This window comes from Mesoplodon mirus, assembly GCF_964341445.2.
Source record: "Mesoplodon mirus genome assembly, chromosome: 2".
NCBI lineage: Eukaryota > Metazoa > Chordata > Mammalia > Artiodactyla > Ziphiidae > Mesoplodon > Mesoplodon mirus.
This window is the reverse complement of record NC_138977.1, coordinates 70,135,252-70,399,804: the sequence shown is the minus strand read 5'-3', so window position 1 is coordinate 70,399,804 and position 264,553 is coordinate 70,135,252. Positions and strand designations below refer to the sequence as shown.

The following is a 264,553-nucleotide window of genomic DNA, read 5'->3' as shown; positions in this document are numbered from 1 at the left end:
TACCTAAAAGAGAGTAATTCTGGTTTTTCATTTGTTTGTTTTTTGAGTATAACTATAAATTATCAAGAAAGAAAATTATACCAAGTCACAGCAATTAAATACGATTATCATAATTAGCATGATCAAAATCTTTGCATCTCAAAGTATTGCCAAGTCCTGTAAGAATGTCCTCTTTATTTCTAGCAAATATTTGGTACAACAAAACTCCAGGGATCAAACGAATTTGAACAATTCTCAAAGCTCTTTTGGCAGTAGATTTGGTAAAGATAAATAATAAGGGTTATTGGGAGGTTAAAAGTATCAACTGGTCATTTACATGTGAAGTTTCTTTTATTTCCAGAATGCATCTTGTTTGCTAAAGCTCCAGGCAGAATTAGGCAAAATTAAATGTGCTGCTCAGGCTGCATTTTGTGATAGGAAGAGGAAGTTCTGGCAAACCAATTAAGAACTCAAAGTAACTTAATCTTGTTGATTGTTCCCTTTTATGGGGAACACCCATGTAGTGTTGGAAAGACCAGCTACTGGAAAAGATCAAATTTTTAGGCCACGTCTATATGATTAAAGTAAAATAGAGAGTAGAATAACTTTCTATTGAATTTTGGCCACACAAGAAAACTGATCTAGATTTTTCTAAAGCCAAAGCAACAATTTCTTATTGATAAAAACCATCCACAGGAGATTCTTTTCTGAGATAGTGTTAGCTTGAGGCGGGGAAGAGAATTTCAGTGAATGATAGAGTCCTTACTAAAAATTATTACTTTACACTCTACGGAAATATGTGACTTTAAAGCAGATAGAGAAGCCCTCAAAACAGGACAGAATACTGAAGATCATAAAAATGGAGCCCAAACAATTACAAAATGGCAGAAGATGGAAAAGAAAACATAGATCGAGCCCGGTCAGGTTAAAACACACAAGCTTCTGGCTAAGACACTCACTGAAGTTGGATGACAGAAATTAAGTTCAGGCAGCAAAGAATGTGGACACCTAGGGAAGAGAGAGGGAAGGCTGGGGGCTTTCCTTTTTCTAGTCACCTCTGGTCTCAGCATAGGTATACTTTGCTTTAACAAAGTGTCATGAATTAAATGTTTGAGTCCCCCCAGAATTTATATTTTGAAACCCTAACCCCAATGGGATGGTGGTAGGTGGTGGGGCCTTGGAGGATACTTGGAGTAAGATGAGATCATGAGGGAGGGGCTCTCATGATGGGATTAGTGCCTTTATGGAAAGAGGAGGAGATACGGGATGTCTCTTCCACCAGGTGGGGATACAAGGAGAAGACAGCCATCTCCATCTGCAAACCAGGAAGGGCCTCCTCACCAGACACTAAGTCTGCCTGAGACTTGATCTTGGACGTCCCAAGATGTTTGCTGTTTAAGACAACCATGTTGTTTTTGTTATAGCAGCCTGAACTGACTAAGGCACAAAGCAAATATTCTTCTCCAGAAGATTTGGGAGAATAGGCTATTCGGAATAATTGAATATTCTAGTTTTCTAAGTGTTCTCAAATTCTTAGTATTTCTGTAGTTTCCTGGATATTTCTACATACATTGCTTTGTTTTATTATCAAGGCACACTCTGAAATAGGCATATCAGTTCCCTTTTAAGGTAGGAAAACTAAGGAGGAGAAGAGTGAAGTGACTTGCCCAAAATCAGCCAATCCTGAAACTCAAGCCTCTTGATTCAAGCTCAGTGCATTTTACAGGGCATTACAGGGACTCTGATTTGTCAGCGTATTGGTTGGGGTACAGCAGGGAACAGCGTTCACTCCAGATGGTTCAAATGGAGAGACTCTAACAAATGAGCCGCTTATGCGGTGTGGGCAGGATACAGAGAACAAACATGGAGGTGGGTACATCCACCTCCTGCAAGATTGGGGAGCAGATACTACCCTTAAGAGTTGAAGGAGGGAGGGATTTAGTGGTTGGAGCTGTGAATGTGAATTGGGCTGCCTGGCGGGAGCTGACATGGGGAAGGAGGCAGGTAGTGCCAGCAACGGGCACTGAAGCGGGGTCCAGTAGGGAGGAGACACCCCAACTTCCCTCTCATCTGGTTCTCCAGCCAGCCCCTGACACTGGCCACCCAGAGGGTCAGCCAGAATGAGGCCGTCCATGTGGGTGGCCACCTGGGACAGAGAGCAGGGCGTGAAGTATGGATCCAGGAGGTGACAGGAGGGCGGCAGGCAATGAAAAGGGAATAGCCAGCGCTTCAACGTCACGAAGTTGAAATACCCTAAAAAGTGTCTAAGGTCAAATAAAAACATATTCACAACCTAACAGTTGAGAATTATGTTTTATTTGGCAGGAGTTTTTAGGACTTCAAGCCCGGGAGGCAGCATGTCAAGTAACCCTAGGACATCTGCTCAGAGGAGGTGAGGGAGGAAGCCAGGTTATATAGAAGTTTTGCAACAAAGGGCAGGTATTCTGAATGTCAAAGGAGTATTGTTAATTAAAGAAAACCAGATATCCCAAGTTAAGGAATTTAGTGCTTTTCTATGTATGGGAAGATGAAAGAGTCTGGGCTCACTGAAATCATTTCTTTGATATGCATCTCACCTATCTGGGGCCAGTATCCTGTGTTTTCATATCCTGAGTTTCCTTAGGCCTCACTGTAGGGAGTGGCTGCAGTCTGATGGCTGCTAGATGGCAGGTATTCTTTCCTTCCTGAGTTCCCTCAGGGCTCACCAGCTCACCACTGGCTGCAATTGCTGATGACTGTTACATCCTTTGCTTACTGATATGGCAGGAAATATTCCATTTCTCACTAACACTAAAATAAAGATGAATACAATTTACATGAGCTCAGGCTCATAATCCCTTATCTGAAACCCTTTGGGCCAGAGGTGTTCCGGAATTGAGAATATTTTTACTCTCATGAACTATATATTATATAAAGCCCCCAGCAGGGTCTAGGGCAGCACCCTGTAATAAAATATATTCGTGTGTCTGAAGCAAAAGGCATGAATATTTACTTTAAGTGAGATAAATGAATATAAATAACTTCTCATTAGTTCAGGTCCATTTTTGCTATCAAATGATTTTTGGAACTGTCGGTAAGAAATTATTAACCAGTAGTTAAATTTTCAGAAGTCATCCTAGGAGTTGGTAGCAGTTTCTTGTCATTATTATGAATGCTGATCGGTTGTCCTTTATAGTCTTTCTTTTACTGTGTAGTTATTTATATATACATATATTGTCTGGACTCTAGAAAAATGGAAATTTACCTTATATAGGTTTTTCAAATTATTAATTAAAAAATAGAAGAGAATGGTGATCCACTTCACAAGAGAGTCTCTGTCCTGGAAATGATTCACAGCAGGATTCCTTTAAATAGCAAGAATCCTGGTCATTACAAATTGGCTTTGTGGCAAGAAGTGGGGTGGTGCAGGACTCTTCCTGAGTGGCCTTGAATCCTCTGTCAAGGATGGGACCCCACAGTGAGGAGGACAGCTTATCCCCCTGGATGGCTGGCACACCCTGAAGTGCCCAGGTTAGCAGGGTGAGGAATCATTTCTTGGAATTCAGTGGGGATCCTTAGTGGTAATTTTGCTGGCAGGCATTCCTGGTCTCTGAAGCTCTGAAAACCACAGTTCTCAGAACAACTTAACAGGAAGCCTCACCCACTAACAGAGGAAGCTAAGGAAGGAAGGAAAGATGGCAGTGCTGGGGGAGGGTCTGTATATAAAACAATAAGTAAAGTCACACGTTTTGCGATGGTGTCTACATGGTCAGAGGAAACACCCCCATCGGCCCCTTCCTCACTGCCTCCCCCCAAAAGCCCTCCTGGATGCTCTGCACTCTGCTGGCCTGGATCATTCCTCAGGACATTTGTGCTCACGGTTCTCTCTCTCTAGAACACCTCCTCTGCCCAACTATAACCATCCTTGATGAATTTCAAAGCCAAAGTGCATCTCTTTTACAAGGAAGTCATGGCTGCCTTGCCTCTACACTGGCTGCCCACAAAGTGGTTTAGACTTTCCTCATGATTCTCACCATATCCCACCTTGTATTGGAAGAATTGTCTTATTCCCTTTTCAAAATTAAAAGCTTTGTTCATTTAGTACTTTTTTCCCCCCATTAAGTCATCAAGCATTTTTTCAAAACCTATTCTGCCTAGGTATGGTGCTAGGCTTGAGAATTTGGAGATACATAAGATAGAGTTCCTGCGTGCTGGAGCTTACAGTCTAGTGAAAAAAAAAACAGGCAGTATGAGGACGGAGTGGTCTGGGAGCACAGAAGAGGGATAGGTCACCCAGCTTAGGTGCTTGCTTGTCAGGGTGGCCAAGGAAGCCGGCAACCTCGCAGCCAAGTGGGAGGGAGACAAATGAACGGTAGCGAAGGACATCCCTGGCAGAGAGACCAGCATGGCACCGGGCCAGAGGCTTGAGGATTGGAATATATTCCAAGAGCCACACATAACTGACGGTAGCTGGTATGTGGGAGGAGGGTGGGGTGGAGAAGGGATTGGGGAAAGGTGAAGCTGGACAGCCAGCAGGGGCCTGATCGTAGAGGATCTTATCAACCTCCCTATGGAATTTAGACAGTTCGGTCCATAGTGGCTGGTAAGTGACCTGGATAGAGAAGGCTCTCGATGATGCCAGAGGTCAGGATTAATCAGGACGCCTGATTACCTGGGGTCCTAGGCTGAGTTCTCACAGAAGCAGACTCTGAGGCAAAGGTTCAAGTGCCAGCGGCTTCGCTGGGCGACGATCCCAAGAAAGACTGTTAAAGGTTGGGAAAGTGGGTCGGGAAAGGGAAGGCGGCCCCGATGAGCAGTTACTGCCCTGATCAGCCCGGCTCAGACCCCTGGAAAACTGCGGAGCGTGCTTCGGAGTTATTCCACTCCAGGGGCGAGGACGCCGGGGGTGGGGTGGGGTGGGGACTGTCCATGGGCTCCCGCGTCATTGCTGGAGGGCAGCTCCCAGGGGCTTTGCCTCGCGACACTGTGGCTCCCGGCACGAGCGCCAGCGGAGCCTGCAGCCTGAGAAGCCCGCAGGCAGAGCCGCAGGCGTGCGAAGAAGCTGTCCTCGGAACCTGAGGGATAGGTTGGGGGCGGGACCCGAGCATCCGCGCCCTCTGGTTATTCAGATAGAACGATTTGGAAAAACATGGTGAGTTTTGGAGTCAGGCAGGGAAGAGAAGGCACGCCCAGGGGGTGAGCGAAGAGAACTGCATGGAGGGACGATGGGGGCGGAGGTGTGGGCGGGCGAGGCCAGCGTCCGTGGGCAGCCGGTTAGCGCTCCGGGACCGGAAGGGGGACCCTGGCCTCCCCACCCTTCAGGCGGACAACGCGGAGTGCGTAGACACTGTTTCGCCGAGGTCTGAGCCGAGCAGCTCAGTAGTGCTCCCTGTATCGCTGCCTTCCCTTTCCTGACGCATCTCCCTACTCCCCTAAACAGTCCTTCTTAACCCAAGAATCTTCTTGGTGGGAGACATGGAGAGCTAGAGCCCAGGGAAAAGTGGTTGTCCAAGGGGAGTGTGGTCTTCCGTAGAGAATTGCAGCCCTGCCCTGCTTGCTAGGCAGGGAGCTGAAGGCCGAAGCTCCGTGGCCCCTCTTTTGCCCAGTCCTCCAGCCAGAGGACAAGGAAGCCCCAGTGATGTGGTAGGTCCCAGAGGAAGGGTCTCCAGGAGCACAGAGCAAGGAGAAGAGTGGAGGGCACAGTCCGGGTGCGGGGCAAATAGAGAACATCCAGCACACCTGTATCCCACCAGGATGTAGCATGTAACCTGCACTGTTCAGAATAGCGTCCATGCTGCTGGAAAACTCACCATTTCATGACAAACACAGCTTTACCCAACAATGCCTTATATTTGTGAGCTCTTTATGGTTACAGTTACTTTACACTGACCCCAGATTCCTTTTGCCTCAAAATAACTGGGTCAGCTAGGCAGAGCAGGTATCAACACTCATTCCCTATTGAGCCAGGAATCTAAATCTTCTCTTTTGCTTCAGAGTCCAGCATTCACCCCAGTACACTATGTCCTCCCAGAAAATAAGGTTATTCGTGCTCTGCAATGACCATATTCTGAGTGTTTACTAAACACTTCTATAATTGTTTGGTTGGTGCTTAGAATCAGTAACCAAACTTCTTGATTCCTGGAGGTCCCTTTTAGCTTCAAATATCTTAGTTTAATAATGATCTCGCTTAGATTAGATGTGACCTAAGGTAGTTCTATAGATGGGATGTTTGCCTCCCCCCACCAAATTCATGTGCTGAAATTCTAACCCTTAAGGAGATGGTGTTAGGAGGTGGGGCTTCTGGGAGGTGATGAGGTCATGAGGGCAGAGCCCTCAAGAATGGGAATAGTGCCCTTATAAGGGTCTGAAGAGACTGGGGTTCTCCCTTCTGCCGTGTGAGCATACAGGGCCAGGAAGCAGCCTCACACTAGACACCCAATCTGCCGGCACCTTGATCATGAACTTCCCAGCCTCCTGTGAGAAATAAATTTCTGCTGTTATTAAGCCACTCAGTCTATGGTATTCTGTTATAGAGGCTGGAAAGGACTAAGACAGTGGGTATATCGTACCTCCTTAACTGTGGAATTTCATGTAAAATCTACTTAGGCAGAGAGAGCTGGCAGAACTAAAATGCTGAATACCTACCATGTGCCAGGCAACCTGTAAATGCCATCACTTTACAGGTGGAGAAACCAGGATCCAGAGAGACTGAGTGACTTGCTCAAGGTTACATATCTAGTGAGGCCAGAGCCAGGAATGAAGGCTATGTCTCACTGACTCCAAATTCGACATTCTTCTATGCTTCAATAAAGGTTTCTAGTGGATTATTGCTAAGAAAGTTGATACTGGTTATGTTTAGAAACACAAACAAGGTAAGTCCTCAGAGAAATCATTTTTGGGTCCTCAATGATAGCGTAATATGCTTCTTGCAAAAATGGGTCCTTCAGCTCTGCTATCAGCAGTGGCTGGGAGCCTGGGCTCTGGGGCCAGACCACCATCATCACACTCTGGCTTGTCACTTGTCCCTTATTCACTGTGTAACTCTGGATAAGTTATTCAACCTCCTCATGCCTCAATTTCCCCATCACCAAAGCAGGGTTAATAGTAGTCCCTTACCCCTGTGGGGTGTGATAAACATTACATAGAGTTCACGGTGCCTGGTACAGAGTAAGCCCTCAGTAGGACCAGTTGTCATTATTTTAATTAGTCTCCATTGTCCTATCAGCCTGATATAGTCTGTAATTATGTCTCAACCTATGACCTGGCCTAGAGAATATAGGGATTGACCTTAAAAGGCCAAAGATCCAGAGAGAGAGAAACCGACCGGGGCTACGTTCTCTTGCGTCCTGGGCGAACTGATAATGTTCCCCGTGGATGGGAGAGAATGAACTCAACCCGCAAGTGGCACATTGATGGGTGGGCGGTTCTCATCAGAAACGTATTTTGGTCTGTGGTTTTGCCGAGCCATTTTTATCTTTGCCAAATGACCCCCTTGGGAAAAATGAGGCAGCTCAGTGTATATAAATAGCCAAGATTCAGAGAGGAAGTGAGAGGTTTCCCAAGAGAGGGCAGAGCCGTGATTGTGGGAGCCCAGAGTCAGGCTCAGTACCTGGCACGCGTCGGTGGGTGGGTACTCACTAGGTGTCACCAAACCAATGGATGGGTTTTAGCTGCTTTTGCTGTGGAAAACCTTCCTCCCACCTTTAACAGAGGCCATTGTCTTGATGACAGATGGCGGCTTGGTTTATGTTGGGCTGACCTTGGCTGATGCAAGCCCATTACTGGTCTCCCCACCTCCAAATCGAAGGTGGGAAGGACTCTGGGTCCCCAACTGTATATCCCGAGGGGACCCTGTCTGCCAGCACCCTGAAGAGCTCCCTGGTAATGTTAGAGGGAAAAGGAGAAGAGTAGTGTTTGCCTTCTCTTGGAAGTCAGTGTGCTGGGAGAATCTGAACAGTGTGCTCTTTGAATTATTCTCTCTCTCTGACAGCAGGTACTGGCTGTTGTATTCATTTGTACTTTGCCATAACAAAGTACAAATTGGGTGGCTTAAAACAACAGAAATTTCTCTCACAATTCTGGAAGATAGAAGTCCGAAATCCAGGTGTCAGCAGGGCCACGCTCTCTCCAACGGCTCTGGGGGACGATCCTTCCTTGCCTCCTCCTGGTTTCTGGAACTTGCTGGCAATCTCTGATGATCCTTGGCTTCAAGTTGCATCAGTACAACCTCTGCCTCTGTCATCACGTGGCTTTCTTCCCTCTGTGTCTGTGTCTGTGCCTGTATGTATCTTCACATGGCCTCTTATAAGGACCATGTGAACTTATAAGTCATTGGCTTTAGGGCCTGCCCTAATCCAGTATGACCTCACCTAATTGCACCTGCAAAGACTGTTTCCAAATAAGGTCACGTTCTGAGGTTCTGTGTGGACATGAATTTTGGGGTCTATTATTCAACCCAGTAGAGATGTCTTCTTTATGCCAGACACCCTGCCAGTTGGCCTGAATATTAAGATGAGTAAGATCCCCCATATTCTCACAATCTGCAGATGAAGTAGGCACATAAGTAAATTATTGTAATTCAATGAGACAAATATGATCTAACACCTTGAGCACTAAGTGCCTGGCACTGTTTTAAACAATGTACATTTTCCATAGATGGATGAATAGATAAAGAAAATGTAAGATATATAATATTTATTTATTTATATAACATATTTCTATAAAATATTATTATATATTATTTTATTTATTTATATAAAATATTATATTATTATATATAATATTATTGAGCCATAAAAAAGAGGAGAATCCTGTCATTTGTGACAACATGGATGGAACTTGAAGGCATTATGCTAAATGAAATAAGTCAGACAGAGACAGACAGATACTGTATGATCTCACTTATATGTGGAATCTAAAAAATAGTACAAATGAACTTATTTACAAGACAGAAAGAGGTTCACAGACATAGAAAATAATTATGGTTACCAAAGGCGAAGCAGGGGGAGGGATAAATTGGGAGTATGGGATTGACAGATGCACACTACTATATATAAAATAAATATAAAATAAACAAGGATTTATCTATTATGTATAGCACAGGGAACTGTATTCAATATCTTGTAATAAAGTATAATGGAAAAGAATTTTTAAAAAGAATATAGATATGTACAGTATAGACATGTACATGTATATGTATAACTGGATCATTCCGCTGTACACCTGAAACTAACACAATATTGTAAATCAACTATACATCAATATAAATAAATAAATAAATAACTACAGAGAACAGATTGGTGGTTGCCAGCAGTGGGGTGTGCGGGAGTGGAGGGAATGGGTAAAGGTGGTCAAAAGGTATAAAATTACAGTTATAAGATAAATAAGTTCTGGGGAGGGAATATACAGCATGGTGACTATAGTTAACAACACTGTACTGTACATTTGAAAGTTGCTGAGAGAGTACACTGTAAAAGTTCTTATCACAAGAAAAAAATTGTAACAATGTGAGGTAATGGATGTGAAGAAAACTTACTGTGGTAAACATTTTGCAATATATACATATATCAAATCATTATGTTGTACACCTTAAACTAATACCATGTTATATGTCAACTATATCTTAATAAAACAGGAAAAAAATGTAATTAATTTTACATTTAAACCCATAGAATCTTCATAGCGACCCTAAGGGGCAGGTGCTAATATTATCCCCATTTTACAGATGAGGAAACTGAATTCTGGAAAAGCTGAGTGACCTGCCAAACCTCACAGAGTTAGTCCCTTTGGCTGTGACAGTTAGAGCAAACCTCTCTGAAGAGATGGCCTGCAAGCAGAGACTTGGATGAGGAGAAAGCAGCAGCAGCGGGAAGGCCGGGGGGTGAGTGGGGGGGGAGCACAGGTGTTCCAGGCACAGGCAAGAGCCAGTGCCAAGGCCGGGAGTGAGGCACAAGTTTAGCATGAGAGAGGGGAGAGAGGGGAGGCTGTGGCTGAAGTCTAGAGTGGGGCAGCAAAGAGAGAGGAGAGATGCAGGCCTTGGGAGCAGGGGGCCCGGGGGCCTGATTTAATCTTTATAGAGCTCTCTCTGCCTGTGCATGGGCGTTAGCAGTGGAGCACAAGGGAAAGACGGGAGACAGATCAGGTAAGGGGGAGGTCAGGAGGAGAGGCTGTGACAGGACTTGTTGGGGTAGGAGACGGGGAAGGGGAGAGAAAGCTCAAGCTCGAGACCTGAGCGACTGTGTGCCTAAGGCTGCGATCTGGGAGGTGTGGGCGAGGTAGGAGCAGTCGGGGGGAAGTACTCAGCTCTGTACTTCTGTTAGGCATCCATTGGTCTGTTATGCACCTCATCCGAATCCTAATGAGGACCTCTGGGTTGAGAATCTTACTGGCATCCACTGTAGGGGCTGGGGACACTTCTGCATGAGGTCGTGAGACGCTGGTCTCCAAACCTGGTTGCCCAGTAGAAACCCTTGGAGAGCATATTCAAAATACAGATCCCTGGGCCTTTTCTCAGACCCACTGAATCTTCATACAAGAGGGTCCAGGAAACTGTAGTTTCCTAGGCCTAACGTAGAGTTAGGGAATAATAGCTCACTTTTATTAAGCACTTCCTATGTGCCAGCACTTTACATTCCCTTTTTTTTAAATCTCATAAGAGCTCTATGAGCTAGGTATTTTCCCCTCCAACTGTAACAGACGCAAACACCAGGGCTGAGAGCAGCTAAGTAATTCGCCCAGAGTCTCATGGCAAGTCCAATCAAGCATCTGTGCGATGAGGGGCTGGGCCACGTGACCTCAAACTGTAAACTGATTTCCCGACTCTCCTGAATCTTCGCGCCCTCTTTCTTTCATGCAGGGGGTTTCTCTGTGGCTGGTGGCTGACTGCAGAAAGGCAATCTTCAACTTCTCATCCAGAGTCTAGATTAGAATGCTTCAGCTGTCCGCCTCTGAGTAAATATATAAATCAGGTTTAAATTTTTCCTCTTCAGCGTTTCTAAATAAAAATAAACCTTGCCCTCTGGACTGTGTCTGCTGCTTCCCGTTTAAGAGCTCCATTTACCGCACACGTCGCAAGTGCTAGTGAAGTGGATGGCTGCACGCATGGAAGGGGAGAGGGGCCCTCAAGCCTGGGCTGCCCTCTCCTGCAGCTGCTCAGGCAAAGCCGGCTCAGTCCTGTGGCCGTGCCTGGTCGTCTTGGTCCATCAGAACCAGCCCCCCTTTTAGTGGGACGAGGTTGCTTCCCTGCTCTTTCAGGGTGCTCTTGTTTAGCTGAGGTCCGCCAACTGCCCCCCACCCCGACCCAAGTGAAAGGCTGGGGAGGGAGTCACGTCCCAGGTAGACTTTCAGATGCCAGGGTAAATGCCCATGATCTGCTGGCAGAGATAACCAGTTGTCAACTTTTTAATAACCCAGAAAAAGGCAGCTAGCTACTTGCTTTTTTTTTTTTTTTTTTTGTAGGAGTTAGATCCCTGGGCCCTCTGAGACAAGTCCACTGAAAGAGAAATTGAGGCTGCCCATTGAATTCCATCTGAATTCATTTGAATCCATTGAATTCCGGAAAATTCACCCTTCCTAAATCAACTCCCCCCCTTCCCCTTTATTTATAATGTAGCTGCAGTTTACAGAGGGCATGCAAGCAGTAAAAATTCTTGTTCAGAGGGCCCTGCAAAATCAAAAATGAAAGAGACATTTCCATCTCCTCCTTTCCCCAGCCCCTCTTTCTCTCCCTGCTGTTCTGCCAGAACCCCCTCCAGCTTGCCAAGAGCCACCCAGGAACAGATTTCCTCTCTGATCTGTTGCATCTGTTCACCCACTCCTACTCCCTGTTAATCCCTCCAGATGCACCGTTTGCCACAAATGCGCTGGAGACAACTGGGAGCCGGGCCACAGAGCTGACTCGCGCGGCTCCAGCCACAACCACATTTGTTCTGTTTCTTTCGGAAACACACAGAGAGGCAGCCACTTTCACCTCCAACCCGCAAAGCGACACTGGATACTCTCTGAAGTCACAGGGCCAATTCCAAACTCCCAGGCTGTGAAGCCAAGCCTTTGTCATTTATATGTTTGTGTTCATCGATTTCATGCTAATGACTTGGTTATATTTATCTGGGAATAGTTCCGATTCAAGCCATGGGAAAGTCAAGAGGCTTGGGTGGTATTTATGGTTCAGTAATTGCCCTGCTGTGAGGCCCTGGCTCAGGAAATAATCCTCTCTGAGGCAGCCTTTCTCCATGTTGAAAACAGGGAGAAACCTTACGGGCTGCAACTATTAGTCAGGTGCCCTGAAATCTGTTGGAACAAGATAAATCCTTATTTTAACAGGTAAATCTTGTGATTTATTTTCTTCTTTTTTTTAGTTGTACTGTAGCACCCCCAGTTCATTGTTGGTACCCCAGGCAACCTGTATAGACAACTTAGGACATATCTGTTATGGACTGGATGTGTCTGTCCTTCCAAATCCATATGTTGAAGTCCTAACTCCGAATGCGATGGTATTAGGAGGTGGAGTCTCTGGGAGGTAATTAGGGTGAGATGAGGGCAATTACCAAGAATTGAATTTCTTGATCTTGCACTTTAGCCTTTAGGACTGTAAGAAGTAAATGTCTGATAATGAAGCTATGGTATTTTGTTACAGCAGCCCTAGGCTGAATAAGACCTTATCCTTCCATTATTTTTTCTCCATGTTCATATAATCATCTGTAAACATCCATGTACATCTATACAGTTTAAGTTGTTTACCATTGTTTTATTATTTTTATATTTTTCTGTATCTTGCTTTTTAAAAAATCTCTAACACCTCATGGAATCTCTAATTCACTCAATTTAGCTCCAACTTATTCTTTTTAATGACCACATATAACTTTATGGGGTGACAGAACTATAATTTATTCAACCATTCCCATATGGACGATACTCACTTTGTTTCCAGTTTTCGGTTTTTGTTTGTTTGTTTCTATCACTTTCATGTAAATATGTCCTTCGGTTTGGAAGCTTTCATTCCTAAGAGACAGATTCCCAGGAGTGGGATTTCTGGTCAAAGATGAATGTATTTTTAATCATAACAGATGTTGCCATATTGCTTTCCAAAAAGACTGCATTAATACATATTTCCAACCAGAAATGTACTACGAAAGTCCCCATATCCCCTTTAGCAATAAGGATTGTTGCTGTCTAATTTTTCCATCTGACCCGTGCAAACTGATGTCTCATTGTGGCTTTATTCACATCTCCTTGATTGCGTGTGAGTTTGAGCCTCTTTTCACCTATTTGTTGGCTACCTGGAACTGCTTTTTTGTGAATTGCCTATTCATATCCTTAGCTCAATTATCTGTTGTGGTGTTTATCCCTGTCTTACTTATTTGTTTTGTAAGAATTCTTTGTATATTATAGCCATTTACCCTCTGTCTGATCTCTGGGTTGCCAGTCCTCCCCTGCTCCCCAATCTAGTGTTTATCTGTTGACTTAGTTCATGGTATCTTTTCCAAATATTTCTGATTTTCATTTTATCAAATATGTATATATGTCCTTGTATAGCTTCCGAGTTTCCAGTCTTGATTAAAAAGCTTTCACCCATCCTTGATTTTACATGTGATGTTCTAGTATTATTTATCCTATTTAATTTTTTACATTTAGGTCTTTAATCCAACCAGAATTTATTTTTGCATATGGGATAAAAGATGAGTTCATTTTTATTTTCTTCTGGCTGGATATTCAGTTGTTTTAGCAACCTTATTTAATATCTAATCCTTCCCTACTGGATTGAAAAATGACTTTTAAGAACAGCTTTACTGAGGTATAATTTACACACCATATAAAATTCACCCATCATTAAGTGATTTTTAGTAAGTTTAGAGAGTTTGGCAACCATCATCACAATCTAGCTTCAGAACATTTCCATCACCCCAACAAGTTTTCTTAATGCCTGTTTACCCTCCAGCCTAGGCAACCACAGATCTGCTTTCTGTGTTTATAAATGTGCCTTTTCTATAGGTGAAAACTCACTTTGGTCCTACCAGAAACTATAAGTATGTGGTTAGATCCATTCAGGACCCTGCTTTGTTCCACTGATTTATTTGTCTATCATTCAACCCAGTAGAAATATGAGCAAAGGATACGAAGAGTTTTTGAAAAGAAAATACAAATATCTTTTAAAAGATGCTCAATCTCACTCCTAACGTACTGTGCCAATATACCATTTTTACCCCTTAAATTGGCAATAATCCAAAAGTTTGCTGTGTTGGTGAGGCTATGGGCAAACATATTCTTATTCATTTCTGATAAGAGCATAACCCCTAGGTAAGGCAATCGGGCGATATGTCAAATACATCTTCCCCGCAACTGTGCTTTTGGGAAATTATTCTACAGATACATTTTCATTAAGGAGAAAAGGTGTGACACACACAGTTGCAACATTGTTTGTAGTAACAAAATATTAGAAACAACCTCAACCTTCAATAGCAGAGGAATAGTTAAATAATTATGGTATATTTATGCAATAGAACATGAAGAGCTATATAGTAAAGGACAGAAAAGCTCTTTTTATTCTACAAATACCTTGGAGACTTAGTAAACAAAAAAACAAGATTCAGAATTAATAATATGCAACGCTTTATGTAAAAAGTGTGGAAAAAACAAGATTCTGTATTTGTATCTGCTTATACCTATACAAAGAAATTCTGGAAGGATATTGTGGGGGGGTGAGAGGGACCTGGGCAGATGTGGGACAAGGATGGGAAAAAAGTTTTCACTGTATAATTTTTCCCTTAACTTTAATTAATATTTTTGCCTATTCAAAATTTTCTGTGAGCTATTCTCAGGCACTTATCCTTCCATACAAATTTTAAGATAATTTTAGCCATTCCTCACCTTCCTAACACTGCATGCATTCCAACTGTAATCACATTAGACATATCTTAATTTTGGGAGACTGGATTTTTATGTTTAATACAGTGTTTCACCAGACATATAATTCCTTCCTCCAAATTTATCAGTCCTTTAGAAGAAAAGGAGGGCTGATTTTTCTATTTTTACTAATGGAAATTTATGGCGATAAAAATGTTTGCTCTTAGACAGATTAAGGCTGATTCCTGCACTGCTGATTGACGGCTGTGGGCCTGGCTGGGCTGGGTTTATATAGATGTTTCTTTCTTCTTTTTTTTTTAAAGAATTTTATTTATTTATTTTACATCTTTATTGGAGTATAATTGCTTTACAATGGTGTGTTAGTTTCTGCTGTATAACAAAGTGAATCAACTATACATATACATATATCCCCATATCTCTTCCCTCTTGTGTCTCCCTCCCACCCTCCCTATCCCACCCCTCTAGGTGGTCACAAAGCACCGAGCTGATCTCCCTTCGCTATGCGGCTGCTTCCCACTAGCTATCTATTTTACGTTTGGTAGTGTATATATTATGTCCATGCCACTCTCTCACTTCGTCCCAGCTTACCCTTCCCCCTCCCCGTGTCCTCAAGTCCATTCTCTACATCTGCAAATTTATTCCTGTGGGAGAGTGGATTTTTAAATTACGTTGTCCTCTCTCAACCAACACTATGAAATATTTTTCTATTTGTTAAGATTTTGGCTTAGATACTTTGATTTATGGTTGTGTCCTTGTTATTAAATTTATTTCTAGAAAAGTTTTGACTTTATTGTGAATGAAACATTTTTCCCCATTTTGTTTTTCAAGTGCTTATTGCCCAAAGAAAGAACACATTAGTTTTTTTTTTAATTTTTTCATTTAATTTTATTTATTTTTTTATACAGCAGGTTCCTGTTAGTCATCAATTTTATACACATCAGTGTATACATGTCAATCCCAATCTCCCAATTCATCACCGCCCCCGCCCCTGCAGCTTTCCCCCTTTGGTGTCCATACGTTTGTTCTCTACATCTGTGTCTCAATTTCTGCCCTGCAAACCAGTTCATCTGTACCATTTTTCTAGGTTCCACATATATGCGTTAATATACGATATTTGTTTTTCTCTTTCTGACTTACTTCACTCTGTACGACAGTCTCTAGATCCATCCACGTCCCAACAAATGACCCAATTTCATTCCTTTTTATGGCTCAGTAATATTCCATTGCATATATGTACCACACCTTCTTTATCCATTCGTCTGTCGATGGACATTTAGGTTGCTTCCATGACCTGGCTATTGTAAATAGTGCTGCAATGAACATTGGGGTGCATGTGTCTTTTTGAATTATGGTTTTCTCTGGGTACATGCCTAATAGTGGGATTGCTGGATAATATGGTAATTCTATTTTTAGTTTTTTAAGGAACCTCCATACTGTTTTCCATAATAGCTGTATCAATTTATATTCCTACCAGCAGTGCAAGAGGGTTCCCTTTTCTCCACACCCTCTCCAGCATTTGTTGTTTGTAGATTTTCTGATGATGCCCATTCTAACTGGTGTGAGGTGATACCTCAATGTAGTTTTTTTTAAATGAATTCTTGTAGCATTTTATAAGATTATCTTGGGTTTTCCAGATATATAACCATATCATCAGCAAACAGAGATCTTTTAGACTCTTTCAACATTTATACAAGTTATTTCATATTCTTGTCTGAATGCATTTTTTAGAACCCAAGACATTGTTAAATAATAATGATGATTATAGTTTTCCTTCCAAGTTCCTTTTTTTAATGGAAATAGTTTCAGCATTTTGCATTTAGGTCAATAATAGGTTGAACCATATCCAATTGTTTTATAGGTCTAAAAGAGTTGAACATTGGTGATTTCACATGATTCAATAGAAATGTTTGTTCTTGGTTTCCATACCTCTTTTACCTAGTTTTTTATTAGAAATGGCTGCTAAATTTTATCAAATTTGTTTTGGTACTCGTTGGTAGGGTCCTATGATTTTTCTCTTTTAATATTGTGGTTGACTGCTACATTGGTGACCCCAATGAATACCCTTCCCAGTATTCCTACCCCTGTATGACTTCAGCCAATTGGACATTAGCAAGCATGCTGCAATCAGAGCTTGATAAGCACTTGCACAATGGAAGTGGTCCTCTTGGAACACTCCCCCTTAGAAGCCAGGTGCTATGCTGTAACAAAGCTTAGGCTAAACTACTGAGTGATGAGAGTCCATCTTGGATGCTCTGGGCCCAGCTGAACTCCCAGTCAAAGGCAATCACATGAGGGACTCACAACACCATGTGGAACACAGCTGCCCTGCTGAGCCCAGCCAAACTGTAGAATCACAAGCAATACTACACTGTCATTTATTGAAGCCACAGGTTTTGAGGTCATTTGTTAAGCATAAATAGATAATTGGGAAAATGTTGTAGTAATGAATTATGTTGATAGATTTTCTGAAACTAAACTAACCTTGAATTATTGGAATAAAAACTCAGTCATGAAGCTATTATTCTTCTGATTCATTGCTGGATTGTATTAACTGATTTGTTTTCAAGTTTTACATTTATGTTTAATTGATTAGTTTATTTTATCTTTTAAATGAATTACAGAACTTTTTACATTTTTCTATGGCTTAGAATTATTTAAGTAACATTTAATTATCCATTTTTAAAAGTTGAAATTCAACTGTGACGCCATCTGATACTAATGTCTGTTTCAATGGTGGTTTTAAAGTCACATTTTCCATCTCCTCTATGGTAATTAATATTTGACTTTTCTGGTTCTTTTATGATTAATTTTGATACTTTGTATTTTGTTTTAAAAATCATACATTTCCTTGATGTTTTCCATTGTACATCCATTTGTGAATTTTAATCTCTTCTGTATATGTGGTTGTGCTTCCTTTTTACTTATAAATGTACATTTTTCTCTCTTTTATCCATAATAAAGCTCATAAAATCTGTTTATTAGTCTTTGCAAGTAATTCAACTTTGGATTTATTTATCCTTTCATTATTTTGTTGATTTCTATTTCAATAATGTTAGATTTTTGTCTCATTAATTTCATCTTCCTAGTTCATTTGGCTTATTTTCTTAATTAGAAAAATTAATTTTAAGCTCCAAGGCATTAACAAAGTAGGCTGGAAAATGTGAATAGTTAAGTGACAATAATTCTTGACTAAATTAGGATTTTTTTCCTTCAAAAATAAATTGAAATTAGTAGTGTAGTATTAACATCAATGTTTCTTTTTGCTCCTGTAATATGCATCCCCCTTCTTTTTGGCAACAGAACATCAATTTTCCTTTAGGGACAATGTCTCCCTTATCCATAGGCAATGATATCTCACTGCCAAGCTCCGAGGATGGAGGCACATGACTCAGACCTAGCTATTCAGAGCTCTACATCTACCTGGCCACATGATTGGTCCAGGAATGTGCTCAGGACCCAAGGTGAGCCAATCAGATCTCTTCCCAGGGCTTGCTAGAACTGTTGGGAAATAGAGAGACTGTCCTTCTGAGATTTCAGATGCTATGAAGCAAGAATCTGGAGCTGGGGCTTCCCTGGTGGCGCAGTGGTTGAGAATCTGCCTGCCAATGCAGGGGACACGGGTTTGAGCCCTGGTCTGGGAGGATCCCACATGCCGCGGAGCAACTAGGCCCGTGAGCCACAACTACTGAGCCTGCGCGTCTGGAGCCTGTGCTCCGCAACGAGAGGCCGCGATAGTGAGAGGCCCGCGCACCGCGATGAAGAGTGGCCGCTGCTTGCCACAACTAGAGAAAGCCCTCGCACAGAAACAAAGACCCAACACAGTCAAAATAAATAAATTAATTAATAAACTCCTACCCCCAACATCTTCTTTAAAAAAAAAAAAAGGAGAAAAGATGGAAAAGCCATTGTTTAAAAAAAAAAAAAAAGAATCTGGAGCTGCTGGCGGCTGTCCTTGTTGCCACTAGAAAGAGCTTGAGACTGAAGTCAACACAGAGAAACACAGAGACAAAGCAATGGATTCTTAATGACATCATGTCATGTCTGAGCTGATTCACCTCCTTTCAACATTCTAGTAATATAAGCAAGTAAATTACCACTTTTGTCTAGTGAGTTTGAATTGGACTTCTGACACACACCATACGAGGAATCCTAATAGACACAGGTTGTGTGGTCACTGCACGTCTCTTGGTAGAGAGGGGTCAAGTCACCACTGGCAGAGTCACCGCCTATACTTTAGGCTTTCTTAGTCACTTCCCTCTTGGCCCACTTCGTAGGTCTCTTCAGCGTGAAACTTCTACATTATTTGCTTCCCCAAGTCTTATGGTTGTCTGTTAAATGTTGGTGTTTTTTAAGGGTAACAGGAAAGAAAAACCCTTTATTTCAAAGCTGGCTAGGAGTTTGAATGTTTTGACTTGGGAGAAAGGCAGAATTGTTTAACTTTTTGGTCACAGAACTACCTCCTTAAGTGACCCATTTGCCTGGAAAGGCAGGAAGGCTGCAAACAGGGTGTGTGTGTTGGTACAGAGAGATAGGGAGGCCAGGAAAGGAGCTGTGTTCAGGGTATAGAGGGCCTGGAAAGCCAGGCTAAACAGACAGACCTTGATCTGAACTCAGCTTCTCAGAATGGGACATGTATATATTTTGAGTACTTGCAGGGAAAGAGGACAAATATAGCTTTTTTTTGGGGGGGGGTCAATTTTACTCAAAGATTTTGGGAGGATAAGTTGCTTGTAAATTAATACATATTCTTCAGAATAAAAGGGAAAATTGATCTGAATCTTTAAGACGTCAAAGAAGTTTTATGCTTATGACAGGCTGCTTCAGCTAATGCACCCCCAATTTGCTGGTGACATACAATTATGATGCAATTTCTCCCATCTTCAGGAAAGCCCTCTCCTGACTCCATATTCTCCTCCAGCTCTAGCCCCTTTAATTGGCTTCCTTAATAGCAAAACTCATTCAAAGGGCTATGTCTAAATTTACTGTCTCTCCTTCTCCTCATCTTGGTCTCTCTTGAACCTACCCTACCAGTGCTTTGCTCCCACTTTGATCTTGTCAAGTCCCTAGTAGCTTCCGTGTTGCTAAATCCAGTGGCCAATTATCTGCCCTCAGCTTCTGTGACCGCTGCAGAATCTGATGTAGTTTACCAGCCTCTCTTCCCGGAAGCACTCTCTGCAGTTGGCTCCCAGGACCCCACATTCCCCTAGGGTCTCTTTTCTCACAGTGCCTACTCCTTTTCCATCTCCTTTGCTGGCTCTTATTTCCCAGACCACTTTGCATGGAGGTGGGGGGAGGCAAGGGGGTGGAGCATTCTGGGTCTCAGCCCTTTGTTGCCTGTTCTATTCACATGTCTTGTGTGGTGATCTCGGCCAGTCTCACAGCTTTAAATACCGTCTACATGCTGACAACTTCCAAACTGCTGTCTCCAGCCTGGACCTTTCCCCTGAATTCCAACTGCATACTTGACATCCCTACTTGTGTCTAATATACATCTCATACTTAACACACCCAAAAAGGAAACTTTTGGTCTTCCCACAGTAAACCTGTTCTTCTCTCATCTCATTAAATGACAACTCCATCTTTGATATTTTTAGGCTTCAAACAATGGAGTCATGACTGATTCCTCTTTTTTTTTTTTTTTTTTTTTTTGCGGTACGCGGGCCTCTCACTGTTGTGGCCTCTCCCGTTGCGGAGCACAGGCTCCAGACGCGCAGGCTCAGCAGCCATGACTCACGGGCCCAGCCGCTCAGCGGCATGTGGGATCTTCCTGGACCGGGGCACGAACCCGTGTCCCCTGCATCGGCAGGCGGACTCTCAACCACTGCGCCACCAGGGAAGCCCTGATTCCTCTTTTATACCCCACTTCCAGTCAATCAGAAAATTGTCTTGGCTCTGTGTTCAAACTATATCCAGAATTTCTACTGGTGCCACCCTGGTCTAAGCTGCAATGATCAATCGTCTCTTGCTCATATACTCTTCAGCTCCTTACTCATCTCCTGGCTTCCGCCTTTGCCCACTTTAGGGTATTTTTCACCTAGCAACCAGAGCTATCATTTTAGTACATAAGTCAGACCATGCCTTTCATTCCTGTTGAACCCTCCGATGGCTTCGCAGTTCACTCAGGGGAAAAGCCAAACTCCTTCTGATGGTTTTCAAGTCTTCACTTGATCTAGCGCCTTTCCTCCTTACTCATTCCATGCCAGTCCTGCTGGATTCCTTGCTGCTCCTCAAACACACCAGGCCTGCTCTTGGCTCAAATTTCTTTCTTCTGGAATGCTCTTCCTCAGCTCTGCACATTCCTTGCTCCCTCATGTTCTCAGGGCTTGACTTCAATATCACTTTTCAGTGAGTCCTTCCCTGATCACGTATTTAAAATAGGTGCTATTTAAAATAGCATCCTCCTACACCCACACCTGGTACCTACTATTACTCACCCCTAATTAACTATTTTCCTTCTGCTTCTGCTGTGATTTAACTTATTTATTCATTTATCCTCTATCTTCCTGCACTCTAGTGTAAGCTCCACGAGGGCAGAGATTTTTTGGCCTGTTTTTTCACTATCCCTGGTTCATAACAGGTGCTCAAAAATGTTATTGGAATGAACTGAATCAATGATTAAAGAATCGATGACAGAGTTTTTTCTCTTATTCCATTACGGCTCTTCTCTAGAACAGCTTGAGCTTCTCTGTGGGAAGCAGCCAAGAGGCATGCAGGGTTTAGAGCAGGAGAGAGATAAGGGACAAAGGAGTATCTAGGGGCAACTGTCTTGGGGAGAGTGTGATGGATGGCTGTGGGGTTGGGTGAGGGGGCATGGGGAGGAAACTGGGGGCAGGTTGGCCAGCAGGAGGCCATTCGTATAGTCAAGAAAAGAACTAATGATGACTTTGGGGTTTAAGCCTTTGTGACTGGGGCAGAAAGACAGCACTGCAAGGGAAAACTCAACATCTGGAGAGGGAGATTCCTCTGAGGCATGTTCAGTTATGACCTTCCTTCTTTTCTTCTTATTTCCCAATAAGCAAATGATTATAATGATTATTTGAGTGGAAAAGTGAAAATATTATTTTTTCGTAAACACCATATTTGATTGGAAAAAAATTTAATTGTCTCATCCATACTATATCTCTATGAGGAAAGTGGTAGACTTTTGTTTTTCTTCAAGAAACATAGGAATGTACTAATAAATGCTTCAATGTATTTTTCTACAATGCCACCTTTTGCCCCCAAAATGCAAACTCTACAGCTGTATGGTAAAAATATATTTTTAATATTACCTTGGCAACAATCTAAGAAATAAGACTCTGGCCTAAGTGAAATAAGGTAGATAGAGAAAGACAAATACTGTATGATCTCACCTATATGTAGCATCTACCACAAAACAAAACAAAAAACAAAAATGAACCAAATTTATAGAAAAAGAATCAGATTTGTGGTTACCAGAGGGGAAAGAGGGGGAAGGGGGAATTGGATGAAGGTGGTCAGAAGGTACAAACTTCCAGTTATAAGATAAATAAGCCCTAGGGATGTAATGTACAACATGACGACTATATTTAATACTGATGTATGGTATACTTTAAAACTGTTAACAGAGTAGGTCCCAAGAGTTCTCCTAAAAAGGAAAAAATTTTTTTTCTTTTTCTTTTTTTATATTGAGATGAGGTGATGGATGTTAACTAAACTTATAGTAATCATTTCACAATATATGTAAGTCAAACCATTATGCTGTAGACCTTAAACTTATACAGTGCTGTGTGTCAATTATATCTCATAAAACTGGGAAAAGACTCTGGGGCCAATACCTCTGCAATCCTTAAAGGTAATTCTCTCGGTCTCTCACTTTCTCTCTCTCAATACCTAGTTATCCATCCATCCATCCACCTATCATGATAATAGCAATCATGTATGTAGCTCATTTATATATATATTCCAGGCACTGTTTTGAGCTTTGCATATGTTACTTCATTTAATTATTACAACTGCCTTATGAAGTAGGCTAACTGCTGTAGAAACCCACTCTAGATTCTCAGCTTCTTATCACAATAAAAGTTTGTTTTGGGCTTCCCTGGTGGTGCAGTGGCTAAGAATCCACCTGCCAATGCAGGGGACACGGGTTCGAGCCCTGTCGGGGAAGATCCCACATGCCGCGTAGCAACTAAGCCCGTGTGCCACAACTACTGAAGCCCGTGCGCCTACAGCCCGTGCTCCACAACAAGAGAAGCCACTGCTATGAGAAGCTCACGCACTGCATTGAAGAGTAGCCCCCGCTCGCTGCAACTAGAAAAAGCCCGCGTGCAGCAACGAAGACCCAATGCAGCCAAAAATAATAAATAAAAATTTTAAAAAAGTTTGTTTTTCACTCAAGTAATAGTTCATGCAGGTGTTTGGCAGGCCGCCTTCTACATGGTGACTCAGGAGCCCAGGCTCCTTCCATCTGGTGGCTCCCTCACCCCCAAGGCCTCAGAGTCCTCTTAGGCACCCTAGGCTAGCAGATGGGTTAAGTGAGAATGTGGAGCATCACTCAGGAAGTTTCCATGAGGCAGGCCTGGAATCAGCGCACACCACTCCCCTCTCATTCCATTCGCTGGAGAATTCAATCCCATAGCAGACCTACCAGCAAGGGAGGCTGGGCTGGGAAGAACAGTCTGGCTGTGTGTGAACAGTGGGCACATATCTGTCTTTGCCAAAGCCGGGCACTGGTGTATTGTTTTACATGTGAGAAGACCAAGGGCTAGAAGGTTAAGAAATTTCCCAAGGTTATATCAGTAAAAAGTGATGGAGCCAGGCTGCAAACCCAAGCTGTCAGTGCCCAGAGTACAGCCTCTTTATCACTACAACTGTGATGACGTTCCATTGAGGTTAGGGCAAAGTGATGACCAGCCACCCCAATAAATGAAAAAAAAAAAAAGCAACAATGACTCCTAGACCCCTAGAGTGCTCCCATTTTTCTGCTCACTCTCAATCTGCCGTTTCCCCTGAGGGTACAGCCAAGAGGGCCATAAACTCAGCAACAATCCCATGCCCATCCTCCCCCTCCCTGCCAGGTGCTTGATAATCAGGGAGGCAGCCTCAGCCATCCTCCCATCACAAATGCCTGTCACTAAGAGCACGTAGTTCTCTTAACAGGAAGCCAGCCTGGCAGGTGGGCGGGCTGTGGGGGAGGGCTTCACCGGAAGGCAGAGAGGGGCTGGCGGGACGAAGACTTCCACAGTAGTCCATCTGACAGGTCTAATTTCTGTCTAGGGGGCCCTGTTCAGAACACCATGGGCTGTCGTCTTATTTTAGGCTCTCTCATGGGGCCAGGGCAGTGGAACGGTCCCTGGAGACCTCGCTTCCTCTCTCTTCTCTGCTGCCCACTGGTGGAGTAACTTTGGGAAGTCACTCACTCATGCTCTCCGGGCAAAGAGAAGAGTTGAGATGTGATCAAGACATCCAGGGGGGTTTTAAAACCGAAAGTATCTAACTAAAACTAGGGGTCCTCTCCCCACAAAATGCACATAGCCACCTGACTTTGCAGGACTGCCAGACTTCCTGAAGGGTATCCCTGAAGCCCTCGTTAAGATCAGCTGACTCTGGTTACTTTTTAGCTTGAATGCTCTTGCTTTCCAAAAGCAGTGGAGAGAGCCGCTCCCTCTGCTTTTGCTGCCTCCTATGGAAGGAAACCTCCAGGCACCTTCTGGGTTCCGGGGTCAGCCTCCAGGAGGTCCGCTTGGCTGTGCTAAGCACAGCCGCACCCCACAAGCCAAGGCCTCTGGTTGCCTGGCACCGCGCCCCCAGATCTGCTGGCAGACAGCCTTCTCCACCAGCCTTGTGAAAGTGTGAGTCATGGCAGAAGCTCTTCTGATTCACAGGGAACATTTGTTTGACAAAGGAGGTTTAAGGGGCCTTGTTTCCCTTTGTGACAGCTAATCTTTAAAAAGCATTTGCTTCTTCACTGTCAGAGGAGGGTTTCTGTAATGGAGGAAAGGCTGGCTGCCACAGTCCTGCAGCTGTTCTGCAGGAAGTCCAGGGGCTACATGTAAAAGGTAAGGGGAACTAGAAATACTGTAAAAAATGAGAGCCTCCAAGTTCAAAGGAAGTCCGGATGTTGTCAAGGTCGGGCTGAGGAAGAAAGGGGGCCCAGAGGGGGCCTTTCTGCTTCCTCTGAACCTTCGGAATTCCCTGCTGACCTCTAGGGAAAAGCCGGAACTCCTTAGCATTTCAAGTCCTCTAAGCTCAGGCCTCAATTCGCCTTTGCCACCTCAGGAAACTATGGCTCCAGGTAGCCCCCCTTAGTGACACCGAATGTGCTTCCAGCTTTTCTAGGCACACACTCTCATCATGCTGTTCTTCCGCCAGAGGACCCTCTCCCTGCTTTCCATTCATCTCAATCCCATCCTTTCTCCAGGCCTGCCTTTAATTCATGTCCACCTGGAAACTTTTCTAGACCATTACGAATATAAATGTCACTCTTTATTGAGTGCCTACCATATAAGAGGTGTTTTACAAACCTTATCACATTTGATTCTCTCAGCAATCTTGCAAGGTAAGTATTATCATCTTATTTTATAGGTGAAGAAATTGGGTTTGAAGGAGTTATTTAAATCTCCTGAGGTCATGTCACTAGTAAATGACAGACCGGCAACTCTTGCCCAGTTGGCTTTAAAACCACTGTGGGACTTCCCTGGTGGTCCAGTGGTTACAAATTGCCTTCCAATGCAGGGGACGCAGAAACAAAGATCCCACATGCCTTGAGGCAACTAAACCTGCGCAACACAACTAGAGAGAAGCCCACAACGAGAGCCTGCACGCTGCAACGAAGACCCAGCGCAGCCAAAAAACGAAAACGAAAACGAAAAACCAAAAAAAGAAAAAGCCACTGAGTTATGCCGCAGCAACCATGCATGTGTACAGGCTCCCATCTGTCTGCCCACCCCTCTACCCTCCCATCTATCCATTCAACTGACCATCTACCACCTTCTTGTTCCTTCCCCAAATACCTACATACAGCAAAGCAGTTATTTTCCACTTCCAATGTCCTGTGATGCTCAGTATCTGTAAGCCTCCTATGGTAGCCCAGTGTGGTACTCATTCTTTCCTAGTGTAGACATTACCGTTCTAGCCAGATCGGAATCACCAAGGACAGGGATCAGGTGTCCCTCATGAAGCCTACCACAGCACTTTGGGCATTTTGGATACTTACTGACAACGGGTTAATGACTGAATATTTACCCTGCTTTTTATGGGCAGGTTGAGACAATAAAAACCATGTTCCCAGATGACCAGGAGGCAGAAGGCCAAGTAGGGAAGGCCATTTAAGACAGGTCAACAGACAAAGGGTCTCTTGCCAGAGTCCTGAGCCAGCGTCTCCTGGAACCCCAAAGGACCTGAGTTTTATAGCCTTTCCAAACCTTTTGACAGGTATACAATGCTGTCAAGAAAATTCTGCAGTGAGCATTGAACTTTAGCCTTGAGATTGTAATCACAGGAAACAGAGCTCCGTTTCCTAAACAACCATAATTCTTTCTCTTTCCATCCTGCATGCCCCTTTATAATATTACAATGAAAGCTCTGATGACTGGAATACAAATCCAACCTACTCTTCAACAGCAACCAAAGTGGTATTTTAAAAAGCTCCTGGAGATCCTGGTCCTATGTAGCACAAGGAAAAGGAAATGAATAAAGCAGCAGTTGTCTGAACCCAACTCTGTTCCTGTTTACACAGCAGATGGACAAACAAGTGGCTGTCAGCCACCCATGCACATCCACGCAGCACTTCTGCGTGTTGACTGAATGGTGTGGGTCCCACCCGCTCCCCTGCCCCCAGTCGCTAGAGTTCTCCTATCTAAAGTCCTGATCACACTTCATGCAAGATTCTCACCGCACTGTATTATGATCATCTGTTTACTTGAACGCTCCCTCCCCTAGGCTGTGAAGTCCTGGAGGGCAATAGCCATGTCGTCATTACCGTCATCATCACATTAACATCTTTCAGTACAAACTGTGTGACAGACATTGTGTTAACCACTCTGCATACATCATTGGAATTATTGATGATCGGCCTAGAAGCTTGGGGGAAGCTTCCTGGAGATGGCAATCACCAGAGGACGTTGTGCTCCAGGAACATTTCTGCCACGGCTGGATCATACCTATTAGGGGAACTATGAGGAACGCCTATTTCTCTAAATTAAAACCCCTGAAAAGCATTACTTCTCAATTGTTCACCCCGCCTCCATCCTCCTATCTTATATCTCCCCCATCTAGCTATCATTTTGACATTGTATTGCCAATCTTTACACTTTAGCTCAAAAGGCATACCTACTTTATTCCTCGGGGTGACAAGTTCTTTTGCATTAAAGGGAAAAAAATGGGATTGGCTAAGGTTTCTACCAAATAGCTTCTTTTTTTTTTTTTTTTTTTTTTGCGGTACGCGGGCCTCTCACTGTTGTGGAGCACAGGCTCCGGACGCGCAGGCTCAGCGGCCATGGCTCACGGGTCCAGCCGCTCCGCGGCATGTGGGATCTTCCCGGACCGGGGCACGAACCCGTGTCCCCTGCATTGGCAGGCAGACTCTCAACCAGTGCGCCACCAGGGAAGCCCAAATAGCTTCTTTTTTAAAAAAGTGATTTTTAATCTTGGAATAAGATATTCCAATTTGTTCTGCTCTTCTGGTCTATTCAAAATGTCTTTCAGTAGACCTTCAATCGGAAACCAGATTTTGTTTCCCTCATACATTTCAATGGAAGGTGTTTCTCTAACACACGGTGAGTCATCTTCCCTGATCAACATCTAGAATCAATCACTCCTCATGCCCTTAATTAAATCTTCAAGTTGGAACCTACGTAGTGAGATTCTTTATTCAAAAATACCAAGAGAAACATAAGCAGGCTTCATTCCTGTTGAAACAATGCCAGTTTTCCATAATCTGACCTTCACTTGACATCAATGGACCAGAACCTTTCTTCAAAGCAGTGCATATATTTTTATAACCAAGATGCACAACATGACAGAGGATTATCTTCAGTCATTTAAGATGTTGGAACATTCTTTATTACAGTTGGAAAAAATAGCCCTGAGGTTAGTTATAATTCCTGTTTGAAGCTGACTTGAGTTGTCTTTTGTTGTCACAAGGTGTGGACTCCAACTGTAGGATTGTAAGTACTTACATTCTTTAGGACCAATATTTAAAAGCAGATTAGATATGTGACTCACACATTCTGTAGAATGTGTGATCATAAAAAATGCAAATATACTCACAAACAGGAAAACTATTTGTATTCTCTTCCCTGAGCAACCTGTATTTATTTTCAAGGAAAACATATTAATGCCTTGTTTTCAGGATATATGCTATGTTTTATTCTTCCATGATTTGCTGTTATTTCAATTTGCATTTTATTTTATTTATTTTTAATTAATTTATTTTTAATTGACGTATAGTTGATTTACAATCTTGTGTTAGTTTCAGGTGTACAGCAAAGTGAGTCAGTTATACATATATGTATATATATTCTTTTTCAGATTCTTTTCCCATATAGGTTAGTACACAATATTGAGTATAGTTCCCTGTGCTATACAGTAGGTCCTCGTTGTTTACCTATTTTATATATAGTAGTGTGTGTATGTACCATGATTTTAAAAAATTTGTTTTATAAGAAAAAAAATCAACGTTGTTTTTTAACCTATACATCCTTCCGGAATATGAATAAATAAACGATCAGTTACAGGGAAAACAAGCATTGCCACAAGACACCAATGTCAAAAGAAATTTAATTTGACAATAAAGCTTTTGGTCACCATTAACCGTAGTACAACACGCAATGCTAAATTTAAGACGAAGATGCAAAACTGTGCAAGTAATGGAGTCTAACTCAAGTTTTGAGGTTTGTCTGCCGACAACCTTCAAGCCCCTCTCCCTTTCCCTGTCTGGCCCATGGCTGGGGAAGCTGAGGAGCCCGCCCAGGTGCAACCTCCTTTGGCACCAGCAGGAAGTTCAAACCATGTAAGGCTCCAGTCCCCGTGCAGGAACCCTCACCCAGCCCCCGCTTCTAACCACACTAAAACCCTCAAGCCAGTCTCCTTTCTCTGCTCTTTCGAGCCATTTTTGGACCTCCTTTGAAGCCTGCCCTGCATTCCCCAGAATACCTCATAATGTGAGTAATAAACCTTTTCATATCCTCCTGGTGCATGTGTGGCATCATCAGTTTTGACGTTGAACCAAATTTTGAGTTGGGGTGATCACAACAATACAGTGAGCTCCTATGAAAAAGTTTTTCTATATGTATACATATTAATAGTTACACCTGTGAGCAGAAAACCAAACCACAGAGAAATATACTGAAATCTTAACTGTACTTGAGTGACAATCTCTAAGCAGTAGGATATGGGTGTTTTCTTTCCTCTTCATAGTTCTCTGTATTTTCTAAAATTCTTGCTATAAAGATATACTTTTTAATATGTAAGTAAAAAACAGTGTAGCATGCAATATAGAATCAAAAGTGTTGTGCCTTAAGAGAGAAGGAAAATGCTCACATTGTTTTGATTAATTTTGTCAACCTTGCCTGATCCTGAATTATATATACGAAAAGCCCAAATTAAGCTTCCTCTCTCTCTTAAAAAGGAAAAAAAAACAGATGTAGAGGACTAATGTATGGACACCAAGCGGGGAAAGTGGCGGGGGTGATGGTGTGATGAATTGGGAGATTGGGATTGACATGTATACACTAATATGTATAAAATGGATAACTAATAAGAACCTGCTGTATAAAAAAAATAAAGAAAAAAAGGAAGTGGAAATTTGGACACACAAAGAGAAACCTGGGATGCACAAACAGAAGGAAGACCATGTGAAGAGGTAGCAAGTGGGTAGCCGTTCGCAAGCCAAGGAGAGGGACTTCAGAAGGAGCCTGCCAACACCATGATCTTGGGCTTCTGGCCTCCAGAACTGTGAGAAGATTAAATTCTGTTGTCTAAGCCACCCAACCTGGTATTTTGTTATGGCAGTCCTAGCAAACTAATACAGTGAATGACTAGGTATCACAGTTATGGGCACAGTCTTGCTTCAGGGACATCATTGCCCACCTGTGCTCCTTGACATCTTAGCCCCAAATGGGACATTTATTATGTGTTTTTACCTTTCACTCTCCTGTGTTCTATTCAATTAGGAAGTGAAGTTGAGAGTTGATCAACTCCATCTTTCTGAGAAGTTATTAAATGAAAGAGGTGCATGACTGCAGGGTCACACAGAGATTATGGAAAGTACTTTGGTGATACATGTATATGAAAATCCTTGAGACAGTTCATATTCTTTGGCCCAAGATTACATTCCAATAAATATATCTTTAAAATTAAAAAAAAAAAGGGAAGCATCAGTGCATGAAGTTAAGTTTCACTTTTTAGGAAAGTTTTTTTTTTTTTTTTTTAGAGAGGAAATTTTCTTTTTTAAATTTATTTATTTATTCTTGTCTGTGTTGGGTCTTCATTTCTGTGTGAGGGCTTTCTCTAGTTGTGGCAAGTGGGGGCCACTCTTCATCGCGGTGCGCGGGCCTCTCACTATTGCGGCCTCTCTTGTTGTGGAGCACAGGCTCCAGATGCGCAGGCTCAGTAGTTGTGGCTCGCGGGCCCAGTTGCTCCGCGGCATGTGGGATCTTCCCATACCAGGGCTCGAACCCGTGTCCCCTGCATTAACAGGCAGATTCTCAACCACTGTGCCACCAGGGAAGCCCTAGGAAAGTTTTAATTTAATATTTGAAACTATTTGGATGGATGTCAGCATGAGGAAATATATTTCTGCTAAAAGAAAAAAATCCTTATCATCAGGATTCAAAGGCTGAACTGAACTCTTAAACCTAGAACCATTAAAAAATGTTAATTAAAACATATTAACATTAGCATCCTATATATGTGTGGCCATTTCCTGTCTTGCAGGTTTTCACTCTAAGGACAGTAGGTCTTGTTCTGTAAATTTCCTATCAGAAACAGTGGAGTGGGAAAGAGACAGAAACTATTATACGCTCATGACCTCCTGTGGAAGTGGTGTTATTTCCCCCATCTTAGAGCCGAGGGAACCAATTTGCAAGGTCACATGACTAGGAAGTTGCAGAACTAATATTCAGAACCTGACAATCTAACTTGGAAGCCCCACTTTGTGACCCAAAGTCACATCCATTACCTCTGGATGGTCCCAAAGCAGCCTGATTTCAAGGGGCTGAATAAACGATGAGCAGTAGTCCTCGTACTTCAGCCTGTGCCAGAACCACCTGGAGGGCTTGTGAAGTCACAGATTGCTGGATCCCACCACCAGAGATTTGAACTCAGCGGGTCTGGGACGGTGCCTGAAAATGTGCATTTCTAACAAATTCCCAGGTGATGGGGATGCTGCTCCTTAGCAACCACACTGAGAACAAGTGGGTGAGAGCAGGACCTTAACTCTGGGGCTTTCCAAGGCAGACAGTTCAAGGCCTGGGTCTTAGAGCCCTTAAGAAGTTCCTCTAATTTATTGGATGCTTAGGGCTGTCAGAGGGCCCCAGTGGCCAGGCTGAAACTTCCAGTCCCATAAACAGACAATCTCCACACACTGGGCTGTTTCTCCACTTGTCAGGTACTTCCCTCCAGAGTTGCTTCCGCCTCTGCTCTCTACTGGTTAACTAGCTGCCCCCAGGTGAGGTTTCACTAGGCCAATTACTCACTGGCCAGGAAGTAATTTCTTCTTTTGTTTCCAGCCTCAATGGCCTACATTTAAATAGTGCCCCCAGGGGGTGTTATTAGGCTTGGGGAAGTGAAGACAGGAAACTAAATCTACTTAGACTTGTCATGGGAAACCAGAGGCCCATCTGAGAGGCTGGGTCCAACCCACTGATTGCGCTGCGGGTACTTGGCCACTTAGTAGCTGGGGCCAGAGCCTCTGGGAGGTTGTTGAACACCCCCATCTGGGGAATGAACCATTCCCTTGGCTATCCTTTGGGGACCAATAAGGATTAATTATGCTATCAGTAGAGAGGAGAAACTTGCTCAGTCTTTGAGCTACATTAACTCTTAGTTCCCAGAGTTGCTTTCTCTAAATCCTTGGAAACTGGCAGGAAATTAAAGAGAGTCTCAAGAATCTGGAGCGCGCGAGGGGCGGGGCGGGCAGGTGTTATTGAAGAGGGTAAACAGTTTGTGCTCTGATAACTAGTTTTATGTGGCACGTGGTAAAATGCCTTGTAAGTAGGGCTTAGAAACATCAGTGAACAAGCCCCAAATAAAAAATGTGGGATAATCCCAGTTAGAAAGAATCCCCTACTTGGTGGCCTGTGCACTAGACGTCTTAAGGTCTCAGTTTTCCCTTCCCTTCCTGTTTTTCTTTTTTTTTCTGCCAACCCTAGAGAAAAGTGAATTAGTTTGCTCTGTTGTATAGGTTAATTTTGGGCCCACTGGAATTTTGGGTGAGTGTCCTGCCTTCTTAGAAACAGGGCCAGGGGGCTTCCTTAGCCTCATTGTGTCCAGAGGGACCCCTTACTCAGCCTTCATGTCACAAACAACCAACCCAGCCCTGCCTGCTGGAGGCCAGGGGATCTGAGTCAAAACTCTGGACCCAACACAGGCCCGCCTCGCACTCGGCAGGTCCCACGCAACTTGCTGATGACAGTTGCTTGGGTCTTGCCAAGGGAGAAAAATATGTAAATTAGAAGCTGGAGTGAGTACAGTGTGTGTTAAGTCCTGCCAAGCTCCAGTCGTCAGACCGAATTTTGCCTGCCACGCATGGAGCTGGGATGAACAACAAATCGAGTTCTGTCACGCCGGGTCTCTTGGTCACTCATCCTGTGGCCCTTATTCTCCTGGCTTGAGTTCCTCAGTGTTATGGCCTGAACTTTTGCAGTTTTGACTTAGCCCGAGTAAGCACACACGGGCGGAGCAAGTACCCCAGGGCCTGCTGGTAAGCCTAGACGCAGGACCCCAGGGAGAAGTGAGAAGATAACTAGGGGAAGAAAAGGTAGACGGCCTGTGAAGGCACAGGCAACCTAAGTGCGTACTGGCAAGAGCTCTGCCCTGGGGCCCCAGTGCAGCAGCCCTGGCAAGAGCTCCGCCCTGGGGCCCCAGTGCAGCAGCCCTGGCAAGAGCTCCGCCCTGGGGCCCCAGTGCAGCAGCCCTGGCAAGAGCTCCGCCCTGGGGCCCCAGTGCAGCAGCCCTGGCAAGAGCTCCGCCCTGGGGCCCCAGTGCAGCAGCCCGATGCTGGCTGCACCATCAGTCCGGGCTTGGTGTGGCTGCCCAGCCCAGCACCAGGTGTGAAGCAAGCAGGAAGGCCACGGAAGAGCCTGAAGCACCCGCTCCCTTCTCCCAGAGCTTCTTATTTTATCTCACTCAGAGATGAGCAGGCCAGGACTATGCCTTAGATAAGCTTGCCTTGATTCTGTGCTATTTGCATTTATTGGTATTGTTGAAAGAAACCCCAGGGAGTTTCATTTTTCTCCAGAAACTCCTCAGACCAGTAGCATCTGTCATCTGGGAACTTGTTAGAAACGCAGAATCTCAGGCCCCACCCCAGATCCACTAAATCAGTATCTGTCATTTAAGATGCTCCCGGGTGATTCCTAGGAACATTAAGGACTAAAAAGCTCTCCCTTAAGCACTGGTGTCCAAACTTGGCTGTACTTCTGGGGAGTTTTAAAATATACTGATGCATGGGCTCCATCCCAAGAGATTCTGACTTACTTGGTAGGAATTGTGGCCTGGGTATCAGGATTTTTAAATGATTCCAAGGTGATTCTAACGGGCAGTAAAAGTTTGAGAACCACTGCATGAAGCACCTTCAGATATTTCTCCTAGAGCTGTGCTTCTCAAATTTTAACCGCACAGGAATCACCAGGGCATCTTGTAAAAATTCGGATTCTCATTCAGAAGTCCTAAAGCAAGGGAGATTCTGCAGTTCTAATGAGTTCCCAGGTGATGTCAATGCTGCTGGTCCAAGGACCTTACTTTGAGAAGCAAGGTTTTAAGACATATGAGAGTGACCATGGGACTGAAAGGCAGTGAAATAAATGCAGTGAAAGGCCTATTTCTGGATTCAGGCAGCAGGGTAGTGTGGGAGAAAGACCTCAGGATTCAGAGTTGAGCAGGCCAGAGTTCTAGTTCTCTTCCTACAAGCTGTGGAAGCTTGAACAAATTGCATAATCTTTCTGATCATCAGTTTCATTCACTGAAAAGTGAAGAAGGCTTATCTAATAGAGCTATGCAAAGATATCAGGGGACCTACTATCCCAGGGTTTCCTGTAGAAGAAAACCAAAAACAAGGAAACAGAACAAATACTAAACACTATATTTCAAGAAAATTTTCTTGAAATTAAAAGAAAAAAAGATTAGAAATTATGTGTTGAAAGAGCACAGAACGAACCTCAGAAGATCAGCACAAAACTACCAACACCAACACCCTGATTTGTCTGCCTAATTTTTCTGTAAATAATTGATAGAGGGGTGCTAAAATCTCTGACTATGATTTTAAATTTGTCTCTTTTTCCTTGCTCCTCTATCAGTTTTGCTTCATAATTTTAGAAACTCTGTTGTATGTATAAACATTTAGGGCTGTTATATATTCTTGATGATTTCACCTTTTATCATTATGGTAACGTTCCTTTCTTTACTTTGAAATCTAATTTGTCTGATAGTTATACAGCCACTCCAGGTTACTTTTGATTAGTATTAGCATGCTATATCTTTTTTCATCCTTTTAACCTAAATATACCTTCATAATAATGTGGGTTAATTAAAAGGAATATATAGTTAGGTCCAGTTTTTTATCTAATCTGACAATCTCTGCCTTTTAATTGAAATGTTTACATCTAAATCTTACATTTTAATGTGATTATTGATTTGGCTGAATATTTTGCTATTTTCTATTTTCTCCATGTGTATTTTGTATCTTTTTTACTCCTTTTTCTGCCTTCTTCTGCCTTCCTCTGAACTGCATGTTTTTATGATTCCACTTTATCTCCTTTGGCTTATTATAATAACTGTTGTTTCATTTTAGTGGTTGCCTTAAGATTTATTATATACATCTTAAACTTACCATAGTACACCTTCCAGTGATATTCATACTACACATGTGGACAACCTTAAACTATGTACACTACATTTCTACTCTACATGCTGTTGTGCTATTGCCATGAATTTTACTTCTATGTAAACTTCATAATTTCTTATTATTTTTGCTTGACATGGTTTATTTTAAAAATAGATTTAAATAATAAGAAAAAAGTTTTTATATTTACCTACATACTTATTATTTCCAGTGCTCTCCATTACCTTTTGTAGATCCAGCTTTCCTTCTAATGTCATTTTCCTTCTGCTTGCAGGATTCCCTTTACCATTTTTTAAAAATTAATTTTATTGAAGTATAGTTGATTTACAATGTTGTGTTAATTTCTGCTGTACAGCAAAGTGACTCAATTATACATATATAATATTCTTTTTCATTATGTTTTTTTTTAATAGACCTTTGTTGGAGTATAATTGCTTCACAGTACTGTCTTAGTTTCTGTTGCACAACAAAGTGAATCAGCCACATGCATACACATGTCCCCATATCCCCTCCCTCTTGAGCCTCCCTCCCACCCTCCCTATCCCACCCCTCTAGGTCATCGCAAAGCACCGAGCTGATCTCCCTGTGCTATGCTGCTGCTTCCCACCAGCCAACTATTTTTACATTTGGTAGTGTATATATGTTGATGCTACTCTCACTTCGCCCAGCTTCCCCCTCCCACTCCATGTCCTCAAGTCTATTCTCTATGTCTATGCCTTTATTCCTGCCCTGCAACTAGGTTCATCAGTACCATTTTTTTTTGATTCCATATATATGCGTTAGCATACAGTATTTGTTTTTCTCTTTCTGACTTACTTCACTCTGTATGACAGACTCTAGGTCCATCCACCTCACTACAAATAACTCAATTTCATTTCTTTTTATGGCTCAGTAATATTCCATTGCATACATGTGCCATGTCTTCTTTATGCATTCATCTGTTGATGGACACTTAGGTTGCTTCCATGTCCTGGCTATTGTAAATAGTGCTGCAATGAACATTGTGGTGCATGTCTCTTTTTGAATTATGGTTTTCTCAGGGTATATGCCCAGTAGTGGGATTGCTGGGTCATATAGTAATTCTATTTTTAGTTTTTTAAGGAACCTCCAAACTGTTCTCCATAGTGGCTGTATCAATTTACATTCCAACAAACAGTGCAAGAGGGCTCCCATTTCTCCATACACTCTCCAGCATTTGTTGTTTGTAGATTTTCTGATGATGCCCATTCTACAATTTGTATTCCTTTTATTTCTTTTTCTTCTCTGATTGCTGTGGCTAAGACTTCCAAAACTATGTTGAATAAGAGTGGCAAGAGTGGACATCCTTCTCTTGTTCCTGGTCTTAGTGGAAATGCTTTCAGTTTTTCACCATTGAGTATGATGCTTGCTGTGGGTTTGTCATATATGGCCTTTATTATGTTGAAGTAGGTTCCCTTTATGCCTATTTTCTGGAGACTTTTTATAATAAATGGGTGTTGAGTTTTGTCAAAACTTTTTCTGCATCTATTGAGATGATCATATGGTTTTTATTCTTCAGTTTGTTAATATGGTGTATCACATTGATTGATTTGTGTATATTGAAGAATCCTTGCGTCCCTGGGATAAATCCCACTTGATCATGTTGTATGATCCTTTTAATGTGCTGTTGGATTCTGTTTGCTAGTATTTTGTTCAGGATTTTTGCATCTATGTTCATCAGTGATATTGGTCTATAATTTTCTTTTTTGGTGATATCTTTTTCTGGTTTTGATATCAGGGTGATGGTGACTTTGTAGAATGAATTTGGGAGTGTTTTTCCCTCTGCAATGTTTTGGAAGAGTTTGAGAAGGATTGGTGTTAGCTCTTCTCTAAATGTTTGATAGAATTTGCCTGTGAAGCCATCTGGTCCTGGACTCTTGTTTGTTGGAAGATTTTTAATTACAGTTTCAATTTCATTATTTGTGATAAGTCTGTTTATATTTTCTAATTCTTCCTGGTTCAGTCTTGGAAAATTGTACTTTTCCAAGAATTTGTCCATTTCTTCATGGTTGTCTATTTTATAGTCATATAGTTGTTTGTAGTAGTCTCTTATAATCCTTTGTATTTCTGCAGTGTCAGTTGTGATTTCTCCTTTTCCATTTCTAATTTTATTGGTTTGCATGCTCTCCCTTCTTTTCTTGATGAGTCTGGCTAAGGGTTTATCAATTTTGTTTATCTTCTCAAAAAACAGCTTTTAGTTTTACTGACCTTTGCTATTGTTTTCTTCATTTACATTTCATTTATTTCTGCTCTGATCTTTATGATTTCTTTCCTTCTACTGACTTTGGGTTTTCTTTGTTATTCTTTCTCTGGTTGTTTTATGTGTAGGGTTAGATTGTTTATTTGAGATTTTTCTTGTTTCTTAAGGTCAGACTGAATTGCTATAAACTTCCCTCTTAGAACTGCTTTTGCTGCATCCCATAGGTTTTGGGTTGTCATGTTTTTATTGTCATCTGTTTCTATGTATTTTTTATTTCTTCTTCGATTTCTTCAGTGATCTCTTGGTTATTTAGTAGCGCACTGTTTAGCCTCCTTGTATTTGTGTTTTTTACAGTTTTTTTTTCCTGTAATTGATTTCCAATCTCATGGCATTGTAGTCAGAAAAGATGCTGGATACGATTTCAATTTTCTTAAATTTTCCGAGGCTTGATTTGTGACCCAACATACGAACTATTCTGGAGAATGTTCCATGTGCACTTGAGAAGAATGTGTATTCTGCCACTTTTGGGTGGAATGGTCTATAAATATCAACTAAATCTATGTGGTCTATTGTGTCATTTAAAGCTTGTGTTTCCTTATTTATTTTCTGTTTGGATGATCTGTCCATTGGTGTAAGTAGGGTGTTAAAGTCTCCTGCTATTATTGTGTTACTGTCAATTTCTCCTTTCATGGTTGTTAGCATTTGCCTTATTTATTGAGGTGCTCCTATGTTGGGTGCATAAACGTTTATAATTGTTATATCTTCTTGGATTGATCCTTTGATCATTATGTAATGTCCCTCCTTATCTCTTGTAACAGTCTTTATTTTAAAGTCTATTTTATCTGATACGAATATTGCTACTCCAGCTTTCTTTTGATTTCCATTTGCATGGAATATCTTTTTCCATCCCTTCACTTTCAGTCTGTATGTGTCCCTAGGTCTGAAGTTGGTGTTTTGTAGACAGCATATATATGGGTCTTGCTTTTGTATCCATTCAGCCAGTCTGTGTCTTTTGGTTGGGGCCTTTAATCCATTTACATTCAAGGTTATTATTGATATGTATGTTCCTATTACCATTTTCTTAATTGTTTTGGGATTGTTTTTGTGGGTCTTTTTCTTCTCTTTTGTTTCCCACCTAGAGAAGTTTCTTCAGCATTTGTTGTACAGCTGGTTTGGTGGTGCTGAATTCTCTTACCTTTTGTTTGTCTGAAAAGCTTTTGACTTCTCCATCAAATCTGAATGAGATCCTTGCTGGGTAGAGTAATCTTGGTTGTAGGTTTTTCTCTTTCATCACTTTAAGTATATCCTGCCACTCCCTTCTGGCCTGCAGAGTTTCCACTGAAAACTCAGCTGATAACCTTATGGGGATTCCTTTGTATGTTATTTTTTGTTTTGCCCTTGCTGCTTTTAATATTTTTTCTTTGAATTTAATTTTTGTTAGTTTGATTAATATGTGTCTTGGTGTGTTTTTCCTAGGGTTTATCCTGTATGGGACTCTCTGTGCTTCCTGAACTTGGACTATTTCCTTTCCCACGTTAGGGAAGTTTTTGACTATAATCTCTTCAAATATTTTCTCAGACCCTTTGTTTTTCTCTTCTTCTTTGGGGAACCCCTATAATTTGAATGTTGATGCGTTTAGTGTTGTCCCAGAGGTCTCTGAGATTGTCTTCAATTCTTTTCATTCTTTTTTCTTTATTCTCCTCCTCAGCTGTTATTTCCACCGTTTTGTCTTCCAGGTCACTTATTTGTTCCTCTGCCTCAGTTATTCTGTTATTGAGTCCTTCTAGGGTATTTTTCATTTCAGTTATTGTGTTGTTCATCTCTCTTTTTGTTCCTTAGTTTTTCTAGATCTTTGTTAAATTTTCTTGTATTTTCTCAATCCGTGCCTCCATTCTACTTCCAAGATTGTGGATCATGTATACTATCATTACTCTGAAATCTTTTTCAGGTAGATTGCCTATTTCCTCTTCATTTATTTGGTCTTGTAGGTTTTTACCTTGCTCCTTCATCTGTGACATATTTTTCTGCCATCTCTTTTTTTTTTTTTTCTTTTTTTTTTCGGTACACAGGCCTCTCACTGTTGTGGCCTCTCCTGTTGTGGAGCACAGGCTCCGGACGTGCAGGCTCAGTGGCCATGGCTCACGGGCCTAGCCACTCCGCGGCACGTGGGATCTTCCTGGACCAGGGCACGAACCCATGTCCCCTGCATCGGCAGGTGGACTCTCAACCACTGCGCCACCAGGGAATCCCATTTTTTTTCTTTTTTTAATGAGTGGGATTGTGTTCCTGTCTTACTGGTTGTTTGGCCTGAGGCTTCCTTCACTGGAGTTTGTAGACTATTGGGTAGAGCTGGGTCTTGGTGCTGAGATGAGGAACTTTGTGAGACCTCACTCCAATGAATATTCCCTGGGGTCTGCGGTCCTCTGTTAGTCCAGTGGTTCGGACTTGGAGCTCCCACCACAGGAGCTTCAGCACAACCCCCAGCTCATGAACCAAGATCACGCAAGCCATGTGGGGTGGCAAAAAAAAAAAAAGAAAAAGAGAACAATAACAAAGTAAAAAATAAAATTAGACTAGGAAACTAACAGATATGTTAGAAAGAATATAAAAATAAAAATACAAATGAATCAACAACAGGAAGGTACATCAGTACCACATTAGTAAAAAAGAGGAGGAGGGAAAAGAAAGAAAGAAAAAGCGGGGGAAAGGCCTTGGCTGTGGAGGGTAGGGCCTAAGCAAATGCGAGCTTTGGATGGTGGGCGGGGCCTATGTTTAGGACCCACAGGGCTGAAAAACTCCCTGGGGGCTGTGGGGGGTGGGGCTTAGGCTCAAGGAACAGAAGGGGCCCAGGTGTGCCCCCCACCACTTGTCTCAGAGGGCGGGTGACCTCACCCGGGAGCCAAGCAGGCTTCCTGGGCTCAAGTGGGCAGGGCACATGCCCTCCTCTCCTCTCCTGCTCCTCTGGTCTGGGAGGGCCCCTCCCACCTGCACCTCCTGATCTCCCCAGCCTCCCTCCTATGCCCCCAGGACCCACGTGGCCTGGATGGGGCTTTGGGGTGGGTACTGGCTTGGGAGCTCAGCAGGCTTCCTGGCCCGAGTGAGTCAGGTGACTGCCCTCCACTCCTCTCCCGCTCTTCCCGGAGCATCCCTCCCGCCTGCCTTTCATGATGTCCCCAGCCTCAGGGGCGCTGAACCTGTCTGGCTTCAGTTTTCCTCCCCCCTCTGTCCCCCTATGTCCTACTGGTTCACTTTGGGGTTCCTCCCGTCTCCTTGGGCGTCAGAGTTCCCCACCAGCAGCCGGCAGGTGGCCTAGTTGTGGGGAGATGCTAACTCCACGTCTTCCCACACCACCATCTTGACTCCGCCTCCTACCATTTCTTTTAAGGCATGTCTGCTGGTGACAAATTCTTTCAGCTTTCGAATGTGTGAAAAAATTATCTTTATTTCCCATTCATTCATTTTTTAACGTTTTTTTTAAGTGTTAAGATACTTTTTTAATTTTATTTTTGGCTACATTGGGTCTTCATTGCTGTACGAAGGTTTTCTCTAGCTGCGGTGAGTGGGGGCTACTCTTTGTTACAGTGCATGGGCTTCTCATTGTGGTGGCTTTTCCTGTTGTGGAGCATGGGCTCTAGGGACATGGGCTTCAATAGTTCTGGTGCGTGGGCTCAGTAGTTGTGGTGCACCGGCTTAGTTTCTCTGCAGCATGTGGGTTCTTCCTGCACCAAGGATCGAACCCGCGTACCCTGCATTGGCAGGAGGATTCTCAACCAGTGTGCCACCAGGGAAGTCCCTTCTCATTCATTCTTGAAAGATAATTTTACTGGGTAAAAAATTCTAGGTTGACAATATTTTTTCTTTCAGTACTTTAAAGATATTACTCTATTGTCTTCTAGGTGGCATGTTTCTGGCAAGTAGCATGCTGTCATCCTTAACCTCATTTCTCTGCATAGAATGGGAGTTCTTCAGCTGCTTCAAAGATTTTCTCTTTATCACTGCTTTTAACCAAATTTGTGATTTGTCTTGTTGCTGTTGGTTTATGTTTCTTGTGCATGGGGGTTGTTGATCTTCTTGCACATGAGGTTATTTTTCATCAAATTTGGAAAATTTTTTATCTTTACTTTTGCAAATATCACCCTCTCTACCCCCCACCTTAGGGATTCTGATTACAAGTATATTAGGTTGTCAGAAGCTGACATATATCATTTATCTTTTCATTTTTTTTCCAGTCTTTTTTTCTCTTTGTATTTCATCTTTAATACTTTCTATTGCAATTTCTTCATGTTTCACTAATCTTTTCTTCTGAAATGTCTAATTTTACATTAAAACATCCAGCTATTTTTCATCTCACTGTATTTTTGTTTTTCTCCAGAAGATTGATTTGGAACTTTTAAATATCTTCCATTTCTCTACTTAACATGGTTAGTTTTTCCTTTAGCTTTTTGAACATATGGGACACAGTTATAAAAAACTGTTTTAATGTCCTTGTTCAGACATTCTATCATCTGTGTCTTTTCAATCAGTTTTGATTTACTGGTTTCTTGACTCTTATGAAGTGAATTTTCCTACTTCTTTGCATGCCTGGTAATTTTTAAATTAAATGCCAAATATTGTAAATTTTACCTTGTTGAGTGCTGGGTATATTTGTATTCCTATAGATATTCTTGAGCTCTCTTTTGGGTTAGGGTTAAGTTACTTGGACACCATTTGATCTTCAGTTTTGCTGTTAAGGTTTGTTAGGTGGGACCAGAGTGCCATTAGTTTGAGGATTAATATTCTCCACTAATGAGGCAAAATGCTTTTGAATACTCTGCCTAATGTCCCATGAATTATGAGGTTTTCCACTTTGGCTGGTGGGAACAGGCACCATCCTGGCCCTGTGTGAGCTCAAGGGATTGTTCTAATACTTTGGGGTAGTTTTTTTTTTTTTTTTTTCTTGGCCTTGGGTAGTTTCCTCACAGGCATGCTCTGAGGAAAGCTCCCAGCTGGATAGTTGAAAAGGATTTTTTTGCAGATCCTTAGTTTCACTTCTCTGTGCATTGCTCTCCTCTCCAGTACTCTGTCCTGAAAACTCCTGTTGCCTTGGTCTCCTTGGCCTGCTAGTTCCATTTCTTCAACTCAGGGAGACCATCAAATTCTTACTGGGTTTCCCCTTCCTATGTTGCATCATGGTACCTTGCTATAGGCAGTAAGTTGGGGCAATGTAAGGTTCACTGTCCTTAGTGTTTGATGTCCCACATGGCTTGAGACCTGTTGTTTCAGTTTGCTTTTTAGTTGCTTTAGGGGTAGAGTAAATATGATTCCAATTATTTCATTAACTGGCTGCTATAACAAAATACCATAGACTGGGAGGCTTAAACAACAGAAATGTTTTTTCTCACAGTTCTAGAGTCTGGAAAGTCCAAGATCAAGTTTCTAGCAAGGTAGACTTCATTCTAAGGCCTCTTCCCTTGGCTTTTGGTGGCTAATATATCTTGGTGTGCCCACAGGACATTTTCTTCCTTGTGCTGGAGAGAAGGCTCTGGTCTCTTCCTCCTCTTATAAAGACACTAATCCCATCAGGAGGCTCCACCCTCATGACCTCATCTAAACCTACTTACCTCCCACAGGTCCTACCTCCTAATACCATCCCATTCTGTGTTAGGGCTTCAACATATGAATTTGGGGGCAACACAAACGCTCAGTCAATAACAACCACCTAGGACAGAAGTGGAAGTTTCCCCAAACTGTGTTTTGGGGAAGACTAAATCTGCAAGATGTTAATAGTTTGTGTACATACAATGTTGAAAAACCAAGGGCTAAGTAGTTAATCAGGTTGTTTATTGCAAGAGTTCTCAGAGTCTCTAATGGCAGTGTAAATCTCCAAAAGGAAGATATTGTACTACACATTTCCCAAATGTATTAATCATGAAATCCTAAAAATGGCAGAGATTTTGATGGGCCCTACTATTCAGGACTTGTTATTTTTTGTGTAACTATGTACATATTAATTCTATACCTCTTGAGGAAAAGAACAGTTTCCTTTCTTCTTTGTAAGTAAAGTGTCATGTGAAATGTTTTAAATGCATTATCTCATTTAATTTTCAGAGTAATCAGTCCTATTTGGTTCTTATTAGCATTTTATAGATGAAGAAATTAAGGCTTATAAAGTTTAGGTAATTTTACCAAGGTCACATAGCTAGCAAATGGTGGAGTTGGGCTTCAAGTTTATGTCTAATAGAGCATAAAAGAATATGGGGGGGCTTCCTGGTGGCACACTAGTTAAGAATCTGCCTGTCAATGCAGGGGACATGGGTTCGAGCCCTGGTCCGGGAAGATCCCACATGCCACAGAGCAACTAAGCCCGTGCACCACAACCACTGAGCCTGCGCTCTAGAGCCCATAAGCCACAACTGCTGAGCCCACGTGACACAACTACTGAAGCCTGCGCACCTAGAGCCTGTGCTCCGCAACAAGAGAAGCCACTGCAATGAGAAGCCTGTGCACCATGATGAAGAGTAGCCCCTACTCATCACAACTAGAGAAAGCCTGTGCGCAGCAACAAAGACCCAATGCAGCCAAAAATAAATAAATAAATTTATTTTAAAAAGAAAGGGATATTGTGAAAATATTTGTTTTCAAGAGCTGTGACCATTCCCTCTGTCTTCAGCACAGGAGTTACTAATATGCATGGCTCCCTACAAAGCACAGTAGGAACTCTCCCCCTCCCTTCCAACAATCTCCCTCACATAGAATAGGTATCTGGTGGTCCCTTAGAGTAAAGAGGGTCCTAAGGTTAATGCTGGGAGGTGTTCTCACACAGTCATTGAGTATATTGGTAAGAGAAGTCCTGAAGGTCAGGAAGGGTGTTGTTCCTACTCTCTGGATGAGGCCACTGACCTTGTCCTAGGGCTGAAGTCCTGTGTTGGCCTTCTGTCCAGGGGAGTTCTTGTCTGTCATACTGTGTCCCCTTACAACATTTGTGAACTTGGCCACCAGCCTGGCAATGTCAGAGCCCTGTCAGAGTTGGGGTCCTAGAGGCCTGTCCACAGATATAAATCTTTCTTCCCATACAATTATTCCGATCTTTTCATTTTCTTTAGGCTCTCACACATGAGATGTTTAATTATTCAGCCACTTTTCTCCTGCAATAAGGGGAGGAAGCCCATCAATACAAAAAATAGTATGCCCTTCTTTGAGGGTAAGGCACACAGTCCTTTGAAAGGTGAGAGAGTTTCTTCCTATACAGTCTTAACATTGACATTCTCATCCTTTCATTCATTCATTCATTTTTTCTCTCTCTCACATACACACATTGTCTCTCCATGAGTCAATCCATCGCTTGTTCAATGGGTGCAAATTAAATTGTAATTAGAGATAATTTGTTGCTATTTCATGAAAATTTGCAGTGATTCCATTTATAAAGAAAGGATCCTTTTGTCTGAATAATTAAAATAATCTCTCCCCAAGCCATGAATAAGTTGAAACATGAATAGGCAAAAGCCCAAAGAGGAAGAGGAGAACCAAATTCACTGGATGGGGAAAAAAATAGCTAAGTCACCAAACTAATGCAGTGCTGGCACAGAGACAACCACAACTCCTGCTGACTGAAGAAGCAGCTGACTATAATTAGACCATACCAACCCCAGGCTCCCTCAGGGAGCAGCTGCTCCACCACAGAAAACGGTCTGGAGCACAGCAATCATCTCTGAGAGGATTCCATTTATTCCTCTCTCCATCAGAATTCTAAGCTTCCCAGTCATCAATTACTTACCTAAACTTTCCTCCCTTATTCTGACCTAATTCCCACCCATTCTTCATTCCTCTCCCTAGTAAATTCCTCCCCCTTTGTCTCTTAGAATTTCTAATTCCCAATGTGAAATCAATGAACGCTTGTATTCTTCAACCCTTTCTCTGAAGCCTGTATTCACCTCTTAACTAAAAGTGGCTGTATCCTGGGAACATGGTTTCTATGCAGCCCTCTCAAATGGATTATTTCTTTTCTCTCAGACCCAAAGTGCTTCAGCATCAGCCTTAATCCTCAATGCCAGTTGGAGTTTTATCCCCACTTCTGTCTTGTAAACCCCTTCCGCTCCTTTGAGGCTCACAGCATCCAATTGTACCACTCTTCTTCCTCCATGTTATAGTCACTAATTAGTAGCCTCTGGGTCTTTCTTCCTCATTCTCAGTAAAACTAAATTTCAATTCAATTTTCTTCTTATCTCTACCCCTGTCATCCTTCTTGTTGATTTCAACATGTAGGCTGATGATTGATCCATCCAATACTACAGACTCCTGGTTTCTTGACTTCCTCATATTTTCAATGATGTGTTCTTCTACCCTACCATAGCTATCCACCATGCCTTAGATCTCAGCATCAACAAAAATGACATAATCTCCAAAATTTCAAATGCAAATATCTCATCCTGGCTACAAATATTATTCCTCCAAGCTACTTGCTAAAGTACCCTTCCTTCAAAAGTGCTTTCACTTTTTTGTTGTGACCTTTAATCCAACCACTTCTCTTTATTCATATAAGAGAATGAAAGCCCTCAATCACCAACCCCTCCTTATCCCTCATTTCTTCTTTTCTAGTTTATATGCCATGACCCATTGTTATAGTTCTTTCCTTCAAACCCTTAACTTCCTTGCTCTTCTTTTTTTGGCCATGACTTGCAGCATGCAGGATCTTATTTTTCCGACCAGGGATCAAACCAGTGCCCTCCTGCATTGGGAGGGTGGAGTCTTAATCACAGGACTGCCAAAGAAGTGCCCTCTTTGCCCTACTGAATGAAGTTTGGAGGTCCAATAAACAGCACCCTTCTTCCTGCCTGAGTTCTGAGTACTTGAGAGGTAAAATGAAAATCTAGGTAAATAAAAGCAGATGAAGATGATGTATCTTCTTTCCTACTGATAAAGTTAATCCCGGGAATGTGACTTAATTTTGCAGCAAGGACAGGCTTTTCAAAAGTGTGTCTTGGGCTTATGCACTCAGGGATGACCTGAACAACTGCAGCCACCCCCTCACCCCACTTTCTCCCCATACCACGGGATCCAGACTTCTAAAGCTAGGGCATAGAGGAACACTACAGAACATACGTTTGCTCTGGGCTGCTAGACCCTAAAAGAAAGGTGAGAGAAAGGGGCTGGCTTTATTTGCATGCCCACTCATTGATCCCAACCTCAACAATGATATAACTCACTCCTCTCTACGGGAGGAGAGAGTGAGAAGCATTACACCAGTGAACTCCCTCCACATGGAGAGAAACATTACAACTTGGCAATGCATTTCCCCCAACACGTCTTTTCCTCCGTTACACTTGCCTTATAAAAGCTCAGCTTTTTGGGGTCTTTTCCCTGTCAGCACCAGAGCAATAGAAGGTTGTCTTCAAAATACTTTCACAAGTTTTATCCTATTTGAATATTATAAAAACCACATGAGAGGAACGCGACAGGTAGAATCACCTATTTTTTAGGTAAGAGAATTGAAGCAATGCGTATTTATTGTCATAGGTTACAGTCGATATGGTAAACACAATTTATCTGAGAGGAAGTAGGTTAGTTTCCTGCAGTTGCTGTAATAAATTACCACATACTTAGTGGCTTAAAATAACACAAATTGATTATGTTACAGTTCTAAGATCAGAAGTCTGAAAATCAAGGTGTCTACAGGGTCAAGTTCCTCCCATAAGCCCTAGGTGAGACTCCATTTCCTTGCCTTATGCATTCCTGCATTCCTTGGCTCATGGTCCCTTCCTCCATTTTCAAAACCAATAGCATAGCATCTTCAAACCCTTCTCTGACTCTGATACTCCTGCCTGCCTCCCTCTTTTCCTTATAAGGACCCTTGTCATTACACTGAATCCACCTGATAATCCAGGATAATAGCCCCATCTCAAATCCCTTATATTAATCACAAACAACATGCCTTTTTGTCATATAAGGTAACACATTCACAGGATTCAGGGATTGGGACATGAAAATCTTTGGGGAAACATTATTCTTCCTATTGTAAGAGGGATAGCACAATTACTTTGAAAAAAGAGGTGTTAGTATTCTAGTTCCAGAAGAAGTAATGTCTCTTACCACATTTATTACTGAAAAAGCAAACATACAAATACGTATAAACGTGAGCACCCAGAATAGTACCTTGTTCAGAGTAAGCATTTAGTGTTTGTTGAATAAATACATGCATACCACATATCTAAGAAAAAAGTTTTAAGGGTAAAGAATAGTTGAAGTAATATAAAATTAACCCAATTAACAAAACAAAGACATTAATACCTGAGGCCAATTGTTTAATTAAATGATCTGAAGAAGCAATTTGGATCATCAGCAAAATAAAACTTAATAAAGTTATCTTCACTTTGTACCAATATGTCTCCCCACCTCATTCTGAATCTGTCTCATTTCCTCCCACTGTTTAATCCCTAAACTGGCTAAACCAGTAAATGGACATATATTTAAAATATTTGTTGCACTTATTCAAGAAAGGAATACATTTAATTTAAAATTAGGTGAGCTGCAGCACTTCTATATTCTACTGCAGGTTCCAGTCAGTGAATAAAGGAAGAAAAAGAAATAAAAGGCATATAGATTTGAAAAAATGTAAAAGTGTCTTTATTTATAGATGACACATTGTATATGTAGAAAATCCTAGGGCAGCTACAAAAAGGGATACTAGAAGTAGTAAGTTTAGCAAGATCTCAGGATACAAGGTCAATATAAAATAAGCAACTGTATTTCTATATATTAACAAACCATTGGAAATTGAAATTAAAAATACCATTTACAATAGCATAAAAAGTGAAATAATTAGGGATAATTTTAACAAAATATGTGCAAGAACTCTACATGGAGAACTACAAAATATTGCTGAGTGAAACTAAACAAAACCTAAAGAAAATGAAGAGATAGTCCATGTTCATGGATTGGTAGATTCAATATTGTTAAGATATCAATTGTTCCCAAACCTATTTATAGATTTAATGCTATCTCAATAAAAATAAAAATTGTAGCAGCTTTTTTTTTTTTTCTGGTACAAATGGAAAAGCTGATTCTAAGAATTATTTAGAAATGCAAATAACTTAAAACAGCCAAAATAGTTTTGACATAGGTGAGTAAAATTAGAGTACTTATACTACTTGATTTCAAGATTTACTCTAAAGCTACAAAAATCAAGACAGTGTGATATTGGAATAAGTATAGACATGAATCCATGGAGAAGAATAAAGAGTTCAGAAATAAACCCACAGACATACGATCAATTGCTTTTATACAGAGGTGCTGACATAAAAGGATAGTTTTTTAGCAAATGGTGCTGGAACAATTGTACATCCATATGCAAAATGTGACTCTCAATCCTTAATTGGTACCATACACAAAAATTAACTAAAAAAAAAAAAAAAAAAAGAATCAAAGGCCTAAATGTAAGAGCTAAAACTATAAAATTTCTAGAAACAAACATAGGAAAAAATTTTTGTAACCATGAGTTATAAAAAGATTTATTAGATAGGAGAAAAAAAGTATGAACCATAAAAAAATGGATAAACTGATTCAACAAAATTAAAACTTTTGCTCTTTAAAAGATAGTTAAAGGAGCTTCCCTGGTGGCGCAGTGGTTGAGAGTCCACCTGCCGATGCAGGGGACGGGGGTTCGTGCCCCGGTCCGGGAAGATCCCACATGCTGCGGAGCGGCTGGGCCCATGAGCCATGGCCGCTGAGCCTGCGTGTCCGGAGCCTGTGCTCCGCAACGGGAGAGGCCACACAGTGAGAGGCCCACGTACCGCAAAAAAAAAAAAAAAAAAAGATAGTTAAAAATTAAAAGACAAGCCAGAGGCTGAGAGAAAATTTTACAAACCAGAAGTGTAACCAAAATAAAGAATTCTTACCACTTCAGGTAACTGATTAAAAATGGGCAAAAGATTTAGACACTTCATAAAAGGATACGTATAAATGTCAAATGAACATAAAAAGATGCTCAACATCATAAGTAACTAGGGAAATGCAAATTAAAACCACCTATTAGAATGACTAACATGATAACACCAAGTGTTGGTGGGGATCTGCAGCAACTGGAACTCTTATAAATTGCTAGTGGGAATGTAAACTGGTAGAAGCACTTCAGAAAAGAGTTAGGAGTTTCTTAGAAAGTTAAATTTATGCTTACATATGACTCAGCAATTCTACTCCTAGGTACTTACCCTAAAGAAATGAAGATATTCTACATGAAGGCTTGCACACAAATGTTTATAGTAGCTGTATCCATAATACACGAAAACATGAGAACAACATGGATGGCCGTTAATAATGATGGGTAAACAAACTGTATAAAATACTACTAAGTCATAAAAAGGAATGGAAAACTAATCACACAACATGGATGAATCTCAGAACATCATGCTGAGCAAAAGAAGTCAGACACAAAAGAGTACATATGTATGATTCCATTTACATGAAACTCCAGAAAAGACCAATGTAATATTTAGGGACAGTGCAGATCAATGGTTGTTTGGAATTAATGTGCATATGGAAGATCAAATGGGAAGGAGCATAAAGAGAATTGCTTCAGGTGATGGAAATGTTCTGTATCTTGACTGTGGTGGTGGTGATGTGGGTTTATACATTTGTCAAACTTTATAGAACTGTATAATTTAAATGAATACATTTTATTGTACATAAATTATATCTTAATAAAGTTGACTTAAATGAAATAACTTGAGTGAGCTGAAGTGTGTATTTTTTTTCTCTCAAAATATTTTTCCTTTTTGGACTTCCACAGGCAATTCCACAAATCAACTTAGTAGGTAAAATAGCTGAGTGACACTGAACAAGTGAGTTATTACTCTGAACTGAGCAATTTTCCTCATCAGTAAAATGAGTGAATTAGATGACTTCATTTGTTCATTCAATAAGCACTGACTAAAGCTCACTATGGGCAAGAAATATGCCAGATTCTAGAGATATAAAGTTGAAAAAGAAACCATTTTTGCCCTTTAGGACTCTGTCTAGTGGAAGACAAAGGCAAGCTAACATATCATTAAGATACTGCTTATGTATATTTAGGGTATGAAGAGAATTCATAAGAGAAGGGATCTTCCCTGATGATGCAACACTTGAGTTGGATTTTGAGGTACAAGTAAGAGTGAGGTAGAGAGGGAAGAGAAGGCATTCCAAGCAGAGGGTGCTGTATGGGCAAAGGGCCAAAGGAGAGAGAGACATACCAGGTGTTTAAGGTACTGCAGATTGCTTAGTACGTCTGGAACACAGATTTCATCCTTGTGTCTTGACTGAAAAAAAGTTTTAAAAGATTCCACTAGTTTAACCAGTGTGTAGATAGGGGTCCTGTACCAAAGATGATATCCATGTTGTAGAGGATCACCTAAAAGGTAAAATAACTATACCTTTGGTTAGGATCCTTTCTATTGCAAAGAGAATCTTTTGGCTCATGTAACAAAACAGTCCAGGGGTAGACTGATGGAGTGTGACCTGGGAATTAACAAGGTCAACAGAGCAGCTTCTCCCTTTTTGCATTCCTAGGCTGCAGCAGCTCCAGACCCTATATCCTCTCTTGTTCATATCCAGCTTCCCTGAAAGATTAAACCAAAGCCTCATAATCAAGTTTCATTGATTTTGCACAGTCTTAGGTTTTGCATGGATCCTGAAGCAATCCTTGTGGTCAGAGAGATGGTACATAATGATGGCTTGGCCAGGACCCAGAGGTCCTGGAGGTGGGAGTCAGACTCATCTGAAGCGCATGGAGAAGGGGCAGATCTCCAAATAAAAATTAGAGCCTTTGCAGAAGAAGGGAGACTATAGATACTTAGGAGGAATTATATTTTAAGAAAAACATAATTGTTGAACAGATTCCAACAATTTTTAGAACAAGTCTGGGGGTACAAACACACATGGGCAAATTTCTTCTTTCATCTTCCATTCCTAGGACTAGTCAATGAAAATTGACTTCAGAACGAAGTGATGTGAAACTCAATACATATACAAAAAACTATCACTCAATATTCTAAGCACCATATTAGTAAATGAGCAGTTTTATGAGAACAAAGAGAAGGGTGTAATTAATTCTAATTTATAGGCTCCAGGGTATCTTACAGTAGAGGAGAGTTTTTTAGTGGGGCCTTGAAAAATGGAGGTCCTTCTGGCAGAGATAAAGTACAAGGCCATAGCTGGTTGAGGATGAGCACGTAATTTGGTGAGGATGAAGCACAGGATAACAGATCAGTGTGAGAGAACAGGAATGGAAAGATCAAGCTGTGGTGAATTTCCCCCACTCTGCTAAAGAGCCTGGACTTTATCCTTTAAGCAATGTGGTATCATTTAATTTTTAACTGCGTAAGTGACACAATCAAACCTGTATTTAGAGAGCTGTAAGAACAGATTAGATACTTCCTGAGACAAAGAAAAAGATAAGTATAGGGGAATAAAGCTAAATTGTGAAGTGGAAGCCTGAGGGAGTTCAAGCCTAATGGTCTCTATTTTCTCTATGAAGTAGGCAGAGAGTACATGCAGAGTGTAAGTGGGTGCTATGCATTTAAGATACACTGAAAGTTTCAATTAGCCAGAAGGCTGCATTACCAAAACATTCTGATCTAAAAGATTGTTCAATAAACTCCTCCACAATATAAGTTCATACATATTACATACATACATAGTGAGTGAATTGAAATCCAGAAGAGCCAAATGCCATTCGTCTATTAGGCTATTTCACCATCAGTAAGAATGCCACAGGTAGAATAATGATGTAATTATCACTGGTTACTCAGATCATTGTGATCACTGGCAGAGCCTATGTGAGGGGCTGCCAGGGGTTGGTAGGAGATGGTGTGGGAGAATGCTGGAGGGAGGAGGTCAAGAGAAGTAGTGTGAGTGTAGTTAGAGATGGAGTGGGCAAGGCAACCTGACTGCCCTCAATGCAGTGTTTTAACAAGCAGCCAAGAGCAGCATATGGCTGAGAGGGGTTTGTGATAGCAGCGAAATGTGTGGCAGCCTACTAGGTTTGGCTTTGGGGTTCAGATTCAGAATGACTGGCTAGAGCCACCTGTTCCAAATGACAGGATCTGCTATGCCACGGTCTATTTTCTTATAGATGAAGTCTCAAATTAACAAAGTCATACAAATGCTAATGAAGTTGGGCATTCTTCACATATTATCTTCTACCACTTGATCTTAAAATGTCATATTTAAAATTAATTACTGGGACCTCCCTTGTGGCACAGTGGTTACGAATCCACCTGCCATTGCAGGGGACATGGGTTCGAGCCCTGGTCCAGGAAGATCCCACGTGCCGCGGAGCAACTAAGCCTGGGCACCACAACTACTGAGCCTGCACTCTAGAGCCCGCGAGCCACAACTGCTGAAGCCTGTGTACCTAGAGCCTGTGCTCCACAACAGGAGAAGCCACCATAATGAGAAGCCTGCGCACCGCAAGGAAGACCAGCCCCGGCTCACCGCAACTAGAGGAAGCCTGGCTCAGCCATGAAGACCCAATATAGCCAAAAAATAAATAAATAAAACAAAACAAAATTAATTACTGACAACCTCTTATATTTGCTTGGTGCTTTGTAGTTAAAAAAAAAATCACTTTCAAATGTATTTTCTCATTTGGTCTTACTCAACCCTGTAAGGTAAACAGAGCAAATACAAAACTTTCCTGCTGCCTGTCCTCTCCCCCGCATACCCCACCCAAATTACAGATAAGAGAGATTAGATTATCTGGGGACTTCAAACTAAGACAAGAACTCCTCCAGTTTAATATTTCTCCTACTAGATTACTACATTGATACTTTTTAAAAAGCTTATGGGGCTTCCCTCGTGGCGCAGTGGTTGAGAGTCCGCCTGCCGATGCAGGGGACATGGGTTCGTGCCCTGGTCCAGGAGGATCCCACATGCCGCAGAGCGGCTGGGCCCGTGAGCCATGGCCGCTGAGCCTGTGCATCCGGAGCCTGTGCTCTGCAACAGGAGAGGCCACAGCAGTGAGAGGCCCGTGTACCTCAAAAAAACAAAACAAAACAAAAAAACCAAAAAACTTATGAATATTCTCCTAAAGAAAAAAGCCAAAGGTGGGTGTATCTGTACACATTTGACCTTAATCATTTAAAACTCTCTCTCTTCCTAACAATCATGGGTATATGCTTATCCCTGTGATGAATGTGCATTTGTATACACACAGAATGGCAAAGCATATGATTATAATTGTATCGCCTTCAAAAGCAATAACATGTTTATTAAGAATCAATCACTGAATAAATGATTATTTAGTCCTCAATAAGTCAACCAGTACCTGATGAATAAAAGCATTGATATAGATTTCCAAATTAATAACTAGTAGTTATATAAAATTCCACTACACTTGCAGTCTTGTGCTAAACCTCATACATTTCCTAAAAATATACTCTCTAAATAAGACTCGGGAAATAGATTTTGATAAAACTTAATACAATTCTAAGCATTCAGTAAGACTATCAATCTATTGATTCAGAATTTTATTGAAGTGATCAGCATCTTGAATTTGAGTATAAAATTGAAAGACAATGATTTTTGGACTTTTTTTTTCACATTCTATCATTCTGCATTATAGAAATGCTAGGTCTCTAAGAAGTAATATAAAATAAGACCCTCCACTTACAATAAGGACCAAAATAAGATTGATGCCTTGCATAATGTCTTCAGTTCTAGAATGAATGTATAATACCTACTTCTGGTCTCACTAAGCTGCTCTGCCCTAGAAGTAAATCTCATTAAACCAAGCTTCAGTAAAAGTGCATATGATTTTGATTTTTCATTCCTTTCATTGAGTCCTTGGGTGTCCTCTTTGTAAACTTCCAAAGTAATGGAATCTGGCAACAGATCTCAGCAGTGTCAAGTCTTCTAACTAAGAGATGGAAGGTTGAGAAATTTAAAGGGATCATTCTATTTTCTTTTTTCAGAAAGTGATGAATAAAACACTGTCAGGTGGAGACAACTGTATTTGACCTTCCCCAATAGAGGGAGAAATAAAATGGAGAGGGATCTAGAAGATCTCTGATGAGAGAAAAGTTGTTAAAAACACCAAAGTACATTTGAATTCCTACTTAAAAGCATTATCTTTTTCAAGTCTTCCCACATACTACCCCACCCCTGGCTTTGAGTGAAAAGCAATTTATAAGACAAAATGATTCATTATCTAGAGATAAATTTACAAACTGACATAAGAGAACTGTCCCAGAGGCTACATTACCTATTCAAGTTTATTACAGTATCTTTAGTTCTTATTGAATATATTGTTACATGCCTTTTACAAGCCAGGGTTATCTATGCTATGTATGCTTAATTTAGCAGAAGTTATATCTACTGCTTCTCTCTTGAAAATCAGCAGCATGCAGTGCAATACATGGTGTGCAGAGTTATTGTTTCAAAAAGTGAAAAACTACTTAGGTTTAACTGAGGAGGAACATGATCTTTATTGGCTTATATGCAAAGTTTAATTTTGGTTTTATGCAGAGTTTGCATAGTTCATGACTACTTTCTAATGAAAAACTAGATGTGTTGTCAGTGACCTTGAAGAAGATCAGGTGACAGTAGCAAACAGAAAAATTTGAAGAAGAGGCATAACTTTTAAAGTAGAAAGGTCAGCAAGAACTGCCTGAAACAAAAAACAAAAGGAATGATTAATATCGGCATTCTGATCAGCAAAGTGAAGCCTATGAAATAAACACAGAAACACCTTTACAATGTAATTCTGATATCAACACACTCTAAATTCTTCAGATTGGTCCCAAATCTCTGTACTGAAGATACAACCTTCTTTCTCTTTTCTGAACATCTTAATGTTAGAACGTGCAAAATACTCAAATATGCAGTAGAAAATAATCTGGACTTTAGCCTTGAGCCTTCTTCAAATATACAAGGTAGCATGAGTTTATAAGAGGTCTAACATTTCAACTTGCTTCTATAAATAAACGTACATTATGAATCCTAGTCCCGTTATACTAAGGAGTAACTGACTTTAGGAAATCACTTTAAGATGGAACTAATGTTTACTCAGTTGCAAGGTGCATAAACATCCTCTTCCCTTTAAACAAAGAATGTAGGCGGCTATTTTAAGGATAAAATTTACATTTCTATGAGAGATAACAAATAGAGTAATATTGTAAGCCACTATTTAATTGAACCATGCTTCAGGTGTAAGATATACTACTGAAAAGAAATGAGCTTTAAATAATTAACTCACAACTAAAAATAACCAAAAAGCCCATGTATCTTTACTATATCATCCAAACACATGTTCTTTAATTCTTTCAACTAGTTTGTCTTTGTTCTATGAGCATAACACATGGATGTGAACAATTATAAGAAAATGCAACATAAGCCCCAATAGTTTCTATTAAAACTACTAGGTATCTTGTTTCCTGTAATGGTTATAGTGGTTTCCCATAATAATTTGTTTATGACTCCTTCACAAGAACATTGTTTTCAAGTAATTAAGGAATTCTGAATACTTAATATTACTTAGTTCAAAACCTATGGGTTTTACCCAAGTTAAAAAATTAGGCTGCGAGTAACGTGTGTCCTATGCATCTGACACTAAAGTGCCAGAGCCTGGCAATCTCTCAGGAACTATTTCCATCCCATCTGAGTGAAACTTATCCTTACTTCAGCTGCAGCCAGTGATGTCACCTCCATCAGGTTCACTGCTCGGAAAGCAAACACAGCAGCTGCCAGGACTGGAAAAGAATGCACACTATTTCAACTGCTGGTCTACCCATCAGCCAGACAATTTTACTGCTATGCCCACAACCCACTATGAGGGCTCAGAATTAGTGCTTCACAACTGCATCCTGCATTCTGAGTTAAGGCCTTGTGATGAATGGAATTGTTCTGGAGAACAGTGGCTTGATGGCGAAGTTTTGGGAAAAAGGGAAATTTTAGTGATTTCAAAAAAGCCATTTTATAAATTGTTTCATACCTATAACTTCAACTGTAACAATTTTTAAATGGCATGAAGATCTAATGACGATCTTATAAATAAAGATTTATTTTGATGCCGGTGTTTCTTACTGATGCAATGGAGAGCCTTCTGAAAAGTTATATACAGACTGAATTTTTAAATATATCATGATGTTTCATATGTATCAAGGAGGTATCCTGATAAAAATGTGCCAATAAAGTCTTTCCTTAAAAATATTTTTATACTATTTTGTTGTATTTACATTTTTACGCTCAGCATTGACTTTCTTAGAGTGTCATAAATGGATATGTCTGTGGGGCGGGCTACTGTGGGATTGATCCTGACATTTACATTAATGTTGGCCACAGAAAAAGAAGTTGAAACTTTGAAAAGAAAATAAACCAAACCATTATAGAACATCTTGAAGGTCAATAATATATACTGAGTAGAAAACATTTGGATTTTTGTTCCCATTAATCATCTGCATATGAAAAGAGAGTAATGCTGACATGCATTATGTCTTACTATATAATCTACCATAAAACTTTGTGAAAGGGAATGAGTCATCATGAACAATGGAAGGACCATGTAATAGGTTCAGGCAACTCTGATAAGGAAACGGTACTGCCTGGAGGTGACTCTTGAATTCTCCCCAAGTTTTTTCATCACCAGTAGTGGTAGTACATTCCCTACCCAACAAGTCCTTAAAGTTTAAGAGATGAATGGTAAGGAATCTTTAAAATTATTTGGAAGACTCGTTCCTAAGTATATTGCATAGATAATGCAAGTGTTTTTTTAAAATACATTTTTACTATGGAAGTAATAATAATGATAATAGCAGTTAATTCTCATACCAAAAATGAGTTAAGTACTATTGTTAGCCCTATTTTACTAATGTAGAAACTGAGGCACTGTGAGTTTGGATGACATATTCAGAGTCACACAGGTAGAAAATAGTAGAGTGACTACTCAACTTTGGCCCTAGAGCTCAAGCATTTAACCACTATGTGATTACATTTTTGAGATTGAAGGTAAGCAGTAATGACTCATCCCTGATATAGAGATCTGTGTGCTTTCCTAAGAATCACCTTCCCTTTTGTCTCTCAGAATGGTTTTCCCCTGGGATAAACCATAATGGAAAAGAATATAAAAAAGACTGTATATACATGTATAACTGAGTCACTTTGCTGTACAGCAGAAATTAACCCAACATTGTAAATCAACTATACTTCAATTAAAAAAAAAAAAGAATGGTTTTCCAGAGATGGCCTGAAGGATTATGCATGGTGGTACTGGGTTCTGGACCACCTGATAGGGGTCATGCCTATGGAGTAGAAGTCAGGATCCAGGTCTCTTAATTTCCCCAGATAGAGGCAGAGTGACTGGGAAGCACAGGCATTTTTCAAGGGGACAACAGATTTTGGACAGCTTGTCAAAAAAACCATTAGAACTAGTTAGGAAAATTCTGGGAGAAAAAAAGATGGTAGTGGTAAAACAAAATTTAAAAAGTCATCAGCTGGGATTATTTAATATGTAACAAGGAATATAAGAGACCTGGGGCAAAGAATTTACCCTTTAATTGAAATGGAGAAAACTTAAGTACCTAAAGTCCCTCAGCTTCCAGTTTTATAAGAATATCAAAGAAAACCATTTCTGTGGACCAACAACTTCTTTATAGTTTTCTAATATCTGGAATCATATTTGAAAATAGAGACATTTTAGGAGCTAAGTGTTGTGGTCACTATTTCCTTTTTTGAGTATAATTTAACGGAGTTGGTGAAAGCTTGACAGGATGGTCAAATTTTCCACTGTAGCAGGAAAGAGTTTTACATGGTGGGAAATATATAGTTTTTCCAAAGGTAGATAAGAGGGGGAATAAAAGAGAAGTTACTAATTGACTTCAGCATCCAAAATGCTTATGTGCTCACAACCTTTATTTATCTTGGTGTCACATCACAGAAGTTCCTTTCCGTCTGCTTCATGATTGCTCTGCCCAGTCCTTCCTCAGAGCAGGTTTATTTGCCAAGGAGAAGAGGTCTATACTTTGGGATATTCTTTTTTTTTAATTAAAAAAAAATTTTTTTTTTTTGGCTGTGTTGGGTCTTCATTGCTGAGCGTGGGCTTTCTCTAGTTGCGGCGAGCTGGGGCTACTCTTTGTTGCAGTGCGTAGGCTTCTCATTGTGGTGGCTTCTCTTGTTGCGGAGCATGGGCTCTAGGCATGCGGGCTTCCGTAGTTGTGGCTCGCGGACTCTAGAGTGCAGGCTCAGTAGTTGTGGCCCATGGGCTTAGTTGCTCCGCGGCATGTGGGATCTTCCCGGACCAGGGCTCGAACCCGTTTCCCCTGCATTGGCAGGCGGATTCTTAACCACTGCGCCACCAGTGAAGTCCTGGGATATTTTCAACTGAAGTCATGCTTCATATGAAATATAGAAACTCAAATATTTCCTTTGGTTTTTTAAACTCTTCTCATTAATTTTAAGCAACTCTATCATGAACATTAAGACACCTATGCTTTAAACTGTTCTTCAAAAGGCCCTAATTAGTTCGTAATTGAAACCAGTAATATTTACTAAAATATTTCTAAAGACTACATAAGCTCAGTTGAGCAAAAAAGGTGGTCACAAAATATTCAGACCAAAAAATGTATAAAATAATCAAAACTAACTTATATACACATCTACATGCAATTACCTACTCTATGGCTCTTTATCTGAATTCCATGGTAGGAATTCCCATTAGTCTAATTCCATTTCTAGATGTTCTACAATTCTTCTCTGTTGATTTTTTAAAAAATAAATTTATTTATTTGTTTGTTTTTACTTTTGGCTGTGTTGGGTTGTTTTTTGCAGGTGTGCAGGCTTCTCATTGCGGTGGCTTCTCTTGTTGCAGAGCATGTGGGCTCTAGGCGCACGGGCTCAGTAGTTGTGGCGCACGGGCTTAGTTGCTCTGCGGCATGTGGGATCTTCCTGGACCAAGTATCAAACCTGTGTTCCCTGCACTGGCAGGTGGATTCTTAACCACTGCGCCACCAGGGAAGCCCCTCTGTTGATTTTTTAAAAACACACAGAGAAACTGAATGGATGCAATAGTGTAAACTACATTTCTACCTATACATCAATAACTTTTTTATTAATGTATTAAGCTTACAGCAAAGTACGTGGCTTAGAGCAAATGCAGCATTCAACATTCATTTCTCTTTCAATTCAGTTTGCTGAGGGGTGATAAGTCACAGAATGGGAGACTTTAAATTAGAAGATGCTTTGAAGGTCTTCCAATTCAACATTTCTTTCATGATAGAAAACCTCTTAACCCTTCAGATGACAGTTAAAAAGCCCATTCTACTTTTGGAAAGGCCTAATTATTAGAAAGTACTTTCTAATACTGAGCCCATTTCTTTAACACGCTCTAAGGTTTTTTGAAATGACACAAAAAGCTACATACAATACTCTTCAAAATTTATGCCTTACCCAGAAGAGTTATTTGGTAGAAAATCTAAAATCCTGTTACCTGAGAAATGGTAGCAAAAAACAAGACTACTTAACCTGGAAAATAGAAGACTTTGAGGAAAGGAGGGGGTGAGAGAGTAGAAAAAACATGATGATGATCCTGGTTTAACAGCAGTACATTTTAACAAGTTATATTATCCAGGGAGACTTCCCTGGCGGTCTAGTGGTTAAGACGCCGCGCTTCCACTGCAGGGGGTGCAGGTTTGATCCATGGTGGGGGAACTAAGATCCCACATGCCATGCAACGTGGCCAAAAAAAAAAAAAATTATATTATCCAGAAATGAAATGGGCTACTTGGTAAGACAGGGATTATCCAACACTGAATGTTCAAACACAGGGTGAGGACTGCCTGTTAGAAATATTTAAAAGAAGTTATACCTGATGACCTCTAGGATTCCCTTTTGTCTCTAGATTGTATGTATCACTGCCATTCAGCCAAAAGAGGTGATGGCAGACCACTTTTTCCTAACTCATATTTGTATGGGCTTTAAAAACAACTGAGATAGAAGGATACTGGGAGTTGTTAAAAACCCCAGTAAATGATATCTCTCATTATACCACGGGCAACATTTATCTTCATGGCACTTTATTATTACCTCACTTTTCCTTTTCAAAATGCTACCTAATTACTCAAACTTTCAGCATTCAAAAATGTTAATATGGTACCTAGAGAATCTTCTGCAAGAAAAGGGTCATCAATTAAGCATTATTTCCAAATGGCCCAGAGAGGTGTCTTTACAATGCTATCACTGGGTAAAGATTAAATAATTTGTTCAATGTCACAAAACTGGAGAAGGTTGGAACCAGCACTCTGCCAACTTCTCTGCTCTCCATCCATGTGAAAACCCTGTAATACTTATTTGAATTCCCTGATAATTTCAATGATAAAAATAATTGAGTCGATTTTACACACAGAGAAGCAAAATAATATAATAAGAAATCTGTGCTCTATGGTTATCACACAGTCGCCCTCTGTGTATATCTGTTGTAAGAACTTAATTATTAAATAAGAGATGGATTTGTGGTTTTCTGAAAAGAAGATGAATTTCTTTTTGGCTTAAGAGAATATGTAAAAGGGGAAACTCAGTTACCAGGGCAGGAGTCAGAGACTGTTAGCAACAAGGAAAAGGATTTGAGTTCAGTATAAACTGAAATCCAGAAGAGCTGAGATTTCAACTATGCAGGGAGGCTCAGTCTCAGTTTGGATTTTAGGTAGTAGTTGAGAAAGGGCACAGAACAGAACACTAAGGTAGTCAGAGGAGTCAGGAAAAGAACAGAAGTATACCTACACTCTGCTGTGCAAACCTCACAGGTGCTGAGACCGTAAGCCCTGGCTGGACTAAAAGCAGGGGAGGGGAGCTGGACATTTCTAGAAGCAACGAAAAAAGACTAGGAATAGACGTGATGGGCAGTTATGCAGATGTATTTAGATTGCAGAATCTCAGTGCTTGCCTTCTAAGGCAGATAAATCTACTAAATGTTCATGAATTAGAAATGACTCAAATTCCAATTACAGATGGTGAATGTTACAAAGGAAAGGGGCATTACTATAAAAAGAGCATGTGTTTTACAAACAAGCACTTACTCTTACCAGCAAGAATTTCTAGAGAGTTGTACCCTAGGATTCTATCCCACAAAAGCAAGAGTTGATCTGTAGCTAAGTATCCAGAGAAAGCTCGAACCATCCATTTAAATGATATGCGAAGTCTGTAAGCAGAGAAAAAAAAGAAATTTTACCAGTGGAATTTTTTCTCGTCGAAAAGCAGTATCAGAAGAACTCAACCAGTTCCATTATTAGGTAACTCCTTTGTGGGTCTGAAAAATCACATGGGCATTTAAAACTCAAGCACTGTACATATATACAATGGAATACTACTCAGCCATAAAAAAGAATGAAATAATGCCATTTGCAGCAACATGGATGTACTTAGTGATTATCATACTAAGTGAAGGAAGTCAGAAAGAGAAAGACAAATTCCACATGAAACCACTTATATGTGGAATCTAAAATATGACACAAATGAACTTATCTATGAAGCAGAAACAGGCTCACAGACATAGAAAACAGACTTGTGGTTGCCAAGGGGGAGGGGGGAGGGATAGATGGGGAGTTTGGGATTAGCAGATGCAAACTATTATGGTATTGAATGGATAAACAACAAGGTCCTACTGTTGCAGGTCCTGCTGTTCCTACAGGGAACTACATTCAATATCCTGTGATAAACCATAATGGAAAGGATATGAAAAATAATGTATATATACGTATAACTGAAACACTGCTGTGATTAACAAAACATTGTAAATCAACTATACTTCAATAAAATAAATTAAAAAAAAAAACCTCAAATACTCTATTAAAAGCTGTAAAAAGTGCAATGGTGAGAAACCATGAGTTCTCAAATTAGTGGTCTCAAAAGCATTAAGAGAAAGAATTATATTCCTGGGTCCTACTTTATATTATAGTTCATTCTTTAGAAAACTCACTTCTACATTCTGTTTTTCAGGGTGTGTACTAATTAGTTATCAATGAGGTGATCTTATAGTCTTAACAGTTCCAGGCAAGCCAAGAACATTTGAATTTTTATTCAAGATACTTGAAAGAGCTTGATAGCTGCATATTTTTCCAATTCAATACATTATATTCCTACATTTCACTCAAATGGCTACAAAGGATGAAAAAAGACAAAGAAAACTAGTTTTAAAGCTATAGGGGGACTTCCATGGTGGCACAGTGGATAAGAATTGGCCTGCCAATGCAGGGGACACAGATTCGATCCCTGGTCTGGGAAGGTCCCACATGCCATGGAGCAGCTAAGCCCATGCCTCAAACCACTGAGCCTGTGCTTTAGAGCCCACGAGCCACAACTATTGAGTCCATGCACCTAGAGTCCATGCTCTGCAACAAGAGAAGACACCGCAAGGAGAAGCCCGCGCACCGCAATGAAGAGTAGCTCCTGCTCACCGCAACTAGAGAAAGCCTGTGCACAGCAACAAAGACCCAATGCAGCTAAAAATAAAAAATAAAATTAAATCTTAAAAAAAAAAAAAAGCTATAAGGGACCTTAGAAATAGATCTCTGATTTGAAACCCTTAGTTTTATAGAGGAGGTCATCAGAACTCTGAAAAATCAACCAGAAAATTCAATTAAATTCTATTTTGCAAAAAAAAAAAAAAAAAAAAGACAAAAAACTCCTAAGAAGTATGAGATCCTATTGTTTCATAAATAGGTTATGTTACAATAACAATTTATCTCTAGAATCAGGAAACAAACTCTTTGGTTTTGGTGCCTGAAGAGGTTAAATAGTCTCTCAATTTCTGTACTATCTATTGGCAATTAAACATCACTTGACTGCCCCTGACAGGTTCTAGCCAAATTCTTTGTTAAAATTGTTATATAGATAAATATCTGTACTTTTTCTTAAAAGAGAAAATGGGATTGAGAGATTGCCTTTGTTGGTGTCACATTAACTTTCTTGAGACTGAAAAAGGATGCCCAAGTTTCAGAAATTCCTCAATACTAGATAACTATTGTTCTAATATAACAAAGTACATGTAGGCAGTAGTATTGATAAATCAAGATTTTTGGTTGGTTTTAGAGTATCTGTTTATAGATGCCAAAGAAACTTTTAGCCACCAATTATTTTAAATTTAAATAATTCACTAACTTTTAAGTCTAAATTATTAACTTCAACTAGTTTCATTTTACTGGATCTCTCAGTGTCTTATTAGAACAACAGCACCACATAGCATGCCTTCTGCTCCCTAGTATACAGCACAGATTCAACTTCTTAGAAATAAAGTTTATTGAGGTATAATTTATGTATAGTAGAATTTGCCCTTATTAATACACAATTCTGAGTTTTGTTAAGAACCAAATGGAAATTTTAGAACTGATAAATACAACAACAACAACAAAACAACCGTCACTGGATGGATCCAATAGCAAAATGGAAATAACCATTGAGGGAGCCAGTGAATTTAAATATAAATCAATAGAAGTGTCCAATCTGAACTACAGAGTAAAAAGGATTGAAAACAAAATGAACAGAGCTTCAGGAAGCTGTGAGATAAGACTAAAAGTTTTAATATTTGTGTCCCAGAAGAAAAGGATAATGAGTGTGGTGCAGAAAAAAATATTTGAAGAAATAATGGTTGAAAACTTCCTAAATTTGGCAAAACAAATAAGCCTCAAATTCAAGATGTTAAGCAAACCCTAAACAGGATAAACCCAAGAAATCCATGTCCAGATACATAATAATCAAACTGCTAAGACCTAAAGATAAAGATCTTGACAGCAGCCACAGAAAAACAATAATTGATATTATTTCTTCCTGACGTGTTTTATAGAATTTGCCCATGAAACCCTCCAGGCCTGGAGTTTATTTGAAAGTAGAAGGTGATAAATTAAAGATGTATATTGTAAATCCTAGGGCACTGTTATAGACTGAATGCTTGTGTCCCCACTCCCACCCCTAAATTCATATATTGAAATTACCTCTCAATGTGATGGTATTAGGAAAGAGGTGTGTGGCCTTTGGAAGTTAATTAGCATTAGATAAAGTTATGAAGGTAGGTCCTCATGTTTGGGATTAGTGCCTTCATAAGAGTCATGTGAGAGCTTCTTTTTCCTCTCTGCTTTCCATCATGTGAGGATACAATGAGAAGCAGTCTGCAACTTAGAAGAAGGTCCTCTCTGGAACTCAACAATGCTAGCAACCTGATCTTAGACTTCCAGTCTCCAAAACTGTGAGAAATAAATTTCTGCTGTTTATAAGCCATACAGTTTACGGTAATTTGTTATAGCAGACTGAACTAAGACAGACACTTATCAAAAAATATTTTTAGAAAGGTATAAATAATAATCCAATACTGGAGATAAAATGGAGTAAAAAATTGTTCAATTCAAAAGTAGGCAGGAGGGGTACTTCCCTGGTGGTCCAGTGCTAAAGAATCCACCTTACAATGCAGGGGACACAGGTTCGATCCCTGGTCAAGGAACTAAGATCCCACGTGCTGTGGGGCAACCAAGTCCACGTGCTACAACTACTGAGCTCATCCACCTCAACTAGAGCCTGCGTGCCACAAACTACAGAGCCCACACGCTCTGGAACCTGCATGCCACAACTACAGAGCCCACCTGCCCTGGAGCCTGCACGCCACAACTAGAGAAGAGAAAACCTGCACACCACGACTATAGAGAAGCCCGCATGCTGCAACGAAAGATCCTGTATGCCTTGATGAAGATCCTGTGTGCTGCAACTAAGACCCAATGCAGCCAAAAATAAAGAAAACAAATAAATAAATAATAAATAAATTTAAAACAAACAAACAAACAAACAAAAGTAGGCAGGAGGGACTTCCTTGGTGGTCCAGTAATTGAGAATCTGCCTTTCAGTGCAGGGGACATGGGTTTGATCCCTGGCCGGGGAACTAAGATCCCACATGCTGTGGGGCAACTAAGTCCCCACGCCACAACTAGAGAGAAGCCTGCATGCTGCAATGAAAGATCCCGTGTGACACAACTAAGACCCGATGTGGCCAAAAATAAAAAAAAATAAAAAAAAATAAAGTAGGCAGGAAAAGAGGAAAAAAAGAATAAAGAGCACATGGGACAAACAAAAAATGTCTATCAAGATAGTAAATAATATCAATTGATATTATTTTAATCCAATAATATCAATTACATTAAATGTAAATGGAATAAACACACCAATTAAAAGACAAACTGCCACACTGAAAGACCCAAGTATACTTTTGACAAGAAAGCCACCTGAAAAGTAAAGACATTGATAATCAATACGTTAAAAGTAAAAAGACAGAAAAGAATACACTATACAAATTGTAATAAAAAGAAAGCTGGAATGGCTATATCAGACACAGTAGATTTATTGCTAGGAAAAGACATTATATAATGATAAAAAGATCAATTCTCCTAAAAACAGAGTCAAATACACGAAGTAAAAATATATATAGCAATGCAGAAATAAAAAGACAAATTCACAATTATAATTGGAGACTCTAACACTTCTTTCTCAATAATCAATAGAAAAAGTAGACAGAAAATTAACAAGTGTATAGAAGTCTTGAACATTATCAACAAACTTGACTTCATTACCACTTACAGAACATTCTGCTCAAAACTAGCAGCATACGAATTATTTTCAAGTGTACATGGAAGATTCATCAAGATAGATCATATTCTGGGTCATAAAACAAACTGCAACACATTTAAAAGAACTAAAATCTTATGAAGCACATTGTCTAACTGTAACAGAATTACAATAGAAATCAATAACAGAAAGATATAATATCTTTCCAAATATTTAGAAATTAAACAATGCAGTTTTATATAAACTATGGTCAAAGAGGAAGTCACAAGAGAAATTAAGAAACATTTTGAATTGAATGAAAGTGAAAACATAACACATCAAAATTTGTTGAGTGGAGGTAAAGCAGTGCTTTGAGGGCAATTTATAACATTATTGCTTATATTAGAAAAGAATAAATGTCTCAAATTACTTATCTAAATTTCACCTTAAACAAGTAGAAAGACAAGACCAAAACAAAACTAAAGCAAGCATACAGAAGGAAATAACAAATAAAAGAGTATAACTCAATGAAACTGAAAATAGAAAAACAAAATCAATGAAACCAAAAACTGATTCTTTCAAAGAAGAATAAAATTAATAAACCTCTGGACAGAATAATCAAGAAAGAGAAACAAGATACAAATATCAGTCTCAGGAATGAGAGCGGTAATGTCACTCTGATTCTATAGATATTAAAAGGCTAATTAAGAATTATTATGGAATATTATGAATAATTTATGTCCATAAATATGATAACTTAGATAAAATGCACTAAGTACTCAAGAAGAAGGAGATATCCTGAAGAATCCTATATCTAGTAAAAAAATTAAATTCTAAATTAAAAACCTTCCAATAGCATTAGTTTTAATTCATGAAAGCCTTTTAATAATTGATTTCTAGCCTGATAATTAAATTTTTATATTTTCTCTTGCATCAGAACTTTAATGTTTATAATTCACTGAAATAAATTTGTTCCTTTTAATGATTAAAGTGTATAAATAGACTAGAAAAAAATCAGGATTTTAGTTTCTAGCAATAAACTAAATATCTTCACTCTAGTAAGGAAAAGCATAGTTATATTCAAATATTCATTTCACAGTAGTAAAATAAAGGTCAGTTTACCACAAGAAAAAATGACTTGTATGTAATATAAAATATTTCTGTCATATTCTTGTTTTATAATATTAATTATTAATAAAATCCTGTTTTTTAATGTCTACAAAAGAAAGAGTGTCACCTAGGTGTTATCAAAGGATGATATGAGGTGTTGTTTTATAAATGGCATTTCTAAGATCTAAAATGTCTGAAATTCAATGGTGATTTTAGAATGGAAATATATATGTATATATATATACATATATATATCAATATATATACATATTCAATCTTTAAACAACTCCATGAGGTAGGAATTCTCTTGATTTTAAAGATGAATAAATTAAATTATCTTGATTTAATGAAAGAAATTGAGGCTTAGGTAAATTAAATAACTTTATCAGGATTTTATAGTTTAGTAGAGATAGAATTTGAATCTGGGTCTGTCTCTTAAACCCACCCACCCACTCATCCATCCATCCATCCATCCATCCATCCATCGGCTATGGATTCTATTTCCCATTAACTACTTTTGTGGTCTCAAAGAGTTAGTGCTCCTTTCAAATATGCCCTTATATAGGAGAAAATGGTTACACAGAAAGGAAGACAGTAACAAAACACTGATAAATCATTTGGAAATTTCTGTTGCCTTAAGACACTGTTAATTAAAAAAGAGAAAAGAGAACCAATAATAATGAGGTCCACAGGTACCCTACATATTCACTGATAACTCATACTGAGATAAATGAACAAAAATTCAAGCTTTTGGAAGAAAAAATCACAGTGTACAACCATTGGTAAATAATCGATCTAGATTCCTTTAATGAAAGCCAGCAAACTTTCTTTCTGTCTTTCATAAATTGTTTTCTGATAAATTTGGCCTAAACTGACTTAATTTTAGTATTATCACATTTCTCAGGTAGTATTTGTTCCCACAAATTTTTGCCTCAGTTTGGCCAACACCTTTCATTATGAATAGAAACTAGTTCTTTTGGTGATTCTTGTACCAAGCACAAAAATCCAAGCAAATAAGAATTTATTAGGATTTTGGTAAGTCTCCCAAGAATTTCTGGCACAATGTCGAGTTATAATTTACTACTTGATAATTATTGTTTTATTGGGGAAACTGTTAGTTTAATGTCTCTGAAAAATTACTGTGTCTTTGATGATGAAAAAGAGCCTTCTGATATCAATTTATTCTTCAAATAGGAGAGAAAAATACTCACGGTTGAGCCCCAATTTCTCGTAGATGATAAAAGAGTTGGGGGAGATAAGTTTGAAGAAGAGTTTCAAACAGCAGACAGAGTGACACAATACCCTGGATACAATAATAAATCACAAGAGAAATGTATAATTTAGTATTTAAAAATGAACTCTGCCATTAAATTATTCAAATGGAAATGAGAAAAAGATTATCAATATAAATATTTTTTCCTTTTTAACAACAATAGGCTCCCCACGTAACCTGGCATGTAGCAATGTTAGGAATTCAAGGAAAACGTCATTTTATAGAAAAACCTGCTTCTCTGTAAGTCATATAGTATCACGTAGGCCCAGCAAAATTAGTTTTTTCTGGATGCATTCCAGTTTCCAGGTATTTCTCTGGTGCTATAGCCACACCCTTCACTTTCTCCTCCATATGTCCCTTCCCTTCCAGCTGTCTCATCCATCAGGGAAAATATTACCTGCTTTTTTAACTCTTTCATTGAAATCCATCCCCAGGGAAAGACTAACTGTTTGAAATTTGCATCAGGAAGTTATCAAACAAGAATGTTTGATTACTTAGTATAAGGATAACTTTTTAAAAAACTGAAATCCACTTTTTTAAAAGGGCATTATCTGTAGAGTACAAAGTAGATGGTTTTTCAAGTGCATTTATTACTTGACAACTCTGAATAAAGTCTTTCTTGCAGCTCAGCATTCCTCAGCGTTGATCTTTGTAAGGAAGTTTTAATCCTCTTTTTGAATTTCCAAAGAAATAAGGCTGTCATGGTTCCAAATAGTTAAGTCTGGCTGCAAGCCAGAAAAGGAGATGACTGCCTGTTAAGTCTTTATTTCACTGAATAAAGAAAGGGCAGAGGCAGGGCTGTCCCAATCAATCAGCTGAAAAAGGACACCTTAGGGTCAGCACGGATATAGAGAAGGCATATCCAGAGTTGCTCAGTGGCAAGCTTCAGCGGTCTGCACAGGGAAAACATCACGGGTATCTACTGGGCAGCCAGTTAAAAACATTTTTTTGAAACTCTGAAGCGTAAAATGGTACAGAATATGTGAGTAAGAAATCTGAGGCTAAGGATGAGTTATAAGAAAAAAGACTTATTAATATATTTTTGGTTATTCTAGATTAAATATTCATGCAATATAGGCATTAAATCAAGTTGTCTCAGAGAGAAGAAACCCAAGATAATTGGTGGTACTTCATTTGTTCATCTGTGACACCCTGGATTTCTGTTACTTGCCTGCTTTCACTAGCAATGTATGAGAGCAACACTGGAGACAGAGGAAGGTGGAATAGGAATACACAGGAATGGCGGGGGGGAGGATAATGAACTGTTATTTAGTTGAGTAGCAGTGATAGCCTCCTCTTTTGGGAAACTTGGTAGCCCTGACACATTCCAATTTTTAATGTTTTTTTCTGGAGAGTCAGTCAAGTTACCCACAAGCAGACCAAAGCAGGCTCAAAGACAGAAAAAGTATAACTGAAATAAAATAAACACTGCTTTTACTCAGGCTAAGGAGGGCGGGGGTGGGGGGCGGAAGATATGATAAAGGACTGGACAAAATAAAACAGATACAAATACTCAACTCCCAGTATGCTACTCTTTGAATTTCATGTTAAGGCCAAGGAGCCATCTCTTGAATAAACACAAAGGAGATATCTAGTTTGATAACTGATAATTAGCCAAATTGAAAAATAAGGGACAAATAAATGTTTATTTTTCATTAACAAAGAAAAGATGATGATGATGATAATCATAATGACACAATAAAAACAGCAGCCATCTATTTACTGAACATCTGCCATGAGCCAAGTACTACCCAGGTGCTTTGTACACTGCTCTACAGCACCACAAAAACTCATTATTAACTCTGAAATGAGTTTCAGAGATGAGGAAACCAGCATTCAAAGAAGTTAGCCACCTGTGTCAAAGAAAACAATACAGACATTGCTATGTTTTTTCTTTCAACATATAAAAGACAATTTAAATGCAATTGATAAAAGGCTTTTTCCTTTCTAATTATTACTAAAACTATTTAAATATAATTTCTTCTTCTCTTTCATTTATTCTATAGAAAAGTGTTGCTTGACCTCACAAATTAACATTTGTTTTTCTTAAGGAAAGGAAAAACAGATTAGAGTCTGGTTTGATCCTTTTTTTTTTTTTTATGAACTTACAGAAGGATGAGAAGAGATGGAATGAAGTCTGAAGAAAAAACGCACATACATCTCACGGAATATCTGATACAATTTGGAAGGTTCATGGTACAGAAAACAAAGTGGTGCAACTGAAAAAACAAAAAATTAATTAATAATGTTGCAGAACTACTAAAATATAAAAAATAATTTCACAAAACATGAAAGAATAAATATTTTCTAGTAATAATATTCATTCATAGACAAGTATAGAATCATATATATATTCTTTTTTCATGTTGAAAAGGGAATATATGCACATGTAAAAAACTGAGTCATTAAAAATTAAAAAGAAGGGAGTAAATTATAAAATATTATAATCTCAACAGTAGAACAAGAATGACACAATGGAACTATATAGGGATATTGAAAATTCAAAGTAACTTTTAAAAACTACATAAAGTCAAGTCTCTCTTTTTTTCAATTGAAATAATAAGAAAGCGACAAACAGGCATTTCATTTTTACTTTGTCCCACAAGGGATCTTTTGAAATTTTTAATTTTTGAAGTCAGGTAAGTAAAATATAAGATGATTTATGACTAGCTTTTAGAACGATGGTCTTCAACTAACTAAATTTGAAAATTAAAATTTTGATTAACAGTTTAGGCTATTGGTCTATATTGGCATATCTCAATATGTATCTAGACAGTTTTCATAGTCTTAAAATAAAACAACTCTAAGAATTTATTTCTCTAATGAATTTGAATTAAGTTTTCTTTTGTACCCAGTTCATGGCAGTTAAGCACAGGTGGGTTAACTCAACCAGACAGCTCATAGCTGACTGTTAGGAAGTCAGATTTTAAAATCAGATGCTGACCTGACAGTCTGATTATTCTGCACTTGCAAACGTGGTCATGCTTTTCATCTTTTCAAGACTCAAGAATTTTAGGCAGCATAAATACACTTATAATGCAGATATATAAAACTGCATTACCTAAATATTAATTTTAATAAAAGTGACTTACTTATGGGTAATTTCATCTATGATATAGATCAGACAGGTAAGAAGGTCTTGGGCTCTAGAATGTCAGTGATGCCCTGAGGGCAGTAGGCATTAAGTAAGCAGGGAAACCAATGAGCCAACTCAGCTCACTTCCTTTTGACAACGTGAAAGGAAAAAATGGTAAAAAATTTTAAATTCTGACAAAACAAAAAATCGATTATCTGGGATAAATGGCGGTGCACAGTATTACTGATTAATAAATTATCAAAAACTAGCATTGCAACTGAGAAATTTCACTTTTCTGAAGGGCAAAAGAGAGACAAATCAGTTTTAGGGTGGTAAATATCTAAATACATCCAAAAAAAACCCTCCTTTTATATATATGAATAGGAAAAGACCTTTATGTTTTATATATGTTTAAAAACTAACAGCCATGTCCTTTCACTTCAAAACTAATTAAAAAAATTATTTTACTATCAAAATAAATGCCTACTTATTTAAATAGCCCCAACTGAGGTATTCTATATACTTAAAAAGAATAACTCACATTCAAATTGAAACAACCTAAGAAAAAGCAATGTGGCACAAATACATGGTATTATTACAAATTCAAAATGAAGGTTTGGAATTCATTTACTTTTTGTGATGATGCATATTTTCCCCTCCAACTCCTTAAGTTATTGATATTTAAAAACTTGTAATGTGAATCTAAAGATTTTAAAGATACAGTAATCATTAGTGATCATTTCCAGTGAAGGAATGAAAGAGAATTTTAAAATCAGTACTTTTCTATAAACATATATAATATAGAAAACGTTATAATCAGTTACTTTTCAAGATTCCACAATTGTTGATGTTGAATTCCCTTATATAGCTATGAAATGGAAAAGTTTTAGTCCATTACATATAATATGTAAAAAATCTTCTACATGACTTTATTTTCCATTTTAAGCATCTTTCCCTATTTGGTTCTTCCATAAAAATGAATTAACTCATCATCTTTTTAACCAATTAAACACTGCACTATAGGAATTTATTTATGAAATCATAACATACTACACCTACAACAAAAAACTTCATTAATCTACATATGTGGGAAAGGAGAAGGCCAGTTTAAATTAGAGAAAAGTTTTGAATAAATTTTTAAAAGAGGTAAGTATTATAATTTTAAAGAAATACAGTAACTAAAACTAAAATGGCCTAGTACTATGTAGAGTTCCTGGGGATAAGTTGCAATTATGCCAGTATACTGGTTCTAAATAAGTGGTCACTGCTCTAAAGTATTTGTGGATGCTTAACATATTTTTCTAAAATAGTATAAACTGTATATCAAACATTTTGCATCACCTATTTCCTCAGCGAACATTTCCCCCTTGGGTGTATAAACTTTAACCTATTAAAACAACCAGAAATGTGAATAGGCAGGAATCAAAGATGTATTTTGTACCCTGAGAGTTCTTAGAAGATTTAAACTTTCCTGACATTATTAACTGTTCTCCAAATTGCTCAAGTATACCTTTTAAAAACTAATTACTTGAAAAATGCTTGCAGTTGGAATTATTAAAATAAAAGAATAAAAGGGCTAACATTTTTTATTATTAAAGGTAAAAATTTATATTCTTAACCTTTTTAGGTTTTCTATTTTAAATTCCTCACATATTTATAAAAGAGAAATATGCTGGAACCTCACTATAACATTATGTGTTACATTATGAAATTTTGGTTGCTCAAGAGAATAAAGCCAAGGGCAGCATAATGCAAAATTCCTAGGCACTTTGAATCCTTTTCATTGTATGCTAGTTTTAAAAGGTTTATATTATGTCATTCATGATGACTGTCTGATGCTGAACACTTGAGGGTTTTTTTTTAAAAGAAAAGTGTTCATTGCTGATTCTTTTCACAAAAGTAAACATTAATGTATATTTCTATTTAGTCTAAAGGTTGGAGAGTAGGAATAGTTGGGACAACAATCTTCAACAAGCTCATATGTAATGCATGAAAATTTAAAAATTAAGTGGCACTTAAGGCATAGAGCATTCTTCCTCTTGCTAATCTTTGTTAGGCTTCTTGCATTCCTCATTCAATGATACGTGAGGCCACAAAGGTGCTCAGGGCTCTCAAACCTGCACATGCGTTTGTCACGTGTGCCTCAGGATGACTGGATGCTTCAATGTAATTGTTGCTGTGCACACCAGCCAGTCTGGAGAAATCATGAACTCACACTCAGTGTTGTCCCTCCCTTTGCATTCTTTCTGACCTATTATTTTTTTTAAAGACTTAATGAGAAATAGTTTAGGAATTTAAGCAATCTCATTTTACATCTATTAGAACTAAATATCAGTGTGTAGCTCTAATTTCCATTGAATTAGAAAATGGTAAACCACAGAACCATTTTCCTGGTATGTTCAATTCTAATTTGACAAGCAATCACCATCTGAGCAATTACGATGACCCCTTATTTGAAAAATTTTTTAATTGGACATATAAACAGATATCAAATCCAATGTTTAAAAATGTTCACAATAACATTGTTAAGTGTGTGGTTGATGTAATATAAAGTGTGATTTTCATGTTTAATTTTCTAAAGTATAATAAAAACTGAATATTTTAAAGTCCAACTTACCATACATTGAAAATCCATGAAAAGGGATTACCCCTAAAAAAATTAAAAAGTATTTCTTTTCAATTAGTATACCCACTGAATTATTAGGTAAACTTTAGAGGATTAAAGCCCAAAATAGTGAGGTTTCCTATTTTTGCTTCAACTTTGTTCATGCATGTCAGAAAGACTTAGTCACCAACAAAACGATAGGCTTTTTAATACCTTTAGAAAAGCAATCTAGAGGTTTTCAATATATATCCAGTTAACTTTCTATTGATAAAGTTAAAAATTAAGACTGTGAATATGTGTTACAAAAAAAAACAGAAAAAGGCAGATCACAGAGCTAAGTTTAAGAACTAACTATAACAGTCTCAGAAAGTCAATAGATTAAGTCCTTCTTGAAGCAACTTCATCCTGTATACTGGAGTCCAATCTGTTAAAAAATAAGTGAGCATTTCAAGGCACCTCTTGTATAGATGCATTCCCTTATAAACTGACCACAAATTACGTCACAGGATGTGGTTTAGAAAAAATATTGGCAGGAATATGGTACAAATTCAGTGTAATCTTTGGCAAGAATTATACACAAGTAAAGTGCACATCCATTTAAAAGAAAATACTTGAAGCCTAACTTGGTATGCTAAACATCTTGTCACACTCTAAGTGAAAAATTAGAACTTGTACAGCTTAGGTTCAAAATGCAAGTTCTGTAATATATACACCACCATATATCTAACACAGTACTAAATCAGGTTGCAAACACAAAAGAAAGATGAGAAGTTTACTTTTTTGAAAAATAGCACAGAAATGCTTCATTCATCTGACATGTTCAGAGGCAAAAACTTAAGTGTTGGCAGAGCCTTCAGAGGTCACGTAGGGTAAGTTCTAACAAATGATAGTTCAGTCTCAGTCTAAAACATCCAGCAATAGGAGGCACATTCATTCACAATGCAACCAATTACAATTTTGAACAGGTTTAATTTGGGGGGGAGTTATTTCTCATACGGAGTGAGACTCTGGTTCCTTGTAAATCCCCACTTATGTTTCCTAGTTCTGACCACAAGGGTCACATGGAACACACCTAACTTATCTTCTATGAAAACTTTCAGAAATGCTGGAGGACACTGTTCTCTCCCCTGCCCCCATCACCACCAGGTTGGGTTTTTTGTTTTGTTTTGTTTTGTTTGTTTTGTTTTGTTTTTTTGCTCTGAGACTTTATGAGTTTCTTTAACAGTTCCTCAGATGAAGTGGTCCTGAATACCTTCTCTATTCTATTCTCCTCTGGACAAGCTGTAGTTTATGACAGTCCTTAAAGTGAGGTGATGAAAGCCTCTATGCATTTTTCCTCCCTACACACCCCACAGCTAAAGCACAGTGCACTTGTGCAGTTGTTTCTGACCTAAGTAAAGAACTGTATTCTTATCTCTATTACATTTCCTCTTTGGTGAACCACTCCAATTTGAGATAATCCTGGATTCTCATCCTGTTATCTAATGTATTCCCTCTTCTTCCTGGGTCCACATTGCTGGAAAGGTTGATAAATGCACTATCTATGTCCTCATCTAGAGCATTATAAAAATGTTGAACAAGACAGAGTGAGGACAGGACTTGTCACTAGAGACCTCCTTCCATACTGATAGTAATTCATTGATCAGCACCCTATTGTGGTAAGTTAAGAACACAGACCAGATGTCAGACAGACTTGGTTGGGTTCATCTAGCTCTGTTGTTTAAGAACTTTGTGTGACTTTAGGTAAGTTCCTTAATTCCCCTAACCTTCAGTTTCCTCATCTCGTAAATCAGAGACAATGCTAGAACTACATAAATGATTAAATGAGATAATGACTGTAGCTCAGCCATTAATAAATAAATAGTTTAGACTCAATAAAAGTTAATTATTGATATTATTATTCACAAATTAGCTCATATTTCTTTGATAATTCTATAAGTAATTTTATCAAAAAAAAGTATGAGGAAAATCCAACATTATTCTGAACTAGTATGCCAGGTCAACCACATTTAGAATTTTGTGTTGCATCACTCTTAAACTTCACAAGCTGTAATTCTCAGGATCTACCTTTTCCCATTTTTCCCTAGTCTTCTAGAACACACCACAGATTCATGTTGTCCAACTGTGTCTGAATTCTGTGTTGTTTATCATTTTCCCTGTTTATCTCTGTTTGATTAGCCACCCTGTTCTTTCAGAACCTTCCTGCTCTTCAAGTGCTTCACACTCAATTGCAGAACTCGCTTCCCCCCTCTCTAGGAGGCTGATGTCACTGACATAAATTCTCACTTGTCTGTTCTTTACCTCAAATGTTCTTCACACATTTCATCTGTTTTCTCACTTCCCTTTAGGGAGGTCTTCAGAGGAAGATGCTTCTTCCTTTTTCTTTTCTTTTTTTTTTTTTTTTTTGCGGTACGTGTGCCTCTCACTGCTGTGGCCTCTCACGTGCGGAGCACAGGCTCCAGACGCGCAGGCTCAGCGGCCATGGCTCACGGGCCCAGCCGCTCCGCGGCATGTGGGATCCTCCTGGACCGGGGCACGAACCCATGTCCCCTGCATCGGCAGGCAGACTCTCAACTACTGCGCCACCAGGGAAGCCCTCCTTTTTCTTTTTCAAAGCTACCATCTTCACCTGTGTTCTTAATCCTGTTTCCTTCACTTTCTCTCACAGAAGCTATGGTCAGATCTGTGGCTTGTCTATGTTTGGCCTATGAGCTAAGAATGGATTTTACATTTTTGAAAGATTATTTTAAACAACAACAAAGAGGAATATGTGGCAGAGACTGTTTGTGGCCAGCAAAATTTAAAATATTTACCATCCGGCCCTTTACAGAAAAGTTTGCCAACCTCTGCTTTGGAATCCTGCCCCATCAATTTTCCTCCTCACTCTTTAGTGTGCATCATTCAACAAATAGGAATTGAGCCTCTACTATGTGCCAGACACTGTTCTGAGGTCTGGAGCCTACTTTTTATTAGGGACAGGAAAGTCATGATAAAATAAGTGGATGTCTGTCAGACAGTGATAAGTGCCACAAAGTGAAATAATGGAGGGAAGGGGGAGAGAGAGGAAAAGGCTGGGGGAGGGAGGAGGTCTTACTGATAAAAGAGCCATTGAAGCTAAGTAGACAGAGTCACCTGGTAAGAGGTGACTGGAGGCCCTGGGCTTGGCCTGGCGATTGCTGTGAACCAGGGTAAGCTTCCTGAGGGCAATGGCCTGAAGGCGGAGAGTGGTGGCATCGGCTCTCACCCCTACTAGTGGAGGAGCAGAGGCAAGGCGTGGGTAGGTCCTATCAAAGTACTCCTCTCTCCAGTCTCTCCTGTTTCACTGCAACCTTTCAGCCAAAGATATTACAAATACCCTTGCTAATAAAAATGACACCAAAGAAGAGGAGGAGGGGGACTTGTCCATTTTCTTCCCTGAACCTTACTTTCCTATCAAACAAATCTCTAATCTCTCTTCTTTCCTTGAAGCCGAGCTTAACTTTTAAAAAACTATTCAAAGTAACTTCCTTTACTTCCACATTATACATATCCCCAATTCCTTAAACTGGTTTCCACCCCTCTCACCCCAACTCCTGATGGCTGAATCCAGGCATCTCCCCTGTGTGTGTGTCCTGGCCCCCTAGCAACTGAACGTTCCTTCTCAAACTTGAGCCCACCAGGCACTGATGACGCTGTGCAGATCAGGCTCCCTGCCTCAGAAGCTTCTGCTGCTCAGTTGTTTTTGTTTTGTTGTCTTTTGGACTAGTTCTCTCTTCCACACACTCCTTAAATATAGCTACTTTCCAAGACTCTGTCATACTTGTTTTCTTTCTCCTTCCACCAGTATTCTCATTATTAACCTGTAATTCAAACAGTAAAAACCCAGTTTCCTGCACCTCCTTCTGGACTACCTAGTTCTGTAAACAACTTCTTCCTTTTCTAGGCTTCAAGGAAGAAAGCTTTGAGTCATCTTTGCTGTCTAGTCCTCCCTCAGCCCTTATACCTAAATGTGATTGTGTTCATTTCCTGTCCCTTTAAGATAAAGAATGCTTAACTCTTCAGGATTCAGCCACAGTGTAATATCAGCAGCTTCATTTTTCTTCCCTACCCTGCAAGCACAACTCTAACCCTGCCAAACTGATTGCCAACCCTTCAGCCTCTGGGGCTTAAGGGCAAGGGCTGTAGGCTATGCTCTCCTACACCTCTAGCTGTGTCCCAGCCCCACCCCTGCGAGATTTTATTGTATTTATTTAAAAATAAATTTATTTATTTAATTTATTTATTTTTGGCTGCTTTGGTTCTTCGTTGCTGCGCGCGGCTTTCTCTAGCTGTGGCGATCGGGGGCTACTCTTTGTTGAGGTGTGCGGGCTTCTCATTGCAGTGGCTGCTCTTGTTGCAGAGCACGGGCTCTAGGCACGTGGGCTTCAGTAGTTGTGGCACGCGGGCTCGGTAGTTGTGGCTCACGGGCTCTAGAGCGCAGGATCAGTAGTTGTGGCGCATGGGCTTAGTTGCTCCGCAGCATGTGGGATCTTCCCCGGCCAGGGCTCGAACCCGTGTCCCCTGCATTGGCAAGTGGATTCTTAACCACTGCACCACCAGGGAGGCCCCCTTTGAGATTTTAAACAATACTTCTCCTAGAACAATCTCTCTGACAGCCCCTGACTCTCTACTCCCAATCATTCATTAATCAGTACTCTTGTATCAGCTGATTTGCCCTGACTGGTTGAGGTACCTTTTCTCCTCTGTGAGCCTAGACAGACCTAAGCAATTCTGGTTCCACTTTCTACCTGCGTACACTTAGGTTGCTTACTTAACCTGTTTCCTTATCCAGTACTGCTCTTAGACCAAGGCAGGGGGGCTTGGAGTAAGGGCCCTGCTCTGGCCCTCCTCTGACTATACCCCTCACCCAGAGTTCATGTCCCTCCTTTCAGACCACAACCCAGACACCCAAGACTCTGAAATTCCCAGCCCAAAGGCTCCTAGCCAGCTTCCAGCGTCTGCACAGCCTCTTAGGTAGAGCTACCTTCTTGATGGGTGCTATCCTCAGGATGGAGAGGTGGGAAAAGGATGGTTATTTGTGGAAGATGTGAACAGAGCTTGAACCAGCAGGCTAGTGGGTCCACATGCATGAAGTCTGTCCAGGTGTGGGGTAGAGTCATAGATAAGAAGCGGGTGAGGGATACCACAAGCTAGGGACTTCTGAGGAGTCTAAGAATTCTGAATCTGAAACTGGCCTTCCAGACTGTTACAAAGGTATATTTTTCAAGACAAGAAAACAAAGTAGACTTTACTTATCAGTTTATTAGTCTGATTTATAACTTCTAAACATCTAGACTTATAGTAGGTGGGCTTCCAATTATACTCCTGCCCTGGACCCTGCAACAATTAGGAACAGACTTTCCTTCAGCTGCAAAATGAGGACAATATCAATGAAGTTGTGAAAATTAAATAAGATGATGTATGTTACATGCCTAGCACAACATTTGATGCAAAGTTAGTACTTAACAAATGATGTTTTCATTCTCTTATCACACAATCATTTTTTGTTTTTCTCTCTTCCAGTGAAATAAATTACCTGAGTACAAAAACTATTCCTTATTTATCTCTATTCCCAGAGGCAAGCTTATTGCCCCGAATACAAAAGGTACTCATTAAATGTTTGTGGAATGAACATATGCAGTCCTAGAGAATCTACCTCTATCATTTTTCAACTGTTCACTTCCTTCCTACTGCCAGGGCTGAGTTCAGGCTCTGATGAACTCTTACCTATGGTCCTGCAAGAGCCTCCTAATTGGTTTCCCTTTACCAAAACTCTCTGCCCTCCAACAAACTTTCGTAATGGTTCAGGTTATCTTCTAAAAAGGTTGATGAGACCATGAAAAAGACCTCTACATCTATCGAGGATTTTCCTCTGACCATTCATCCATCTACCAAGTATTTGCTGAGTTCCTACTCACACAATCAGTGTTAAAAACCTACTCTGTAGCCTCTGGAGGGATTAAAATGAATATAACATTTTCTCTATATTTATGGAATTCACATTCTAGCCTTATAATATAGGCTAAGTGTCTACAGAGTGAAATTCAAAACCTTGATCTGATCTTAACCATTCACGATGGCAACTTGAGATATATCTACCTCCCCTTTGTCATCCTGACTCTATACCTACTGTGGTACAGCCACACTAGATTATTCATCATCATCAGAACTCATCATGCACTTTCATACTTTGGTAGCTTTGAACTTGGTAATTCTGTACCATGAATTGCTTTAATGTCTATCAAAACCTTGCTAAGGACAAGTAACATCTCAGAGAAACATACCAAATCTCTTAATCATAATTAAATGCTCATTCTTCTGCATTCTCATGGCACTTTGTTCACATTTCCATCACTATAATTTCACAGTATTTTGTGTTATCATTAGCTGTTTAACAGATTGCTCCAGAGGACAGGAAATATGTTTTATTCATCTTTGTATGCATTTTATGACGCCACATAGTTGATAATGAATATAGTTTTTCTGAACGAATGAATGGGTAGATGGGTAAGTTAATGATGACTAGAGAAGGAGCAAGAAATTTATTGGTCTCTAGTGGGAGATCAGGAGTCCATTGTGGGCTTATCAGAAACCAGCTGGGTAACCTTAGGAAAGTCATCAAACCTCTTGAGCTTCAGTAATTGGTTGTCATGAAAAGGGACTAAGATTGTCTCTGAAATATCATCTAACTCTAGAGTTCTATGTTCAACAATTATGTCTAGGGCAAATACAGAAAAATTTCTGAGACGTGAAGAAAACTGGACATATGAGAATCTTCCAATGGTTAAGACTCTTTACCAACTTAAAAGTTTTTTGCTTTCTAAAAACAAAAAGTTCAAAACCAGATTAGATACACACACTGAAAGTCAATATTCCTAATGACACTATAGCCACCAGCTCTAGTTCAATGGAATACTTAGAAGGGTCCAAAGACCATCTTTCTTCTTTAATTTCTCTCTCTGTTTATATCTTTGGTTGAGTCTCTTTTTCTTCTTGTGAACACCCATCTTTTTTCTATCTTCCCTAATTGTGGCTTCATTTTATTTCCTTTATTGATTATAAACTTTTAACAAATAATTTTAAAAGTTCATCTTTGCCTAATCATGTTGACATGTGAAAGAAAAACTAAGAGAGAAAAATAAGTTCATAAATAGAAGGCATATTTTGATACCTTACAAAAATATAAGTATACAGTATATCTTTCTAAATACTAAATATCAAAACAGGTTGCTATTATACAAAACCACTATATTCTTAACACAAAAACACTTTTTCCTTCCTCTATTAAGTACTGCAGAAACCTTTAAACAAGCATGTTAAAGTAGTCAGAAATGAAGACCTTACTATTATTTTCATCTTTTACAAATATTAGTTAAAGATGTCCTAAGTATAGGAATACCTTAATCAGGACAGAGCACTTTTCGTTAGGAAGGTTAGAGTGAATGAATTAGTGAACTGCCAAGAAGCAAAAGGGATGCATGTATTAAGATGACCCATGGTTAATCACACTTTCACCATATTTCCCCCAAGTCCTGAAATCTATAGGTGTTCTATAAGCAGCTAGGTTATAAGCTATGTGAGGCAAGGGCCACAATTCATACTGTGTATTGTCTTCAGCATCCAGCATGGTATCTTCTACAAGTGAGATGTTCAATATATGTCATTAATGATGGAAATTCAAGCATTTATAAGTATAATCACAACTTATAAATAAGATATTAAAGTATTAGATTCATTTATGAATAAGCAATTAACATATAGGACAGGAGGCTCTCAATAACTCAGTGTTGAAATTATAAATGGCCCACAAAGTCATACAGACGCATTCGAGTCTTGTGTGTCTCCAGGAAAGTTACCAACACTCTCTGAGTCTCTATTTTCATTTTTGAAAATGGAGATAAATACTACTAACTTCACTGGGTTGTACTAAAGCACCAATGAGTTAATGTATTTAAAGTGTACCAGTATAGTATTCAGTACACAGCAGATGCTCACTAACTATAGCTATTTTGTGCTCTCAGAAGGGAGAGTACCACATTTAAGTATCAGCTTAAACCTAAGGAAAAAAAAATTGTCAGTATTAAATAAAGGTTCACTTCTGCTTAATCAAGATTAACCAGGGCTTAGGATTCCAGAAGAGGGTACATAGTTTGCCCTGTTGAAGAAGGACAAAGTCAGATTCTGGCAAACAAAAGTAGGAGGCACAAGAAGCAGTGAATTCATTAACACTCTAGGGCACATACCACCTAAAACATTTCTTTGATCTCAGAGGCTGTCAAGTTCTTGACTAGTTTTTCAAAATCCTTTCCTTTCCCTCTCACCACTTCAGTCTTTCAAGGGTCAAGTTTCATCCACCTGGTCTTCATGCAAGAGTGTACTTCTAACAGGCATTGGGATGCTTGGGACACCATGGCTAATCTGGCCTCAGAGTTCTACAAGTCTGCTATGAGTGATTATTTTAAGATCCTAGCCTACCTCTATCTAACTGAAGAAAGTCTAAAATATTAACTGCCTACTCCATTCAATAGAAATAACTTTATAAAGTAATGATTTAATGGGCCTTTGACATAGTCCAGAATGGTAAACATCATCAACAAAAATAAATCTTGAACTAGATGAGATATAAATAGTAAATATGACTCAGAAAACACCCCAAATATTAACAAGCTTTGCACTTACTAAATATTTTCCCTTCACTTCCTCACTGTCTCTATTAATACTTAGCGTTTATAGTTGTACCATAACTCTCACATCTGATTCACTTTAACATCATTCCAGTTGAAAGCAAATTTTTACACTCTTTCATTTGGGATTACTTTTCATTTGGGATTAGTACAATTTATTTAATTCAATGTTGAAATAATCATTTCCTCTGTTTATTCTCATTTCACATGTAGCCTACAGGTCAGTAAGCATAGGGATTAGGACAATGGTCAAATTGTTTTCTAGCTATTTCTGTTATCTTTCTGAATTGGAACTTCAGAATATGACTTTGTTAGTTTATTTTAGTAGTTAAAAGTTCTCAAAACGCCAGAACATAACCATGTTTAAATATCAATCTAGAAATGATACTTTAAATAATTAGTTTCTCAATTTATGTCCAAAGTTACACATGACATGAATTTTGGATTATGAGATGCTTTAAATCTATTTAATTAATTTAGATAACAAAGTACACTGCTATTTATCAACCTGACACTTGCAGGCAGATTTAAAATGATATATTTTTGTTATTTCTTCCAAGAGCCTTTCCTAATCTTTGTTGTGAGGGGTTGTCCTGCACACTGTAGGATGTTTAGCAGCAACCCTGGCCTCTAACCAGGAGATACTGGTAGTATATCCCTCCCCTCTGACAACCAGAAGTGTCTTCAGACATTGCCAAATGTCCCTGGAGGGTAAGGGGGTGGAATTGCCCTTACTGGAGAACCACTGCTCTGGAGTCCTAACACTCCTCTCCCTAATGTTCACTAGCAATTACTTATTTTGTCTTGTAAGAAACAAATGGTATTAGCAAATTATGATGCTTGTTTATTTTAAGTCTCAGTCAGATCTATGTATATTTTTCCTATAAGTCTCACCTCCTTGCTTCTATTATTGCTCCTCTATATCCTTCTACATTCATTCCCTCATTCCTTAGCTCACTCATTCAATAATGTTTCCTGAGCAGTGACTTTATGCCATGCATGATTCTAGATGCTAGATAATGTTGGTCATCAAACTATTAAGAACCTTGTTCTCTTGGAGCTTATACTTTTATTCTACATAGTAGTCAGGATGATCTTTTAAAAATATTCATCAGGAACTGGAGGAGAGATGTCACTGAGAAGAGTGAAATAGAAAACTCTAAAACACCATCCCTCCACTATAGCAATGGTTAAACTGGCTAGAACTGTTAGAATCAACTTTTTTGAATTCTGGAATCTAATAAAGAACTTACAACAACCAAGGAAATACTTAAATAAAGAAAGATGCTACTGAATTTTGGAAAGAGAAGATTGTGGTGTTTTAATTTACCCACATACTACCCCCCACTCTCTAGTTTGGTGGCTATAAAGACAACTGTCCACATTCCTGGTGCAGCTTTCTCATGCCAGAGGGGCAATATAGATCTTGAATCAAAAAATTGTGGTTGTGTGTTTTGACCTGTCTAGTAGCTACCTGAGGGATTGGGCTGAAGTGGCCAGCCAGGTGATATTTATCAGATTTATTTATTTATTTAAAATAAAAGCAAATATATTAGCCTTAGCCACCTGGGGCAGCAAGGGATAACAGATGGGGCAAGGACTGGGCAGACTGAAAAGCTTCGGAAGGAAGAGATTGGAGAAGCATAAATATGGAGAGATAAAGGCTTTGAAAAGCTCCTCTGTAATGAGGGGAATCTAGAAAAGACCTGAGAAGAACTTCAGGTTTCATTTCTGCCTGATTTCTGGGCTGTGTGCAAGCAGGAAGTGAAAGCTAAGGCAGAGCCGTAAATGGCCTGGCTAAGACTTGAAGGAGTACTCCCTACACAGAATATATCAGTAAAGACTGATTTTGGTTTCAGACATTTAAGGAAATCTCTGTCAAATCACTAACTGATTACTAAGCTAATGGAACAGAGACTTCAGGGGGCACTAAATACAAAAAAAGATAATTTGTACAAAAACAGTTTAGAAAAGTCACTAAAAAACTACAACCCACAACAAGAAACAGCAAGTTCTGGGGAGGGGAGAAAATCTGATTTTTCAGAGTTACCACAATGTAATGCTCAAGATATCCAGTTATCAACAACAAAATTTACTATGCATGCAAAGAAATAAGTATAGTCTATTCACAGCAAAACAAGAAATTAATAGAAACTGCCTCTAAAGGAGCCCAGACAAAACTGTAGAACAACTGTCCCCCTAAATGGCCTGGCCCCTGTCTACCTCTCACCTCACCTTGTACCCGTTTATGTTTTGCTCACTCTCATGAGTCACACTGGCCATCCTGTTCTTTAGTTCATCAAGTATGTTCCTCTTAGGACTTTAAACATGTTGCATTCCCTTTGGAGTGCTCTCCTCCTCCTCCTTTGCACAGCTCACTCTGAACATTCTGGGCTCTGTTCACATTCTACCTCCTCAGAGGCATCTTTTCTGACTTCCTTATCTACAATAGCTGTGCCCTTCCCCCACCTCCCTACCTACTATCAATTTCTGTTCCCTTTAATTGTTCACGTCACTCTCTGAAATTATTTTGAGTAATTTATTTACGGTAGCTACTTATGTACTTGTTTATTGTATGTCTCCCTCACTAGAATGTAAGCTCCTTGGCAGCAGGTATTTTATCTGTCCTTTAATAAGTATTTATTAAATGAATAAATAAAGTTATACATGTTGAACAAAGAATAAAAACAAGAAAAGCTTAAAAATTTCCTGTGAGGAGTCTCCTTCAGCTCAGAAATTTTTGCTCACCAGTTGTTTAATAAATCTACTAGAGAAAGTCTTTCCACTGACAAGGCTTCAAATAAGGTGACAGGGTACTGTCCGATACCATGATGGCCTGTTATTTCCATCCTAGGAAAGGAGATCACAGGTGGGGAAGTGAGTGAGCAAACCTCTGTCCCCGTTTAAGCAGGTGCCGGGTCAGGGGTGGACAGTGTGTCAGTGAGCTGCAGGCAAAGCTCTCTGGGTGAGCCTCTGTGACCACGAAAGCCACTTTTGGTGGCAGTGGGAGAGGTGTCCTTGAGATTTCAAAGTAATTCCATCTTTGGCAGAGGTTGAAAAACAGGGCGGGTAATTTACAAATGTTGGGTGGTATTGCCTTGAGTAAAGAGCAAAGGGACAGTGGACTGACTGCTCTTTGTCTCTTCTTGTTCTGCAGTTTCAGACTCAGTCCCCAGAGAAGAATCTCCTCTGATTCTGGTAAGGTTCTAAAACAACCTGAGACAAGACATGATACTTAAGTATTAAGATTATGAACAGCTTATGAACAGCTTTTAATTTACACACCTACTACCCCCCCACTCTCTAGTTTGGTGGCTAGAAAGACAACTGCCCACATTCCTGGTGCAGCTTTCTCATGCCAGAGGGGGAAATATAGATCTTGAATCAAAAAAGGTGGGTAAATTAAAATACCACAATCTTCTCTTTCCAAAATTCAGTAGCATTTTTCTTTCAAAGGCTTATAATAAATGGGTTTATCCCATTAAACATTAAACAATTTTTTTTCTGGATGAAATTATTTCTAGAACCTGTTATATACATCAAATTTTTCAATATATTAACTGCTTAATTTTCTTCTAAAAGCTACTACAATGAACTCAGTAACATTTTTCTGAGGTAGTAGGGCATGGTGATTAAGAATACTGCTTCTTGGGACTTCCCTGGTGGTCCAGTGGTAAAGAATCTGCCTTACAATTCAGGGGACTCAGGTTCGATCCCTGGTCGGGAACTAAGATCCCACATGCCACGAGGCAACTAAGCCTGCATGCCACAACTACTGAGCTCGTGTGCCTCAACTAGAGCCTGCGTGCCGCAAACTACACAGCCCACATGCTCTCGAGCCTGCGTGCCACAACTAGAGAAGAGAAAAACCCGCACGCCACAACTAGAGAGAAGCCTGCGCACTGCAACAAAGAGCCTGTGCGCCGCAGTGAAAGATCCTGTATGCCTTAACGAAGATCCCACGTGCTGCAGCTAAGACCCGACTCAGCCTAAAATAAATGATAAACACATTTTTTTTTTTAAAAAGAAAGCTTTTTTTAAAAAAAGTCTGACTTCTTTTCTGAAGTCAAAGAACTTGGGTTCAAAGCCTGGCTTTGCCACTCACCAGCTGGGCAAGTTAACACGCTGTGCCTCAGCTTCTTTATCTATAAATAGGGATAATACTAGTAGCTGCCTCAGAAGGTTCTTGAAAGGATTAAATGAATTAATACATGGGATGTACTTAGCACACTGCTTAGTATATAGTTCTGCAAGGAAAAATGTTAGCTGCTAATGCTGTGACTACTATTACAATTATTGTTATGGCAATATGTTTTTTTCTTGGTGCCTTAGCTCATTATAAAAGTCTTAAATTACTATAATATGTTACAACCCAATGATACTTATTTAAAGGGTGGAGGGTTATTGGCTTTTACATAAAGTGGTCCCAGACTGATTTGCAGGAGTGCTTTTATATGATGTTTTTTAGCTTTTCTATTTTCCTTTGTGAGGTCTCTGATTTTCACTTCTATTGTTGTTAATCATTTTTCCTATGTATATCAGTTTCTTTCTATACTTCTTTTGTTACAGGGGTCATAAAAACCAGCAAACCAAGTTTGTTAGGCATGTGTGTTAAGTAAAAGCGAATACATTCTAAACTAAGTTGGAAAAGCTCTCCTATATATGAATAGAGAAAAGAAACTTGACTCCACGGACATCTCATTTGGCCTTTCAGAGTTATTTATTTTTTCTTATTTTCCGATTCTTATATAAATATAAAAAGTTATATGAAAATTAAGTTTCTGGGGAGACAGATGTAACAAAGTTTACACATAAATGTTAAGATTAAAAAGCCTCTAATTTAGTTCAAATAAATACTCATTAAGGTCCTACTATAGCTAGATACTGGAGGAGCAAAAATGAATGATATGGTCCTAAACCTCAAGAGGCTTGCAATCTAGAGGGGGAGATAAAGCATAAACAATTAGTGCCAAGATCATATAGTAAGAGATACCAAAGATATTCACACTGGGTACTATGGGAGCCTAGAGGAAGGGCCCTTAACCTCACCTGGGGTTCCAAGGAAAGTCTCCTGAAGAGGATCATGCCTGAGCTGAACCAGAGGGCAGCCAGGTGAAGAAATGTTGAATGCGCTGTTACAAGCATAGGAACAGAAGTCATGAGGTAGGAAAGCAGCATAGTGCTTTTTTGAGAGTATGTAGCTGTGTTTGTGCAAAGAATTAATAATTTGATATTGTTGTGATTAAAAAAAAAAGTGAAATGGGAAATGGTGAGAAATGAAGCTAGGAGTTAGACTGAATAGGGGCCAGAGTCAAGAGAAGTTGTCTTATGCCATGCTGAGAGGCTTGGACATTGCTTATAAAGAAATGGGGAGCCATTAATAAAACTTTAAGGAGAAAAATGGCAATTTTCAGATTTTCCTGAGACAGCATTGTAAAAGACAGAGAAAAGCTAGAAAAGACTGGAGGAAGGGAGACAAGTTAGGTGTCAGTTGCAATGAATAAACTAGAGATAGTAAAGCCTGAATGAGGGCAAGGTAGTAGTTATGGTGAGGTAGAGAGGGTTCCAGATGTAGTTTGAAGATAAAATTGGATGATCCTGGTGATTTATTAGATGAAGGGGGTCCAAGATTGAAAGGAATCAAGGATGACTACCAGATTTCAGGCCTTGAATTACTGGTTAAGTGAGAGTACAATTAACGGGAGAAAGAAAGAGGACAGTGTTTGGTTTATCTTGTTGTTGTCATTTTGTTTTTTAAATTTAAGTTTGCTTTTTTTTTCCTGTTTTAAATAGTGGGCATATGAAGATTAATTTGTTCAGGTTAAATTTGAGTTAAGTAATGTAGAAGTCAGAATTGAAGATATCAGTTTTAGAGTAATTAACAAATAGAAGCAAGAGAGCAGATAAGAAGTCTGAGGAAAATGTGTGAAAAGAAAAGCAGCAGAAAAAAAAAAAAAGAGCAGCAGAACAAGAGTGGGGTGGGACATTGGAATGCCAGTGCTTAAAGAGGGACAGAGGAGGCTAGCCTGTAAAGGAACCTGGGATAGCACACTGAGAGGTACAAGGAGAGGACAGTGCCATGAAAGCCAAAGATGAGTTTCAGATGGGCTGGTCAGTAAAGAAGCTAAATGCAACTTGTATCAGCTGCATTTTGTGAGCACTCACTACACATCCGGTGCTGTTTCATACACTGTTATCTTCTTTAATCTGTTACCCATGTGCTATAGATGACAAATCTGAAGTTCAGCGAAGATGTATAATTTACCCAAGGTCATAGGGTGAGCTGGCAGAACTGGGATCTGAACCCAGGTCTGCAGGATTACAAAGCCCATGTTCTTAACTCTACTGGAGTAAAAGAACTTCTTCAGGATGCAACTTTACAGTATCATAATAAGGACTGCTATATATTGCTTTTCCAAGGAGCATATCTTAAAACTATCTGATAATCTCAAAGAAATACTTAATATTCAAGGAGGTCACTATACATTTGATCACTTTAATCAAAACATACTTTTTTCAGTGATGTATTTCTTGAAATATTTTTATTTCATAAATATTACACTTGTCAAATCATGAGAACAATAAAGTGCAACACAAGGCAATCCACTCATTAGGGCACTGCTCCAATAAAGCCAAAAGGAAGGTCCTAGACGGAGTTAATGTCCTTCAGAGGAAAGCTAAGCACCCTGGACTTAGACACCTGAGTCTTCTTAGCTTTCTCACAAATGCTACTACTGGTCTCAAGGAAAATCAGAAAGGATGTGCACAGTTCAGCAAAAACCTACCACAAACATGAAATTAATTAGAATAGTTATTCTATAGAAGGTTTATTTTAGATGATAAATTATTATCCATTTAAAGATAGAGAATAAGAAAGTCACAGTGCTATTATAAAAGTTGTAATTTTCCTATTTCCCGCTAGAGGGAGGAATAGCATTGCTCTTACCATTTGGTGGATAAAAGACGGCATATTCTTCTAGTCCTAGTTTTCCTGTAAGAGAAAACCATAGACAGTTCCAATATGATTAGATAAAATAGAAAAAACTTTAAAAATTAATTTTGTGAATATACTAAAAATTAATGGAATTTAAAAAACGACTATAGTACAATCTCCTTTCATTTCATTTTATGATATGGAATTAATTTGAAAATATGCCAGCCAATCTTTTGGTATTAGCAAATCCTTTCATCAATTAAAGTCAATAATATAAACTTAAGCACTACAAGGTAAGTGATACAAAATAATTAAAAGAACAAACGTTTTCAAGCTCCTTAAGCACTTAAGAAGAGCAGCATCTATTTGTAAGCCTAGAATTGTTGTGTTAATTATAAGTAATTCTAGTCTAGTCATTAAAGTAAGTCCTAAGCTTTGTAACACCTCATTAGTTTACATTTTAATGGAATGAGCTAAAAAGTTAAAATTAAATGTCTTTCACTGTATGGTGGTAATATTTTCTGAATTCCTAAACAATTGATATGGTCTGAGAATGAGGTTAAATATTTGAAATCAGGATTATCTCAGAAAATTAAAGTATATTCATCATAATTAAATGTTTAAGTGAGTTTTAAAAAGTTTTTCCTCAAAACTTTCAAAGGTCTGAGTTTTTTCCCACCTTCTACTGAGGTGGGAAAAAGTAGGTAGCTCTTATCTTGACAGTTTTTCTAACACTGTTGAGTCTACTGAAAAGTCATGTGCGTTTTTGCATGTGCATTTTTGCACTTGGCTTTAAGGTAAGATTTTTAATTAAAAATTTTTTTTTGGTTGGGAATGGTGGGAGAGAGGAAATGAAGAACTGCACGAGCAGTTTAGGTTAGGGTGGAGACAACAAGGATTGATCTTGTGAGTAAGAAGATGGGTAGGTAGGTAGATGGATGGATGATAGAAAATATCTGCTGGGTACTCAGTACTGGGCTAGGTGCTGAGAGGCAAACAGAGTAGATATGAGATATGGTGTCTGAACCATGTGGCTTATAATCCAGACTAAAACAGGAAACATTAAGATATGTTTGCTAAATTTTCTGGCACAGGCTTTAAGTGCTTTAGAGGTTTAGAGGAGAGGGAAATTGATGATGGGTTGGTGGACTTGGTGAGTGTGAGACAATGGAAAATGTATATTGGTCTCTGCCCCTGGTTGCTGGCACAGAGCTCCTGAAACCCTTGTAATTTCCTAAGTGATAAGAGCATTAGGAGCATCTTTCATTCTATTGGGGTGACTCTGAGTGGGCTTCTGAACGGGCTCTGGTCACCAGAAAGACCAAACCTTGATTAGAAGCCCCACCCCCTCATACTCCAGAGGGACTGGAAATGGAGTTTAATAATTGATCATGCCTCTGTGAGGAAGACTCCATAAAACCCCAGAAGTAGGGAGTTTGAAGAGCTTCTAGGTGGGCAAACACATCAACGCTGGGAAGAAGACACACTCCAACTCCATGGGGACAGAAGCTTCTATGCTTGTGACCCTCCCAGGCGTAGACTTATGTATCTCTTCATCTGGCTGTTCATTTGTATTCTTTATCATATCTTTAACCAACTGGTAAATGTAAGTACGTGTTTCCCTGAGTTCTGTGGGCCTCTCTAGTAAATCAGTCAAACCCAAGGAGAGGGTTGTTGGAACGTCCAATCTAAAGCCAGTTGGTCAGAAGCACAGGTGATAACATAAGCTTGTGACTGGTGTCTGAAGTGTATGTGTGTGTGTGTATGTATGTGAGGACTGAGTCCTTAACCTGTGGGATCTGACACCATCTCTAGGTAGACAGTGTAGTGTTAGAATTGAGTTAAACTGCAGGATACCCAGGTGGTGTCAAGACTAGCTTGTTAGTGTGGGGAAAACTCCCCACATATGTGCGACCAAAAGTGTTAGAAGTGAAGTGCTTTGTGTGAGTAGTAAATTAAAAACACAGGAGCAAAACACAGTAGGAAAGAATTGGGTTTTTCCCTACATAGAAGGAAATAATCTGAGTTTTTCTGATACTGTGAGATATAGGCTAGTTCTTCAAGAACCTATGATTTTGGGGGTGGAGGAGGGGGAATCCTTCCATGTTTAGAGAATATATAGAGGCTTAGAATGAAAATGGGGTAGTGTGGAATAAACAGAGAATCAAAGTTAGCTAGGTTAAGACAGGATCAACTGGTGGAGGGCTGAATTAAAATTTGGCTGAATTTAGAGGTAAGTCCATTAGATAAGTTCTATAATCAGTTTTTCAGCAGATGATGTGAAAGAAACAAACAAGTAAACCAAATGTTTCTATCAATTCAGTATAGAAGCAATGTAACCAAGAGAGCCCCCAAGTAGGGGGAGCCTGATCCCAGCATTGGCAATGTGGGCCTGTCTTAGGGCAGGGGTTGTAGTAATCAGGCAGACAGTTGGACTTAGGAGATACAGGACAAACAGCATCTTTCTTTATGGGAATAGCAGAATGACCATACACAATAGGCTTATAAGCTTCCAGAGCTGGGTGTTCACTACTTAATAAAAAGGAGAAATCGGGGAAAGGCTTCCAGCTGAAATTAGTGATAGGAGGATACTGAAATAGCATTATCTTGTAGGCAGCTAATGATAAAGAGAAGAAAGCACTAAAATAGAATTAAGAAAGCTAATAGCATATAAATTATATCAAACTTTAAGTGTGGTGTAACATTTTGGGAGAAGGAATAAAGGAAGCCAAAAAAAAAAAAAAAGAAAAGAAAAGAAAACGCAAATTCAACTGATAAACTCATAGTTAGAAGGGTAAATAAAAGTCAACAGATATGGCAAAAACAGCAACAGAGGAGAGAGCAAACAGGAAAAATAAAGAAGTAATTTTAAATGCTGTTTTTGGAACCACTTTCCTGTGATCTGCGATAAGTGGCTTGGGCACTGATTTAAGTGGGAGTGAAAGATGGTTACAATAACCTGAGAGACACCTTATTAAATAATTTACAACAAAAATTTTGACAACCAATATATGCTATAAAATAAACAGTCTTGGTATGATTATGTAAGTGTTAAAGAATACTTCCTTTATATACTAAAATTTTACCTCTTATGTATGATTTCGGTGGTGAAGCACTGTTGTATGCAAAGTGACCCAACACAGATGTATCTCGGGAGAAACAAAGTAATACCTGGGTACAACATTGGAAAAAACAAACAATTAAGCACTGTTTTTTTTTCCTTTATTTTTTATTGAAATATGGTTGCATTACAATGTTGTGTTAACTTGTGTAGTTTTTATTTTTTTTAAACGTCTTTATTGGAATATAACTGCTTTACAATGTTGTGTTAGTTTCTGCTGTATAACAAAGTGAATCAGCTATACGTATACATATATCCCCATATCCCTTCCCTCTTGCGTCTCCCTCCCACCCTTCCTATCCCACCCCTCTAGACAGTTACAAAGAACAGAGCTGATCTCCCAGTGCTACGTGGCTGCTTCCCACTAGCTTTCTATTTTACATTTGGTAGTGTATATATGTCCATGCCACTCTCTCACTTCGTTCCAGCTTACCCTTCCCCCTTCCTGTGTCCTCAAGTCCATTCTCTACGTCTGCGTCTTTATTCCTGTCCTGCCCCTAGGTTCCTCAGAACCTTTTTTTTTTTTTTTTTTTGGATTCCATATATATGTAAGCACTGTTTTATAACAGGTAATTCATTGCTACTTCTGCTTGAGAGGCACTGAGGTAGAATCTTTCAAGTTCAGTACTGTGCCTCTCAATGGGAAGAGTGGCCTCTATTGGTACACTTATGGTAAGTGTTACAGTAGATACCAAGTGTGATGGGCAAAGTTCATCCAAAGATTTCTCACTGTTAGTCACCTAAACCTTAAACAACAGCAGAAAATGCAAGTTACTAACTACCAGTTGATTCTTTTTTTTTTAACATCTTTATTGGAGTATAATTGCTTTACAATGGTGTGTTAGTTTCTGCCTTATAGCAAAGTGAATCAGCTATACATATACATATATCCCCATATCTCCTCTCTCTTGCATCTCCCTCCCACCCTCCCTATCCCACCCCTCTAGGTGGTCACAAAGCACTGAGCTGATCTCCCTGTGCTATGAGGCTGCTTCCCACTAGCTAGCTATTTTACATTTGGTAGTATATATAAGTCCATGCCACTCTCTCACTTCGTCCCAGCTTACCCTTCCCCCTCCCCATGTCCTCAAGTCCATTCTCTACGTCTGTGTCTTTATTCCTGTCCTGTCCCTAGGTTCTTCATTACCATTTTTTTTTTTTTAGATTCCATATATATGTGTTAGCATACGGTATTTGTTTTTCTCTTTCTGACTTACTTCACCCTGTATGACCCTAGGTCCATCCACCTCACTACAAATAACTCAATTTCGTTTCTTTTTATGGTTGAGTAATATTCCATTGTATATATGTGCCACATCTTCTTTATCCATTCATCTGTTGATGGACACTTAGGTTGCTTCCATGTCCTGGCTATTGTAAATAGAGCTGCAATGAACATTGTGGTACATGACTCTTTTTGAATTATGGTTTTCTCAGGGTATATGCCCAGCAGTGGGATTGCTGGGTCATATGGTAGTTCTATTTGTAGTTTTTTAAGGAACCTCCATACTGTTCTCCATAGTGGCTGTATCAATTTACATTCCCATCAACAGTGCAAGAGGTTTCCCTTTTCTCCACACCCTCTCCAGCATTTAGTGTTTGTAGATTTTTTGATCATGGCCATTCTGACTGGTGTGAGGTGATACCTCACTGTAGTTTTGATTTGCATTTCTCTAATGATTAGTGATGTTGACCAGTTGATTCTTTTAGTGTATTTTTAATCTGCAAAAAAGAACCAACTTGAAGAAATTTAATAAGATAAGAAATGTAGGGGGGGGACCCTAGGTAACTACGATGGGACAGAGCAGTTTGAAAAGTGCAGGAAACTGGAACTAGGCTCATTGCTGGGATGCAGCAGCTGACAGTGGGCATGTCAGGGTGGGAGAGAAGGCAACTCATGGTATCTAGAAGGGATTAGCAGCAGTAGAACAAGTGGCAGTCCAGCACAGGTTAGAAGCTGGTTGTCCTGACCAGCAGGTAGATATGGCAACTCTACCTGGAGAGGAAAATATGTAGGGCAGAAAGTCAAAATCAAACATGTCCAGTAGGAGGAACTGGATTGTTGATACCAGCCTGGAGGCAGGGGACCAATCCCCAGGAAGGTGATTAGTGACAGGAAATCTCGGTCCTGGTATTAGAAGTCCTGGGATTCAAAAGATGTTACTGAGAAAATAATTCGGGAATAACAGAAAAAGGCAGAAGCCCAGTTAACATAACTGGGGAACAAAATCAGGGCTGGACTAGCAGCAGGGGTGAATGGAGAGGGGAACCATGAGTTCAAGACACAAGAAAGGGGCCCAGATTTAGAAACAGGATAGATATGGAGACTGGGCATCAGTCAGGCGGAGTGGTGAGATGCGTACCAACAATTGCTGCTGATTTATTTTTATATTTTAAAAGACTATGCAAGCAATACATGTTTATGATAAAAATAAGAAAAAAAATTAGAAATAGAGATAATTAAAAAATGGAGAAAGAACACCCACAATCCCACCAGTGTTAATATTTTGATGTATATCCTTCCGGGCTGTTCTTATACATACATACATAAATTTTTCCAACAAAATAGGATTATGCATACTGTTCTATACTCTACTTTCTCTCAGTATTATAAAATAAGGGATTTCCCTGGTGGTGCAGTGGTTAAGAATCCACCTGTCAATGCAGGGGACACGGGTTTGATCCCTGGTGCGGGAAGATCCCACATGCCGCGGAGCAACTAATCCCATGTGCCACAACTACTGAGCCTGCGCTCTATAGCCCACGAGCCACAACTGCTGAGACCACGTGCCACAACTACTGAAGGCCGCATGCCTTGTGCTCCACAACAAGAGAAGCCACGGCAAAGAGAAGCCCGCACACCGCAAAGAAGAGTAGCCCCTGCTCGCTGCAACTAGAGAAAGCCCATGTGCAGCAACGAAGACCTAACATAGCCAAAATTTTAAAAATAAATAAATAAATCTGTAAAAAAAGTTATAAAGTATTTTCTACCCACATTTTTTAATGCTTCAGAATAATCCACTATACAGATGAACAATAGTTATTTAACCTGTCTTTTATTGTTGAACATTTAATTATTTCCACTTTTCCACAGCTATAAACAATGTTGCAGTGAACTTCCTTATAGCTAAATATTTATGTACACCTTTATTTAAAGTCTTAAAACTGGACTAGCTGTCTGGTCAAAGTGATGGGTATTTTAACTGTAAAACTTTTGATACATGTTGCCAAACTGCCCTCCAGAAATGTTTTGTTTTAGTTTTTAACATAGACAGCAGTAGGATAGTGCATATCTTCTCTTATTCTCATCCAAGTGGTTTATTATCATCTTATAGGTAAAAAATGGCAAAGTGCTTTAATTACTAATGAGGTTGAACACCTTTCCATTTGCATTTCTTTTGTTATTTTCCAGTTTATCATCTTAGTACATTTCAAAATTAATATTTTTTAAATTATTGATTTGTTTAAATTTTTATATATTAAGGATGCTAAATTTTGGTCTAATTATATATTATAAATGGCTTTGTTCAATAATTTATTATTTTTGATACAGAGATACTTTAAATTTTTATATGCTCAAATCTACCAATACTTTCATGCTTAGAAAGTCCCTTCCCACACTTATAATGTTCTCTATATATTCACCTAAATTATGAAAGCCATTGTTTTTTTTATCAAATGTTTCTGGTTCTTCCCCTTTGGGAACATATATCAGCTTATCTTTTCTGGCCACTTTGGTGTTAGGTGTGGCCATGTGACTTGCTCTTTACTCAATGAAAGAGATACATGTCACTTGAAAGTTTCCAAACAGAAGCTTCAAGAACCAGAGTAGTCAACCAAGTTCCCTCTTTCCCTCTGCATGGAAACCACCGGTGTTCCAGATAGTAGGTATGACATCAGCCTGGGTCCTGGAGTGAGGATGACACAGAGCTACATCCCCACCCTATCTGGGATGGACATAACCATGAGCAGGAGATAAACCTTTGCTGTTTTAAGCCACTGAGATTTTGGATTTACATGTTGCCACAGTATAATCTAGTGCATCCTGACTAAAACAGGAAATTTTGTCTAGCATTTTTGATAGATTCATTCTGTGGTAAAATCATTAACCCATCTGGAATTTATTTTGAAACTAGACTGCTGGAAGTCAAATTCTAGCCCCACCATGTACTAGCTGTGTGACACTGGGAAAGTTCCTGGACTTCTTGGTGTCTCAGTTTCCTCTATGCATACAATAATAATACTTACATCAAAGTCTATGGTAGGGACTAATTAATATACATAAAGTGCGTAAAGCAGTGCCTAGCACGTGGTATTATTACAATGTCAGCTGCAATTACTGCTACCACTACTACTATTAAATGTTACTCTATATTCTGTAGTTCCTCCCCCCCAATAAATTTAATTTTGGGTTTGTTTTTATTTCTATGGTTTAAGATTATCATGTTTCTTCACCTTGAAATTTTGTTTATCCCCATTTCTGGAAAATTCTCAGACATTATCTTTTTGAATGATGCTTCTCTCACATTCTCTATTCACTTCTACCTGATTCCTGTAGATATAAGATTGACTGACACTTATTCAACCTGCCAAATCTCTTAATTACTTTCATCCCTTTATGCTCCATTCTGGATAACTTCCTCAGACTTTTTTTTAAATCAGTTCACTAATTCTTTCTTTTTGTTTCTACTATGTACCAGGCACTGTTATAGCTGCTTGGTGCTTGGGATACAACAAAGGAAACAGACAAACAAATAAATAAAAAACCTCCCTTGTGGAGCTTAATTATGGTGGGGGGTAATAAATAGCAAACATTATAAATACTTACATTATATAATGTATTAGGTGGTAAGTGCTATGGGAACAAAGCAAAGGGGAAATGGGGAAGGGTGATTGCCATTTTAAAGAGGATGGTCAGGGTGGGCTTCATTGAGAAGGTAACATCTGATCAAAGACTTGAAAGAACTTGAGGAAGTTAACATATAGATATCTGGGGGAAGGGCACACCAGGCAGAAGAACCAATAACTGCAAAGGTGCTAAGGCAGGAGTATGCCTGCTGTGCTGGAGTGACAGCATGGATACAAGTGTGGCTGGAGCAGATGAGTAGAAAGAGATATATGAGAGAGGTAAAAAGAGGCCAAATTGTGCAAGGCATTGTGGGCCATTGTCAGGATATTGGCTTTTATTTGAAGTGAAATGGAGATCCACTGTGGGGTTTTCAGCAGAGGCGAGAAATAACCTAATTTATTTTATACGGATCACTCTAGCCACTGTGAAGAGAATTGGCCATGGGGGACAAGGGCAGAAGAAGGGAGGCCCTATAGAAGACTATTGACAGTGGCTGGGACTAAGATGGTAGCAGTATGTAGTGGTCACTGGGATGTGCCACCCAGATCCCTCTTCAGGAATAAAGGACTTATGTTGCCTGGCTCTTTATTTTCCATTATATATTCCAAATGATTATTTCTCATATTGAAAAGAGTAAATGATTTCAATATTTTATTTCATAAACAGGCATTTAATTGAATTATAGTTCTAATGGTTTTCAGTTAATTCCTTTGAATTTCTATATTTGATAATAATTTTGTATCCTTTCTGGTATTGATAACTTTATTTTTCTTATCTTATTCATTGGCTAGAAATTCCAAAATGACTCATGTTCTTTCCTTGCTTTAGTGGGAACATCTCTAATATTTCAAAATTAAATAATATTAACTTACATTAAGATGGCAAATGTTGGTTTCACAAAAATATTATTCATAAGTCAAGAAAATATACTTCCATTCTAGTGTATAAAGAGTTAGTACAAAAAAAGGATGTTAGGTTTCATAAAAATGTGAATATTCTTAACACTGCTGAATTGTACACTTAGAAATGGTTAAAATAGTAAATTTTATAAAGCGTTTTTTTTTACCACAATTTTAAAAAATAAACGTTATTAAATATATTTGGGGCATCTACTGACATAATCATATAGTTTTTTTATTGAGATGTAATTGACATATAACATTATATTAGTTTCAGGTATACAACATAATGATTCAATATTTGTATATATTATGAAATTATCATAATCATTTTTATTTTTAGACCTATAAATGTGATAAATATTTGCCAATAATTTCATAAATCATTAGGTTCTAAAAAATTCTAAATCCATAAAATGTTATCAAACCAGTAAATAATATTAGTCTCTTCTCTTGTCAAACCTTCCAGTACCACTGTGACCTCCAAGGATACCTACACCTTAATCCCTGCAACCTGTGGACATGCTAACTTACATGACAAGAGGAATTTTGCAGATGTGATTAAACTGAAGGTCTTTAGATAATCAGATTGTTTTAGATTATCTCATTTGGCCCAATGTAATCACAAGAATCCTCATAAATGAAAAAGAGAGGCAGCATAGTCAGAAAAAGAGAGATTTGAAGATGCTGTCTTCTGGCTTTGAAGATGGAGAAAGGAATCATGAGCCAAGGAATGCAGATGTACCCAACAAGATGGAAAAGGCAAAGGAATGTACTCTTCTCCAAAGCCTCCAGAAGGAACACAGACAGCCCTGACAAGAGCTTGATTTTAGCCCACCAAAGCCCATTTCAAAAGACTTCCCGATCTTCAGACAGAACTGTAGGAGAGTACACTTGTTTCATTTTAAGCCACTAAATTTATGTTAATTTGTTATAGCAGCAATAATAAGCTAATACAATTAATATAACTAAAAGAGTTACACAATTAATATAATAACAAACTAATACAGCCACTATTAAGCTAATACAATTAAAGTAAAATAATGCAAAAGAAAAGTATACTTACAAATATCCTTCTACCATTGCCTAGAGGGAAGACAATTCCTAAAAAAATGTTTGTATCAACTTTCCCTTAGAAACTGGGGGGAACATAGTAATGTTAGGAGAAACTCTGTGCTTAAATATATACCCCTCAAGTCCCTATTGTCTTAGAGAAGACAAGATATCTGAGACTGCTCTTGAGAGAACCTTGGTGACTATAGTGTGATAAGCCAGAGGTGGGATATTACACATTATGTACTGATGTGCAACCCTAGCATGCAAGCAACGAGCTACCAACTCCTATTCTAACCTGAGTTGTTTTAACTTCTGAGATCCCAATTTTGTATCTGTAATGAAGTGATAGTTCAACTGTAAATTTGCTAGAAATGTGACTATATGAAGATGACAGTTTCAATCAAATTAACTAGAAAATTTAACTTTGATTACTCACTAATTAAGTAAAATTTGAACTTTATGAGGATGAGGGTATATATAGTAATGATTTATTTTATTTAGAAAAGCTGTAAGTGGAAGCGCAAGTTGGATGTGTAAGTCTGAACTACAGTTTATATAGCAGAATTACACCTAACGTTTCTACATACAGCTGTAAAAGATTTACAATGGCCTATAGCTTTCTTTAGTCTTTTGAAAATATGCTTATAATGAATGTTTTTGAGAAATAAGTTATTTATGTAATAAAAAGCAATTAAGAAACAATGTATATCAATTGGACAATCACTTTAACTTACAACTATTACACAATTTTTAAATTTGTGGTTCTCTTGCATTTCTATCCAAACTAATCTGGAGAAGTTTTGAACGATAAAATTTCAAGAATCACTTTTTGAAGCACTCTGCCCTGACTTAAATTTTCATAAATCAAAGAGCAATGTGGCTTACAGGGCTTTGAAACTGAATGGACCTAGCCTGGGTCCTGGTAGCTGTATGAGTTTGGGCTCTGAGCCTCTGCTTCTTCATCTGTAAAACAGAAATAAAGCTACCTTAAAGGGTGTTGTAAGAATTAGCTGTAAAGTGTCTAGAGCAGATCTTGTTACCTAATAAGCGCTCCATAAATAAATGACACAGGTAGTGCTGATAATCTCATTTACAATCATTAGAGAATACAGGGAGAAAAATAAGAAACAAAGACTTTTTCTGGTCTAGCTTCTTGCTTGGGCATGGGCTCTCATCTTCTTGTTACCTTCTTATGGAGAAAAATATACTTTAAAAATCTTTCTCTGCTCCGTCCCCCTGACTTCCAACCTTACACATCCTTCCTGTTTTTCTAATCTTAACTCTTGTTATCACCATGCTTATAACTATCCAAAGCCTGAAAACTCAAGTCATTCTTAATTCTTCCTTCTCTCTCAACCTGCATATTTAGTCAATTACCAAAATCCCCCTGATTCTACCTTTGATAGTGTCTTCCTTCTTCCTCTTTCTCTCCCTCCCTCCTTCCCTCCCTTCTCCTTCCTCCTCCCTCCCTCCCTCCCTCCCTCCCTCCCTTCCTTCCTTCCTTCCTTCCTTCCTTCCTTCCTTCCTTCCTTCCTTCCTTCCCTCCATCCTTCCTTCCTACCTAGTTACCTACCTACAAGTATTTACTCCTACTATGTGGCAGGCACTTTTCTAAAGACTGAGAATACAGCCATGAATGAAAAAAAAACAACAACAAATCCCTGTCCTCATAGTGTTTATGTTTTTGTGAAGGAAGACAGAGGGAAAAAAGCAAAATATATTGTATGTTATACGGTGGTAAGTGCTACAGAGAAAAATAATGCAGACAAGAGGGATAATGCATGCTCACATGTATATATATATTGAGAGAAGTTTGATGTATATTTTATTTATTTATTTTGCGGTACGTGGGCCTCTCACTGTTGTGGCCTCTCCCGTTGAGGAGCACAGGCTCCGGACGCTCAGGCCCAGCAGCCATGGCTCACGGGCCCAGCTGCTCCGCGGCATGTGGGATCTTCCCGGACCGGGGCACGAACCCGTGTCCCCTGCATCAGCAGGCGGACTCTCAACCACTGCGCCACCAGGGAAGCCCTCTCCAGCCACTTTCAAATGCACACTGCAGCCACAGAATTGGTGGAGAGTTGTACTTAACCAGGATTAAGGTTTTGTCAGGCAATTACTACTAGAAATTGGGAGAAGGGTGAGGGAGTTGAACATGTATTCAAGAGGAAGTGATTATAATGATTGGTCATGGTATTGACATGTCTTTCACATTTGTTCTCTCTCTGTTCACGCAGACCTTGCTCTATATCAAGTGCTCATTAAGGTTAGCCTGAACTGCCAGAGTTGTTCACTGCCATGAAAAGCTAATCTCTCTTCACTAATCACCGTATGCACATGGCTCATGTTTATTTTTGTTTTTCTCAGTCTCCTAATTCCTTGCCTTTAAGAACCAGACATTTCCTCAGAGAAAGACAAACACCATGATTTCATTTGTATGTGGAATCTTAAAAAAAAAACAAACCACAAACAGACAAACAAAATAGAACAGAAATAGATTCATAGATACAGAGAACAAATTGATGGTGGCCAGAGGGGAGGTGGGTGGGGGGTTGAGCAAAATAGGTGAAGAGGATTAAGAAGTACAAACTTCCAGTTATAAAACAAAGGAGTTTATAATGAGGATATAATGTAGAGCGCAGGGAATACAGTCAATAATAACTGGAATAACTCTGTATGGTGACAGATGGTTACTAGACTTATCACAGTGATCAATTTGTAATGTATATAAATGTCAAGTCACTATGTTGTACACCTGAAAACAATATACTATTGTATATCAACCATACTTCGATAAAAAAATTTAAAAAAATTTAAATTCAAGGAAAAAGAACCAGACATTTCAGATAACATTTCTTTTCTGAAGCCACCGCTAAGCTGAACTACTCCCAGAATTTATTTCTCCTTTAATTGTATTTTCATGCAACATTGCATAAACGTGTATCAGAGCATTTATCAAATTATAACTATGTATTTGCCTTTACCTCATTTTTCACTAAAATGTGAGCTTAATAAACATTTTATGCAGCACCTTACACAGTGCCTGTATCAGAACAGACACTCAATAACTTGACATGAATAAAGGATATCTGATTGCACCTGGGCCTTTCTTGAACACCATTCAATAGCATTAAAATATGTATAACTATGGCATATTCTAATATGACAGTATTCCTACTAAGCAAATGCTAGATAAGCCAAGCGATGGTAGAGAATTTGTCACCCAACAGAAAGATTAATTCCCGTGTCTTCTCTTTACTATATAAACATTCTCCCCTATAAATATTTTATATACTTTGGACAATAAGTTAACTTTTATAGATTGTCATGATGCTATTAAGTACTAGAACCTGAAAATGTTACTGTCAAACTACCCAATATACTTCCATGGAATAAGGGCTGTCTTCTGTTTGAACACATTTTAAAACTCTGATATAATTTACAACTTTCAGCACAATGAAGTATTTTTAAGAATTTTGTGCAAAAGAAAAACTAAACTTTGGAATACAAAAAAGTTGACTTATTACTCAAAACATTATTTCTGTAATGCTCAGTGTTATTGCTTATAAAATTTAGGTAACTAACATGAGTCACTAAGGAGAGTGCCTGTGTATCCTTGTAGCATAGGCCCAGATGTTCCTTCAGGAGGGATTACTGGAGGTTTTCTCATCTATATATGGACACAGCAATGCCACGTGCTGTCTAATTTTGTAGCCTAGTCACAAAACCCAATAAAATGGTTATGACACAGAGCATGCCAGAAACATTAAGTTCACTCCATTACAATCAACAATTTTCCCATAGAGCAGTTATGTTGCTAGGCAGCTCTGCCAAAGGAAAGCCTATAATTAGTGACAAGAAAAGCCTTTCTTCTTTCTTATCTCATACATACATACACATACAAGTGTGCGCGCACACACATATAGGGATAAAATTTTTTTCCCAGAGAAAAATCAGAACTCAATTTCTGATAATATTGTTTTCAATACATACAATTATAATTTTTATTACTTAAAATGAACTTCCCTCTGATAAGTCAGACTAATTGTAATATTAGTTATCTAAAAGGTATGATCATGGAAAGTATCCACATGAGGAAAATTTAATTCTGCATAATTCCCAAAGACAGAACTTAGGTGTTACAATTATCCTTTTATTTATGTTATAAGGATAAAGATCCACATTACAGCTTTACAAAGTACTAAGAGTAGCAGAGGCCAGGAGGTGTACGACTGAAAAAATTATGTGAAATCTAAAAATAATACAATTTGGACTAAAATATAATAAAAATGGAAAATAAAGGTTAAAGCACACTCCTATAGTACTTACTATCTGTGATATTAATTAACTTAATATCCAATGCTTTACATAAACACTTTAAAACAATTTCAAAACATTTTTGCCTCCTTAGCTAGAATGTAAGCCTATCAAAGGTGGTATCATTTACATACAAGAATCAATAAATATTTACTGATGATCAATCTGCTTTTTCTCAGAGAATGTTTACTGATGATCAATATGCTTTTTCTCAGAGAATGCATCCATTGTTTATAAATGGTTCTGTTTGTCAGACTCAGTCACTTATAAGTTTTCCAAGTTTATGGGGTACACAAAGATGAATATATACTCAAGGGCTAATTCTGGCATTATTTGGAGGAATTGTTACTACTCTCATTTAAAATGATATCCTTACTGACCCTGTTCATCAAATGAGGCAAATTTGTTGCCTGGAAAATCTCTTTTACCACCACCAAAAAGCCTTTGTAGTTGTAACTTAAAATTGACAATCCTCTTCTTTCCAGTCACCAAAGGGGATGAAATTGTCAAATTTACACTTTTTCTACTCCCACACTGAAGTAGAATAGTCAATACACTATAAATCATACGATTATTGGCCTTTGGTTGATATTATAATTTATGTATTCATGTTTAGTGTCACAATACTAAACAGTTATGGGGGGAAATTATAAAATAATCAAATAAGCTATAAAAAGTACTATAAATAAAAAGTATGAAAAATACTACATAGGACTTTAAAAGCATACTTTAGATGGCCATGACTTTGTGTGTTTGTGTTGGGAAGCAGAGAGTGGGTCAGGGAAGGTATTTGTGAGTAAGTGATATTTTAGCTGAGAGCTGAAGGAAAAATAGGAATTTATTAGAGGAAGAGGGGAGGGTAATGGTCTTTTACATCAAAGGAATTGCAGGTCTCATGGCCCTGAGGTAGAAAGAAGTATAGTGAACTTGAGGAGTAAAAGATCAGAGTGGTTGGAATACACTGTGCCAGAGTGTCAGGGCAGACGTGAACAATGAGGCTGAAGAGGTGGACCAGTGCACGCTGGGTCATGTAGGCTTCATGAAGGATTTTGGTCTTTTTGGTTTTAATCTCACAAGTAACATGAATTGATTAGTGTTTTTACAAGACCACTCTGAGCAATCAGGCAAGAAAAAGAAAAGAAGGCATCCAAACAGGAAAGAAAGAAATAAAATTATCTTTATTTGCGAATGATATGATCTTATATGTAGAAAATCCTAAGGATTCCACCAAAAATCTGCTAGAACTAAACAATGAATTCAGTAAAGTTGCAGGATACAAAATCAACATACAGAAAACAGCTGTGTTTCTATACACTAACAGCAAAACATCTGAAAAAGAAATAAATAATTCCATTCACTATAGCATCAAAAACAACAAAATACTAAGGAATAAATTTAACCAAGGAGGTGAAAGATCTGTACACTGAAAAGTACAAGACTTTGATGAAAGAAACTGAAGAAGACACAAACGGAACAATATCCCATGTTCATGGATCTGAAGAATTATCATTGTTATAATGTCCATACTACCCAAAGCCATCTATAGATTTAATGCAATCCCTATTAAAATTCCAATGGCATTTTTTCCACAGAAATAGAAAAACAATCCTAAAATTTGTATAGAGCCACAGGAGAACCTGAGTAGCCAAAACAATCTCAAGAAAGAATAACAAAGCATCATACTTCCTGATTTCAAGCTATACTACAAAACTATAGTAATCAAAATAGTATAGCACTGGCATAAAAATAGACACACAAACCAACTGAACAGAATCGAGAGCCCAGAAATAAACCACACATAAATAGTCAACTAATATTTGACAAGGGAGCCACAAATAGTCAATGGAGAAAGGACAGTATCTTCAATAATAAATAGGGTTGGGAAAACTGGATAACCACATGCAAAAGAATGAAATTAGACTTGTATCTTACCCCACTCACAAAAATGAACATGAAATGGATTTAAGACTTAAATGTAAGACCTGTACCATAAAACTCCTAGAAGAAAACACAGAAAAAAAAGCTCCTTGACTTTACAGAGATTTCCTGGATATGAAAATAGAACCACAAGCAACAGAAGCAAAATAAATAAGTGGGACTACATCAAACTAAAAAGCTTCTGTAAAGCAAAAGAAATAAAAAACAAAATGAAAAGGCAACATACAGGATGGGAGAAAATATTTCCAAATCATATATCTGATAAGGGGTTAATATCCAAAATATATTAAGAATTCTTACAACTCAATAGCAAAGAAACAAAAAAACCCAATTAAAAAATGGGCAGAGGAACTGAATAGAAGTTTTCCAAAGAAGACATACAAATGGCCAACAGGTACATGAAAAGGTACTCAACATCAATAATCATCAGGGGAATGCAAATCAAAACCACAATATGTTATCACCTCAGGCCTGTTAAAATGGCTATCATCAAAAAGACAAGACAAAGAAAGACAAGTATTGGGGAGGGTACAGAGAAAAGGGAACCCTAGTGCACTGTTGGCAGGAATGCAAGTTGGTACAGCCACTACAGAAAACAAATATGGAGGTTACTCAAACCTGCTCTCCACAGAGGTCTGCCCTATGAGTTGGAGGCAGGGAGCCCCTGACTTTTTGGCAGCATTCTTCTGGAATTTAGCATCTACAACACAGAGCTGAGGAGTATGAGAAATACTGGTTACCTGACCCTCATATAGAGATACTGCAGCCCTTGACTAGAAGTTATAGGGAAATGGAACCCCATCTTCCTGGCCACACTCAGCTGAATTGAAGCTTCCATCATGATGATCTGGGGGTGAGGGGAGGGAGACAGTGCATCACGACTCAAATGCTACAGACTGTTCTGAGATTTAGTACCTTTCTGGAATAAATGTTTTTTGTTTTCGTTTTTGTTTTTGTTGCTGTCTTCATGTATGACCTTAACACAGCTTCCAGATATACTTTAAATATTTTTGTTTTTTAAATAATTTTCACTGATTTTGATTTTTCTGCTAAGGATGGTTCTGTGGACCTCCTTATGATACAATACCAAAACTAATCATTTACACCCAATATTTCTTAAGTATGGAAACAAATATTAATATATAAATGAAGCATTAACTTTACTGTACATTCAAAATTTTACTGAGGACTAAGAATTAGGTACCAGGCTACATATTAGCTAGATAAGTAAATAAACTTTTAGATTTTTGTATTTTCCAACTTTTAATTATGTTAAAGAATGGGATTTTAAATCTTTACTGTTTTTTAAAATTAAAAAAATTAGTGGCACTTTTGAAATCACTGAAACTTTCTTAAAATTGTTTCCAGGGTTATTTCAAATTTTAGCTTTATAAATAAAATTTATAAAATCATTGGAATTTAGTTCTTGGAATATATGAGTAATTAAACCTTCTTGAGAGAATCTTATTTTCTTATTTTTCTTATTTTTCTTTTCTTAAACAGACACACAACTACCACCACTATTACCAATTAGAAACCTGCTAATCCAGACAGCTGGGACTGATTTACATTTAATGAAGCAGAAATTGTCATGTGGAATCTAGATATTTTCTCCATGACACATGTTGACATTCACTCAAAATCAAATTATTAATCTTCTATCTATCTATCTATCTATGTATGTGTGTGTGACCTTTAAAAAAAAGAGTATTATTTAAGCAATTCTACATAAATTTCATATTTCCTATTTGTGATAAGATGTTTCTAAAGATGTTTCTATTTTAGTAGATATGAAAAAGACCTAGGTAAATCCAAACACCCACAATATCAGCATATGAAATGATCAAAGAGTAATCACAATGCTTCAAACTGATTTCAAAACATTTAATTATTTATTCAAGGACTTTAATAGAAAACTATCATGTAAAATGCTTTCTCTGAACATCTTGGGATGACTGAATTATGAACTGGACATTCAATTTAAGAATCCATGCCTAATCAAAAACTCTACAAACAATAAATGCTGGAGAGGGTGTAGAGAAAAGGGGACCCTCCTACACTGTGGTGGGAATGTAAATTGGTACAGCCACTATGGAGAACAGTATGGAGGTTCCTTAAGAAACTAAAAATAGGGTTACCATATGATCCAGCAATCCCACTCCTGGGCATATATCTGGAGAAAACCATAATTTGAAAAGATACACATACCCCAATGTTCATTGCAGCACTATTTACAACAGCCAGGACATGGAAGCAACCTAAATGTCCATTGATGGAGGAAAGGATAAAGAAGATGTGGTACATATATACAATGGAATATTATTCAGCTGTAAAAAAGAATGAAATAATGCCATTTGCAGCAACATGGATGGACCTAGAGATTGTCATACTGAGTGAAGTCAGTCAGACAAAGACAAATATCATATGATATCGCTTATATGTTGAATCTAAAAAAAAAGGTACAAATGAACCTATTTACAAAACAGAAATAGAGTTACAGATGTAGAAAACACGCTTATGGTTACGGGGTGGGGGAGGGATAAATTAGGAGATTGGGATTGACATATATACACTACTATATATAAAACAGATAACTAATAAGAACCTACTGTACAGCACAGAGAACTCTACTCATACTCTGAAATGGCCTATATGGGAATAGAATGTAAAAAAGAGTTGATATATGTATAAAAAAAAATCTGTGCATATACCTCTCCTGGTTGGAGCAGATATGTAGCTCTTATTCTCCTACCTATTCCCATGTAAGAACAAAAATTAACCTTATCCCAAACTTAGAACATTTAATTAGATAAAAAATAAACATAGTGGATTTCAGGAAGAGTCAGTTAACAAAAGAGAAATCTTCTAAAGTATCCTGAGTTAGAGAACTTAAAACAAGAACATTACATATTTTAATTTTTCAACTTACCTGATATAAGTAATCTTCAAATACAAAATAATAATCATCATTGCTTGCTGTCAATTTCACATCCTATAATTAAAAGTAGAGAGCACTGAAGAGAACCTAAATGAATAGTCTATAGTACTAAGACATAAATGCAACATCTAGAAATAATACTGCAATGATTTTATTTTTATGTATGATTATAAACTTCTCAATTAGATTTTATCACTAGAATTATCACAGGTAAACTTATAAATTTACTTGACTAATATAAGTGACACATTATTTGACTACAAATTGTTCACACTCTTTTTGGTTCCATTAGTAATTCTTTATTATTTATTTCAATTTTATCTCCTTTAAATCTAATATTTAGATGTCTTAAAATTAGAAAAGGAGATGCAATCACAACATCCAAAAGCAACCATAACAATCTGGCCTCAAATTACTGTTCCAATCTCATCTTCCACTATGCAAACCCACATTCTTGCCATTCCCTCGAAATACCAAAAATCTTTCATGTTTTTGTGATTATTCACTTGCAAGTCATTGCTTGTTAGCAAACAAACAAATAAACAAACAAACTAGACAATGTTTATCTTCAATCTCACCAGCAAGAATACATAGTAGAAATACCGGAACAGTTACAAAGAAATATTGCAGGAATCTATGATAATATTGCCCAACCTACAAAATTCAATCAGACTATTGATCAAAGCAGCAATTACAGGAGGATGAAATGAGCTGTGGATGACTCTGGAGGTAGTGAATGTGTGCTAAGCTTGGGAAAACTGAAAGACACGCAGACTAAGAGAAAAGAAAGGAGCCAGTCTAAGTCACAACGTGGGCAGAGGTAGAGATCATGCAATCTCAACGAGGATGATATTGCCTCTAAGGGGTGAGACTTCGTTCCTAGGGATCAAAAACTTTTACATAGTACAATGGTTTGTGGACCTCCAAAGCTTATCCTTACCCACCAAAATCTTATTCTTTGGTATTTAATTTTTTTTATATTAGAGAAAATTTTCTCTTTAGGGATAATAATGAAGAAAAGGTTGAGAAACACTGATATAAAATGACAGATCAACTGTCCATCATAGCAAGTGGTGGAAAACTGTAGATGGTGTGGATTCAAGGCATGTTTGTGGAAAAAAAACCCAGTCCAGAGAGAACCATTAGATATTTTAGCTTAGGGAGGGTTTGATGGTGTTCTGTATATAAGCATTGCCTTGTTTCATTAATTTCTTTAATCACTAAAATAATTCCACTTTACTTTCAGTTAAATTAAAAATTAGCCTGTGCCAAAGGGACTTGTAATGAAACTTCAAATAATTTTAAAATGCTCATTTCCTCAAGGTCTGACTTTAATAATGTTTGGAGTTGTTCCAATAAGATCAGCAGAGCTCAACTAACACAAGACAGAAACAACCAGAGACAGATATCTTCCTAAAAACACTCATGTTGTGGACAGTCAGGATTGATGCTAGCAGAACTTATATTCAATTCTTCAGACACAAACTGTTTACCTCTTTCTAATGAAAGATTTTTTTTTTTTTACTGATTCTAACTGAAATTCATGTTGGCAGCAAAGAGAACTCTCATGCTAGCACTCTTGGATTTTTTGAACAACTTCTCTTGTGAGTCTTCTCTCATTTGAACAGAAAGGAGACTGAAGGTGTTAAAGCCCAAAAGATCTCTTAGGCTGTTGCTAAAATAATCCCCTGAGCACAATCATTTGACCTCAAAGTTAATAGTAATACCTGTAATCCAAATCTATGTAAAAACTTCTGTGAGAGTCAAGACTTTTCATCAAAAGACTGCATCCTCTTAAATTTCCTCATCTTTTCTCTCTGTAGAGCACAGTGGTTAAAGGTACGGTTGTGAAGTCAGATTACCTAGATTCAAATCTTGGCTTTGCTATTTAATATATGAATTTAAACAAATTTCTTTACTCTTTCTTTACCTCAGTTCCCTCACCTGTAAAATGGTAAAATGATAGTACTTCCTCTTTTGCTACAACACACGTATCAATATGTGGCTGGTGAGTAAGGGAATGATGGCAGTATAACATGAAAATTGTGTTCGTTTCTATGCAATTTTTCTTTAAAAAAGGGAAGCCAGAACAGCAGAAGTAGAATTATAACCTTCAGCAGGAAAGGACAAAGTCTTCCACAGGCCTGAGCCCTTATAACTGTATTTCAAGAGAATGGAAAATGAATTATTGCACGGGGGGCCCCCTCTCCAGAGAGGCACACCCCCAGCCTTGCAAATCTCTTAGCTTCTGCACTTCCTCTTGTGCCCACCTGAACAGCAGCCCCAGTGGTGCTGTGCACCACTTCCATCTGCATTATTTTAGTATTTACACTTTATTATTTTTGTACATTTTTAATAACTCATGCAGGAGCAGCCTGCCTGAGTTGTCCAATTCATCTCCCAATTATTGTTTCTGTTAGCACTCTAGTTACAAAAGTGCTATTTTTCCTATAAGCTCTTATTTTTTTATTTTTTATTTTTTGCGGTACGTGGGGCATGAACCCGCGTCCCCTGCATCGGCAGGTGGACTCCCAACCACTGCACCACAAGGGAAGCCCCAAAAGCTCTTATTTTTAATGCATGATTTTGCAGAATGCAAGTTTTTTTCCAGGAAAAAATGCATTTATCATTTACAGCCCAAATGCTGGCATCTACCACCCAAGGTAGCTAACAGTATCAGAAGACAATCTATGTAAAGAGTTTGGAACAATGTATGGCACATAGTAAGCAATCATTAAATGCTAGTAGTCATTGTTATAATTAACTTTGGTTATGTTCTACCCAGACACATTTTTAGGTTCTTCTCTCCCCCGTTTCTGAGATCTGGAATAATATGCCCTTCTCCTCCATCTTACAAGTTCTAAATCTAAAATCCAAATCTTTTAAACAACCCAATTATTAATCCAGAATCAGTCATATCTTATATCACGTTTTCAGCATCTGCATCTCGTCTCAATATCAGATGCCTGGAAACAAAAACTCAATGAATCCTTATCATAAAACTTGAGACGTGCTTAACTATATGTCTAGAAACTAAAAGAAATTAAAAATAAAACATGACTTCAAAATAATAAAATAAATAAGCAGGCCCTAAAGACTGTGAGACAAATAAGATAAAAAAATCCATAATCTCATTTTCCTTTTAGTTTCTTTTTATGTAGTTTGTGTGGAAAACTTGAATTTATAAGAACAGGAAATGCTTATCATTCTCTTAATCAATAAATGGGAGGGTCAGGAAAGGATTATGAGGACAGTTTCAAAGGGAAGGAGGATAACATTGAATAGAAACTGCAAATTTTGAAGGTCAAACTTAACTTTGTAAGTATAATGATCACTTAAAATTATTTTTCAAGTTTAATATGTACCATCATGCATAGTGCAGTCCCTACATGCTGAAGACTCAATAATTGCTTAATGCTATTAATGAAATGGAAAAACTATGTATACTTTTACTTACTTTATAAATTAAACTGTCCACCAAAAGGTCATGTTGTATCACATTAGTCTTAAGCTGCTCATAATACAAGATATCCTAGATTTAAAAGTTAAACAAACAAAAATATTAAAAGTCAATCACATTTTAAAGTCAGCCTCAAATAAATAATGCCTTTAATAAATAATGATCATTAATAGTATTATAAACACTAAGAGGATAAGGACTTTTTTTTTTTAATTTGTTTATTTTTGGCTGCTTTGGGTCTTTGTTGCTGCGTGCCATCTTTCTCTAGTTGCGGCCATCAGGAGCTACTCTTTGTTGTGGTGCATGGGCTTCTCATTGTGGTGGCTTCATGGGCTTCTCATTGTGGTGGCTTCTTTTGTTGCGGAGCATGGGCTCTAGGTGCGTGGGCTTCAGTAGTTGTGGCTCGCGGGCTCTAGAGCACAGACTCAGTAGTTGTGGTGCACGGGCTCAGTTGCTCTGCAGCATGTGGGATCTTCCCGGACCAGGGCTTGAGCCTGTGTCCTCTGCATTGGCAGGTCGATTCCTAACCACTGTCCCACCAGGGAAGTTCCCAGGACTTTTTTTTATTCACTACTACAGTCTCCATGCCTGGCCAATAGTAGATGATCAATAAATATACCTAATCCCATCCCTTAGGATAAAATCTGGTACCTGGTGGGTATTTAATCAATGTTTGCTAAATTGATTAACTGTAATTTAATAGCAAATGCAGGACTTCCCTGGTGGTGCAGTGGTTAAGAATCCGCCTGCCAATGCAGGGGACATGGGTTCGAGCCCTGGTCCGGGAAGATCCCACATGCTGCGGAGCAACTGAGCCCACGTGCCACAACTACTGAAGCCCGAGTGCCTAGAGCCTGTGCTCCGCAACAAGAGAAGCCACTGCAATGAGAAGACCGTGCAGCACAACGAAGAGTAGCCCCCGCTCAATGCAACTAGAGAAAGCCCGCATGCAGCAACGAAGACCCAACACAGCCCAAAATAAATAAATTTATTTAAAAAAAAGGAAAAATATAGTAAATGCAGTATTTATTAAGTAACTACTAGGTGTCAGGAACTGTTTTACACATGAGTTAATCTATTTAATCCCATACCAACAAAAGAAAACTGTTCAACAATGATTATTATTCCCATTTACATTTGAGAAATTGAGGCCCAGAGAAAGAAGTAACTTGCTGTCCAAGGCCACAAAGGTAGTAAGATTTGATCCCGGGAAAGCCCCAAAACCTATATTAAAAACCCAGAATGACTACACTATACTGCCTTTCTAATATCTAAATTATAAAATAAAAAAGTTTAAACATACTAAATCAGCCCTGGTAGTAAAAGTAATCATAGAGCATATGAAAAAAATCAGGGTTTTTTTTTTAGATGAAAAATCCTTTATTATTCATTTTTTAGTTCAAAATATAATGATTATAACTATACAGAATCCTATGCAGTTAACCTGTACATGATTTAAGCACAGCTTGAGAAGATATATAAATTTCCAAGAGAAAATGAGAAACACTCTCATCTCATCTGGCTAATGGAAAATAATAAGGGTTTAGGACTTTTAATGACATTGATCAATAGAATCAGCAGTGTATTTTTCTTTACATCTGAGTCCAGGTTTTTAAAAAAGTAAATAAAAATCAGTTATAGCACAGGGAACTCTGCTCAATAGTCTGTAATAACCTAACTGGGAAAAGAATTTGAAAAAGAATAGATACATGTATATGTATAACTGAATCACTTTGCTGTACACCTGAAACTAACACACTGATAATCAATGATACTCCAATATAAAATAAGAATTTTTAAAAATTGTAATAGCAAAAAAATCAGTTTAAAAAAAATAAGAGAATATGGTATTATATTAGAAAATCTAACTCTAAACAGTGATAAGATTTGGCTAATGTTTAATTTAATAGAGAATAAGAAATAAGAAGGAAGAGAGGAACGATAGGAAGAAGAGAAAAGGGGAGGAAAGGAAAAAGAAGAAAAGACAGGGGAAGGGAGAGAGGGAGGAGGGACATAAGACGTAATCCAGTTAAGCATCAGGGTAATAGTTGGTCGGGGTGTTCATAATAAATAATAAAGGTTAAAAAAAAAGGTTAAGACTAAATGGATAGTAGTTGTGTTAAAGAGAGATGGAAATATCATCTCACTACTTCAGCTGATCCCTGTGTTCCTCCAAATCTCTCCATCCATGTCTTGGGCATTTTAGCCCTGGTTTCCACCCATATCCAAATACTGCTTGGCTCCATCAGTACACCCCAGTCTACGTGATTCTTTCTGAAGACATTCCCTCAAATAAGAGTTGTGGGACAGGTTTGTCTGGGACAAAGAAGAATATCTGTTGCATGCAGCTGCCTTGGCAGGGTGGTGTCCAACCCTATGTTTCCTGAAACACTATTTCTTTGTCTTGAAAGATGCTTAATACACAGTTCTCTGATTTGAGGCAAAGTGCTCTTTGCATAAAGATAATCTGGGGATTTACTGGCTATTTTTAGTCATTTTAATTTTAATTAAAAAGCCTTACTTTGTTCTCATTCATGTTGTTTTGATTTCTTACCTAAAGCAAAATTATTTTACTATTTTATTTACCTTCTATTGTATTTATTAAATCCATCTCTCTGGCTAGAATAAAAAAACATTTTTAAAGGCAGGAACAGCACCTAATTCAAATACCAATCCTTGACAACTGGCGAAGGGCATAGTATTATACTTTAATGTCTTCTAGGGAACACAGTGGAAAAGCTAAGATGCTTAGAGTTACGTCTCTTTTCAAAAATAAAATAAGTTTAAAATTACAAACTGATATATGACCATTAAAATAAGTGAAACAATCTAAAGCTGGATAAAGAAAAAGTTAATAATCTTTTCTTCTTCCCTGCCACCACACTGAAGAAACTAATGTTATTTGTATTGTATTTGTAACATTATTTGTAATTTGTATTCTTCCATATTTTTCTCCATGCTTATACAAATATATAATCATATTTAAGGGTTTTAGTTGTTTTTTAACGTAAAATGGAATCATTCTATACTTATTTTTCAGTTTCTAGTGTATATCATGGTCATCTCTCTATGTCTTTTTAATAACTACATACACTTTAGTATTTTTAAAGCTGTGCTACATATGTATCACAACTTATTTAACCATTCCTTTAGCCTACAGATGGCTACTCAGGTTGTTTCTAGTTGTTTGTCACTACAAATACTGCAATAAATATCCTCATGCACATATGCTTTTGTATCTATGGGATAAACTGGCAAAGGTAGGATTGTAGGCTGAAGGCCATATATATATATATATATATATATATATATATATATATATATATATACATACACACATACACACACACACACACACACACACACACGCACGCACATATATCTTTAGTTGGACTACAAATTGCCTAACTACTTTCCAAAAAAGTATCAATTCAAATTCCCACCAGCAACCCATGAGAGCACAAAGTTTACCTATATCCTCACCATTTTAACTTTTCCATGGATGAAAAATGGTTATCTTACTGTTGTATTAATTTGTACTTTCCCAAATACTAAGAAAGTTGACATTCTTTCATATGCTTACTGGTCATTTGAATTTCCACTTCAATGACTTAACATATTTTTCTATTAGATTACATTTATTTTATTAATTTGTCAGGCTCTTTCTTGATAATCAGGATTAACCTTTTGTCATTTGTGTTACAAATAGTTTTTCTTCAAATTAATATGTGTTGTTTGATTTTTGTTTATGGTATACATTGACAAATTTTTAAAAATTCTTTATGGCTTTGGATTTTCTTGCTTCCCTTATGCAAGGCTCTCCTACATCACATGTTTATACAAATATTTTTCTAGTTTTTTCTAAAATTGATATTTTTAATTTAAATGTTTATAACCTACATGGAATTTATTTTTATATATGGTAAGCCAAAGGTCTGAGTTTTCTTTCAGAAGGATGGTTATAAGCATCATTTATTAAATAAACCATGCATTTCAAATTGAAATAAAACTCCAACACCTCCCTATCAGAAATAGGTTCAGCAGGCAGAAAATCAGTAAGGTTGAAGTTGAACTCAACAACACCATCAATCAACTGGATATGATGGACCCCTGTACACTACTTTATCCAATAACAGTAGAATACACATGCTTCTCAAACTCACATGGAACATTCACTAAGATAGACCACATTCTGGGTCATAAAACATAGCCTTAACAAATTTAAAAGAATAGAAATCATATAATGTCTGTTCTCAGACCACAGTGGAATTAAACTAGAAATCAATAACAAAAAGATAACAGGAAAATCCCCAAATACAGGGAGATTAAACAACATACTTCTAAATAACACATGGGTCAAAGAAGAAATCTCAAGAGAAAGTTAAAAATATTTTGAACTAAATGAAAAGGTAACTTATCAAAATTTGTGGGATGCAGTAAAAGCAGTACTTAGATGGAAATTTATAGAATTGAATGCATGCATATATTAGAAAACAAGAAAGATCTAAAAATCAATAATCTAAGTTTCCACCTTAGGAAACTAGAAAAAGAAGAACAAATTAAATCGAAAGTAAGCAGAAGAAGAGAAATGATAAGAATTAGAGCAGAAATAAATGAAATTGAAAACAGGAAATCAATAGAGAAAAATAATTGAAACAAAAAGCTAGTTCTTTGAAAAGATCAATAAAACTAATGAGACTTTAGCCAGGCTAACTAAAAAAAAAAAAAGAGAAAGGACACAAATTACCCAAATCAGAAATGAAAGAGGGTACATCACTACAGATCCTATGGACATTAAGAGGATAATAAAGGTATACTATGAAAAATTCTCTGCCCACAAATTTGATAACCTAGATAAAATGGATCAATTACTTGAACAAGACAGAATTTGCTGAAACTCACACAAGAAGAAACAGACAATCGGAATAGGCCTACATCTATTAAAGTAATTGATTTAATAATTAATAACTGTCTAAAACAGTACCAGGCCCAGAGGGGCTCATTGGTGAATTCTACCAAACATTTAAGGAAGAAATTCTGCCAGTGTTCTACAATCTCCTTCAGAGGACAGAAGCAGAGGGAATACTTCTTAATTCATTCTATGAGGCCAGCATTACCCTAACACCAAAGACATTATAAAACAAGAATTTATAAACTATAACAATTACCAATAATATAATAGGATATTTCAAGAGTATTTTGTATAAGCTTTGGCAAAATAGATATTTAACAGTAATAAATTATGATTATAAAAAGCAATATTTGAAAAGCAAAATAGCCCAAATTTTTAGCATCAGAGAATATTTAAATTTTAGTATATGTATCTATTTTATATTTTATGCAGAGTTACACTATCTCTTTAACTAAAGAAAAAAGGAAATATACTCTCAGGAAGTCAAAGAACTCACAGAACATTCCTAACAGCTTATACTTAATTGTTCATTAAGCATTTAGATGAGCTGACCATTTCTAGACACTGTACAAGATACTGACTTTACAGATGATGAAGAAGAAAAAAATCCCTGTCCTCAGGTACTCAATCTAGAAAGGGAGGCAGCCAAATAAAGTAAGAAGTATGGTATATGTTTCTCTGTCTTTAGGTCTTTCCTCCTGCACTGGTTATGGTGGGAGAAAAATGAAGGAAGTATGTAAGAGTAGCAGTGAAGGAGTTGGGAGAAGACAAGGTAGAGGAGATGTCAGGAAGGCTTCTCAGAAAAGGTGATGGAATAAACTGCAGATGAAAGAAAAGTAGAATATCCAAGAAGACAAAAGTCTGACAAGGTCTTTTTCTTTTTTTCAGGGAGAAAACAGCATAGTGGGAAGAGAGACAATTCAGCATCTCTTGGATGACCACAAATATATTGAGGTAAAGGGGCTTCCCTGGTGGCGCAGTGGTTGAGAGTCTGCCTGCCGATGCAGGGGACGCGGGTTCGTGCCCCAGTCCGGGAAGATCCCACATGCCACGGAGTGGCTGGGCCCGTGAGCCATGGCCGCTGAGCCTGCGCGTCTGGAGCCTGTGCTCCGCAACGGGAGAGGCCACTACAGTGAGAGGCCCGTGTACCGCCCCCCCCCCCAAAAAAAAAATATATATATATATATATATATAGAGAGAGAGAGAGAGAGAGAGAGGTAAAGATTATACCTTTTCTTTTAGGTATCATGAGTCTGATACACTTTCAGACCATGTATTAGAGTTCTGCAGGAAACTGGAAATAAAAGTTTTAGGCTTAAGGCAAAGTTTGGTTGAAAACAGAGTTGAAGCCATTATGGAAAAGGTGACTGTGGATGAGACAGTCCAGGGAAAATGTGCAGGGTGAAAAGAGGATCAAAATTGAATTCTGAGAAATACAAGCACTTGAGGTCTAGCAGGCGAACCCAAATGCAGACTTAAAAAAAAAGAAAAAGAGGGAAAGAAGAACTAAGAAAACAGGATGAACTAAATTAAAGACCAAGACTATTTCAAGGGCAGAATAGATAATAGTATCAAATGCAGTAGATGTAAAGACTAAAATGTATCCACTGTTCCTTGGTAACTTTAGCTAGGACAGTTATAGTTATGTAGTGGGGTGTATGCCAGACTATGGTAGACTGAGTGATTAATGGGATTAAGGAAGTAGGAGCATCTAGCATAGACTTTTCTTGCACAAGGTTTAGATGTAAAAGTAGAGGCAAGAAGAGGTGCTGATGCAAGTAAGTTTACAGGTTTGGTGGAAGGAATTTGAATGAGTTCCTTCTGATGACTTCTGTTTTCTATGGTTAGGAGAAGGTGAGATCTTTTGCTAAGACTGAAAATAAGTGGCTGAGGAGAGTGAAGGACAGAAACAGGCACTGGGAAGACTAGGTGAGCTGACCAGAAAGATCTAGGATGGTCAGGCATTATTGCAGACCTTTAGGTCAGGTTGTGGAGAACCTTATTGTGAAATCACTAAAGGAAATCTTAAACGTTAATACTCATCTTGGCTATCTTATCAGTAAGCAAGAACCTAGAGCAAAGTATAAGACAATTTTCTACTTTTAATTAGCAAACTGAAATTAAGCAAAAAAATTTAAATATGAATGTTTACTAAATATGGATATTTTGATCCAGAGATCTAGAGAGTTGTAGAAAAGAAAATATATAAAAGCAATTCTTTTAAACTTATCACATATTTTCTTAAAAAGAGAAAAAAATCAAAGTTAAATAATGTTCTAGTAAAAGTACTAAATAAATTAACTGCTAGGAACTTAAAGCATTAAATCCCAAGTCTTTCTATTGAGGTAAGATTTAAAAAATAGCTTTATGAGTGTGAAATTTGAAATATTCCATTTACCTCTCTAACTCCTCAACTATGATGCATTTGTATGTGTAGCTTATTTTAAGTGACTGAAAAGTAATTAAACAAAAAGTTCTGATAAAGTATTCTTCAAGTATTCTCCCTCTCTCTGTCTCTCGCTCTCTCCCCCTCCACCCTCTAATGTACCACCTACAACAATTATTTTGGAACCGCTATAGTTTGTTCAGGTCACACTTTTACAGTGAAAATAAGTGTAAGTGATAGAAAATGTTTTATTCAATAAAATCAAGATTGCCTTCTGATAATATTAATTTCTATTTACAGATTTGCCATTTTGAATATAGAAAATCAAGATAACTATTAACTCCAGAATTCAAGTGTAAAAACTGCCTTTGAGGGCCTCCCTGGTGGCGCAGTGGTTGAGAGTCCGCCTGCCGATGCAGGGGATACGGGTTCGTGCCCCGGTCTGGGAGGATCCCATATGCCGCGGAGCGGCTGGGCCCGTGAGCCATGGCCGCTGGGCCTGCGCATCCGGAGCCTGTGCTCCGCAACGGGAGAGGCCACAACAGTGAGAGGCCCGCATACCGCAAAAAGAAAAAAAAAAAAAAAAAAAAAAAAAAAAAAAACTGCCTTTGAACTTTATACAATCATTATCTGGGATTACTACTTCTATTCTACAACTACACTTCTGGAAAAATTCTAAATCTATTTTTGAAATGGTAGTAGTCAGTTCCTCTGCAGAGACAGGACTTGCTAACTTAGCTCCTGATCAGTGAAGTTGGTAGGTCATCTACACAGTTAGGTCAGGACAAGAATTACTACCTCTTCTACAAGAGTTGATACACTCACAAAAAATGCCCAGCGTACACTCAAAACTGTTTTGTAAACTGTTACTTTTAAAGTGTCACCTCAAAATATCAGTAGTATCATTTGGTTTAAAACTGCTCTAAAATAAATCACAAGGTTTATTCTTTCAAAAAGGAAGCAAGTGATTTTTGATAGTGCTGTTCAGAGCGGGAGATTTAAAACACTCACACACACACACACACACACACACACAAGCATGCATACATAATTTGCAAAGGTTACAGGTGTAGTTTTTATAATATATGTTAATAATGTTTGATTTTCTTCAAAACTGCATTATTATAAATTATAATTAATTTATAACATAATTACATGTAATATGTAATTACTATTGCTACCATCAATAGTGACCTGTTATATCAAGTACTGTGTTAATAAAAGACTCACATAAATTTCATTTAATTCTTTCAACCACACTGGGATATAAAAATTATTATCTATATCTAAGTATGGGTAAGTTGCAGTTTGAAGAAACTTAACTCACTCAGTGACTTATTTCAAATAAGTTGAGGGAGCTAGCAGTTGAAACTAGGTCATATGATTCTAAACAAAACCCATGTTTTTAACTGCTAGGTTAGGGAACTATTAGTTTGCTATTTATTAAAATCTTTAAATAGTTGACTTATAGGATCAGTGGGCTTCAGCAAAAAAAAAAAAAAAAATTATCCAAAATATTTAAAAAAGAATCAATGTCTTACACTTGTTTCTTTATTGAATCTATTACCTGTCTGTTGGTGATTTCTCTTCATATTCATTTTATTTCCTAAAATAAGATGTTCTTATACTTAGAAAAATAACATTCCCACATAATCTGTCAATTTTTAAACCCAGAAAAATCGTGCATATTTTGAAAGTAACTGTAGGGACAAAGTAGTCATTTACATATATCGAGCTGTCCATCTTTATTTCTCCCTCTTATAACTCCCAGTTCTACCACACATCTTCACTGATCTGAATTGGTGGACTCCACTTCTTAACATTTTACTTACTGTTCTGTTGTATGTATAGGTTCACACTATCCAACTAATTATTAATAACAAAAACATCTATGTTAAGCACACAGTGATTAATTATATGTTAATCTTATCTTAGAACTCTACAGTGAATTTGAAAATTAAAAAGGGAATAAATATTAGACTAAGAAAAAAATATTTCTACTTTGAATGCAAGTCTTTGAAAAACAAATATCAAATCTGGCGCATCCTTTTTCTTCTTACCTCAGGTTGGCTGGAAATATTCAAAATGAGAGCCCATAATTCAGCTCTCAGTGCTGTGGGACTTCCTTGTCTGATATACTGTTGAGCAGCAGCACTATCTTGTTCTGATAGAACTGTCAAAAGTATTTTAAAATCTCATTAGAAAACTCATAATGTAAGAAATAACATTGAAATCTTTAAAAATCTTTTGGGAAGCTAACATTTCATCTTTATGTCTAACATAATTGCATCATATCTTGACAATCTTCTTTCACTCTCAGATTTTTGATGTGGCCTTATTTACAGCCCTGTAAATTTCAAGCCATAAGCTCCTCCACCTCCTACCCCACCAGGTGAAAGTTTTTAATGTAGGTACCTTGATTTCACTGTGCTTTAACTATAGCTCCATGGATGTGAAACTTGTGATGCATACATAGAATAATTTTGGGATTTCATGATCACATGAAGTCATAGCTACAGAAACCCTAAATTTCTTATGCATATTCTACTAAGTCATGAATGTTCTAGTATTTGGAAGTGGTATGCTATTTGAAATGTTATGACTGAGAATTCTAAAGAATGTAGATATCCATTCTATTAGATGACTTTTTAGCTATCTGCCAAAATCAAAAGAAAAGAGGGATTTTTAAAGAAGTAAAAACAAGAAAGATCTGATAAGCTTTTAAAAAGGCCAAAAATTATTCATAAGCAGTCAAGTTCACAAAATTAACATATTATCCTTTTGTTTTCATCTTTATGTTAATGAAAATACTAGCTATTAAGTCTGGAAATTAAGCCCCCCTCCAAAACAAACAAACAAAACCAAAAAAATAAAAACAAAAGAAGAAATACTAGACAACTGCTGATATTTATCAAACAGTTTTGTTTTCTTATATTTTCTTCTTAAAAGAAAAAGGAAAAAATCTTACACTAAATGAAAATGAAACAAAGGGACCACATGATAACTTGCAATTGTGTTTAATGAAAATATCAAATCATAAAAATGCAGTCTTCTAAATAAATAGGATTCTGAAAAATTGAACTAGGGAGTTTAGAACATGATAATATAATTGCCATAGAAGATTTATTCTGACACAAAGACTTACCTGCACTTCATATTTCAAAGACAAAACAGGATTTATAAAAATAAGGAAAAGAATCTTAAAAAGATGGGGAAAATTTATTCTCCAGAACGCTAACAGCTGCTTCAGTTATTAAGTCCTACCATGGTGAACAGTCGCTGGGAAGTGTGACAGTTATTATTTTCTCCTGATGCAGGAGCATATTCCTATTAACACTAATGAGAAGGGTGTGGGCACATCAAAGAGAGAACCTGGCTCTTTGATTTTAAAATGAAATTCTACTATTGAATGGATTAAGCTAATATCCTTGAGAAATGCGTGCTTGCATTTATCATTTCCTTTTTAGTGAACCATCTGTGTACTTCTTTATCTGACATTTATTGATAAAGCCAAATTGATGCATTTCCCCTCTTTATAAAGATTCCCATTGTTTTATCTACATTGTTAAATTTTATTCCTTTTTAGGTCTTTAGCTTCTTGGAGATTAAATTTCAGTTGAGGGTATACGATACAGACATTTACTTGAGACTACCTCATTTTCAGAAATTAAAATAAGTATAATCAAAAGCTTACCTTTTTGCCCAATACGTACATGCTCATTTTCAAAAAGCTCTAAAAATTATAAAATAAATAAAATTATTAGACACAAATATAATCAGCCACATTTAGAACAATATTATGTAAATTTTTTCTGGTGTTGATGCTTTTAATTATTTTCAAAGCTGAATGGCTCTCCAGGAAACTATAAGAATATTTATCTTTATATGTGGAAAAATCTTTTTTCTAAGTTAGTTCAAGTTTGTAGAAATGAAAAGGAGGTATATTTAATCAGAAGAAAAGATTGATAAACTAATTTTCTTTGTTAAAATAATACAGAATATCTTCTCACAACACAAATGTTTGTCCATTCATCTTTGACTTTTTTTCCCTAAAAACAAAACAAAACTTATTGTTTTGTTTTGTTTTGCCTTAATACTATTCAGGAAATCCCACTATGCAAATGCCATTTAAAAAGATTGTATGGGAGAAACAAAGATTTGTTTTTAAAGTACCAATCATAATGGGAATAACCTCCTAAACTAGATCATATTAAAACCAAGAAACATCTGTTCATCAAAAGATACCACTGAGAGTGAAAAGGTAAGTCACAGAGTGGAAGACTGTATTTGCAATACATATATCCAGCAAAGGACTTGTACTTAGAACATGTAAAGCACTCCTGGTAAGTCAATTTAAAAAAGACAACTATCTGACACAAATAGGCAGAAGCTGTGAACAGGTTCTTTACAAAAGAGGTAATCCAATGGACCAATAAACATATGAAAAGATGCCCAACCACATCAGTCACCAAAGAAATGCAATTAAAACCATTATGAAATACACACCCATCACAATGGCTAAAGTGAAAAAGACTGACAATTCTAAATGCAAAGGAAATGGAGCAAATGAGCTTCTCATACAAAGGTGGTAGGAGTGTAAATCAGTACAGCCATCTTGGAAAACTGGCAACATCTACTAACACTGAATATATGCACGCCCTATGATAGCAGCACATCGCTCTCAGGTGCGCATCTTAATGTATACCTATGAGCACCAGGAGACTTACACAAGAATATGCACCAAAGCACTATTGATAATAGTCAGCCCCCTATGTCGGTGGATTCAACCAACCACGGATTGAAAACATTTGAAAAAAAAATTCCAGAAAGTTCCGAAAAGCAAAACTTGAATTTGCTGTGTGCCAAGCACTACACTGAATCTGTGTGAATGAACTGATGTGCTGGCATACCCTGCCGTAGTCTCCCGCCATTTCATGGATCCTCAGTCTCCAGCACTTGTGTTTGAGGATTGTTCACCTTGTGTCTCATTTATTTGTCACTTATATGTGTGCACCCTTTGTTTCTGTGAAAAAATGGCTCCTAAAGAGCAATTAAGTGGTCAAAATAATCCCTCAAAAGCTATGCAAAGCAATTATACTCCAATAAAGATGTTAATAATAATAATAATAATAATAATTTTAAAAAAAGCTAAACAATCCCTCAAAGGCTGAGAGGGAGCGTTAAGTGCTATCTTTCAACAAGAAAATTAAAATCTTAGATCTTTTGAAAAGTGGCATATTTCTTGCCAAGGTGGGCCATAAGGTCAGTAAGAACAAATTGAGCATTTGCAAAATAAAGCAGAAAGAAGCTGAAATTTGTGGAAGTGTTTGTGATGTCCCTACAACAGCAAAAATGGTCTCTCATTCATGACAAAATGCTCGCAAAGGCGTCAAGTATGTGGCTGGAAGACATGTCACAGAAGCATAACCCTGTTCATGGCAAAATGATGTGTGAAAAAGCACTTAGCCTCTGTGAATACTACTGTGACGGGGTTGAGGAGAATGAAGGAGTTTAAGGCTCATAAGGCATGGCTGGCTAACTATGTAAAGTACTACAGCCTCAAGAACTTAGAGATCATGGGAGAATCAGCATTGGCTGATGCCAAGGCAGCTTCAGCGTTCTCAGAAGAGCTCAAAAAACTTATAGAAGAGAAAGGCTACCTTCCAGAGCAAATCTTCAATTGTGATGAAATGGGCTTGTTCTGGAAGGAGAGGTCCAATCGTACTTATATCCATAAGAGTGCAAAGTAGGCCCCAGGGTTAAGGGGTTCAGGGTTTCCCTAAGGAAAGATCACCTTCGGCTGGTGCTGTGTGGCAATGCAACAGGTCACGTGATCAAGCCAGGCCTCATCTACTGAGCAAGCAATCCCCAGGCCCTTAAGAACAAAAACAAAAATTGCCTGCCTATGTTCTAGCAATACAAGAAGGCTTGGGCAATGGCCATTTTGTTCTTGGAGAGGTTCCATCACTGCTTCATTCCTGAAGTAAAGGGATGAAGAGAAGGGGCTGCCATTCAAGGTCCTCCTCATAACTGACAACGCTCTCTGCTTCACTGGCGAGAATGTGGACATGATGTTCCTGTCTCCTGCAGCAGCGTACTGAGGTGAATTAACACCTACCTCGCCTTCAAGAGGTTTCGTGCTGCCCCTGATGCTAACCCTGACTGAGCAGCATTATTGATTTACGAAAGAGCTTCACAACTGCAGGTGCAGTTTTGCTTCCTGCAGAGGCTGTAGTTGCCTTAAGGCCTGAGACCGCCGATGCATGCTGGAGGCAGTTCTGGAGTGAGGTGATCAGTGATTTCAGGGGCTTCTCCACTACTGATGCAGAAGTCAGTAGAATTTTGAATGTTGCAAGGGAAGTTTGGTGGGGAAGGCTTCTCTGACATGATCGAAGACAATGTTGAGGAACACACAGAAGAGCGTAGAGAAACCCTTACCAACAAGGAACTTGAAGATCTGCTGAAATCCTCTAAAGATGATGGTGATGGTGATGATCATGATGCAGAAGATTTAGAGGAGGCAGAGCCATCAATCTGGACACTTGAAAAATTTGCAGCAGTTTTTCAAGTATGATTAGAGAGAGAACATACATGTGTGTGGAAGTGGGGATGGCAGTAGCAGGAGGGGGAGGGACAGTGTGAGGGGGCAAGAGATGAGACCTGAACAGTAAAAATAGTGGTTACCCTTGACACAGGGGATAAAGACTGAAAGATGGTAGGAAGGGGCTTCAGTTTATTGATCTGGGTGGTAATTTAATTAGGTGTGTCCAATTCATGCAAATTTATTGAGCCATTCTCTTAGAATTTTGCCAACAAAATGACTTACATCTGTCTAATGAGTTTTCAAAATTATTTTAAAAACCCTCAAATAAAAAGACAAAAATCTAAATAGTAACCAAGGAGAGGCAAAAAGCATGTTAGTTGTCAGATATTAAAAAGTTACTAGATTGATTTGGAAATGGCAAGATAAACCTTAACCTCACTCTCATCTTCATTTAGTATATGCCATATGGGAGAAATACTAACCAGGAGGCACTTGTGTAGAGTCATCTATACCAAGTTGCCCTGCAGTTAAGCCAAGTTCCACAAAGAATTCTTTCTGAAAAATAAAACACAGAATTACCATGCATCTCAGACTTTGCTACACATTATTTTAAAAAATCACCTTCACCTAAACATCAACTTAAATGAAAATCACAACGTAAAATAAATCTTTGCTTCATTCAAATATCTAAAGAAGAAAAGAATATTATTGAACTTTTAAATAGTAATGCTTTAGTCCAAAATTTTCCCTTTTTAGGTAACAAACTAATCAGTAAAAGTAAGGAATAATTATTCTGAGGAAAGAATAATAAAATTTAAATCTCTCCTGAAACATACATACACACACAGCATATGTAGCACTTAGCAATTTTATTTTCTAAATTCATTGTCTAAAATTACCAATATAATTCTGTATCTGTGCTTTCTATGGTACTGTACTTCACTTAGCTCTTAATCAAATAAACACTGTAAATATCCAAAACAACTTAAATTAATTTTTAAGTAAAATTAGACTATCAAGTACTCTGCTAAAATAAGAATAAATTAGATTTATCCTCCAGACTTCCTCTACTTATCTAGTAATGTCTAAGGAAAGTAATCATGTTTGTCCGTTGTTTTATAAATATATAAAAAACAACCCCATAGTATTCACATTATTTTTATTCCCTAAGTAATTAAATATTTATATTAATATTTGCCTCAGTGTTTTGTTACTATTCTAATTGCTAAAACCAAACTTCCTTCTCCTTTAAAAAATGGAATTAGTTTTAATCCTTCATAATTATCTATGATTATTTAAGTTAGTGATTTATTTGTGTCCCTCATAAGTTATTCAGCCTAACACACACACATTTCATTTCTGTATCAATTTTAAATAACTGCCATTATATTTCAATTTTTAACTAAAAATTTTAATCTATACTTTTAAAAAGCACTGCAACTTATGTTACCAATTTTTAATGACTCAAGTGGTAAAAATTCACTGCTTTGGATATTTTTTACTCTATGTCAGTAGACCTGGGCCCTAATCTCAGATTTCCTTCTCTATGAACATTTATTACCTTTTTTCAACCTCTATCAAAGCATAAAATCACACTATATTGAAATTACCTTTTTACTGTCCATCTCCTCATTAGCCTGAAGCTCTTGGAAGACAGAGACTATCTCTTACACACATTTGCACCTCCTGTTCTTAGCACAGTGCTAAGTGACACATAACATTGGGGAGTCAGTAAAGAGTGAACCACACTACTGAGTTCCAGTTCCCACCTGCTATCTCTACAACACTGAATTAGTGAACAGGAATTAGTCAGCAACTTCTCTTTAGAGTTAATAAATTTCAGTTTCAAGAAATTCCTTTTTGGCAAGAAAGGGGTAGGGGGTTAAGAGATACAGATTACTACATATAAAATAAATAAGCTACAAGAATATATTGTATGACACAGGGGATATAGCCAATATTTTATTTTATTTATTTATTTTTTAATAAATCTTTATTGGAGTATAACTGCTTCACAATACTGTGTTAGTTTCTGTTGCACAACAAAGCGAATCAGCCATATGCATACACATGTCCCCATATCCTCTCCCTCTTGAGCCTCCCTCCCATCCTCCTTATCCCACCCCTCTAGGTCATCACAAAGCATGGAGCCAATCTCCTTGTGCCATGCTGCTGCTTCCCACCAGCCAACTATTTTACATTCAGTAGTGTATATATGGAGATGCTACTCTCACTTTGCCCAGCTTCCCCCTCCCATCCCATGTCCTCAAGTCCATTCTCTATGTCTACCTCTTTATTCCTGCCCTGTAACTAGGTTCATCAGTACCATTTTTTTTTGTAGATTCCATATATATGCGTTAGCATTCGGTATTTCTTTTTCTCTGTCTTACTTAACTCTGTATGACAGACTCTAGGTCCATCTACCTCACTACAAATAATCAACTTAGTTTCTTTTTATGGCTGAGTAATATTCCATTGCCGATATGTGCCACACCTTCTTTATCCATTCATCTGTTGAGGGACATTTAGGTTGGTTCCATGTCCTGACTACTGTAAATAGTGTTGCAATGAACACTGTGCTACATGACTCTCTTTGAATTACAGTTTTCTCAGGGTATATGCCCGGTAGTGGGATTGCTGGGTCATATGGTAGTCCTATTTTTAGTTTTTCAAGGAAACTTCATACTGTTTTCCATAGTGGTTGTCTCAATTTACATTCCCACCAACAGTGCAGGAGGGCTCCCTTTTCACCACACCCTTTCCAGCATTTGTTGTTTCTAGATTTTTTGATAATGGTCATTCTGACCAGTATGATACCTCATTGCAGTTTTGATTTGCATTTCTCTAATAATTAGTGATGCTGAGCATCTTTTCATGTGCCTCTCGGCCATCTGTATGTCTTCCTTGGTGAAATGTCTGTTTAGGTCTTCCTCCCATTTTTTAACTGGAGTGTTTGTCTTTTTGAGATTGAGCTCCATGAGCTGTTTGTATATTGTAGAGATTAATCCTTTGTCCGTTGTTTCATTTGAAAATATTTTCTCGCATTCTGAGGGCTGTCTTTTTCACTGGTTTAAGGTTTCCTTTGCTGTGCAAAAGCTTTTAAGTTTAATTAAGTCCCATTTGTTTAGTTTAGTTTTTATTTCTGTTACTATAGGAGGTGGGTCAAAAACGATCTTGCTGTGGTTTATGTCAAAGAGTGTTTTTCCTATGTTTTCTTCTAAGAGTTTTACAGTGTCTGGTCTTACGTTTAAGTCTTTAATCCATCTGGAGTTTATTTTTGTGTATGGTGTTAGGTAGTGTTCTAATTTCAGTATTTTACATGTAGCTGTGCAGTTTTCCCAGGACCGCTTATTGAAGAGGCTGTTTTTTCCCCATTGTATGTTCTTGCCTCCTTTGTCATAAATTAGGTGCCTATATGGGCATGGGTTTATCTCTGGGCTTTCTATCCTGTACCATTGACCTACATTTCTTTTTGTTTTTGTGCCAGTACCATACTGTCTTGATTACTATAGCTTTGTGGTATAGTTTGAGGTCAGGGAGCCTGATTCCTCCAACTCCGTTTTTCTTTCTCAAGATTCCTTTGGCTATTCGGGGTCTTTTGTGTTTCCATATGAATTGTAAAACTTTTTGTTCTAATTCTGTGAAGAATGCCATTGGTAGTTTGATATGGACTGCACTGAACCTGTAGATTGTTTTGGGTAGTATAGTCATTTTCAGAGGATTGCTTCTTCCAACCCAAGAATATGGTATATTTCTCCATCTGTTTATGTCATCTTTGATTCCCTTCATCAGTGTTTTACACTTTTCTGAGTACAAGTCTTTTGCCTCCTTAGGCAGGTTTATTCCTAGGTATTTATTTCTTTGGGTTGCTTTGGTAAATGACAGTGTTTCCTTAATTTTTCCTTCTGATTTTTTGTTGTTGGTGTATAGGAAGGCCAGAGATTTCTGTGCATTAATTTTGTATCCTGCCACCTTACCAAATTCATTGATGAGGTCTAGAAGTTTTCTGGTGGCATCTTTAGGATTTTCTACGTATAGTATTGTGTCATCTGCAAACAGTGACAATTTTACTTCTTCTTTTCCGATTTGGATTCCTTTAATTTCTTTTCCTTCTCTGATTGTTGTGGCTAAGACTTCCAAAACTATGTTGCATAAGAGTGGCGAGAGTGGACATCCTTGTCTTGTTCCTGATCTTAGTGGAAATGCTTTCAGTTTTTCACCATTGAGTATGCTACTTCCTGTGGGTTTGTCATATATGGCCTTTATTATGTTGAGGAAGGTTCCCTCTCTGCCCATTTCCTGGAGAGTTTTTATCATAGATGGGTGATGAATTTTGTCAAAAGCTTTTTCTGCATCTATTCAGATGATCATATGGTCTTTATTCTTTAATTTGTTAATATGGTGTATCACATAGATTGATTTGCGTATATTGAAGAATCCTGTATCCCTGGGATAAATCCCACCTATCATGGTGTATGATCCTTGTAATGTGCTGTTGGATTCTGTTTGCTAGTATTTTGTTGAGGATTTTTGCATCTATTTTCATCAGTGGTACTGGTCTATAATTTTCATTTTTTTGTGATATCTTTTTCTGGTTTTGGTATCAGTGTGATGGTGGTTCGTAGAATGAATTTGGGAATGTTTCCCCTTCTGCAATTTTTTTGAAGAGTTTGAAAAGGATCGGTGTTAGCTCTCCTCTAAATGTTTGATAGAATTTGCCTGTGAAGCCATCTGGTCCTGGACTTTTGTTTGTTGGAAGATTTTTAATTATGGTTTCAATTTCATTACTTGTGATAGGTCTGTTTATATTTTCTAATTCTTCCTGGTTCAGTCTTGGAAAATTGTACCTTTCCAAGAATTTGTCCTTTTCTTCATGGTTGTCCATTTTATTGGCATACAGTTGTTTGTAGTAGTCTCTTATAGTCCTTTGTTTTTCTGCAGTGTCAGTTGTGATTTCTCCTTTCTCATTTCTAATTTTATTGATTTGCATCTTCTCCCTTATTTTCTTGATGAGTCTGGCTAAGGGTTTACAAATTTTGTTTATCTTCTCAAAAACCAGCTTTTAGTTTTACTGATCTTTGCTATTGTTTTCTTAATTTCTACTTCATTTATTTCTTTGCTGATCCTTATGATTTCTTTCCTTCTACTGCCTTTCGGTTTTCTTTGTTCTTCTTTCTCTAGTTGTTTTAAGTGTAGGGTTAGATTGTTTACTTGAGATTTTTCTTATTTCCTGAGGTGAGATTGAATTGCCATAAACTTCCTTCTTCGAACTGCTTTTTCTGTGTCCCATAGGTTTTGGGTCATCGTGTTTTCATTGTCATTTGTTTCTATGTATTTTTAAATTTCTTCTTTGATTTCTTCAGTGATCTCTTGGTTATTTAGTAGTGCACTGTTTAGCCTCCATGTATTTGTGTTTTTACAGTTTTTTCCCTGTGATTTCCAATCTCATAGCATTGTGGTCAGAAAAGATGCTGGATACAATTTCAATTTTCTTAAATTTTCTGAGGCTTGATGTGTGACCCAAGATATGATCTAACCTGGAGAATGTTCCATGTGCACTTGAGAAGAAAGTGTATTCTCCCACTTTTGGGTGGAATGGTCTATAAATATCAATTAAATCTATGTGGTCTATTGTGTCATTTAAAGCTTATGTTTCTTTATTTATTTTCTGTTTGAGTGATCTGTCCATTGGTGTAAGTGGGATGTTAAAGTCCACTACTATTATTGTGTTACTGTTGATTTCTCTTTTCATGGTTGTTAGCATTTGCCTTATTTATTGAGGTGCTCCTATGTTGGGTGCATAAACATTTATAATTGTTATATCTTTTTCTTGGATTGATCCTTTGATCATTATGTAGTGTCCCTCCTTATCTCTTGTAACAGTCTTTATTTTAGAGTCTATTCTATCTGATATGAGTATTGCTACTTCAGCTTTCTTTTGATTTCCATTTGCATGGAAATACTTTTTCCATTCCTTCACTTTCAGTCTGTATGTGTCCCTAGGTCTGAAGTGGGTGTCTTGTAGGCAGCATATATATGGGTCTTGTTTTTGTATCCATTCAGTCAGTCTGTGTCTTTTGGTTGGGACCTTTAATCTATTTACATTCAAGGTTATTATCGATATGTATGTTCCTATTACCATTTTCTTAATTGTTTTGGGTTTGTTTTTGTGGGTCTTTTTTTTCCTCTTGTGTTTCCTGCCTAGAGAAGTTTCTTTAGCATTTGTTGTAAAGTTGGTTTGATGGTGCTGAATTCTCTTAGCTTTTGCTTGTCTGAAAAGCTTTTGACTTCCCCATCCAATCTGAATGAGATCTTTGTTGGATAGAGTAATCTTGGTTGTAGGTTCTTCTCTTTCATCACTTTAAGTGTATCCTGCCACTCCCTTCTGTCTTGCAGAGTTTCTGCTGAAAACTCAGCTGATAACCTTATGGGGATTCCTTTGTCTGTTATTTTTTGTTTTGCCCTTGCTGCTTTTAATATTTTTTCTTTGAATTTAATTTTTGCTAGTTTGATTAATATGATTAATATGTGTCTTATTGTGTTTTTCCTAGGGTTTATCCTGTGCCTCCTGGACTTGGGTGACTATTTCCTTTCCCAAATTAGGGAAGTTTTCAAGTATAATCTCTTCAAATATTTTCTCAGACCCTTTCTTTTTCTCTTCTTCTTCTGGGACCCATATAATTTGAATGTTGGTTCATTTAGTGCTGTCCCAGAGGTCTCTGAGATTGTCTTCAATTCTTTTCTTTTTTTTTTCTTTATTCTGCCCCTCAGTAGTTATTTCCACCATTTTGTCTTCCAGCTCACTTATTCATTCTTCTGCCTCAGTTATTCCATTATTGATTTCTTCTAGTGTATTTTTCATTTCAGTTATTGTGTTGTTCATCTCTGTTTGTTTGTTCTTTAGTTCTTCTAGATCTTTGTTAAACTTTTCTTGTATTTTCTCAATCCATGCCTCCATTTCTATTTCTGAGATTGTGGATCATTTTTACTATCATTACTCTGAATTCCGTTTCAGGTAGATTGCCTATTTCCTCTTCGTTTATTCGGTGTTGTAGATTTTTACCTTGCTCCTTCATTGTGACATATTTTTTTGTTGTCTCATTGTTTTCTTTTTATAATGAGTGAGATTGTGTTCCTGTCTTACTGGCTGTTTGGCCTGAGCCTTCCAACACTGGAGTTTGTAGGCTATTGGGTAGAGCTGGGTCTTGGTGCTGAGATGAGGAACTCTGTGGGACCTCACTCCCATGAATATTCCCTGGGGTCTGAGGTTCTCTGTTAGATCAGTGGTTCGGACTCGAACCTCCCACTGCAGGAGCTTTAGTCTGACCCCCGGCTCGTGAACCAACATCCCGCAAGCTGCGTGGGGTGGCAAAAAAAAAAAAAAGAGAGAGAATAGTAACAAAGTAAAAAATAAAATTAGACTAGGAAATTACGATATGTTAGAAAGAATACAAAAATAAAAATATAAATGAATCAACAACCAAAAGGTACATCAGTACCATAATATTATAAAAGAGGAGGAGGGAAAATTTTAAAAAAATGGAGGGAAAGGCCTTGTCTGTGGAGTGTGGGTGCTAAGCAAGGGCAAGGTTTGGGTGGTGGGCAGGGATTATACTTAGGACCCACAAGGCTGGAAAAGGCCCTGGGGGCTGTGGGGCATGGGGCTGAGGCTCAAGGAACAGAAGGGGCCCAGGTGTGCCCTTTCCCTGGTCTCAGAGGGCAGGTGATCTCACCTGGGAGCCCAGCAGGTTTCCTGGCTTGAGTGGGCAGAGCAAACGCCCTCCTCTCCTCTCCTCTTCTGCTCTTCGGGTCTGGGAAGGCCCCTCCCGCCTGCCTCCCCTGATCTCCCCAGCCTCCCTCTTATGCCCCCAAAGACCAATGTGGCAAAGGCGGGTGGGGGGGGCCTTGGAGGGCAGGGAACAGGCCTGGGAGTTCAGCAGGCTCCCTGCGCCAATCCCCTGCCCTCCAAAGCTACCTTCAGGCTGCGTGGGTCCCTTTTGATATGGGTAACTCTAACCCTAACACTGTGAACTAGGTTTGAGGGCCATCTATTGAGGCATCATATGAGAGTCATTGAGTCTCACTAAGTTCAGTATTCACACAGACAGACCAGGGTTACAGATAAACCATGCATCATCAGGTCAGAATCACTATCACCAGTTTATATCGTTCAGGAAACATGGGGACAACTACCCCTCATGCCTGCAGACATTAGGTATAGTCACAATTTTTAAAAAATTTGCCACAAGCTTTTGGTTCTCCAATAGCTAAGAATGAATCCACACCAGCTCCAGATCCCCTCAGACAGAGGCATAATTAGCCCCACTTACGCATATGCTAAACATTTTCATACATTATCCTTTCCCTGCTTCTTTAGCAAATTCCTTCAAACTATTTCAAATGACAGTACCTCTGAGAAGACCTCCCACCACCTCTAGGAAAAGAATCTGTCACTTCCTCTTCTGTACAGCCATATCACTTTGTATAAACTGCTACTAATAGGACTTCTAACATCTTTTAAAAATAACTTCTTAAAAATTATTTTTTAATGAAAGTTGTAGTAGTAATGTTTAATAGTTATATACTGCTTACTACTTTCCAAGGACCATCTATATGTTTTATATTTATATATAAGTTTCCTAGGGCTGCCAGTGGTACAAAAATTACCACTCACTGGTTAGCTTTAAACAAGAGAAACTCATTCTCACAGTTCTAGATGATAGAAGTCCAAAATCAAGATATTAACATGCTCTCCCTGAAGGCTCTAGGGGAGAATCTGTTCCATGCCTTTCTGTTAGCTTCTGGTATTGCTGGCAATCTCTGGTGTTCCTTGGCTTATAGATGCAACACTCCAGTCTCTGCCTGTCATATGACATTCTCCTTGTGTGTCTCTCTTTTGTGTCTCTTCTCCTCTTCTTATAAGGACACCAGTCATATTGGACTAGGGGCCTACCCTACTCCAGTAAGACATCATCTTAATTTCATTGTATCTTCAATGGCCCTATTTGCAAATGAGGTCACATTCACAGGTACTGGATGTCAAGATTCAACATATCTTTTGGGGGGGACACAATTCAACCCATAACTTATATCTTAACTTACTGATCTGCACAACACTTCTATGAGATACTATTGTCCAGGGCTTCCCTGGTGGCACAGTGGTTGAGAATCCACCTGCCAATGCAGAGGACACAGGTTCGAGCCCTGGTCTGGAAGATCCCACATGCCACAGAGCAACTAAGGCCATGCACCACAACTACTGAGCCTGTGCTCTAGAGCCCACAAGACACAACTACTGAAGCCCACGCATCTAGAGCCCATGCTCCACAACAAGAGAAGCCACCTCAATGAGAAGCCCGCACACTGCAACAAAGAGTAGCCCCCACTCGCTGCAACTAGAGAAAGTCCGCGCTCAGCAACAAGGATCCAATGCTGCCAAAAATAAATAAAAATAAAAATACATACATTTATTTTTTGAAAAAGGTACTACTGTCCATATATTAAATAAGAAAACTAAAGCTCAAGGTTAAGAAAAACTTGCCCAAGGTCACACAGCCAGTGAGTGGCAGAGCAAGAATTTAAACCCGGGTTAGTTGGCTTCAGAATCTAGTCACCTAACCACCACACTATACTATCTTTACAGGCAATAAACAGAAGTCAAATCAGCTAAAAGACTTAACAACAACAACAAAATAGAAGTTCCCTATTTATGCACTCCTCCCCAACACACACATACACAACACACACACACACACACACACACATACAATCATAATTAGCCCACTATTCAGGAATAACCACTTTCAGCTTTTTTTCTGGTATTTACACCCATATTTCAAGTAACAAGTGTATATTGTTATTTTTAATTTATCAGTTTCAAATATCTACTGATTTTTTTATGATAAATGAGGATTTTTAGCTCATGTACACTCTCTTTTCCTCCTTCCATCATTCCATTATAAGTATATATCAATTCTTGATTAAATCCATATTAAGAGTTTACATTATTATTACTATTTAAAAATTATTCACTGCTGAGGCAAGGAGTATGCTATAAATATGTTTCCTTTCCTAAAATATGTATTTTTTTCATACAGTTCATAATTAAACCATTTTTTCACTTATGCAGTTTTCTGTAATCACTTACCTCTTCCTCTACCCTTGAACAACTCTGAAAAGACCCTCCACAATACAATTTTGCATGTGGTTAAACCTGTCAGATCCTCTTTACTTTTGGTGTTTTTCTTGCAGGCACTCATCCTGGAACCCTCCAACTTCCTGCTCCAATCTGGAATTGCTCTGCTCTGGTCCTGTCACACAAACTTTGTCCTGGAACCGCTCTTCACTGTCATTTTGGAAATTGTTCTTCTCTTAGGTTGGAATCCCATTTCCTGGATCCTCTGTTTTGCTCTTTTTGTTTTTGATCTTGTTTTGGAGCATTTCTACCAATAGCTCCCTTAATAAGAGTAAATATTTGAGATCACATACATCTGAAAATGTCTACTTCAAATTCTCATTTGATTGACTGTTGGTTACATACAGAATTCTAGGCTTGAAATCATTCAGATTTTTAAAGGCTTTACTTAAAAATCTTCTGGCTTCCAGTCTTCCTGCTGAGTGGTCAGATGCTTGAAACTTTATATATACTCTGTTTTTCTTCCATAAAAAGTTTTTGGTCTTCTCCTATTCAGGTGCCTTGGGTCTTCTTTCATTCACAGCATTGGGTACTGGGCAGGCCTTTTCACAATGAAGATTCCTGTCTTTCCATTCTTAAATTTTTTAATAATTCCTTTACCTCTGTTTTCTCTTTCTAGAACTCCTATTGGTCAGGTGTTAGCTCTTCTGGATTGATCCTCTAATTTAAAAACAATACCTTTTCAGGGCTTCCTCGGTGGCGCAGTGGTTGAGAGTCCGCCTGCCGATGCAGGGGACACGGGTTTGTGCCCCGGTCCGGGAAGATCCCACATGCCGCAGAGCGGCTGGGCCCGTGAGCCATGGCTGCTGGGCCTGCGTGTCCGGAGCCTGTGCTCCGCAACGGGAGAGGCCACAACAGTGAGAAGCCTGCGTACTGCAAAAAACAAACAAACAAACAAAAAACAAAAAACCTTTTCCTTTTAATTTTTCATCTCTTTGACTTTTTTGCTTTTGCTCTGTCTTCTGATAGAGATTTCCTGGGCTTTCTACTGATTATTTTTTTTTTTTTGGCATACCATATTTTTGAGTCCTATAAGCTCTTTTTTCATTTTCTAATGTTTTGTTTTGTTGTTTTAATGAAATTCTATTCTTGTTTAATGAGTAATATCTTCTCTCTGAGAATATTAATGTTTGCTTTACATCTTCTATTGGGGAGAATGGTTAACAACAGGCTAACGTTTTTGTCCACGTGAAGATAACCTTGGGTTTACCTTCTCCCAGCACTGTTGACCTGAAAATGTACTGGATCACACAAAAAAACTGTGGAGGGGAAAGCCAGCTATATTACTAAGCAATATAATTTACTGAAAAAATATGACCCTTGACTGGTAAATTACATCTGAAATGGAGGACTGTAAGTGGACTATAAAAATCTAATGGAAAACATAGGTCTTAGATACCTGGTGTGCCTCTTGAGAGGACTTGGAAGCTATGTTCATGTGCATTATAAGAAATAGTTCCTATTGCATATGAGACTTTCCTATGCTGTGCCTATGTAGCCTTGGCACTTCAACTGCATGCATTCCTTGTGGGGCTGGGAAGTAGCATCTGGTTGGCTGCAAGGACTTCCAATGAAGATCTACGTGATATACTGACATGCCATGTTTTCTGTCCTGTATCATTTTGCAAATCTAAATGAACCTCGCACCAGGTTTTGGCCTATTGTATCTTGTGAGTATAGATGTAAATTCAAGCCTGAAATAACTATTGGTGGTCATAATAAGCACTCATTCCCTAAATTGGCTATTTCTTCTTCTTCTTTTTTTTTCTGTTTGTTTATTTGTTTTAGTTTTGACCTATGCCTTTAAAATTGGAAGATTTCAAGTATCTGGAGATCCTGGGCTGGTCAGTTACATTTAGGGTTGAGGCAATTAACGACTGACTGGAAGCTCTGTCTGCGAGAACTGGGCAGAGTGTGGTGGACTTCACTGTGAAGCAATTATAGCCAGCCAGCTATTTTTCTTTTCTTTTTTTTCCCCCACTGGTAAGGATTCTCCAAATCTCTGTTAGCCTTTTCTCTGGCATTATAAAGTTGGTGGAGGGTGAAGAAGGTGAGACTGGGCAGGCATAGTGGTGGTGGTAGGGGACAAGGGTATTAGTTCAATATTCGGTCAACTTTCACTTAATTCCTCTGTTTTCAATACCATGCCTCATTCCTGTTCAGCTCTATGTCTGAGGTCACTGAGTTTATAGCCTTTCTGATTCTGTTTCTGTAGTGATTAACACACCTCTGGTCTTCTGTGAGGGAGGAGGAGTCACCGGAATATGCAGGATGAGAAGAGTCTGGGGGTCTAACCCCTCCTGATACAGACTTTTACACAATCTCCACTTTCAGCCCTATGTCTCCTCAGAGACTCTATAACATGTGGTATCTCCAATTCTTGATCCTTTCCAAAGTTCAAGGGAGAAAAATCATCTGGCTTTTTGTATCAGTCAGAGTCCCATCAAGAAATAGAAACCATACCAGAAATGTGAACAGGGAAAAACAGAATTAGCAAATGCAGAAAGGAACTATGACTTTTAAGCAGGAGGGTGAATCAAGAAGGAACTAAGAACTCAGGAAAGGGTCCCCCAGTGCCCTCAAGACTGAGATTCAGACTTTTAAGGAGAGGGTATGCCTACCACAGGAATGTGCAGACCAGAGGTGAAGAAAACCCTTGCCAGAGAGTACAGGCTGGAGCTGGTTGACTGAGGGCTGCCAAGGTGAGTGCTACTGGGTCTTCTGTTTGCTGATCTGCTGGCTTCTGTACATGGAAAGTCCCTTTCTCCTGCTATTGTCTTGCAATGTCCCTCCAGAATCCTCTAGTGACAAAGCCTAACATCAAGCTAGTTGGCAAAAAAAGAAATGTTTATAAGTTCCAGCTCCAGTATAATAAAACAGAGCAAAAAAGGCAGATTTGCAAAACTACAATGAAGTAGCACTTCACACTGGGCAGAATGGTCATCATTAAAAAGTCTACAAATAATAAATGCTGGAGAGGGTGTGGAGAAAAGGGAACCATCCTACACTGTTGGTAGGAATGTAAATTGGTGCACCCATTGTGGAAAACAGTATGGAGGTTCCTTAGAAAACTAAGAATAGAGTTACCATATGATCTAGCAATCCTACTCCTGGGCATATATCAGGAAAAGACAAAAACTCTAATTCGAAAATATATTTGCATTCCAATGTTCATAGCAGCACTATTTATAATAGTCAAGACATGGAAGCAACCTAAGTGACCATCAACAGATGAATATATAAAGAAGGTGTTTTATATATATATATATATATATATATATATATATAAAATAAGTGAAGTAAGCCAGACAAAGACAAATATTATATGATATCACTTATACGTGGGATCTGAAAAAATAATACAATTGAATTTATTTACAAAACAGAAACAGACTCACAGACATAGAAAACAAACTTATGGTTACCAAAGGGGGATAAATTAGGAGTATGGGATTAACAGATATACATTACTATATATAAAACCAATAAGCAACAAGGATTTACCCTATAGCACAGGGAACTATATTCAATATCTTGTAATAACCTATAATGGAAAAAAATCTGAAAAAGAATATGTGTGTGTGTATAACTGAATCACTTTGCTATACTCCTGAAACTAATACAATATTGTAAATCAACTATACTTCAATTTTTAAAAAAGGTAGATTTAGAGCTGAAAGATAATAAATTGATTACTGTCACACTTGTCATCCATACCTGACACCTTTTAGAGGCATTAAGCCTTGACCATCTTCATGTTTGCGTCATTCTTCATTCTCCCATCAGCTCTCTATCTTAACACTTTAAAGCTTAGAGTTACAAGTTGTTTCTTACTTTCACCAAAGACAGTATTTACATTTCTGCACTCCTTATCGTTTTGGGGTAATTAACAAAAGAAGGAGTGATGGTAATTTCTTATATCCTTTATCAGGAAATCTTCCCATCTTTGTATAATTACTCTATTTTAAAACTAACATACTTATCAAAATGTGAGTCTCCAGAGCAGAGACAGCCTTTAACTCATCTTACGTTCTTTTATCTCCCTCAGTGTCTCACCATGTTATGAGCTTAATGAAGGTTGGGTGAATTAAATGAAATGTACATTCTTTAAAAATTTTTTTAATAAAATTCATAATTTGTTTCAATCAGTTTTGTAGCCATATATCAGGCACCCAAATTCCAACAAGCTGTCTTATAAATATATGCTGTTTATTAAAATAAGAAATAAGCAAAAACATTTATAGGTCAAGGAAAGCTCATCTTTAATCCTACTAGCAAAGCAACTCACTCTCTATACAGCATACTTACAATAAAAAAGAAACTTTTCATTTTATTCATTTATTTAATGAGCAGATTGTCCTACTGCTTTAGATATATGCTGCACTAAAATATATTTCTAATAGTTGCCCTCTAAAATATGTTAATTTATTTTTAAATGCCTATACTTACCAATTCAGGGATGTCTTTTACTTTGAGAGGAACTTGGATTAAACCCAAATGAGTCCTGAAACTATGAGAATCACCATTTTCATAATTTGGGTTGCGAAGATTAATTAAAACCTTTAAAAACAAATACAACATAATTGGTTAGTTTCTTTATTGACTATTTACACTTATAAAATTGGCAGTAATAACCTTAGTACATATCACAAGATTAAAAACTATCTGGGTTATGCATATACTTTAATTACATTCTGAATATTATAAAATTGTATTAAAATGTTAAAATACTATAAATATGCTTTTAATTTAATATTCCAACAGATACCATATGAAACTAAAAAATTAAAAATTTAGTTAGAAAGAAAAACTTTCTGATGGTAAAAAGAATTGTTTGATTATAATATTTTACCAGGGAAAATGACAGAAAAATTTAAATTGCTTGATTGTAATATTTGCCAGGGAAAATTTTAGAACCAACTCTAACTCTTTTAAAAAACAGATACTGACAAGGTTTATAGAAAGACAGTGAATAACATCATAAGATTTTGCTGATAAACCAAACCCAAAGGGAAAAAAAAATTTTCAGAAACTAAGTTAACAAGAAAGATGGATTTATATATTTTTCAATATTAACTAGATTAAAAAAAACCTTAGATATATGCACAGCCTTTACTCTAGGAATCTCACTTCTATCAGTATGATTATGGAAGTAATTAAAGCTGTTTGCAGAGATAGTGCAGAAAAAAACATCAAGGAAGTGCTGTTCTCTTATAAAACAGAAAAACATGAGACAACTTAAATATTCCATTAGAGGAAATTACCTAAATAAATTATGTTTAATTCGTACAAAATACAGTGTAATATGCCTCAATTAATCTCACAATGTTTATTAAATTAAAAAGTTACAGTATAGTAGTATTTATTGCTGTATGATGGCATTATGAGTAATTTCTGTTTTAAATTTTTGTCTTACATATATTTTCTTATTTTTCTAACAACACACATTTTGGGGAGAGAATAATAATAATTTCAAAAATATTAAAAAATTGAAACTGTTGAGGGAAAGAAACCACCAAGAATCCAAGGAAGGAGATTATAATGACAGAAACACTATCATATCTGAAGAAGGCATTCATAAACTGATAACTCATGGCTGATAAAATGGAATATGTTATAAGGCCAAAAGAGTTTCCTAAAATTGCAAACACTAAATTGAAACTAAAAATATCAAAGGTATTTAAAAAAAAAAAAAAGAAAAAAGAGGATTTAGCAAAGAATCAACAGTGTTAAATACAGACTAATATAGAATAACACAATTTTAGTCTAGTTACACAAATAAGGCATCATACTTGCATGGGAAACTCAAAAACACAGAATTGAAAAGAAAAAGAAACTATGAATATGTGGGCAATAGAAAAGAGAAAATATTAGAAAAGCAGAAACTATAACTAAGGAAATGATTATAGGAAATTTGTTTGAGTTAAAGAAGAATCTCAGCATGACTAATAAAAGGATCAATTCAGCAACAGTCCTGAAGGCCACAGAACACTATGATTATTAAGGAGAAAACAGTTAAAGACAACCATAAAAAAATTACATGAAATTTAAGTGCTAGAAAAAGAAAAAGTTTGGGAGAAATCTTTAATAAGCTAAGAGAAATAATGCTAGCACCATAAAGGCAGTTTCAAACCAAAGTAGTTTTTCTTTAAAGATACTGCTTGCAATTCTAAAAGGCCTGAAATAATTTCTAACAATGTTCTATGCTGGCAAACTGGTATCAGAGACAACAGGTTCAGAAAAGAAATAAAAATAAAATGTGAAAGATTCAATCATTCATTTACTCATTCACTCAACACATTTACTGAGCCATGATGTGCTAAGCACTGTTCTACCTGTTACAGAGAGAACAGTTAAAGATAGGATCAGCTTGCAGCTGCAGCTGGTTTATGGTAGCTCTATCTTATCTTCAGGGTTACCTGGACATCTAGTAGTAACGCTTGGCCAAGATGGGGTAAAATGCACTAACTAGTAATTTATAATGTGCTATTAATGTCCCCTGGAGGAACTCCATATCAGTTTATTTACATTGTTTATTGAAAATGTACAGATTGCAGGTTTACATCTGAATTACCAGTGGGGTATAAAAGACCCCTCAGAAAACTTGTGCCTTGACTCCCAAGACCGAAGTATCTTGCATGTACCTTGGAGATTCATAAACCAAAGACAAAGTGCATCCTGTGCAACTGAGAAAGGGGCCTGGGAGATGTGTCTGGAAATTCCCATCTCTTTGTATTTGCATGTATTTTCTTTCTCTTGCTGAAAGAAAGCCTTATGTGGGTGTATCCTTGTGGGTGAAGTCTTGTTGAGCCTTTTCAGTTATCTGACTTGACTCTGTAATTGTTGAAGCAGTGAATAAAACTTCCATCTAATAGGATAAGGCAGGCAATAAGCCAAATAGAAAAATAGTATGTTATATGATGCCAAATGCTATGGAGAAAAACAAAGTAGGAAAGGGCTATAAGGAGTTCCAACCAGGGGAGTCAGGGAAAGCTTTGCTGAGAAGGCAACATTTTTGTGTGTGTGTATGTGTTTGAATTTTTTCCATGAATATTCTTTTTTTAAATTGAAATAAAAAATAATTGAAATATAGTTGACGTACAATATTATGCTAGATTCAGGTGTACTACAAAGTGATTTGACATTTGCACACATTGTGAAATGATCACCACAATAAGTCTAGTAACCATCTGTACCCATATAAAGTTATTACAATATTCTTGACCATATTCTTTATGTTGAGAATGTGACATTTAAGCAAAGACATAAGGAGTGAGGGGAATGTACACACAAGTATCTGGGGGAAAAGCACTGCAGGCAGAGAAAAGAAGGAGCAAAAGGCCCTCACAAGTGGGCGGAAGCCAAGGTAAAGCAAGGAGGCTAAAATAGCGGGAGTAGAACAAATCAGGAGAAAAAGTAATAGGAGATGAACTCAGAGAGGTGGTGGGGTAACAGACCAAGCAGGATATTTTAGGCCACTGTCATGACTTTGGTTTTTAAGTAGAAGGAGATAGGAAGCACCTGGATACCAGAAGAGTGGCTTCTTCAGAATTGTACTTACAAGTCTTCCTCTAGAAACTCTGCTAAGAACAAAAGGACAGATTCTAGGTGGGCAGCTTAGAAGCAGAAAGAGCAATTAAGAGGCTACTGAAATAGTCCAGACAAGAGATGGCTGCTTGGACCAGTGAAATAGGAATGATTGTAGTAAGAAGTGGATGGATTCTGGATATACTTCAAAGGTAAAGCTGAAAGGATTTGCTGATGGATTACATGTAAGGTACAAGAAAAAAAGTATAGTCAAAGAGAGGTGAATTAAAATAATTAGTGAGTTGTAACTGCCTACTGAAGAGTTCCACTTGAATTCTCAATATGCCTCTCAAACTGAATTTAGCTCATCATCTTCACTAATGGACCTGTTTCTCCTCCTGTGTTCTCTATCTCAAGGGCAAGTTACCTCTGCCCAGTTACCCAATCTAGACACTTAAAGGTTATCTTTATGTTTGTTTGTTTTTTCCTCATGCTCCTTAGATCTAATCAGTTCCCAAATCTTCCTTAAAAACTCTCAAGTCTGTTGAATTCTTTCCATTTTGAATGCTGTTCTCTTAGTTCAGACCTTTATCATGCCTTGCCTGAACTACTAGAACAGGGAGGAAATAAAAAAGGAAACAATTCACTGAGCACCCATATGTGCCAGGAAGCAGGCTACATGATTTACAGTCACTATTTTTTAATCAAATCTTCCTGATTTACTTCCCTCTAATTTTTCCACACTTCAATGTATTTTCCAAGAGCAATTTCCAAATATAATATAATCATGTTATTCCACCACTTCAGTGGCTCTGGGGCTTTTTACATGGTGATTCCTCTGCCTGGAGATGTTCTTATACCATCATTTCTTTTGCAATTTTACCTCATTAATATATATATATATTTAGCCAATAGAACCTACCTCGAGAAAATCCTTAGGTGCATAAACAGGCCTGAAAAGGCTTAAATCTAGAATTAATAAGATAGATTAAAACAAAATTTCAATTATAACATAAAAATTCTTATTAATAATAAATTTTAATGATTCATATGTTGTTATGCAGCTAGATTAATTCAAACATTTGCAGAATATCAGTTATTTGTCATACATTGTGTTAAGTACTGGGCCAATAAAAATAAAAAGGTAATCCCTTCCCTTGACAGCCTAGATGACATACTCTAGAAGAAATAAAGAGTCCCCCCTTTGATAAATTTATAATAGATTATTTGTAGTTGAATTGAAAAACAATGTCAGTATAATGTGAAAGTTCTATATGAGAATAGAGAATTCTATATGAGAATTCTCAAAGTACTTAGAATACAAACAATGCATTCTTAGTGAATTCCTGTAGTTGTATTGAACTGTTCTCCCTTTTGAACTTCTATAACACACTGCTCCCTTTATTATGGCACAATTTCTTGCCCAGTACCCACCTCCCTCAACTTTTTTTAAAGAAGGAGTGGTGAGGAATTATGTACATGTCTACCTAAACAATTTTATATATGTATCTGTTTATCATAGTAAATGTTAGAGTTCTCACTCATTATATGTTTATAAAATTGATTGACTCAATTTTAAACATTAAAATGAACAAAAATAAATTCTTAAAAACATTTTAGAAGTATTAAAACTGTTTCACATATACCCTGGTTTCTCTTCAGATCAAATAAATATCTTGCCTTTTACTAAAGATTTTCGTGGAGAGAAACAAATCTGAGTGTTTAATAAATGTTTTGAGGCCTTGCTTTGGCAGGGCTAGTAAAAAAACACAAATTTTTCCACATTTAATCCATCTTTAACATCTCAGTGTAATTAAAGTTTGAAAAAGATTTGTCTATGAAATCTACTGAATGATTTAATTTACCTTTTTATAAAAACGTTTTCAAATGCTGCTTTAAAAAAGGATAACTGATTTAAATATCCTCAAAATAATGGAGAACACTGACCAAAGTTAGGAATTTGAAACTGTAAAGTAGAAGTTTAAGCAAAAAAAAATCAGATGGGGCTCCCCTGGTGGCGCAGTGGTTGAGAGTCCACCTGCCGATACAGGGGACACGGGTTCGTGCCCCGGTCTGGGAAGATCCCACATGCCGCGGAGCGGCTGGGCCCGTGAGCTATGGCCGCTGAGCCTGCGCGTCCGGAGCCTGTGCTCTGCAACGGGAGAGGCCACAACAGTGAGAGGCCTGCGTACCGCAAAAAAAAAAAAAAAAAAAAAAAAAAAAAAAGTCAGATGATAGTAAGTTAGTGGAGAGGGAAATTTGCTATCTTTCCAAAAAAATTGTTAATATTGTGATTTTGGATTCACAATTAAGAAGGCAATTTTTTTCCCATTACCACATTTTGAAAAGAGTTTTACATATACCTGGCTCATCAGTTCCCATTTCATTCCATTTATTGAGAAGTTCTTTCTGTTCTCCAACTGGCCTCTAAAAAAGGTAATTTTAAAATTGGTTTTGTTTTGTGAAGTTAAGCAATGAAGCTGAAAAATAAGAATCAATACCTTATTTAAAAGCTTAAATAAGCTACCATAACACAAGAAAAAATAATTTCATTACATATGGTTAGCTTTTTAGGGAATTACACTTAAATTACATTATTTAACTATTACATTATATGTAGTCTCGGTGGCTCAGTTACAATGTGGTGCTAATGAGTCCAAGAATAGAAGGTAAATGATCTGTGCTGCCTAGTAAAATTTCACAAAGAAAAACTGCTCCTCAGCCACATACTACATCTCTTACCCCATCCAGCAATCTCAGAAATGCATTGCAAGGGGGACTGGCCAAGAGAGTGTGACTGTGAATCAGCAGCGTCATCTTCCTATATGAAAGACAGTATATTATACAATACTACATATTTAGACAGTTTTTCATATAAATTTATCTTTTTTTTTACACCATCCTTCTGGTGCCTTCAGTGACTTGTGCTGGGATATTATCCAAAGTACATTCACTATATCCTGTCCAACAGCAGGAAATAAATAGCAAGTTGGGAGAATGAAGTGAAGAGAAACGTTCTATCTTACTCATGAGCAGCTATAAAGAATCCAGAATATTTCTCAAGTGGCTTTTCTCTACTTTATCACCTCTCCCCTCTCGAAGCTCAGAGTGACAGATAAATGTTGAGTATTAGTTCTAAATAGTTCTGCAGAAATGACAAATCATTCAAGTAAGGAGACTAAAGGTAATTAAAATCTTTAAAGTGTATTTATAAGACAAATCTCCAAATCACCTATACTGCAGAGTCTATATTTATTCTCAAGATATAGGTTTATTACAAAAAGCACTACAGCACACATAATAGAAACCTATATAAACTACATCCACATAATTGGCCTTTTACAGATTTTTGTTTCAAAACAAACTGATATACTAGTAATAAAAAAAGATAAATCTGCCTGACAGTTATTTCATGATACTTCCTAGTACTTGATTCACAAAAAAATACTTAAATGTTAAAAGTACTTTCCATGCTCTGTGGTGACCTAGATGGGTGGGAGGGAGGTCCAAGAGGGAGGGGATATATGTATACATAAGAGCTGATTCACTTCGTTGTAAAGCAACTATACTCCAATCAAAAATAAAAAAAGTACCTTTTGTGCCAATGGGATACTCAATTCAGTGCACATACTATTTAAACTCTTCAAAATTCTTTTTTCCCAACTTCCCTGAAACATAAGGAACAATCTATTATTATTTCTGGTTAACAGTACCAAAACTGATTTTAAAACATTAAAGATGCTATGAGTTATATAGAAATGGTGAAGTTGGTTGAGATTGGTTATCTTTATTCATTAGTTTACTCAACAAATATTGATTGCTGCCTACTATGTGCCAGATACTATCCTTAGTGCTGTGAAGTAAGCTGTGAGTAACAGAAAGTCTCCGTCCTCATGGAACTGACGTTCTAGTGGAGGATGGGAATGAAGATAGACAAAAAAATAAATCAACAATCAGATGGTGATGAACATTACAAGGGAAAACAGCAGATAATAAAAAGGTAAGTTAGATTTAAGCATTTTATAAATGTTTGATACTCAGGAATCCCATTAATGACCTAGTAAAATAAAATTTTACAGAAATTGTTATAATTTTTCCAAACATGATATTTTACCCTAAATACTTCATCACGAATTTTCTAAGAATAAGAACCTTCTCCTACATAACCACATTACCACTGTCACACCTAAAAACACTAACAATAATATTTCATATTATCTAATATTTAGTCCATATTCAAAAATTTCCAATTATCCCCAAAAATGTCTTTATATTTTTTAAAATCCTGGATCCATTAAAATTGAATGCATTACAATACATTTGGTTGTTATGTCTCATTCCTTGTAGCTTAATCTAGAGTGCTTTCATCCTTTTCTTTTTCATATTGACTTTTTTGAGGAGTCCAGACCACTCATTTTTTATGTGTCACAATCTGGACTGGTCTTACTACCTTTTCACAGTATTTATTACATTTCTTGTAAACTTGAAATAATAAGTTAATTTTAATGGTCAATCATAAGTTGATTATCCATATATACCATATTTTAGTAAACTATTCTTTTTAATGCCAAGCTAAAATGCCATAATTTTTGGGTCTTTTTTATTAAAATATGCCTACAGACCACTTCTGACTCACTAAAACTAAAATAAAATGCCAAAGCTCCAAAATTTAACCCAAATGAGGAGAAAAGGAGAGAATTATATATTACATTACCCATAGAGGACAGTTACAACCAGACAATAAAAGTAGAATAATAATAATAGCTCCATTATGTGATTGTTATAAAGATTAAAAGTACTTTGAGCAGTGACACAATAATGATAATAATCATTCAATAATTGATAGCTTTTACTACAGCTATCATTATTCAGAGCTTCTTCTTTAATACACATATTTAAATACATTACTCTCTATCTGGAATAAACCCTCCATGCTCTCCTCCCATCCCAACATACTCATTCCTACATTATCTGAATAAATTTTATTCACCTTCCAGGTCTTTACCTCTATTAAGCCTTCTCTTACCTGGCCCCTCATCCCAGATAATATCCAGTACCTTTGCTTATGGGTTCTCACAGCACCTCTTCCTTCACCTATCATAGCACATATCACACTTTGTCTAGCACATAATAAATTCTCAATAAGTGAACAGATTTTACCCTAAGTTATGTTGCAAGTATTTAAAAATAATCAGATACAACTGCCTAAGCAAAGAATGAACAGGAAAAAAATCATCTATAGGAGGAATACAGAACTTGTGTGAAATGCATAAGGCTTAATTTACTAAATATGTAGAAATAGGTTTTCAAGAATAAAAGAATACTCTTAATATATTACATGAAATACTGCCCATACCGTGTGACCCTACCACCTTCCCACCCTGGGCAGGTAACCCGGCCCTGCCCCAGCTGTGGCCCCTGGCTGCAGAGGAGTCTGAAATGCAAGTGCCCTGCCAGGGCCTGAGTGGCCATCCTCCCACTGCTGGTGGACCCAGAGCACCCTGTACAGGGGACACAGGTTCGATCCCTGGCCCAGGAAGATCCCACATGCTGCAGAGCAACTAAGCCCATGCACCGCAACTACTGAGCCTGCGTTCTAGAGCCCGTGAGCCACAACTACTGAAGCCCATGCTCCGCAACAAGAGAAGCCACTGCAATGAGAAGCCCGCACACCACAACGAAGAGTAGCCCCCGCTCACCACAACTAGAGAAAGCCCGTGCGCAGCAACAAAGACCCAATGCAGCCAAATAAATAAATAAAATTAATAAAAATATTTTTTTAATTGCATGAAATACCCCCAAAACGAATTCCATTTACTGGCTTATTTTCAATTCTCTCTCTTTTCTTTTCTTTCTTTCTTTTTTTTTTAACTGTAAAAAGTTCTCTTAGATCCAAGACTTAAAATACACTTGGGTACATTATTCATGACCAAACTTTAATTATTGCAGTATAACCCATTTCCACCCTCAACATCCTTATCCCCAATTTATCTAGATAAATCTTATTCAACATTCAGATCTCAGCTTAAAAATAATTTCCTCTAATAAGCCTTCTGTCACTTACTCCCCCAACTCCAGATTGTTGGGGGAGCAGGTATGAGAAAGTTTAATTTAAAAAACTGTAATTTTAATTCAGCCATTACTTTAAAATAAAATTTGCGTAAAGATTAAAAAGTCAATCCCTGAATTTGTATTACTTATCCTATTATATAAATAACTAAATTTCTAGCTATTGAATTATGATTCCAAAAATTCTCATTTTCAACCACTAATAAGAGGGCTCTTGAGTTGATAAAAAGAAAATAACTCTAAGATATAAAAACAAAATTAAAGTTACAACAGACATCAATGTGTGGCTTATACACTGTGCATATTTTCAAGACTGCAATACACAATTTTAATACAGCATAAAACCTACTAAAAACTCAAACATGAAGACCATTTAAAATGGAATGATACTTTCTGTAATTATACCTTGATAAGATATTCTGAAACATATTTATCTTATCCTTTAAAAAATTATTCTAACAAAAACATCTCTTCAGGTGTTTTCAATAAAGAACAATTTCAAGTGATTAATCATAGCTCTCCTAAATGGATATCCCACTATACCAAGTATTTCAACTTACCAAATTTAAATTTAATGTTACATGTAATATACAGAGAAACTAGTTAGGAAAAAAGTTACAAAGAAAAGAAGTTAGATATTAGGAGAAAGCATTCTGAATGAAAATAATTTAGGAAACAGAGCTATGTGATTTTCATGTGTTTACATATTTTATTAATCCTGTGAGATATGTATCATAACCCTCATTTTACAAATGAGGAAACTTTTTAAAAGAACACCTGAGATTAGAATGGAAAAGAATATTAAGAACTGAAGCAATGCTGCACAAAGTTTTACTCAATTATCATTTTTTCTGTGCTCTGCAACTAAAGCAGAAACTTGGAAATGGGGACTTCCCCAGTTGTCCAGTGGTAAAGAATCTGCCTTACAATGCAGGGGATGAGTGTTTGATCCCTGGTTGGGGAACTAAGATCCCACATGCCATGTGGCAACTAAGCCCGCCCACCACAACTACTGAGCTCACCTGCCTCAGCGAGAGAGCCTGCGTGCCACAAACTACAGAGCCCATTCACTCTGGAGCCCACGTGCCACAACTACAGAGCCCATGTGCTCTGGAGCCTGCGCACCACAACTAGAGAGAGAAAACCTGCACACCACAACGAGAGAGAAACCCATGCACCACAACAAAGAGCCCATGCACAACAACGAAAGATCCCGCATGCCGCAACTAAGATCTGATGCAGCCAACAACAAAAAAAGGAAACTTGGAAATGATCCAGAAGAGAAGAACAACTTAAAACTGAGAGAAGGAAAGAGGAAAAGGATGTTCAATTCAGAAAAAATCAAATTTTTATGGCTAGAAAAGGGGGAAATGAGGTGTAACAGCTGAGTTTTCAAATAATGAAAAGACATGGATTCAACAAATGTTTATTGTGCACCTATTAAACACATGTCACTAAAAGATGAATGAAACAGCATCCCTGTAGTGAGGGTGGGGAGGATAAGATAGAAACAAATAATATAAGCTACAAAAAGTTCATAAGGGCTACATCAGTCTATATGTCATAAACCAAAGAAAACGTAAAACAATAAGCAGCAATAGGAAGCCAGGTATATCAAAACTTCTAGTTGACAACAGAACACATACACTTCCTTGAAAATCCTAAAAATAATGAAAGAAAAGTGACTCCAGTGGTTGGCCACTTCCCTATTCCCTGTTCCATATCTATGGCAAGGTTGGCAGGATTTTTCCAAGGTACGCCTTGCAAGAACTTCAGTCAGATGGTCAGAAGTCATTTCATAGAAGTCTTGGATGGTCAGAGAAATCATTTGCTCAGACATCAGAAATAGTAATAGGATTTCCTGACAATGAGGAGAAATCCAAGATGAAGCGAGTGGCTGCTTTTAAGCTGGGTCATCCTTTAGGTTCCCTCAAGAACTCTAATCTTAAGTAAGTGGTATTCACTCATTCCTTTGTCTCACTGACTAACATGTACTGAATGCTTTCTATCTATAAAGCACAAAGCTCAGACCAGTGAGTAAATGTTATAAGGAGCATGTAACCATTTAACACAAGCAAGAAACTTTCCAACAAGTAAGAAGACTTAATCAAAATGGGTTAAGTCAGTGAAATTGTGAATTCCCTGTTTCCAGAAGTTCTCCAGCAAAAGAAGATGAACTCTAGAGGTTGGACTGGATAAATGTGAAGGTCCACTTTAGCTCCAGTTTTACAGATACTTAATTTTTCTCAGGTCCTATTTCTGGAGGTGAATAAATAAGCCCTATGTCTCAAAACTAAATGCTCAAAAAAATCATAGTTATTTCTATTTTATTATTTAAGTAAAAATTTCAGTGTGTACCTAGCACCAAAAAAAGTAGAAGCAGCAAATAAGTTATTGAAAAATGACAGTGCATTAATACAAAATAAGAAGAAAGTAATAGTTTCTACCCCAAAGACTTATAAAATAAAGATCTTTTAAAATGTTGTTTAAAAGGAAAATGAATGGCATTTTACATTTAAAATGTTTAAATAGGAAGACATTACCTTTTACCTAAACCCATATCCTCTCTAAATGAAATTATTGTTGCATTCTAATCAGTTTCCCTAATAATTGGAATCTATGGTATTAACTCAAAGTATTTCAAGAGTTTTATAAATACAGTAGTTTCTAAGCCATGAGAGGCAAAAGATTCACAAAAGAACTGCAACTGTATTGAAATCTTTAAATGGGTATTAACTATCACCTTGCTGCTTTTTCATAGTAATGAAAATAAATAAGAAGTCATTAAAAATATATAATAAATATATAACATGCAAACAACTATGAAATTATAATGTTAAAAATTACTTTCTTCACCCTGCAAAGAATAAAGTAAAACAAAATAATAATCATCCAGCTATCTAATGGAAAAAGGTTTTAATAATTCTCCGATTATAAAAGTAACACATTTATTCAAGATAGTTGGAAAAACAATAATATGTAAAGAATAAAATAATAAATAAGCATTCATAGATTTCAATCAGCCAAAATAACCACAGTTACCATTTTATTCTCTTCATTTTTTTCTATGCATTATGTGTACAATTGAGATGTATATCTGTGTATGAATATACATACGCATATATATACATTTAATTATTTTGCTTTTATAGTTTGCTTTTCCATTTAAGATTATATCATATGCAATTTCCCATGTCATTATATTTCTTCAAAAATGTCATTTCTGATGCCTGTATAACATTGTCTTTTGGAGTTTCCATGTTATATTTAAGCAGGCCCTATTGCTGTTCATTTAGATGCTTTAAAATTTGTTACTATTGGGCTTCCCTGGTGGCGCAGTGGTTGAGAGTCCGTCTGCCGATGCAGGGGACACGGGTTCGTGCCCCGGTCTGAGAAGATCCCACATGCCATGGAGCGGCTGGGCTTGTGAGCCATGGCCGCTGGGCCTGCGCCTCTGGAGGCTGTGCTCCGCAACGGGAGAGGCCACAACAGTGAGAGGCCTGCGTACCGCAAAAAAAATAAATAAATAAAATAAAATTTTTTTTACTATTATCATGAACATGAATTTCTGTGTTTCTCTGATTCTTTCCTTTAGGGTCTGAGAAATGAAATTACTAGGGATAAGGGTATGAATATTTTCTAAAAGGGAATACTTTGCAGTTTTTGATTATTCAATTCATTCATTATTTTTAAAAAATATCTATTGAGCGTCTACCATGGGCTAGGCACTATGCCAGATGTTGCAGATACAATTGTGAAAAGAGAGACACTGGTCCTGCTCTACAGAATCTAGTGATGATACACACAACCCAAGTATTGTGGTGGGAATTATAGGGTGCCTCCCATGTGGAAGATCGGAGAAACAGGATAAATATCTGAGTATCTGAGAACTAGGGGTCAGAAGTCCTTCCTAAAGAAACTATCATCTAACACAGGACCTGAAGAATATGCAGAAGTTAGCTAAAAATATGTGGGATTTGAGGGTAGGCAGTTTTGGGTAGAAGCAACAGCATGAGCACAGGTTCTCCTGCTGGGGAACAACTGAGGAGATCAAGTATGACTAGAGAGAAAGAACGTACATGTGTGGAAGTGGGCTTGGGAGTGGCAGTAGGGGGAGGGACAGTGTGAGGAGGCAAAAGATGAGACCTGAACAGTAAAAATGGGCAAGATCACTTATAGCCTTTTAAGCAAAAGTAAGGAATTGGAGCTCTATCCTAAAAGTCTTAAAAGTTTTAAGAAATGGAGTGACAATACAGAAAGCAGAAAGACCAATTAGGAAGGGGATGTGAATTGAAGTAATATAAAACTAGCAAAATTCTCATTTTTGCTAAGGTTACTGGATTGATAGTGAATAGGATAAATTCAACCATGCAGCACATCTTGAGGTTGTCTGAGCATTTCTGGACTGGATACAGAAATAGGCTGAATATCATCAGGTAGTGTAGATTCTGGAGTGGCTGTCCAGATTCAAATTCCAGGTCTTCCACTTAGTAGTTTGTTAAAGTTGGCCCCATCGAAGACCGTAAGAGTAACTCATTTCATAGAGTCAGCATAAATATAAAATGAGTGAATACTTGTAAGGCACTAGAATGGTACCTGGCACATAATTAGAGATCTATGTGCTTACTACTATTATTTCACAAGAAAACTTATGCACTTATATTTATCACACTGCATATAAGTTTCTTCAAATATTGCTTTCTGTGAACGGTGTAGCAAAATAGTTCCCAAAGTATTTTACATGGAAATAGATTACATAAGTTTGAACACTAGATTAAATAAAAATTAAACAGTTTCTTTATTGCACAACCTCTCTGAGCTGTTAACATGCCAAAAGAAATTGTAAGCAACAAAATGAAGGAGTATTAGATTTAAAAAAAGTATAAAATAAATATCCATGAGTCCCTACTGATAAAAATAAATGACTGAATAAATAAATAAATGGGGGAGAGGAGACAACTCTTCCATGCAGAAGAATTCCAAATGATTTCTGTAGATACTCGCCCCCTCAGGGAGGTGGAACATAACTTCTCCTCAAGTGTGGACCATGACTTCCTTTCAGATGGTACAGTATACATACAAAGAGGAGGTGGGGGGAAGAGTAGTTTTACAGTGGAAAAACCTCACAAATAATACCTCAATCAGGTAATCACGGTCAACATCAACAGTGATATATCATATTGATAGTACATACCATGATATAATTTAATGAATATAAATGGCATTTTATATCTGTGATCGTCCTCCAAAAAACCCACAACCCTAGTCTAATAATGAGAAAAACATCAGACAAATTCCAAGAGAGGAATATTCTACTAAATATCTGACCAGTACTTCTCAAAACTTTCAAGGTCATAAAAAACAAGGAAAGTCTGAGAAACTGTCATAGCCAAGAGGAGCCTAAGGAGACATGACAACCAAATGTAATGTGGTATCCTGGATGGAATCCTAAATCAGAAAAAGGATATGAGGTTAAAACTAAGGAAATCTGAATAAAGTATGACCTTTAGTTATTAATACTGTATTAATATTAGTTCACTAAGTGTAAAAAATGTACCATAGTAATGTAAGATGTTAATAGGGAAATTGGGTACGGGTTCCATGGGAACTCTCTGTAGTGTCTTCTCAATTTTTCTGTAAATCTAAAACTCTTATAAAAAAATCAAGTCCACTAAAAATAATAAATTGTGATTCACCAAGAGGAAGGCAATGTGTACTTCCATCCCTAAACTTATTTGTCCCTGGAACCCCCTTTTATGGAGCATCTCTCAGGGCTAGGATTCAGCATAAAACACTGGAAAATGCTGATGCAGTATAAGGAGCCTCTTCCCCTCATCAGCCCAGAAAACTTCCTAGCCATCTTCCCTATAGCACACAGCACTTTCTACCTTATGTTATAGGTACACATGTCCAAGTCTTATTTCAATTATTAAATCATGAAGTTACATGAAGGCAGAATCTGTATCTAATTTATTTCTGAATCTTCACAGCACATAGCAGAGTGTCTTCTACTCATAGGCATTCAGTAAATATCTTTTAAGTAAATATTGTAATAATTGCTAGAAAGGATAGTAAATGCCTTTACTTATTGATTCATTATAAACTTACTAAGCTCCTGCTACATAAAGGTCAGTATACTAGAGGTAACAGTTACACAAAAGTCTTTTAAAAAGTGTTACTGCTTTCCAGAGGCTTATAGGAAAAGACAGAAAGATGCGTACAGAAATTACTATAATAGAATGCAAGTTGTGAATGAAGGCCATGAAATGACAGTGTGCTACAAGAGTGCAAAAGAGGGAGAGATACTTTTCAACAGGGTAATAACAACGTCAGAGAAGAGATGCCATCTGAGTTGACACAAAATAGATGGGATTTACATAATGTAAAGCAGGCAGAGGGCTTTCCATGACAGGAAAACAAAGTAAGTGCTGAAGATGCAAGAGGAAAGGCAAACTGATTCACTTGGAATGGCACAAATGGCAGTTATAAGACAGCAGAGACTGATAAAGTGGAAGGAGCAGCTGGGGACAGATAGTAAAAACTCTTAAATGGTGGGCTGTGGAGTAGAAACTTCATTTGTTAGCAATTGGCAATCACTGAAGGTCTGTTAGAAGGCAGTGAGACACATTATAAGGGTTCATCCGCTTGAGGTTAAAGTTAATAGTATTGAAGGCACATAAGAAGAAAGACAGATTGAAAGCTGGTAGTTATAAAAGTTAGTAGTGAGGGACATTCAAGATGGCGGAGGAGTAAGATGATCACCTTCCTCCGCACAAATATATCAAAAATACATCTACATGTGGAACATCTCCTACAGAACACCTACTGAACACTGGCAGAAGACCTCAGACCTCCCAAAAGGCCTGAATGAGCAAGAGCCCCCTAATCAGCTGCTGTTTTAACCCTGTCCTGTCTGGGCAGGAACAGATGCCTGAGGGCGACCCACACACAGACATGGGGCCAAAACCAAAGCTGAACCCCAGAAGTTGTGTGAACAAAGAAGAAAAAGGGAAATTTCTCCATGCAGCCTCAGCAGCAGCAGATTAAATCCCAACAGTCAACTTGAGGTACTCTGAATCTGTGGAATGCCTGAATAGACAACATCCCAAAATGGAGGCGGAGGACTTTGGGAGCAACTGCAGACTTGGGGTTTGATGTCTGCGACTGACTTGTTTCTGATTTTTATGTTTATCTTAGTTTAGTTTTTAGCGCTTGTTATCATTGGTAGATTTGTTTATTGGTTTGGTTACTCTTTTTTTAAATTATTATTATTATTATTTATTTTAATAATTTTACTTATTTATTTTTTTAACTTTATTTTTCTTTCTTTTTTTTCTCCCTTTTCTTCTGAGCTGTATGGCTGACAGGGTCTTGGTGCTCCAGGCCATATCAGGCCTGAGCCTCTGAGATGGGAGAGACAAGTTCAGGACATTGGACCACCAGAGACCTCCTGGCCCCATGTAATATCAATCAGTGAGAGCTCTCCCAGAGATCTCAGTCTCAACATTAAGACCCAGCTCCACCCAACGGCCAGCAAGTTCCAGTGCTGGATGCGCCATGCCAAACAACTAGCAAGACAGGAACACAACCTCACCCATTAGAAGAGAGGCTGCCTAAAATCATACTAAGTTCACAGACACCCCAAAACACACCACTGGATGTGGTCCTGCCCACCAGAAAGACAAGATAAACCCCTACTCACCATAACATAGGCACCAGTCCCCTCCACCAGGAAGCCTACACAACCCACTGAACCAACCTCACCCACTGCGGGCAGACACCAAAAACAATGGGATTACAAATCTGCACCCTGAAAAAAGGAGACCCCAAACACAGTATGTTAAACAAAATGAGAAGACAGAGAAATATGCAGCAGATGAAGGAGCAGGGAAAAAACCCCAAGACCAAACAAATGAAGAGGAAATAGGCAGTCTACCTGAAAAAGAATTCAGAGTAATGATAGTAAAGATGATCCAAAATCTTGGAAATCGAACAGAGAAAAACAAGAAACGTTTAACACGGAACTAGAAAAACTAAAGAGCAAACAAATGATGACGAACAAAAAAATAAATGAAAATAAAAATTCTCTAGGAGGAATCAATAGCTGAATAACTGGGGCAGAAGAACAGATAAGTGACCTGGAAAATAAAATTGTGGAACTAACTACCACAAAGCAGAATAAAGAAAAAAAAAATGAAAAGAATTGAGGACAGTCTCAGAGACTTCTGGGACAATATTAAATGCACCAACATTCAAATTATAGGGGTCCCAGAAGAAGAAGAGTAAAAGAAAGGGTCTAAGAAAATATTTGAAGAGATTATAGTTGAAAATTTCCCTACCATAGTAAAGGAATTAGTCAATAAAGTCCAGGAAGCGCATAGCATCCCATACAGGATAAATCCAAGGAGAAACATGCCAAGACACATATTAATCAAACTATCAAAAATTAAATACAAAGAAAAAATATTAAAAGCAGCAAGGGAAAAACAACAAATAACATACAAGGGAATCCCCATAAGGTTAACAGCTAACTTTTCAGGAGAAACTCTGCAAGCCAGAAGGGTGTGGCAGGACATACTTAAAGTGATGAAAGGGAAAATCTACAACCAAGATTACTCTATGAAGCAAGGATCTCATTCAGATTCAACAGAGAAATTAAAACCTTTACAGACAAGGAAAAGAGAATTCAGCACTACCAACCCAGAATTACAACAAATCCTAAAGGAACTTCTCTGGGCAGGAAACACAAGAGAAGGAAATGACCTACAAAAACAAACCCAAAACAATTGAGAAAATGGTAATAGGAACATATATATCGATAATACCTTAAATGTAAATGGATTAAATGCTCCAACCAAAAGGCATAGGCTGGCTGAATGGATACAAAAACATGGCCCGCATATATGCTGTCTACAAGAGACCCACTACAGACCTAGGGACACATACAGACTAAAAGTGAGGGGATGGAAAAAGATATTCCACACAAAAGGAAATCAAGAGAAAGCTGGAGTAGCAATTCTCATATCAAACAAAATAGACTTTAAAATAAAGACTATGACAAGAGACCAAGAAGGACACTACATAATGATCAAGGGATCAATCCAAGAAGAAGATATAACAATTGTAAATATTTATGCACCCAACACAGGAGCACCTCAGTACATAAGGCAAATGCTAACAGCCATAAAAGGGGAAATCAACAGTAACACAATCATAGTAAGGGACTTTCACACCTCACTTTCACCAATGGGCAGATCATCCAAAATGAAAATAAGTAAGGAAAAACAAGCTTTACATTACACATTAAACAAGATGGACTTAACTGATATTTATAGGACATTCCATCCAAAAACAACAGAATACACATTCTTCTCAAGTGCTCATGGAAGATTCCCCAGGATATATCATATCTTGGGTCACAAATCAAGCCTTGGTAAATTTAAGAAAATTGAAATCGTATCAAGTAACTTTTCCAAACACAGCTCTATGAGACTAGATATCAGTTACAGGCAAAAAAACAGTAAAAAATACAAACACATGGAGGCTAAACAATATGCTACTAAATAACCAAGAGAACACTGAAGAAATGAAAGAGGAAATCAAAAAATACCTAGAAACAAATGATAGTGAAAACACAACAACGCAAAACCAGTGGGATGCAGCAAAAGCAGTTCTAAGAGGGATGCTTATAGCAATATAATCCTACCTCAAAAAACAAGAAACATCTCAAATCAACAACCTAAATGTACACCTAAAGCAATTAGAAAAAGAAAAACAAGAAAACCCCAAAGTTAGCAGAAGGAAAGAAATCATAAAGATCAGATTAGAAATCAATGAAAATGAAATGAAGGAAACAATAGCAAAGATCAATAAAACTAAAAACTGGTTCTTTGAGAAGATAAACAAAATGATAAACCATTAGCCAGACTCATCAAGAAAAAAAGGGAGAAGACACAAATCAATAGAATTAGAAATGAAAAAGGAGAAGTAACAACTGACACTGCAGAAATACAAAGGATCATGAGAGATTACTACAAGCAACCATATGCCAATAAAATGGACAACCACAAGGAAATGGACAAATTCTTGGAAAGGTACAATTTTCCAAGACTGAACCAGGAAGAATTAGAAAATATAAACAGACCAATCACAAGCACTGAAATTGAAACTATGATTAAAAATCTTCCAAGAACAAAAGCCAAGGACCAGATGGCTTCACAGGCAAATTCTATTATACATTTAGAGAAGAACTAACACCTATCCTTCTCAAAGTATTCCAACATATAGCAGAGGGAAGGACACTCCCAAACTCATTCTATGAGGCCACAATCACCCTGATACCAAAACCAGATAAAGATGTCACAAAAAAAGAAAACTACAGGCCAATATCACTGATGAACATAGATGCAAAAAACCTCAACAAAAAGCTAGGAAACAGAATCCAACAGCACATTAAAAGGATCATACAACACGATGAGTGGGGTTTATCCTAGGAATGCAAGGATTCTTCAATATACGCAAATCAATCAATGTGATACACCATATTAACAAATTGAAGGATAAAAAACATATGATAATCTCAATAGATGCAGAAAAACCTTTCAACAAATTCAACACCCATTTATCATAAAAACTTTACAGAAAGTAGGAATAGAGGGAACTATCTCAAAATAATAAAGGCCATATATGACAAACCCACAGCCAACATTGTCCTCAATGGTGAAAAACTGAAACCATTTCCTCTAAGGTCAGGAACAAGACAAGGTTGCACTCTCACTGCTTTTATTCAACATAGTTTTGGAAGTTTTAGGCACAGCAATCAGAGAACAAAAAGAAATAAAATGAATCCAAATCAGAAAAGAAGAAGTAAAGCTGTCACTGTTTGCAGATGACATGAAACTATACATAGAGATTCCTAAAGATGCTACCAGAAAATTACCAGAGCTACTCAATGAACGTGGTAAAGTAGCGGGAAACAAAATTAATGCACAGAAATCTCTTGCATTCCTATACACTAATGAAAAATCTGAAAGAGAAATTAAGGAAACACTCCCATTTACCATTGCAACAAAAAGAATAAAATACCTAGGAATAAACCTACTTAAGGAGACAAAAGACCTGTATGCAGAAAACTATAAGACCCTGTTGAAAGAAATTAAAAATGATACAGATGGAGAGATATACCATGTTCTTGGATTGGAAGAATCAACATTGTGAAAATGACTCTACTACCCAAAGCAATCTACAGATTCAATCAAATCCCTGTCAAACCACCAATGGCATTTTTCACAGAACTAGAACAAAAAATTTCACAATTTGTATGGAAACACAAAGACCCCGAATAGCCAAAGCAATCTTGAGAAAGAAAAACAGAGCGGGAGGAATCAGGCTCCCTGACATCAGACTATACTACAAAGCTATAGTAATCAAGACAGTATGGTACTGGCACAAAAACAGAAATATAGATCAATGGAACAGGATAAAAAGCCCAGAGATAAACCCACGCACATATGGTAACCCTATCTTTGATACAGGAGGCGAGACTATACAATGGAGAAAAGACAGCCTCTTCAATAAGTGGTGCTGGGAAAACTGACAGCTACATATGAAAGAATGAAATTAGAACACTCCCTAACACCGTATACAAAAATAAATGCAAAATGGATTAAAGACCTAAATGTAAGGCCAGACACTATCAAACTCTTAGAGGAAAACATAGGCATAACACTCTATGATATAAATCACAGCAAGATCCTTTTTGACCCACCTCCTAGAGAAATGGAAATAAAAACAAAAATAACCAAATGGGACCTAATGAAACTTAAAAGCTCTTGCACAGCAAAGGAAGCTATAAACAAGATGAAAACACAATCCTCAGAGTAGAAGAAAATATTTGCAAATGAAGCAACTGACAAAGGATTAATTTCCACAATATACAAGCAGCTCATGCAGCTCAATATCAAAAAACAAACAACCCAGTCCAAAAATGGGCAGAAGACCTAAACAGACATTTCTCCAAAGAAGATATCCAGATTGCCAACAAACACATGAAAGACTGCTCAACATCACTAATCATTAGAGAAATGCAAATCAAAAACACAATGAGGTATCACCTCATAACGGTCAGAATGGCCATCATCAAAAAATCTATAAACAATAAATGCTGGAGAGGGTGTGGAGAAAAGGGAACCCTCTTGCACTGTTGGTGGGAATGTAAATTGATACAGCCACTATGGAGAACAGTATGGAGGTTCCTTAAAAAACTAAAAATAGAACTACCATATGACCCAGCAATCCCACTATTGGGCATATACCCTGAGAAAACCATAGTTCGGAAAGAGTCATGTACCACAATGTTCACTGCAGCTCTATTTACAATAGCCAGGACATGGAAGCAGCCTTTGTGTCCATCGACAGATGAATGGATTGAGAGGATGTGGCAAATGTATACAATGGAATATTAGTCAGCCATAAAAAGAAATGAAATTGAGTTATGTGTAGTGAGGTGGATGGACCTAGAGTCTTTCATACAGAGTGAAGTAAGTCAGAAAGAGAAAAACAAATACCGTATGCTAACACATATATATGGAATCTAAAAAAAAAAAATGTTCTGAAGACCTAGGGGCAGGACAGGAATAAAGAGGTAGACGTAGAGAGTGGACCTAAGGACATGGGGAGAGGGAAGGGTGAGCTGGGACAAAGTGAAAGAGTAGCACTGACACATATACACTACCAAATGTAAAATAGATAGCTAGTGGGAAGCAGCCACATAGCACAGGGAGATCAGCTCAGTGATTTGTGACCACCCAGAGGGGTGGGATAGGGACCGTGGGAGGGAGACGCAAGAGGGAGGAGATATGGGGATAAATGTATATGTATAGCTGATTCACTTTGTTATACAGCAGAAACTAACACACCATTGTAAAGCAACTATACTCCAATAAAGATGTTAAAAAAATTACTACAACAAAAAAAATCTTCAGTCTTGCAGATTTAGAGACCCACATAAAAAGACTGTAAAAATGTCACTTCCCTTATTTTGATAAATAATAAAAAATTCTTGAATTTCAAACAAACAAAGAAACAAAAAAGAATCAATTACATTTGACCCTTGAACATCTCAGAGGTTAGGGATGCCAACACTCCACACAGTGGAAAATTCGAGTATAACTTAAAATTTGGCCCTCCATTCCTGTGGTTCTGAATCTGCAAATTCAACCAGCCCAGGTTAGTGTAGTACTGTAGTATTTAGCATTGAAAAAAATCCACATATAAGTGGATTCATGCAGTTCAAACCCACATTGTTCAAGAGTCAACTGTATTTCATCAAACATTTACTGAGAGTGTTCTGTGGGCTAGGCACTCTGCTTAGATGCTAAGGATTAAAAGCACAGTCCCTGCTCTTAAAGGGACTAATTTTGTGCAGGAATCTGCAAACTTTCTATAAAAAGGCAGATAGTACAAAATTTAAGCTTTCCAGGTCATAACTTCTCTAAAGCAACTATTTAACCCTGACATAGTAGCTCAGAAGCAGACATAGCCAATATGTAAATAAAGGAGCATGACTATTTTCCAATAAAACATATTTTATTAATTCCTATAAGTTTCATGGGTCACAAAATATTCTTCTTCTTTTGATTTTTCAACCAGTTGAAAATGTTAAAAAAAAAATAGGGCTTCCCTGGTGGCACAGTGGTTGAGAGCCCGCCTGCCGATGCAGGGGACACGGGTTCGTGCCCCGGTCTGGGAAGATCCCACATGCCACAGAGCAGCTAGGCCCGTGAGCCACGGCCACTGAGCCTGCGCGTCCGGAGCTTGTGCTCCGCAATGGGAGAGGCCACAACAGTGAGAGGCCCGCGTACCGCAAAAAAAAATATAAATAAAAAAAAAAATAATAATAATAAAATTCCTAGCTTGCTACCCATACAAAAACAGGTGGCAGGGCAGATCTGGCCCATGGGCTGTAGCGTGCCAACTCTGGATCTAGCAGGTAAGCCTGGAGAGGAAAGAGAGGAGTACCATACATATACACAATACATATATTTACCATTCATATATAGTCTCAGCAACTAGCAGTAGGCTTTAAGAACAGACCTGTTATTTATCTCTGTATCTCTTCAGTCTTAATAGGAAACCAACTTTTGTTTTTTATACTTATGCTAAAACTGATACTTTCTCTAAAACTTTCAGAAATTTTCAAATTTTGCCAAAAAATACTTAGACCCAAGCATTTAGTTTTATTTTCTTGAGTTATATCTTTACAACAAAAGACCAATTATTTCACACATGTATCACATGATGATTATGATTTATGACACTTCGATATTAAATACTGTCTGATTGCTAGCCCTAAAGTACCACCTACAGATAGAAACATATTACATATTTCCTCAAATATCTCCATGCTTTTTGTTTATATTGCTTCCTTTCACCCTCTAATTTTGAGGTTTTTTTAAATGAATATAAAAGCAGAAAAAGAAAAACCTGCCTAACATCTACTGCTGTGGAGCATGGAAACTCAAAGCAAGCAGAACACTTTTCAGGAGCAGCTGGACTACTATGATAACTGTTGAAGCTGGGTGACGGGTTCACTGGAGTTCTTTGGGGTGTATCTGAAAATTTTCATAATAATTTCTGAGACTATGATGGAGAAAGAAGGTTGACTTATGAGGTCCATTAAATGCCTCAGCAGTGTTAGTTAGGGAGTCCCCAGCACTGTGAGGAAGGCTCATGAATAGTGCCACTTCACTGGCAGGCAGACCACACAGGGCCAAGGCAAAGGCCAGCTAAAGAAGTAGGGGCATGTGACAGAACTTATTAAGTTTCTAGTTTAACAGCTTTTTACAGTTTTTCTGTTAAAGTTATTTTATTTTACACTTTTAAAGTGTAAAGTGACTTTTAGTTGTTTTCAGTGCATTTTAGATACAAGGTTCATTTGGGTTCTGTAACAGAATACAATTAGTATGTATAACCTGTTGTGAAAACAAATGTTTCAAATATAGTATCAGTAACACTGGTGTCAAAAGCTAAAATTTTAAGGGAAGAGTGAGTTAGTTCATTCCCGTTTCATTCTTTTAATATCACACAACATTAGGAACAAATTGTTTCATAATATTTACTTTTATGATATTTTCAATTTTAGGCCAGTATAGTATAGGATTTTTTTTTCTTCTACTCAACATTTTCAAGATTACTATAGCTAAGTAAGTGCAATCCTTGGTTACTGAAAATAAAGAGTATGCAAATACTATTCACCTCACTTTAGTGGTCTTTACCCAGTCTTTCATGTAATAAATACAGTCCTAATATTAATAAGGATCTTTCACTCTGCATTATATAACTTGGTATGGAAAAATAAAATTAAAATGAACAGTAGCCAACCTGTGCTTTCCTCATGTATACCAAAGGTTCTTTAAGATGTTCAGGAGGTGCAGCAGGGTGACTGGGTAAAGGAAACCTGGGGACAAAAAGAGGAAGCTGAGTATTATACATTACTCTTTTTTTTTTTTTAAACAAAGAATGCATGTTTTTATTTATTCACTCAACAACCATAGACCTGAGAGCCCACTGCCATGTACTGGTTATATAAAGGTAAACAGGCCCCTGCCCTCAAAAGGTTCACAACCAGAAGGCAGGCAAGAAAAACTACAAAAGCACCACAAAAGCATATATAGGGGGCAAAGAAGTCAGAGTTTTGTATTTGATACAATTTTCCCTTATGCTAAGAATTGAAAAGTATATACATTACTCTTAATAATTAATCAGTTCGCCTGGTTAGAAATTACTTACCTCTGTAGTCCATGATATACATGAAATAGATATTTGTTAGCAGTTCTATGTGCTTACACAAGGTACAACCTAATAAAACTTTAATTCTTATCCTACGAGTATAGTAGTTTTAAATTAACAATTTAATGACTTGTTAAAAGTTAAAGTGAATTCATAAATTTAGGTAATTTTAAAATTATTTAGCTCTGTAAGTGCTCATATGAAAATTTTCACAACTGTTAATTTTAGTATGTAAGTACTATAACACTTAGAGAAATTTTTTTTAAGTCTGAAGTCTAAAAAAGTCCATTAACTTAGTAATATATCAACTTTTCTCATTCCTCCCAATTTCCTTTTCCATAGGATTGAAATGATAGTAAAAATGCTATCTTTTGTAATAGCCATGTTTTAGTATTAATATATTAAATACATTAATTCACAAATTTAATAAAATTTAAAAAATTTAATGTCTTGAAAATTATGTTTTCTATGTAAATTACATTTTATATTCAAAATGTATTTTTTTTATTAAGAAACCGATTTATTTATTCAACAAATATTTGAGCCATTCTAAGTACTAAGTATGTGGTAGGATTAAGACAGTTATCTCTTGTTCTTATGTACCTAGTATTCTAGTGAAGAAAGAGTCAATATTTATAAAAACAAACAAATAAATAAATCAATAGAATAATATAAAATACTAATAAGTGCCATGAGAAAACAAGAGCAAGATAGAGTCAAAAGTGATTTGGAAGGGCAGGGAAGGTGTCTAGAAAAGCTAATATTTGAACCAAGACATGAGTGAAAAGGAGCCAACCATTCAAAGATCTGGGGGAAGAACATTCCAAGTAAAAGGACAGCAAGCTCAAGACTCTGAGGTGGGAAAATATGGAATGTTTAAAAATCAGAAAAAGCCAGGAGGGTTGAAATGTAATGACTGAGTCACAGAGTGATATAAAATCATAGAGAAGGCAATAGAAGAACACAACAATTTAACATTTAGTTAGACTTTTCAATCTCTTTCACAACAACATATAGCTCCCATTGAAATTAATCATATAACTTGTACCTACAGCAAAGCAACCATGTTCTAACAATCAAGAACCATACACTGAATTCTCAAGAAATTCCTCATCCAAAGGGGGACATCCAAAGGGGGACACCAGACAGTTTCACTAACTGATTATTTCTGGCTAATTGTTTTTTTCTACTAAAATCTGCATTCCATGTACCTAAACAAATCACCTTTCCCCACTCACAAGTGAAAAAAATAATTGATAATCTCTAGATACCTCAGTATTTCTTCTTATATGCAAGATAGTTTAAAAGCTATATATTTTATACCACTCACTACATCATTTGTAAAGAGACATGTGATTTATAATTAAATATAACTCTTAAAAATTCTTCCATTTTAATGGTAATTATTTATAAACAATAAAACTTAGAAATTTAGGATTGAAACTTGAGAGCACTTACTGATGATCTTAAGGGTTATTTAATGCTCAAAGAAATTTATCCATAAAAAAAGGTAAGAAGTGACAACCCCAAATCATTCATATTAAAACAAAATAAAGTTAGATGTTTATTCAATTGTAAATAGTTAATGAGAACCTACTAAGTTCAAGGTAATAGAGATACAGCAGTTAACAAAACATGTTAAAATCTCTGTCCTTGGGACTTCCCTGGAGGTACAGTGATTAAGACTCCATGCTCCCAATGGAGGGAGCACGAGTTCAATCCCTCGTCGGGGAAGATCTCATATGCCACATCGCGCAGCCAAAACAATAAAAAAAAATGAAATAGAATAGAATAAAAAAGAATAAAACAAAATAAAATAAAATCTCTGTCCTCACGTATTTTACATTTAGTAATACAAAGAGATGAGGGTCCGTAGATAGGAACAATGCAGAACCTTGCATATCACTCTTGACTCCTCCCTCTTCCTATCTCCCTAAATCCCCATAAATGCCACTCATCTTCTCCACCCCACTGACACTGTTTTAGGCAACCAACATTTGTCGCCTGCATTCATCTGACAGATTCATAAGCAGTCTCCCCTGCTTCCACACTATTTTCAACCTATTTGCCAATTTGCCTGGTGGTTAGTCAGGAGCAGTGTCTTCCTTATTCACCAGTGATTGTATTTCCAGTGTCTAGCATATGGCCTGGCACATACTAGATATCTAGTACATTGTTGAATAAATAAAATGCAAATGTGGTTTATGTCACTACTTTGCTTAAAATCCTAAAATGGCACCCAAATGCTTTTAGGATCCAGCCTACAAATCCTTGAGTAAGAAGCACATCCTTGCCTACAGATCTAGCATAATCCTTCCCTATGCCCCTTTCCTCTCTACCATTCAACTTTTGTTGCCATACAACTTTTGTTCCTCCAATATACTGCATTCTTTTCCACCTATAAACACTTCTGAACATGTTGTTCCCTCGTGCCTAAAGCACTTTTCTTCTCTACCCCTTCCCCTGACTAAATCCAGCTCAGCTTTTTGATCTCAGTCTGAGTATTATTTCCTGTGATAAGTCATCATGACATCCCCAATCTGAGTTAAGTGCCTGCCCTATGTACTCCTTGTACTTACCCTATTATAGCGCTTACTATATTGTACCATAATTGCCTCTTTAAATTCTCTGTGCCCCACTGGGATGTAAGCTCCATAAAAAGCAAAGACTATCTGCCTAGCTTGTTCACTATCCCAGCACCTAGCTCTGTACATAACACATAACAAGCACATAGTAATATTTAAAACTAAGAGGGCAGGGTGGAGTCAAGATGGCAGTGTGGGAAGATGCCAAGTTACCATCTCCCCATAATTAGGTTCCCTGCTGGCCGCTGGTGGAAGATCCTAACACCCAAGGAGATGAGAGGAACCCCCAAGTGAACTGGTAGGACATGGGGGGACTGAGGGGGGAGGAAAAGTGGAGGCCAGACAGGATCAGCGCCCCTGAGGCTGGGGAGATCAGGAAAGGCACATGGGAGGGGCCCTCAGGGAGGAGTGGAGGAAGAGCTGAGGGCATTTGCCCCACTGACTTGGGCATGGGGAGACTGCTGAGCTCCCAAGCCGGTCCCCTGCCCTCCAAAGGCACCCACTCCCCATGGCCGCATTGGTCCTGTGGGCATAGGAAGGAGGCCAAGGGGATAAAAGGAGAGGCAGGTGGGAAGGCCCCTCTGCAACCAGAGGAACCAGACCCTCTGGTCTCAGAAGGCGGGGAGCATACCTGGGCCCCTTCTGTTCCGTTGAACCTATGCCCCACCTCCCACAGCCCACAGGGCCTTTTCCAGCCCTGTGGGTCCTAAGCATAGGCCCTGCCCACTGCCCAAAACTTGCCCTTGCTTAGGTCCCGCCCTCCAGAGCCAAGGCCTTCCCCACCTGCCCCTTTTTTTTTCTCTTGCCTCCTCTTTTTTACTGTTGTGGTACTGTTGAACATTCTGGTTGTTGATTCATCTATATTTTTATTTTTATATACTTTCTAATATATCTGTTAGTTTCCTAGTCTAATTTTTTTAACTTGGTTATTGTTATCTCTCTCTTTTCTTTTTTTTGCCACCCCACGTGACTTGCGGGATATTGGTTCACAAGCAGGGGGGGTCGAGCCCAAGCTCCTGTGGTGGGAGCTCCAAGTCCAAACCACTGGACTAACAGAAAACCTCAGACCCCAGGGAATATTCATCACAGTGAGGTCTCACAGAGGTCCTCATCTCAGCACCAAGACCCAGCTCTACCCAAAAGCCTAAAAACTCCAATGTTGGAAGCCTCAGGCCAAAGAACCAGTAAGACAAAAACACAATACGACTCAAAAAAAAAAAAAAAAGAGATGGCCAAAAAATATGTGACAGATGAAGGAGCAAGGTAAAAACCTATAAGACCAAATAAATGAAGAGGAAATAGGCAATCTACTTGAAAAACAATTCAGAGAAAAAACAGTAAAGATGAATCACACACAAGGTTGTCCACTCTCAACACTATTACTCAACATAGTTTTGGAAGTTTTAGCCACAGCCATCAGAGAAGAAAAACAAATAAAAGGAAACCAAATTGGAAAAGAAGTAAAGCCGTCATTGTTTGCAGATGACATGATACTATACATAGGGAATACTAAAGATGCTACCAGAAAACTACTAGAGTTAATCAATGAATTTGGTAAAGTAGCAGGATAGAAAATTAATGCACAGAAATCTCTTGCATTCCTACACACTAATAATGAAAAATCTGAACGAAAAATTAAGGAAACACTCCCATTTACCACTGCAACAAAAAGAATAAAATACCTAGGAATAAACCTACCTAAGGAGACAAAAGACCTGTATGCAGGAAACTATAAGACACTGAAGAAAGGAATTAAAGAAGATACAAACAGATGGAGAGATATACCATGTCCTTGCATTGGAAAAACCAACATTCTGAAAATGACTACACTACGCAAAGCAATCTACAGATTCAATGCAATCCCTATCAAACTACCAATGGCATTTTTCACAGAACTAGAACAAAAACTTTCATAATTTGTATGGAAACACAAAAGACCCCGAATAGACAAGGCAATCTTGAGAAAGAAAAACGGAGCTGGAGGAAACAGGCTCCCAGACATCAGACTATACTACAAAGCTATAGTAATCAAGACAGTATGGAACTGGCACAAAAACAGAAATATAGATCAATGGAACAGGATAGAAAGCCCAGAGATAAACCCATGCACATACGGTCACATTATTTTTGATAAAAGAGGCAAGAATATACAATGGAAAATAGACAGCCTCTTCAATAAGTGGTGCTGGGAAAACTGGACAGCTACTTGTAAAAGAATGAAATTAGAACACTCCCTAACACCATACACAAAAATAAATGCAAAATGGATTAAAGACCTAAATGTAAGGCCAGACACTATCAAACTCTTAGAGGAAAACATAGGCAGAACACTCTATGACATAAATCACAGCAAGATCTTTTTGACCCACCTCCTAGAGAAATGGAAATAAATACAAAAACAAATGAGACCTAATGAAACTTCAAAGCTTTGCACAGCAAAGGAAACCATAAACAAGATGAAAAGACAACTCTCAGAATGGGAGAAAATATCTGCAAATGAAGGAGCTGACAAAGAATTAATCTCCAAATTTACAAGCAGCTCATGCAGCTCAATATCACGAAAACAAACAACCTAATCCAAATATGGGCAAGAGACATAAATAGACATTTCTCCAAAGAAGATATACAGATTGCCAACAAACACATGAAAGGATGCTCAACATCACTAATCATTAGAGAAATGCAAATCAAAACTACAATGAGGTATCACCTCACACCAGTCAGAATGGCCATCATCAAAAAATCTAGAAAGAATAAATGCTGGAAAGAGTGTGGAGAAAAGGGAACCCTCCTGCACTGTTGGTGGGAATGTAAATTGATACAGCCACTATGGAGATCAGTATGGAGGTTCCTTAAAAATCTAAAAATAGAACTACCATATGACCCAGCAATCCCACTACTGGGCATATACCCTGAGAAAACTATAGTTCGGAAAGAGTCATGTACCACCATGTTCACTGAAGCTCTATTTGCAATATCCAGAACATGGAAGCGGCCTGGGTGTCCACTGACAGATGAATGCATGGAGAGGATGTGGCATATGTATACAATGGAACATTACTCAGCCACAAAAAGAAATGAAATTGAGTTATTTGTAGTGAGGTGGATGGACCTAGAGACCGTCATACAGAGTTGAGTGGGTCGGAAAGAGAAAAAAAAATACCATATGCTTACACATATACATGTAATATAAAAACAAAACAAAACAAAAAGAATGGTTCTGAAGAACCTAGGGGCAGGAGAGGAATAAAGACGCAGACATAGAGAATAGACTTGAGGACACACAGAGGGGGAAGGGTAAGCTGGGACGAAGTGAGAGAGTCACATGGACTTATATATACTACCAGATGTAACACAGATAGCTAGTGGGAGGCAGCTGCATAGCTCAGGGAGATCAGCTCAGTGCTCTGTGACCACCTAGAGGGGTGGGATAGGGAAGGTGGGAGGGAGATGCAAGAGGGAGGAGATATGGGGATATATGTATATGTATAGCCGATTCACTTTGCTATAAAGCAGAAACTAACACACCATTGTAAAGCAATTATATTCCAATTAAGATGTTAAAAAATTATTTTTAATTAAAAAAAAAAGAATCACAATCTCAGAAATAGAATGGAGGCACGGATTGACAAAATACAAGAAATGTTTAACAAAGATCTAGAATAACTAAAGAACAAATAGAGATGAACAACACAATAACTAAAATGAAAAATACACTAGAAGGAATCAATAACAGAATAACTGAAGCAGAAGAACCAATAAGTGAGCTGGAAGACAAAATGTTGGAAATATCTGCTGAGGAGCAGAATAAAGAAAAAAGAAAGAAAAGAATTGAAGATAATCTCAGAGAACTCTGGGACAACACTAAACGCACCAACATTTGAATGTAGGGGTCCCAGAAGAAGAAGAGAAAAAGAAAAGGACTGAGAAAATATTTGAAGAGATTATAGTCAAAAACTCCCCTAACGTAGTAAACGAAATAGTCACCCAAGTCCAGCAAGCACAGAGAGTCCCATTCAGGATAAACCCTAGGAAAAATACACCAAGACACATATTAATCAAACTAACAAAAATTAAATTCAAAGAAAAAATATTAAAAGAAGCAAGGGAAAAACAAAATATAACATACAAAGGAATCCCCATAAGGTTATCAGCTGAGTTTTCAGCGGAAACTCTGCAAGACAGAAGGGAGTGGCAGGATACACTTAAAGTGATGAAAGAGAAAAACCTACAACCAAGATTACTCTACCCAGCAAAGATCTCATTCAGATTTGATGGAGAAGTCAAAAGCTTTTCACACAAGCAAAAGCTAAGAGAATTCAGCACCATCAAACCAACTTTACAACAAATGCTAAAGAAACTTCTCTAGGTGGGAAACACAAGAGAAGTAAAAGACCCACAAAAACAAACCCCCTGAAAACACAAACAAACCCGAAACAATTAAGAAAATGGTAATAGGAACATACATATCGATAATAACCTTGAATGTAAATGGATTAAATGCTACAACCAAAAGATACAGACTGACTGAATGGATACAAAAACAAGACCCATATATATGCTGCCTACAAGACACCCACTTCGGACCTAGGGACACATACAGACTGAAAGTGAAGGGATGGAAAAAGTATTTCCATGCAAATGGAAATCAGAAGAAAGCTGGAGTAGCAATACTCATATCAGATAGAACAGACTCTAAAATAAAGACTGTTACAAGAGATAAGGAGGGACACTACATAATGATCAAAGGATCAATCCAAGAAAAAGATATAACAATTATAAATGTTTATGCACCCAACATAGGAGCACCTCAATAAATAAGGCAAATGCTAACAACCATGAAAGGAGAAATCAACAGTAACACAATAATAGTAGGGGACTTTTAACATCCCACTTACACCAATGGACAGGTCACCCAAACAGAAAATAAATAAGGAAACACAAGCTTTAAATGACACAATAGACCACATAGATTTAATTGATATTTATAGACCATTACACCCAAAAGTGGCAGAACACATTTTCTTCTCAAGTGCACATGGAACATTCTCCAGGATAGATCACATCTTGGTCACAAATCAAGCCCCAGAAAATTTAAGGAAATTGAAATTGTATCCAGCATCTTTTCTGACCACAATGCTATGAGATTAGAAATCCATTACAGGGGAAAAAAACTGTAAAAAACACAAATACATGGAGGCTAAACAGTGCACTACTAAATAACCAAGAGATCACTGAAGAAATCAAAGAAGAAATTTAAAAATATATAGAAACAAATGATAATGAAAATACGATGACCCAAAACCTATGGGACACAGCAAAAGCAGTTCTATGAGGGAAGTTTATAGCAATTCAATCTCACCTCAAGAAATAAGAAAAATCTCAAGTAAACAATCTAACCCTACACTTAAAACAACTAGAGAAAGAAGAACAAAGAAAACCCAAAGTCAGTAGAAGGAAAGAAATCATAAAGATCAGAGCAGAAATAAATGAAACAGAAATGAAGAAATCAATAGGAAAGATCAATAGCACTAAAAGCTTATTCTTTGAGAAGATAAAAATTGATAAACCCTTAGCCAGACTCATCAAGAATAAAAGGGAGAGGACACAAATCAATAAAATTAGAAAGGAAAAAGGAGAAATCACAACTGACACGGCAGAAACACAAAGGATTGTAAGAGACTACTACAAACAACTATAAGCCAAAAACATGCACAACCACGAGGAAATGGACAAATTCTTGAAAAGGTCCAATTTTCCAAAACTGAACCAGGAAGAATTAGAAAATATATACAGACCTATCAAAAGTAATGAAATTGAAACTGTAATTAAAAATCTTCCAACAAACAAAAGTGTAGGACCAGAAGGCTTCACAGGTAAATTCTATCAAACATTTAGAGAAGAGTTAACACTGATCCTTCTCAAATTCTTCCAAAAAATTGCAGAGGAAGGAACACTCTCAAGCTCATTTTAGGAGGCCACCATCACCCTGATATCAAAACCAGAGAAAGATATTACAAAACAAGAAAATTATAGGCCAATATCACTGATGAATATGGACGCAATATTCCTCAACAAAATACGAGCAAAGAGAATCCAACAACACCTTAAACGGATCATACACCATGATCAAGCGGGATTTATCCCAGGGATGCAAGGATTCTTCAGCAAATGTAAATCAATCAATGTGATACACCACATTAACAAATTTAGGAATAAAAACCGTTTGATCATCTCAATAGATGAAGAAAAAGGTTTTGACAAAATTCAACACCCATTTGATGAAAGCTCTCCAGAAAATGAGCATAGAGGGAACCTACCTCAACATAATAAAGGCCATATATGACAAACCCACAGCCAACATCGTTCTCAATGGCGAAAAACTGAAACCATTTCTACTAAGATCAGGAACAAGACAAGGATGTCCACTCTCACCACTCTTATTCAACATAGTTTTGGATTTCCTGGCCATGGCAACCAGAGAAAAAAGAGAAATAAAATGAATACAAATTGGAAAAGAAGTAAAACTGTCACTCTTTGCAGGTGACATGATACGATACAGAGAAAAGCCTAAGGATGCCACCAGAAAACTATTAGAACTAACCAATGAATTCAGTAAGGTTGCAGGATACAAAATTAATGCACAGAAATCTCTTGCATTACTATACACCAACGATGAAAAATCAGAACAAGAAATTAAGGAAACAATCCCATTTACCATCGCACCAGAAAAAATAAAATACCTAGGAATAAACTTACCTAAGGAGGCAAAAGATCTGTACTCAGAAAACTATAAAACACTGATGAAAGAAATCAAAGATGATATAAACAGATGGAGAAATATACTATGCTCTTGGATTGGAAGAATCAATATTCTGAAAATGACTATACTACACAAAGCAATCTACAGATTCAATGCAATCCCTATCAAACTACCAATGGCATTCTTCACAGAATTAGAACAAAAAATGTTAAAATTCATATGGAAACACAAAAGACCCCAAAGAGCCAAAGCAATCTTGAGAAAGAAAAACATAGTTGGAGGAATCAGGTTCCCTGACTTTAAACAATACCACAAAGCTACAGTAGTCAAGACAGTATGGTACTGGAACAAAAACAGAAATATAGATCAATGGTACAGGACAGAATGCCCAGAGAAAAACCCATGCACATACGGTCACCTAATTTACAAGAAAGAGGCAAGAACATATAATGGAGAAAAGAGAGCCACTTCAGTAAGTGGTGCTGGGAAAACTGGACAGCTACATGTAAAAGAATGATATTAGAACACTACCTAACACCATACACAAAAATAAACTCATAATGGATTAAAGACCTAAATTTAAGACCAGACACTATAAAACTCTTAGACGAAAACATATGAAAAACACACTTTGACATAAACCACAACAAGATATTTTTTGACCCACCTCCTAGAGCAACAGAAATAAAAACAAAAATAAACAAATGGGACTTAATTGAACTTAAAAGCTTTTGCACGACAAAGGAAACCATAAGTAAGACAAAAAGACAACCCTCAGAATGGGAGAAAATAGTTGCAAAGGAAACAACAGACCAAGGATTAATCTACAAAATATACAAACAGCTCATGGAGCTCAATGTCAAAAAAACCAAAGAATCCAATTAAAAAATGGGCGGAAGACCTAACTAGATTCACCAAGGAAGACATACAGATGGCCAAGAGGTGCATGAAAAGATGCTCAACATCATTAATTATTAGATAAATGCAAATCAAAAGCACAATGAGGTATCACCTCATAATGGTCAGAATGGCCATCATCAAAAAAATCTACAAACAATAAATGCTGGAAGGGTTGTGGTGAAAAAGGGAACCGTCTTGCACTGTTGGTGGGAATGTAAATTGTTACAACCACTAAGGAAAACAGTATGGAGGTTCCTTAAAAAACCTAAAACAGAACTACCATATGACCCAGCAATCCCACTATTGGGCATATACCCTGAGAAAACCATAGTTCGGAAAGAGTCATGTACCACAGTGTTCATTGCAGCTCTATTTGCAATAGCCAGGACATGGAAGCAGCCTTTGTGTCCATCGACAGATGAATGGATGGAGAGCATGTGGCACATGTATACAATGGAATATTACTCAGCTATAAAAAGAAATGAAATTGAGTTATGTGTAGTGAGGTGGATGGACCTAGAGTCTGTCATACAGAGTGAAGTAAGTCAGAAAGAGAAAAGCAAATACCGTGTGCTAACACATATGTATGGAATCTAAAAAAAAAAACCAAAATGGTACTGATGAACCCAGTTGCAGGGCAGGAATAAAGAGGTAGACATAGAGAATGGACTTGAGGACACGGGGTGGGAGGGGGAAGCTGTGGCGAAATGAGAGTAGCATCGACATATATACACTACCGAATGTAAAATAGTTAGCTAGTGGAAAGCAGCAGCATAGCACAGGGAGATCAGCTCGGTGCTTTGCGATGACCTAGAGGGGTGGGATAGGGAGGATGGGAGGGAGGCTCAAGAGGGAGGGGATATGGGGACATGTGTAATCATATGACTGATTCACTTTGGTGTACAACAGAAACTAACACAGTATTGTGAAGCAATTATACTCCAATAAAGATAAAAAACAAACAAACAAACAACCAAGAGGGCAAAGAAGAGCTATGATTAGGACACTTTGGTGGTGCCCAGGTCTACCACCTGAGGACTCTTCCAGCTAACACCATGAATGTCTATAAAGACTTACCCAATCTTGTGGTCTAGTGTAAGGTACTCATTATCTAAAATCTTTCCATTTCGGGCCCACTGTAGTTCAGCATTTATACCTCTCCAAGGTATGGTAGACAGTTGCATATATCTACTATAGCAGTAGACTACGGTACATGTTTTTTTTTAATAATATATACATATATAGAAGGTTTAAAAAGGTTTATATATTTCTTTAACTTATATTCCTTAAGGGAAAACAATAGGTCTTCTAATTCTTTATAAACTGCTCTACACAAAATACAGTAAAGAATAGGACACAAAGAAATCGGTACATTTTCAATGTAATGACTTTCTTAAATCTTTACAGTAAGTTTAGGATTAACAGTTATAGTAAGTGTCCTCAATTCAACAAATATTTATTTTGTGCCAGCATTGGTGGGTGGCTCAGTAACTACTTGCTGACTCAACGTCATTTATTTGATGCTATAGGAGATACTCAAAGAAATGTAAGACATAATTCTTGTTTCAGAACACTTTTAATCTAGGGAAGAAACAAGATGTAAATACAGTAAGTACCCTACATATGAACGAGTTCCGTTCCAAGAGTGCATTTGTAAGTCCAATTTGTTCATAAGAACAACAAAGTTAGCCTAGCTACCCAACTAATATAATCAGCTATATAGTTCCAAACTGTAATAGGTTTATAATACTTTTCATACAAATAATACATAAAAAACAAACACAAAAAATAAAGAAAACATTTTTAATCTTAACAGTACAGTACCTTGAAAAGTACAGTAGTACAGTACAACAGCTGGCATACAGGGTCTGGCATCGAGTGAACAGGCAAGAAGAGTTACTGACTGGAGGAGGGAGTGGAGGTGGGAGATGGTAGAGCCGAAGGATCATCAGCAACAGGAGATGGAGGGTAAGCTGCAATTTCACTCATGCCTGACATTGACAGCACAGGTTCTGGTTCCTTGCTGGATTCAGTTCTATCTACTCTCTTGAAAAACCGATCCAGTGATGTCTGGGTAGTAGCTCTTTTTTTCTCATCGAAGATGACACGGTAGCACTGGATTGCATTCTGAACGGCTGCTGCAACCTTCGTGTACCATTCTACGTTCGGGTCCTGTGCCTCAAAAACTAACAGTGCCTCCTCAAATAAAGAAAATCCTCTTGCCGTTTCCTATGTCATGAATCTCTTCGGCTTTTCAGTTATTTCTTCTTCCTCTTGTCTCACTTCGTCCCTTCCCTGGGCCTCCAATTCCATCAGGTCTTCATGAGAAAGCTCCTCTTGTTGCACAGCAAGGAGTTCAATGAAGTTGTCCTTTTGCAGATCTAGCTTGAAATAAAGATACTGTACTACTGTACTCTATACAGTACTGTACAGTAAAGTACACAAAAGCACAACCACTTGTAGAGGATGCACGCATGTGACAATGTATGCCAGACACATGAACTAACTTACGTGATTGGACATGCAAAGGCACGTTCACATCTTTGAAAGTTCTCAACCTGAAGGTTCATATGTAGGGGATTTACTGTATACGTAAAATGTAGTAAAGTGTATGGCTTTAGAATCAGACAGCTAGAGGTGAAATCCTAGCACTGCCATTTACTAGCTATATGATCTTCAGCAAGTTACTTAAGTGGTCTAAGACTCATTTTTCTCTTCTGTAAAATGATGATAATTATAAATTCTACTTCATAGGGTGGTTATAAAGACTACCTAATACAAGGTAATACCTATAAAGTGCTTACCACAGTGCTGGACATAAAATAAGCATTCAATCAATGTAAATTATCATCAACATAATATTAAGTAGTTATTAACACAATAATAGTTAAACAAAGTAGGCAGTTTTGAAGTGGGAAGAACTAACCTGGGCTAGTGTTACAAGTTTCATGTAATAACAGAATACAGAAATTTTTCTGCTATATTTGTTAAATAAAAATCTGACTAAAATATTTGGAATGTTTAGTAAAATAAGTAAAATGACACAAGCAAATTCCATGTATGATCTGTAGAGCTCACATGTCCACACTTCTATCAGTAATGAGAGTATGGATTTTTTTTTCAGTTCCAATTACTTAACAATAAATATTTCTACTTCACTTTTGCTTTCTTTACTTATCCATCATGGTTTTTGCCAATGAAAAATGCAACAGAATATGCTAAGTCCACTTTATTCTTCTGACTTATGTTAGGAAACACTTCTTCCCACTCCAGATGTGCCCTTCCACATGAAAAGAGCTCCCTCACTGTAACATTCTTGGCCTCTCTCCAGGGCTTTACTCATTACACCACAGAAGAGGTTTAATGCCTTCTCCAACTTTTAAATTTTGGAAGAATAAACTGAACACATTCACCAATGCTATTTAACTAGAAGGTTAAGTCTATTTAAGCCTGGAGTTCAGTTAAACAGCTTATTTTGCTCTTGCACTAAGCTATGTCCTTCTACCCAGTCTTTATCACAAATAAAAGTATAATTTTGACCCCCAGTTTGCCTTTATGTCTTATTTTATTTTCTCAATTTGTTCAGAACCCAAGTGAGGAAAAAGGTAGTATTATTGGGCTCCTTCAAATATCTCAACAAGTTATTCAAAATATTCAAAATAAAATATTTATTTAATGTCTATTATGTAGGATATCAAAGATATGACAATGAGTGAAATACTGTCCCTGCCAGCAAGTAAAAAGGCACTCTGTCTCATAGAACAATTTTCAGGAATGCATTATGCCACAAAAATAGCAATCATCAGTAATATCTCCTCAGATGAGAATCTAATATTTGGAATTATACACAGCAGATGCTTTTATTCTGCCCAATATCAGAGACAAAGACACTGAAGTTACAAGCTTTAACAGGCAGAGAGATAAATGATCATGTCCATATTAGTCTAATCAACCGTGGTATTTCTACTACATTTGGGGAATTTTGAAACCTTACTTGTCAGGATAAATGTCTTTTCCTTTTGTGACTAGAACCAAAGGCATGATCACAATCAACTTTAGTTAACAGATAGCATTTTATATGTGATGTTATTTAAGAGGTCAAAAACCAACTCAGAAGATAGCAATAACCAAACAAGCAAATACTAATTTTAAAAACATTGTTGGGTTTCCCTGGTGGCGCAGTGGTTGAGAATCTGCCTGCCAATGCAGGGGACACGGGTTCCAGCCCTGGTCTGGGAAGATCTCACATGCCGTGGAGCAACTAAACCTGTGCGCCACAGCTACTGAGCCTGCACCCTAGAGCCCGTGAGCCACAACTACTGAGCCCATGTGCTGCAAGTACTGAAGCCCGTGCGCCTAGAGCCCATGCTCTGCAACAAGAGAAGCCACTTCAATGAGAAGCCCGCACACCACAACGAAGGGTAGCCCCCCAATCACCACAACTAGAGAAAGCCCACGTGCAGCAATGAAGACCCAATGCAGCCAAAAATAAAAAAAATAAAATAATAAATAAATTAAAAAAACAAAAAACAAAAACGTGTGTCTAAGCACAAATCCACAAGCATTCATCTGAGTCTCTTTGTTTTACAGACAATTCTGGTAAACTGGGTTATCTCATTTCCCAGTTAACAGCAGATTAGAAGGAGCAAATTGGAAATGGGAGTGTGAGAAACTAGAGAATGCTAGAGACACATTGATAGCAGGAAAAAAAGAAAAGAAAAAAAGACTTAAGAACTCTATTAGATTATAAACTCCATGAAGGCAGAAATTGTGTTCATTGCTCTATGCTATATTCCCAGTGCCTGGCATAGTGCTAGAAATAAATGATGAATAATGGAATATTAAATAAACTACAAAAGCTAACATTTGGGATCTATATTTTTTGTAATGACAAATAGTTCTGTACACTGCAGCAGACTCTGAGAACAAATCCAGATAAATAAAAACAGTAATGTTCTTAATAATGACCCCAATTTTTTAAAAAAAAGAGTTAATTGTGTTTAAAATGATCAGTTTACAAAGACAGAACGACAATATCCAAAATGGCAACAATAAAAAGAACATTGGTAAGCTTAAATTATCCAAAATAATAACTGATGAGAAATATCATATTTCTTAATTACACTGGATAAATGAATTAGTATAAAAATTTTGGCAATAAAAAAACCCCACCTATTAATTCTCAGGCAAGACTGTAATTTTTAATAGTATTAACTTACTTGAAATGCCATATAAATACTAATGAGAAATAATAACAATCAGTACACATAGCAATACTATATTCGTTACTTACAAAGCAAATACAGCTAAACATAAGAGTATCTCAAAATAGGTAGGAAAAACTCACACACTCAGTTCACTATACACAGCATTCTGAAGTTTCTTCTCCCAACCTATTTAAAAAAAGGAATAAAATATACAAACATATTAGTTTTAAAAATAAACATACATTACAATTAAATTTATCTCACAAAAACTTTAACATCACATTCATTTGTGAAAGAACTTTATCAAACTTCCAGTTGCTGTGTAAAGTGTTATACTAAGGAATTATTTCTTATATATTTACCAATATCCCTTGGCTAACACTAAGTAGCAAAGTCATCAACATGATTTATTATTATAAAACTATGGCACCATTTTCTTAAGATGAGAAGAATATTTCCTTCTTCCACTGTTAAGGTACTCAATGAATGCCAAAATCTTTGGCTATTGAACTACCAGAGCTAAGAGAAATGTGCCAAGGGAAGGGCAAGAAACAGCCAGGCACTTGACAAAGATTACAAGTAATTCGTGACAATTAACTAGTCATTAAACTCCTAAACAAGAGAAGTAGATTATTATGAGGCACCATCAGTCAGATCAGTTCGCTTGGCTGCTAACTACTTGAACTTTTATGGGCAAGTAAACCACTTAATATCTCAGTTCCCATGTGCAAGGGCTGCTAAACAGCTTGCTCTAAAAAAGTTGGGATTTTCTTGTTTTCTTTGAAAGGGTAGAAAAGAGGAGAGAAAAGAAACATAGGAGAGAAAAGAAGCAGAGAAGGAAAAAAGGCACAAATGAAAGGTAAAAGGCAAGTTACTTAACTAGGGAGATTCTTAATACATTCAGGATGTATTTTGACCAGGAAGGTAAACAGTATTTAAAACTGATTAATGTAAAGCAGTCATTCCCACAGTGTTCCTGAATTTTTGCAGCATTTCTGCAGAAATATCTGAAAGTTCTAATTCTCCCCAAATAGAAACCTATCCAGCCACTGTTTCACAATTTTGGATGAGTAATTGGCTGTGGATACAGTATTCCCTCAAAATAAAGTATTTCCTTATTTTGCCTTAAAGAATCAGAGAAGGAAAAAAAGCAACTTACAAACCTGATATTTTAAAGAATTCCTTAATATCTTCTTTTAGTGATTCAAGTTTAATCTCAGGTCTCTGAAGACTGGCCTATTTAGAAAGAAGAAGAAAAAGAAGAAAGGAAAAGACAGAGGTCAAAAGTAAGTCATTTGGGATGATATTTAACGCTAATGAAAGTTTTAAAAAGGAATGTCCAAATGTGCACACTATCTAAAAAATCCCCTTTGAGGTCAGAGCATCTGAGTATCTGGAATAGCTCATAAGAGAGAAGACTTTTTCACCCACTCTTGAAATAGAGGACCTGTGATAATATACTATAGTCTACTTAAAATATTAAATCTTGCAGCTTATGAATAGTTAACATCTTCACCTAAGCATTTTATTTTTATGAACATTTAACATCTATTTTTCTAATAGGAAAAATACTCAGATTTTATAAATTCATTCTCTTAATATTATACTTAGCATATATAGCACCTACATTCACCTAATAACCAAAAACTCTGTTGCGTCCATATAACTGGAGCTTTGAACAGTGTCATCTTTGGATCGCTGCTCTGTAAACCTGCATTTGTTGTACATATTTATGGAAAATACATAAAACTACTCACTCACAAATGCTTATTAGTGTCTCCTTCATCTTCAATTGCATGATTTCTAGTCTACTGGTTTTTCACACTGTAATTTTTACCAAAAATACTAATTTCTCCAACTTATAATGGCTTCAGTTATCTTCAAAGTGTTTATCTTTCATCACCTAGCTCTATCAAATTCTAGAGGCATATATTTTTTTTTTTTTTTTGCGGTATGCGGGCCTCTCACTGTTGTGGCCTCCCCCGTTGCGGAGCACAGGCTCCGGATGCGCAGCCCCAGCGGCCATGGCTCACGGGCCCAGCCGCTCCGCGGCATATGGGATCCTCCCAGACCGGGGCACGAACCCGTATCCCCTGCATCGGCAGGCGGACTCTCAACCACCGCGCCACCAGGGAGGCCCTAGAGGCATATTTTTTAAGAAGGTATTTCTATTAGGGTATCTCATAAGCATTTTAAATCTTAGAAATCAAAAACTGATCTTATCTTCCACTTACTGCCTTTCTCCTCTTCTATTTTTAATCCTCATCCATGAAATTACCATTCACCAAATCTTCCAACTCAGAAACTTTTGTTATTCTCAATTCTACTCTAATTCTTTTACGATTCAACCCCTTTCTGGGAAGATGGCATTGGTGGCAGTGAGCTTTTTTTAAATCTTCCTGATCTCCACATAAAAACAGACCAAGCAACTAGAGAGCAAAACCAAAATTCCATGGGAAACATTTACAACCAAACTTGGCGATCAGATATTCCTCACAAACCTAAAATATAAGCAGTTGTGGACAAACCAACAGCCACATGACCTGTATGGTATTAGCATCTACACAGGAAAAAGCAGAGGGGTATCTGATAGATATGAAAAGAGGAGAACCCCAAAATAGCCAGCAAATATTCACTGGAACGTACGATGAGCTAATTTTAGAACAGGAGCTGACAATGGGAGGGGTTTTGTCTAATCCAACACAGCAGATGAGGTCTGAAGACACTGGTGCAGCCTAGCACCTATGAATTCTTGAAACTGGCCGGCCAAGGTCCCTTTCTCCCTTTCTGAGAAAAACTTGATAGAGTAATAAAAATTGAGGATGACAGGGAACCAACTTATTACCTTGAAAACTGATAAATAAATGAAAAGGCATTTATCTAGCCTGCCTTTCCTACAGGAACTGTACCACTTGGTAACCAAATAATAGATAAGGGGAAATGTCTCTTTATAAAAATATTCCAGCTAATAACCAAAACAGATATGATATAATTAGAATATCACCATTTTGCAATCCCTAATCAATTCTAGGCATTGAGCAGAAACAGCTATTAACTTTGCAAAAAGACAACCAGCAATTATGTGCTTCTCAATGAAAGAAAACTCCAGTGCCAATAGTCGTGGTCACTGAGATGGCACCTGAGCCTGATCAAAGCCTCTGGGTCCAGCTGTCAACTTACACGTCATACAATCTGCACCATGAGTGTGTAATCAGAAAAATCCAGGTTGTGAGAAATCCTAAAGGTCAAATGGCCCAGTTCTCCAGCTGATCAATTGCAAGGGGGAAAAAAAGGAAGGAGAGAAAACCTGTAGATTTTAAAAGACTTAAAAGGTATATCAAAGAATCTTTTTTTAGTTGGCAAGACTCAGAGCATCCAGGGGTATATATTTGGTTAATGAAACTATCAAGAAATGCAGTAAAGTGATTACCATAAAAATCAGGTCCTCTGGGAGGGAGGGACTTGTGATTGGGGTGTGACAAATGGAGAGGTTCCTGGTGTGGCTGGCAACATTTCACTTTTTTACCAGGGTGGTTGTTTAAGGTCGTTCATCTTATAATAATTCATTACATTATAGATTTGTTTTGTGTAGCTTTTGTTTGTGTTTTACTTTACAACAAACAAGGCAAAAAAAGAAAAAAGAAAAATACATCCCCCCAATGTATTCCTTCTCTCCACTCTAAAGTCCCACTTTATTAAGGCAACCTGATTTTTCTGTTTATAGGTCAAGGAGGAAGAAACATGGCCAGCTCCCCATCTGGTATGTGTACTTTCTTCTTTTTGTTTTTTAATTGGAGTACAGTTGATTTACAATGTTGTGTTAGTTTCAGGTGTACAACAAAGTGAATCAGTTATACATATACATATCTCCACTCTTTTTTAGATTCTTTTCCCACATAGGCCATTACAGAGTACTGAGTAGAGTTCCCTGTGCCTTACAGTACATCCTTATTAGTTATTTATTTTATATATAGTAGTGCTGCCACCTTATTTAAGTTGCAACTACCCCCCACCTGGCATTTTCACACCACCTTACTCTACTTTTTCTTCTTTCTTAGCATTTATGCCTCTTAGTATACTGTATGATTTATTTACTATGTTTATTGGTATACTATCTCCCTATACTAGAAGTGGTAAGCTTGACCAGGGCAGATATCTTTTTCTGTTGTTCCCCTTTGTATCCTAAGTGCCTAGAATAGTTATTTTCACATAGTAGATGCTCAATAAATGTTTATTGAATAAATGAACCAATTTCTCCCTTTTCCAATCCATATTCCAGCATTTTCTTCCTAAAACGTAAGCCTTTCTCAGCTGTGGATCTCCACAGCATATATAAGAAATCTAAACTTTTCAACAGGACACACTGGGACCTTCACAATGTACACCAACTTATCTCTCCAAATTCATCAGCTGCTGCTCCACCAAGCCAACAACATCCTCTCTTTTTTCACACCTCCTCCCTGACACCCTACACTCTAGCCACAGTGAGCTATAATCACTGATACCCTAAACGTCAAATACTTTAGGGTTCCAGGCTTTTGTTCATATTGTTTCCTCAGATATAAGAGCCCCCTCAACACCTTGGCAAATACCTACTAGCTTCCACTTCCAGACATCCCTCAAATATCACCTCCTTTCCCAACTACCCCACCTGCTACCTGCAAAGATAGTACATGCTATTCCTCTGTGAGAGCACTTACCTAATTACACTGCAATTTTCAGCTCACCTATCTTTTTTTTTTTTTTTTTTTTGAGGTACACGGGCCTCTCACCGTTGTGGCCTCTCCCGTTGCGGAGCACAGGCTCCGGACGCGCAGGCCCAGCAGCTGTGGCTCACGGTCCCAGCCGCTCCGCGGAATGTGGGATCCTCCCAGACCGGGGCACGAACCCATGTCCCCTGCATCGGCAGGCGGACGCTCAACCACTGCGCCACCAGGGAAGCCCCCTATTTCTCTTTTTAACTCTTAAATTCAAAGGCCAGAAAATGTCTTCATTTCTGCATCCAAATTGTTACTTGTCATTAACTGTTGCTTGACAAAATTATATTGACCAAACCATGTTCTATTCTTTTCAACTAATTTCCCCTCAAATAAACAAGGAACTTTATAAAACTTATGTTTAACTGAAGAGACTGGTTTCCAGTCTGTAATTCCTAGGATTTTAAAAGCTGAAAAACCTTTCTTATTATTCAAGAGTATCAAGGCAAAAGGAAATAGGTTTTCTTTTTACTAAGTCTGTATTTGGAAATGACTCAGAAGTAGCAAAATTTAAAGAATTTCAAGAGAAAAAAATGATTATTCCTCCTAAGCATTTTCAATACTTCAAGTTGCTAGATCTCCTAGATATACGGTTTTTAAATATAAATTTATTTATTTATTTATTGGCTGTGTTGGTTCTTCGTTGCTGCGCGTGGGCTTTCTCTACTTGTGGCGAGCAGGGGCTACTCTTCGTTTTGGTGTGCGGGCTTCTCATTGCAGTGGCTTCTCTTGTTGCAGAGCACGGGCTGAAGGCACACGGGCTTCAGTAGCTGCAGCACCTGGGCTCAGTAGTTGTGGCCCACGGGCTCTAGAGCGCAGGTTCAATAGTTGTGGCACACGGGCTTAGTTGCTCCGCAGCATGTGGGATCTTCCCAGACCAGAGCTCAAACCCGTGTCCCCTGCATTGGCAGGCGGATTCTTAACCACTGCGCCATCAGGGAAGTCCTCCTAGATATACTTTTTTTTTTTTTTTTTTTTTTTTTGCGGTATGCGGGCCTCTCACTGTTGTGGCCTCTCCCGTTGCGGAGCACAGGCTCCGGATGCGCAGGCCCAGCGGCCATGGCTCACGGGCCCAGCCGCTCCGCGGCATATGGGATCCTCCCAGACCGGGGCACGAACCCGTATCCCCTGCATCGGCAGGCGGACTCTCAACCACTGCGCCACCAGGGAGGCCCTAGATATACTTTTTGATATCAAAGGCAAATCAAAATTCATTAATCATCTAAGCTAATTATAAGAATCTTGAGAAATTTGAGACTCAGAAGCAGGACAGTCTCAGGAAGACAATGTGATAAGGCACAGCAATTCTCAAACATGTTTTAGCAGCATAATCCTTTTTTTCAAATGAAATCTGAACCCTATCGGAACCCAATTATATAAAACACATTGAAAGTGATATTACTAGACAATGAAAACAATGAGTCTTTTCTCAATGACTAAGGTATGACTAACATTAAAAAGGTACAGCTTGGGCTTCGCTGGTGGTGCAGTGGTTGAGAGTCCGCCTGCCGATGAAGGGGACATGGGTTCGTGCCCCGGTGCGGGGGGATCCCGCGTGCCGCGGAGCAGCTGGGCCCGTGAGCCATGGCCGCTGAGCCTGCGCGTCCGGAGCCTGTGCTCCGCAACGGGAGAGGCCACAACAGTGAGAAGCCCGTGTACCGCAAAAAACAAACAAACAAACAAACAAAAAAAAGGTACAGATTTATTCTGCTATGTTCTCAATACCTAATTTATTTTTGTATTTTGTTTTATTTGCTCAATAAAAAAAAAAATCCTGATTCAAAGAGATAGGTGTTTACATTGTCAACAGCCCTCCTGGCAATCTCAGCACACTCCCAAACTGCTGCAGGAAATCAAAAGAGAAGTAGGCAGCTGGAATTTTTTATTTTGAAGACAAATCACTAAAAGTATTTATCACAAATACAAAAATCAGAAAAGGGCTTCTGATACCTAGAAATGCTGAAACTATGCATCCCATAGTATTACTACCATGTGACGTGTTCTCACATCAGATGTTGTCCCATATCTCAGCAGTGCACCAGGATGGGGGCTCGTGTTGAGCAGATGCACCTTCACTTGGCCTGGCCCATGCCTGTCACTGTATACCCCCGGCAGTACTGCCTCCCTTGTACAATGTACCATGAGTGGACGTGTGTAAGCCCAAATATTTGGAAAGACCAGTGCAGATTTACATCCTTCCTCACCAATGACACATTTCTAAGTGTCCAAACAAACATATGAAGAGATGAAAGAAACAGGGTTTTGGTTTTTCTTCCTCTAGGATCTATGCAGAAACAAGTTAATGTGAAATCACAATAGTGGATTATGGAGTACTTGATATAACAATGCATTTGAAAGAGTGTTGTTTCTTAATATAATGATTTTTTTAAATTAGTTTCTGCTTTATAACAAAGTGAATCAGTCATACATATACATCCGTTCCCACATCCCTTCCCTCATGCATCTCCCTCCCTCCCACCCTCCCTATCCCACCCCTCCAGGCGGTCACAAAGCACCGAGCTCATCTCCCCGTGCTCTGCGGCTGCTTCCCACTATCTATCTACCTCACGTTTGGTAGTGTATACATGTCCATGCCTCTCTTTCGCTTTGTCACAGCTTACACTTCCCCCTCCCCATATCCTCAAGTCCATTCTCAAGTAGGTCTGTGTCTTTATTCCCGTTTTACCCCTAGGTTCTTCATGACATTTTTTTTTTAATTCCATATATATGTGTTAGCATATGGTATTTGTCTTTCTCTTTCTGACTTACTTCACTCTGTATGACAGACTCTAGGTCTATCCACCTCATTACAAATAGCTCAGTTTCGTTTCTTTTTATGGCTCAGTAATATTCCATTGTATATATGTGCCACATCTTCTTAATCCATTCATCCGATGATGCAAATTTAGGTTGTTTCCAGCTCCGGGCTATTGTGAATAGAGCTGCAATGAACATTTTGGTACATGTCTCTTTTTGAATTATGGTTTTCTCAGGGTATATGCCTAGTAGTGGGATTGCTGGGTCATATGGTAGTTCTATTTTTAGTTTTTTAAGGAACCTCCATACTGTTCTCCATAGTGGCTGTACCCATTCACATTCCCACCAACAGTGCAAGAGGGTTCCCTTTTCTCCACACCCTCTCCAGCATTTATTGTTTCTAGATTTCTTGATGATGGCCATTCTGACTGGTGTGAGATAATATCTCATTGTAGTTTTGATTTGCATTTCTCTAATGATTAATGATGTTGAGCATTCTTTCATGTGTTTGTTGGCAGTCTGTATATCTTATTTGGAGAAATGCCTATTTAACTCTTTTGCCCATTTTTGGACTGGGTTGTTTTTTGGCTATTGAGCTGCATGAGCTGTTTATAAATTTTGGAGATTAATCCTCTGTCAGTTGCTTCATTTGCAAATATTTTCTCCCATTCTGAGGGTTGTCTTTTGGTCTTGTTTATGGTTTCTTTTGCTGTGCAAAAGCTTTGAAGTTTCATTAGGTCCCATGTGTTTATCTTTGTTTTTATTTCCATTTCTCTAGGAGGTGGGTCCAAAAGGATCTTGCTGTGATTTATGTCATAGAGTGTTCTGCCTATGTTTTCCTCTAAGAGTTTGATAGTTTCTGGCCTTACATTTAGGTCTTTAATCCATTTTGAGCTTATTTTTGTGTATGGTGTTAGGGAATGATCTAATCTCATACTTTTACATGTCCCTGTCCAGTTTTCCCAGCACCACTTATTGAAGAGGCTGTCCTTTCTCCACTGTACATTCCTGCCTCCTTTATCAAAGATAAGTTGACCATATGTGCGTGGGTTTATCTCTGGGCTTTCTATCCTGTTCCATTGATCTATCTTTCTGTTTTTATGCCAGTACCACACTGTCTTGATTACTGTAGCTTTCTAGTATAGTCTGAAGTCAGGGAGCCTGATTCCTCCAGCTCCATTTTTCGTTCTCAAGATTGCTTTGGCTATTCGGGGTCTTTTGTTTTTCCAAACAACTTTTGAAATTTTTTGTTCTAGTTCTGTGAAAAATGCCAGTGGTAGTTTGATAGGGATTGCATTGAATCTGTAGATTGCTTTGGGTAGTAGAGTCATTTTCACAATATTGATTCTTCCAATCCAGGAGCATGGTATATCTCTCCATCTATTTGTATCATCTTTAATTTCTTTCATCAGTGTCTTATAATTTTCTGCATACAGGTCTCCTTAGGTAGGTTTATTCCTAGATATTTTATTCTTTTTGTTGCAATGGTAAATGGGAGTGTTTTCTTGATTTCATTTTCAGATTTTTCATCATTAGTGTACAGGAATGCCAGAGATTTCTGTGCATTAATTTTGTATCCTGCTACTTTCCCAAATTCATTGATTAGCTCTAGTAGTTTTCTGGTAGCATCTTTAGGATTCTCTATGTATAGTATCATGTTATCTGCAAACAGTGACAGCTTTACTTCTTCTTTTCCAATTTGGATTCCTTTTATTTCCTTTTCTTCTCTGATTGCTGTGGCTAAAACTTCCAAAACTAGGTTGAATAAGAGTGGTGAGACTGGGCAGCCTTGTCTTGTTCCTGATCTTAGTGGAAATGGTTTCAGTTTTTCACCATTGAGGACAATGTTCGCTGTGGGTTTGTCATATATGGCCTTTATTATGTTGAGGAAAGTTCCCTCTATGCCTACTTTCTGCAGGGTTTTTATCATAAATGGGTGTTGAATTTTGTCGAAAGCTTTCTCTGCATCTATTGAGATGATCATATGGTTTTTCTCCTTCAACTTGTTAATATGGTGTATCACATTGATTGATTTGCGTATATTGAAGAATCCTTGCATTCCTGGAACAAACCCCACTTGATCATGGTGTATGATCCTTTTAATGTGCTGTTGGATTCTGTTTGCTAGTATTTTGTTGAGGATTTTTGCATCTATGTTCATCAGTGATATTGGCCTGTAGTTTTCTTTCTTTGTGACATCCTTGCCTGGTTTTGGTATCAAGGTGATGGTGGCTTCGTAGAATGAGTTTGGGAGTGTTCCTTCCTCTCATATTGTTTGGAAGAGTTTGAGAAGGATGGGTGTTAGCTCTTCTCTAAATGTTTGATAGAATTCGCCTGTGAAGCCATCTGGTCCTGGGCTTTTGTTTGTTGGAAGATTTTTAATCACAGTTTCAATTTCAGTGCCTGTGATTGGTCTACTCATATTTTCTATTTATTCCTGACTCAGTCTTGGCAGGTTGTGCATTTCTAAGAATTTGTCCATTTCTTCCAGGTTGCCCATTTTATTGGCATAGAGTTGCTTGTAGTGATCTCTCATGATCTTTTGTATTTCTGCAGTGTCAGTTGTTACTTCTCCATTTTCATTTCTAATTCTATTGATTTGAGTCTTCTCCCTTCTTTTCTTGATGAGTCTGGCTAATGGTTTGTCAATTTTGTTTATCTTCTCAGAGAACCAGCTTTTAATTTGGTTGATCTTTGCTATCGTTTCCTTCATTTCTTTTTCATTGATTTCTGATCTGATCTTTATGATTTCTTTCCTTCTGCTAACTTTGGGGTTTTTTTTGTTCTTCTTTCTCCAATTGCTTTAGGTGCAGGGTCAGGTTGTTTACTCGAGATGTTTCCTGTTTCTTAAGGTGGGATTGTATTGCTATAAACTTCCCCCTTAGAACTGCTTTTGCTGCGTCCCATAGGTTTTGGGTCGTCGTGTCTCCATTGTCATTTGTTTCTAGGTATTTTTTAATTTCCTCTTTGATTTCTTCAGTGATCACTTCGTTATTGAGTAGTGTATTGTTTAGCCTCCATGTGTTTGTATTTTTTAAAGATCTTTTCCTGTAATTGATGTCTAGTCTCATAGCATTGTGGTCAGAAAAGATACTTGATACAATTTCAATTTTCTTAAATTTACCAAGGCTTGATTTGTGACCCAAGATATGATCTATCCTGGAGAATGTTCCATGAGCACTTGAGAAAAATATGTATTCTGTTGTTTTTGGATGGAATGTCCTATAAATATCAACTAAGTCCATCTTGTTTAATGTATCATATAAAGCTTGTGTTTCCTTTTTTATTTTCATTTTGGATGATCTGTCCATTGGTGAAAGTGGGGTGTTAAAGTCTCCTACTATGATTGTGTTACTGTCGATTTCCCCTTTTATGGCTGTTAGTATATGCCTTATGTATTGAGGTGCTCCTATGTTGGGTGCATAAATATTTACAATTGTTATATCTTCTTCTTGGATCAATCCCTTTATCGTTATGTAGTGTCCTTCTTTGTCTCTTCTAATAATCTTTATTTTAAAGTCTATTTTGTCTGATATAAGAATTACTACTCCAGCTTTCTTTTGATTTCCATTTGCATGGAATATCTTTTTCCATCCCCTTACTTTCAATCTGTATGTGTCTGTAGGTCTGAAGTGGGCCTCTTGTAGACAGCATATATATGGGTCTTGTTTTTGTATCCATTCAGCCACTCTGTGTCTTTTGGTGGGAGCATTTAGTCCATTTACATTTAAGGTAATTATTGATATGTATGTTCCTATTCCCATTTCCTTAATTGCTTTGGGTTCGTTATTGTAGGTATATTCCTTCTGCTGTGTTTCTTGCCTAGAGAAGTTCCTTTAGCATTTGTTGTAAAGCTGGTTTGGTGGTGCTGAACTCTCTCAGCTTTTGCTTGTCTGTAAACGTTTTAATTTCTCCATCAAATCTGAATCAGATCCTTGCTGGGTAGAGTAATCTTGGTTGCAGGTTTCTCTCCTTCATCACTTTAATTATGTCCTGCCACTCCCTTTTGGCTTGTAGAGTTTCTGCTGAGAGATCAGCTGTTAAGCTGATGGGGATTCCCTTGTGTGTTATTTGTTGTTTTTCCCTTGCTGCTTTTAATATGATTTCTTTGTGTTTAATTTTTGACAGTTTGATTAATATGTGTCTTGGCGTATTTCTCCTTGGATTTATTCTGTATGGGACCCTCTGTGCCTCCTCGACTTGATTAACTATTTCCTTTCCCATATTAGGGAAGTTTTCAACTATAATCTCTTCAAATATTTTCTCAGTCCCTTTCTTTTTCTCTTCTTCTTCTGGAACCCCTATAATTCGAATGTTGGTGCGTTTAATTTTGTCCCAGAGGTCTCTGAGACTGTCCTCTGTTCTTTTCATTCTTTTTTCTTTATTTTGCTCTGCATCAGTTATTTCCACTATTTTATCTTCCACCTCACTTATCCGTTCTTCTGCCTCAGTTATTCTGCTATTGATCCCATCTAGAGTATTTTTCATTTCATTTATTGTGTTTTTAATTGATGCTTGATTCATCTTTAGTTCTTGTAGGTCCTTGTTAACTGTTTCTTGCATTTTGTCTATTCTATTTCCAAGATTTTGGATCTTGGAAATGGAATCTTGGATCAGCTTTACTATCATTATTCTGAATTCTTTTTCAGGTAGACTGCCTATTACCTCTTCATTTGTTAGGTCTGGTAGGTTTTTATCTTGCTCCTTCACCTGCTGTGTGTTTTTCTGCCTTCTCATTTTGCTTATGTTACTGTGTTTGGGGTCTCCTTTTTGCAGGCTGCAGATTCGTAGTTCCCATTGTTTTTGGTGTCTGTCCCCCATGGCTAAGGTTGTTTCAGTAGGTTGTGTAGGCTTCCTGGTGAGGGGGACTAATGCCTGTGTTCTGGTGGTTGAGGCTCGATCTTGTCTTTCTGGTGGACAGGTCCACGTCTGGTGGTGTGTTTTGGGGTGCCTGTGGCCTTATTATGTTTTTAGGTAGCCTCTCTGCTAATGGGTGGGGTTGTGTTCCTGCCTTGCTAATTGCTTGGCATAGGGTGACCAGCACTGTAGCTTGCTGGTCGTTGACTGAAGCTGGGTGCTGGTGTTGAGATGGAGATCTCTGGGAGATTTTCGCTGCTTGATATTATGTGGAGCTGGGAGGTCTCTTGTGGACCCGTGTCCTGAAGTTGGCTCTCCCACTTCAGAGGCACAGCACTGACTCCTGGCTGCAGCACCAAGAGCCTTTTATCCACCCGGCTCAGAATAACAGGGAGAAAAAGTAGAAAGAAAGAATTAGTAGAAGAAAGAAAGAGAGAGGGAAAGAAAGGAAGAGGGGAAGAAAGGAAGGAAGGAAGGAAGAAAGAAAGGAGAGAGGGAGGGAGGAAGGATGGAAAGAAAGAAAGAAAGAAAGGAGGGAGGGAGGGAGGAATGAAAGCAAAAGGAAGAGTGAATGGAAGAAGGGAGGGAGGGAGGGAGGAAGGAAAGAAAGAAAGAAAGACAGGAGGGAGGGAGGGAGGAAGGAAAGAAACAGAAAGTGGAAAGAAGAAGGGTGGGAGGGAGGGAGGGAGGAAAGAAAAAGAAAGAAGGAAAGGAGCGGAGGGAGGGAGGGAGGAAGGGAAGGTAGGAAAAAAAGAAAGAGCAGGTAAAGTAAAATAGAATAAAGTATGAAATATAGTAGCGTTATTAAAATTAAAAAGTAATTATTGAAAAAAAAAAGGACAGATAGAACACTGGGACATATGGTGGAAGCAAAGCTATACAGAGAGAATCTTACACAGAAGATTACACATACACATTCACAAAAAGAGAGCAGGGGGAAAAATCAAAAATCTTGCTCTCCAAGTCCACCTCCTCAATTAGGGATAATTCGTTGTAAAAAGATGAAAAGGGCGAGAAGTCTGAAATCTTGCTCTCTAAGTCCACCTCCTGAATTTGGGATAATTCGTTGTAAAAAGAGGAAAAGGGGGGAAAGTCTTAAATCTTGTCCTCAAAGTCCACTTCCTCAATTTGGGATGATTCGCTGTCCATTTATGCACTCCACAGACGCAGGGCACATCAAATGGGCCGTGGAGCTTTAATCCGCTGCCTCCGAGGCTGCACAGAGAGATTTCCCTGTCTCTGCTCTCACAGCTCCCGGGTCTCAGCCTTGGACCTGGCCCCGCCTCTGCGCGTAGGTCGCTTGAGGGCGTCCGTTCTTCGCTCAGACAGGACGGGTTTAAAGGAGCCGCTGATTCGGGGGCTCTGGCTCACTCAAGTCGTGGGGAGGGAGGGGCGCGCAGTGTGGGGCGGGCCTGCGGCGGCAGAGGCCGGCGTGACGTTGCAGCAGCCCGAGGCGCTCCGTGCGCTTTCCCGGGAAAGCCTTCCCCGGGTCCCGGGACCCCGGCAGTGGCGGGGTGCACAGGCCCCCCGGAAGGCGGGGCGGACAGTGACCCGCGCTCGCACACAGGCCCCGCTGCGGCGGCGGCAGCAGCAGCCCCAGCGTCCCACGCCCGTCTCCGAGGTCCGCGCCTGTCTCCAGTGCTTCCCCAAGCAGCCCTCTTAATGCCCTCTCCTCGCGCACCAGGAAACAAAAGGGAAAAAAGTCTCTTGCCTCTTCGGCAGCTCCAGACCCTTTCCCCGGACTCCCTCCGGGCTAGCCGTGGTGCACTAACCCCTTCAGGCTCTCTTCCTGCCGCCAGCCCCAGCCCTCTCCCTGCACTCCGACTGAAAGCCGATACCTGAGCCTCAGCTCCCAGCCCCGCCCACCCCGGCGGCCGAGCAGACAAGCCTCTTGGGCTGGTGTGTGCCTGAGGGCACCGATCCTCTGTGCCGGAATCTCTCCGCTTTGCCCTCCACACCCCTGTTGCTGTGCTCTCCTCCGCTACTCCGAAGCTTTCCCCCTCCGCCACCTGCAGTCTCCGCCCGCGAAGGGGCTTGCAGTGTGTGGAAACCTTTCCTCCTTCACGGCTCCCTCCCACTGGTGCAGGTCCCGTCCCTATCCTATTGTCTCTGTTTATTCTTTTTTCTTTTGCCCTACCCAGGTATGTGGGGAGTTTCTTGCCTTTTGGGGGGTCTGAGGTCTTCTGTCAGCGTTCAGTAGGTGTTCTGTAGGAGTTGTTCCACGTGTAGATGAATTTCTGATGTATCTGTGGGGAGGAAGGTGATCTCCGCGTCTTACTCTTCCGCCATCTTCCTCCGGGGTCCAATATAATGATTAACTTAAGTATTTTTAAGTGAATAGAATGTTTTCAGAATCCTTGGATATAAGAGAGCATAGTTCTAAAACCACTTGGGGGGCTTCCCTGGTGGCACAGTGGTTGAGAATCTGCCTGCCGATGCAGGGGACACGGGTTCGAGCCCTGGTCTGGGAAGATCCCACATGCCATGGAGCAACTAGGCCCGTGTGCCAGAACTACTGAGCCTGCACGTCTGGAGCTTGTGCTCCGCAACAAGAGAGGCCGCGACAGTGAGAGGCGCGCGCACCGCGATGAAGAGTGGCCCCCGCTCGTTGCAACTAGAGAAAGCCCTCGCACAGAAACAAACACCCAACACAACAAAAATTAATTAATTAATTAATTAATTAATTTAAAAAAAAACACCACTTGGGACTAAATGAGAGTGAGATTTTGCGGGACTAGATGAGAGTGAGATTTGGCATCAGAGGACCTGCAAACATCTCTCAGCCTTTTTTGTTACCTTGGTCCAGTCAGTTAACCTCTCTGTCTCAATTTTCTTCTTTATTTAATGAGGAATATAATACCTGAGCTAGGTTATCAGGAGACTCAACCAGAAAATTTGTCAAAGTTATTTTTAGGCTGGGAAGTCCAATATAAGTTAAAATTGTGTTATAAGATGTGCCCAGATGGCAGTAGACTAAGTGTAGAAGATTGGCAGGGAAGGATGGACTAGAGGTAGAGGTTTTTAAAATATCTATAACAAAAGTTAAGCCTTCTTTTAAACAAAACTTCTTTTACCTCACTAAAAGAACTGGTAAAAAATATGTTCAAAATCTAATTAGCAAGAGAGTGTACAGTACATTCCTAGCCATGGCCCTGCATACAATTTACCAATTTATTTATGTTGATATTTCTGACATCCTCCACCATTCTGTGTTCTAAAAACACCTGGCCATCTCCACTCCAACCCAAAATCCACCAGCACACACACATTCGCACACATGCACACACACACATCCAGTTTCGTTCTACTTCCACCAGAACAGGCTTAATCCAAAGCATTGCTCACTGGCAATCTTAAATTTCTAAAATTGATGAGTAAAGGAAATTGGAGAAGCAAAGTGGTTGAAGTTGTGGTGGGGTCAAAAAAGGCAGGAGATAAACTGAGGCTAAATACTCATGAAGTACAAACCAAAGCAGAGGAAGGTTTACAAAATGGGTTCCAAAAACCCTCTGATTCTCTCTAAAAATGTCCCATCCCTCTCCACTTCTCATGATGCCACTGTGCCAACCCTGGGCTTCATCTTTCTGTGCCTGAAGAATCACAGAATTTCAGGGTTAGAAGGGACTATAGAGTTCTTCTATGTCGACTAACCATTAATGACTGACTCTCCTCTCCAAGGGATTTTCTAGCTTAGAAACTCTCACTTAGAAACTCTAAGCTAGTTTTCCCCACCTTTAGTCAATTCCATCTTTGAACTATTCTGTTAGAAAATCCTTTATTATGAACTAAAATTGATTCCCCTTAACATCTGCCACCACCATGTGTGCCCCCCCACCCACCCCAAGGTCACAGAAAATATGCTGAATCACTTTTCTGTGAGAGATCTTCAAATATTTGAATTTAACTACTGTGTCTTCCCTGAAAGCTTCTCAAGGTCACATACATTTCTAGGTTCTCCAAGATCTCTTCATATGACAGATTCTCCTTACCACCCTGGCCATCCTTGTCTGAGCAAAGTCCAGTCCAACTTCAGATTCAACGGAGAATTAAAACCTTTACAGACAAGCAAAAGCTAAGAGAATTCAGAACCACCAAACCAACTTTACAATAAATGCTAAATAAACTTCTCTAGGCAGGAAACACAAGAGAAGGAAAACACCTACAATAACAAACCCAAAACAATTAAGAAAATGGTAACAGGAACATACATATTAATAATTACTTTAAATGTAAATGGATTAAATGCTCCAACCAAAAGACATAGACTGGCTGAATGGATAAAAAAGCAAGACCCATATATATGCTGTCTACAAGAGACCCACTTCAGACCTAGGGATACATACAGACTGAAAGTGAGGGGATGGAAAAGATATTACACACAAAAGGAAATCAAAAGAAAGCTGGAGTAGCAATGCTCATATCAGACAAAATAGACTTTAAAATAAAGACTATGACAAGAGACCAAGAAGGACACTACATAATGATCAAGGGATCAATCCAAGAAGAAGACATAACAATTGTAAATATTTATGCAACCAACACAGGAGCACCTCAATATATAAGGCAAATGCTAACAGCCATAAAAGGGGAAATCAACAGTAACACAATCATAGTAGGGGACTTTAACAGCCCACTTTCACCAATGGACAGATCATCCAAAATGAAAATAAATAAGGAAACACAAGCTTTACATGACACATTAAACAGGATGCACTTAATTGATATTTGTAGGACATTCCATCCCCAAACAACAGAATACACATTCTTCTCAAGTGCTCATGGAAGATTCCTCAGTATAGACCACAAATCAAGCCTTGGCAAATTTAAGAAAATTGAAATCATATCAAGTATCTTTTCCGACCACAACACTACGAGACTAGATATCAATTACAGGGAAAACACTGTAAAAAATACAAACACATGGAGGCTAAACAATAAGCTACTAAATAATCAAGAGATCACTGAAGAAATCAAAGAGGAAATCAAAACATACCTAGAAACAAATGACAATGAAAACACGACGACCCAAAACCCATGGGATGCAGCAAAAACTGTTCTAAGAGGGAAGTTTATAGCAATACAATCCTATCTCAAGAAACAAGAAACATCTCAAATAAACCACCTAATCTTACACCTAAAGCAATCAGAGAAAGAAGAACAAAAAGACCCCAAAGTTAGCAGAAGGAAAGAAATAATAAAGATTGATGAGAAATCAATGAAAAAGAAATGAAGGAAACAATAGCAAAGATCAAAAAACTAAAAGCTGGTTCTTTGAGAAGATAAACAAAATTGATAAACCATTAGCCAGACTCATTAAGAAAAAAAGAGAGAAGACTCAAATCAACAAAATTAGAAATGAAAAATGAGAAGTAACAAATGACACTGCAGAAATAAAAAGGATCATGAGAGATTACTACAAGCAGCTATATGTCAATAAAATGGACAACCTGGAAGAAATGGACAAATTCTTAGAAAAGCACAACCTTCTGAGACTGAACCAGGAAGAAATAGAAAATATAACAGACCAATCACAAGCACTGGAAGTGAAACTGTGATTAAAAAGCATCCAACAAACAAAAGCCCAGGATCAGATGGATTCACTGGCGAATTGTATCAAACATTTAGAGAAGAGCTAATGCCTATCACTCTCAAACTCTTCCAAAATATAGCAGAGGGAGGAACATTCCCAAACTCATTCTTTGAGACCACCATCACTCTGATACCAAAACCAGACAAAGATGTTACAAAAAAAGAAAACTACAGGCCAATATCACTGATGGACATAGATGTAAAAATCCTCAACAAAATACTAGCAAAAAATCCAGCAGCACATTAAAAGGATCATACACCATGATCAAGTGGGGTTTTTCCCAAGAATGCAAGGATTCTTCAATTTACTCAAATCAATCAATGTGATACACCATGTTAACAACTGAAGGATAAAAACCATATGATTATCTCAATAGATGCAGAAAAAGCTTTTGAAAAAATTCAACACCCATTTATGATAAAAACTCTCCAGAAAGTAGGCATAGAAGGAACTTACCTCAACATAATAAAGGCCATATATGACAATCCCACAGCTAACATCATTCTCAATGGTGAAAAAGTGAAACCATTTCCACTAAGATCAGGAACAATACAAGGTTGCCCATTCTCACTGCATTTATTCAACATAGTTTTGGAAGTTTTAACCACAGCAATCAGAGAACAAAAAGAAATAAAAGGAATCCAAATCAGAAAAGAAGAAGTAACACTGTCACTGTGTGCAGATGACATGATACTATACATAGAGAATACTAAAGATGCTACCAGAAAACTACCAGAGTTACTCAATGAATGTAGTAAAGTAGTAGGATACAAAATTAATGCACAGAAATTTCTTGCATTCCTGTACACTAATAATGAAAAATCCAAAAGAGAAATTAAGGAAACTCTCCCATTTACCATTGCAACAAAAAGAATAAAATACCTAGGAATAAACCTATCTAAAGAGACAAAAGACTTGTATGAAGAAAACTATAACACACTGATGAAAGAAATTAAAGATGATACAAACAGATGGAGAGATATACCATGTTCTTGGACTGGAAGAATTAACATTGTGAAAATGATTATACTACACAAAGCAATCTACAGATTCAATGCGATCCCTGTCAAACTACCAGTGGCATTTTTCACAGAACTAGAGCAAAAAATTTCACAATTTGTATGGAAACACAAAGACCCCAAATAGCCAAAGGAATCTTGAGAAAGAAAAACAGAGCTGGAGGATCAGGCTCCCTGACTTCAAACTATACTACAAAGCTATAGTAATCAAGACAGTATGGTACTTGCACAAAAACAGAAATACAGATCAATGGAACAGGATAGAAAGCCCAGAGATAAACCCATGCACATATGGTCACCTTATCTTTGATAAAGGAGGCAAGAATATACAATGGAGAAAAGACAGCCTCTTCAATAAGTGGTGCTGGGAAAACTGGACAGCTACATATGAAAGAATGAAATTAGAACACTCCCTAACACCATACACAAAAATAAACTCAAAATGGATTAAAGACCTAAATGTAAGGCCAGACACTATCAAACTCTTAGAGGAAAACATAGGCAGAACACTCTATGACATAAATCACAGCAAGATCCTTTTTGACCCACCTCCTAGAGAAACAGAAATAAAAACAAACAAATGGGGCCTAATGAAACTTAAGAGCTTTGGCACAGCAAAAGAAACCATAAACAAGATGAAAAGACAACCCTCAGAATGGGAGAAAATATTTGCAAATGAAGCAAATGACAAAGGATTAATCTCCAAAATATACAAGCAGCTCATGCAGCTCAATATCAAAAAAACAAACAATCCAATCCAAAAATGGGCAGAAGACCTAAATAGACATTTCTCCAAAGAAGATATACAGATTTGCAACAAACACATGAAAAGATGCTCAACATCACTAATCATTAGAGAAATGCAAATCAAAACTACAATGAGGTATCACCTCACACCAGTCAGAATGGCCATCATCAAAAAATCTACAAACAATACATGCTGTAGCGGGTGTGGAGAAAAAGGAACCCTCTTGCACTGTTGGTGGGAATGTAAAGTGATACAGCCACTATGGAGAACAGTATGGAGGTTCCTTAAAAATCCAAAAATAGAACTACCATATGACCCAGCAATCCCACTACTGGGCATATACCCTGAGACAACCATAATTCAAAATGAGTCATGTACCACAATGTTCATTGCAGCACTATTTACAATAGCCAGGACGTGGAAGCAACCTAAGTGCCGGTCGACAGATGAATGGATAAAGAAGATGTGGCACATATATACAATGGAATATTACTCAGCCATAAAAAGAAACGAAATTGAGTTATTTGTAGTGAGGTGGATGGACCTAGAGTCTGTCACACAGAGAGCAGTAAGTCAGAAAGAGAAAAATAAATACCATATGCTAACACATATATATATGAAATCTAGAAAAAATAAGTGGTTCTGAAGAACCTAGGGGCAGGACAGGAATAAAGATGCAGATGTAGAGAATGGACTTGAGGAGACAGGGAGGGGGAAGGGTAAGCTGAGACGAAGTGAGAGAGTGGCATTGACATATATACACTGACAAATGTAAAACAGATAGCTAGTGGGAAGCAGCGCACAGCACAGGGAGATCAGATTGGTGCTTTGTGACCAACTAGAGGGGTGGGATAGGGAGGGTGAGAGGGAGGTGCCAGAGGGAGGGGATATGGGGATACATATATACGTATAGCTGATTCACTTTGTTATACAGCAGCAACTAACACAACAATGTAAAGCAATTATACTCCAATAAAGTTGTTAAAAAAATAAAAATTACTGAGGATCCAAGATTACTTTTGTTTATGTGGATTAGATCTACTGATATTTACAGTAATAGAAACTAATACAGAAAAATGAAACCTATTTGTCTATTAGTATGGAAGTTTTTCAAAAAATTAAAAATTGAATTTCCATATGGTCCAAGAATTCCAAATCTACATGTATACTCAAAAGAACTGAAAGCAGGGACTTGAACAGATATTTGTACACTCATGCTCAAAGCAGCATTATTCATAACAGTTAAAATGTGGACACAACCCAAGTGTCCACAGATAAATGAGTGGATAAAGAAAATGTTGTATATATAATGGAATACTATTCAGCCTTAAAAAAGGAAGACAATTCTGACACATCTACAACACGGATAAACCTTGAGGACATTATGCTAAGCAAAATAAGCCAGTCAGAAAAAGAGAAATGCTGTATGATTCCATTTATATGAGCTATCTAGAACAGTCAAATTCACAGAGACAGAAAGTAAAATGGTAGTAGCCAGGGACTGTGAGGAGGAAGGAATGGGAAGTTAGTGCTTAACGGGTACAGAGTTTCAGTTTGGGATGAAAAAGTTCTGGAGATGGATGGTGAAAATGGTTGCACAGTAATGTGAATGTACTTAATGCCACTGAACCGTACAGTTAAAAATGGTTAAAATCTAAATTTTGTGTTTGTTTTACCACAATAAAAATATTTGTTGGGACTCCCCTGGTGGTCCAGTAGTTAAGACTCTGCACTACCAATGTAGGGGGTCTCGGTTCAATCCCTGGTCAGGGAACTAAGATCCCATATACCCCAACTAAGCCCATGCACTGCAACTAGGGAAGCCCGCGCACCACAACAAAGAGACCACACAGCCAAAAAAAAAATTTGTCAATTCATCTTAAAATAACAATGTAAATCCATTGTATATTAACCTAAATATTTTTATTTAAAAGAACTGTATTTTCAGAAACAAGAATTAGTGAGAAAGAGGCACTGTTTTACATTTTTGCAAATGTCTTTGATGTTTGGATAGTAAAAGACAACTGGAGTCTTCAATCTGCTGTGATACTCCATCTATGGCACTATGTTGTCTTGATTGATGTATATGAAAGTCAGTGTCACAGATATGCAATTGGAAAAGAGAAGGATATTTTAATATCCTTTTCAGATACTGTGGATATTCTCCTTTGATAGTACACTAAATTTGACAAGTAGTAGTTTCCTAAAGATTAGTTGCAATGTGGAATCTGAACATCAATAAACTTTTCACACTTTATTAGAAAAACATGTAGCAATCTGCCTTGCACTTTGAATCAATCTTCTACCTACACATGATTTTGTAACATTATGTACTGATCATTTCAAATATATTAACTAAGTGATGCAGTGGACACATTTCATTAAACAATATAAAAAAGTAAAATTTGTTAATATCAACATCAATATCATCAGAAAAGTCTTTAAGTATTATGTAGCCATCAAAGTCACAGTAATAATACAAGTTTTCCAGAATCTGATTTTTATTTAAAGCTTGGATTTTATCACTGGCAACACATAACAGTTTTCCTTGAAGTGATAGGCTCACTTTGCTCATTTTTAAAGAAAATATCTTCCAAATATCCAAGTCTGAATAACAGTTTTTCAATAGTTTACTCTTATAAGTAAAGATGTTTCATTAAAAAAAAAAAGCAGTTCAGCTTGTACCTCAGTTAATTAGTTAATCACTAGAGTGGTTTTCCTCTAGATAATCATCTTATTTCAATATACAGCAGTAGTGCCTTATGCATAATTTCCATTTCCTCAAACAGGATATTTAAAAAATGTGTATTCAAGAAATGAGATTTAATAAAATAATTGTTTACTGTTTGATCAAGTACACTAAAATTAAACTTTTTTTTTTAACTGAATGTTTATCAGTGAAGAATACAATGACTACTAGTACAGTTTGGTACTAGTTCCCCGATTTAAACCCATCACCATTGCTTTTGTACCATCAGTGCAAATGTCAGCACAGTGAATATTTTTTAAAAAGGCCTTTGTATTTTACAATATAGTTTTGACCTGGAAGGGTCTTAGGGACCACCATGGGTCCACAGACCATACTTTGAGAACCACTGCACTGGACTATAGGTTTCTAGAGGACTTGTCTTTCATCTCTATACCAAAACAATACTTATCACATAGTAAGTACTTCATAAACATGTTTTCAATGAATGCATTACACTAAAGATTCCTTAGGCCTACACCTGCAAAACCCCATGGAACGGGAATTCCCTGGTGGTCCAGGGGTTAGGACTTGGCGCTTTCACTGCTGTGGCCCAGGTTCAACTCCTTGTTGGGGAACTAAGATCCCACAAGCTGCGTGGCACAGCAAAAAACAACAACAACAATAACAAAACCAAACAGGAGGAAAAAAAGGTTACAAATAAAAGTGCATAAAACAAAACGATGGGGAACATGATGAATAGGACATTGTCCTTGTATTTGGAATTTTTAGTCCAGAAAGGAAGATAGCTATAAGAAAATATGTTACAACAGAGGTATCATCCATAGAGAAAGGAACAATTAACTCTAATTGAAGAAACTGGAAAAGGGGAGCAAAGGCGTAGAGGTTGAGAGGACAGACTGAGCAGAGGCATGGGAATGTTCTTGTGCACCATCAGTTTGTAGAAGAGTCAAAGTTCCAATAGAACGTAGGAAAAAATAAAGTGGAGGATGAAGGGGGAACACTCTCTGCATTCCTATCTATCCTGCTCACCAGTGCCTGACTAGTGTCCCAAAAAGCCACCTTTATGTCTTCACCCTCCTCAAAATACCTCAATGACAACTTCACTGCCTATAAAATAAAGACAAACCCATTCTGGCATTTACAAACCTCTAAAAATCTTGTCCCACCCAATTTATATAATCTCATCTCTCTAGAAGTACCCTACAACAGAAACATTCTGCTTAGCCTTCTCACTGTTCCTACACTGGGAATTCACTCCCATCTTCTCACCTTGAGTGCCATCCAAGCCTTCTCCAATCCCAGGGGTCTCCTGTCTCCTTTTAGTATAGTTATACCCTAGTATATGCCAATTCATTTGCATTCTTATTTCAATATTTAACTGAACACGTCCTACGTGCCAGTTCCTCAGTATAAAAAGAAAACCAACACACAGTCCTCCCTCACTCTTGTGGAACTCAAAACGTATTTAGTGAGGTAAACAAAAAGCTAAGGGAGAAGGAAAAAAAAAGGGTGGGGGGGAATAGTGCCCTTTCCCACATCAAACGCAAACATTCTTATCATTAACATAACTGTTTTGTATTTCGTCGAATTTTTCTCAAGAGCCCATCACCACCACAGAAAGGAGGCTCAATTAAAACATGTTGAACTGGGTACCCCCTTTTCTTCCTAATACTTTTGGTTCTTTCTAAAACTGTAAACCAGATTTGTTTCTGTAAGGCCGTAGTTCCAGTGGACGTGCATTGTAGCCAAGAATGAGTTTTAGTTTCAAATTGGAAATTTTGGTTCTGTGCAAGCTGACCATGCCTTAATACTGAATCTGTATTGTATAATTCGAACTCTGCTCTGGTTTCCCTCACCTGAGGATGGATCCTTCACTGTCTTTCTTTTGCTGATGTCCCCAAGCTGACCCCCTTCTTTGCCAGCACTGACTGTCTTATGCCCCTTACTCTACATCTTTACTTCTTAGCCTCCCTTCATAATATATCGTACTTTTCCTTCTCATTTCGACTTGGCCTTACCTAATTCAAGAACCCTACATGACCTTCTCTAAGCAACTCAGTACTGAAATAAAACATGAAGAGATGTACTTACTTACACAAAGCAGATCCACATTTTAATAGTTATCTAATCCCTCAAGTACCTAAATTCTATGGAGACAAGAGGTTCGTTATTTTGAAATCCTGTATACCATGATTCATTTCTTCACTGTCTTACTTTCCAAGATGAAAGGACATGACAGTAGCCAAGGTAGATATTGGTAAGGATGATACCACTCCCTGGCTCACATCAAACACAATCAGAGTCACTGAATTGTTAATTTATATAATAAATGCAGTAGTTCAATATGGAACTTCCCCTACTATATACCAATCCCACCCTAGAGAGAAAAAAAAGATAGAAGATAATAAGCTCTAATCATGGCACAGGAGTTTATATATGTTCTATCCATCCATGCATTACAGAAAATGTATTTAATTAAAATCTATTTAATTAAATCTATTTAATTTTCATTTCCCTAAAATAAATAATAAATAAATGTCAGTTTCTTCTCTCATTTCTACGATCTCTAAACTCTCTATATATGGTACATATTTCTAATAACGATGAATAACAAACGATATTTGAGATACAATTTCGTAAGTTTTTTGGTAAGGGACACCAGCATTAAGATGCTATGGGGGGGGGCTTCCCTGGTGGTGCAGTGGTTGGGAGTCTGCCTGCCAGTGAAGGAGACGCGGGTTCGCGCCCTGGTCTGGGAGGATCCCACATGCCGCGGAGCAACTGGGCCCGTGAGCCACAATTACTGAGCCTGCGCGTCTGGAGCCTGTGCTCCGCAACAAGAGAGGCCACGATAGTGAGAGGCCCGCGCACCGCGATGAGGAATGGCCCCCGCTCGCCGCAACTGGAGAAAGCCCTCGAGCAGAAACGAAGGCCCAACGCAGCCATAAATAGATAAATTAATTAATTTTTTTTAAAAAAGATGCTATGGGGTTCTAGACTCATGACAACATCCTATCAGTTATATTATTCCTTCTCTCTCCAAAGCTTATCTTCTTTCAGATTCCTTCCTTTCACAATTCTATTATTTATAATAACAATCTGAGCAACAAGACTTATTAAGCACTTAATGGAATGGAAATAACATTTGAGGTTTTAAACAACATCCATTTTAAACACAAATAATGCATGATACAAAATAAGAATGTTGATCTGGTGCTAGAGATCAAATTTGGAATTAGGCAATCACTCTAATGTCTAGAGGATGAGTGAACAAATTCAGTTTTAAGATGTAGGTTGACTTCATAATTTAGGAAAACTCAGAAATCAAAAACTATAAGCTTTTTCTAGAAACACAAAATTCCATGTTATTATACCAAGATCTTAAATAATTAAACTTCAACATATAAAAGGATACATTAAAATAAAGTCAATGTTTAATACTAAAAGAAAAGCACTAGTGGCAAGGGAAAAATCTGAAAATCATTTATATTTGTCTTTGAAGTATTCTGTGTGATTTTTATTTTTCTAATTAAGTTGGGCCAACACTGCTGTAGCACTTTCTGAATATACTCAGATAAAATGAAGGCAGTACAGAAAATGTTCGTGGCAGGAAAATGCCCTCCTGATTACATTTTTAAAGGTGTGTAACAAATAAACAGCCAGTTGTTTAAATGTATATTATCAAAGCTGATTGTAAAGTTGCCTTTTAAGAGTTAACTGATTTCTATTAAATGTCTGAGATATTGGATATAAACTAAGGCATAATTGTTATCACTTATTTTTTCAAGCCCAAGACTACATTACATTACTTTTAAAAGATATATAATTATATTCTTTTAGAGTATGAATCTATAATGTTATAGATCTCTTATTTTATCTTAAGAATCAGTCAAATACATGTTTTTGAGTTTCCCATGTAACCATATCCTTACCCTCCTTTATCTTTCCTCCTTGCTCTACTTTTTATTACCTCAAGGCAGTTAACTGCCTGATGTTACATAGATACATAATCTTTTACTGGAAATTCCAAAACCTGAAAAGCTTTGAAAACCAAAGTTTTTTTTATAACTGAATTAGTGGCAAAAATCTGTCCTGACTTGAACTCATTTGGTAGCAAAATCTGATCTGACCTGAATAGACATGACACTATTTATAGTCCTTATTTATCACACTTAGTGTAAAAATTCATACATTTTGCTACATTAATATTAATGTGTATAATTACAAGGTGCTGTAAGACAAATGTAAGGATATTAAATAACATACAAATATGCATGAATTACCTTTCTAAAATTTGAAAAATGTGAATTCCAAAACATATATGCCCCCAGGTTTTGGATAAGGGATTATGGACTTGTATTTATTTGTAATTCTATCATCTGGCCATGAGGGCAGAACTTTATCTTATTCATTGTTTTATCCCCTGGGCCTAGAATTGTGCCTGACACATAGTAAACACTCAATAAATATTTGTTGAATAATCAGAATAAAGAATCACATTGAATTAATAGAAGTGGAGTTCAAAACAGAAAGGAACAAGAAGATGTCTTCAGAGCAGTAATCTCCAAATGAAGTTATAATTTATATAGGTCATGAATCTCTTATTTGCAGTTGTGAAATACAAAAATCTTCAAAAAAAAGTTTTGTCATTACTGCTTATTTTCTGAAACCTCAGGGTTTCTTACAAAATTGAGAAACAGGTATTGACTTATTAGATCCCAAATTAGAATAAAAAGAAATATTTAAAGGAAAAACATTTTTAAAGAAAAGCAGAGTGCCACAGCAGACTTTGAATTCCTTAAGTTAAAGATGCTTTTCGTATTCTTTTATCATTTAGTAAAGTAACTGGCACATAGTAGGTACTCAATATATACTGTTAGAATGAACATTAAAAAAGAAGAATTGGGATTTTTTCCATTTAATAAAGACATGTTGAGCACCCTTCTCAGGCCAGTTATTATGCTAGGTGTAAAAAACAGTAGGACAAGAGACACACAGTCTTTTCTTGCCTTCATGAAACAGACTTTAGCGGGGAAGGCAGATGTTTAAATACTACAGAAAATAAAGTTCCAGGTACTATGGATCACAAAAAAAGAAGTAACTAAACTAAACTGTAAGGTTGTGGAAGATCTATAAAGCTTAGACAGTTGTGGCTGAAAAGTAGAGTGTGAAGAACAGCCACCAAGCTTTGTAGGCCTAATCAAGGACTCTGTACATTTTTCCAAGGGCAATGAAAAGCACTGAGGGGTTTTTAAAAAAGGAGTGATATTCCATTTGGACTTTTAACTCAGACTTCTATTTACTGAGTACTTACTATGTGCCTGGCATATCATCTTGTTCAGTCCTCACAAAATAGGCTTTATGTTTCCAAGTTGTATGTAGGAGCTGGTGGTCGATCAGCATCCCTATGTAGAACAACTAGTAGAGCCAAATAAACAAACAAAAATCCAACTATCTGAAGACAGAAAAGAGTTGTTGAGAGAACAAGAACTAGAGAAACAGAAAGAGAAAAAATCTTGAGAGACGAACTGGCTTCTGTAGCAACATTTTCCCTGGGATCATTATTCTGAGCATGAACAGAAGGCTGAGAATCAGGACAAACCCAGTACAAAGCCTGGTGGAGGGCTAGCAAGGTTAGACAGAGAAATAAGCAGAGGTGTGGCATAGACTTGGAGATCTTAAGCACATGGCCAGTTTTCTCAAGAAAGTTCTTGAATACTAGAACTCTGTGGGGTAGAAGGTTACAAACCTAAGCATGAAACCTGTGAAAAAGTTTTTTAGCAGTCTGACAAGAAAAGGGTTAGAGTCTGAGACCCAAAGGGCAAAGGACCCTTAGAGTATATCAAATTCTTAGCTGAAAACTTGTGAGAGCCAGGAAAGAACCAGAGGAAAATTGATCCTGAAAGTAAAACTCAGCCTCAAACCAGCACACTCCTTAACTGGATTAAGGGAATCAGTCACAAGACTATCTGCCCAGTGGAGGGGAGAGTGAACCCTCAAGAAAGGAGGCATTACAGTTTTTTGGACACAATGTCTGGCAACAAATAAAAGATACTAGGCATCCCAGCAGACAAAATCAGATGAATAAAAGATAAGAGAAAATAACACCATAGACAGAGATCCACATATGATCCAGATTTTGGTGTTAACTGGCAAAGACTTTAAAACAATTGAGTTATATTTTTTTAAAAGAGAAAAACTGGACAAAGTAGATGAAAAGCAGGTAATTTTTCCTGAGAACTGGAATCAATAAAAGAGAACCATTTGGAAATTTTAGAATTGAAAAATACACTAAATGTAAATAAGAATTCATTAAATGGATTTACCAAGAGATATAAAATATCATAAAACAGGATTGGTGAATTGACAGAAGGCCAAAAGAAAATGTCCAAACTGAAGCACGGAGGGAAAAAAATAATGTAAAGTAAAGAAAAAGAGTACTAGAGATAAGTAAGACTCAGTGAAAAATCTAATAGATGTACAAATTGGAGTCTCAGAAAGAAAGGAGAGAAAAATGTGGCAGAACAAATATTCAAACAGATAATGACCAAGACTTTTTCAAAACTGGAGAAAGATATCACCTCAGATTTAAGAAGCCCTACAAACTCAAACCAGAATAAATTAAATGATAATAATAATAATAATAATAATAATAATGCAAACAACAATAATAACACACCAAGGTACATCTTAACAAGACTGCTGAAAATCAAAGATAGACAATGTTAAAACAGCCAGGGTGAGGGTGAGGGACATACATTCAGTGGATAACAAAAAGCCTGATGGATGACTTTACAACAGAAAATAAAGAGGCCAGAAGGCAATGAAATGTCTCAACAGGCTGACAAAAAAATTACTGACAACTTTGAAATTTATGCACAGAAAAAAAAATCCTTCAGAAATAAAGATGAAATAAAGACATCATCAGACAAGTAAAACTGAGCAGCTTGTCACCCAGAAACTTGCACTGAAACAAATACTAAAAAGAGTTGTTATAGCAGAAGAAAAATAATCCCAGGGTAAATATAGAAAAGTAGGAGGGAATAATGAGAAACAAAAAGGATAAAAATTGGTTAAAAAGGAGTAAATATTACTTTTTTTCTTTCTTAAGATAGTCTTAACTTTCCCATTCAGGCAGTTCAGCTACAAATCAGAAACAATCAGAATCGAGGTCAGAGGATTTCAACTCCTTTCTGAAAAATCACATAATGAATGCACTGATGCTGGCAATACCATTAAAAATACTAAAATGCAAAACAAAAAAACACAAAAGCCCCCCCCAGCAAATATTGACTAAATACTTATGCTACAAAAGAATAATAGCAATGTCTTGTGGAATTTAAAGTAAAATGTATAACAAAAATAACACAAAGGAAAAGAGGTATAAATAAGTAAAGTGTTCTAAGTTCTAGCATTACATTACAGGGAAATAGTAAAAAAAAAAATTAGTTTATTCAAGACTACAATTAATCAAGAATAAATGCTGTCTAGGGTAGCTACATAAATAACAGTAAAATAATGTGTAACTATCACATTAATGGAGACGAAAATAGAACAACAAAAATATTTGAATAAAATCTGAATAATCCAAAAGAATACAAGAAAAGAGAGAAAGCAGAATGTGAAGCAAATGTATCAAATTAAAAAACCAAATATTAAGACCAGAAATATAAAACCAAATATACAAGTAAATTCATTAAATGTAAATATACTAAATAATAAAATAAAAAGATTTGTCAGCCTGGATTTAAAAAACAACTATACAAGGATGCTGATGCAGAAAGGGTGAAAATAAAAGTATGCAAAAAGTCATACCATGCAACCACTAACCAAAAAAAGCTGTTGTGGCTATACTAACATCGGACAAAACAGACTTTAAGGTGAGAACCTTATTAGAGATAAAGAAGGACATTTCAGGGCTTCCCTGGTGGCGCAGTGGTTGAGAGTCCGCCTGCCGATGCAGGGGACACGGGTTCGTGTCCCGGTCCGGAAAGATCCCACATGCCGCGGAGCGGCTGGGTCCGTGAGCCATGGCAGCTGAGCCTGCGCATCCAGAGCCTGTGCTCCGCAACGGGAGAAGCCACAACAGTGAGAAGCCCACGTACCGCAAAAAAAAAAAAAAAAAAAAAAAAGAAGGACATTTCATAAAGATTAAGGGGTTAATCCACCAGGAAGCTATCACAATATAAAGCTATATACAACCAATGAAATAGCCTTAAAATTTTTAAAATTAAAAAATTTAGAGAACTAAAAGAAATAGACAAATATACAAGCATGATGGGAGATTTAAACATATATCGTTGAATAGCTGGTAACAAACAGAAAAAAATTCAATAAGATTATAGAAAAGCTGAACAGCATAACTGACACCTGGACTTCAGTGACATATATAGGCAACCTGACCCAACAGTGACAGATACACATTATTTACAAGTGCACGTGGAACATGCAGCAAAACTGACTACATACTAGATTGTAAAGCAAGCCTCAACAAATTTTAAAATAGTTAATCAGTCAGAGAATGTTCTCTGACAACACTGACATTAAGCTGGAAATCAATAACATTGACATGATACTATACATAGAAAATCCTAAAGATGCCACCAGAAAACAAGAGCTCATCAATGAATAGAATAAAGTTGAAGGATACAAAATTAATATACAGAAACCTATTGCATTTCTGCACACTAACAACAAACAATCAGAAAGAGAAATTAAGGAAACAATCCCATTTACCATCACATCAAAACCAATAAAATACCTTGGAATAAACCTACCTAAGAAAGTAAAAGACCTATACTCAGAAAACTGCTAGACATAGATGAAAGAAACTGAAGACAACACAAACAGATGGAAAGATACACCGTGTTCTTGAATTGGAAGAATCAATATTGTCAAAATAACCATACTACCCAAGGCAATCTATAGGTTCAGTGCAATCCCTGTCAAAATACCAATGGCATTTTTCACAGAACTAGAACAAATAATTTAAAATTTTGTATGGAAATACAAAAGACCCCAAACAGCCAAGAAAATCTTGAGAAAAAGAACAGAGCTGAGGAATCATGCTCCCTGACTTCATATTACAAAGCTACAGTAATCAAAACAGTATGGTATTGGCACAAAAACAGACACATAGGGCTTCCCTGGTGGCACAGCGGTTGAAAGTCCACCTGCCAATGCAGGGGACACGGGTTCGTGCCCCAGTCTGGGAAGATCCCACATGCCGCAGAGTGGCTAGGCCCGTGAATCATGGCCGCTGAGCCTGCGCGTCTGGAGCCTGTGCTCCACAATGGGAGAGACCACAACAGTGAGAGGCCTGTGTACCGCAAAACAAACAAACAAAAAAACAAACAAAAAAACCAGACACATATATCAATGCAACATGATAGAGAGCCCAGAAATAAACCCACACGCTTAAGGTCAATTAATCTGCAACAAAGGAGGCAAGAATATACAACAGAGAAAAAACAGTCTCTTCAATAAGTGGTACTGGGAAACCTGGACAGCTACATGTAAAAAAACAAATGTGAACATTCTGTAACACCATATACAAAAATCAACTCAAAATGAATTAAAGACCTGAATGTAAGACCAGATACTATAAAACTCCTAGAGAAAAATATAAGCAGAACACTCTTTGACATAAATCACAGCAATAATTTTTTGGATCCATCTCCTAAAGCATAGGAAATAAAAGCAAATAAACAAATGCGGTCTAATTAAACTTAAAAGCTTTGGCACAGCAAAGAAAACCATTGACAAAGCAAAAAGACAACCTACTGAATGGGAGAAAATATTTGCAAACGGTATGTCTGATAAGGGATTAATATGCAACATATATAAACAGCTCATACAACTCCATATAAAAAAACACTACCTGATTAAAAAATGGGCAGAAGAACTGAATAGACATTTTTTGAAATAAGAAATGCAGATGGCCAAAAGGCACATGAAAAGATGCTCAACATTGTTAATCATCAGGGAAATGCACATCAAAAGCTCATACCTGTCAGAATAGTTATCATGAAGAACATAAGTTACAAATGTTGGCGAGGATGTGGAGAAAAGGGAACCCTCCTACACTGTTAGTGGGAATGTAAATTGGTACAGCCACTATGGAAAACAGTATGGCAGTTTCTCAAAAAACTAAAAATAGAACTACCATATGATCCAGCAATTCCACTCCTGGGTACATATCCAAAAAAACCCAAAACACTAATTCAAAAAGATACATCACCTCAATGTTCATAGCAGCATTATTTACAATTGCCAAGATATGGAAGCCACCTAAGTGTTCATCATTAGATGAATGGATAAAGAAGATGCGAGATTATATATATATATATATATATAGATAGATAGATAGATAGATAGATAGATACACACACACACATATATATATGCATGCAATGGAATACTACTCAGCCATAAAAAAGAACAAAATTTTGCCATTTGCAGCAACATTGATGGACTTGGAGGTCATTATGCTGAGTGAAATAGGTCATACAGGAAGACAAATGCTATATGATATCACTTATATGTGGAATCTAAAAAATTTTAAAACTAGTGAATAAACAAAAGAGAAGCGTACTCACAGATACAGAGAACAACCTAGTCATTACCAGTGGGGAGAGGGAAGGGGGGAGCAATATAGGAGCAGAGGATTAAGAGGTACAAACTATTAGGTATAAAATAAGCTACAAGGATATATTGTACCACATGTTGAATATAGCCAATATTTTATAACAACTATAAGTGGAATACAACTTTTAAAAATTGTGAATCACTATATTGTACACCTATAACATATAATATTGTACAGCAACTATACTTCGAAAAAAGTACAAAAAAAAGAAAATATTAATGGCTTGGAAATTAAGCAATATACTTCAGGATAGCCCGTGGGCCAAATTTTTTAAATGACAAAAAAAATAGGAAATGTTTTATACAAAAGGATAGTAAAAATATAACTCATTAAAACTGTGGAATGCAGTTAAAGTAGTGCTTAGGGGAAAAATCATAGCCTTAAATGCATATTTTAGAAAAGAAAAAAGTCTTGAAATCCATGATCTAAGTTTCCATCTCAAGAAACTAAAAAAAGAACAGCAAATCAATCCCAAAGAAAATAGGAGAAAATTAATAATAAAGATGTGATCCAAAATTAAGAGAAAACTGCAAAGCCAAAACTGGTTCTTTGATGAGATCAATTAAATAGATAAACACCTAGCAAAACTGTTCAAAGACACACACGCACACAAATTTTCATAATCAGAAACTGTGACAGACTTTTCAGACATTAAAGAGAAATAATAGTTTATTATAGACAACTTTAAGCCAATTATTTATGTCGTTTAAATGAACACATTCTTTAAAAAACACAATTTATCAAAGCTGACAAGGGAAGGGATGTGAGAACAGATGTATATGTATGACTGATTCACTTTGTTATAAAGAAGAAACTAATAAAAAAAATTAAAAAAAAGAAAGAAAGAAAGAAAAAGCTGACAATAGAAGGAATAGAAAATCTGAATACTCCTATATCTATTAAAAATTGAATCTGTTTTTTAAAATCTTTCCAACACAATGCTGAAGCAGAACAAAACTGGAGGACTGACAACTTCAACTTATTATAAAGCTACCAAAATCAAGACAATGTGGTAATGTTAAAAAAATAGACAAGTAGATCAATGGAATAGAATAGAGACTCAGAAATACCAACACAAATATAGTCAACTGATCTTTGAAAAAAGAGCAAAGGCAATTCAATGGAGCAAAGACAGTCTTTTCAACAAATTGTACTGGAACAACTGGTCATCCACATACAAAAGAAAAAAAAGGATCATAAACGTAAAACCCAGATCCATAAGACTTCTAAAAGATAACATAGGATAAAATCTAAGTGACCTTGGGTTTGGTGATTAATTCTTAGACATAACACCAAAAGCATGATCCATAAAAGAAAAAATTGATAAGTTGGACTTCATTAAAATTAAAAACTTCTCTGAGAAAGATACTGCTAAGAGAATGAAAAGACTGGCCACAAATTGGGAGAAGATAGTTGCAAAGCACATATCTGATAAAGAACTTGTACCCAAAACATAAAACAGACTCCTAAAGCTCAACAATAAGAACACCCAATTAAAAATGGGCAAAGGACCTGAAGGGACACCTCACCAAAGAAGACATACAGATGGCAAATAAACATATGAAAAGATATTCAATATCATATCTCACTAGGGAATTGCAAATTAAAACAACAGTGAGATATCACAACACACCTATTAGAATGGTCAAAATCTAAAACACTGATAACACCAAATGCTGGTGAGAATGTAGAGCAACAGGAACTCTCAATCAGTGCTGGTGGGAATGCAAAAATGGTATAGCCGCAATGGAAGACAAGTTGTCAGTTTCTACCAAATTTTTACCATACAAGCCAGAAATCATGTTTCTTGGTATTTACCCAAATTAGCTGAAAACTTATGTCAACACAAAAATCTACCCAGGAATGTTTATACCAGTTTTATTCATAACTGCCAATCTTGGAAGAAACCAAGATGTCCTTCAACAGATAGTGAATGTATAAACAAACTGATACATCCCCACAATATAATATTATTCAGAAAAAAAAGAGCTATCAAGAAACAAAAAGACATACAGTAACATAATGGACATTGCCAAGTGAAAGAAGTCAATTTGAAGAAGCTACATACTGTTATGATTACAACTATAGGACATTCTCAAAGGCAAAACTATAGAGACAGTAAAAAACCAAGTGGTTGCCCGGGGCTCGGAAAGAGGGAGGGATGCGTAGGTGGAGCACAGGGGATTTCCTTAGGACTGTAAAACTATTCTGTAAGATACTGGAATAGTAGATACATGGTATTATACATTTGTCAAAACCCATAGACCTATGTAACACAAACAGTGAAACTTGATGAAAACTGTGGACTTTAATAATAATGTATCAATATCAATTGGTCCACCAATAGTAACAAATGTACCACACTAATGCAAGATGCTAATAATAAGGGAAAGAGTACATAAGGAAAGGGGATGTATGGAAACTCTGTACCTTTTACTCAATTTTTCTGTAAGCCTAAAACCATTCTAAAAAATAAAGTCTACTAATTAAAAACAAAACACAACAAAATAAAAAACCTTCTCAAAAGAAAATCTGAGACACAGGCTTCAATGGAGAATTCTTCCAAACATTTAAGAAAGAAATAACACAGTCTCATAACATTTTTGTATCAAATAGAATAGAAAAAAAGGGGGGAACATTTCCCTACCATTTTATCAGGCCAGTATAACCTTATATAAAACTTGTCAAAAACATTACAAGAAAGGAAAATTACAGACCAATCTTTCTCACTGACATAGATTCAATCCTTCAGCACTTACTATTGGACTTCTGCTAATGCATAGGATGTGGACAGCCAGAACAAGAAACATCACTCCCACCCTAACAATGAGAAAAAGTGGTATAATCTACAAAATCATAACTTTTGAACTCACCATAAAACTGAAGTTTTAAGACGATCAAGTGAACTAAATTCCAAAGAGTAACAAGCCCCTCTAAAGACAGATGGGACTCCAAACTATTTCATATTTGGCAAAGCACAGGAGGAAAAGGAGCCTACCGAAGAATTCAGCTAAAATTGTTAACTGTTATTGATTAGATGTGGGCTAGCATGTCAGTTGAGAAACACTGGGAGCTCAAAACCCAAGGGGAATTCACACTCACTTGCATGCTCTTCTCCATAGGTCTCCATCAGGATGGAGAGCAGGAACTGCAGAGGCCCCCTTCTGTGGCACAGGTGTGCAAGAAAGGATATGCTACCACTACAAAACAAGCATGCAACCATGCCACCTTGCCCAAACTCTCTTCTCACTTGAGGAAGAGGCCTTAAACCTCTGAGGGAGGCAATAATTTGTTGCTTCTGGGGGTGAGATAGATACAATAACTGTCTTCCTCACGGAAACGTAAGAAAACTCTCACAGGCCCCAAATCCTGTACCAGTACATAGCAGAGGTAAGCCAGAACTAGGAAGAGGCAGGAATCTCTCTTTCACCCATTATTTGCCACAAGGTAAAGTTTGGCTGCCAAAAGCAGAAGAGAAAGGAACATTGTCAAAGACCCACTCCCAAGGCACCTGGACTGAGACAGGACCAGGAGGACAGAAAACGCCTGTATCTACCATGAGCTTAGGACTGAGTAACAAACAACAGACTACAGCTGAGGAAGGGATCAGAGCATGGAGAGAGACCTCCCTCTGTGGCACAGGCAAACGAGACAAATGAAAACTGAGGATATAGACACTGAGAAAAACCCCCCAGTACCCCAGGACTATTTCTAAGAACAAAGTTACAGCAGCCCACTGAATTTGAAGCTTGTGGTACACTGACGCTAATGACAGTAATAACAAAACTCAAGCCTAGCTTGGCTCCTGACTGTACTGACTGACGCCTCCATACTCAGTAAAGATATAGAACACTTGAACAAAATTGTCAATATACTTGACCTAATTGACATGTATAGTACAGTAACAGCAGAATGCTCATGCTTTCCAAGGACATGTGGAACATTCAACAAGATAACCTGAATGGCCTCACACATGTTTTAAAAATTAAATTTTTTATTAAAAAATGTTCCCTCAAAGAAAACTCCAGCCCCCAATAACGTTATTGGGAATTCTACCAAACATTTAAGGAGGAAATAATATCAACTCTATAAAATTCTTCCAGAAAACAGGAGAGAAGGGAACACTTCTCAACTCAATTTAAGAGATCAGCATTACCTGATATCAAATCTAGACAAAGATGTTAAAGTAAAACTATAAACCAATATCCTTTATAAAAATACTCACAAAATCTTCAACAAAGTGTTAGAAAATTGAATCAAGAAATATATAAGGACAACGCATTATAGCCAAGTAGAATTTATCTTAGGAATGCAAAATTGGTTTAACAATCAAAACCAATTAGTATCATTCACCATATCAACATATATAAAAAATCACATGAGCATCTCTCCAGATACAAGAAAAGTATTTAACAAAATTCAACATCAATTAGTAATAAAACACTCAGAAAACCAGGAATAGAAGAGAGCTTCTTCAAGCTAACAAAAAGCATCTATACAACATTGCACTGGTGTCACTAGCCAGTGTAACAAGGCAAGAAAAAGAACTAAAAGGCACACTGATTGGAAAGGAAGAAGTAAAACATCTTTATTCATAAATGACACATATACTTGGAAAATACTAAGCAATCTACAAAAATGGTACTATAACTAACAAATAAGTTTAGTAAGTCTCCAGGATACATGGTAAATATACAAATATCAATTTTATTTCTGTATACTAACAACAAGTAATTGGAAACTGAAATGAGAAAAAAAGTCAGCATGTTAATAGTATCAAAAACACATGAAATACTTGGGGAAAATCTTAATAAAATATGTGCAATATTTGTGTACTTAACTATAAAACAGTGATGAGAGAAAATGCAGATAAGAATAAATGGAGACACAAAGCATGTTCATTGGCCAGAAAATTCAATACTGTTAAGATGTCAAGTCTCCCCAAATTGATCTCTACATTCAACATAACCCCAATACAAATCCCAGTAAGTTTTTTGTAGTAATTTACAAGATGATTCTAAAATTCATATGGCAAAGCAAAGTACCCAGAGTAATCAAAACAATTTTGAAAAAGAGAAACAAAGTTGGACGACTAATTACCTGATTTCAAGACTTACTATAAAGTTATAAAAATGAAAATAGTGTCGTATTAGCATAATAATAGACAAATAGATCAATGGAACAGAATAGAGTCAGAAATATTCACCCATGCACGCGTGCGCACGTGTGTGTGTGTGTGTGTATACTAAATAAATTTTCAGCAAAAGTGCCAAGAAAATTAGTGGAGAAAGGATAGATTTGTCAACAAATAAGTACTAGAAATAGGTATGGTACTGGACATACACATGCAAAAAACAACAACAACAAAAAGCTTTACATTACATCATAAACAAAAATTGACTTAAAATGGATTCTAGATCTAAATGTGCAAGCTAAAACTAATAAAACTTCTAGAACAAAACATAGGAGGAGCTTTTTTTTCTTTCTTTTTTTTTAAACATATGGAATTTAGCGTTTTCTGGTTTTCCCTCTTGACATGATACCATTTATTTATTTTTTATTTTTTATTTTTTTAACATCTTTATTGGAGTATAATTGCTTTACAATGGTGTGTTAGCTTCTGCTTTATAACAAAGTGTGTCAGTTATACATATACATATGTTCCCATATCTCTTCCCTCTTGCATGTCCCTCCCTCCCACCCTCCTTATCCCACCCCTCTACGTGGTCACAAAGCACCGAGCTGATCTCCCTGTGCTATGCGGCTGCTTCCCACTAGCTATCTATTTTACGTTTGGTAGTGTATATATGTCCATGCCACTCTCTCACTTTGTCACAGCTTACCCGTTCCCCTCCCGATATCCTCAAGTCCATTCTCTAGTAGGTCTGTGTCTTTATTCCCGTCTTACCCCTAGGTTCTTCATGACCTTTTTTTCCCCCTTAGATTCCATATATATGTGTTAGCATATGGTATTTGTTTCTCTCTTTCTGACTTACTTCACTCTGTATGACAGACTCTAGGTCCATCCACCTCACTACAGATAACTCAATTTCAGTTCTTTTTAAGGCTGAGTAATATTCCATTGTATATATGTGCTACATCTTCTTTATCCATTCATCTGTTGATGGACACTTAGGTTGCTTCCATGTCCAGGTTATTGTAAATAGAGCTGCAATGAACATTTTGGTACATGTCTCTTTTTGAATTATGGTTTTCTCAGGGTATATGCCCAGTAGCGCGATTGCTGGGTTGTATGGTAGTTCTATTTTTATTTTTTTAAGGAACCTCCATACTGTGGAGAAACTTTTTGTGACCTTGGGGGAGGCAAAGATTCTTAGGTAGGGCACAAAAAGCACAAATCATGAAAGAAATTGATAAAAATGTATGTCTTCAAAATTCTAAATTTCTGCTCTTTGAAAGACCCAGTTAAGAAAATGAAAAGATAAACCACAGACAGGGAGAAAGTATTTTCAAGCTGCATATCTGATAAGGGACTTGTGCCATATATAAAGAATCCTTACAATTCAACAATATGAGAACAAACACAATTTTTTTTAATAGGCGAAAGATTTGAACAGACTACTTCACCAAAGGAGATATAAACATTTGATAAGATGCTCAATATCTTTAGTCATTTGGCAAATGCAGTTAAAGCCACAATGGGGTATCATTATGCTCCTACTAGAGGAGTGTAATTATAAATAAAAATTAATTAAAAACTGACATCAAGCACTAGCAAGGATGCAGAACAATCCTCATAACTGCTGGTGGAAATGCAAAATAATATAGCCACTTTGGAAAAGTTTGGCAGATTCTTATAGACATACACTTACCATACAACTCAGCAATTCCACTCCTAGGTATTTATCCAAGAGAAAAGAAAACTAAAAACCAAAACAAAGGGCTTCCCTGGTGGCGCAGCGGTTGAGACTCCGCCTGCCAATGCAGGGGACACGGGTTCGTGCCCTGGTCCAGGAAGATCCCACATGCTGCGGAACGGCTGGGCCCGTAAGCCATGGCCGCTGAGCCTGCGCGTCCGGAGCCTGTGCTCCGCGACGGGAGAGGCCACAACAGCGAGAGGCCCGCGGACCGCAAGAAAACAAAACAAAAAACCTATACCAGAAAACATGTATTGGCTTTACTCATAATCTCTATAAACAGAAACAACCCATAGCTCTATAACCAAAAATGCCCAGCAACCAATGAATGGATAAACAAATTGTAGTACATCCAAACAATGAAATATTACTCAACAATAAAAAGGAACAGAACTACTGAAATACCAACAGCACAAAGGAATTTCAAAAGCATTATGCAAAATGACAGAAACCAGGCACAAAACTTTAAATACTATATGATTCCATTTATCACATTCACACACAAAAAAGGAAAGATCTCCTGATCAATCTCTGCATCCAAAGAACTTAGCATATTAGAAAATACTCGATAAACGCCCAGTGGAGTGTTAGACGGGCAATCATTGCAGGGAGGGTAGAGTGCAAGAAGATGATAAATAGACGCGAAAGCCAAAATGTACCTGGGGGCTCAAACCCACCTACAGGATGGAAAAAGTGAAGGAAGGTATAGTCCAACCTACCTCCACTGACGCCAGCAGCTTAAAAAATTAGACCCTGTAAAGGACTACAATATGAATGAATAGCCTCAGCGGTTCTCTAGCCTGAAGAAAGGCGTGATGTGCCCCACCTTTCTTTAAAAAAAAAAAAAAAAAAATCTATTACCCTCACGCCCGAAGCTGAGCAAGTGGAGCTTACACCTGGAAGGGAGGTTTTTCCCTGCCCAGGAGCGGAGCTGGAGAGACCCGAGGCGGGCTTCGGCTTAGATCAGCGGGGTGCAGAAGGAGCCGAAGCACCGCCACGGTCCCGCTGGTCTCCATCCCTTCCCACTCAGCCTCACTTACCCAGGCCTGCCGTTCCAACTGAGCGTACAAATTGGAGCCCTTGAGCTTTTGGACTATCTGGGCAATAATGAGAGCGAGATCCGACTCCTCCTGCAACATTTCCCCTGTCCTAGCCCGCCAAGCAGCGGGGGCAGGACGCTAGCGGGGAGAGAACCGGCTACATACGCGGTCCCACTCAGGGCCAGTGACACTTCTCGGGGACCTTATTACGCAGGGACTCCTCCAGCGGGCGTTACCAGGCAACTGCCGGGCCGTGTGTCCGTTCCTCTCTGGTCCCCCCCCACGCCTGAAGGCTGCAGCAACCTGCGTTCCGCTGGCAGAAAATGACCTGCGGGGTGGGGGGAGGGGAGTAGGTTTTCACTCCATTGTTCCTGCTTGGTCTGTTGTTGAAAGGCAGGAGGAGGAGCTCTTTCCTCTAGAGCCACAGCGCCTCTGATGCACCAGGGGAAATCAGAAAGTTGTGTATTTTGTGTTTTATTATAAAGGAAAATAATAGGAAAATATTGTAAAGGAAAATAATAACCTTCCAATCTCTACAGAAACAGGGCAGTGCACACAACGACATGACAAATGACTTCCAAAAATTATGAGGCTCTGATGCTAGTTGTGTGAACTTGGGTGAGGTGCTTAAATTTCAGAACTCAGTTTCCACCTCAGTAAAATAATACCCAGTTGACAAGATACTCTGATGATTAGCTGAGGTAACACTTGTGAGGGGGCCTAGCACTGTACTTAGCACTCCATTTCCCCCCCCCCTTCTCTTTCTGTTCTCTGGGGTCTTATACCAGGAATAAATAGACAGCATCTCCTTATCTAACAGCTACAACTTAACCAAGAAGCATTTATTGATAGGTTTTCTGTGAAGCATTGGCAATTCCAGGATAGCTAAGACATTGTCCCAGGCTTAAAGAATATGCCATCTAGATTTCTCTTCTTCCATGCACTCATTCATTCAATCAAAAATCAATTCAAAATTCATTCAGCTTTCAACTTATTGAGCATTTACATACAAGAAACTATGTGGACAAAAAGGTAAATAAAACATGGTTCTTGACATCAAAGTAACATAGCAAAAATTTTTAGAACTAGAAGTAGCTGATTTAATTAGTTGAATGGCATTCCAAAAGCCAGCTAATATAAGGCCTATGGAATAATACATGTATTAGAATAACCTCACCAAAATAATCAAGAATTAATTTCAAATGTGGGTGTGCATATATTTTAAGCAGAAAAGATGTAGATTCCAAGAAAACAGACCAAGATTGCTGCAAAAGCTAGTCTAACTGCATTAAATTGTAATGTGCTTAGGCATCAAGAGAGAACTTTTGATTCAATAGGCCTCTGGTGGGACCTGCTAATCTGCATTTCTGGCAAGCTCCCAGGAGATGGTGACCCTGGTGGCCCAAGGACTATATTCTGAATAGCAAAGGACTAAACCAGGTAAACAATAACAATTCAAAGGGACCAGACCTCTGGCATCTATGCACAATACCCTGCCCTTCACAACACAACTGTTCAGAATATTGTGATGGTAAATACAAATTCCAAATAACCCGTTTGGTCAGGTTTGTTTATTAAAACATTTTTGGAATGAGGCAGGCAAGGAAAAAAAATTACTTAAGGCAATTAATGACAGACTCTACAAAACATTCTCCCATGACTCAATTTATCAAACTCATAGATGAGTATATCTCTTCAACTCTTTACAGTCCCTCCATCCCAACACCCCACCCATTCAGGAATCTCCAGCACAAACATCACTATGAACAAAAAAAGAAAACTGTGGAGAAAGTTCTTTTGAGATTGAAAAAGGTGAAGTGATTAATAACTAAAGGGATAACGATGTCAGGTTAAGAAGAGTCATAAAGGGCTTCCCTGGTGGCGCAGTGGTTGAGTCCGCCTGCCGATGCAGGGGACACAGGTTCGTGCCCCGGTCCGGGAGGATCCCACATGCCGTGGAGTGGTTGGGCCCATGAGCCATGGCCGCTGGGCCTGCACTTCCGGAGCCTGTGCTCCGCAACGGGAGAGGCCACAACAGTGAGGGGCCCGCGTACCGCAAAAAAAAAAAAAAAAAAAAAAAAAGTCATGAAGCATGGAAGGGAAAGATATGAAACCATGGAGCCGAAGAAAAGACATGGTGCCTAGAGTCAGAAGACGGTCTAGCTTCCCTCCTACTCTGTACCCTTGGAACTGCATGAGTGCCTTCCATCATCAGAGTTTCAGCTTTCTCACCTGTAACAAGAGGATAAAATACCCACCTGAGGGGATAGTGTACCTAGTATTAAAAAATCTGTAAACATTAAAATTGAGATAATTTGGCAAAAACAATGCTCAGTTCAATTGACAAGGGAATAGAAAGTACCTAAAGAAATGTTGCACAGATAGAGGCTTTAAATACTTTTCTTTTAAAGAGAATACAATTTTCAGTCTTAAAGCAGCAATTAAGAAGTTCGGATTTGATTCTGAAGGCATGCCCAAGCAAAAACAAAATTTAATCCTAACATTAAAAAAGTGTTTCTCACATACATAGAAGCGGGTGGGTTGGAGTATAATTCAATTCTAGAATGCCCTCGGTTCTCTTTTTTTTTCAATTCGATTTAGCCAGACTTTTCAGAACACCTGCTCTGTGCTAGGAATGGCAAGGAATACAAGTAAGAAATGGTCCCTTCTCTCAAGTAATTCTCAGTCCCAAAGGGATGGTGAGGCCAGCCCATAAAGAGCTGGAATGGTAGACAGGCCCCTCCCACCTGTGTATCTGGACATTTTATTACTTTAAAGTCATTGAAGGTGCAGATTCCCATATTTATCCCTCAAGAGAGAACTTTGCCTTGGAAATTCTTACGCTACCTAGTGTGGTTGAGGACTGGGAAAACACTCTATTTCTGACACGTTAGAGTGAACCATGACCCAGACTAACAAATGATAGCAAAAGGGGTCCAAATAATCTGAATGGTTAAAACTGTATAAACGGAGACAACAGCGAACTAGATACAGAGAGAAGTCTCCTTGAAATTGCCTCAAATTCAGAGCAGAGGTACTCTGGGCCAACATGTATAAGGCCCTGTACCCAATCTTGACTTTATCAGACCTGTGCTGCTTTGATTTATTTTACATACAATGTAGTGTCAGATTTCACTGTGGGTGAGGGGATGCATTTAAAATCACTGACCAGTAACCTAACAGAGGCAAGGGTGTGGACCACATCAAAAACACCCTGCCAGCCTAACGCAAAAATAAGGCATGCTTCAGGGTATAACAGCAGAACATGTCCTTATTTTATTCACATGAGTGTGGCCTGCATAAACTCTACAATCTACAATGAAAATGATTTTCAGCTGTTATTTTAGAAGGAGACTGCTTTTAGCATGGTGTGTCTGCAGAATGGCTTGAATTGTATGTCGTCAGGAATTTACTTAAATAACAATTATTATGTGTGTTGTGTGTATCACGAATGTCACAGATCTCACTGTCTTTGGGAACAAATGAGCTCATAGAGATATCAACTACCTGTCATGGATATGTAGCCCCACATGCTAGTGCAAGACCTCAGGCTCCTCTTCAAAGTCTCTTCCTGTCACTCCTGAGAGTTGTTAGGAAACGACACAGGTGTGCTTAAGAAAAATTCTGCTTGTTACCTCCTCTCTTCACTTGGGTGATGTCTGATGCCCCCAAGCCACTGTCCAGGGTGCTGCTTCTTGGTGATCTCGAAGCTGCAAAACATCAGAGGTGCTTAAATCCTAAGGGTCACCAAAGCCCTCATGAAAAAAGCCCCTTTGATTCTGTTTGCCATCTCTCTTTACAAGGTGGCCATACCTCATTTCTGAGTCCAGGTTGAGTATCAGACCGTCAGACCGTGCTATCCTCCACTCTCCCCCCCCTTTTTTTCTTCCTCTGATCCCAGGCAACTGTGTGTGAAACGGGAAGATTGGGCTACTGGCTCTGTGAGCAATCTCAGGAACTGTGCTGACTCCTTGTAAGTTATAAAACTCTCAGGAGAAAACCCAAGTAACACTGGTTTAAATTATAGGATACTTATTATTAACAACAAATCTGGAAGAGTGTCCCAAGTTTGGTTCAGTGCCTCAACAACATCATCAAGAGCTCTTCTTTTCTTTTCCATTTTGCCATCTTTAGCATGCTGGCTATCACCATCTAACTTATTGCTTCAGTCTCAGGATGGCTACTGCAGTTCCAAGTAACATGTTCTCCTACTGCTGCCTACAAAGGCAGGGAGGGAGGAAATAAGAGTTCTCAATGACTGTGTATGTCTCTCTTTTTTGAGGAAAAACTATTTTTTTCCAAGAAGCCCCCAAGAAGAATACTCCATGCTACTTATTGCCTGAAGCTCTGTCACAAAACCACCTCTAGCTACAAGAGAGTCTGGCAAGAAGTAATTCAGTACTTTATTCTCAATTCTGGGAGAAAGATGAGGGAGCAGGATTGCTTATTGATGCTGCTGTATTGTCCAAAATGACTTCAGTGTAAAATTTTACTATGATATGAACACTTATAAATGAACTTCCCTGACTGATATTGGGGCCAATCAGACTACAAATAAACTAAAACCGTTAGAGTTAGGCAATATTCAGATCACTTACCATTCACACCGAATTAATTGTGTGCAGTTTAAGACCCAGAATCTAAATTATAGTACTTCTCAATGTAGCAATTTCTCAGTATCATGATGCTATTTTAAAGCTAAAAACAAGTAAGAAGACCCACTTGTAAAAGAAGGCCTATGAGTGAAAGATTATGTGGCAAAGGCAAAATATCTGTAAATGTTATTGCAAAAAAAAAAAAAAGAAAAAGAAAAAATTGGTGACATGTGGGCTTCCCTGGTGACGCAGTGCTTGAGAGTCCGCCTGCCGATGAAGGGGACATGGGTTCGTGCCCGGGTCTGGGAAGATCCCACATGCCGCGAAGCGGCTGTGCCCGTGAGCCATGGCCGCTGAGCCTGCGCGTCCGGAGCCTGTGCTCTGCAACGGGAGAGGCCACAACAGTGAGAGGCCCGCATACCGCAAAAAAAAAAAAAAAATTGGTGACATGGGAGGAAAGCAGCTTCTGCATAAATGACTTTCTTTTTTTTTTTAACATCTTTATTGGAGTATAATTGCTTTACAATGGTGTGTTAGTTTCTGCTTTATAACAAAGTGTGTCAGTTATACATATACATATGTTCCCATATCTCTTCCCTCTTGCGTCTCCCTCCCTCCCACCCTCCCTATCCCACCCCTCTAGGTGGTCACAAAGCAACAAGCTGATCTCCCTGAGCTATGCGGCTGCTTCCCACTAGCTATATATTTTACATTTGGTAGTGTATATATGTCCATGCCACTCTCTCACTTTGTCCCAGCTTACCCTTCCCCCTCCCCATATCCTCAAGTCCATTCTCTAGTAGGTCTGTGTCTTTATTCCTGTCTTACCCCTAGGTTCTTCATGACCATTTTTTTAAGATTCCATATATATGTGTTAGCATACGGTATTTGTTTTTCTCTTTCTGACTTACTTCACTCTGTATGACAGACTCTAGGTCCATCCACCTCACTACAAATAGCTCAATTTCATTTCTTTTTACAGCTGAGTAATATTCCGTTGTATATATGTGCCACACCTTCTTTATCCATTCATCTGTTGATGGGCACTTAGGTTGCTTCCATGTCCTGGCTACTGTAAATAGTGCTGCAATGAACATTGTGGTACATGATTCTTTTTGAATTATGGTTTTCTCAGGGTATATGCCCAGTAGTGGGATTGCTGGGTCATATGGTAGTTCTAGTTTTAGATTTTAAGGAACCTCCATACTGTTCTCCATAGTGACTGTATCAATTTACACTCCCACCAACAGTGCAAGAGGGTTCCCTTTTCTCCACACCCTCTCCAGCATTTATTGTTTCTAGATTTTTTGATGATGGCCATTCTGACCCGTGTGAGGTGATATCTCATAGTAGGTTTGATTTGCATTTCTCTAATGATTAATGATGTTGAGCATTCTTTCATGTGTTTGTTGGCACTCTGTATATCTCCTTTGGAGAAATGTCTGTTTAGGTCTTCTGCCCATTTTTGGATTGGGTTGTTTGTTTTTTTGATACTGAGCTGCATGAGCTGCATGAGCTGCTTGTAAATTCTGGAGATTAATCCTTTGTCATTTGCAAATATTTTCTCCCATTCTGAGGGTTGTCTTTTCATCTTGTTTATGGTTTCCTTTACTGTGCAAAAGCTTTTAAGTTTCATTAGGTCCCATTTGTTTGTTTTTGTTTTTATTTCCATTTCTCTAGGAGGTGGGTCAAAAAGGATCTTGCTGTGATTTATGTCATAGAGTGTTCTGCCTATGTTTTCCTCTAAGAGTTTTATAGTGTTTGGCCTTACATTTAGGTCTTTAATCCATTTTGAGTTTATTTTTCTGTATGATGTTAGGAAGTGTTCTAATTTCATTCTTTTACATGTACTGTCCAGTTTTCCCAGCACCACTTATTGAAGAGGCTGTCTTTTCTCCACTGTACATTCCTGCCTCCTTTATCAAAGATAAGGTATATGTGCGTGGGTTTATCTCTGGACTTTCTATCCTGTTCCATTGATCTATATTTCTGTGCATAAATGCGTTTCAATGAAGGGCTCTCTCTATCTAGAAACCACTCTATTAAAATTCTAGGTTATTCTCTCTCGTGGTACAAGCAGAAGTGAACATTAGAAATTACCTATTCTTCAATATAAGCTGCCCTGCTTGGGGTGAAAGAAATTTACTGCTGCCAAGTGATGTCCTAGTTTCTCCAGGCTCTTCCTCGAAGTTTCTGGGAACCGAGTAGTGCAGGATCTACCCAGCTCATTTTCTCTTCATTTCTATGATTACAACTCTGCTTCTTTTCCATTTTATGTGGCCTTCCCTGCAGCACCTCCTTGCCATCTTTTTGTTGTTGTTGTTTTTGCAGTTTTCTTGAAGGCATAGTGACATGTACAAGACAAGCATATATATCAGAATAAGACAGCCACAATATTAAGTCCTGGAGATCCAACTGAAGATCGTAGTAGGGCCTGTCTCTATCCACCGTGGAAGGAAACAAGTTGTCCCTATGGATGCAGATGAGGAATTAGGATCAAGTTATAGACCTAGGAAGAATATCAAAAGCCATATGTCAGAGACCCACTCATCTGGGAGCAGAGCCAGTGAGGGGCAGAGCACGGCCATCTAGTGAATAACCAGCAGGCCCACTGCAGAGGCTGTTAACAAGAAGGGGTCCTGGGGAAGGGGCTGACAGGTCTGTTACCAGGACTTAAGCCTGAGATAAGCGCTATGCAGTGGAAGGAGCAAGGCCATGAACCCTGGAACGAAGTGGGTGTCACAGCAAGGAGAAGCCTTCAAATGGGAAACTGAGTTACATGTTTGATAAAGAGGGGAAAAGACAAAGACTGAACTAAAAGAGTGGTTCTCAAATAGCTCAAAATACCTTTGAGTTTTCATCCTTTGTCTCAAAAATTCACAAGACTGTGTAGGTATTCCAAAATATACGTCTGTTTATTTTAATGTAAAAATATTTTAAATAGTGCAACATCTAGAAAATTAATGCAACCTTTGTATCCTTGATACACAGCTGTATGCCCCCAGAGAACACAGTGTCCTAGAAGTCTCTGTGGCATTGAACTTTAGCCTGCAACTGTACCCTACTTACTAACATACCCTGTTTTGTCTTCCTATCCTGTCTCACTTCCCTACTTCCCCACACTATTTACACTCAAATTCTTATTTCAGCGTCTGCTTTGGGGAGAACCAAAATAAGTCCGGCACCAAATAAGGTTCCTGGAAGGTAGCAGACATTTCTTAAGGGCTGGTCAAAGAAAAAAAATGACCATTTCCAATTTTCTCCAGGCGGGGCTGCTTGGCTGGAGTCTTGCAGCTTTAAACCCAAACTTTCAGGCCAGGAGAGTCTTCCAAACTGTATATCCTTGCATTAGAGAAGAACAATGACAACAGAGATCCTATCAGTCAGGATTTTCTAGAGGAAGAGAACCCATAGACATAGAGATAGAAATCTATACTCACAGATACAGATACAGATAGATTGATTTTAAGAAATTGACTCATATGACTGTGGGGCTTGGAATGCCTGAAATCTGTAGAGCAGGTCAGCACGCTGGAAATTCAAGTAAGAGTTGGTGTGGTAATCTTGAGTCCAAAATCCACAGGGCAACGGTCTGGAAACTCAAGCAAAATTTCTAGGTTATAGTCTTGAGGCAGAATTGCTTCTTCTCCAGGAAACCTCAGTTTTTGCTCTTAAGGTCTACAACGGATTGAATGAGGCTCACCCACATTATGGAGGTCAACCTGCTTTACTTAAAGTCAACAGATTGTAGATGCTAACCATATCTACCAAAGACCTTCACAGCAACTTCTAGATTAGTGTTTGACCAAATTAGTGTTAGGGCATGCCTAGCCAGGGTGACACATAAAGTTAACCAACACAAGAGGTATTCATGCTCTTAACATAGGTCTTTAACAGCCCTTGTTGTACATACCTCCCTCCATGAAGTCCCATTCTACTTTGACCCCTCATTGTCTCCCTAACATCCTGACTCTCTCTATAGAATTTCCATTCTGATTTTCTGTTTTGTGGGACTCTTTGGCACTTTACCCTGCTACATTGTTCTTAGTGTGACCCTGCTGAATTGGACTGCATTTTTGGGGACTGACCTCTTGAGCTGGGTTCACAGCCCTTTCCAAGACTGGGCATCTGGGCCCAATGGTCCATTTTGCTGGGTCCCAAGTAATGTAAGAGAGTCCCAAAGCAAAACAAAGTTTAATTCATAGAACTAAACATGAAATGTATGTCAAACAGCACTTTTTTTAAGAGAAAGGGAAGGTGGCAAAATCAAACTGGAGTCCCTAAGGAGAAGGGAGCAATGGCTCTGATTTACCATTAGTATTTTACTCAGACCGTGTGTGTGTGTGTGTGTGTGATGTTACTTAGTGTCAAAACATACAGGAAACACTTTAAAAGAGCAGCACTGACACATTATATCAGAAAAATAAATGTTTCCGTCTCAACTGACTCATTTGCTGGAACAGCTTCTCTTGACAGTACAAATAAAGAAAAGGGACAGGAAATGTAGATGGTTGAAAAGCACATTTTAAGATTTTCAGGATATGAGTAAAGGTGGAAATTTAAAAATAAATTTTAAGGATTACTTTTTATATTCCTACAGCACAGATTGTCAGAGTTAGAACAAAGCTGGGAGGTCAAAAATTTCATTTCCTTTTGACAAGAGTGAAAATTTGCTCTTTCCAAGAGTAAAATTAAGGAACTGCTTCAAGTCACATAAGAAGATGGAGCAGAGCTCCAAATTTACACCCGAGTTTTCTGACCATTTATCCCATGCATTCCCATGATTCCAGAATTTTCATTTTGGTGAGTGATGTTTGTTGCGGTCATCATCTTTTTTCTTTCCTTTTCTTCCATTCCTTCCACCCTCCCTTCCTTCCTCCCTCCCTCCTTCCCTCCCTTCTTTCCTTCCTTCCTTCCTTCTTTTGCTTCAGAGCTACAGAGATCCAACATGGAGGGAAATAAACTAATATTATCTCCCTTAACCCTTGTAACACCTCATAAGGTCTGGGTTATTTTCTCTAAGTTTTTTTTTTAATATATATAAATTTATTTATTTATTTATTTATGGCTGCATTGGGTCTTTGGTGCTGCATGCAGGCTTTCTCTAGTTGCGGCGAGCAGGGGCTACTCTTTGTTGTGTTGCATGGGTTTCTCACTGCCGTGGCTTTTCTTGTTGTGGAGCATGGGCTCTAGGCACACGGGCTTCAGTAGTTGTGCCTCATGGGCTCTAGAGTGCAGGCTCAGTAGTTGTGGTGCACAGGCTTAGTTGCTCCGGGGCATGTGGGATCTTCCCAGACCAGGGATCGAACCCCTGTCCCCTGCACTGGCAGGCGGATTCTTAACCACTGCGCCACCAGGGAAGTCCCTCCCTAAGTTTTATAGAAACTAAAACTTGAATCTTAGGTAACTTGTCAAAAGTCACAATAAAGTTCATAATAACAGAGCTGGGATTTGAACCCAGCTTGTTTGGCCTCATATTTCCTCTCTGGGAAAAATGAGCGTAATTTTTTCCTCAAAAATATTTAGGTCCCACTTTTGTCTTACAAGCCCCACTAGTGATAGGAATGAAAATTTCAAAAGTTTTCAGAAATCCTCCCTTTTAATAATGATAAAATTTAAATGTGAGAACTTCTCTTGATCAAGATGTTACAAAGTATGTGAGGGGAGAATATTTCCTTTTATTCATTGTGCACATCTCTATAAGAAGTTCCTCTAGACATCGTCTAATATCTTTTTTGACATTATTAATTTCTAGGCGTTAGAGAAATAATCAGATTTTATTAAATCTTAGGGATGTAATCTTGAGAATGTAAGGAACATGATTAGTAAGGAAAAAGGAGAGTGAGACTCTGTAGCTAAATAATACTATATTGATATATTCTCCTTGAAAATGTATAAATGTTTTCTCTAATAAATGGTTGGACCTAAGGGTCAGTTTTGTTATTCTTCACTTCAAAGATAATAAAATTCAGGGAATTATTAGTTTTGTATCTGAGGGCAATTATTCTTTCAAGTTATTCCTTGATTTAAATAGGTTTTATTAGACTTTGAAATATGTTGGCATTTATCCAAGAGACTATTGTTTTGCTGGAAAGATTTTTATTAGCTCAATATTTTTCTTTAGTAACTGAAGGACCTGGTCAGAGAGACTGAGATATTATTAAGTTTTTAAAAAATTACTCGGAGGAATATGATGTAAATTTAAATGAGATTCATCTTTAGGTTCTGAAAAGAGATCATCCAAGCAGAAGACTATAGTGGTCATGAGCTTGGGCTAATGGTCTAAGCTCCTTGATGCTTGAGGTTAGATGCTAGGATCTACCACTTGCTGTGTGATTTGGGGGACTTTTCTAAGCTCTTTATGCCTCAGTTTTCACATCTGTAAAATGGGGATAATACAACTTCCAACTGTTAATGTTATTACGAGACTTCAATGAGTCCACTGAGTATTCAGTGCTTAGAAGCATGCCCTGGTCCCTGGGAGGCCTCAGAGAATGTTTCAACCAGAGCTTCTCAAACTTTGGTGAGTATTAGAATCTCCTAAGGAACTTGATAAAAATATAAAAATGAGGGCCCTATTCTACCTCAATGAGCCTGGGACTTCGTGTTCTTTATTAGCCTTCCAGGTGTTGATGATACACATCAAAGATTAATAACCGTTAGTTTAGACTACAACAATAAACATGTGTTCACCTTTTACGCGTGCCAGGCATTGTGCTCAAGGTTAAAGACACAGAGGAGAATACGTCTGTCTGGATTCAGTTGCAAAGAACAGAAACCCCTCTAGCTTTCTTAAGCAGGAGGAGATTTTATCCAGACCATTAAATACTTGGGAAATAGGAAAGCCTTGAGAAGCAATTTCTAACCAGGGCTCCAGAAATGATTCGCAGAACAACATTGTCAAGGGGACCCACCAAGGCAGCTGCAGCCTCTGCCACAGTCAGGGGAGGGGGAATCAGATCACCCTGAGGAACAGTTGAGTTTGAGGATACACTGACTTAGCGGCCATCTAGCAATCAAGAGGCTATCTCAACCACTGCCAACAGCAATCTCTCAATGCCCTCGACGCTAAGTTCTGGATACTAGAATGTTGTGGCAGAACAACTCAGCATCTCCCTGACTGTGCTTGCCCCAGCAACATCCTCAGCCGCCAGAAGACAGCCCCTGCCTCGCTTCCACCTTCCAAATCTCCCTTAAGGGCCTCTGATTGAGGAAACTCATTTATATTCAAGACTGAAAGAGAACACTTCGAGCTCTCGTCCTCTACAGTACAGGAAGACACACTGGAAGGAGGCTGCAGGGGATGCTGAGTGCCAATCTACCACTTCCACCATAGATGGAGGTATTAGTCGGCCGAGGCTGCCAGAATAAAATACCACAGACTGGATGGCTTAACCAACAAAAATCTATTTCTCGCAGTTCTGGAGGCAGAAAGTTCAAGATCAAGGGACTGGCAGTTTTGGTTTCTCCTGAGCCTTCTCTCCTTGGCTCCATGTGGCTGCTTCTCACTGTGTCCTCACTTGGCCTTTCATCTGTGCACTTGACCATCCTTGGCATCTCTTCTTCTTATAAGGAAGTCAGTCCTATTGGATTAGGGTCTCATTTTTATGACCTCATTTAACCTTAATGACCTCTTTGGAGGATCTATCTTCAAATAGAGTCACACGGGGAGTTAGGGCTTCAACATGGGAATTTGAGGGCAGGGAGACATAATTCAGTCCAAAACAATGAGTAACACATGCTTCTGTCCTGGAGGGATTTGCTGTAGGAGAAACGGTTATAAACACAGCTGCAGGTGCTAAGTGCCATAACAGAAACAGGGAGAGATTAAGGAGAAAATACAGCACAGGAGGTGGGGAAGCCTTTCATGATCAGTTACATGTGTCTGAATAAGAGCTTATAAGTGGAACCTTTCTTATGAATTTTTTTCCATTCCAAATGTACAGTTCTTGGGAAACTCAAGTACCCAATAGTGAGGAAAGGGGATAGCACAAAATGTCACCTGCAAGATGTCATTGATGTTCTGGACAAATATCCACTCCTTCAACTTTGGGAGCAACCTGGTGGCTGATGGGATGCAGGCAGGGAGGTCCAACAGCTCTGCTCATCACAGCCTGTTTACTGATTTAAAAAAACATCACAAGAACTGGCAGTTTTTAATACTCGCTAAGAAGCAGGTATAGTGCTAAAACCTATACAACTTTATCTCACTTAATGTTCGTCTCAGAATTATCTACATTCCCAGGATTTGAATCTGGGTTGCTTCCAATAACTGGGTTCTTATTTACAATGCCAGGAAGGTCCACATCCTCCGCGCTTCTGGCCCATCCAGGATTCTATTTCCAAAGGATCCCTGCAGGGAATATGCCAAGCCTGCAGTTCAAACCTTCCACCCAATATCTTGTCTTTATTATTTTTTTTTGGCCAAATTTACTTCTACTTTTTAACCTTTTTACTATCTTTTGAATTTTCACCTGTAAAATCACTTAAATAAATTATTTCCTAATCATTGAATAATGATAATCACTGAATTTTTATTTTTCAATCATCTGCTCTGCTTGTTTTATTCAGTCTTGTTTTTAGTTATTCCTAACTTCTTTCCAATTTCTTAGTTTGTCTTAGAGGGTTTTTTCCCTTCCAAAGGAAAGAAAGAGATCTAATTAAGGCAATGTGCCTTAGGCAGATATTTATTAAACAGATATTTATTGAGTGTCTTTCATGTACCAGGTTAGGTCCTGGGCACGAGATACCCAGCAATTAACTGGACCATCTAGGACCCTGATCTTACAATGCTACTCTAGAAAATGTACTGTAAATACATAACCAATTTTTTGTGTGTGTGTGGTACGCGGGCCTCTCACTGTTGTGGCCTCTCCCATTGCGGAGCACAGGCTCCGGACACGCAGGCCCAGCAGCCATGGCCCACGGGCCCAGCCGCTCAGCGGCATGTGGGATCCTCCCGGACCGGGGCACGAACCCGTGTCCCCTGCATCGGCAGGCGGACCCTCAACAACTGCGCCACCAGGGAAGCCCCACCAATTTTTTTTAAAAGACAATTTTAGATGAACATGGTTTCTTTGAAGAAAATAAAACACTGTGATGGGTAGAGGTGTCTGATATGTAGATTGGGTGATTAGGGAAGGCATCTCTAATCAGTGACCTCTAAGCAGTGATATTTGACAAGGCCGACCCAGGTTACTTAGTCATCAACGCCAAATTGTATTCGTCATCCAAATAATTAATATGATACAAAATTAAAGGTATTAGCTTGGATGAACAAACGGAAAAACAAAAGAAACAAAGCCCAAGCTGCTAGTGGTTAGAAGTTTGGTAGATATGAGCAGTAAAGCCTCTGAAGACCGATGAATAGATGTGGGTCAGAACAGGCCTTTCTCATTTAGTAAAATCTCTTGTTTTTGTGTGTTTTTTCTCCCCTGTTTTCTGGGCACCAGGGATTCCTTGGCTGAACTCTTGGACAGATGAGTGTGAACCCTTGACCTGCAAGTTATGTGTGGATGTTCCTTCCTGTTAGTAATTAGTAGAACTCAGGGCTTAGGTTCCAGAGACCCTGCCTTTATATTGAAACTTTTCAAATGATTGTCTTAATGAACATTTAGGTTTAAAATACACCTCATTATGCAGACAATATGCTGGCTCTGATTATAAGTTGCAGCTAGATTGCTTCAATCCTTGCTCTGACATATTTTTCTTTCAACTAATTTTTGATTCTATGACTCGTGCTGTTTCATATTCAACTAAGCTATGTTCATTCATTAAGCTATTAATCATCAAAATCTGTGCCTTAAATTTCCAATTATATGCCAGGTAGAAACAAATTGTTCCTTGATGGTAATGCAGGTCTGAATTCAAATGTGTGCATGACTGTAAATCTGGATGATAAAAAATTCAGGCAGTCATATGATACTTGCAGAACAGCTATATGTTTGTCATTATGTAGCCAAAATACCCAGACAATTGACCGTTTGGTTTTTTTTTTCCCCCAATTTTCCTCCAGATAATTCAGGGTAGACGTAGCCGAGGAAAACTTTAAATCATAAATACTCAATTTTCATGGCAAATTACAAACTCCTACAACCAACACGAGTCATCAGGCTTTTCTTGGAAAGAACAGCTCCTCCAAAGACCAGGATCTTGGTAGTTCAGTCAGTTATTTTAGGAATTCTTTGATATTAATCTTGAATGTAACCTTTGCTCTTTAAGGTGAGCTTCTGAATTTTAACACAAATGGAAATACTGAATGAGGAAAACATAAAACAAGCAGCCAATTTAGATGTTATTGGTTTTATCACCCAGTTAAGTGTTTTCCTTCCTTGTTAGGCCAAGCAAAACAAAAAGGAGGTAAATGGAAAAAAATCAAACTTAGCAACTAACACACCATCTGAGGACATTTCCAGTGATCTCATAAAGCCTGGCAAAAGAATACCTTAGTCTCCTCTCCTCTTCCAGAACTGGATTTACTCCAAAGGGATCATGCCGGTCAACATTCCCCAGTTTTGAAGTATATAGGATAAGTGTCTCTCTGGAGCCACCAGAGGCCTCTGGGCTTGCTGTAAAATGGTGCCACATGGTACGATGGACAGAGACATGGACACAGATACAGGGCATCCAAACTTTCAATTCTGGATGCAGCTGTTTGGGTCTCAGTGTCTCATCTGTTTAGCCACATGTGTCTAAACAAGATGATCTTTAAGGATCTTCCATCAAAAATCTATGACGGGGCTTCCCTGGTGGCGCAGTGGTTGAGAGTCCACCTGCCGATGCAGGGGACATGGGTTCGTGCCCCAGATCGGGAGGATCCCACATGCCGTGGAGCGGCTGGGCCCATGAGCCATGGCTGCTGAGCCTGCGCGTCCGGAGCCTGTGCTCCGCAATGGGAGAGGCCACAACAGTGAGAGGCCCGCATAACACACACACACAAAAAAAAAAAAAAAAAAAATCTATGATGGTGTAAAACCAGCAAGGAATCCAGCAGGTCAACAGTACTGTATTTTAAGGAAGGACATTTTTGGTAATGTGATGAAAGAACTCAGGATTAAAGAGGATCTGTTGACTTCTCTAGTATTCTGCTATATGTTAAATTTCATAAATATATAGAGAGAGTAAAAGATTAATGTAAGTAATAATGATTAATCTAGGGAAAAAAGGTAATGATTGTGCTCGATCAAAGCAACACCTCGATAAGCACTAGAACCGTGTCACCTACAGCTCAGATGCACTTCAGTTAGATTTATGGAAGCACAACCACAACCAAACATACAAAACCTGGCCTCTGGGATTTTCTTCACCAATTTGAGGTTTAGTCTTTACATTATTGGCTTCTTTGATTAATAAAGCATTTGGATCTTGTGGCTCTAATCAGATTTAGACTTTCTTGCTCTCAATGTTCTCATTTATAAAATAAGGGGTTTGTTCAAAATAGCTGTAAGATTCTCTCAATCTCTAAAATTCTTTTTTTTGAAAGCATGTTGGGATACTTCCTATTTATTCTGAATTTTATTTTATTTATTTTTTATACAGAAGTTTCTTATTAGTTACCCATGTTATACATATTAGTGTATACATGTCAATCCCAATCCATCACTCTGCCACCACCCCTCCCCCTGCCACTTTCCCCCCTTGGTGTCCGTATGTCTGTTCTCTACATCTGTGTCTCAATTTCTGCCCTGCAAACCTGTTCATCTGTACCACTTTTCTAGGTTCCACACATGTGCGTTAATATACTATATTTGTTTTTCTCTTTCTGACTTACTTCACTCTGTATGACAGTCTCTGGATCCATCTACGTCTCAACAAATGACCCAATTTCGTTCCTTTTTATGGCTATGTAATATTCCATTGTACATATGTACCACATCTTCTTTATCCATTCGTCTGTTGATGGGCATGTAGGTTGCTTCCATGACCTGGCTATGGTAAACATTGCTGCAATGAACATTGGGGTGCATGTTTCTTTTTGAATTATGGTTTTCTCTGAGTATATGCCCAGGAGTGGGATTGCTGTTTCGTATGGTAGTTTTATTTTTAGGCTTTTAAGGAACCTCCATACTGTTCTCCATAGTGGCTGTATCAGTTCACATTCCCACCAACAGTGCAGAAGGGTTCCCTTTTCTCCACACCCTCTCCAGCATTTGCTGTTCCAATCTCTAAAATTCTGAGTCTATATTTTTGGATGGTGTGAAAATCTGGATTCTAACCAATTAAATTCAACTAATCTAAGAAATGTACACCACCAGTTTTACAGAACTAGACAGAGAAATACTTTGCCAGAGAGCAAAATGGTTTCCTAAATAGTTTCATTTTAGAGATATCAAAAAAGACACTTCAAATCCTATGCCCTCCCTTCCCCCAGAAAATCTCTCCTGCTGCCTGACCTATAGAATTACAGAATCATCTGTTTAACTTAAGACTTTATCTTCGGGTAAAATACAATGCCTCTGGAAAGGTCATATATTAAACATTATCAGTCATTTTTACCTTTGTTTGAATGAATTTTTTTTTTTCCGTATGACCCTGTCTTGTTGTGTAAAGGATTTGAAGCTGCTTTCTGGGGATGAGTCGTGCAATTGCATTTCTGAGATCAGATTTGGACCAGGGGGACCAGGGGAAAACATGAGGAGGAGGTTGCCACCAACAAGAAAAGCTCTATGTAAGTTGCAAAGTGCTGTAAAGATATTAGAGATAGTCATTAATAAAAGGAGGAGGCTGGATGGCTAAAGATAAACTTTCCTCATTTCCCGATAATTCAGGGTCTATTATGTCAAATTGTTCTTCATTCTCCTTATGGGGCTTAATGTCCCTTGTCTAATTCTTTGGACACTTTGTTTGGGAAAGAAATCTATCCATAATTTGCTCTCTAACTTGCTCATGTTGCTTTCCTATTTCCTGAATGGAATAAAATTTTGTTAGCCACTGGGACCACTGTGTTGTCTGGGACCACTATTTGCACAGTCTCATAATTGTCCCTATTTCCTGGAAATGCAAAGATCCATTTTCTGTCTTTGCATAAATAGGTGTCTATTAAGCCCAGGAAGGAAAAAATGACTAATTTTAAATGGCATTCTCGACTTGGCCAGAGCTGAAATTAGCAAAATAGATAGTTCTGCTATAAACAGCAAAGAAAAGTCATAGCCCAGTTTCAGAGGTACAAATTGTAGCCAAACACAAAAAATTCAGGGAACTTCTAAATTGTACTGTACAGATTATTTTGTTTAGGTCACAAAGATAACATAACCTTGAAAAAGAAGGAAAAAGAAGCTTTTAAATCTTGGGAATCATACTGGAAATATATCACTTTACTGGAAGATGCCAGCCCAAGAATGAGATCTATTATATGATCCAGAAATTCTACTTCTGGGTATACCCTAAAGGATTGAAAGCAAGGTCTTGAGGAGATACTTGTACATCCACATTCATAGAAGAATTGTTAACAATAGTTAAAGAATTGAAGCAACCCAAGTGCCCACTGACAGATGAAAGAATAAACAAAATGTGGTATATGCATAAAATGGAATATTATTCAGTCTCAGAAAGGAAGGAAATTCTGACATATGCAACAATATTGATGAACCTTAAAGACATTATACTAAGTAAAATAAGTTTGGTGCAAAAAAAGGCAAATGCTATATGACTCCACTTACATGAGGTACTTTAGAGCAGTCAGAATCATAGAGACAGAGTAGAATGGTGGATGCCAGGAACTGGTGAGAGAGGGGAAGGCAGTTTTTGTTTAATGGGTATAGAGTTTCAGTTTTGCAAGATGAAAAGAGTTCTGGAGATGGATGGTGGTGATAGTTGCACAAAAATATGAATGTTTATTAATATCACTGAATTGTACATTTAAAAATGGTTAAGATGGTAAATTTTTTTATGTACACTTTACCACAATAAAAAATTGCTTATTAATTCATTCAAAATAACAATAACAAACTGTTATGTATTAACCTACATATTTTTATTTAAAAGAAATGTATTTTCAGAAACAAAAACTAGTGAGAAAAGAGGCATTGTTTTAGATTTCTGCACAGTTCTTTGATGTCTGACTTAACAGAAGACAGCTGGATTCTTCAATCTGCTATGGTATTCAATCTTGATGCTATATTGTTTTTGGTTGATGAAAAAAATCCAGTGTCACACAGATATGTAACTGGAAAAGGGAGGAGTGTTTTAGTATCCTTACCAGATATAGTGGCTTCTCCTTTGATAGTACACCAAGTCACATAAAAAAATCAAGCAGGCAAAACATGAAAGACCCCTACTACTTTTCAGCAATAGTTAAAATCATGTGATATCAATTTAGTACTTTATGACATTTTGTTAAATTGAGTGATAAATATTTAGAATGCTCATTTGAAATGTTTAGATTGAAACCAAATAAGCTACACACCATAGGTGGAAACACTTGTTCTTCCCATGGTGGTGAAATGGCTGAAATGATATGTTGAAAGCAATAGGATTACAAACAATACATATTCATCTGTCAGAAAATATTGTTGGAATATGTAACCAAAAACTGCTGTAAAATTGAATAAATTAGTATTAGTTCAAGTTAAGCAGTATGGGAAGTTTGCTACTCTGTCGAAGGAAAACACAGTCACGCTAGCACGCTTCACTTGAAAATGTTTTGGGGGTTCTGTTTCAGTAAAGAACAGAGGAAGGACTGACTACTTTTGTGTGTGTGTGAGAACCTCTGAGGAAAGGCATCCAGCAGAAGAATTCGAGTGAATTCGATGGGAAATGCCTTGGGGGGAGGGATAAATTAGGAGTTTGGGATTAACAAATACACACTACTATATATAAAATAGATAAACAACATGGACCTACTGTATGGCACAGAGAACTATATTCAATATCTTGTAATAACGTATAATGGAAAATAATCTGAAAAAGAATATATATTATGTGTACTAAATCACTTTGCTGTACACCTGAAACTAACACGACATTGTAAATCATCTACACTTCAATAAAAAGTTGTTTGTTTAAAAAAAATAAGGAATGCCTTCCATTCAAAAACAAAGAGAGAGAGAAAGAGATGTTTTAGTTAAAGCTGTGTTAGCGCAAACTACTGATGGGGCCAGAGCATTGATAGGAATACGTAAACACATTCTGTGGAAAGATTACAAATACAGCACTCCCTGTGGTAGTGTTTGTATAATATGCTTTAGAGAGATGAGAAATGACCTCAAAAATCTTGGGAGCCTGTGGTGAACTGAATGATTGGTCTCAATTCTTCATTCTGCCGCTGGAAAATTAACTTCAATACACTTGACTTAGACTCATAATGGACAGAGTATTCTTTCCACTCTTGATTTTGGGTTTAGTGTGTGACTTGCTTTGGCCAATAGGGTGTTAGAGGCTGTCACATGAGCAGAGGCTTTAGATGCAAGCCCTGCTCACTTCTACAACCATGAGAACACTATCCCCTAAATTACTGTTTCCTGGCAGCCTGGGTTCCGAATAAGACACATGAAGCAGCCCAGAGCCAAGTTCAGTCATACACAACCAGGACCAGGGTCTCCCCAGACACGTGAGCAAGAAACACTGCTTATGCCTTAGACCACTGAGGTCCTGTGGTTATTTGTAACGCAGCATCATTGCAGCAACAGGAGACTAATTTGGTACCCCACATGCAAAGCAAAATCACTGTCAGACTTAAAGATGATACTTACTTTTCTTTTACAAAAAAACCATAAATATTACAAATCTACTGACCTTTTCTGTGATGACAAGTAAATGTCACTAGAATGCTACCTAGCAAATATTTTCGAAACAAGTAAGTCTGTTTAATCTGTCCCTTTAAGGTGAGGGAGATTTTTAATGATGAGAAAAAAAAAGTCATTGTTTTTTAAAATGTATTGATGCTATGGAGGGATCAGTTTGGAAACTGGTACTGGGAGTTTCCCACAATTATTTCATGTTGCTGCTCCAAACGATTTATGTGTGTTACCTGTAAAAGCAGCCATATTTGCACACTTGAAAAACTTGGAAACTGAATTTTCTACTGTTTAAAAATCCTCTATTGAGCTTAAGATCAGTGTATTTTACCATGTGTGTTATCACTCAATAAAACAGAAGTTTTTCCCTAAACAAATAATTTCAGTGGATTTTAAACCCATTTGTTAAAAATAGAGACAGAATGCCTTTCAATTAGTTTACAAGAAAAAATGATTGACATCAGGGAAGATGAAAATTTCCTAGCTGAATTTCAAGAACAATCCTTGCATAATTGATGGATGGCAATAAAAAATGAGTATCATGAATTGACAAGCAAAGCAAATGATACACTACTTCCAGTCAGATCTATGTATCTTTGTGAGGTATCTTTTTTGGCTCTCACAGAAATAAAATCAAGTATTAAAATAAGCTGAAATTAGAACCAGACCTTGGAATTACATAATACAAAAAGTTAAATCAAGATTTTCAAAAATAGTGAAGCATATTTGATTACTTTGCTGTGATTAAAAATATTTTTACTGGCTTCCCTGGTGGAGCAGTGGTTGAGCGTCCACCTGCCGATGCAGGGGACACGGGTTTGTGCCCCGGTCCAGGAAGATCCCACATGCCGCGGAGCAGCTGGGCCCATGAGCAATGGCCGCTGAGCCTGCGCGTCCGGAGCCTGTGCTCCGCAATGGGAGAGGCCACAACAGTGAGAGGCCCGCATAACGCAAAAAAAAAAAAAATATATATATATATATATATATATTTACTATTAGTAATATGTAGTCATGGATATAAATAATATTTTGAAAACAAAAGATTTATGTAGTATCATAATTAAAACTATTTTAAAATATTTTATTTTATATCATCTTTTAAAAATACCCATTTGCCAATTTTATTAATATATAATATAATATAAAATAATAATGTCACATAAGCAGTTCATAAGTAAATAAACATAGCTGAATTCAAAGTAAACCCTCAAACATATTATATTGATAGGAATGGCACAATCAGAAGTTTCAAGACCACGCAACTAAAAAAAGCCTATTTTTCTCACACCTATGCCCTCCCTCTCCAACATCTTTAGTTCCCCTTGGTGCCTCTTCCTTTCTTTCCAAGCATGCATACCCCAATCCTGTCTTGAAATCAAACACATAAGAGCATCCTTATTTGATGCTTTAACCTCCTCTGGCTAATATTCTATTTTTCTCCTTTTTATTGCCAAATTCTTGGACCAAGTGGGCATTAAATGGTGCCTCTGTTGCTTAAATAGCTGCACCTTCATTGCTTTTTTTTTTTTGTCCTCACCACCACCCCCAGCAAGTGCGTGCACACACAGACTCTGTTGGTAAGACCCTACAAATATGACTCCATTCCTCTGAAACTGATGGTTTGGATGTTCCCACAGATCTTAATGCCAAGTCTAAAAATCCTTCCTTGGTCCTTGATCTCCTTGTCCCCAATCAAATTTATTGCTCTTCTGGACTAGTTTTAAAAACTATATTCAGATAAAATCTTTTGCCCTCGTTCTGCATTATTATGAGAAATCCAGTGTCTTGCCAGATCTAGCTGAAGATTACTGATGAAAGATGCTTGTCACCACCCTCAGGATGGTTGTACCAGGCTGTTCTGGTGGGTACCTCTTGCCATCTTGCCACTCTTGCCCAGGTGTGGACACAGCCCCTTCTCTCATTCCCCATGGCCCTGCTAACACAAATTTACTGTGAGGAATTATCACAGAAGACAAAAGAATTAACTACATATCAGTTATAAGTTACAAATCACAAATCCTAAAGTTTACCGACTGGCCCTTTCATGGGGGGCAGGGGTGGAGAGGGGACTGGGGGGACATCCAATACAGGCTGTCTACTTCCTTAGTCCAAGGCCAGTCACAGTGATGCTGAGGGTCCCCTCCTCAATCAGATAAAAGGCCCCCTCTTATCTTCTCTCTCTCCCAAGTTCTAGCTCCCCATCTCTAGCCCCAGGCAGAGGAAGGTAAACTTCCAAAAGCTCATACAAACATATAAAAAAGTTTAGTTAAGTTTAGCCCGATCCTGATTACACACTAGAGTCACCTGGGACTTTTTAAAAATTCCAGTGATTGGACTGTGCCTGAAGAGATTCTGATTCACATGATTCTGAATAAGGGTCAGGATATGGTTATGTTTTAAAAGCTCCCCATGTGGTTTAATGTGCAGCCAGAGTAAAGAAGTCCCAGCTTCCCTGCCCACTATTTCAGCTTCTCAATTCCAGTATGAGTTTGAGTTCTTTTTTGCATAGAGATTTAATCTCTCCTTTCTTTCACTAGAAGTGAATCCCAACTGATGACCTTTAACAAAACAAAAAACCAGTAGAAGCTTTGAAATTATTCATTTTTCTCAAAGGCTGCAAAGACCCCAGATCAAATTCATAGGCTGGGCTCGAGGCCAAGTGCTCAGGCTTTTTCTAAGTGGGAGAGCTTTCCTGAATCCATGGGGGAACAGTTCTGATTTGGGTCAAGAGGGACTGTGGTGGTGAGTTGAGTCTCATCTCTCTCTTCCAGAACAAACCTGGGGGCTGTGACTTAAAATTGTTTTTATCCTTTTCTGATTCACTGCAGTAAACATTGCCACCTCTCCATTTTCAAAGAAAGTCTATCCTATCTTGGCTTGGTAAGCCACATCTCCCTTCTCCAGCTCATCTCTGTCTGGCTCACCATCCGTTTCTTCTTCCTCTTACTCAAATTAATTTAGGCCCTCTCCAAGCTCAGTCCTTGGCTCTCAGCTTTGTTATCTCTTCACACTTCCTCAAATAGGTTATTCATGTTGACATCTTCAGCAATTATATCCATCCTTTATTCTAAGTACTGTGTGCTCAGTGCTGGGGATACAATGGAGCTTAAACCAATGTGGCCCTGCCTCCTATCATGGGGCTTACACTCTAGAGGACACCAAGTTATTCAGAAGAGCCAAAGAGGAAATGTATCCATGCAAGTTACCTTAAGGAAAGGGACACAACTCTACAAGAGTACATAACAAAGGAATAGGCCTCATTTTAGAGATTGAGGAAACTGACATTTGAGCTGATGTCTGAAGAATGAGTCGGTGAAATCAGCATGTTCTTTGGGCCCCCCAGCTCCTTGACATTGGGTCTCAAACTTTTGCTGTTCCCAACCTTCAGTGTCAACCTTTGGAAACTCAGTAAGTATCTATTGATGTAAGATTTATTCCAAATAATTAGACATTTCTAAGATGATTATCTATTGTTTTTGTTCATGTTGGACACCTCCTCCAAGTAGAGGAATGAACCTTCCTTCTCCAGTTGAGTGATACCCCTGCCTTACCCTCTTCCCCAGTCCCTCAGCCATTCCTCTGTGGAAGGCCACAGTCTCTCATTCCCCTGGCCACAGAGAATGGTTCCAAGGTAAGAAAGTGACCAGACTGGGCCAAACATGGCCCTACCCTGGGATTTTTCCATTTGGAGTTGAAGGGACAGGAGGTAAAAAATGTGGAACTGGAGCTGCTGGTGGCCCTCTTCCCTTCCACATGGAGAAAGCTCATCTTCAATAGGTGAGAGTAAAGAGAGACTGGAAATATAATGGGCAGATGATGTAGAGTCCTGGGGCTTCGGGGTCTAGTTCCAATCCCAGATGTCCCTGGAGCTGCCATGATTCCTACAAGGCTCGCTTTAATTTCATGAACCACCTATTGTAGGATCCATGATTAACTTCAGCCAATTCGGCCCCTAACAACTGACAGAGTCCTGACTAATACATGTTGGCTCAACCAAAATTCACAGATTTTTGGGGGGCGAGAGTGTCTAGTTTTTCTTTAATTAATATGAAAATTGGTGTCAATTATTTATTTTAAGTGAAATCAACAAAGCATATAGAACAGGAACTATGAGATAAAAAAGAAGTGGGTGCTGTTATTATGATGCTCACAATCAACAGAAGAAACACTCAACAAATAGCTACAACAAAGTATGGCAAGAGCAATGACAAAATTATATACAGGGTACAGTAACTCTACCACTACATTATAATTCCAATCTCATCTTAGCATTTAAAATTCATGGAGAACTAGTATTTAAATGGCATGTGTCTCTGTCCTCTGACTACCCCAAATGTGTAGGTGGACAATTTACTTTAAAATGCAGTGCAGTTTTTACAATCTTTCAATTACCCTTTCCTATTCTATTGTCTGGCCATTCATAAGTTCAAACAAAGTAGCCAGTCAGCATGCCTTTTTCTCAGTTGCAAGGTAAGAAATCATTTTAGAGCAGGAATGTTTAGGAAACATCCTTTCAACTCTTCCCTTCCTTTACCATGAATAGATTGATTTGTGTGTGTGTGTGTGTGTGTGTGTGTGTGTGTTACGCGGGCCTCTCACTGTTGTGGCCTCTCCCGTTGCAGAGCACAGGCTCCAGACGCACAGGCCTAGCGGCCATGGCTCACAGGCCCAGCCACTCTGCAGCATGTGGGATCTTCCCAGACCGGGGCACGAACCCATGTCCCCTGCATCGGCAGGCGGACTCTCAACCAGTGCGCCACTAGGGAAGCCCTAGATTGCTTTTTATGCTTTCTTCACACATTTCCATTCCTTTAAGCCATTTTTTTTTTAGCTCCTTCTCAGGTTGTGTCAAATTCTGTCTCCAATAGAATAAATTTGGACCCAAAGCTCTAACTCAAGATAAGAAGAACTTCCTCAGTTTGCTTGTGATTCCCTTGGGCATATATTCAGTCCAAGGCTGGGTGTGCCCTTTATAGCCTTGTGACCTGGGAGAACTTACTAACCTCTGTGAACCTCAGTTTTCTTGTCAGTTAAATGGGGGTGATAATATTACCTATCTTATAGGATTCCACTGTGCCCATCTCTTAAAAAGTACCCAACGAATGCCGGCTGCTCTCTTGCTAGAGGGTTGGGTCCAGTGCACTAAGATGTCAAGCCTCCATCTGTCCTTTGTACAATCAAGTCTTTCACAACCTGACTCACTGCCATTTGTTTTCCCCTAAAATTATCTAACTTGTTCCCTTTGGAGTTTATTTTTATTTTTGATGGATCATTTTCTCTTTGGTAAAGGTGACTTTGAATTACATTTATTTTCCCCAATGTGCTAACAACAAGACTCAGTGGAGTAATCAATAAGCAATATAAACAAGCTTTGAAATGCTTTCATTCACATAATAAGAACTAAATCATTTTGACCTCTAACTCAGGAGGTACCAATCAACGTGATCCTCCAGGGTGACTTTCAGCCAGCTCTCAGTCTACCCGTACTTCATCTTCTTGATGTAATGAGAAAATCATTATCATCATCAGATTTTTATTAACTTCCTAAAGGAATGCTAAGCAGGAGAGAGAGAGAAAGATCTGATCTTGCTCACAGAAGGAGAGACATCCAGAATACATAAACTTCAATAGGCCATGAAGGTAGCTAGAAATAAGACAAAGAATGATATATTTAACTGCTTTTAGGGTGAGAGACAGGTTTGAGCATATTTGCTCCAAGAAATTACTCCAAGTCAGATCCTGTTCTAGGCACAGGAGATATATGACTGAGTAATAGAAATTCCCCACCTTCATGGATTATATCTAATGGGCAACAAAAGAAATAAATAAACATATGAATATATACATGATATTGGGCGGTTATTGGTCATTATGAAGAAAAAAAAGCAGGTGATAGGGTAGAGAATAATGGGGGGTAGAAGGTGGGGGGATTGTATTATTTTAGAAATAATAGTCAGGAAGACTGTTTTGAAGTGATATTTGAGCAGAGGTCTTATTGGAGTGCTGTAGGGATGCTTCTTAGGCAGAGAGACAGCAAGTGCAAAGGCTCTGAGGCAGGAGTAGCTTGCCATATTTGAGAAATAGTAAGAAGGCCAGTGTGGCTGGAGCCTGGGGGCAGGGGATAGGAGAAGGAAGGAGGAGCAGATGAAGTCAGAGAGTTGGTAGACTGGGAGTGTGGGTGCCTGGATCATGTAAGGGTCTATCTACTAAGACATAAAATGACTTTGGATCTTGTTCTGTGTTAGCCTGGAAGTCGCTAGAAAGTAATGGCAGAAAGACCATTTGGGAGGCTTTTGCAGTGATACAGTTGGGAGACCGTGGTGGCTTAGACTAAGTGGGTAGTGTTGGAAGTCCAGGGAAATGCTCAGACTGTGGGTAATTTTGGAGGTAGGACTGACAAGGTTTACTGATGGATTAGATATGGAGGATAGGCCTCAAGGATGACTCAAGGAGCTGCAGGAGAATGAGCCAACATTTACAGAGATGAAAAAGCAACAAGGTTGAGATTGGGGTGGGGTGGAAGCGGACGGGGTGGCGAATGCAGAATTTGGTTTCACACATCAAGCCGGGCCAGGATCAGGGGGAAACAAAGGTGGCATCTGCCTTGGGAAGAAAATTTAAGGGGCACCAAAAAACTCAACAATCACTATAAATAATATTGTAATACAGTATTTTAAAATTAAAATTAATGCAAAACTTGATGTTGAACAAAATATCGAAATGTTAAATGAAGGTAGGCTGTTGTTATTTGTTTGCTTTAAGACCCTGCACTATTATTCAACAGGAGCGATCATTTCCATCAGCCTGTGGTTCCTCAGGGAACACCTTACCCCACTTTGCAAGGGTTGACAATGGCATTTGAACAGATGACGCAACACAAAGCTTTACAAATAATCTTTGTGTTTTTTTTGCCATGCCTTGCAGCACGCGGGATTTTAGCTCCCTGACCAGGCATTGAACCTGTGCCCCCTGAAGTGGAAGCATGGAGTCGACCACCAGGGAAGTCCCACAGATACTCATTTTTTTTAATGTAGAACTTTTAACATTTTTTTCACTTGGTTCAAAACACTAGCGTATATTTTGATAAACATATATAGGGGCTCACCTGTTTCCTTTTGCCTTAGGCTCCAATATGCTTGTCGGGGTACCACATCCAGGAATAAATGTCGAGTCTCAGCATAGACTACGGTACAGAGAAAAATTGGAGCAAGACATATAAATGTATGAGTGTGGGCACAGAAAGGTGGTATTTCAAGCCATGGGACTGGTTGAGGTCAGTTAGAGGAAAAGCATGAAGATAGAGGAGAGAGGAGCTCTAAAGAGTAGCTACTGGGGAGATAAAGGAGAAAATGAGGGGAGACTAGCAAATGTGACTGAAAAGGAACAGCCAGAAAAGGACTCGAGAGAGGGATGTTGCAAACATCAAGGAACAAGGGCATTTTAAAAAGGGAGGAGGGGCTTCCCTGGTGGTGCAGTGGTTGGGAGTCCGCCTGCCAATGCAGGGGACATGTGTTTGTGCCCCGGTCCGGGAGGATCCCACATGCTGCAGAGAAGCTGGGCCCGTGAGCCATGGCCGCTGAGCCTGAGTGTCCGAAACCTGTGCCCTGCAACGGGAGAGGCCACAACAGTGAGAGGCCCGCGTACCCAAAAAAAAAAAAAAAAAAAAAAAAGAAGGGAGGAGTATATAGAGGTAATCTTTTTTTTTTTGTCTGTCCGGTATTTTCACTTAAGTTTCTTTGCCATAAACACTTTTACCACAGGCATTTTTGCCACTTAGCTAATTTGCCTAAGGTAATTTTTCCATGAAAGATAAATAATGGGTTGACAGTTTGGTTTCAACTGGTTGAAATATGCTAGCATTTCCTCCAGTTAGTAACATTACTGATGGCTTTATTGAGCTGACAGATGATGATGATTTGCCCCAGTGGTGGGTTTTTTATTTTGAAACACACTACACTGAAGGAGAAAGAGGGCAAGGGCCTCAAAGGCATGGAGTTAAACCCCTTTTCCCATACAACTTTGGAACATCTATCAATGGACATGTGACAATATGCCAAGAACAAGCAACAGTGTAGGCTTTCACAATGCAACACACAGCTCAGTTACACACATGCATCCTCTCGTGGAAACTGATACCTCTCTTTTTTTAATGAGAAAACACATATTTTATTTTTAGTAGGGAGAGTGGAATATGACAGGTGCTTCTTCAAACTTTCATACTCTCCTGACACATGGGGATCTTGTTAAAATGCTGATTCTGACTCAGTAGTGGAAACCAATACCTCTCTGAAAAAGGAAGAAATTTTAGCAAAAAAGAAAAAGTGTGATGCCAAACAAGGACACAAATCAATAAGCAGGAGAAAAATGTATAAAATACTATGAACCAAAGACTTGGAAGACAAGGGCTTAGGTATGAACCACAAAATGTAATCAGTTATTTGCCCAGTATTGCCATGAATCTGCACACATTTTAAATGTATTCAGATATCTTAAATTTTGCAAGGAGGCCTTTTTAAATTTAATATTCATTTTTCTTGCTTCATTACATCCTTTTTAATGTCCCTCTTTTAAGTTTCATTACTTTATCTTTTATGACAAAATATGGCAATGAAGGCGCAATTATTCAAGCAACAGATGAACCATTTGATGCCCACTTAGTCCAGAAATTTAGCAATAAATAAAAAGGAGAAAAATAAAATCTCAGCCAGAGGAGGTTACAGGGTTAAATGAGGATGCTCTTATGTGTTTGATTTCAAGAGAGGATGGAGGTATGTATGCTTGAAGAGAAAGGAAGAGGCACCAAAGAGAACTAAATATGTTGGAGAGGAAGAGCATAGGCGTGAGCCCACAGATGTAAGAAAAATAGGCATTTTTAGGTGACAAAAATGCTTGTGGCAAAGATGTTTTCAGCAAAAATACATAGAACATATTTTTTCATCTATAAGATTAGTAAAGATTTTTTAAAGTTTTAATCAACTTGTAGTGAGGTGAATGGTGGCTCCCAAAGAGATATGTCTCCATCCTAATCCCTGGAACCTGTGAATGTTAACTTATTTGGGAAAAGGGTCTTTGCAGATATAGTTAGGTTGAAAATCTTGAGATGAAGAGATCATCCTAAATTATCCAGACGGGCCCTAAATCCAATGGCTAGTGTCCTTATAAGAGTGAGGTAGAGGGACGTTACAAGCCGCAGGAGGACCAATACTTGGTTGTACTCAAAGCCCCACTTGTTTCAGTCTGCGGCTTCTCCATTTTCTAGGGTATTATCCTGCTCTGCTATTGGTGGAAAAGAGAAAAAGCACAGAAGATCCTGTGGATGTATTTTAGTTGGGAAGGTGTCTGTGGTACCACTCCTGCTCACACTCCATTGGCTGTAACTCAGTCACATGATCCCACCAAACTGCAAGTGCAGCTGGGAAATGTGGTCTGGGTACCCGGGAGTTGGAATGCATAGCACTGTCTCTACTGTATGGAGATTCCCAGAGTGGATTCTTTCTTTCATGGGATGCTTTCATGGATTTCCAGAGATGCCCCATGTGATCACAGCTTCCTTAATGTAGAGAATTCCCCCCTTTCACTGGCTACTTATAATTCCTCCTAAGCCTGTGGGCATCTGGCTGTCCACTCCCTCTGTTGGAGCCACATTACACCTCTGGAAGGTTCTCTCAGGTGGAGTCCAAGATGACTCCAAGCTGGAACCTTCCCATTTGTCCCCCAGCTGGTCCCCCAGGAAGCATCTGTGCTCCCCATCAGTGAACCGTAGTTTACTCCCAGTGTGGACCTTTCTATTCAGTTGCCTCAAGCGGCATCACCCAGCACTTGCCTGTACATTTTTCAGAATTGGGTCAAATACAAATCCCTGTGCACCTTCAACTCCAGGGGACACATGCCACGCTCTCTTGAAACCTGCAGAATGTGGCTTATGGTGGAAAGACAGCGCTCTCCTCCCTGCCCTCATCAAAGGAAGACAGAAGGCACAGCACATGCAACTCTCTCCCCAATGCTGACTCTCCAGATCATTCAATTTGGGTTCACAAAATAATTTTTTCTAAATACCTTTTGCAAGTCCTGCATATTTGGTCCAGCACCTCACTTTGAAATGTAGGGGCTCTTGACATATTGCTTTGCTTATAGTGTTTTTGTAAAAGGTTTTTGTTGCTGTTTGTTTGTTTAATGTAGTCAAATTTGTGATGCTTTTGACTCTGGGTCCAAAAAAAAATTCTTACCCTACTCCTGGTCTTAGAAACTTTGATTTTCCTTCCATTTCTCCCATTACTAATTGAGCTGCTGTGGGCAAATTACATTACAGGTTTAAACCTTGGTGTCTTTACCAGTAAAATGGAGTAATAATATACAATTTACAGAGTCATTGTGGAGGCTAAATGGAATATTATCTGTGAAAGTGCCTAAGACTGTGCTCAGACAGACTAAATGTTCAACAAGAAAGATCTTCCACCATCATTCTATTCTAGAACGGAGATGTCTAAACTGCTTCTAAAGTGTTAATAAATAAATAAATATGGTTTTAGGCTTATGTTTGTAATTAACAAAAAGCTTTCAAAAGGGGCCCTAACAAGAGAATGAATTTGCTAGAAAATCTAACCTGGACTTTCCCTTTCATGTTCCTCTGGGTTAAATGCTCTTATTTTGTAGGCAGCCTGGTGCTGATTTAAGGTAATCTAAGAGCTTGGAATGAAAATGAGGTTTAGATTTTACGTAATTTCAGCCACCTCAAACCCAGTACTGTATACACATTGCCAAATTGTAAAAGCTACCTACTGCTCCCAGGGAAGATCTTTTCTGAATATAAAGTGCCCTGGGGAGACTGACAATATGCTCTGAAACAAAACAAAGAAAATATATCCAGCTTGCAATGGCCAAACCGGTTCCTGGTTGGTGTTTGAATATCATTTAGTCCTGAAAGAAGCAGGGAGCCCCATTAAGTCTGTGTGCCAAGGACAGTGAAATGGGTGGTCCTGATGTGTTAAAGCCAGTCCCTGCATATTGTAGTTAATACAATGAAATTGCAAGCCAGGCCTGAATGGTTACTGTGACTTGCTAGGTGGCTTCTATAACAGTTTGTTGTAAAAAGCATCTCCTTTCTCTGAGAAACTATGTGTTTGACAAAGGGGTAGCTCAGACAATTTCAGGAATCAGAGATGAAAATTTCAACTGTTTCAGATTCCAGGGATTTTAAGTTCCTACTGTGTGTTGAGGTACATGACAGGGCCCAGTGAGTTCTGGGCTAATTGAGAAATAATATAAAGGAACTCTTTTTTAGCTAATTGTTTATTTGCTCTTCTGCTATGTATTTTGTCTCTTTAAATTAGGGAGGAACTCAATGATCACGCTTCCAGCTGAGGTTGAACCAGGCAGTGCTCTGCCTCCTTGTTTCAGCTCTCATACTGTAACCTATCGCCTTTTGCAGTCTATTTAGTGCCAAGATTTTTGCATTTTTCTGCTTTTTCTGGTGATGTCTGTTTAGAATAATCCCCATGTGTAACGGTGAAGTGATGTCTAGTGTCCCTAAGTGCAAGAAGGCTGTGCTACGCCCTGTAGAGAAAATACATGTGTGAGATAAGAGTCATTCAGGCATGGACTTCTGGGATGGCGCAGTGGTTAGGAATCCGCCTGCCAATGCAGGGGACACAGGTTCAAGCCGTGGTCCGGTAAGATCCCACATGCTGTGGAGCAACTAAGCCCATGCACCACAACTACTGAGCCTACGCTCTAGAGCCCACGAGCCACAACTGCTGAGCCCGCGTGTCACGTCTACTGAAACCTGCGAACCTAGAGCCCATGCTCTGCAACAAGAGAAGCCACCGCAATGAGAAGACTGTGCACCGCAATGAAGGGTAGACCCTGCTCACCGCAACTAGAGAAAGACTGTGCGCAGCAATGATGACCCAACACATATAAAAAAGTAAAAATAAAAATAAATAAATAAATAAAATAAAAAGTTAAAAAATTTAAAAATAAAAAGACATCATCAGGGACTTCCCTGGTGGTTCCAATGCAGGGGGTGTGGGTTCATTCCTTGGTCAGGGAGCTAAGATCCCACGTGCCTCACAGCCAAAAAACCAAAACAAAACAGAAGCAATATTGTAACAAATTCAATAAAGACTTTAAAAATAATAGTCCACGTCAAAAGAAAAAAATTTTGAAGGCATCATCTTACCTAAATTCATCTAGATTTTCTCCTATGTTATCCTGTAGCACTTTTATAGTTTTATGTTTTACATATAGATCCGTGATCCATTTTGAGTCAATTTTTTGAAGAGTGTAAGCTGTGTCTAGATTCGATTTTTTGCATGTGGATGTCCAGTTGTTCTAGCACCACTTGGTGAAGAAACTATATTTGCCCCATTGTATTGTCTTTGATTCTTTGTCAAAGATCAGTTGACTATATTTATGTGAATCTGTTTCTGGGGTCTATTTTGTTCCATTGATCTCTTTGTTTATTCTTTTGCCAATACCATACTCTCTTGATTACTACAGCTTTATAATAAGTCTTGAAGTCAGGTAGTGTCAGTCCCCTAACTTTGTTCTTCTCCTTCAATATTATGTTGGCTATTCTGGGTCTTTTGCCTCTCTATATAAACTTTAGAATTAGTTTGTTGATATCCACAAAATAACTTTTTGGAATGTTCATTGGGATTGCATTGACTCCATAGATCAAGTTGGGAAGAACTCACATCCTGACAATATTTGGTCTTCCTATCCATAAACATGGATATCTCTCCATTCATTTCATTCTTTTTTGATTTTACTTAGAATTTTTTAGTTGTCTTCATATAGATTTTGTACATATTTTGTTAGATTTACACCTAGGTTGAATTTTTTGGATGCTAATGTAAATGATACTGTGTTTTTAATTTCAGATTCCACTTGTTCATTGTTGGTATGTGGAAAAGTAACTGACTTTTGTATAACAAGCTTGTATTTTGCAACCTTGCTATATTCACTTATTAGTTCCAGGAGTTTTTTCTCACACTTTCCAGATCATGTCATCTGGAAACAAAGCTAGTTTTATTTCTTCTTTCCCAATCTGTATTCTTTTATTCTCTTTTCCTGCTTTATTGTATTAGCTGGAACTTCTGGTATGATGTTGAAAATGAGTGGTGTGAGGGGACATCTTTTACCTGATCTTAGAAAGTTTCAAATTTCTCACCTTTAGTATTTTGATAAATAGTCTTCCTGAACTGTTTTTACATTTTCTCTCATGGGGGAATCCTGGAGACAAATCCCCAAATCACATCTGAGATCTTTGACATGACCTTGTAACGCTGTTTCCTTCACATGGAAACAGATGAGGTATGCCAACCAAAGTCACTGCCTCTTTTCCTTTAATGAAGGAAAATTAGTGCCATGCAGAAGTTTGTTTAGAGCTTTTGCTTAATAACTTGTTTGTTTGCTCTTCTGATGTCTCCTTAAATTATAGAGGAGCTTATTTCTTTTCTTCCCACAAAGAAAAAGGAAGTTTTAAATGGACTTGTTCATTCGTCCTCAGTTGCTGTCCTGTGACAGAATTCACTATCCACTTGCTGGGACAAGCTGACCAGTTCAGCAGGCAGTGCAGCTCACAACAAGGAGAGGGCATCCTGCCTCCTCTCATCTCCAATACAAACCAAGAATACCAGCAATAAACATCAGAATGACTGGAAAAATTTAGTTTCCCATCTTCCAGAAGGTGCTAATACAATGTGGGTAGTGTAATAACAATAGCTAATACTTGCGTAGCATTTACTGTGTGCTAGGTACTGCCATAAGAACTTTAGGCATTAACCCACTGAAAATGTTCAACAACCTGGAGGGGTTAAAAAATATCATCCCCATTTTACCGATGAGGAAACAGAGGCACAAAAGGTTACGGAATTGCCGAATTTCAGAAAGTCAGTAAGTGATAGACGTGAGCTGTGAACCAAGGTAGTCTGGCTCCAGAATCTATGCATGTGGCCATTAGGCTAATAGCCTCTCAAACAACATTTAAATACTACTAGGGCATTACATTTATAGAGAATAAAAGGCTTGAGAAACCAAGGGATAAAAGGCATATGAAACCCTTGTTTAAGTCTTGACGATTGTTTATATGAACAGTAAAAGATGAGAGGAGGCACAGAAAACAAGGTGAGGTGGAAAGAGTTCAAGCAATGGTATTAGAGAGAATGGTATTAGAGGTGAATCATCCCACTGCTGTCACTTTTATGCTGCACTACTTTGGAAACATCACATCTCAAAACATCGATTTGCTCATCTGCCGATGAGTTGAATGATACCTATCTCACAGGGCGGCTGACAAGATGAGATGCTGCCTATTGCCTGTGCCCTGCACTCTGCCTTCTTGTCCTGTGGCTCTGGAGTAACTGTAGGCAGCCACCATGTCTGACTCCTGCACTTGCGCAGAAGCATTTGTAAGTAATGTAGACTTTAATGAAGATTGTGTAGGGGCAATGAAGAAGAGCTTTGCATATTACCCACCATAGCGAATGACCTGGTGTTTCTTGCTCCAACTCCCTTCTCTGCTAACCTGCCACCAGAAGGGATGGGGGAGAGCTTCTCTCTCTATCTCTCTCTATCCATCTATCTTTCCCTTTCTTTCTCATTCTCTTTCTCTCTTTCTTTTTCTTTTTTTGCCCCTACTCCTCTCCCTCCAGTATGTTTCACCCTAAGCAATTCTATCAAACTTTTATTACCATATGATTTTGGCTCTAAGCCAGGTCTGAATTTTACACTAACACATGTAAACTTAACACACTGCTCAGGAAACAAATGGTCCTCCAGTCATTTGATCAGGACTCGCTATTTTGATTACCTATTGCTGCATAAACCACCCCAAAACTCACTGGTTTAACATAACAACAAGTATTTATTATCTCTGTCACAGTACTTTGGGTTCGTTGGGCTCAGCCATGTGGTTCCTCTGTTCCACATGGTGTCAGCTGGCCTTATCGGCATCAGGAGAATGAAATGTCCAAGATGGTTTACTCACATGGTTGGCAGTTGGTGCTGTGTCTCTGCTGGGAGCTGAACTGGAGCCACCCAGCTCCCCTTCATGTGGCCTCTCCACTTGCTTGGGCTTCTCATAGTATGGCAATTGGATTCCAAGAGGGAACATTCCCAACACTTGAAAGCAGAAGCTGCAGCTCTCTTAAAGCTCAGCCTTGGATATTCTAGGGTAAAAATTTCTAGTACCTTCTATTGGTCAAAGCTGGAGCCAACTCAGATTAGAATTTGCACCATCTTTCATCCACCACACCTGTCATCTTGAAAAAAGTGTTGTCAACAGCAAAATTATTTTCCTGTTACCTATTCAAAGTGCTTGGCAGATAGATGCCAGAATAAAGTTTTCTGACATTTTCTGTGTTTTGCGATGAAATGGGTATTGGTAGGCTTACAGGGGTAAAAATGCACAGGATGGAAACTACTGGCTGGGAATAGACCCTGGTTTTCATATCTGCTTACAAGTACCCTTTTTTACTTAATCTTAGATCACAAACTCCAAAACAATTAAGATCACATTGATCAGATAGCCCTTCTTTATCCCCTCTGCATCTGTGGGATATTGTTTATCCCCTCACCTACCGCGGAATGAGTGGGTCAGCGTGTGGGATATGTACCCCCACATCTGCACTGCTCTAGGCTCAGACCACCAGCCTCACATACATCAGCATATCTCTGTGTCAAGACCCTGATCTGCTCTTCTTTCCTCATTTTCCTTGCAGATTAAGTTTATTATCATCTGAATGATACATTTGAAATCTGACAAGGAACCAAAAAACATATATTTTATATTGTCAGTAAAAAGCACTTGTCAGAGCCCAGCTAGCCACAAAAGCCAAGTCCCAGCATTCTCCAGTAGCTGTAAAGAAAAGGAATAAAGAGGTTTCCTTTTAACCGTCCCACATCGGTCTCCACTTTAGCAATAATACATTCAGCAATAACCTTATAAACAGAGCTGAGGGAACTGCAGGAAAAATAGACATTTTGACCAAGTCATTTCTCTTTCTAATTAAAAGAATCTCATAAGTCTAGACATGGATTAACTTAAATTCCTCTAAAAGGCAGAAAGTAATTTGGACAATAAAAATAAACAAACTTTCCTAATATGTAAGAGCAATTCTTAAGAGACTGGGAAAAACAAGAGCTTCTTCTTTAGAAATATAAATAATCCTCTGGAGTAGAACAGAGCTGGTTTTTAGGCAATCTGAGAGGACTGAAATAGTTTCCTTTGGGCTCAAATTGTGTGATGTCTGATGACCTTCCAAATATATTTTATTCAGTTGACTTTGGCCTTACACATGTGTATTTTAAAGGAGGCAAGTGCCACATGGGGTGATTAGTCAAATAGTTCATGGTTTGCTTGATGTAAGAAGGATTAGATTTTTAAGTAGCTGAATCTATTGATCTGTCCTTTGTGATTTCTTCTATTGCTTTTATGCTCAGGAAGTCTTTCCTTGTCTCAAGATTGGTTCAATATTTGCCTGTATCTTCTCCCAGTCTTTTTAGGGCTCCCTTCTTTACAGTTAACTCTGTAATTCCTAGGATTTTTTCTGAAGTATTATAATGAATATTTATCGTGTTTTTGGCTAACCAGCAACTTGGACACACTCCTTCCAGTGTGTGTGTGTGTTTAGGGGCTGTTCTCACCTTATCTGTTTGTACTTCCCTTATGGTAGAAGCCAGAAGCTTGATGTTCAGCTGCCTTTGCAAATAGGGCACAAGCAATGCTTTATCAATCCATGTGAAATTTCAACTTAGAAACCAGTGATGATCGGAGTAGAGGCCTCCAAAGATCCACTCGGAGCAGGGTGGCGGCACAGGCCTCCAGATCTCAGAGGCAGTGATGGAAGAGGTTCTGGGGTCACCAGCTTTTGCGCAGCTACAATGGTGAAGTCTGGAGGTCCATACTTAGGAGGGGAGCAGTAGGATTTCCATTCGAGCTGGGCTGTATTGTAATTTGGGTTATTCCCTGGTTGCATAGTCCTCAGGCCTGATTCCTGGCCTTCTTAAGAGATTCTCAGGGCCACTTAATATCCTTCAGTAATTTAATCATTTCCTTTTCTACTTAAACTAACTAGAGAGGATTCTATTGTCTGCATCCAAGTACACTGACTAATTCAAGTATGCTGTGCAGTAAGAATAGAACTTAACTTTTTTCAAATAATCAATTGCTCCTATATGAATTGTTGAATGATAAGAATAATCTGTTTTCCCTCAACTAACTTGAAATGCCATCTGCTATAGACTGAATGTTTATGTCCCCCCCAAATTTATATGTTGAAATCTCAATCCCCAATGTGATGATATTTGGAGGTGGGCTCTTTGGGAAGTACTTAGGTCATGAGGGTGGAGCCCTAATGAATAGGATTAGTGCCCTTAAAAAGAGATTCAGGAGGACTCCCTGGCCCCTTCATCCATGTGAGGACATGGAGAAAACAACTGTCTATGAACCAGGAAGTGGGGTCTCACCAGACACTGAATCTGCTGGCCTGTTGATCCCGGACTTCCCAGCCTCCAAAACTATGAGAAATAAATTTCTGTTGCTCATAAGCCACTTTGTCCATGGTATTCTGTTACAGCAGCCCACACAGACCAAGGCACCATCTTATTTTCTTAGATACACTGAGGTCAGTTTCTGTGTTCTCGACTATGTTTGATTGATCGACAGTCAATGAAATTGTCTGGAAGAGGAAGGAACTCAGACGACAACAAACCTCCTTCTGGACTGTGACAGTGAACCTCTGCTTTCTGATTCTACCTGCAGATAATTGTATTCTTGCTTTGACTGCTATTCATATCATTTAAAGTAATGTGATTTTTGCATTGAGTCACTGTTCTAATTTATTTCCTCCAACAAGGCCAACTATGGAGACATCTGAGCCTGTCCATACCTGGGCCAAGCAAACACATCCTGATGGCAGTTAGAGAATTCTGTTATTTAGCTGTTTGGAACTAGCAAATAAAAAACAGGGTGATGAACAGAATTTTTCCCTTTCATTGTGTTGAACAGGTTTTGCAGTCTCTCTTCTTTGCCTTGGAGGAAGGCTAGAAATTAGGCAACAAGTATACTGAACCAGAAAGTCCGTGATGAAGTTGATAGTGGTCAGGGTTGAGGATATCAGGGGCTTTTTGTTCCCTGCTGCCTCATCCTCAACATTAATCAGGTGCTTCCTAAAGCCTCAAGGGTAGAGGCAAGAGTTTTAATTCAGGTATCATAAGGACCAGCTTCAAACTCTATTCAACCACTAACTGGCTGTTTAACGTTGAGCAGCAGGCAATGTATACAGAAAAACAGCCACAGCAGGGCCTGAAGGGGTGTGTTAATTTCCTAGGGCGGCCATAACAAATTACCACAAACTGGGTGGTTTGAAACAGCAAACATTTGTTCTCTCACAGTTCTGGAGGTCAGAAATCTGAAATCAAGATGTTGGCAGGGTTGGCTCCTTCCAGAGGTTCAATGGGAGAATCTGTTCCAGGCCTGTCTCCTAGCCTCCTGTGGTGGCCTGCAGTCCTTGGCCTTCCTCAGCTTGTACACTCATCACTCCAGTCTCCGCCTCCATCTTCACATCACCTTTTTTGATGTGTGTCTCTGCATCCTCTGCATTTCTTATAAGGATGTCTGTCACTGGATGTAAGACCCACCATAAATCCAAGATGATCTCACTCTGAGAGCCTTAACTTACTTGAATCTGTCAAGACTCCATTTCCAAATAAGGTCACATTCTGGGGTTCCAGGTAGACATGACTGGGGGGATGGCACTATTCAATCCATTACAAGGAGCAAGGAGACATCAAAGACTAGAATCTGGCTGAGGTCAGTGCGTGATTCCTGAGTTCTCATCTGGTTGCCTGGCAGCCAAAACAAGCTATGGGTCAGAGCCAGATGGCTAAGTGAGGGGAGCAAGAAACCCAGCTCATCACAGAGAAATAGGGTAAGAGGGAGAAATGAGGATGTCAGCAAGATTAAGTGGAAGGGCAGGGATACTTGGAGAAATATGAATATAAGCAAAGGACCAAGGGAGGTTGGGCTAGTGCTACTGATCCAGCTGCCTACGCTGCCCTCCTGCTTCCTGAGTAATCTGGGTTGGGGCCCAGCCTCTCTGGCTCCACAGGAGCCCAGTCACTCATTCTCTTACAGTCCTTGGGTTGATTCTTACCAGACAATCAGCTCACACTGACAAGCAGCTGGAGTCTAAAATGTGTTTTGCAGGACAAGTATATGTTTTGCCTGAGGAAACTCTGGCCCACCTGGCCAGCTTCTGGTCCATAAGCCTTCTCTGTGTTTGCTCAATTCCCAAGTCCCTTCTGCATCACCTCCTTGGTTTTCATTAGGGTTCCCCACTTGGACGAACCCCCTATTTATCTGCCACGTTAGACCTTCTAGCCTGTATGTTCCACCACTGTCTGGGGTCCTACTTCAAAGTGGACATCTTGTGTTTGCTATTAACATGCATTTGCCCTCTTCTGGTTTTTCTCTGAAGGGCCAGTTCCTCCCGCATTTTCTGTCCTTGTGCCAAATAGACTTAACTCTATTCCAGCTCTAGGGTGGGCATGTGACTTGGGATTAGCCAATCAGATATCATCTTTCCCTGACCATACTGATGATTTAATGGATGGGCATGTCACCAGTAGAAACCAACAAGACATAATTAGGCTTCTACTGGAACTTTCTGGAGAGGGGCACACACTGTTTTCTGCTGATTATAAACCTGGGAGAATGTGGGCCTGGGGCTGCTGGTAGCCATCTTGCCACAAAGTAGAGCCTGAGAATAGAGTAGACATACAGGAGAGTTTGCTCAGAGATGGTAAGACTGGATTCTAGTGATGTCATTTGAATCTCTGGACCAAGACATATTTAAAGCCAAAATATTCTTGTATGTTTTCGTGTCATTGGGCAATAAATTCCCTTTTTTGTTTAAGGTAAAAGAGTTTGTTTTTACTTCTTGAAACTCAGAATTTTGATTACTAGTGCTCCACACTTGATGGATCCCCTCTACCCCAGAATTAAAACCCTGCCAGGGCCTCCCTGGTGGCGCAGTGGTTGAGAGTCCGCCTGCCGATGCAGGGGATACGGGTTCGTGCCCCGGTCTGGGAGGATCCCATATGCCGCGGAGTGGCTGGGCCCGTGAGCCATGGCCGCTAAGCCTGTGCGTCCGGAGCCTGTGCTCCGCAACGGGAGAGGCCACAACAGTGAGAGGCCCGCGTACTGCAAAAAAAAAAAAAACAAAAAAACAAACAAAAAAAAACCCTGCCAATGCCTGGCTTCTGGGGTCACCAATGCTGAGAGTTTCTTATGGTCATGGCTTTCCTCTGTACCCCAGTCTCACCTGGGACTGTCTTGATGGAGTGGGCACATTACTTTTGGCTACCCAGAATCTCTTCACCACACCATTTCTATTCAAAGGGATCCTTCTCCCTGATCCCTGGCTACTTTAGCATGGATTCTTGGCCCAGATTTTGAAATTCAATTATCCCATCCAGACGATGACAGAAAGATGCAGAAACAGTATTCAAAGCAAAAATGGCAGTTTTTAATCCAGTGGCGACAGTGGCAATGGTAGCCTTGTCAGAAAGTTCCTGAGACGTGGTCACGGCTATGTTTCTGCTAACCTGGGTTCCTGCAACTTTTTTTCAGCTTGCTCTCTAAACCTTCCATCATTTCTGTTGGAAATAGAATATCCTTCTAATGATTCTCTTTTCTGCCCTAGTTAACCAAACTTAGTTTCTGTTGCTTGAGGTCACAAGCCTTGATGATACATTTGGATGTGCACACAAGTAGAGATGAAGCCTATGGTTTCCTTGGCCTGCTGGACACTAAATTTTGTACAGAAAGTGGAGGAGCTCAGGAATAAGCGTGCAAGAGGAGTGGTAAACAATGCTTTCCTCCTGAATCAAATGCTACTGGAAGCTGAAACCAGAAATAGGTACTGCTCACTGCAAGCCCGCATCTAGGGTGACTTAGTGAGTCAATGAGAGAGATCTCCATACCCAGAAAGAGCTTAATAGAGCCGCCTAACTTCTGTGTGCTTCCTTTTCCTCATCTGTAGAGATGATAATGTGAACCTTGCAAGGTTCTGAGAGACATAAATCCCCCACTAGATTGTATATTCTATGGGACAGGCATCATACATATCTTATTCACCACTGTGTCCTTAACACTAACAGTGCCTAGAACTTGGTAGGCACTCTGTAGATATTTCTTGAATAAATTAATAAAATAATGTTTGTAGATAATTTAATTAGTCTACTATAGAAAATATGACAAAATTATTAGGATCACTCATCACAAGAAAAAATTTTTTTTCTATTTCTTTAATTTTGTACCTATGTGAAATGATGGATGTTCATTAAATTTATTGTGATAATCACTTCATGATGTATGTAAATCAAATCATTATGCTGTATACCTTAAATTTATCCAGGGCTGTATGTCAATTATATCTCAATAAAACTGGAAGAAAAAAATTTTTAGGATCACATAGTTGAGCACCAGGATTATCACTCAAGTGTGATAGAATCCCAGGGTCAGGATAGCTTCCAAGCAAAATTCCTAGTTTCAAGAAAGGGCTTCAGGGGCTTCCCTGGTGGCGCAGTGGTTGGGGGTCCACCTGCCGATGCGGGGGACACGGGTTCATGCCCCAGTCCGGGAGGATCCCACATGCTGTGGAGCGGCTGGGCCCATGAGCCATGGCCACTGGGCCTGTGCGTCCCGAGCCTGTGCTCTGCAACGGGAGGGGACACGGCAGTGAGAGGCCTGTGTGCCACAAGAAAAAAAAAAGAAAGAAAGGGCTTCAGAAAAGTCAGACGTTTTCATTGGATTTTCTAGACAACAATGATATAAGTGTGTATATTAGTTAGGACAAGTAACTTCAGCTGCTGTAACACATCTCAGTGACTTACAATACAAAACAAAAAAAGCTTTTATTTCCAGCTCATACAAAGCCTGATACAGCCAGATGATGTTATTGGGCAGAATGCCTTTTATGGTGACTCAGGCAGGGATGGATCCAAGCTCCTTCTGTCATGTGGCTCCCTCATCTTGGAGGACTTTACTTCTAGCCACGCAGCTGGGGAAAAAAGTAGCATGGAGAATGGCACAGTGTATTAATTAGGGTTCTCCAGAGAAACAGAACCAATAGAATGTGTGTGTAGAGAGGAAAAAAAGATTTATTTTAAGGAATTAGCTCATGTAATTAGAGAGTCTGGCAATTCCAAAATCTGTAGGGTGGGTGGGCTGGAGACCAGGGAAGAGCTGGTGCTGAGGCCACCTGCTGACAGAACTTCTTCTTGCTTGGGGGAGGCCAGTCTTTTGTTTTATTAAGGCCTTCTACTGATTGGATGAAGCCCACCCACATTATGGAGGGCAATCTGCTTTGCTCAAAGTCCATTGATTAATGTTAATCTCATCCGAAAATACCCTTACAGAAACATCCAGAATAATGTTTGATCACATATCTGGGGACTCTGGCCTGATCAAGTTGACACA

At 38.3% G+C, this 264,553-nt stretch overlaps 1 protein-coding gene across 3 annotated transcripts; it reads right to left on the bottom strand.

The window, feature by feature from the left end:
* Positions 1-54,471: 54,471 nt before the first annotated feature.
* TBC1D19 (TBC1 domain family member 19) lies at positions 54,472-221,940 on the bottom strand. Of its 3 annotated transcripts, XM_082632706.1 has the most exons (21): positions 221,739-221,940; positions 181,898-181,970; positions 180,875-180,920; positions 164,872-164,947; positions 147,015-147,089; positions 145,785-145,848; positions 144,344-144,390; positions 140,344-140,454; positions 126,182-126,254; positions 122,850-122,888; positions 121,216-121,328; positions 111,855-111,929; positions 108,389-108,451; positions 92,366-92,450; positions 89,292-89,336; positions 73,656-73,688; positions 70,072-70,181; positions 67,901-67,992; positions 61,082-61,197; positions 55,689-55,759; positions 54,472-54,678 (listed from the first exon to the last, which is right to left on the bottom strand). In XM_082632706.1, exons 1-21 carry the CDS (start codon positions 221,835-221,837, stop codon positions 54,604-54,606), a joined length of 1,581 nt encoding a protein of 526 aa, XP_082488832.1. In that variant the 5' UTR covers positions 221,838-221,940; the 3' UTR covers positions 54,472-54,603. The 3 variants fall into 3 exon arrangements, with proteins under 3 accessions (XP_082488832.1, XP_082488833.1, XP_082488834.1); XM_082632707.1 differs by lacking the exon at positions 111,855-111,929; XM_082632708.1 differs by lacking the exons at positions 180,875-180,920; positions 181,898-181,970; positions 221,739-221,940 and adding an exon at positions 177,352-177,850.
* Between the last annotated feature and the right edge of the window lie 42,613 nt (positions 221,941-264,553).

What these genes read in the sequence shown, in the direction of transcription:
- TBC1D19 (XM_082632706.1), bottom strand. Translation starts at nt 221,837, where the DNA reads ATGTTGCAGGAGGAGTCGGATCTCGCTCTCATTATTGCCCAGATAGTC. An exon ending in AGTTGGAACGGCAGGCCTGG is followed by an intron (nt 181,971 to 221,738) that starts GTAAGTGAGGCT and finishes CTTTCTAAATAG; the next exon opens with GCCAGTCTTCAGAGACCTGA. An exon ending in GTATCCCATTGGCACAAAAG is followed by an intron (nt 145,849 to 147,014) that starts GTACTTTTTTTA and finishes TACCTTTTTTAG; the next exon opens with AGGCCAGTTGGAGAACAGAA.